The sequence below is a fragment of the Barbus barbus genome (assembly GCF_936440315.1).
Source record: "Barbus barbus genome assembly, chromosome: 24".
NCBI lineage: Eukaryota > Metazoa > Chordata > Actinopteri > Cypriniformes > Cyprinidae > Barbus > Barbus barbus.
Window position 1 is genome coordinate 25,017,941 of NC_136752.1, and position 238,657 is coordinate 25,256,597.

General features: G+C 37.1%; 7 protein-coding genes and 1 pseudogene across 18 annotated transcripts; 3 read left to right on the forward strand and 5 right to left on the reverse strand.

Annotated features, from left to right (window-relative positions):
- Nucleotides 1-10,826: 10,826 nt before the first annotated feature.
- On the forward strand, nt 10,827-125,104 carry LOC306844254 (afadin-like). Of its 9 annotated transcripts, XM_079376242.1 has the most exons (34): nt 10,857-10,909; nt 11,008-11,198; nt 57,548-57,743; nt 58,878-58,990; nt 65,784-65,932; nt 66,150-66,310; nt 67,548-67,705; nt 68,821-68,914; nt 70,019-70,156; nt 76,082-76,176; nt 76,270-76,523; nt 79,883-79,952; nt 80,042-80,145; nt 81,446-81,501; nt 82,767-82,972; nt 85,295-85,315; nt 86,115-86,260; nt 87,217-87,311; nt 88,532-88,797; nt 89,476-89,619; nt 89,981-90,179; nt 90,479-90,582; nt 92,069-92,149; nt 101,957-102,022; nt 102,272-102,345; nt 103,193-103,311; nt 103,647-103,835; nt 103,942-104,030; nt 105,562-105,747; nt 106,691-107,827; nt 113,154-113,288; nt 115,743-116,289; nt 122,714-122,795; nt 123,570-125,104. In XM_079376242.1, exons 2-34 carry the CDS (start codon nt 11,097-11,099, stop codon nt 123,724-123,726), a joined length of 5,733 nt encoding a protein of 1,910 aa, XP_079232368.1. In that variant the 5' UTR covers nt 10,857-10,909; nt 11,008-11,096; the 3' UTR covers nt 123,727-125,104. The 9 variants fall into 9 exon arrangements, with proteins under 9 accessions (XP_079232367.1, XP_079232369.1, XP_079232372.1 ...); XM_079376241.1 differs by having other exon boundaries at nt 10,827-11,198; XM_079376243.1 differs by having other exon boundaries at nt 10,827-11,198; nt 123,573-125,104.
- On the reverse strand, nt 124,629-130,993 carry dusp23a (dual specificity phosphatase 23a). Its single transcript, XM_079376251.1, has 2 exons — nt 130,647-130,993; nt 124,629-125,909 (listed from the first exon to the last, which is right to left on the reverse strand). The coding sequence occupies exons 1-2, from the start codon at nt 130,920-130,922 to the stop codon at nt 125,706-125,708; spliced, it is 480 nt and encodes a 159-aa protein (XP_079232377.1). The 5' UTR covers nt 130,923-130,993; the 3' UTR covers nt 124,629-125,705.
- Nucleotides 130,994-131,086: 93 nt separating this feature from the next.
- Nucleotides 131,087-137,862, reverse strand: LOC306844255 (DBH-like monooxygenase protein 2 homolog). Its single transcript, XM_079376250.1, has 13 exons — nt 137,538-137,862; nt 136,963-137,109; nt 136,091-136,243; nt 135,383-135,466; nt 135,144-135,296; nt 134,734-134,836; nt 134,472-134,638; nt 134,303-134,391; nt 132,501-132,597; nt 132,262-132,321; nt 132,048-132,178; nt 131,847-131,955; nt 131,087-131,767 (listed from the first exon to the last, which is right to left on the reverse strand). The coding sequence occupies exons 1-13, from the start codon at nt 137,802-137,804 to the stop codon at nt 131,630-131,632; spliced, it is 1,698 nt and encodes a 565-aa protein (XP_079232376.1). The 5' UTR covers nt 137,805-137,862; the 3' UTR covers nt 131,087-131,629.
- Nucleotides 137,863-144,122: 6,260 nt separating this feature from the next.
- On the reverse strand, nt 144,123-153,571 carry LOC306843509 (DBH-like monooxygenase protein 2 homolog; annotated as a pseudogene). Its single transcript has 10 exons — nt 153,305-153,571; nt 152,742-152,888; nt 152,199-152,351; nt 150,787-150,796; nt 145,413-145,493; nt 145,152-145,318; nt 144,991-145,071; nt 144,767-144,863; nt 144,561-144,620; nt 144,123-144,212 (listed from the first exon to the last, which is right to left on the reverse strand). The product of its transcript is annotated as a DBH-like monooxygenase protein 2 homolog (transcript).
- A 2,784-nt stretch (nt 153,572-156,355) lies between these two features.
- LOC306844340 (sorting nexin-9-like) lies at nt 156,356-177,867 on the forward strand. Of its 2 annotated transcripts, XM_079376390.1 has the most exons (19): nt 156,359-156,613; nt 160,388-160,474; nt 160,602-160,676; nt 162,699-162,797; nt 166,521-166,592; nt 168,633-168,795; nt 171,105-171,243; nt 171,752-171,833; nt 172,379-172,504; nt 172,594-172,711; nt 172,796-172,926; nt 173,077-173,183; nt 173,272-173,375; nt 173,922-173,999; nt 174,212-174,288; nt 175,490-175,579; nt 175,780-175,894; nt 176,817-176,908; nt 176,999-177,865. In XM_079376390.1, exons 1-19 carry the CDS (start codon nt 156,602-156,604, stop codon nt 177,044-177,046), a joined length of 1,815 nt encoding a protein of 604 aa, XP_079232516.1. In that variant the 5' UTR covers nt 156,359-156,601; the 3' UTR covers nt 177,047-177,865. The 2 variants fall into 2 exon arrangements, with proteins under 2 accessions (XP_079232517.1, XP_079232516.1); XM_079376391.1 differs by lacking the exon at nt 166,521-166,592 and having other exon boundaries at nt 156,356-156,613; nt 176,999-177,867.
- A 70-nt stretch (nt 177,868-177,937) lies between these two features.
- LOC306844341 (angiopoietin-related protein 7-like) lies at nt 177,938-188,587 on the reverse strand. Of its 2 annotated transcripts, XR_013781908.1 has the most exons (8): nt 188,477-188,587; nt 186,136-186,666; nt 183,912-184,146; nt 182,600-182,737; nt 181,355-181,571; nt 180,957-181,152; nt 179,178-179,996; nt 178,236-178,845 (listed from the first exon to the last, which is right to left on the reverse strand). XR_013781908.1 is itself a non-coding variant. In XM_079376392.1 (7 exons), exons 2-7 carry the CDS (start codon nt 186,478-186,480, stop codon nt 179,850-179,852), a joined length of 1,278 nt encoding a protein of 425 aa, XP_079232518.1. In that variant the 5' UTR covers nt 186,481-186,666; nt 188,477-188,587; the 3' UTR covers nt 177,938-179,849. The 2 variants fall into 2 exon arrangements, 1 of the variants encoding a protein (XP_079232518.1); XM_079376392.1 differs by having other exon boundaries at nt 177,938-179,996.
- Nucleotides 188,588-194,185: 5,598 nt separating this feature from the next.
- Nucleotides 194,186-195,827, forward strand: LOC306843511 (pro-opiomelanocortin-1-like; the record flags this gene model as incomplete). The annotated part of the gene is made up of 2 exons (XM_079375034.1): nt 194,186-194,305; nt 195,300-195,827. 2 exons carry the CDS (start codon nt 194,186-194,188, stop codon nt 195,825-195,827), a joined length of 648 nt encoding a protein of 215 aa, XP_079231160.1.
- Nucleotides 195,828-197,120: 1,293 nt separating this feature from the next.
- Nucleotides 197,121-233,105, reverse strand: LOC306843672 (protein EFR3 homolog B). The gene is made up of 24 exons (XM_079375276.1): nt 232,952-233,105; nt 232,371-232,523; nt 216,480-216,556; nt 214,987-215,114; nt 214,738-214,888; nt 213,163-213,284; nt 212,326-212,475; nt 209,390-209,524; nt 209,032-209,110; nt 208,459-208,594; nt 206,835-206,993; nt 206,616-206,727; nt 206,375-206,426; nt 206,111-206,283; nt 204,096-204,171; nt 203,789-203,950; nt 202,143-202,274; nt 201,988-202,055; nt 201,426-201,553; nt 200,908-200,999; nt 200,530-200,578; nt 200,300-200,406; nt 200,125-200,174; nt 197,121-200,029 (listed from the first exon to the last, which is right to left on the reverse strand). Exons 2-24 carry the CDS (start codon nt 232,375-232,377, stop codon nt 199,924-199,926), a joined length of 2,451 nt encoding a protein of 816 aa, XP_079231402.1. The 5' UTR covers nt 232,378-232,523; nt 232,952-233,105; the 3' UTR covers nt 197,121-199,923.
- Between the last annotated feature and the right edge of the window lie 5,552 nt (nt 233,106-238,657).

Sequence of the window (238,657 nt, forward strand, 5' to 3'; positions counted from 1 at the left end):
CTGATAAACATTAGACTTTCATATATTTTAGATTCATTACAACACAACTGAAGTAGTTCAAGCCTTTTATTGTTTTAATATTGATGATTTTGGCATACAGCTCATGAAAACCCAAAATTCCTATCTCAAAAAATTTGCATATTTCATCCGACAAATAAAAGAAAAGTGTTTTTAATACAAAAAAAAAAGTCAACCTTCAAATAATTATGTTCAGTTATGCACTCAATACTTGGTCGGGAATCCTTTTGCAGAAATGACTGCTTCAATGCAGCGTGGCATGGAGGCAATCAGCCTGTGGCACTGCTGAGGTGTTATGGAGGCCCAGGATGCTTCGATAGCGGCCTTAAGCTCATCCAGAGTGTTGGGTCTTGCGTCTCTCAACTTTCTCTTCACAATATCCCACAGATTCTCTATGGGGTTCAGGTCAGGAGAGTTGGCAGGCCAATTGAGCACAGTAATACCATGGTCAGTAAACCATTTACCAGTGGTTTTGGCACTGTGAGCAGGTGCCAGGTCGTGCTGAAAAATGAAATCTTCATCTCCATAAAGCTTTTCAGCAGATGGAAGCATGAAGTGCTCCAAAATCTCCTGATAGCTAGCTGCATTGACCCTGCACTTGATAAAACACAGTGGACCAACACCAGCATCACTGACTGTGGGTACTTGACACTGGACTTCAGGCATTTTGGCATTTCCCTCTCCCCAGTCTTCCTCCAGACTCTGGCACCTTGATTTCCGAATGACATGCAAAATTTGCTTTCATCCGAAAAAAGTACTTTGGACCACTGAGCAACAGTCCAGTGCTGCTTCTCTGTAGCCCAGGTCATGTTTCTGGTTCAGAAGTGGCTTGACCTGGGGAATGCGGCACCTGTAGCCCATTTCCTGCACACGCCTGTACACGGTGGCTCTGGATGTTTCTACTCCAGACTCAGTCCACTGCTTCCGCAGGTCCCCCAAGGTCTGGAATCGGTCCTTCTCCACAATCTTCCTCAGGGTCCGGTCACCTCTTCTCGTTGTGCTGCGTTTTCTGCCACACTTTTTCCTTCCCACAGACTTCCCACTGAGGTGCCTTGATACAGCACTCTGGGAACAGCCTATTCGTTCAGAAATGTCTTTCTGTGTCTTACCCTCTTGCTTGAGGGTGTCAATGATGGCCTTCTGGACAGCAGTCAGGTCGGCAGTCTTACCCATGATTGCGGTTTTGAGTAATGAACCAGGCTGGGAGTTTTTAAAAGCCTCAGGAATCTTTTGCAGGTGTTTAGAGTTAATTAGTTTATTCAGATGATTAGGTTAATAGCTCGTTTAGAGAACCTTTTCATGATATGCTAATTTTTTGAAATAGGAATTTTGGGTTTTCATGAGCTGTATGCCAAAATCATCAATATTAAAACAATAAAAGGCTTGAACTACTTCAGTTGTGTTGTAATGAATCTAAAATATATGAAAGTCTAATGTTTATCAGTACATTACAGAAAATAATGAACTTTATCACAATATGCTAATTTTTTGAAAAGGACCTGTATATATATATATACCATTATATATATATATATATATATATATATATATATAGTAGTACTAGTAGTATTTATATATACTCATTTGGGGGACCATAAGGCCATGAAGACATAAAATAAAGACTCCAGTGCAGTGACAGGAATTTGAGAATAAGAGATTTAGTTAATCTGCTAAACTTCAACCTCTGGTGGAGAAAAACAGTTGTGAGTAATTGCATGGACTTGCCTGTGGGACTCATTACAGTTATAAATATAGCACCTACTCTTAAAGTAATAGTTCATTCAAAAATTGTGTCATCATTTACCCCAAAAAAATGTTTTCAAAAATGTCTGTTTTGTTGTTGTTGTTGTTTTTGCTCATACAAGAAAATTGTATACAATGTTGTTTGCCCTCACACAGAAGCAAAAAGTCATACAGGTTTGGAGCGACATGACGGTGAGTAAATGATTACAGAATTTACGATTAATTTTTTCTGCATGCCAGCACTTATGACTTGTTGCTGGTACTCAGATTCAAAGTGCCAGTGTCTGCGTGATTAGAAATAACACTATATTAAGCACACTACCCAAGAGGGGGCACCGTGAATTACCTCTCTTTCCAACAAATCACGTGAATGAATGCAAGTGGAGTCGGTCTACCGCAAGGGTTTTCAAGCAGGTCAGGGCTCATGCAGAATAGTAAAATAATAATTAATTACTGATTTGAATCAGTACGTTTTAATGAAAACAATAGCTTAAAATGAAAAGAATCAGGTTTTTGCGATCAGATCAGTTTAAACCAGTAAACTCCTGGAAAGTTCAAGGATCCAGTAGAGAATGTATTCAGACAGTAATAAGTTCAAAACAGCATTAATGCAGAGAAAGCACGGGCGATTTAATCAGAGATGGGGGAGAGAATAGTGACTCGCATCCAGATGTCAGTAAAAGAGCATTCTTTTCAGCATATATTTGGATTAACAGCACGAGTGTGTAATAATGAATCCTGGCTGAAGCAGTTTTAGATTATAGTACAGTGGACAGTGTTTAGTAATTCTGAATGGATCCGTATAGTAGCATGTACAGTCAGGTTAAGGCAGCTGGTTTAGTGGTCTTTTGGTGTCTCCCTGTGGTCCTGTTTGGTATCGCAGCTTGACTTTTACTCATTTTTATAAAGAGGCTCTAAACAATTCTTTCTTTCTGTCTATATTGTGGCATTATAAAAATACATTGGGAATTATGACAACTAAAAAGTACATACTTTTTTTTTATTTTATTTTTTTTGGTGGGGGGGGGGGTTGTTGCCACTTCTTTTTTTCCACTTCAAGCATTGACTTAGAATATAGTGCATGAGTCATTCTGAGCACTTTTATGATATTTTATGGTGCTTTTGCATTATTTTTGAAGCTTGAAAGCACTATTCACCAGTTTAACTGAATAAATGATGACAGAATTTAATTTTTCGCCTTTACTCTTCCTTTAATCTTCAATCGTACATTCTGACTATGAGATTCCCTTGTGTATCTGAACTCCGTCTAGACGGTTGTTTCTGCATTTTCATACATTCAGCAAGAAACAAATTCTTTTGATATGCAATACTTTTTCTGCTTCCGGCAAATTAGCTCAAGATTAGCTTACAGAGGAAAAGTCTGAAATAAGAATATGCCAACTGAGTGAAAGCTTAAAGGAATATTTCACCCAAAAATGCAAATTTACTCAGCCTCAGGCCATCCAAGATAAGTTTGTTTTTTCATTGGAAAAAATGTATCATTTTACTTGCTCAACAATGAATCCTCTGCAGTGAATGGGTGCCATCAGAATGAGAGCAGATAAAAACATCACAATAATCCACATGACACGAGTCCATCAATTAATATCTTACAAAAAGCTTTCATAATTCAAGAAAATCCATAATTAATCCTCTCACATCAAAATCCACCAACATACTTGTTTAGAACAGTTTTGGATGCTTGATCTGTGCATATTTCTCTACTGATTCAGGCGATATGACTGTTATACTAGAGTAAACAATATTATGGATAGAGGACTCTTATTTTAGGAAGCAAAACAGTTTGAAGTTAAAAACGTTACAGTGATTGATTTGTTTCTTACAAACATGCAGCTTTTCACTTCACAACATTGATTCATTAATGGACAGAAATTGTGCAGATTACTTGTGTATTATTATGATGTTGCAAGCTGTTTTGGGCTCTCATTCTGACGGCACCCATTCACTGCAGAGGATCCGTTGGTAAGCAAGTGATGCAATGCTTTAAATGCTAAAGAAACAAACTAATTTGCTGAAAATGTACTCATTCTCAGGCCATCCAAGATGTATGTTAATGTTTGGGTGAACTATTCCTTTAATGTTTGTAGCTGTTCAGTAAACGGATGCTAGAACCTTTGCAAGATGGTGAGTTTGCTAGATTAATTTCTTTCAGCTGTGCATGTGTGTGTACGTGTGGGTGGTAACTCTCTCTTATACTCCATATGCAAAGGCTGCACCGTTACTATGGTAAACGCAATTAACAGGTGCAACTTTAAGGCATCTCTTTTTCACTTAGCGCTCATGAAGCGTCCCCCATCATGTTTTATGGGTCTGTTTAAACTGGTGGTCAGTTGAATGCAAGTGAGCTGAATGCAAGTGAGAAGAACTTATTGTTTGTCCCATGTAAACTGAATTATATCAGCGTGGAGCAGCAGCCTCTCATAAAAGCGTGCTAGCAGGGCTCTCTGTCTGTGTAGACGGCTAATCAGATGCGAAGACGTCTGCCACTTGACAAGCACAGAGGCTCAATGAGGTGAAGCTTTCCCTATTGCCAAGCCATCGCCACGGAAACGGCATTCCGTGCCAGAGCGCATCCTGAGGGACTGGAGGCGACTGCCCACCGCTTCTATCTGCACTAAATAAGTGGGTTGAAAAGGAGCTGTAGAGAGCAGACTCTTCTCCTGAAGACTTCCTCTGGCTCTCTAGGCGCCGAGGCCTCTGCTGTCTCACTGTAAATCCACACTAATATCAAACACAGCTGTGCTGGCAGAACGCTATATCACAGGCCAAGAGCTGGCAATTTGTGTCAGTAGCTGGAGTGCTGCTCCAATTTAGCGACCATTTGTTTGTTAGCTTAGGAAGTCGGTGCAACCTTACCTCAACAAAGGCTTTTACATTCAATCAGCCTTGAAAATTTGATCGGGAACTACCACGGAAATGACAAATGTGTCTAAAGAGTTTAAAATGACATGCACTTGAGATTACTTATTCTAACATGTCCAAAATATTATTTATAAGGAAAAATTATTTGTTTAGCTGCTGGTCACCAAAGTTTTTCATTATTTTTTATTTTTTTGTTTACCTCCTTTGCATTAATTAATTTTCAAAGCATAAATATTCCATGGAACAACATTGGGAAGTTCAAAATCTTTTGGAAAAACTACCCAAAAGCAAAAGTAGAAAGTTGTGACCTGTAAAAAAAAAAAAAAGTCTATTGCTCTAGGCTATTGCTCAAAAAAAAAAAAAAAAAAACATTAACACAAAAACATTACAAACAATGCATTCACCTAGTTTTTCGTGGCCTTATTTTGTACATTTAATGTGTCTGGCTTCTGGTGTCTTCTGCTTCCAGCTGTTCAGCTGTACAAAGCAAAATTATCTTAATTATTAACACACTGGCTTGTAGTGCAAAGAGGTTTATTGTTTTCTACACTTTCTTATTCTTATTATTATTCCCTACAGTGGCTAATAAACTGGAAGTCTTGTACATTCACAGAAAACGGCTCACTTCTGCATTGAAAAATAAGGTAGATTCTTTAAAAAGCAAACAAAATATGTTCTTAGAGTTATGAAAATGTTATATTAGATCCATTTTTTAAAATGTTTTAAAATTATTATTTTCTAAAAAAACATTCAGTGTAATCATTTTGTAATTATTATATCATGTAACATTAATATTTACAATTAACATTCAGTGTTACTTACAGCATTTTTATAATAATTAACATAGAAACATGGAAAATGAACCTCCACATTCTAAATGTCTTATTCATCAACAAAAATTCTTTAAAGTTTAAAAAAACAATTAGATTCTAGAATTTAGATTTTTCCATAAACTGCACTGAAGGAAAAACTAAAACCAGTTTCCAGAGTGATGGAAATATTCATCATCATTAGGAAGTGTGGGACAGCTGTGTAAACGGCATGTTTTCCCAACAGGCCTTGTGAACCACCCCTAAAAATGAAGGTTAATTCTGTGTTAAAAACTATACAGTTTTATAGCACTGCTGGTTACCAAATCAGAGTGAGTTTGAACTGATTATAAAAGTGTGTGAAATGGGTTTAGAGGAATATAAGTCTATAATTCACACGTATGTGCATTTCTGTAGCATGATATCAATCAAATCCATCTGTAAATTATGGGTGGCGTATGAGGTGTTGATATGTTGACAGAATGTAGTACAAAATACAACAGCCAATTAAACTGACATAAAATATTGCACTCTGCCAACTAAAACAGGGTGAAACTGTAATTATAGAACTGCAGAATATGCTGACTGTGTCAAAAGCTTCAACACATTCCTCCACAGTGTTAAACACGACATAAGGTTTGACTCCACTGCATGGACACAAAGCCTGAAGGAAGTTTTATTTCAGATCTGTCATTTTTTAGGCCTTGAAACAGAGGTTGCTGTTCGTCACAGTATGTGAGATCCAGACAGTTTTCTGATATATGTGGGTAGAAGATGAGTACACATGGTGGGTAATTAGTCTCATTGGGTTTGAGTTCAATGACATTTGAACTGAGATGGCTGGGTGGATCAGTCAGATAAAGCAGAAATGTCTTACTTAATTCTTTCTGTGTTGTCCATTTAGACACTTTTGGCTCTGGTTAAGACATGCAACTTACAGCACCTTGAGATAGAATACAAATTTATGACGATATTTAAAATTATGGTGATTAAGTCATCATGATTTGAAAAATTTCACAGAGAAATATGTCACATTATGCACATAAAAAGGGGTTGCAAAAAGTATTTCACATTGATTAGTGCATCCCACATGGCTGTCAGTCCCCAGATTGTTTATGCATGTCCAGTGTTCTTTAGCATGGGCTGTTCTGTGCAAATGTCACGTCTACAGTTTTTTTGTTGTTGTTTTTTTAAAGCAATTTAGCAAAAAAAATTTTTTTACTTAAAATGCATTATATGTTTTTCTGATCCCATATGAAATATTTAGTTTTGAAATGTGGAGCGTTACCATTGTGAGCAAGCTGATATGAAAAAGAGTTGGAGTTTATTAAATCATGGATGATATTCCAGAGAAGCTCAGGGTGTATCATATTTAGTTACAGCTGCTTTCATTTTGTCCCTAAAGAGTAAATGTGCTCAAGACACTGAGTTCCTAACTTCATATTCATCACTTTTTTCCAAGTAAGAGGAGTACCACACCATTTACAGTATTATCAACATGTAACTGCATTCACAGCCATTCTGTAATATGACGCAAAACGAAGAGCATTTCATTATAATACTATTATAATTCTAAGTTTTATCCATCCATCCATCCATCCATCATTAATTTATATAAAAAAATAAATGTATTATATATTTATATCATTTATATTTAGCAATTTAACATTATATATATTATATACATTAAATCGCTAAATATCAATTATATAAAATATTATATATATATATATTATATATATATACTGTATATACACATATATAATTTGAATTTTAAATATATAATACATTGTCTATTTGTACATTTTTAGCAAAGGTTTTATCCACTGTGCAACATATCCGTCTGAATAAATATAATACAGTATAAATTCATACTGATCTGTGCACTTGATTGTCTACATTAATGTAATGAATTAATATATTCAAGGCAGCATGAGGGATCAGGATGCAGGACGTTGCCCTTGTTGCACCCTCCACCCTGCAGCATGAACATTCTTCTGTTTTATTGCTAGAGTACATGCTTTTCTGTATGATGCCTATTCTTAGCACAGAAGAAAGTTGTAGATATAAAGATCTCCTAAGTGCTTTCAGATGTCAGTTGAAGAACATTTCTGAGTTCAAAGTTCAGTCTTAAACTTCAGCTTTAAAGTAAGCATATGTATGTGTCCTACATGTGGAAGAGGGAGATAAAATAAAACGGTGTTAAAAAGACACCCCGCAGACCGCAGCAGGAAACCATATTACTTTGGCTCTCACCAGCTTCCTGTTTCTACCACAGATATTACAGTACAGCTTGAGACACTGTGAGTTACTTATTGTTACCCTTGACCTCACTACTACATATAACCGCATATTATGGAAACCTGTTTCCACCATGGGCTAAAAAAATATTAAAAACGTAAATAGAATTTTTTTAACTCACAACTTTTGTCACAGTGGCACGGTACAAACTCAGAATTGCACACTCAAAATTACTATAGTAATTCTGAGAAAAATGTCATGGTTGCAAGATGTTAACTCCGAATTCTGAAGAAAAGTCTGAATTGAAAATAAACCCACAACTGCCCACACTTTTTTCTGTGACAGAAAAAAACAGAGATGCTGAGAGATGTAAACTCCAAATAGTCAACATTACAAGATGCAAACTTGTAATTAAGGAAAGTCATCATTTTTAAATCTCTCACAATTCTTAGAATTAAAAAAAGAAGTCTGAAATATGAGATAAAAAGTCCCAGTTTTTTTTCATTAAATGGCAGAAATAGTCTTCCATAGCATATTGCCACGAAGGAAAAATATTTATGCGAGACATAAGCAACAGACGGGGAAAAATCTTATAAAATTAGTACTAGGTAACTGTTGCTTGGGCAACAATATGTAGAAAATACAACAAATATTTATTTATTTACTTATTTGGCAGGTATTTAGCAGTTTGATACAAATAGCAGTTAACTGGTATTAGAACATTATAATATTATTTTACTTTCAAATATGATTTTATTTTCAGATGGCTATAGTTTTCTGAGTATTTTCTTATTACTTATAGAGTTGAGTACAGTCATAGAGACAGTTGTGATTTCTCAGGACACATTTTTTGCGAATTAGGTAGCAAGGATATTTTATGTGTGGTATTCAAAAGAATCACTTACAGCACTTTTAATAAGGTCTTTCCAGTTGTGCTTTGTCAGTTTCTGCCCCAGTATCAGCATCAATATGAAATAAGATAGATAGATTGAGGTGAAGAAAGCTGCCACAAAGAGCGCTGACTCACAAAGCACATATCGGTTAGATAGCAGATGATGATTTATTTGCCACTCGATCTTCTCTTTAATTTTCCCTTCAAATGGACAATTGATGTCTGGCTCTCCAGACCACCAAAGTGCAGCGCTAGACAGAGTCTTCCTACAGCGTTGTAAAACTGAGACCAGACAAAATGTAAAGTGGTGATGCTTTTGCATGGGTTTTGTCTGACCTTTTGTTATGGGCCATTGTGTTAACATGTACCAACGTTTTGTAAAGGAAATCTACCTAGATTTTTACATTTCACTTAGACAAGCCACACAATTTCAGGTATAATTTATGTCGCTCAAACAGTTTGGGATGAGTTACGCAATGTGTAATAGGACCAAGGGTTTTGAAAAACCATATCTTTGAAATGAAAACTGATTCAGAATAGTCTAGGTCTATCAACAGTCTACATCTGAATAATAATTCAGAGCTCTGATGGTGATGTAACAGGCTCATATTGAATGAGTTTTATATGGTAGATTGTCCTGCTTCATCGAGCTGATTGCTTTGCAGATGTGCACAGCTGGCCATGTCAGGTCTATCATGATGTTGTTGACTGAGCAGCTGTATGTATGTGTATGTATGCATGCAGAGGCAGACAAACTACACAACTTGAGTGAAAGTATAGGTCAAATATAGCTGCTGGTCAATTATTACTCCATCACAAGTGAAAGCTGTAAAGACAGAAGTACTTGCATTTAAAAGTACTTAAGTACCAAAAGTCAATTTACTTTTTTATGCCAACGTACATTTTTATTGTTTTATTATTGTTGTATGTAATACTTGCAATACCTTATGCCTCTGAAGCAACTTGCAATACATTACTGAATACACTGACTTGTAGTATATTTGGAGTAAAGAGCTTTTAGAATGTTAAAAAACGTGTAGAAATGAATTAAATGAGTTGACAATATTACAACATGTATAGCCATTCATCCACATTTGAACTGAGTGGACACTGAGTGGACAAATACACAATTTTACAAAATCAATACAATATTGTGTCTAATACCACAATATTAACTTCAATTATTGAATTGTTGTAAATAAATATCACATTTGCAACTGGTCAGTGTTCAGGTCACTTCACCAGTGATTACTGATAGGCTGTCAAAAAACAAAACAAAAAAACTTACCACTTATCACCCACCAACTTTTTAAGGTGCAACGACTTTCTAGTTTGAGGACCTTGATAGAAATGTGGAGTAAAAAGTAAAATTTTTGTCTTTCAAATGTAGTTTCCAGAAAAAATAATAATACTCAAGTAATGTACAGATACTCAAAAAGTGTACTTAAGTACAATACTCAAGTACTGTCCATTCCTGTATATGGAAGGAAACTTAAATATTATTTATTTTTTATTTTTGAGGGGGAATATTAAAGCTCCTGAGTATCAAAAGAAGAAATCTTTACTTTTATTGCATCAAACGATTAAAATATATATATATATATATATATATATATATATATATATATATATATATATATATATAATTTTATTGAAGGACATCTGGGTACACACAAAGTATTTTGAATGGAGCAGCAAGTGCCTGGCATAATAAGTTTCTTTAATCATATGTGACCCTGGACCACAAATCAGTCATAAGTAGCACAGGTATATTTGTAGCAATAGCCAACAATACATTGCAGGCTATGAGTCAAAATTATTGGTTTTTCTTTTATGCCAAAAATCACTAGGATATTAAGATCATGTTCCATGAAGATATTTTGTAAATATATCCTATCAAAACTAATTTTTGATTAGTAGGCTAATGCGCATTGCTAAGAACTTCATTTGAACAACTTTAAAGGTGATTTTCTCAATATTTAGATTTTTTGGCACCCTCAGATTTTCAAATAGGCCTAGTTGTATCTCGGCCAAATATTGTCCTGTCCTAACAAACCATACATTAATGGAAAGCTTATTTATTCAGCTTTCGGATGATGTATAAATCTTAATAAATAAAAAAAAAGACCCTTATGACTGGCTTTGTGGTCCAGGGTCACATTTGTTCCCGTGCGCGTTCCCGTCAGCGTCCCTCGTGAATTTAGTCTGGAGTCTACACTGGGCGCGCGCACCGCTTTGCCACAGGGAGCGCGCACGGAGCGCGATAAGACAAACCAGAGCCGGGAACGCGGAAACAATACAAGCGGTCGACGGTAGAGCTGAGGTGCGTTAACCGGCGACTGCGGGAAAGAGCGACGCTCACCACAGAAACCGCGTTTGAAAGCCCAGTTTCTGGGTGTAACAGATTTACTTTTATTTCAGGTCGTCGGAGAATAAGCCCGTTTGAGTGGATAAAACCGAACCAGCGAGGAGAAAGGCGGATTGTTTCTAGATTTAGTCGGGATTTGAGAATGTCGGGGAGCCGAGAGGAGGAGCGGCGGAAACTCGCCGACATCATCAACCACTGGAACGCCAACCGGCTCGACCTGTTCGAGATCAGCCAACCGACCGAGGTGAGTCCGCGGAGCCGCCAGCGAGCGCAGGCCGCAGCGAGCTTAACGCTTCGCGCCGCGAGCTTCATTCCCCCAGCACGCGAGCTTCTTATAGTAAAGAAACGTGGGCACGATCTGTCATAGATTCTCTTTTTGTAACGTACAAGTGGCTCTGGAACGGCTAAATCACGGCGGCAGCTTTGTTGTGACTTCTCTAATGCATTTTGAGTCAGTTAATGGCATGTCACGGCTATGTTGGAGAGGTGTAGTAAAGCATTAATAGTCTAACGTTAGTATGAAAAAAATCAGTCCCTGTTGCTGTTCGAAACTATTACGTTTCTTACCAGGCATCAGCCGGTCATTTACCGGGGCTAAAATCGCTGCTTGCTGTTTGTAGCACAGAGATGCATGCAAAACTGTCAGATTAGATCTGACCAGCTGCATAATAGTGCTGGATGATGTTGGAGATGAATGTAATAAACATGGTTTGTTAGGTTAGGATGTCAATTGATGGTCAGCAGAAACTGGTCATATAAGTGATGTAACGTTAACCTGAAATGCACCGGTGGCTGTGCGTTTATTTGCAATGTGTATGTTTTCATGTATTAACAATGCAAGCTCCGCAATGCATTGCTATTTTTGCTTAAATATTAGCTCAGCATGTTTTAGATGCATCTAGCAAACAATCGCGGGATAAATGGGGTGTTTAACGCGCGTTGGTCTTGCATGCATATGCTTTGGCATCTGCAGATGCATTGGATTGCACGCCAGATTTGGTAGGAAATTAGTGTTTTTAGTAGAGATCGACCGATATATCGATTTACCGATATTTTTCCCGATATTTAAGCATTTTTCCATAATCGAATATCGGTTTTGTAATATCGGATTCCCCGATAAACACCGCCATCTTGTGGACGTTTTCAGAATTGCGCGCAGGATCGCAATTGCAGCGCATCTGAGGGGAGACGAGACAGCAACGGCGTGCAGGTACTTGATTTGCTGTAGTTAGTAAACTATTTAATATTACAGGCATTAATGCACAAATTAGATGTATTACATAAATGCCTGATATATAGTTTAAATGCAACTTGGCTCTAAGAAATATGATAAATAAGATACTCTGTCAAGCCCTGTCCCTTTAAAGATAGGCTATAACTTTGCCTGAAATAACACAGCCATGAATTAGCACATGGTGGAAATAAAAGCGCTGAATTTAATTCTCTCTGTGGTCTATTAGTCTCGTGAAGTCGGAGTCACATAGATAATCCGTCGAGTCCTCTCCCAATAAAGACGTAACTTTGCATGAATTAAATAATACAGCCATGAATGATTGCATGTTGGAAAGAAAAGCATTGAATGTAATTCTCTCTCTGTTGTCTATATGCTCATCATTAGTCTCGTGAAGCCGCTTTCATATTGCAGTTCACTCAGCGGTTGATGCTCAAGAAATGCTCAGCACGGCCACCGCATGTAACTTTTAACAAGATTCACTTTTTTGAAGCACCCTAAATTGTATTAACACTTACTATATAACCATTATTTCGTTTATAAACATCTAAATTAATACAACTCTATGGAAATTAATAATTTATTATCTCCGCGATCGATCGCAGTTTGAGTAGCCTATAGTTCTGTGTAAAGGCATAGATAAACCGCGCTGTCAGCAGCATCATTTAGAGCATGCCAGTTGAGAAATGCAATAAAATACAATGCTTGTTATACTCCAATATTCCAGAGAATATTATTCCGTGAATTAACATTATCCAGTGAATTATTCTTCACTCTTTATCCTATTAAACAGCTTATAAACCTACTAAAACTGTAGTTAAAAATGAAGTTGATATGACTCCTTTCCTTTATTTTCTCCATTTGAAAACATTAGACTTTCTATGTTCATTTTGCTTACTGCTAATATTAGTGTTGCTGCTAAAGCTTTTTATAAATAAAATGTTTTTTATTGTTGTAATACGAAGATTAAATTGAACATGACAGGGCTCTAGACTGCGACCAAAATGGTAATTGTTTGCGAGTTAAAATTTGACGTGGTCGCATTTGTACGAGTGCCAGGTCTGCGCTGCTCCAAAGCGTCTGCTTCATACAGCGCGCGCTGCCAGCCGCAGCACATTATAGCAGGAGTCAGATTCCACTGATCACGTGAAGAGAGGTGCTATCAGCACGAGCGCTTAGTGGGTAGAGCCTGGTTCATACTCGCCGCGTCAGCACGAGCGTGAAGGTGCGCGTCGCGGATGGAGCGCAACGGATGGATTTGTTTTCAAACTAAAGTAAAAGACCGCTTCTTAAACCAGAGAAGGTGAATGTGGTGGTATTCTTGTAGAAAAAACTCCTGTCAGCTACAGCCAGTTTAGTTTTACTTTTCTTTTTGTTTTCGTTTTGAGAAGCTTGTTATCTTTGCTGTTTACCTCAGGTTATGCTATGGAGGCTTTCCTTAATTAAAAAAATATATATATTAATATTTATTTGCTTCCTCAGAGTTTGCTAAACATTCTGTAATATACTAGGTATATAGTACAGCATGTGGTGTGTCCTATGCCATGCCTCGTCTTATTCGTTTTTGTTGATAAATGTTATGTAAGAGTTTGTCATTGTCAACGTACTGTTTTATTGTTGTTGCGCTTTTTAATTAAGAATAACAATGAATCCATCTTTTGTTTTAGTCTTAAAAAGTTAAAGGTGTATAGATATAAGCAAAACAGACAATGATCTTTTCTTGTAAAATGTGACACCAAGATCGCAAATTTGAAAGTAAAAAGCGCACGAAAAAAGGAATTCCTGTTCACAAAATTTAAATCACAAATAATACAGATGAAAAAGAACAAGTTGAATGTTGAAAACTTTCGTTACCATATAACTATAAACTATGATAAAAGTTCATCAGCATGCAAATGTTGTAGCAAAAACAAAAAACAAATTGCAACCAAATTATGTGCTCGTGCGCAAAAGTGAGATCAGTGGGAAGAATGAGTCTAGAGCCCTGCGTGAAAGACTGCTAATTCTCCAAAAAAAATTTGTTAAGATGACTGAAAGGAGGAAAAACCAAAGTGAAGTATGGACTTACTTCACGCAGTCATTTATTTACTTTATAACAGTAAATAAATATCGGTTCTGCATATCGGTTATCGGGCACATAGACATGCAAATAATTGGTATCGGTATCGGTTCTAAAAAATCAATATCGGTCGATCACTAGTTTTTAGGCGGGCAGTGCATGAATGCATTGAATGAAGGGGGTTGGGGTAAAGCATCAGGTCGGGGGTCTTCCCTGCTGATTTACTGGAAACCCTTAGCCTCTGAGAATATTCTTTGGCCCTTAATAATTCATGCATAAGTGATATTGAGCCTCTGGGGCACCTGCTGATGTGACATAATAAAAGCCTAGATTAGGTTTGTTTTGGTCTGTAGAGTGTGATTAGGAAGAAGTGGACAATGCATTAACAGAACCTTAATGAGAACCCCCTTTAAGAGCACAAACTCTTAAGATCAGCAGGAGTGTTGAAGAGCAGATGATGACGTAATCGTCTCGTCCTCCAACCAATTGTGACAGCTGATTTGCAAGCCTGCTTCTATTGTCACATTTTATTCACTGGCACATTGTATAATAACTAGAAATCTACTGATATAATTTATTTTTACATCCAGTACTGATTTCATTTTTCTTCTAATAAGCACTGTGCAGAATTGATTTGATTTTTATTGTAGTCATTAGATTGCAAAACATAAATATAATGAAAATTGTGAAATTAAATGGGTATATAATATTATAATGTATTCAATTCAATAAATTCCGATAATAAGCATTATTTATGCCATGACATACTGCACGCAGCTGTTTTGCAATCCAAGTGGTTGTATATTTATTTTTATCTCATTATTTTGTGACTGTGGCTGTTGTGCCTAAAATGCTTTGCATTTCTCACTTGAGAAGGAATGGCTATTATGTAAGGAATCATTTATGTAAACAATCCATTAAATAAGTCGGTTATTACCTGTGAACCGCTACTATTTACTGTTGAATGCACAGTGGTGTAATGGCATTGAAGGTTGCTTCATTTTTGGAGACCAAAATGATGCTGTATATCAAGTAGACCAGACATTTAAAGACTGATTATCAGTCTATCTTTCTGAACACCACCGGATTTTAAAGGAATAGTTCACCCGAAAATGAAAATGTACTAATCCTCAAGCCATCCCGCGAGTTGAGATGAAATGAAATTTAGCATTAGATCACTTGCTCACCCAGTGCATCCTCTGTAGTGAATGGGTGCCGTCAGAATGAGAGTCCAAACAGCTGATAAAAACATCACAGTAATCCACATGACTCCAATCCATCAATTTACATCTGGTGAAGTGAAAAAGTGTATGTTTGTAATAAAACATAATTAATCTTTAAGATGTTTTTAACTTCGAGCTAATGAGTCCTCTATCCATAATATTGCTTTTTCCCTGTGTACTATTCCATTAAAGCATATTTGGCTTAGCAATAGATAGATGCTTTCATGAAAAAAGCATTTTGTAATGCTAACATGTAAGCTTGTCCATATGAATATTCTAAGATTTAAAGAGAAGAATTGTAATTGCCTGTATTTGGTCTGGAATTTCGATCAGTTTATATGTAAAGATCAGTTTTGTAGCTCTATCCTGTGAAGTAGTGCATAGATAATCTCATGCTGTGCTGTCATTGTCAGCTTTAATATTACAGTCATTGGGGATTGCAGTGTATTTACAGATCATATTTGGAGATCTAGGGCAGATATAAAAAGTGCCTTGTTATACATTAAATAAATAAGCAAGTGTGTTTAACTAGCTTAGTCATTTATTGCATGCATAATTTATCAGCTTGGGTTTCTGGGATTGTTTTGCATGTTCTATCTGCAATGTGGCGTCTTCCTGTTTTGCGCAACTTTTCATTTTACAATATGTGTGCATTGTATTCAGGAAGTCAACATGCTGCCTTTAGCTCTCTCTGTTTAGGCTAAATTGCTTGCAATTTTGCTCATTTGTAATTCACTTTGGATAAAGCACCTATTAAGTGATTAAATGCAAATGAATCATTACTTTTTATACAGTAATTAGAAAGATACAAGAGAAAATTTTTAAAAGATGACAATTCAGAATCTTTCCAAAAACACCGATAACAGTTTCATGGGCCTGACTGTCCCCACCCTACTGACGTCTTGTGATTCCATTCCCATGTGTCTCAGACTGGCTAGTGTGAAGTCCGCTTTGGCAGGAGTTTGTATGGCTGAAAGGACATAAAAAAATATTAAGTTTTGTTTTTGCTAGGGATAAACCTATAATTGGTCTGGCTGACATTTTAAATTGATATTTATGCTTTTGTTCTTTAATATAGGGTTTCCCACTACATTTAGACATAATGAAAAACATAGACATGTGATGCACTAGAATGTGCTTCTGGGTTTCCGATTCCAGAACACTTTTACTTTTAGGCAACATTAAATTAAGAGTTTATGTATAATACTAATAAAACTGGTAAAATTATTTGTTACAAATGCACTGTATTAGTCAAGTAAAGAAGGCTGTTCAGAGGTAAGTGATGAATAGTTTAGTTAGTGCATCTAAAAGCAGAAAATTATAAAATATTCTATTTGTGATTATCAGGCAGTCAAACATAATCGGTGTACATTTATGCATTTGGCTTTTATCCAAAGTGACATTGCATTGCATTGATTATCAGCTGGCAATCGAACCAATAACTTGGGAATTGTTAGTAGCACCATGCTCTACTGTTTGAGCTACAGGAAGGCTTTACTGGAAGGTTTACTGTTGTCATAAAAAAATAAACATTCATCATCTCTAGTTTTTGCGCATCAAAACTGCAAGTGTCCTAGAGGTTATACCTTCAAAGAGTATGCCTGCATTTTTTACTAAGAATGCATAGCTCAGGGTAAAGGTGTTCAGTTATCAAATCAGGTTTTCCCATGGTCGTATCTTTGTTTAACCTGATTGGCCTGTTCCCAGCATGTGATAGTTCAGTGTGACTTGGGACATGGGAAAATATTTGAGCACGCAGGCTTTCCCTTTTGCTTTCTCATGGCTGAAGCAATTTAACAAAATGTGTAGTGGCCATTTGCACTTGTTGACAGTAGTGTTGCACGATATACTGGTACTAAAAAAAAGGTATTGCAATACCCTAAAAATGTAGTACTCATGTGCTGTCACACACCAGACAGCATGTGATCACAAATTCAGATCTCTTTCAAGAGTTATTGTGCTTCAACGGTCAAATAAACACAATAAAGTAGCTCTTAAAGTGACAGCAGTCTAATATTCCTGCTGCTGTCTGTATCTATAATGTTAAAGGGATGGTTCACCCAAAAATGAAAATACTGTCATTTACTCACCCTCAGGTAGTTCCAAACATGTATGAATTTCTTTGTTCTGCCGAACACAAAGGAAGATATTTTGAAGACACTTTGTAACCAGGCTGTTTTGGGGCACCATTGACTTAAAAAAAATACTATGGAAGTCAATGGTGCTCCAGAACTGCTCTGTTTCCCACATTCTTCAGAATATCTTCCTTTGTCTTCAACAGAACAAAGACATACAGGTTTGGAACTACTTGAAGGTGAGTAAATGATGACAGAATTGTCATTTTTGGGTGAACTATCCCTTTAATCATACAACAAAAGAAAAAGAGAAAATCACTCGCTTATCTTGACTGACTAACTTTAGTAGCTTTAATAAGGATCAATGTATGAACGTTTAATGCAGTGCTTTACTTTGTATTAGGCCTAACTCTTACATGAATGCAACTGTTAAATAGACCTGCTGAACCTAAAAACAAGGTTTATTTCATTTGTCCTTTTGTTTGTTACTTGCATCAATGTTCTTATTATTAAAGGGGTCATATGATGTTATTTCAAGTTTTCCTTTGTCTTTGGAGTGTTACAAGCTGTTCGTGCATATACGATCTGTAAAGTTGCAAAGACTAAAGTCTCAAACCCAAAGAGATATTGTTTATAAAAGTTAAGACTCGTCCACTCCTTCCTAAAACGTCTCATTTAAACACGCCCACACATATCTACCTCACTGTGTTGGAAGATTTGCATAACACCGCCAAATGTTTATGCAAAGAAAGAATACTTTTATTCTTTGCTGTAGTATTGTTGCCGCCGCCGCCACCACCATGTTGTAGTGATGCTGTGTGTTTCCAAATATGGTAAGGGTGTAACATTTCAGTCACATGCATGAGGTATTCGGCCAATCACAATGCACTGGATAGCTGGCCAATCAGAGCACACCTCGATTTTCAGAATGATGAGCTTTGTAAAAATCAACGCATTTTAGAAAGGTGGGCAGAGAGACCCCATGTGGGTCATTTATGATTTTGGGACTTTGTTCTTTTTTTGGTTTTGTTGTTGTATCGGTTTAGTGGTATTATTGCGATCATTTAGTCAGGTATCGTATTGAAGTAAAAATTTTGGTAATTTGTGACAACACTAGTTTGTAGAGCTTTAGATATGATATTATGTTTATGTTAATAGTGTCTCTGCATGCTTACATAATGTTTTTTTTTTTTTTTTTTACTGATAACTTACTGAAGGCAGCGGCTGTGTAGCATTTGAAAGCATAAAAGCGTTCTTGTGTACAAACCATCATCTTGTGTAATTTTATACTCTGTGATGTTAGAGAACATTAGATGTGACCTCTTTGCAGAACAAGCACTGTGTACTAACTGCTGGTAGATTATAATCACATCCTGCATTATTTGAACTTTAATTCTGATTTCTCAAGGCATCAGAGAGTCAGGTTTTTGTGTTTAATGAGGTGCACAAGCTAAGAAAATGCAACATTTTTATGGGTCTAAAAATGTTGTGTTAGCAATTATGAGGCTTGTCACCTCAACAGCGTGTGGCTCTCTGGGAAATCATCTCCATGGTGATTTTCGTGCCTTTATATGTGCATAATCTGAGCCTGCATTTCCTTTTTCTTTTTTGTGGGGAATGTACTGCAGTCTGCACTGTAATTAAAACTCATGAGGTTTCCCTCAGCAGTAATTTAAAAATCCTAATCCATAGTTCCCTAATCTTTGGGGATTATAATGCGCTTTTGGGTTCACCATCAAGAATATCTGTGCTTTTTTTTTCAGTCTCTTATTTTTGTCTTGAACCTGTTCTCTATCAATTCAAAAACTCCCATGAAATGGTTCAGGTGCGGTGTTGATGTGTTTCCTGTTAAAACAGGAAAGTGGAGGCGAAAAGTGTTTAAAAAGGCCAATGGCTTTTAGTTTAAACCACAACCTGAAAAAAAACACTTTTTACATTGTGTTGTGATTTGTTAATGAAGGTGACTGAGTGTTAGGAACGCATAAAATGTGTTATTAATATTTTTGTTCTATTTTACTGGATGAGAATATTTGTTTTGCCGATTTTTAGGAGTTCACTAGCATGTAAAATATGCTCAAAGCTTAGAGACATGAACTAAAAGCTACAAGACTTTCAATTTTGATTTCACAAGGTCATTAAAATATCACCGTTTAACAATTGCCTAAATCTTCTTGGAGTTCTGATCTGTTCCAAAGTCATTTGGCTTTCATTTATTATTCAAAATCTTTTTATGAAGAAATCAGGGTTTATAAATCTCTGTGATTTCCTGCAGACACGACGGTGTTCAGGTTCTGCTGAGCTTTTTGTCGACTGCGGCTGGTGTTTTTCTCTGAACCTGCAGCCGTTGACTGAGCCCCTGTGCAAAGGCTGTGTGTTGAATCATAACAAGTGGCCTCACGTGGTGCAGAGGGTGGGGTTCCTATCGGAATCATTGTATTCCACTCTCATGCTTTTCCTCCTCGTATTGTGACTGCATTCCACTCGCACACACATGTGCTTCACCCTCCCTCCTGCAGGAGAGCGTTTCATTTTCCAGCTACAGGCGGAAAACAGCTCATTGGCCCTGTTGTGCAAGTTCAGCATGAGAGGTTATCAACAAAGGATCAGATTTGATGTCAGTTCTGTGCAGCTGGTTTGACATTTGATTAATAAATGATTACTGAATTGTTCAGTAATCACATTAAAGTTACTGTTTATATAAAAGCATCACTACTTGCATTGCATAGTTTAAATTTTAATTGCAAAGGAATAGTTCACCCAAAAATGAAAATGTACTCACCCTCAGGCTAGGATGTAGATGAGTTTGATTCTTCAGGAACAGATTTGGAGAAATTTATTATTACATCATTTACTCACCAGTGAATCCTCTGAAGTTATTGGGTGCCTTTAGAATAAGAGTCCAGAAAGTTGATTAAAAACATCACAATAATCCAAATGTAATGCAGCTTGTGGATTACTTGCATATTTGTTATAAACATAAACTTTTTCACTGGAGGAAGTGTTATTATACTTATATTATGGACTGTATTCGCCAAACGCAGTGGTTTAAGGTTACAATTCTATCATCATCACTCACCTCCAAACCTGTATGACCTTCTTTATTGTGTTGAACACAAACAGAAGAATGATTTTGAAGAATGATGGTAACCAGCAATGTTTTGGTTAAGTATTTTTAAAATGTGTTTTTAATTTACAATACAATTCCACTTTGTGGTTATGTTGATTATTTGTCGCAGTCATTATTTAAAAATTGAAAAAAAATCTGATTTGCACTGATTAGTGTCTTGCACTTTTTTTGGATAAAAAATGGACTACAAGTAGATGCAATATGTTGTTTATGGCATTTGTTGCTGGCATAAAATGCATCACCCATCCATATATTCCAAGATCAAGGCACCTAGATTTCCTTCATCCACCCAGTGACTTTGATCCTGTTGTTTTTGTGAGGTGGTTCTGCAGTCTGTGCACACAAACACCTTATTGTCATTGTGCTGAATGGCTGTCGTTAGACTCGATGGATGACCTGTGAATGGGAGGTCTGATCCCAACCCTAGCCTTGGCCTGTCAGTCTCTATTAATCTCCCGGGAGGCCCCGATGGTCAGTCAGTGGCCGCTCCAGGGCTGACCTGATTGGCCATCGTTCCCTCCAACAAACACCCCTTGTGCGTAGTCCCGCTGTCCTTGTCTGTGTAGTCACACACAGGTGACCTCACAGGATCAGACGGCTTTTCAGAGCTGTTGACTTGTCTGTTTACGCTGTTCTTTCCAACATGCTTTCTCATCAATTTACTAACACAGACAGCAGTTTTTGAGTTTATACGAGTTAATTCTCTGTTTCTATTCCCCAGACTCACGGAATATACTTGCACTAAATTTGGGGATCTAATTTCAGATTTTTGTTGCAGAATATTTCTCAAATCATGTGAGGAGATCTCTGATGGTATTGTTTTGAGTGCTTAGTGTTGAGAAATCTGACTTATCACACCCTCCTAAAGTCTATTTCTAAAGTGCAAATGTTCCTCAAAGCTTAGCCAAATATTTTGCGGCGTGTTGCACATTTTGGAATGTATCATTTGTTGTTACACTATGTGTGTGTCCTCCCATGAGCATCACACTCTCTTTTCAGTTGGCGAGCATGCTGGAACGTCTTGTCCAAGTGATCTGGAACGTTCTTGAGGCCTTTTCTTGTTTTCTGCACTTTTTTTTTTTGAGTACCAACACTTACAGAAAGTACTGTGGCGGTGCCATGGCACAGTTGTGTATTGGTAATATCATGTAACTATATTTTTCCTTCACTTTTATAGATTAAAATAGGAAAAAATAGCTTATAACTTTTATAATTACATAAAGATAACACTTTATAGTTATAAGTATGATATAAAAATAAAAAAAATTCAGTTTCATAAAATGAAACAATGTTATAAATATTTAAAAAACAAATTTAACTTGATTTTTATCTGATTTTCAATGATATACCATTTTGAAATTGAGATGGTACTTAAACGTACCATGGTATAGCCACACTAATACATTTTCTTTGAGTGACCATAAGCTATATTTCAGTATATGATTTTGTAATATTGTCTGCTCACTGTGCTGTCATGTCCTTGATAGAGATTTTTATGCTGATTAAAATGTTATCCAAATATAATTCAAGTAAAATTGAATGTTGGTGAGATTAGTTGTAATGTCAAATAAGTAGGTTGATGGGAATAAGCCTTTTTCTCACATAATTAAGGAAAACGAAGCAAGTGGAAATTCCATGTTTGAGGCACACATTGGCCCCTTTTCATTGTTCTGGAATGTTCCACACTTTCAGCTCGTTCAGTGACACTCAGGGCCTGTTTTATTTTCTGTGTGGTCAGACTCATTAGGTTTAAACATCCTCACTCGGTCGAAATAGGGTGCGCGTTCACTACCCATTGTGTGGGTTAATTCACGCTCCCCGTACGATTGTGATTGTTTGTATAAATTCTTGGAAACTGTGAGTTGTAGTGCTCCTGTCCATAGTTCAGCACAATAGAACTTTACATTTGGTTGGACTGAGGAATGTTGCATCATAGAATGTGTGGCTATGGCATCATTACAGCTTGTTGAAAGGTTCATGGTACGGCACAGTGGCTGCATTATTACTTCAGTGCTGTTTTGAGCGCAAAATAGTGATTAGAGCACAATCGGGCCGTATTGTACCGGTTGATATCACTGTTGTTGTAATGCACGTTGCACTGAAAATAGTCTTTGCTGTGCAATTTTGATAGCTGATCCTACAGCCTCATTCAGCAGCAGATGGATGCATTTAATATTATATACTCAGTATTTTGTCTGGTATTGGTTTGTATGATTTTATTAAATATGTAATAAATTTTATAAAATTTAGTGCTTATTTTGAGGACACTTTCAGCTAAGAATAAAAGAATAGTATTATGTTTACTTTATCATATTTAAATCCCTTTCATGGTGTTCTACAGGATTTTCCTCAAAATGAGTGCAGAAAAACCTCTACCGATTCAGTGTGGCCATGCATATGAGCAAAAAAAAAACCACGCTTCGACCTCAGCACTTGTAATCTCTGCCGAATTATGGGGGCCAAGCTCTGCTGCTGAGAAGGGTTGAGGGAAAATGACCACAGCGTCAGCTCTCTGTTTGTGTTGGACAGAGGAGATAAGCACAGCCATCCTGTGAGTGTGTGTGCTGGCCTTAAGATAACACTGGAATGAGAGTTCATCCACCGCAGAAAGGCCTCCTGCTCTCATGGGACAGAGAATGGGGACGGCCCTGTCAGCTACTCGCTTTCTGAAAGTGCTCTGCTAAATCACAGCCCAGGAAACGTCTAATGACTGATGGTTCAGACTAGTGTGGAAGAACCACAGCGCTCAGAGAGGATGTTCTGCTTCCCGAATCGCCTCATTTGGCTCTTAAATGCTTTCAGGATCTCAGTGGGAAAAACGTTTGTGAAGCAGCAAGTTTCCGGTGATAACTTTTTGTAGTTCTGCACTATTAGTCAAAATAAAACCAGCTTTGATTTGGCTGCTATTCAATTAAATGCATGTTCTGTGTATTTCAGAGCAAAGCGTGGCAGTGTGTGAGCAACTCATGATCCTGTGTTTTCAGTATCTCAGAGCAGCTCAGTTCGCAATAAATGATGTTTGGATTTCTAAACATCTGACTAAAGAACATGTTTTTCATTTTAAAGAAATCCTTGATCTTTTGTGTTAACTTATAACACTTATAACACTCTTTTAAAAAGTATTTGAAGTGCTTTTTGTCCTCTCTCCAATAGCCCTGGCCTACTTGATAAACTTGATCTACAATCCAATCCACTTGTCATTGCTACTAGCAATAACAAGTAGCAAATTGTGGTTTTAGCAGGCTGTGACGTAAACTAAAGGCTATTGGCTAGTTAAAAAGGAAGACGGTGATGACAATGGGGCAACATTGAAGAAGTTAAAACAGGAGAAAAAATCCTAAAAGAAAAATTTGTTCCCCTCCTGTTATTTTTTTTAACTGTCATGGTTTCGTAATATTGTGGATGTTTATAGTGGTTTTATATTGGCGTATAGTGTATGGAGACCACCATAAGGCCAATAAACAATCTTGTGTTTTAGTCTATTAACATTTTTTGAAGCCTAAATTTGCACATCTTTTTCTCAGCATTGTAACGGCTGTACCTGAGCGGAGCAAGTGCTTTCTTTGGCAGTTGTCCGGGCCTTTCCGTTGTAGCTTTCCACCCCACTAGGGGCCCGTGGCGGGGGGTGGGGACATTACCTACGGAGAGCAATAATATTGTAACAAGCAGACAATGCATGTATGGGAGATGACCTCTGCAGGAGAGAGTTTCCAAGCACAACACCGCCCCTCAGATGTTTATTGAATTAAACAGCGATTTCGGCCCCAGAGAACGTCTATTGACATGAAAGGCGGCTCCTCCCTGCACAGATGTCTTCACTTCATCTGTTTCTGTTTATGAAACCTGCTCTGCCCAATCTGAAATCACACGTATGGATGTTATAAGCATGATGTGGGTGCCGTCTCGGGCTACAGATGCAGGGACGGATGAGGTTTGCGGGCTGTTTGGGTGGTTTTGTGGACTGGGTTGGTGGGTGGTGGTAGCCGTAGGTGTGGCAATGCGGTTGGCTTTCGGACGGCTCGGTATCTGATTGGCCCCTGTACGCTGTCTGGTTCTGGTGGGTGGCGTAGCGTAGCGCTTGGCGTGAACCTTGGGGGAAATCCTGCTCTCAAAAATCACTTCCATATGGGTAGAGCAGTCTGGCTTCCACGGACAAGCAGGGAAGGAGGTGTCTGATCGGTTTTGCTGTTGACATGCATTTATGAAGAGTGGTGTTTGTTTATAAACTATTTAAAGTGAACGGCAGGCACACCCTCCGTGTATGGCTTGAATTCCCCTCTTTAGTCATCACGTCCATTTACTGTACGAGTAGCTCATCGTGCCAGTGTGTGGCCGTAATGAAAGTTTAAATGCGGCTAGAGTTACACCTCTTTGCAAAGTTTCACTGTTTAGTCTCATACTGAGTGTTAATGTTGCTTAAACAAGGCTTTGAAATGAAAATATGGATGTGAGAGGATGGGAAAACTAATCATTGAAACCGTTTCCTGATGAATTGTAAATTAATCAGGTGTAATCGGATGCGTCAGCAAATTCCCCTAATGTACAAGCCTGCTCAAGGCAGATGTAATTGGACTGTGTGCTGTTACATAATTTACAGGCCTTGGTGTGTGTGTGTGTGTGTGTGTGTGTGTGTTTGTCACAAGTTGAACCTGATAATGTTGTTTGCATGCACACACATGCACTCGCACACACTCCTGAATCTGTCAAACCTATGAGTTACACACATTCCACAGGTTTTCCAAAATGCAGAAAGATATTATCATTATTTACTCGCTGCCATGTTGTTCCAAACCTTATGAACAAATTTCAAAAGTCTCTTCTGCTTACACAAGCTGCATTTATCTGATTAAAAATAACTTCAAAGCAGTAATATTGTGAAATATTATTACAATTTGTTGTTGTTGGGGACTCCCAAAACCAAAATATGAACCTTTCATTGGGGCACTTTAAAATGACTTTTCTATTTTAATAGATTTTGAAATTTAAATTATTATCGGTGTTGAAAACAGGGATAGAATTCTATAGGATTCTTTGAGGAATAGAAAGTTCAAAAGAACAGCATTTATTTTTTACCACCCAGACCCTGAGACTGTAATGAATTCCACCAGTGAAGCCCGGTTTAGAAAGCACGTTTTGTGCCTGGCTTGTCTATACGGTTAGGATAGAGACTGTTTGTCCCAGTTGGCTGTCGCTTGCTCAGACTGTTAGACAGAGCTGAATGGTGTCCTGTGAAAAACAATCAGTGGTTTCTGTCAGGCCCTGCTATTCTCGCTGTGCACCATTTAGATAGATGGCAACTTTCTTTGGCACAGGCCTCTCTTGTTGGTATTTGGGGGGTGAATTTTGTGGGACAAACTAAATGCGTTTTAGGGCTTGCTAAGGCTCGCATTGCTATCACTATTAGTTAAAACTTTCATGTTCCAGTCTCTTAATAATTAAAGCTTTAATGCACTCAGTGATCAAAAAGAAAGTAAAACAGCTGTGCAATATTATAGTTTAAGATGACACATTTGAATATAACTTAAAATATCTTATTCCTGTGATGCAAAGCTGATGATGCAGTCTTCAGTGTCACATAATCTTTAAGGGTTGGTTAAAATCCCTTTTGCTGAGGATTAAACTTTTATCTCTTAATGAATCTTCAAAAAGACTCAAACTTGAGTCCTTCACTGAATTAATTAACTGAATCTGACTCATTTACTGAACTGCAAGTTATCATTACTTTTAAAGTGATGTCATTCTCAAAACAAAGCAAGTTTTGTGTATTTAAACCTTGTGAACCTTTAATTAGGTTGACGTACTGACTGGTTGTTCATATGATGACGTAGTTTATTTCTAGATGATATTTTGATTAAAAAAGACATTGAAATAGATTCATATATGACCTATCCAAGAACCACCTAGACAGCTACACCTTGTTTTATGGCTGCGTTTACATGACGTAACACCCATGATTTCACGTTGACTCTATTCTGGAGTGTGTCATTTTCTTGTCTGATTATCCCTTGTCCTGTCACACCACAGGTTGGTGGGGTTTTTTTTTCCAGCTATAATGGTATGGTATGTCTTCAACAGGATTTTATGGGAGGAATCCTCCCATAAGGTTCTCTCTCTCTCATGACTCATGGCTGAATTGCAAGTGTCAAGGGGAAAAAAAACACTCCCACTCTGTGATCGGTCAGGCATTTAAATCTTCTGCCACTTAACCGCCGGATTTAATTTAACTGCCCGGTACTATTTCCTCCCCTCAATTTACTGCCAGTTTGAGCTGAAGGGGCAGTTCTCATCAGGCCCAGTGGCCTTGTTCGAAGATCTCAGGACTGGGGTAAATTACTCCAACTCAGGAGACAGTAAATGGCGTGGCACCCTCGTCATCGCTCCGGTTACAATGCTACTACTGTATTGTCATGGCCTAACCTTGGTCCTCCCATTTATTAATGCACCTGTCATCGCGATTAAGTATTTGCCATCTTTGATTTGTGACACTGCAGTTGTTGAGACTACTACCCGCTCAATTACGGATCTGGTAACTCCACCAATGCAGACTGAAAAGAAAAGAGCAGACATTGTGTTATTGAATGAATGATGCTTGTATGTTTTAAAACAAGATTCAAATTGTGTTCCTGTTCTGTGCTTTCTGGTGATTCATGTGTTTATTAAAAGGTTGTGGTTTGTGTGATATAATTTTACACAGTTGTCAGTATGTAGTCATGCGATGATCACCATTATCAAATATTTACTTGGAAAGATGCTTTCGTTCTGCTGTGCTACTCCTACAGAACTCCTTCAATAACAGGCGGGGCGGGTGTGAGACGAAGGACATGAGTCCATGAGAGATGACAACTTGCATCTGGAATTCATTACGGACACTGATGTGAAACAGGCCCTTTGTCGGAAACACTGTCATCAGGTTTAATACAAGTGTCTCAAAAGCGTTTCTTTAAAACATTTAATAATTGTTGACGTTTTTGCTCTAGAGACACCTGTCAGGTCAAGTAATGTTGGGCTTTCTGTGTAACTACATGACATTTCTGTTGTCAATCACTGTGTGATTTTAACCATCTGGATAGATTCTTAAAATCAGTATAAATCAAATCGAACCCATTTCATTTCTTTATGCATGATTGATCAGAGCATGTTGTTCTAAAAATCAGAATGTATTAATTAGCATTTCGTTGATTTAAAAATACAGTAATATTATGAAATGTAACTATTATTATTACTACTAATTAGTAATGTTATTAAACTGTATTTTATTCCTGTGATGGCAAATCTGAATTTTCAGCATCATTACCCTGGTCTTCAGTGTCACATGATCCTTCAGAAATCATTCTAATATGCTCATTTGCTTCTCAATCATTTCTTATGAATGATGATAAATATTAAGCAGGTGATACATTTTTTTCAGGATTCTTTAAAGTTCAGAATAACACCTTTTTTATGGAAATCTTAACATTGTACTTGCCTTTGCTAAAATGAATTTAATGAAACTTTCCTGAATAAAAGTACTAATTTCTTTTAAATAAGAAAGAAATGTACTTTTTGTTGGTGTTATTTTTCAGTGGATATTAATTCTCTCTTGGAAATGTGCCACATTATGGAAGCTGGACGTGCTGCAAATGTCATATGTTGTCTTTTAATAGTCTCTCTTTGAAAAAAGCACAGGGTGTTAAAGCACCGAATGAAAATTTCCAAAACACCTCACTATGATTTGGTGAGCATTTTATTCTCCCTCTCTAGGACTTTGTAGTGACTGAGATCAAAGTCTCCTTTGTGCCTTTTGAAATTCACACTTTGCAACCTTGATTTTAAAAACACGGTGCTAAAAGATTGAGGTGGAGGTCTGTGTCTGTGTCCTAACGCTGTGACGGGGACACAAACACTGAAAGCCTGTAAATTGTCCACCTTTTCCTCTGTATTTTGATCACCTCAGTGAACACAAATGGCCGCTGGGGAGCTCAGGCAGGTGTGCAGGTCTCTGCAGGCCCCTGCTTTGACTGCTTTTCCATAAATCTGAGCTGGTTTTTGCAAAACATAACAGAGCAGACCATCATTTCCCCAAAAATACAAGGCTGGACATATTCAAAAAAGTCAAGATGAGGATGAATAAAGCGATGAGGAAGGGCACACTGCAACTTCAGTGTAGATGCACACTACTGTTCAAAACTCTGGGGTCAATAAGATTTTAAAAAAAGAAATTAATACTTCTGTTTAGCAAGGATGCATTAAATTGATCAAAAGTGACAGTAAAGACATTTATAATGTTATTAAATTGTTTCAAGTAAATGCTCTTCTTTTGAACTCGCAATTCATCAGAATCCTGAATTGTTTCTTGAGCAGACAATCAGCATATTAGAATGAGATTAAAATTCATCTTTATGATAAATAATAATAAATTACATTTTAAAACGCATTTAATTGTAATAATAGTTCACTTTGTTTTACTATATTTTTCAACCAATAAATCCAGCCTTGGTTGGGGAAAAGACATTTGGAAAAACACAAAAGTCAGAACCTGTTCTATTTTAATAGTATTTTATTGATTTTCTTAAACTCACTTAACATTATTCGAAGCCATTTTTTGTTAAAATAACAATTTTGATGTATAATGTTTATTTTATGAAATAAGATTAAGGCTTTCAGTTTTGCGGTCCGGCAGTGACGTCTGATAATATCTGATAATCATTATGTTGATATCTTAAGCACTCAGCTGAATCCTGTTGTCTGTCTTTTGCTGTTTTTGCCAAATCATCTCAGCGGCAGCGGTCCAACACAGCTGTGAATCTGTCTTATATGACCTGGACGAGGATGTTTCTTTGTTTAATAAAGCACACTGAGCTAATGGCATTACAAGCTGCTGTGGTGAATGGTCTCTCAGCAAATGGGCTGGCTCTTCCTCTGGTGAATATCTGTCAGAGCTGTGCTTAATTTGTCAGGATGTTGAAGGAAGAAGGGCAGAGCTCTCCTTTTTTTGCTGCTGAACCATGTGGAGACTTCATATGTGTGTTTTTGTTCTTTTAAAAGTCCACTGCGGTCCATCAAATGGACCACACCAGCTGTCTAGGGTAGTTAACCACGTCCGCCCCGGATGAACCTCATGAAGTAGGACTAGACATTGTCGTCATGTCCGAGAAGATGTTTTTTGGTTACGAGGAGATCTGGAGACCTGTAAATCCAGCTCTGTTGAGAGGCGTGGTTGGAAAAGTGTCGGGGTCTGACAGATTTATCTGTGCTTTATTAGACCGCAAAAATCCAAGCTGTTACAGAGAGAACTCCTGGTTCGTGTAGATCACAAACTGTCTCAGTTCACTGATAGCAGAGCTCTCTGAGAGAGGTGGCAGATGTTATGCGAATCTCTAAATGATAAGTGAAGATCTTTTGGTTGTGATGGAACTTCTTCGGAACTGCAGGCCCAGCAGGAGATCAGCACCACTTGAAGATAAGACCCTTAAATAGATTGAGAGTCTTATCGTGTCTAAATTGTTTTAACCGTCTCATTCAAGATTTCACCTTAACACAGTGTCCCAACCAGCCATGACCACAACAAAACATTCTGTTGGTCACTTTTGGCTTCTGTTTGACTTGTTGCAACAGACTGTAATGAAAATGAATTGGTTCAAAAAGGTATTAAGATGACCCACATTGTCAGTTTGATTCAATGATTCTGATTCAGTTTGATTTTAATTCCGATTCCAGTTCTTTGAGGCATTTTTCTGATATGAACTTTCTAGCTTGTTTTACAACATTTCATCCTAGAATTAATAACTTTGATTCGGTAATAACTCTAATATATTCAGTGAAAGATCCATCAAACTGATTCAAACAGTAACTTCTGAGTCTTTTTGATGGATTTATTTAAAGGATTGGCTCAGGAGATGCACTTTTTCTTGATTCAGATGGTAACTTGAGTTGGTGAGGTTTTTTAATGATTCATTCGAAGTAGTGACTTTTTAGTCACTTGTTCTTGAATCAAACTTGAGTGTTTTTGAGTCTTTTTGAATGATTAATTGAAACTATCAATATGCAAGAGTCACATGTTTGTTATTCAAATGGTAATTTCTGATTTTGTGAGTCTTTGAATGGTTCATAAGAGTTACTTGTTCTTGATTCAAGCAGTGACTTTTGAGATCACGAGTCTTTATGCATGATTTATTTAAAGTATAAGTTAATTTATATGTGATTGGGACTACACAGGCTGCACTGTTTTTGATTCACTAAAAAGGAACTGCTCACAAGTGCCATTTATGTTTGTTTGTTTCAGAAAAACAGTCTTGTTTTTTTTAAATACCCAGCCCTATACCTATCATTCATATATTCTGTCAGTAAATGCCCTAAGCCAACCCCAACTTTATGGAGCTGTTTTTTGTCAGCAGAAGTGTGCTTAGCTGACCCGCTGCAGTCTGCAGACACGTCCTTTCGCTTGCAAGCTCGGGCCCTTGTGGTCTCGATCTTGCCCTTGATTGACCCAGCCTCGGTCTGACTCAGTTCTGCAGAGCATCTGCCTCAGCTAAACCTCTGGTGACGTACATGTTATTTCAGCAAGTAAGATGCGATATATCAGCAGAAAAACCTTGTGAAAGTCCATTAATGTCTTTTTCATAGTCGAGTCTCGCCAGTGAAGAACAGCCTCTCATTCCCTCAGTATATCCTTTCACAATTTTTTTTCCTCTCTTGTCCTGCTGAGCACTTTGGCTTGTCGTGCAGGAAGTGCTGAATTAAGGAGTCTTTAGTTGACCTGGGTTACAGGCATGACAGAAAGAACACATCCCTGTGGCTCCTGCTGCTGTCATGGCCCTCCCCTGATTGATTCAGAGCTTGTGGCCTGGCAACAGCATGTTTGCATGGGGAAAAACTCTGGTGCTATATATTATAATAGAAATATTACGATCAACATTTCAATGTAGTTAATACTACTTATTGTTTGTTTCATTTTATTATTTATACTGTTTCACCTCACTAAACAATTATTAATTTATGCAATTATTTATTTTAATGTATTTACTTGTACATTAACTAGATACTTTTGTTCTTGTGCACATATAAAAAAATAAGTGCAAAGCTTCAATGTAATAACCTTCAGGCAAGAGTCCTGGCATCTCAATCCAAAGTGATTCACACAAACTAATGCACCCTCTGGCTAAGACCTCACAGAATTGCTCTAGGGAAAGCAAATACTACATGGAGAGAGAGAGACCTTGGTGTTGTTCCTGTACGCTGCATATATCCAGACCCACAGGCTGACCCGAACGAGCCGTCTCATTTGCTTTGTGCATTTGTGCAGATGATTAACAAATGAACTCAGCCTCACCCCGTTATTAACCAGGGAGATGGAGAGCGAACATGATTCCGTGATTTCATCATCTTCTCTTGGTTTTAAATTGATCTTTTCTCACAGCTTATCAGTTTGGTCGTCAGGGTGTTTTTCTTATAACCTGTCCTATTTAAGACATTAAAGCATGTGAATGTTGACGTAACAATTCAGTTTTGCCATGCCTTATAAAACGGACAGTTTAGGCTTGTTTCCCTGCTGGTATAGATTATATACATTACTAGGTGGCAGTAAATGTTAAATTTAACATAAATGAAACAACCATCATGCAATTTCACATTTCACACACCGGTGATTCAATACATTTGTTGTAATTATAATTTTTTTGGCTTAAATGTTTAAACGAGTAGTTCACCCAAAAATGAAATTTTGCTGAAAATGTGTTCACCTCGGGCCATCACAAGATGTAGATGAGTTTGTTTCTTCATCAGAACAGATTTGGAGAAGTGTAGCATTATATCACTTGCTCACCAATGGATCCTCTGCAGTGAATGGGTGCCGTCAGAATGAGTGTCCAAACTGTTGATAAAATCATCACAATTAATCCACACGTCTCAGTTTCATCAATTAACATCTTGTTCACAAAGTGAAAAGCTTGGGTGAACTTTTTCTTGAACAAAGGTAGACTGTTGTTGAACAATAATTATTGAAAACCAGCTTGTTCTATAACCTCAAACGCATGTGTTTAACCTGCCAGGACATTAATAGAGGTGTAGGCTATACATGCAGAGCAAAATCTTGTTCTTGTCCTCTTGTTCTTGTCAAAATGTTCTTGTCCTCTGTTAATGGATTAGCATGTCTTTATGAGTACAATTGCATGAGAGATTTTTAACAGAATTTTGTGGTGGTTTAGGAATTGTATAGCGATCGTGGTTGTTTGTAGAAAACCGAAATCTGTTGCTTGTGTAAATAACAGATACTGGTTATGCAACAATTTTGTGGTAATTCAATGGATTTCATGTTTAAAAGTGGCGTTTTGATGCTCTAGATCAAATGTTACTGTAGTTATTTTTGAGCAACTCTAGTTTTAAATGTTCCTCGGTGTCTCTGATGATCATTAACCAAACACTACAGCTCTGAGAGGAGTCTTTCATAGCTGGTGGTTAAACTACAACTTTTTGGGTTGTTGTGATCACCTTGATGGATTTATTTTTCTGCTTTATGTAGGTGGATTAATCTTTTAGCAGGCCATTGTGTGGTTTTCATCCCAGCAGGTCAAAGTAGCACACTATTGGACTGTTCTGAATATCTAAGTGGCGGTTTGCTATTAGACAGTGGATGTGAGATGATTGCCGTCATACTCACCTGATGTAATCTGTAAATACTGTTTCCACCAGGCTAGGAGAACTGCAATGCTGAGCCTGCAGTAGTTTTTTTTTTTTTTGTGTGTGTGTTAAATTTGACATCCAGGTGCTAACGGATTCCATTGTTACAGATGTTATTCCAAATGGCATTTACTTTGTTTTGGTTCAGGAAGGATCTGCTGAAAACTGCTTTCTCTGGGACTATGTGCAGATTTTCATCTTATCTTTCTCCTCCCCTATCTTTTTCTCCATCTTTCTCTATTTTGTCAGTACCGTGTGCCTGTTCCATGCTCATTGGCAGCATTACTTCATCTAATGAGCTATCTGAGATCGTACTGTGGTCAAATCTGTAAAAGGCAAAGTTCAATCCCAGCAATCCAATAAACAGTCAACTAGATCAGGACTGAAGAAATGTGTGCTGTTTGAAAGGCAACCAACCATTTTAGGGTGCTTTCACACTTTTGGTTTGACGTCAGAGTTTGGTTCATTTGAAGGCTGTTTGGAAAGCATCTGTTGTATGGTTCATGTAGTCTGCATTTGACATAACAATCCGGCCTAATTTGCAAAAGAGAAGCGCTATTAATCTGGTAATCTCATTGACGCCCATGTTTGAACCGGACTCTGCTCTTCTCCCCTCAGAAGGGCTTGTGGGCACTGATAAAACGTGCCCGGCTGGACTCGTGGTGATCTCAGGTGTTCTTGTCTCATGGGCGTCTTCGTCTGCCAGTGTTGCTCCACTAATTAAAGCCATCAGGGCTCAGAGGATGTTCACACTGACAAGGAAAATTACAGTCACTACAAACTCCTGCTGCGTCCGCATGGAGACTCGGGCATTAATGTCAGCCTGTGAACACGAGCTGCTGGTGGGGAGGAGGATTATTATTTATCATTTATTTATTTAGGCAAGACAAGGCTTTTAAAAAAAGACCGGCTGGCACTTTACATTTAGAAAGCTGACAGGCGCAGCTTCAGAAGCTCCTAATTGGTCTCTCGACTCAGAGTGAGAATAGTCATTCTTTGTAATTCAGACGACGACGGAGAGGATGTTTTATTCATTTTTCTCTTTTACATAGTTGGGATTGGTCATCATGGTGGAGTATTCATAGACTCTTCTAGCTGATTGATTAGGTTGACTAGTTTTACTTAAATTTGAGATTTAGGCTATGATGTTTTTGAAAGAACTCTCTTATGCTCAGCAATGCTGCAATTATTTGATTAAAACAAAATAATAGAGTAATATTGTGAAATATTATTACAATTTTAAAATACCAGTTTTATATTTGAATCTATGAAGTTGTCAATTATTTACAGCATCATAACTCCAGTCTCCAGTGTCACATGGTCCTTCAGAAATCCTTCTAATATGCTGATTTTGTGCTAATGAACCATTTCTTATTATCAATGTTGAAACCAGTTGTGCTGCTTAATATTTTTGTGAAAACTGAAACTTTTTACAGAATCCTCTAATGAATACAAAAGAGCAACGTTCATTTGAAATCTTTTGTAAAAAAAAAATTGTCTTTTACCGGTCACCTCTGATCATTTAATGCATCCTTAAATCATTTAATGCATTACGCCTTTGTAAGATGATGATTTTGATTTGACTTTGCACAGTAAAACTCACTTGCTAAAGTTAAATTCCTCTCCTTCAAAGCACCGCAGCTATAGATGTTCACATTCAGAGAGACATCTTTGGCTGCTGCATCATGTCTTGTGCTGTTTTTGCACATCCTTGTTAAATGAACAGAATGCAAGTAGATCGAAGGCTTATTATAGATGCTTTTTGTAACAGTAGGCGCTCAGCATGAGCCTGGATTTTAAAGAGTTTAGCTTTGGCTTCATGGGTTTGCTTAATGGTTATTCCAGCTGGAGATTTGAGAATACTGAGTTTAACAGTTTCTGCTAGCTCTTAAGTCGCCCATTTTCACAAAGTGATCCCTCAATCTCAGGACTTTAAATTGCCCACCTGCCATTGCCAATAACCTCAGTGAGGTGAGATGGGTGGCCTGTGCTGTAAATCAACGTAGGCTTGACACTTCCTTAGTCACGAGGATTGTTCCCTCTGGCCCACTTTTAGCCCTTTTCTATCAAATTGAGCTGGTGCCGTTGGATCTGTTGAGCTCATAAGAAGCAGTCTGCGGTCTTTTGTGTGTTATTAATTTAAAAAAATATAATTTAACATGCAAAGTTATTTCATTGAGCACCTTTAATTTAGAGCCATGTGTGTGGTCTGTTACAGTATTGTCGAATGTTCTTTGAAACCCAAGTATCTTTTATGTTCTGTAGAAGAAAGTAAGTCGTATGGGTTTGGGAGGGCATGACAGTGAGTTCTGGTCCCTTTAAAGAGCCACAGGACCACCTGTTTTTTGGTGGTAACATGCAGAACTGGTCCAGATCGTGCTTTTAGACCACATTGGTCTAGCTGGGGTTGCTTAAGCTGGCGTATGAGCTCTCCAACAATAACTTGCTACTGTAGAGAAGAAATGCCCTATTATGGTGTTTGCTCTCGGATGTTCTACCTGAATCAGGCATGAATGGTTTGCTTTCTCTGACCATATGTGGTCAGTTTGGGTCTTTTCTGGGAGTATTTCGTGCTGGAGATGTTTGATCTCTTTAGCTTGGAGATTTAGGGTATTTTGAACTGAAACCGTGAACTGAAAACATTTTGAAAGTATTTTGTGTTTTTCAGTGCAAGCCTCACCAGGAAAGGTTATGAATAAGCCGTTTGCTTAAAGTGACATAATTTTCTGCAATCACACAAGGAAGTGGGCAGTAAGAGAGCGCATTCGATTCTCAGAAGAGGTGTAGCTGTTGTATTTATTACCATTGCTTGAGTGGTGTCAAATCGCATGGATTGGTCCATCACAATGCAGCGAAACTAGAGAGTTTGCCAACATGATCTCAGTCACACTCCAAAACATCAGCAGAAAGAGCCAAGAAGTGATGTAGTATACTGAAATTATTTCTGCGTGATCAAAGTCTTTTCCATTGTGCAAATTAACCCTCCCAAATTCCAGAGGGTTTGTCTCAGACGTTTTCTCGAGGGGCTGAGGATTTTGGCCTGTATCATCCTTGCTGTCTCTGCATAGTGAAAGCAATTACAAGTTTGGGTTTCATCAGGTCCTGGTTTGCGCATTCCTAAGAGGTCCTGTCTCGGCCTGGTACAAGGAGGGGGTAAGCTCTTCTACTCATCCTGTGAGGAGACACAGACATTACTTCAACTTGAGAGAAGAAAAAAAAAATCTTTGCTTCTATGTATTTGTTCCTCAGTCATATCACTGACAGGGAGAACAGACACATATGTTTATATAGGCTCAAACGAGGTACTTAAACATCTCATTACAAATCATCAAGGGTTAATGATAAGTGCCGTGAAAGAATGTGTGCCACTGGTTCCTGAAACCAGTTTTGTTGATATCAGAAACTGCTTTGAAACCCTAGATGGTGTCTGGAATGACAAATCTGTCATGCATTTCAGGTTTTTGATATTGTAATTGGACGCCGTGATCAAGAGATGGAATCTGCATGCAGAATTCAGATGAAAGCTCAGCAGAATTCTATGGAATTAGACACAACATTTAAAAGATTTACATTTCCCACCTGTTGCATTTTTATTTTTTCCTTGTTAAAAATGGGTCATGGAGCAGCCAGGCTATTTGAGGATATTTCTGAGATTGTGTACAGTTGGACTAATCTATGTATTGCAGTGTTTCCCCTGCCATTATATTAGAGGGGGGGGGGGTACCCTGCCTTTTTTCATTATTTTTTTTTCTTCCCTATAGAACAGGTCTATACCTTGTTCTTTTATTAAACAAACTAAACCGCCTTATGTTATTTATCTTATGTACACGATGCCATGCGATTTCTGTCTCTACATGGTTCGCTCTCTGCATCGCGCACGGCGGAGTTCCGCCCCCATGCGCGCACACAAGTGAGCACACTCCCACTCCCACTAGTATATATAAATATTAAGCTGCAAAACGGCTATTTAAATATGAATTCTGCGTGTTTCTGTGGTAATGAAGGGCGCAGATGTGCGGTTTTGTTTACTATATATTCCCTTTATTTTCCAAAAAATTAAATTTGTTTATTTTCATTATTTAAAAATAAATTAAATAACTGTTTTATGCCTTAAAAAATGTAAATACACAATACAGAATTTGAATTTCTGAGGGAAAAAAATCATAAGGCTATTGTAAGAATAAATTAAACTTGTTTTATGCTTTCAAATAATTAGACATGCTAAAACACAGAATTTGGTAACAATAAAACATAAGGTTGGAAAAAATAAATAAAACATTTCATAGGGCCCTAAACATGTAACATTGTTAAATTGTTCAAGTTTCATGGTTTTAATTAATTAGACATGCTTTTTTATTAATAAAATTCAATTTAACCATTAAAAAGTAGTCCCAACCTAGGGGAAACACTATTTTATTTTTATCTTTATTTTTTGGGGGGGTGGGGATTTTGAGTAAAATAAAATTTAAATTTTTTTATTTATAAATAATTCTGAATTTATTTTCAAGATTTTTTTTTTTGGAGTAAATAGTATTACAATTTACAATAGTGCAAAATGGATATTTTTCTGATTTAATAATACTTTCATTTCCATTAAGTGTTGCTCTCCCAGTTCTGTTTAATGCAATTTACCAAATGTAAGCATCTTTAGATTTTCCCTGTAGTGCAGAAAATGTGAAACTTTTACAGATATAGTGTGGGTTTATAAATTAGCTTGATATTAACTATAATTGCTGAAGTTTATTACCAATAACAACAGCAGCAGCAGTGATCCTATTTGACTGCTAATACTTCAGCAGTACTAAACAGAAGGCCATCTGTAGTTGTCAAGTTGATTCTACTCAAAAAATAAATAAATAGAAAATTCTGACCACAGCTGGTGTTTGTTGCGGTTTGTCACACCCCTGATTAACTTGTCCGGAGGTTCTTGTCCTTCTGCACAGCTGAGTTCTTGTTTCTCAAATCTGAGCCCTTAAGCACCATATCTTATGTTTCATGTAACAGTTTCTGTTGTTGCAAAATCTTTGATGTATTATCATGGTTGTCGGTTTTATTTCGCAAACACTTTGATTGAGGTTAGTGAAATGGTTTTCCTGCTGCCTTATACTGTGCAATCACGTGACACCTTGGCACATTTGAGAGTTTAGCTTCTCTCTCGCTCGATGTGATTTCCTTATTAATTCCCTCCCTCATCTTTAATCTGGCAAAGAAATAATGGCTGCCAATTATCAAGTTAATTATGCGGTTATCCAGATGACTTGATGCTGGTCATGGGAGCATTTTAGGAAAGGGTTAGGTGTTGTGAGGAAGCACGAGACTGAATAACTTCTCCTAGCTGTTTGAGGCTAAGTGTTTCCAGGTGTTTCTGGTGAAAGAGCCAAACTCTTGATGGGATAAAGGCGAACGTGATGCTGCTTGAATTCTGAAGTGTCTGCAGGCAAGAAATATGAAGTCTGACCCTCCATGCTAACACTTCCTCTTATTTAAACCTAGTGCAATCTAGTCGTTCAAATCAGAATCAGTTTAATTAGGTGGAAAAATGTAATGTGGCTCGTTTTTTATATGCATGACAGCATGTGCGAGTGAGAGAGGAGCGCTTCAGCGGAGGAGACGTGCACAGTCAAGCTTTCTCTTTCATGTCAATGCACAGGAGAGTCCTTTTTTCTTTTTGCTACATCAGTGAATCATTACTGGCAGCGGAGGACATGGACATTCCCGCTGAGTCACTGCTACCTGGAAGTCCTTGTCTCTTTTTTTTTTTGCAGCAGCAGCAGCCAACTGGAAGATGGTTTTGACACACTTTTAATAATGCACAAAGTGGCGGGTAAATATTAACTCTCTCGAATCGTGTCTCTGGCTCGGTTCGGCCTAGCAGAGAGGAGGCCGCAGGGCCTGTTTGTTGGCAAGTTGTAGAACGCTGGAGCTCGATGCATTATTCAGTGGCTTGGCTGCTTGTCTCTTCTTATCAGGTGACAGCTGCCAGACGAACAGGTAAATATATCCGATAACAGGGCATGATATAGCGCTGCAGCCTGGAGGAAAGGAAAAGCAAAGGAATTTTGGTAGAGGGAAAAAGATGTGAGACTCATTTCTGGACCTGGATTGGGTGGAAAGCTGTAAAAGATGCTTTGCATGATTGAATAACTATTTATTTGATGAATTTAGAACACAAGTATTTCTGTTTGATCTGATTGCTTAACATTCCCATTATCTTTCCTCACTATTGCAGCCACTGGATATGGCATATGGATTTGTTATTCTCTGGCCTCCCGACCTTGAGCGTCCTGTCGATACTTTGCGCAAATGATCTCGGTTTAGTCGTGCCCTTTTTGTAAGATGGATGAGCTTTTGCAGGATGCTTGAATATCTTTGCGTGGCCTTCCTCTTCCTGTTACAGGAAAAACAGTCTCTGTTGACTTGTGGTAGCTTTTTATGTGAAATTGCAGCATTTTAAAGTGAAGACGTGAGTCTTATGGTACAATGCACAATTGTATAATTTCTTGAATTTGGTGCACCAGCCAAACCAGACAAACTGTTCTTCCTTTTCCAGGAAATCTGCTCTTGAAAATGTCTGTTCTGCAAGCTTTGGGGATCCATCCATTGCAGGTGCAGGGTTCCCATGGTCATAAAGTTTTTTTTTTTTTTTTTAAATGCCTGGGAAATCCTAAATGTCCTGGAAAAAAGCGATTGAAATAATGAATATCCTTTTTTCCCTCTTGAAAATATTTCTTCTGCAAGCTATTGCTTTGGGGTTGAGTAAAACTCACAATCTGTGGTGATGTGGTAAATCATTCTTTTTAACTGGTTTCATTCTTTTCAGTGAATCTGTCTGAATCATTTAGAATTTAAGTAATGTTTTTTTTAATCCTCCAGTAATTACAAACTGCTGGAAAGGTCATGGAAAAGTCAGAGAAATTTCATCGGGCAGAAGTTGCAGGAATGCTCAAGTGAAGTCTCACCAAGTTAAATAGTAATTTTTCACTGCCACTTTTTTTTTTTGGGGGGGGGTGAACAAACCCAGGAAACCAGTCATGTGTCCATTTTAGGAGTTTAGGGGCAAGAACTGTATGACATTTGTCTTGATGACACCACTGGCTATTATTCTTCCTGTCTAAAATAGAAAAAGGACAACAAGAGACTGGTAAACCAGCTGAACCACAATCCCTTGTCGGTCTGCCTGTAGGAAACCATCCAGGTCCTGTGGTGGATTCAGAACAAAGCAGTCCACATTTATATGAATGAAATGCTATTGGTTTATAAAGCAGTATGCAGTGAGTTTGAATGCTAAACTACAACACAAGCGTTATGGAAGAAGAAATGGATATGTTGTGTGGAAGATGTTTTTTGTGGGTTTGGTTTTAGATGTAGACTCGCATTGCTTTTGAACAAAAAGCTCAAGCCTATTGTTTATAATCAGAACAGGGTGAACTTTCTCTCGACCCGAAGTACTATTGAATTTTGTTGTTTTTAGGGATGCATGATATGTCAGTATTGATTATCAGCTGATATGCAATATACAATTCCTTTTATTATTGTAATGTAGATAATTTATAATTTCCATTTGAATTACTTTTTTACATTTTATTTTTCCGGTTGATATTGCAATATTTTTGTCAATATTTGTGCACTTTTTTTCTCCTCTAACATTCAGCTACACTAATGACTTTTAACAATTTGAAGCATTTTAAACCATTGATTTTAGTGTATTTTTAGGAAACATAGGTATCATATTATAATATCAGGCATCCATTTCCCCCAAGTAAAGTCTTACCGTGCGTTCACACCGCCGCAGGCGAGAGCGTCAATGTGACCGGAAGTCATTCATTTTCAATGTAAGCCGGCGGCGAGCTCCATCGAGAGCGGCACAGCGCGTCTTGGACGGTGAGGGCGTCGAGGAGAGTTGAAGTCAGGTCAACTTTATGGTAATGAGCTATGACGCGGTTGGGCGGCAACCAATCGGAATGTAGAAGTCCTCCGCTTCAGAGGGTTCCAGAGAACGCAGTCCTGTAAACTTTGGTTCCGACCACATTAGTTCCCAAGCATTTTCACGCTAGAATGTTTGTTTTTCATCGGAAATACAATTCATTTGCTCAAAAAAACACCGATTTGACCAATTGCATTTAGGCTACACTTCAACCAGGACAGTTTGGAATGTAGGCTGCGCACAAATGAATGTTAATGTTAATTAAAGACCTAGGCTAGTAGTCTCCTATAAACTGCATTAGACTAACTTAGCACTTAACCATGAACACAAAAACACACCACAAATGGCTTTTATTGGTTTATTTCGTTAGCAAACATGTAACTATAATTAAGTTCTTTCCATCGATCAATTTCTTACTTTCACAATTAAAATATTTCATGAGGTTAACTTATACCCTACTTGTGGTCAGTCTACACGAGCTCAACCTGCTTGTTTCCTTTGCGGCTCCTTTAAATACAAGACCAAGCGCTCGAGCGTCAACGAATCTTTCTAAAGCGTCGCTGGCAGGGCGGCCAGAGCAAATTTTAACGCTCTCGCCGGTGGCGGTGTGAACGCACAGTTAGTTTTGTCTTGATTAACACATTTGCTGTCTGCTGCTTCACATGTCTTTGTTGTGCCTGATTAAGTGTAGTTTGACTTGAGTGAAAAAATGCCTGTAGGATTTTCTCCCTCATATCATTAATCCAGTCTCGTTTGTAAGTACTGGATCGTAGTGGCCTGATTTCATCCGTCCTTCATGATTACGGCCCTGTTGTTTGCCTGTGAGCAGACATTGACAGAGGGATTAATGTGCCCGCTGATGTGGCGGTACTTCACCAAGAGGTCAACAGGCCTGGCTTCAAATTGATGTTAATGCAAGACTACTGTGGAATTCCAGACCATAGTGTGTCCTTGAGGAAGAAATGCCCCTGGTTTGGCGCTCTGACAGCTGTGGGACCACATCGAGCCCAAAACGTCCACCAGTGGGTAACCAGAAATGCTTTCTTCATGAACCACCACTTGTGGTCCAACGTGTCAGAAATGATGAATGAGCTGATAAAATGCTGGACAAAAACTGACGGTCATGCTGTTTGTTGTTATTGGTCTTTTTAGCATGAATACAATGAAGGTTCTCCACAACGTCCATCTGTGCTGCAGGATGTTTGCTCTGGTTTACAGTCTGGATGAGTCAACCCTAGTTGCCAGAAGTCTGAGTCAGTCTGTAGTATATATATATATATATTTTTTTTTTTTTTTTACAGTAGAAATGGAATTTTATGTTTTACGATGTGCACAGATGCAATTTTTTTTTAAAGATTTTATTTTTGGCATTTTTTCATGGTGATATTTGAGCCTCAACTTTGGGTGTTGCCTTCTCGCCTCAGGACTGCTGAGTCAAAACTCTCCACGCAGAGGAAATTGTGGTTTGCTCTTGGTGATTAAAAGGTCAAGAGTGGGTTTCCTCCTAAGTTGTTTTCCTTCTGCACACCTGTCCATTTGCAGCACAGCATTCCATGGTTTTGATGGAAGCCAAGGAGGCCTTCAGTGCTGTAACTTTATCCCGAAGTGCCTGGAAACCATAACAGCAAGGATTTTTTTTTCACTCTGAGATTCATTACCAGATATTTGAATTCTACTCAATGTTGTTCTCTGCGACATCCTGATTACATGCGGACGCTCACTCTAGGCAGGCCAAGAACGGTCGGAGCCCGATACTTCTTCACCGTTGTTGTGAGGGATGGTCATCAGACGCATGTGTTCCCCAGAGGCCCAGAGTGTGGAGAGCTGACGATAGCGGACCCTCCTTCCCTTGCCTATTCCTGCCTTGTGATGATGGACAGACCCCGAGGGACCTGCCCTGCCCCCTACACCCTCCGGCTTGATGGATGGGCCCTGGAGACTGATGCTCAGCTTTTACACTTGTCCTGTCTGAGACGACTTGCCTGGAGCTGCGCAGATGCGCTTTGCTGCAGCTGTTTTCCATATTACTGCAAGAAACCTGGGCAGTATCTTGTAACATAGGATTGAGAGATTTCAGTTTGCTGTACATTTTTACAAGAACCAAACAGCAGATGAGAGCATTCACGGATCTGCCTTAACATGTCTCTAGCCTTTCATTTTAAACATCTTGAGCACATAAATCAGTACGTTGTAAAATTGTGGTTGTATCTTGTTTTTGGCCAAAACTGAATGCAGTGTTGCATTCACCTTTCACTGAAAATGCAATCCCAGAATGCAGGAAAGATTTGGTATGCAGAATTAATGCCAAATTGTTTTGTTTTTGTTTTGTTTAATAAAATAAAGTAAAAAATATTATTTAAAATGGGCTAGTGCACCATATAGTTCAGCCATATCGGTGTGTAGTATTTTATTGTTATTTTTAGTATTTTATACTTCAATTTATAAAAAAAAAAGTATGTAATTATATAATTTATTATACATTATATAACATAATATATGTAAATATAAATAATATATTTAAACCTTTTAGAACTTTTATTTCATTTTCGATAAAACATTGTAGAATTTTAATATGTGCTATTTATTGTTATCAGCCATAGCATAAAAATAATACAGCCATAGCATAAAAAAATAATAATTATTATTAAAATACTTTTAATAATAATAATAACAAAATATTAATACTAATAAATAATTAGGCAGAGTGTTAATATTGCTACATCCCTAGCTGCATAGACGGTAGACTGTGCTCACTGGGGTCTGGAACAGAACTGTGCTATGGCTGATTAAGAGTATTTATAATGTCTTGCAAACATACAGCGTTTATGCAATAATCATGAGGGCTGGTTCTTGAATTTGAATACCAATATTTTCTCAAGTTCCTGTTCTGACATGCAAATTCCCTTATCCACTGAGGTATTCAGGTTTTATCAGTTCCTATGGAGACAGAGAATTTAGACACACAGATGGAAACAAGATTTAAATTTTGGTGTGTGTATGGAGAGGCCTTTGTTTCGTAATCTTTCATGAATGCTCACAACTTGTTTTCGTTTCTGTTGCCTTTCCTTCCTGCTGTTCCATCAAAAATACTGGCTTCAAATGTATGTGTATTTTTAGTGTAAGACTTTAAAAACAGCTAGATCACTAATCAGCTAGTTGAGTGGTTACCCATTGTGACCTGCTGAACCCTATTTGGCTGTGAATAGATGCTTTTGGGAGACCCAAATGAGAGGGAAGATTTAGGAGTGTATTGTCAAAATGTGTGTGTTACTGTTGTGCTTGTCTCATGCTTGAAGAAGCCTCTCAAAACCGGATATAAGAAAGCCAAAGAGCCAAATTCATGGATTCACTCATCAGACCCATAGGGTGGTGCCTGGACCTGCAGGATGTGGCCATTCTGTGAACGTTCATCCATGTTTCCTGTGTGCTTTGTATAGTCACACATGAGACATGAGCTTGGCTTCGTTCTCACCTCTCAGTCATGACTCTGTGCCTCTCGTTGAATTCAAGCACAGAGCTTGGGCACAAGATCAGGGCCGCTCTCTAGTATCCCAGCATGCACCGGGTCTTTTGTTTTTCTCCCCATGCCATTTATCCTGCGTGACTGTGCTAACCAGCACATAGCTGAATGCTGTCTCCAAGGAGGAATAGCTCTGATAGGCTTGACTGACTCACTCAGAGATGCGTGGCCCACATTCCTGTCGGTGAATCCAGTGTCCTTTAAGTTTCTCATTACTCTGTGCTCTTCTCTCATTTTATTTCTATGGTTAAGAGTGACCCTTGACAAACCACTCCCGAACTGTCGACTGCAAGTATTGGGAAAAGAATGTGTAAGAGTTAGATTTACAACTATTCCTCCCTCTCTCGCTCTCCGCATCTTGTTCCCCGCCCCCCTCTCTTTCTTTGCCTCTCTTTTGGGACAAACCGAAACCACTCTCTTTCTCGTTGAGGATTCTGGGAGGGGTTGACTCACGCAGGGGGGATTTGGCTAGAAAGCAACAAGTGTTCGGCATGAAAGAGGCTCATTGTTCCTCTCCGTGGAGAGACTGTCCCTAGGTCAGCAGCCGTCAGCACTCAGCCCATCACACTGGAACGACTATAAGCCTACCAGACATGCTCCAAATCACCCCACCAATAACAGCTGCTGGGTCCCCGCTGTAAACGAGGGCCCCAGCGCACCGACTAATGGTGGTCGCGGTCCTCGTGGGCGTATGTATTGGATGTCTTCCGCTGACGCTGGGTTTTGTTGAACGTTTGAGCTGACAGAGCATGTTTTTGTCATCAAATTTAAGCAAGTTGGTGCCTTGATTCTTGCTTGGCAGAAAATGCTTCCGGTCGTTTTTACTAAAGGAGTTGATAACAGTGACATGAATGAAATGGATGGGTGGAAAAGAGTCTGGACTTGTCATTTTGGGGTTGAACAATTTTTGCTTTTCAAATGCTTGTGGACAAGATTTTAGGAGATGTTTGCATGATCTGTCAAACTGACTTTGAGTTTGGGATGGGACTGCCTGATTGCAGTGCTACTAGAATTGCTAGTAGTGAAGCAATAGTGAAAATATTTGGATGAAAAATAAATGGTGACATTTTAATTGTCGCTTCTCCGATGGCATGTTTTGAGTTAAGTCAACAATGTCTTCTAAAACTATATTGTTTAGGTTGTAAACAATGTCATGTACTGTTACATTTACCTCAGTAAATTCATCCGATGCCCATAAACTTGCTAGTAAGCCAAAAAAAAAAAACTCAAAAGAAGTGCCAAATATATGCACTGTATTACAAATTCTTTATATTTTTACTTAACCTTTTTGTCACACGTGTTTGAAAAAAAAACTTAAAAAAACTTTTTTTTATTACAGCCATCATTTAAATGTTTATATTCTAATTATAATTTAATTAGTGTTTAATCATATAATTAAAAAATTTAAATTAAAAACTGCCTTAAGTGCAATTTAATTTCAATCATTTACAGCTCAGTTTTTATTTGAGTGCTGCTCTATTAAATAAATTTGATTTAAATTTTATTTTTTTTGTTAAACGAACACTAATTTCCTTTCCAGTGTTGTGATGAATTAATTTCAGTCCATCACTTTTTGGGGTTGAACTTGGTGGGATTTGGTGTTTTTCATTGGAAATTGATTATTTTGTGGTTTGCTTGAAACAAAAAAGTTTCAGCAGAGACGCAAAGTTATTTTAGAAGGGGAGCAAATATGATGAGTTTTCTTTTTGATGAAGGATAATGAAAACCAGTGTTTTTTTCTTTGTAATAATGTGCGCTGATACAACATGCACAGTGATTTGTCTTGATTATTGCAGTCATTTCTGGCCTAGACAGTTTCTGTGTCAGAATTTGTGTCTTTTCCCCCAGTGTAACAGAAAAAGGAAACCTTATCATCCGGCCCATCTCTGGTTTTCCAGTGTAGGAAAAACATCTGTTCCTGAACAGTCACTTCATCCTTGACTCCATCACATTTGCTGTTAAATTGCAGGATTTGTGTGAGGTGATTGGGCACATGTTTTGTATCGCCTGGGTCAAAGTTCATGTTGTCAGATCAGTTAGTGATTGATATTGTACACATCTGCCTGTATTTCTCAAGTCCTGCTTCTTGCCTTGTGGTTGGCTTTTATAATATATTCTGAACACGTTCACGTTTTTAATGGGCATATTGTTGTACTAATAATTGGTATCAATTATTTAATTTTAAGATTACATAATGCACAATTAAATAACAATCTATTATATAATATTGACAGTCAACTAAATAATATTGTATGCTCCTCAGCTCTGGTGTGTGTTTATGTTTGTATGTTGTCTGTGGGTTTGTGTCCAGATCCTGCTGAACGGAGTTGATGCTGCGCAAGCACTGTGTTTATCGAACTCGAGGGCATAAGGCCATTATAGGATTTCTGTCATTGGAGGGAGGGATGCCCTCTTTCCAAAAATGTATATCTGGTAGTGAATGTCCGTAGATTTAAAGTTGCATCTCTCAATTCTTACTACTTTCCCTCTACTGTTCCTAAGCATTTTTCCAGTTTGCCTTTGTTGTACCAGTGTAAGCAACCCTACCTTCATCTCTGATATTACCAGGAGGAAACCATGGGGGAAGGGTGTGGTCAACCGTGCATTAACGCGGTTAGCTTTTTATTCTTGCACGCGTCCTCAAGCTTTTAAACCGAACCGCGAGGAACGCCTGGGCCGCGAGGACCAGACCACGAGGAACGCCTAATCCTGCTACACAAACAAGCTGCTAATCAGATTTAACAGGGCTGTGTTTGGCTCACAGCCACTCCCTTCTCAAACAGCTAGACATGGATGAGGTGAAGGGGAAAAATACTGCGTCCCGATTGGCTGAGCAGGCCTGCACCTTTGAGCTGATTGGCCGAGCAGGCATGAAGTGTTTTTGCTCTAGTCATGTGGTTGTACTAAATCCTTTGTTATTAGAAAAAGCTAAACGCTCCATCTTGGTGTATTCTGTGTTGAGCGCGAACGGGTTACGTGCATCTAGAACAAGTCCGTGTTCTCTCATAGATCGGAGTGACAGATGGAGACCCAGATGTGTTATGCTGTCGCAAGAAAGTGTGACATTGGTCCTTCTAGCAGCTGAGATTTTAGCCCAGGGTAACACTGATGCATAAACACACACAAAGACACACGTGCACATGCATTCAGTGATTGATACACAGAGGAACAGGTGGTCTCTGGTGTGCTGTCAGGACATGGGGCTGCTATTGAGTCAGGCTGATTTGATAGATTAAGAGATTTGCTTTTTCGGAGATTATCCAAATTAATTGGTTAGTTAGCCTTGATGTTTTCATGTCTTGAGGAAACAAAACTAATTACCGCTTAGTTGGATTGACCAGTACACAAAACATGCTTTATCTTGCTCAGAATTTGATTGTCACATGTCAGTGCTCCTGGATATCAAGAGTGAGAATTCTGTTAGGAATTACATCATGTCCTCTGTAGCATCTTCTTTTATTTAATAATAATAATAATAGTAGTAATAATAATGGTGGTTTATTTATTTATTTTAACAATCATTTATGTTTTGGACATTATTATTATTATTATTAATGATTATTTTCTGATTTGGGTGATATTAGCAGAATACTATCTGTTATATTATGTTGTATTTATGTGATTTATAATCTCTGAAGTTTTTTTTTTTTGTAATTTGTGAAATAATAAAATAAGACACAAATTTGTCCACTTGTCCAATCTTCAAGATTCAAGAGTTTTATTTGTCACATACACAATTATACAGAGTATAACCAGCAGTGAAATGTAGGTCAGGTCCGCTCCAAGGACAGTGCATATATATAGCATGTTATATAGAATACAAATATTTAGGAAAAGAAAAGTAGAAAAAAATTAAAGAATAAAATAAAAGATAAAAAATATAAATATAAATGTGCAGGTCAGTATGTTGTTGACTTAAATAGTAATAAAGAGGAATGTGCAAAAAAGTTGTACAGGATATGTAAATAGCAGCAATATGAGGTAGAGAAAAATTAGGAATAGCTTATTGATATAGTGATATTTACATGGAGTCAAGTGATGTTATGACACAGAGTTAGAGTTTAGGAGCCTGATGGCCTGGGGGAAGAAGCTCCTCCTAAGTCTCTCAGTTTTTACCATCAGGCTACGGAAGCGCTTACCAGATGGAAGCAAAGTGAATAGTCGGTTACCAGGGTGATTTGAGTCCTTGATTATTTTGACAGCTCTGTTTTTGCAGCGTTTGAGGTAGATGTCCTGCAGAGAGGGGAGAGCTTAAAACATTTGTTTGCATGGATAAACACAAGAACATGAGACTCCAAGTCTGTAAGACTGGTCATGTGACTGGTGTGTGTTGAAGCACATACTCATTCCTGCTGACAGGAGCTCAGACAGCGTCAGGATTAGTCTTCCTGCCTGAACGCTGTTCAAAACGGATACCAGTCCAATCAGCAGGAGTCTGCTCCGCCGGCCCGTTTATGAATTCTTTTCCCACTACTGCTGTGAATGAAATTAAGTAGAAAACACTGCTGTCATTTTCTTAGAAACCTAAAAATCTGATATATGCTCCTACATAAACTTACATATACGTGCATACACACTCTATATAAATAAATATTCAATTAAAATGACAAACACTAGATTTCTTTCTACATGCTGAGATTGCATGCTTTTCTTCAATGTTAAAGTTTTCTAGCGTCGCTCTGATGGTTTTCCTTCCCAGAGGTGTTTTTATCAGCAGCTCAGTGTTCTGTGAGCGTCCTGTCCGCTGCAGGGGGTTAACAGCATCCTCGCCACGAGCTCCCGGCCAGATCTGCCAGCTGCCAGCAGGGCAAACCGTGAGGATGCTCAAATATGTTTCTATTCTGGGATACAAGCAGGCTGCTTATAGCTGGACATGGTCTATTTCCATCAGAAATTCACAGTCCTCCCTGGACCGAGAGAAGAGTCTCGTGTAGCTCAGCGTTTTACATTAAGCTGCTTGGATGTATAAAGAATTAATGGAGCTTGTAAAGTGTGAGGTTTAAAAAGCTGAAGAAAGATTGATGCTTTTACTGCATCTGTAATTGAAGCTCTAGAATATCGAACACTAGGTGATTTAAACAAGCAATTTGGCTGCTTTTAGCATCATGACTTATTTACACTACATCTAAAACTGCTTTTTTTCTTGAGTAATCTTACTGAAATATCATTTTGTTGTGTATAGGGATATTAGTATGTGTTTGTCTTAATGAATATTCATATATGGTAGAAAGAGGATCTTTATGATCCTACAACTGGTGTGTTTGCAATTAAGCTTTTTCTCTGGAGAAATGCTTGCATAGTACCATGTTAGCTTCAATTACTGATGGGTTATAATTGACTGATGACCAATATTATGAAAAATATTATACTTTCTGACTGTTTCAGTGTTTTCACCTTTTTCACTTTTTTTTATTTTATTTATTTTTTTTTTTTTTAAATCATGAATATTTCCAATAGTCAATATTACTTATAGTAATTATTATATGCGTGATTTTTTTTTTTTTTTTTTTTCATCATCATCTTCATTTTTAACTTTAATTACTAGTCAATCATTATCTTTGAGGCTCTGGAATATGGAAAAATCTTTCTTCAGAAAATACGAATATGGGCTTTTAGTTAGAGCTGTGTGTAAAGAGGAAGGTTCACTCAGAGTTTAGTGGTAATCAGGACAGTCCCACAGGCTCAGGGCTTTGGAGAATGATAAGCAGTGTTTGTTAAAACATGTAAGTCACAGAAGTCTTTCCACTCTCCGTGACACGATTTTACATACAAACTGCCCCAACCTCTCCGGTCTCCCCTCTGTTGCCACTTACACTTTCTCTGTTCATTTTTAATGGTTGTTCTGAAGGCAGCATCTTTCTGTTTCCCTTTCTTTTTAGCTGTCACATTTGTTTACGGCTCCTCAGAGAACCGATCAGTGCCGATTTGACCAAAAGATGCTTTCATCGCCTCGTCGGCTGATGTGTTAATTGCAATCTCCTCATTTTGTTTTTAGCCTTTGTATATTTGCCTTTTATGAACTTTGGTTCATGCTCGATTTATTAGTTTTCTTTAATTTATTTAGAAAAAGATAAAAAAAAAAAAAAATTTTATTTAAAAAGTTATTTATTTTAAATGTTTTTATTTTTTACAACTTTTGTAAAAAAAAAAAAAAAAAAACTGATAAATATCATTTATTTTATATCATTTATCATTTATTTTAGTTTTAAAATTAATTTAGTTTAACATTAGTATTTTAATATTTTTGTTTATTATTAGTTATTAATGTTTATTTTATTTTATTGGACTGATTTGGATGTTAGAAGTAGACCTTTTTCCAAAATCAATCTGTATATTAATTTTCTATGCTACGTTACAGGCTGAGCAGATATCAATTTTTGTTCCCTGCTGTAATGTTATTTTCAGTTTTGCAAATTGACAAAATTGTAGTTTCAGTATGAACATGAACTCTGTATATCAGTGCTTCCCTAACAGTTTGTTGGCTCAGGTGCTGGTTATTTCTTTCATATCCTTGTAAAAAGTTGTAGCTTTACTGGGATATTTTCCTCTATAAATGTCAATTTTGATTCAAATTTTTTTTTTTTCAGGTCATCTTGTGCACAGCGGCTGTTTTAAAAAGCACAGTGGTGATTAACCAACTTTCAAACCTGTGATTATAGATCTGTCGCTCAGGGCTGTGGCCTACTGCGTTTATCTTCCTATGATGTCACATGTTTTGCATTTCCACACGTTTACCTCATCCACGGCTCATTGTTTGTCTGACAACTCTGTCACAGACTCGTGAATAAAACCCTCACCCATATCTCTGGAGTAAACTGGTTACTACATCTGCAACACTGAATGAAGTATTGTGTATGTGATTCACTTAACACTAGACCAGAAACAGTGTTGTAATCGTTTCATAGATAGAAATGACTAATCGGGAGATGAATGTAGGTGGGTGATTGTTAATGATAAACTAAACCGAGGTGTCTTTGTCAGTATCACACATTTCTCTCTTAGTTTGCCTGGAATAAAGTGTAATTGATTAAACGGAAACCATTTATTTTTTTAGTGTTAGCAGAAAATTTATTTTATATTTATTATTTTATATAGCTTTATTTTATTTAAAATGAAATAATGAATTTTTATTTTATTTTATATAAACTAATTAAGGATTAAACTTTTATTGAAAAAAATAAATATATATATATATATATATATATATATATATATATATATATATATATATATATATATATTTATTTTCTAAACTGTTTTATTGATTGATACAGAAGCCCATTCACTGTTCTTTCCTGCACTACTCTTCCTGTGACTTGTGTTTCAGAGAAAGATTGCCAACAGTAAAAATGACGTGTATGTCTTCGCTTGAAATGTCATTTCTCAGTACTTGACATGAGATGGGGTGTGATATGACATTGGGCAAATCGCTTGCCCTCAGAGACAGAACTACAGGAGTCATAGAAGGAAGAGGACAAACCTGCTCTCTTTCTTTCTCTCTGCGGTCCAGTTTTTCTTCTTCCTGTTCACTCATATTGAAATTCTTTAGATTATCTCTCTCTGTCATTCCAGTATGTGTTTATAAGGCTTTAGACTGTTGTTTACATAGTGTTTTGCTGCTTGTGTTATGTATAATTAGATTTTCTAGTTCTGCTTTGGTCTGTCCTCGTCTGATTTAGGACACCTAACATCACAGCATAATCAGCTGCTTCCTTTTTACTCTTAATTTCTTCTTTTAAAGTCATTCTTTTTGAGCCCAGATATTTTCTGCGTCGGAAAATAAATGAATGTAAGTCTAAGTTAATCGTGTGTTGGGAATTTGCCCTCTGTCTCGGCGAGTGAGGCGACCTGCTGACGTGGGGTTAACACCGCCCCTCTGGACACACCACTGCATTAATCCAGGTCAGAGACCTGTTGAACACATTGATTTCCCCCGGGATCAGCTCCGTCAGAGGTGAAAGGTGCTCACGCAGGAATGTGCTTTCGCTGCTTTAACTGCATTTTTACACCAATTTAATAAAACCCGCTGACCTCTCTAGTACTTTACTAGGTTTTAATTATCCGAACATTTAAAGGAGCCATATTATATCCCTAATTGTAGCGTTTTGATTTTTTTTTTTTTTAAGTCTTTAAAATCTGCTTATCAAGGTTTCTTGAACCAAAAACGTTGTAATTGAGGTTTAGATGACACTTCTGATCCTCACTGTTACTCTTAAAATTGAACCGTTTTTGCTATTGTACATTTTGTACATTTACACATTAAACATTTCTTTGTCTAAAAATATAATAGCACTAAAATTAATATATTTTTTGTCCATGTCATATCAATGCTATGATGCTTAAGTGAATTTAGACATTGCAGCATTATAATACACAGTATGAAATTAATAATTGTGAATAATTATTTTAAAATTGAATAGTTAATGAGTTAAATGATAAGATGAGTCTTAAATGAGGATGGGCTGCTTTTCCAGACAATGGAATGATTATGGACAATGGAAGATTATGCTGATGTTAGTGTTACATGACTGCTAAAGTGGTCTAAAACCTGAAAATAGGTTGAATTAAGCATTCACATTCAAATATCCAAGGTATTCTACAGTAATGTACGTCCCTACTATTATTTCAAAAGAGCAAAAAAAAAAAAGTTTTTCCATGATATGATGGTGGAGAAGAAGTATAGTTAAACTGATTACTACAGCAGTCGGCCGAGGCCTGCTCGTATCTTACAAGTGATTGGTTGTTGTTTCCTTTAATGGAGATTGATAGGCAGGGGAATGTTTGCACATCGGTGAGCCTGACTGTCTAGAACAGAGCTGGGCTATAAGTATGCTAATTGCGCTCGGGCAGAGATGAATGCTGACCTCATGGTCTAAAGGGTCAGTCTTGTATGTAGACGTTGCAGATGGATGCAGGCTGAAGTTGTTGACTCAGTCCTATCTTAACTGTCTGAACTGTCGGTTTGCTACATGGAAATGTTTAGTCATACACAGTGTGTGGCGAGCAGATTAGCCTGTTTGCATTCTCCTCTATTGTTTTGTACTGATGACAGCCTTTTTTCTTTATAGCCTGTTGGCGAAGGCAAGCATCTCTATTGTTGTTGCTTATACACAGGGATTTCAACAAGACATTTCGGGGCGTATAGCAGTATAGCATAGCACAAGCAATGCCAAAATAGTGTTTTTGATTCCTAGGGAATGCAGAAACTGATAAACTATATCTTGAATGAAGCTGCTTTTCATTATAGCATATCAAATGTAAATGCAACAAGTTAGCAACCACTCAGAACATCATACCAACCATATAGTAATGCATATCACTCACAAATTTTGTTGCAAAAATTGTGTCCTGTTGTCAGTAAATGCCGCTTTCAGGGAAGATAAATGCTTTGTGTGGTGTGAATTGGGAGGTGGCTGCAATCCCATGTGTTTTCAGTTATTCTGGGTGTGATCGTCAGTTCGGGTCGCCACAAGGCTTGACCGAAATTCTACACTGACATGTTTTATTGCGCTTTTCCTCCACTTCGAAATAAAGCTATGAGCTCATAAGATTGTCCTTGTCAAACTGTCAGATGATTTGCATGAAGGCTGTAATAACCTGTCGTCGCCCCCTGCTGGTAGGATTTCACCATTCCTAAAAGACATAGGCATTTCCAAGCTGTGTGAATATTTTGACACTTCGACTGAAAGGATCTTTCAATGGATAAAGCATAGTGTTTATCAAATGTGCAATTTCCACCTCTAGAAAATGGGAGAATTAGCTTATACCAGGGTTATTATAGTAAAACTAAAACCTTAAAAAATTAAATAAACATTACCTGTAATATAATAAAATAAAGTTTTAATTTTAATTTAGTTTAATGTCATGCAATAACTAAAAGCTAATAAAATTATATACAAGAAAATTACTAAAACTTCAAAATTAAAATGTAATTTTTATTTAAGCTTTAGTACAGCTTCAGCTTTAGTGTAACTTGGTGTACTAAAATATAAGTAAAGGTTACGAAGAAAAATTAATAAAGATTATATAGCAAAAAAAAGAAAAAATGACAAACACAACAAAATTACTACAAATAAAATGGAAATGGAAAATAGAACAATAAAACAAATTCAAAATACTAATGAAAACTATTATATTATCTGAGTGATACTAATATAATATTGGCCTAAACTGAAGTCCCACTACCGAGGGACCCAGCCTCCCTGAATGGATCAGGTATCGTCAATGTTTTTGGGATTTTTTTTCAAATTCCACCTCTTATATTTCTCCAGTTGCTCCGCACATGTTTTTCCATATGCCGAGAGCAGTGACAGTTGACACATTTATGTTCCTCAGCAGAAGAGCGTGATGAAAGCAGCCTGGATGGAAGGTTTGACTCAGCTGTGGAATTCCTCAAATTCAAATGGATAAGAGATGAAAGACCGCATCCCGCCCAATAACTGATTTATGAGCTCCACGGCACAGTCCAGGGCTTCAGACTGTGCGCGCGTCCCTCTGCACGCATGATGATAAAGCCGGGATGAGTTTTCTCCAGCGGGGTTTAGAGTTCCACGGTCAAAGGTGGGACAGCGGGGGGCAAACAGTCAGCCGTAGCACTCAGCCGTAGCGTCTCCTTTTCATCAGCAAACCCTCTTACCGAGCTTCAAAGACATTCTTGTATGAAGCCGGAGAGAGTCTCCTGTCTTCCTGTGTCTGTGCACGCTAGATAATTGAACTATATGAAGTCTAGTACAATCCAGCATGCTAAACTGATAGCTCTGGCTCTAAAATCTCATTAAAGGACCAAAAAATTGATGGAAAATTCTTTGGGATTTATTGAGTGATTTATTGGACATTTAATTAATTTTTGATTTTATTATGTTTTGTTTTACCTAGCAATGGCCCATAACTCTGGCAAATTCACTGTAATGGGAGTTGATTATTTTTTTTACTAGGCCTTTTGTTACAGATAGTCAAACCGGCTGAAGTTGGTGTACACGCTAAAGCTGACAGGAAATGGCCCTTTGTGTTTTGAGGAAACACATGGTGACTCTCCTGACACTCATTGTTCTGGTTGCCATGGCATTTGTTCTCTTGATGTTTGAAGTCACACCTCGCGCACACACACACACACACACACACACACACACGTTGGTTTTTGTGGTTTATGGGGACGCTCCATAATGGTTTTTATACTGAACAAACTGTGTGTGCTATTGCCCTACACCAACCCTACACCTAAACTTAGCCCTCACAGGAGACTTTGTGCATTTTTAGATTTTCAAAAAAACACAATTTATTATGTTTTTTATGCCTTTTGAATTACGGGGACATAGGCAGTGTCCTCATAAACCACCTTCATATTGTAATACCTCTGTCATACCCATATCATTATACATGTGTCCTCATAAACCACATAAACATGCACACACACACACACACTCTCACACACACTCTCACACACACACACACACACACACTCAATACTCACATTTCAGGAATTAGAAGCCCAGAATGTTTTCCCTAATCTGTGTTTTGTGTATTTATTATGCTCCGAAATGAACCTTCGTTTCCTTTGTTTCCCTCCACTACAATACTCATTGGTGGCTTTTAGACATTAAGGCACTTGCTCTCTAAAGCAGTTATTGAAGCGACACAGATTGGGAAAAGTGCTATAAAAATAACAATGCAAAATCTTGAATTTACCCTTTTTTGCTTACTAAAGGTTCTTGATCTTATCTTTTCAGTTAATTTATCAGTGTATATTATTCTAAAAAATAACATAAGCCTATATAAATATATCAATTGAACAATTGGAACATTTAAGGAAGAAAAGGTTAAGGAAATTAATTTGTCAAAAGGTGCAAAAACCCCAAATTCTGCTAATTATTCTGTTTCACTCAGAAGCGCATCATATTATAGGAATTAGATACATTGCAACTGCTGTTTTATGTAGTTTTAGTTACATTTGCTTGTATGGCTTCATTTTAGTTTAATTATAATAACTACATTTTAAAACGTTCTGAAGAAAATTTGACTTATTGTGTCATCTTACTGGCAAAATTGTCCAATCACTTGGAAAAGTAAAAACACATACGTATTTGTGCTGACAATTTTAATACTTGTGATTAGGGGTTCAATATTATATTTAGCACTGCGGTCTGAATTGTTTGTCTGTAGTTTGATGTCAGGGTTTTCATAGTTGCCTTCTCATCACGCAGAGGGTCTAGATATCTCATGTGTATGTAAATGTGGCACGCAAGCAGGCGTGTGGTCAGGTGTGTCCGGAAACAGCAGTGTACAGTATAGTGTGAATGAGTTGTGTATCTGTGGTGTGCTATTACAGCTCATCAAGATGAGTATAAAACGCTCTAGATGCTCATATTGCTGTGGTATAATCAGACAATATCAGTGAATGCTGATACGCCTGCTCCTCTATTATACACACACAAAGGTTTCTTCAAGCATGTCTTCTCTGTTGTCCTAAGGCTGCTGTCCTCTCGTCCCAGATACATCCTGCTTGGCCAGCTCAAATATCAGCCTCCGCTGCAGGTTACAAGTTTAATGTTGCCACACAGAGCTGCTCGTTTTTTCACACACAACAGAGATGGGACAGATGTAGCCTCATGCTAGATTTAATCGTAAACCGCAGATGAGGTAGAGATGAACTTTTGCGGCAGCCTTATGGTGAATCTGCATGATGTAGTTGCTCTTTAAAAGTGCATGTACTTGAAGGGGAATGTGGAATAAAATGGACCGAAATGGCATGCACTGATTGTTATATTCTTTTTCTTCTTTCAGGACTTGGAGTTCCATGGCGTGATGCGTTTTTACTTCCAGGATCGAGTGGCAGGGAACTTCGCCACAAAATGTATCCGAGTGTCCAGCACGGCGACCACGCAGGATGTGATCGAGACTCTGGCAGAAAAGTTCAGACCGGATATGAGGATGCTGTCTTCTCCCAAATACTCCCTCTATGAGGTCCATGTCAGTGGCGGTGAGTTATAGGAACACAAATACCATCAAAATGCCATTTTATGACTTTTTACTGTTAATAAATTCAGAAGAATTTGTCACAGAACATACAGTACCATTCAAAGGTTTGGGGTCGGTAAGATTTTGGAAAGATTGTGTAAGAAGTCTGATGTTCACCAAGTAAAAACTGTAATGTTGTGAAATATTTTCAAGATTTTCTATTTCATTACATTTTAAAATGTAATTTACTCCTGTAATGCAAAGCTGAATTTTCAGCATCATTACTCCAGTCTTCAGTGTCACATGATCCTTCAGAAATCTTTCTTATATGCTGATTTGCTGCTCAAGAAATGTTTCTTATTATTATTATTATTATCAGTGTTGAAAACATTAATGTTTTGTGCAGACCATGATGATACTTTAAAAAAAAAAAATTTCTTTATTTGAAATAGTTTTTTTGTAACATTTGATGTCCTTACTGTTATTTTTGTGCTCCCTTTTAATGCTCCCTTGCTGAATAAGTGTATTAATTTTTGCAACACAACTCAATGTCACATTGTTGAATTAGGGAAAAGTCAAAATGCAGTTCATAATGCAACATTGCATATAGCTGCATACTTCCAGAGTGTGTTTCAGATCCTAATGTTTTATTTTATCTGGTTGCATTTGCTAGCACTTTTAATATTTGCTCTTACTTTCATTTTCTAGAAAACATTGTTTTTTGCATATACAATATGTCAGGAAGGCCTCTTTTTTGCTTGTTTTTAGTAAGCGAGAGTGCAGTGTCTTGAATCCGAGGTTCAAGAGGCTTAATTAAGGTTCTGTTCAATATATTATAAATTGTTCATCTGATAAAACATCGAAAATGTGACTTTCTACAATTTGCCAGTGGACAAAAATATCTAGTAGTCTGTAAAATAGTCATAAATAAAACAACATTGACAAATTACATTTCTGTAAATCCTTTCTTTGAGTTTGAATAATCACATTGAATCAAATGCAATAATTTGGAAAAGAATGGGTCATTTGAAATTTCTTGTTTGTTTTTCATGAATGAGACTCATTTGGACTGTAGCCTTATTTTGGTTTCAGTCGACTCTGTTTAAAGTCCATAGAGAGGTGATTTTCTGACTGGCATAATCTTTCTCTGTGACAGAAGAGAGGAAACTGGACTTGGACGAGAAACCACTGGTCGTACAGCTGAACTGGAACAAAGACGACAGAGAGGGCCGCTTCGTACTCAAGAACGAGAACGACATCATTCCCAAGGTGAGAAAACATGGACGCAGACCAAAAGTTAGAAAATAAACCCAACTTGCTTTCACAGAGCCTGGTTCTGTGGTTTGTTCTGCTTGAAAGCAGAAGCTATAGTTTTACAGTGCTTGTTCCTGTTGAGTTTTCTGCTCTTGGTTATGTTGGAACAGCTTTTTTAGTCCCCTGCTGTTCAGACGGCCCCTGGAACCATTTTCTCCGCAAGCTGGCCCATTGCATGTCAGTTAAAAACCCTCTCAGGACATACAAACACAGGCATCAGCAGACACTTCATTTCCTCACTTAAGTGGAGCAGATCAAATTTTTTTTTTCATTTTACTCCGTCTGTCTCTCTCTCCCTCTCTTTCCACTTCAGTGGCTCTTAGTGTTGTGTGCAGCAAGGCTCCCCAAAGAGACATAAAATAAGAGCTAGGAGTGTCTGAGTCTGCAGGAATGTGTGTTTGGGTGTGTGGGTGGTAGATCCCAACAATTTTCTGCATTTTAGGCTGTTTTCACACTTTGTTTGATTGCTCGGCCTGAACCAAAGTTCGATTCTACCTTCTAAACCACGATATGTTTGAGTCATCAAAGTAAGCACCAGTGGCAGCTGTTTACGACTATAACTTGGTAAGTGTTTATGGATGAGAGGATGTCAGCATCACTGTTTTATTCATGTTTTTGTCAGCTTAGATTTGCCACAACTTCACACACACAGAACAGCATTTGTCTGCTGCTGCAGATACATTGCGAACGAAAGCTAAAATTTATTTTAATATAAGCAACTGTGGAAATACTTTGGTGTCATTCGCTTCCAGTTATTTAAGCTGTACAAAAACAGTCCATTTTATGCTGCTTTATATTGGAAATTGATCCTTATGTATTACTGTTTACTGCACTATTATTCTTCAAGTCTTTTATTTACAGCAGTTAAAGAAGTCTCACACATTCACAGAAAATATCTATGTTGCAAAAAGGTGGATAAGTGTGACCATGACTGTGCAAATTGTGATTTCATGTCTATAATTTAGGACGGATTGCTTTTATATCAATTGTGGGCAGAAAACGTTCTAAAGATCTGCTGCTTAGTTGCTCTCAGCTCAACCATTTGATGATGTGGAGTTGAAGTGATGTTGTGACATCTGTCTGGCTGCTCTCTTGTGGAGTAACTTGTTCAGCATGCTTGAATTTGAACTCTGCAATCCTTGCTTTGGCTCTTACTATTCAGTCATAACGCAATATTTTAAAGTCCCCCTGTAAATCTTTGGAGTGTTTCCTAATATGATGTTTTGCAAAATCACAGCTGTGTTAAGAGTTCAAGTCAGTAGAAACACATTGTTCCACATAATTTAGCCTTACATTTTCACCCTTTTAACTTTATATTTGTTAATAATGCAATTAATTCTTAAAAATCAGGGGTGAAAACTTGTCACCTTTTGGCGAAATTTGCCATTTTCATCTTGAAATAGGTCATTCACGTGAATCGTGTAGATCTGTAAAAAAACTGTGTTAGGGTTTGGGTTGTCGTAGTCGTCGTATCTGCGAGACATCTGTGTCACGTCACCTGTAGCGTTTTTTTCCCCCTGTTGGCAAAGGAATGGAACCGCCCTACTCTGCCTCTGATTGGCTTATCTTAATGTTGTTTCCTTCATCCAACCAATCTCACTCCTGTAGCCTAACTTTTAGACGCCGCAAGCAACTGTCCATCAGTGTTGCCAGATTGGGCGGTTTTGAATTTGATTGCGCGGGTTGAATTTGGGCTGGTTTTTGGTCAGTTTGGCGGTTTTCAAAACATAAATTGTATAGGCTAATTGGTTAACAAACAAGCCCAAGTGTGCATATAGCCTACTGCATGCATCCAATCAGTCATCACAACGTTACTAAACACACACGCACACTGCAAAGAGACTGGTGCTGATGTTGACGACGCAGCCGCACTTTTAGACAATCACCAGGGGTCAGCAGACAGACGTGATGATTCATGAGCGGGTTTTTAGCGCAATAACAGATCTGATTTTGAATTTATAGCTGTAAGTGACCATAATGTCTAGATATATAGCCTAAGTTCGATGGTAAAGAGTGGAGAGTGTTTTAACTCTCAAAACGTGAATTAGCCTACACCTGTTGAGAGAGAAGACATGAAGGCAATATCACTGCAACTCTGAAATCAGAGCACAGTTAAATTATTTAATCAATTTATTTATAGCTTATACGATCCTGTCTTTTATCTTTTAAACGGTCCAGATTGGTAAATCCTTTAAAGATGCTGGACATGCAGGATTATCATACAGAATGACAGTTTTGACTGTCATGGTGTGTGCATGAACGAGTGTGAAATACCTATAATTACGTTGCTTATTCTGATCACTTACAGGTACATCTAAAAAAATTACAATATCGTGAAAAAGGTCAATATTTTTTGTCACTCATTTCAGAAAGTGAAACCCATATATTATATAGATTCATTACACATAGAGTGAAATATTTCAAGCCTTTATTTCTTGAAATTTTGATGATTGTGGCTTACAGATAACGAAAACCCAAAATTCAGTGTCTCAGAAAATTTGAATATTACATAATATGCTATTAAAAAATAAATGTCATGCTTCTGAAAGGTATGTTCATTTCTATGCACTCAATACTTGGTTGGGCCTCCTTTTGCATGAATTACTGCATCAATGTGGCGTGGCATGGAGGCAATCAGCCTGTGGCACTGCTGTGGTGTAATGGAAGCCCAGGTTGCTTTGATAGCGGCCTTCAGGTCATCTGCATTGTTGGGTCTGGTGTCTCTCATCTTCCTCTTGACAATACCCTGTAGATTCTCTATGGGGTTCAGGTCAGGCGAGTTTGCTGGCCAATCAAGCACAGTAACACCATGGTCATTGAACCAGCTTTTGGTACCTTTGGCAGTGTGGGCAGGTGCCAAGTCCTGCTGGAAAATGAAATCAGCATCTCCATAAAGCTTGTCAGCAGAAGGAAGCATGAAGTGCTCTAAAATTTCCTGGTAGATGGCTGCGTTGACTGTGGACTTCAGAAAACACAGTGGACCAACACCAGCAGATGACATGGCAGCCCAAATCATCACTGACTGTGGAAACTTCACACTGGACTTCAAGCAAAATGGATTCTGTGCCTCTCCACTCTTCCTACAGACTCTGGGACCGTGATTTCCAAATGAAATGCAAAATTTACTTTCATCTGAAAGAGGACTTTGTACTTTGTACCACTGAGCAACAGTCCAGTTATTTTTCTCCACAGCCCAGGTAAGATGCTTCTGACGTTGTCTCTGGTTCAGAAATGGCTTGGGTAGCCCTTTTCCCGAAGATGTCTGAGCGATGTGACTCTTGATGCACTGACTCCAGCTTCAGTCCACTCCTTGTGAATCTCTCCCAAGCGTTTGAATCAGCTTTGCTTGACAGTATTCTCAAGCTTGCAGTCATCCCTGTTGCTTGTGCACCTTTTCCTACCCAAATTCTTCCTTCCAGTCAACTTTGCATTTAATATGCTTTGATACAGCACTCTGTAAACAGCCACAACTTTCAGTAATGACCCTCTGTGACTTACCCTCTTTGTGGAGGGCGTCAATGTTCGTCTTCTGGATCATTGCCAAGTCAGCAGTCTTCCCCATTATTGTGATTTCAAAGAACAAGAGATACCTGGAATTTATACTGTAGGGATGGTCATTAATTGAAACTCCAAATGTGAATACTGTAGCAAATTAGCTCAAAGTGAGACGAACATAATCATAACTGGTTGTTATCAATTATATATTCATCTTCAGGAATTAACTGTAGCATTTATAGTACAATAAAATGTTTTGTTCTTCTGCAGTATGGACAGTTTTAATCGTCTATTGACTCTAAGGGAAAATTATTTCTCTGGCCACGAAAAATAATTTCCTTGTTAATACATCGCTCATAGAGCATGTAACAAAACCGAAACGTTAAAATGACCTCGTTCTGTTCGTAGCAGACACAGACAACCAAGCGTGAATACATATGGATGTTTATTAAACTACACTACAAGGGAACATGTAACGTCGAACTAGACACAAACATACACGCATTAAACAGGGAAGGCATGGAGAGAGAGAGAGAGTGCGCTAGAGAGTAGAGCGTAATGGCAGGATTTACACATCAGCTAAACATGACCTGTTAGAACCATCAGAGAATCACATCACCTTAATTAAAAGAGGTCGAAGCCTAGAAGCCCATCTAAATATTTAACAAGCGGTTACTTGGATATTGGTTTTGTTGGTGCTAAGTAAAGTGTCCTGGTGCATGTATAATGCGTAGATTCTTGATGAATTCCTTTAGGAGTGAACGCTTCGTCATTCCAGCCTCGGGTTGATTGGTCCTAAGAGAATCGCCGAAGTTACTGAACTTAAAACTGCCAGAAGCTTGGACTCTCCCCAAAAGGGGAGTTGAGAGATTTCCAAGGTGATATGTGTGTTTCCAGGGCACTGAAAGGAAAGAGAAGACCTTGAAGAGAAAATCGTTTGATGCGTTTCATGATCACATAGTGTACATTGTTTGAGAAATAAAGAGCAGATCATTTTGATATCAAGAAAGAGACATCTAAAAGATATTGAACCAGAGATACATTCATACATCTGAATATGGGTGTTTAGTTTACTAATACAAATAATGAGTGGTCACTAGGCTAATATAATAAAGAAAAATACAAACAACATGCATATACAAGATACCTTTTGTAACTGATTAATTATGGTCTAAATAAAGAAAATGTCTCTACGTGTGTGTTATGTATCTTGTAATCGTGGGGGGGTAGTCCACTGGTCAGCCAGGCCTGGTACTGAGGGTCATTTAGTTCTCTTTGGAATTAGTTTGAAGTCCGATGGAGAGAAAAGATCAAAGTCAATCTGTTTAGCGTCTTTTTGACGGTGGGGGGACAACCATTGGCAATTTAGCACCCATATAAAGGTCGAATGTGGGGCCAGGTCTGTGAATTATATGCAAAGGCTAAAAGGGGTCTCTTAAGACATAAAGTCCCAACGACCATCAAGGATCATAAGCAGATGCTACAATATTCTAATATTTTGAGATACTGATTTTTGAGTTTCATGAGCTGTAAGTTCTATTCATCAAAATTGAAACAAAAATCTTTTTAAATGTTTTACTTTAAATGTAATGAATCTAAAATATATGAAAGTTTCACTTTTTGAAATGTTATAATATTTAATATTATATATCTAATCAATATATTAGATTGCATATAAATATATAAATAGCATTTTTAAATTCTGACTGTTGACATTGAACACGATGCATGTGTTTTTTCGAGGGTATCGGTTAATTTCTTGATTGCCGTTTTGACAGTGTCTGCTTGCATATTTTAATTATATTTGGTAGTTCTCTTTAATGTATTTGCCCTGATTTGATCCATGGGAAATTTATCTAGCATTATATTTATATTATTTTGACGTCATTATTTCATTATAAGGAGTCGAAAATGGCTCTTATCAACCTTGGTTTAAATTCTATCACATTATTTTGACAGTTAAAGTTTTGGGCGGGTTTTTGTGAGCTTTTGGGCTGGAAATCGTCCATCCAATCTGGCAACACTGCTGTCCATATTTCGGACGGAATGCATTTGTATCGGCTGTAAATTATGGTGTTCCAGTTTAAATGGTGATTACCACGTGAGGCTGCTGGGTTTTTTTGTTTGTTTGTTTTGTTTTGCGTGAGGCTGCTGTTGCGATAGCTATGAAGATTTTAAGTTACGTTATCCCTACCTTAGTTCGCTACCCTTTGCCAAAAATGCTCCTCAGTCTCGACCTTAACATTTGTCTCGTATGTCAGTTAGCTATTACTCTGATATGAAGTCGATTTGAGAAATGTTCGACCTACAAGTAAAGCATACCGTTTAATGTACAGTAATAATAGTATCACTCAGCTGAAGTGAAGGCAGCGCTAAGTGTCAGCCTGTAACAGCCTGTTTCAAAACGGAGAAACACCTCGCGTTTAGCCTGTCAGCTGCCTCCACACGTGCTTCCTCCCGAGAATAACGTGACCTGTGCTGACAAAACGAGGAGAGCACATTTGAAAAATTTGTTTTTATTTTTATGTTCACATTCTCCATTAAAAGACCTTCAAAATGATGTATAATATTTTTGGAATCGGACACCCATTTAAAATCGATATCAAGTTAGCAAGGTTGATTATGAGAAAGAATAAAGTTTTCCTCCAGTTATTTTCTTATTAATAATTAGGCCAGTTCTTTTCTTATTAATAGTATTAATAATCACAATATAGCGGTTTTATTTTATCTTTCCTATTATAAATAAGAACAGATGAAAAAACAGTATAGGAACAAATAGCCTAGAAAGAAACAGATAATGCATTACGTTTATCATTTTACATCTAAACAAATGCATTCATATAGCCATCGAAAAACAAATGATCAAATGTAAAAATCACTTCAGTGTGTTCATTACAAATAAATAGATTTTTAAAACTGCAAAAGCAGTTAAATAAAGTGCTACGAGTGATTCCGGGGGGGGTATTTGAAAATCATTTATTATTTGAAAATCATTCAAATAAAAAAAAAAAATGAAAAATTATAAGTTAATGCATTTAAAAAAATATATATATATTTTTTTTAAAATAAAACAAGTGATGCGGTTTCATTTTTAAACATCCAAAATAAATTTCCGCTAAGCGAAAGACAAATAAACATTAAAGCAGATGCTAAGAATTCATTCTAATTTTCTAAACCGAGTCGTAGCCTACTCCGCATGATATCCCACTGCAATTTTTCTCTCTTTTATTTTTCCTCTTGATCTCTCCACCAGAGAACACTGACAAATGGCCCTGAGAAAGAAAAGGAGGGGGTGATCCAGAACTTCAAAAGAACACTGTCCAAGAAGGAGAAGAAGAAAGAGAAGAAGGCCTTTTCCAGAATTCCAGATGGAGACGATCTCACACTGAACCGCGAGGATGGGTGAGGCGTATCAACTGATTCGGCTTGTATGATAGACATGCACATAAAGGCAATAGTCCATTTAAAAGGGATATTAGCAAGAAATTGTATAAGAGCATCTTTAAAACTAAATCCATTCAGTTTTTTGTCTCTCTTGTCCTAATCATTTGTGAAAGGACATTTCTGGTTTGTTTTTCTGTAGAATTAATTGACTGACTTTTGTCTTTCTTTCTGATAGAGAGAACTCAAGGTTGGCTGCTGAGGTATATAAAGACATGCCAGAGACCAGTTTCACAAGGACCATTTCTAACCCCGAGGTGGTGATGAAGAGGAGACGACAGCAGAAGCTGGAGAAGAGGATGCAAGAATTCCGCAGCGGAGACGGTCGACCGGATTCAGGTTTGTATGCCTCTAATACATGAACATAATCTACACTGACATACAACTGCCTGGATTTACATATCAACTCCTAAGTGATTCAGCAGGAGGCCTTGTTATTAATTTCACATGCAAAGAGCCTAGCCAATCATAACAGAGAACATTTGCATATGGAAATCTTATGACCATATATGGAAACTAAGCAACAAAAGTAATTCATTCAGAACAGAACACAGACATTAGCATAAAATAATCGTGCACATTTAGTTTTGGTGCATTATAAGAATTAAATCTATGGTCATCGAGCTTTTCTGGAAGATAAATAGACAAATTTGATTGCTCTACATGTGTGTCTAGAGACTGTTTGATGAAAAAATAGCTTGGTGTTTGTTTTTCATGTAAAATAGGCTATGATGTCAGTAGTTTAAACTGTAATTATATAATGAGAGCACTAAACCAGTGCACTTGTTGGAACCACCTACTTTCAAGAGGAAACCCATTCCAGACCTCAACATAAAACTTTATTTCGTTGCTCTGTTCACACTGACGCCTAAATAGCCTTTTTGTCCTGGACAGACATGGATATTTAGATTTTCCAAGCTTATGTAATCAGGATAATAATGTATGTCTGCAGCCGAGGGTTTAGACCAGATGCAAATTCTTAGCGTGACATACATAGAAAGGCTCCCTGTTACTCATCACATTCACTCCGTCCGGCAAGAGTTAAGCAGTGTGTGAACTGGTTAAAGAGGCTTAGTCGAGCACGCGGCTGGGGTTAGATCCCAGTATTGGGGATGTTTGAGTTCTCACACTGTGTGTGCTGCCATACTAATAAAATACTTTCAACCTACATTGGGCACAGCTAAAAAATTCAGAACATAGGATGGTGTATTAAGAGGAATATTTTCTGTGCTAATGCTGGTACCCTAAATCTCCATTATTCATTTATTTGTCCATCAGTAAAGGCCTTGCCCTTATATCGGCCTGCCTTTAGACATTGGATCTGACACAAGGTAGCTGTGCATGGAGTTAATGGGCATGATTATCAGCCAATTCTGATTAACTGGCCTCTCCGATATATATCGCTCTACCACTAATCTGCGGCTATTTGTTCTTAATTCTCTTGTATTATCAGCCAATTTTAGTAATCTCGAAAAGCCAGGTATCATCTGATTAATTGGCCTCGCTGATATATCGGTCTGTTGCTAAGCTACACTATTAGTTCTTAATTATCTTTCACACTATCTCTCTCTTTTAGGAGGGACTCTGAGGATCTACGCCGATAGTTTGAAGCCAAACATTCCCTACAAAACCATCCTGCTCTCAACTACTGATATGGCTGACTTTGCTGTGGCCGAGGCTCTGGAGAAATACGGGCTGGAGAAGGAAAATCCCAGAGATTACTGCATTGCTCAGGTGAGGTTTAACACTGTTCGTTTTCTAATGCTTTCAGGGAGCTGTACTTCCCTATGATAAATGCAGCTCTGTCAGAAAGTGTTTTTAAAATCTGAAGGATGGATTTTAACATGGAAGAATGAAGGGATGGACAATATTTTGATACTATGTCATGATATAGATTACATTTAGTTCAGATTTGCCGTCATCTAATGGCAACTAAGTTTTTTTTTTTTTTTTTTTTTATATTAATAATTTAATAACTCTGTTAAATGTGTATTCATTTTTTCTCATACTGTACTGTTATAATGATGCTTAAATAATTATGGGTGTTTACCAGAATTGTAATATCGGGCATCCCTAGTAAAATGTGTTGTAGCTGAGAATTAAGTCAAATATAACTGATGAGCATGGGGCATGTAAAATAATCATTAATCATGGACTTTTCAATTCTGTGAAAATCGGTGAAAGTTTCTTCCGTATACCATGTGTGTCTGCTGTAGAGTTATTAAGCTGATTGAACGTCTCTGCCGTGTCCGGCTCTCTCCGTGGACCCCTCCTCCTCCTCCTGTGATCAAATCCCGCCTATTTCATCAGTCCACTGCACGATTTGTCTTCCAGATTAAAGCCAGGAGCTGACATCTGCTTCACCCTTGCTGAGAGTTATTGAATTGTGCAGTTGTAAGGTGCCCCGCCTGCGCACGTTTAGATATACGTGGGGACGAAGAGGAAGTGTAGAGGTGGAGAGCAGGAAGTGCTTGAAGTGGCCGGTCTAATCTGCTGTCAGCGAATGACAAACATCGCTGGTACAAAACGGTCAACCTTGGGCTGTTTGCGCTTTTGCTCACCAGCTCTTTTCAGACGCCGTCTCAGCCAATCACACTGAGAGTTTCTGTGGCATTGAAATATCCTCTCCCATCACTCTGGCCTATTTTAATTACATACACAGCTCGCCCATAAAACTGCTGTTAAATCATGGCAGGGAGCGTGTATCTGTCACTAAAACAGGTGTCTAATGCCTGCCTGGAGTGCGCACTGTGAAATATTTGCATGCTTTGCCAAAGAAGTCTAGTTCTTTGGGTAATAAAGTTGAATTTTTAAGACTCTGAAAGTGTGTGCATGTTTGCTTTGTGCAGGTGATTCATGCAAATGATAAACCAGTGAAGGAGATCGTACTAGACGACACAGATTGCCCTCTGCAGATCCTCAGAGACTGGACAAGTGACAAAGGTCAGCCACATGCCATTTCTTAAGACAATTTTTGGACAAATTTTGTAGCTTTTTGGAACATCTTTCAAATGTGTTGATGTTTTGTTTTAAAAAGTTTTTCTGCGCTCAAAGGCTACATTTATTTGATCAATTACAGTAAAAACAGTAATACTTGGAACTATTGCGATTTACAAGAACTGTTTATATTTAAATCTATTTTAAGTATAATTTCTTCCTGTTATACAAAGCTGAATTTCCAGCAGACTTCAGTGTCACATGATCCTTCAGAAATCATTCTAATATGCTGATTGGGTGCTCCGGAATAATTTTTTGTTATCAGTGTTGATAATGTACTTCCTCATATTTTTGTGGAAACGGGTATATTTTTCTTTCAGGATACTTCAAAAATAAATAGAAATATAAATATTTTGTAACACAAGTGTATTTACTGTAACTTTTGATCAATTTAATGCATCCTTGCTCAATAAAAATTATATTTTTTAAGAAAAGAATAAATCTTATTGCTCCCAAACTTTTGAAATGTAGTGTAGATGCATTTTTATATTCTATTTGTGAGCCTGGAGCACAAAACCAGTCTTAAGTCGCTGGGGTATTTTTGTAGCAATAGCCAAAAATACATTGTATGGGTCAAAATTAAAAAAAAATATTTTATGCCAAAAATCGTTAGTATATTAAGTAAAGATCATGTTCCATGAAGATATTGTAAATTTCTTACCGTAAATGTATCAAAACTTCATTTTTGATTAGTAATATGCATTGCCAAGAACTTCATTTGGACAACTTTAAAGGCGATTTTCTCAATATTTTGACTTTTTTTTGCACCCTCAGATTCCAGATTTTCAAATAGTTGTATCTCGGCCAAATATTGTCCTATCATAGCAAACCATACATCAATGGAAAGATTATTTATTCAGCTTTCAGATGATGTATAAATCTCAATTTCAAAAAATTGACATTTAAGACTGGTTTTGTGGTCCAGGGTCACATTTATGTTAATTTTACATGCTTAACACATTTAAATGAGTGTAATACAAGAGCCTCTCGTTTACACCATGTTATACCGCCCCCTGTTGACTTTGATTTACTGTTATGTCAATTTCACAGAGGCATTAGTATTCCAGTTGAAAAAGCGTCCTCCAGACTACGCTCCAAGGAAAGGACGTAAACCTGACAACAGGATGGGGCCGCCTCACGGATCCATTCCTCCTGAGAAACTGCCCTACCTGGTTGAACTGAGCCCAGGTGACACACACAAACATAAACTGTGACAGCACATCTTCTTTCCAGGAACTTTAGAGCAGAAGCAGAGGCCTTTGTGAGTCATTGAATGCTAGCAGAACTGTTCCTGGATCAGTCGTGTTGATCTAAGCCTGCGCTAGAGTTTCAGTTGCACTAATGTGACAGCTGTGAAGAGCGGCCCACCGATTGCCCGCTGACATTCACGCATGAGTAGAGCTATGGCCAACAAATGAGTTCAGTATCTGGACCGCTGTAGAGTCAGCTAGTGAGATCCCTTAAAATATACCTTAGTTTCACTCAAGTTGTTTTTTTAGAGTTGAAACTTCACATCATCTAGATCTGACCCTCACTAACGCTGTCTCTCAGTCTAACTGCTGCTTGCATACTGTTCCTCCCCCTGCTACAGCCCACAACTAACCCTGTCACTGCGTTTATAACAAATGCTTTTTAAGTGCAAAAGGTTGAGCAGGAACTTTCCTGATGTGTAATGACACCGTGTCTATACTGGAGGCAATCCACGTCGCATTGCAAAGACAAAAACTAAAGGCTGTCTATATATAATGAAAGCATTAAAGCTTCACATCACTTCTAAAAGTTTGCTAATCAATCAATGATAACTTCAGGAACAATTAATTGGATGATGGTTGTTGTTTTATTTACAAAGCCCTCCCAAATCATTAGTAAAAAAAATTGTACTTTGCATGAGTTATTTTATAATATAGAAACATATTTCAGTTTCTACAAATTTTATCTGTATTATATTGTTTTTATATTCAATTACTGTATATTATTTTGTTGTTTAATAATATAAACAATTTATTTTGTTTAAATATTATATTACGGTATATTTGATATTATTCATTTTAGCTTTTTATTTAATATACTATGTACTATGTATTTATATGCAATTTTATGTATTTTATATATAATATATTACTATGATATAATATTACATTATATATAGCCTTTGTTATAAGGGTGTGCGATAATTTCGTAATTGTTGTTTTAACGAGTATATTGCAAGAATTAACCAAAACGCACCTACAGAGTGCTACACTTCATGATTCAGTATTAAAATGCATGAAGAATGATCAGAAAATTCAAGATATGGGGGCAGAAAATGTACATATTTATATCATTTCATATAGTTAAACAATATCACACGAAGATCGAGTGCGGTTTTTTTTTTTTTTTCTTCAGAAATCATCATGATTACATTTAAGTTAACATTAAGAGACTTACGTTTTAGACACCATATTGCCTATTTTTGCACTATTTCACCAACAAAAATAACTCCAAACACAGCCACAGCACTGTTTTGCGTTTCTGAGCAACATGATGGTGTTTGGTGCCTGAATGAATCAACTGTTTAAATGATTCGGTTCAATCGCAATGACTCACTTATTAACAGTGACTTGATGCCACCTGCTGGTGGTTTTAATTTCACATTTACAGTATTTATTTTATTTTTTAAATAATTTCAAATATCAGTATTCAAAGTTTTATGAATCAAAACATTATTCATTTGTTACTGCAGATTAAAGCATTCCTCAGCGCTGCATTAACAGTGGGTAAATATATCTATTCCACTTCAGATGCAGCTTCTGTGTTTCCTCTGCATTGCAAAGATTAATTTTTTTAAACTGATTTCATTTGTTTGGTAACAGCCCAAATGTCTTATTATACTAACTGACTGAATAAATTTAACTCTAATTTAAAAAATTTAAATTTAAGTTTGAAAATGATGAAAATTCATATATATGTATATATATGTGTGTGTGTATGTATATATGTGTATATATATGTGTATATAAAAGAGGTAAATATTAGCATTTTATTTTTAAGTTTACTACAAAATAAATGTATTTGTATTTAATACTCCCTTTTTATTTTAAAATATAATAGTATTATCACACTTTATTATTTTGTTCATTATTTCATTTAAAAAGAAAAATCTAACTAAATAAACTAAATGTTTTGTATAACTACAATAAATAATTATATTTATAACTCAATTTAAATAGATTTTTTTCTCTCCGGGCAAGTAACTGTTATACTCGGACAAGTAAATGACAAATTTACTTGTCCGAAGGACAGCCACATGAGAATGCTTAATGTCAAGCCCTGATGTATAAGAACAAGTTTTAGATATTATATTACGGTATATTACATTATTTAATATGCATTTTTGCTATTTTTAAAAATGATTTATATACTCAACATTTAATTTATTATTTTATATTACATTGTATTGTGTTATAATATATAAAGAGGGAAGAAATACTCATAAAATACTCATATTAAATTATATTTACTATATTATATATTTTTAGTATTTTTTTTTTAAAATATATATATAGTTGCATCATGAGTCAAATAAAAAAATCATACCAAATCAAATTATTTTTAATGGACACAAAATATGGCTGGACTAACTGTTAACCCGAAAAAAAGAAACCACACATTCCACATTCAGCCGGACTGCTTCTAGTGTAGACCGTTTTGTTGATTATAATGGGAGAATTATGGTTTTGTCATGTTGCGACATGCTGTTGTCTGGTGTAGAATTGGTCGTGAGGGTTCTCTGGGCCTTGGAAATTGAGATTTGATTGACATATTCACTCCTCTCTGGAGTGTGTGTCCGCTGACAGACTGACCACTTGCTTATGGCACTTTTTTCTCTTTCTTGCTGCGTTTGGTACTCTCTGGCTTTTCCTCTCTCTCTCTCTGTCTGTCTGTCTCGCTCTCTCTTTCTCTCTCTCTCTCACTCTCTCTCTCTCTCTCTCTCTCCTCTCTCTCTCTCTCTCTCTCTCTCTCTCTCTGGCGTGTGTCGGCGTGTGTCCCGCCGTTCTGTCTGCTCCTGGCTCCTGTGCATGCGTCCCATCCTAGGGCGAGGGAGTCACTATGCCTACTACTACCGCCATCATGAAGGTAACACAAACCAGCCTGCACCTCCCACCCTCCCTACTCTACCTCTCTCTCTGAAACACACTTTGAAAGAGAAGCTATAAAACTCTTCTGCAGAAGAGGTCTTTGCCTATAAGCCAACATGACATTAAAATTGACTCTATTTACTTTTTTAATGCACGTTCCTGGTCTTTTTGTGCATGTTATTCAAAAGAAAAAAAAAGTATTTTTATTTTTAATTTAACAAAATGTCATAAAATAACTCTATAAAGTCGCCTAGGCTGTCTCAGGCTTTCATTGACTGAACAAAATACTTTGCCCAAAATATATACAAAAGGGACTCTAACACCAGTATTATGATGATATTTTGACACGCACTGTCATGTTTTAAGCCTTATTTCCTTACTTCTGTTTGTGCTTTGCATTTTGCTTGCGACTCCTAATTGCCAATCATCTCACTAATCTAATAATTATAGTACAAACCTAACCATTCCATCATCATTTATAACCCAGGATTTCCTATAAAAGTTCATTGTTTCTCAGCAAGTTGCAAGAATTCTGATCAAATTAAAATTTCCGACAATAGAAATTTCCGATTTAGTTTTTGTACAGTATTCATGGAAGGTACATGAAGATTATTAGCAAGGATATACAGTCATGGCCAAAAATATCGGCACCCTTGGTAAATATGATCAAAGAAGGCTGTGAAAATTAACCTGCATTGTTAATCCTTTTGATCTTTTATTTAAAAAATTCACAAAAGTCTTAACCTTCCATTGGATAATAAGAATTTAAAATGGGGGGAAATATCATTATGAAATAAATGTTTTTCTCTAAAACACATTGGCCACAATTAACGGCACACTTTTATTCAATACTTTTTGAAACCTCCGTTTGCCAGTTTAACAGCTCTAAATGTTCTCCTATAATGCCTGATGAGGTTAGAAAACACCTGACGAGAGATCAGATACCATTCCTTCATCCAGAATCACTCCAGACCCTTTAGATTCCCAGCTCCATGACGGTGCTTCTTCTCTTCAGTTCACCTCACTCATTTTCTACAGGGTTCAGGGCAGAGGACTGGAATGGCCAGTAGAAGCTTGGTTTTGTGCTCAGTGACCCATTTTTGTGTTGTTTTTGAGGTTTGTGTTTGGATTATTGTACAGTTGGAAGATCCAAACATGGCCCATTATAAGATATCTAACAGAATCAGTCACTTGTTGATTTTTTCATCTGTTGGTATTTGATAGAATCCATGATGCCATGTGTCTGAACAAGATGTCCAGGACCTCCAGCAGAAATATAGGCCCACAACATCAAAAATACAGCAGTATATTTCATTGAACACTTTTTATCCCCGTGTTCACCAAACCCATCTTGAGGGTTTGCTGCTAAAAAGCTAATTTTTTAGTTTCATCTGACCATAGAAGACAGTCCCATTTGAAGTTCCAGTTGTGTCTGATAACTGAATATGCTGGAGTTTGTTTTTGGATGAGTTAGGAGAATTTTTTTGAAACCCTCCCAAACAACATGTGGTGATGTAGGGGCTGTTTGGGTCCTTGGAGAGTCTTTAGCCACTCAAACGCTCCTCCTCATCGTGCATTAGGACGATATAGACGCATGTCCTTTTCCGGGCAGTTTCATAACCTTTTATGTTGATTGGAAATTGTTAATTATTGTCTTGATGGTGGAAATGGGAGTTTTCACTGCTCTAGCTCTTTTCTTAAACCACTTCACTAATTTGTGAAGCTCAATTATCTTTTGCTGCACATTACAAATATATCCTTTGGTTTTTCTCATTGTGATGGATGATTAAGGGAATTTGTGCTTTGTTTTCCCTCCTATTCATATTTCTGTGAAACAGGAAGCCTTGGCTGAATAATTTCATGTTCATGTTCATGAATAGGAATATACTTCAGAGATATTTTAATCATAAGAATTTCTAGGGGTACCAATAATTGTGTTCAACGTGTATTTGAGAAAAACATTTATTTTATGAGATTTCCTCCCATTTTAAATCATTATTATCCAATGAAAGGTTAGATTTTTGTGATTTTTTTTTTTAATTTTTTTTTTTTTATAAAAGTTCAAAAGGATCAACAATGCAGATTAATTTTCACAGCCTTCGTTGATCATATTTACCAAGGGTGCCAATATTCTTGGCCATGACTGTATCATGAGGGTCAACTAGTCATTTAACAACCAACTAGTTGATTAGTGAGGTCAGTATTTATATGCAGTACCATTCTAAAGTTTGGGGTCAGTAAGATTTTTTAAATGTTTTTGAAAGAAGTCTCTTATGCTTAGCAAGGCTACATTTATTTGACCAAAAATACAATAAGTAATATTGTGAAATACTATCATTTAAAATAACTTTTTTAAATTTAAATATTTTCTAAAATGTAATTTATTCCTCTGATGGAAAAGCTGAATTTTCAGCATCATTACTCCAGTCTTTAGTGTCACATGATGCTTCAGAAATCATTCTTATATGATGATTTGCTGCTTAGGAAACATTTCTTATTAACAGTGTTTAAAAAAAACCCAGTTGTGCTGCTTAATATTTTTGTGGCAACTGTGATCATTTTTTTCTGGTTTCTTTGATGAATGGAGAAGTTCAAAAGAATAGCATTTAATTATTTTGTAACATTATAACTGTCACTTTTTATCATTTTGATGTGTTCTTGCTGAATAGAAGTATTAATTTGTTTAAAAAACAATTCTCATTGACTTTTGAATGGTGGTGTATTTTTAGTGGCAGTGCTTTAATTAGCATACTGTACAACCTTGGAAAACCCTCTCGGAGGAGTTGCATCGTTAAGTTCAGGATCGAAAACAGCCTAATTACACAGTAGGTTAATTAGCCCATTGACTAGACGAATTTAGAAACATGTAGTTTTGCGTATTCTTAATTACATGGCCTAAAACACAGAAGTGAACCTAATGGGTTGTGCAAGTGTGCATGTTTTGAATTGAGTGTGAGTTAAATGTGTGTCTCACTGCTCTGTGGCTGCTCTGCAGATGGGTCAGACTCCAGGGATAAACCCAAACTTTACCGACTACAGCACAGCGTCACTGAGGTCGGATCTGACCGAAGTGAAGATGGAAACATTCAGGTAAGGAAAATGCATAAATGACAACTTCAGCGCAGTAGTGTAGAACAGTAAAAATGTGTTTAAAAACACATCCCTGATTTTTCCGCACCGCAGCTGTTTGGGCCTGGGATTCTGACTCACCACTGTGACCTGATGCATGCGGACGGGCTAGTGACCGTGATCCCTATCAGTTTGGATGGTGAGACGTTCGTGGATGGACAGCGGATATCCGACACTACGGTTCTGCGCAGCGGCGTGACGGTCCAGTTCGGAGCCACTCACGTCTTCAAATTCGTAGACCCCAGCTATGACCACAGCATGTCCAAGAGAGACCCAGGGCCCATGATGAAGGGCAGACACAAATCAGGGTGAGTAATTTTTTCAGCCAAATAGAGCTGAAAAGCAAATATAACCTGTGTGTCCAGAAAGATTTGAACTCATACAGTTTTCTGATCCTTTGACTTCAAAAACATGTTGAACAGCCACGTTTAACTATAAAAATTATGCATAAAACATCTCTGACTTCTGCAGATCATGGAATGAATTGGTGAATCATTCTTTTGAATCGCTTGATTCAGATGAATCATTTGTATGATGCGATTCACCTAAAGTAATCTAACTTTCCAGTGCTACATTTAAGTCCAGTTTAGGAGAGCCTGTTTATTGTCATTTTTTCAGGATTTTGTGATTAATAGTATGTTTTTGAAGTTTTGATTCAGGCTTTAATAAGAGTTCTAGTGATATGCAGGTTCTTTACAGACACAGTTAACACATGTCACAGGACAATGCAGAATATTCATTAGGTTTTGACACCAGTATCTGGGTGAAAATAGTAATCTTAAAGGTACAGTTGCAAAAACAGATGGTTTAGTTCCATGGGATGCTGTGAGACTTGAAAGTGATTATGAAAAAACAAAATAATGCCTCTGTGGTGCAAGAAAGGTTGAATAACATTATAAGTTAATGTCAAAATTCTTCAAAAGTGGAAAAAGATGTCACAGTTGCTCATGAGGTGTTTTGTACTTGTGGAGCCGTTAGATGGCAGTATTTCGATGTCTAAGTGTCTTGCATGCGTGTTCTGGTTTGTTCTCACTTCATGATGCGTGTGTGTGTAACTCTGCCGTCTCTCTGAACGACCAGTGCGAGTTGTGTTATGGGATGCTCTGCTACCATGGCAACAGGAGTTTCACAGGTTTTGGATCTTCTCTGCAGTGACCGTCCTGTCAGATTTGTAGTGTTAAATGCAGCCTTTACTGTGAGAACGCTTGGAAAAGAGCCTGGGAGAGTGACAGGGAGAGGGTGAGCGGAAGGTTATGTTGGCCACAGGCGCAGAGAGACTATAATCTGATGAGCGTGGGTCGGAGAGGGGTGTGTCCCAGTGTCACTTCAGAGAGAAACAGTATGTTTGAGACAGGGCGGAGTGTAGTGACGCTCCCACCAACACACACTCTTCACTGTTAAACATATTAGACAGGAGCGAGAGGGATGTAGAGCTGTCCTGGTGAGTTCATTCACATTTTACATGCGTTTCATGGAGCATAAACGCTCCACTTGAGTGATCAGGTGACTATGAAGGTTTTTTCTTTGTTTCTTTCTTATAAACTTTGCTTTATTTTGATATTTTTAACAGTACTGTATTTTTGTGTTTATCTAAATAAAATGCTAATTAAAACATTTTTTTTTTACATTAATTAAACATGTAGGTTTGTTCAGAAACCTCCTGTGTTATTAAGTAATATTGGTTATGTGTATACGTGTCTGTGTGTGTATATATATATATATATATATATATATATATATATATATATATATATATATATATATATATATATATATATATATATATATATATATATATATATATATATATATATATATATATATATATATATATATATATATATATATTCATCCTTGCTAAATAAAACTATTAATTTCTTTTAAAAAATCCCCAAACTATATAATATGATATAATAAATTATTTGTAACGCACTTTATATGCACACAGAATCCCAAAGTGCTACAGATTAAAAACAAAAAGAAATGTTAAGAATCATTCAAAGGCTTTGCTAATAATATAATAATAATTATAAATATATTATTAGATTATGACTTTGTTAGAACATGTAAGCTGTCCCCTGTTTTGCTTCTTTTATGAAGCTTTTCCAGAATTTCCTGTTTCTTGTTTTGGGTTTCTGAGGGGTTTTTTTACGCAACTTTTAATGCAAAGTTAATCCAATGTGCATCCTATTGGGATGCATGTGAATGTGCAGTAATTAAATCTGCGTTCATTTCAGGCCATTTGTCCGTAATGTCTAGGTTCAATTAGGTTAATTTGATGTGAAAACATGTCTCTTTGCGAACGTGTTTGTGGCGGTAATCAGAATCTCTAATCCAATGTCCTGATGTTCTGCTGGATTACAGCACTGCTCATTCCAGGACATGGACGCTTGCTGATGGCAAGGATCAGACAAGGGCTCAGTCCTTGTAATATCTGATTTTACTGATTTGTGTTATGTGGAAACATGTAGGCTAGATGGCATGTTTACTCATACTGCAGGTAAATGCAAAGAAAAGTTCTATATATGCTACTTTTCAAAAGTTTGGGGTCAGTAGAATTTTTTCAAATAGGCTTTTTGCGCTCAAGGCTGCATTTATTTGATCAAAAAATTATAAAAATAAATATTTAACCTTAACCCTCATTTAAAATGATTGTTTGCTGTTTAAATATATTTTGAAATAAATGTTATATATTCTTGTGATGCCAAAGCTGAATTTTTCAGAAATGATTCTGATTTGCTGCTTTGTACCTTGCTTTAGCATTAATACCGCAGTAGATAAATCTGTACTATCAGTGAGTAGGACAGCTGTGTTATTTGCATGTAAGTGTGAGAAAGCTCAAGTAAAGTGAAAATTCAGAACAGGACACGATTTGAAAATAAAAAAATTAAGTTGTTTGTGTATGCCTGTGTACATCTCAGTACAGGCTGTTTTTGAGTCAGAACGTAATATTTTATAATATTACTTGCACTGTTTACAGTTACATAACATGAAGCTGTTTTCGCATTGATGCCAGGCTTAATTTATTATCAGTATAATCATATCTTTTGGTTTATGTCCATCAAGTTCCCTAAAAAAGTACTGTACATTTCATTTGAAAAGTATTTAATTCACTGGATTATCCAAAATGGATATTACAACATGCTTATTTAATATGTAAAGCGTTTCTAGCTGGAATTGTAATGAATGTCATGGAAATGTTTGGAGGTACTGCCCACTCCCAAGCTGCAGTATAGATGATACCTGAATATGTTATGTCTCTACATCTGAACGAAAAGAGCTGGAAACAGTTGTTTGACATCTGTTGAACGCGGTAGCCTTGTAATTTTGTAATTTACAGTAATTTTGTTGAAACATTGTGCGGGTGTATCTTTAGGCTGTGGGGTTCTGCTCATTCATTTAGCCTGGATAGAATGCCGGCATGTTATTGATTGTCTTCATTGCTCATAAACACACACAAATGTATCCGGGTGTTCGTGAGGCTGTGGGCCGCTGCCTTTGTTTGACTTTCCCTTCAGCTCAGGTTTTATGTAATTGTGTGTTTTAGAGTGTATGCAGCTGGTTATATTGTGTGTGTTTGTTTGTTTGGCCACTGATACCGTTTACTTCCTTGTCATCTGGTGAAATGATTAACCCCCCCACCACTTTTTTTGTTTTTCTATCTCAGAAGTGTCCCAGAGACGACCTTTGACCTTCACGGGGACGTTCATAGTGGCTCCGCTCTCCCTACAAGCAAGGTGCCACATCTGCCAGCTTCTTTCGGCTCTCTGTGCATGTGTTTGTGTGTGCTGTGATGGATCTCTGATGGGATATTTGGTGCTTTCAGAGCTCAGGGAAGCTGGAGATGGAGCGCTCAGGAAACAGTGAAAGAGGTCTGGTGAAACCCATGATTAGAGGAGAACAGCAGGATTTTAACAAACATGATGGAAGGTCAGAATTTTATTTGACTTTGTGTGCTTAATTTTCATAGATGGGTCAAATTGACAATTTCAATTTTGTTTTGTATTTTTTTCAAAAAATGTAAAATCCTGACATTCACATGATGAGATTTGAGGCCATCAATCATTTAAAATATTTCTGTACCATTATTTCCATATACTTCAGAAAGAAAACAAGATTATATGTGTGTATTCAGTTTGATAAAAATGATTTTTGTTAAATGTCTTGACTGTTTTGACCTGTCAGCCTTTACTGTTCTGATCATTTTTCCATGATTATGCAAAACTGTGTGTGTGTGTGTGTGTGTGTGCATAATAGTTAACCTTTGCATCCCAAGTAAAATGTAAATATTTTTGGCTAATTCTTTGTTGCAAGTAAGTGTAGCATTAACATATTTTACCTTATTTAATTTCACAACACTTTTAATTATTAATTATGTATTTTTCTAAGAATAATGGGCAGAAAATAAAAGCAACCTGTTGGGTTGTCTTCATAATGTTTGAAAAGAAAGAGGAAATAATCAAAATAATTATGCAAATGAATAATGCAAAGTAAGGCCAGGGGCATTTTTTTTTTTAGAAATTAGTAATAATAATGATAATTATTATTATTATTATTATTAAAGATGAATTACATTAAAATAAAAATGTAAAAAAGTATGATCTTAATACATTTTATTTTACCATTTTTATATAAATACTAAAGTCAAATATTTATTATTTTTGTTAATAATTAAATTAAATCATCCTAGCCTTTTTTTCACAATGTATTATTATTGTGATCTTTTTATTTATCTTTTATTTGGATGATTTTGAAAAATGCATAATTCAGAATTCTGTGTATTTTCCTCCACGGGTAGAGAAGGAAATGTGAAAACGATGATTTCTGCGTCATTTACTATAATGATATAGTAAATGACGCAGAAAGCAATGCCATGCTAGTTCCTTTCTCTGTTTAGTAACAGCAGGTTTTGTGCACGCCAGCTATCAGTCAGCGAGGGTCTCTATGGAGTCCGCACCGGGTACAGGTCTCTGTATGTAACCTAACCCCTTTCCTCTGTCTGAACCTGAGACACCTGAGCCCGCCGCTCACCTGGCTTCAGTCTTGTCATCAATAATCCAGTGGAGATGAGAATGCTCATTCAAACACACACAGCACAGTTTGGCATCTGTGACAGGATGTTATATGGCAGGACAGGAGCGGGGTCTCTGGAGCGGTGGGCGTCTGTAGACAGCGGTGTCAAACTGTCCTATCTCAACTGGTTCATCGAGCAACAATTCTTTCCCCGCAGGTCCCAGGATGGCCCAGAACTCACTCTGCCGGCCAGCATCGAGTTCAGGGAAAACTGTGAGTACCACATCCATGTGCAAAGCAAAACCAATTGATCTGTGCTGGTTTAATTTCAGCGATCTGATCTGAACTGGGTCATGTGATTTGTCTGGTGTGTGTGGAGGCTTTTTAATGTTCTGTTTGCTTTCATGTTTTGTCATTGGCTTTTTCCAGGTTTTGCAGACACAACATAGTATTTCCACCTGACCTGGTTAATGCCTTCATGTAGTTTCTTTTATTGGCTCTGCTGATTATAAAGTAAAACAGCCAGCTAATTATAGAAATCACTAATGGTCTGCTGCCTCAATTCATCAATGGATGGAAAGTATTGATGACTGCTAGAAAACTGGTTTTATCATTAAGTCAGTTCAAGATAAATTATATTGTAATCTATCTAATTTTGTCTGAAAATATATCTGTCCAAAAAAAAAGAGAAAATTGCAGAAATTATAATAGAATATTTAATGTTCTCACCATGCCATTAGGTGGCAGAAGTGAGTATTATGCCAGAAGCCAGCAATTTCCTCTTGTGTAGCTGCATGGATGGACTGAGGCTAGTACCGCTGGCACATTACAACCCAGAGCAGATAATCACTAACTATGTTTCATTCGCACTTAACAGTTTTCATATTTAACTCAAAGCCTCTCAAAATAAGATGACAAAGACCTGTTGTTGTGTTGTTACTTTGTCTTGTGTTTGTATGTTGTGTCTCATGTGTCATGTTATGTGTTTCTTCATGTTATCTGTTGTGTTATGAAATATGTTGTTATGGAAATATGTGGTGTCATGTTATCTGTTGTATGTTTTGAAATGTTATGGTTATATGTTGAGTGTTATGACAGTCATGTTTTGTGATTGTGTTATAGGTGTGTTGCGTTATGAAATGTCATGTTATGTGTTATGTCTTGTTATTTTAAGTTATGGTTATGTTATGGTCGTGTTTTGTGTTATGTTGGTTTGTCTTCGAATCTGATATGGCTGAGCAGCATATAAAAGCAAGATCCACATAACATGTTTTCAAAAAACATGCATGTACTTTGCAAAATGAATTCTATTGGTATGAACTATTATACTACATTAGATGTTTCCACATGCTTTTTACTGTCAGTTATAATAGTGTGATCAGTAACATGGAGTTTACAGCTCAGATGACAGGCTCAAAACCAAAAATATATGCATGTGCAACTTTAATGCTAAAATGAATTTGCATGCTAAAATCATACGTCAGAGCTTCTTGGTCCATCCCAGTTAAATCTCTCTCTGCTTCCTCTATCCCATGTAGCCGAGGATGCCTTCCTATCTGCCATCATTAACTACACCAACAGCTCAACGGTGCATTTCAAGCTGTCTCCCACCTATGTGCTGTACATGACCTGCCGCTACGTCATGTCCAGCCAATACCGACCCGACATCAGCCCCTCTGAGCGAACGCACAAGGTCATCGCCATTGTCAACAAGATGGTGAGCATGATGGAAGGAGTTATCCAGGTGGGTGTTGGCAATTTTTACTAGAATTATCTTCTAATCGTAATTATTGATCTGAATATTTTTTTTACAGTGGAAGTTGTGACTTTATTATATTATAACTGTATTATTTATACTTTAGGCACATCGCTGATGTAGAGATTTGTCTGTGAAGTTACATTATACATGCTTTTGTAGTTGTAGTGTTAAAGCTAGTTTCACTCTGCTTTCATCGATTCAGGTCATTGCCTCAGCAAACAGTGCTTAAACTACTGCACTCAGTGTTTCCCCTGTGTCTGTGCGTGTGTGTGTTTATGTCTCTGTGCCTTGTTTTACCTGATTCATGCACTATATTTTCCCAGCAGCGCTTGGTTCAACAGCTTCCGATTGTCACCAAGCTGCCATATTGATATGTAAAAATTTACTTTTACAAAGATAAGACTTTTACAAGATTTTCTTGTTGCTTCTGAAAGAAATGTTTGTATATGTATTACTGTTTGTATATGCATTAAAGGTTGGGGTTGGCAGGATTTTTTTTTTATATATATATATAAAGTATTTTGAAAGAAGTTTCTTATTCTCACCAAGGCTGCATTTACTTGATCAAAAATGTGATACAACTTAAATAATATTATAATTCCAAATGTCTGTTTTCTGTTACAGCATGTTTTAAAATGTAATTTAATGGCACAGTCTTCAGAAATCCTTCAGAAATAATATGCAGATTTGCTGCTCAAGAAGCAGTTCTTATTATTATCAATGTTGAAAGCATTTGTTTAAGCTATTTGATTGGTTTTTTCAAGATTCTTTGAATAGAAAGAAATAGATTATGAATGTCTTTACTGTCAGTTTTGATCAATTTAATGCATTCTTGCTGAATAAAAGTATTCGGTTCCTTCAAAAAAAAGAAAAAGAAAAAAATCGTACTGACTCCAGACCTTTCTTGTAAATATCATGAACGAGACCGATTATCAGTGCATGAATCAAACTCAGTGAATCATGAATCACACTCACTGATAATGATTACAAATTAGGGATAGAGGCAAATTCTACAGAACAGTGAAATCGCTCACAGTAACATGAATGAGGAGTCGTTTCTCATTTGCATAAAGTTAAACTTTTTTCTCGACTTTGTCAAGTCACTGCATTCGGCCTCATTGGATCGCCAACGTTCACTTTCATCATTTGGTCACCACAAATAACTATGTAAACGCCTCTTTACAGTTCAGAAATGAGGTCCATATGCTCTCTGTTTATTTATCTTATTTGGTCAGCGCCTGCGGGTTTTGTGTGGCCCACCCAGGTGTTCAAACTGTATATCTCATAGTCTGACAACAATTTTCAAATGCAAATAGTTTTTTAATAAACCTTCCATTTTCTGACTTCCTGTTACAAGATTTTAGATGGAGTTCAGCATCCAAAATGAGAAAACGGACTATATGAATGGAAACAGTCCTGTCTCTTAAAAAAACAAACAAAAAAACAACATTAGTGTCATAATCCTTTTAAATGTTTATTTTCTTTTTCTGAATTTTTGGTAAATCCAAAATCTTAAATCTCACGTTTAAGGACCTAGACTTAGAAAACAAGAAACAAGATATTTGGATGTTTTTTGTTATTTGAAGTAACTTTTTATCTACTCAGATCAAAATGTTTAGTAGGTTTATCATTAGTCAAATCCTGATTGTTAACAGGAGTTTTAAAATCATAGTTTTCTCTTAAAACAAAAATAACCATCATTTGCTGATAGTTATTAGACACAAAGTAGTTTTTTCACCTTTCATGATTTCACTAGCACATTTTCACTGTTTTTCAAAAGATTTTTTTATATTTTTGAAAGTAGTCTTGTATGCTTACAAAGACTGCATTATTTGATCAAAAATACAGTAAAACCGTAATATTAGAATTGAACAGAACTGCTTTATATTATATTATCGTAATGTATTATTGTGATGCAAAGCTGAATATTCAGCATCATTACTTTTAGTCTTCGGTGTTACATGATCTTATAGAAATCATTTTAAAATTCTGACGTGGTGCTTAAGAAATATTTATTATTTAAGTTAAAAAAGAGCTTTTATCTAGTGGCCTGTAAATCTCATCCTTGGCGTCACATGAAAAGCAGCTACTGTAGCATTAATTATAAAATCGAGTAAAATTGCTCTAGATGACTCGGACGTCCCATACAGCAGTGAGTGCGAGATGATGATGTGACCTGTCCTGTGTGAGCGTGAATGTCTGTGTGTTTACATGCCTGTGAATTCTGTCCATGCCATGGCTGTTGTTGACAGTCTCTCTCTCTGTCCTGTCGGATGTCTGTCCCCCCCACCCCTACTATCTGTACAGGAGATTGCTGAAGGTGATCAGGTAGGAGTTCGCACTGCTAGGGAGGCGTCTCATTCTTCCTGTTTCTCTCTCTCTCTCTCTGTTCTATCTGTCGGCTTGGCTCTGTCTTCCATGCCTCTTTTATCTCCCCATAACAGAAAGCAAACAACCCAAGCCAACTAAGTAATCCCTCCTCCTACAGCTGGACGCAATCGTTCATAACCCCTCATTACGACTCAACCTGGACCATGTGATACTAAAAAACAAACTCTGATTGCGGCAACATTTTAATTGCGGCATCTTTAATTTTTGACCTCTGCTTACTGCACTTCAGTGTGGATGAGAGACTACCCCATATTCTTTTGCTTTGTTTGGAAACTTTTAATTTCCTTTTCATTTGACTTCATGTCTGTGGTTAACGCCATTGTTCTTATGGATGCGTCCTGTGACCAGTATGACGTATTCGGGAGGGTTGGGGCGGGGGGTTGCTGTCGTCGTCACGTGGGATAGACGTGTGCAGGTATACACAGAGGTCCGGTTGCTTCTGGGCCGTGTGTATCCCTTCTCTGTGTTGCAGGAATGTGGGATCCAGAGCAACCAGTCACCGCAGCTTCCCAGTCAGTCGTGCCTAGCTTGAGCTAACTCTAACACGTGAATGATTTCTTCTCTGTCTGGTCGCAGTGACTGGTTGTCGGAAGCCGGGAGGGTTGGGCAGAGGCACATGTCTATCCCGGGAGTGCTACTCAGTGCTTCTCATGGCTGTAACTCTTTCTTTGTTGTTTGTACGTCAGATTGTTTAGCTTTAGCTGTGTGTGTAACGGCCCATCTCTGTGCATTACAGAAACAGAAGAATATAGCCGGGGCTCTTGCCTTCTGGATGGCTAACGCCTCAGAGCTGCTGAACTTCGTCAAACAGGACAAGGATCTGAGTCGCATCACGCTAGATGCACAGGATGTCCTCGCTCACCTGGTTCAGATGGCTTTTAAGTGAGTGTTTGCATGCACATGCATACTAAACATTACCTATGTTTCAAAACCTAGTGAGCTGCCATCCTGTACAACGTATTTCAATTTATTTATATATTTTTTAAAATATAATTCATAGTGCTGGGCAATGATTAATCACATCCAAAATAAAAGGTATTGTGTGTATTGTGTGATATATGTGAGTGTACTGTGTATATTTATTATGCATATATAAAGGCACACACATACAGTATATATTTAGAAAATATTTACATGTGTATATATTTATAGTCATTATATTATTATAAATATATTTAATGTATGAACATACCATATTTTTCTTAAATATATACATGCAAGTGTGTATGCATATTAAAATACACAGTATTATATATTATCATATATAAACCAAGTAGTTTGTGTGTAAATATAGAGTAAATAAAATGTTAAATTAAAAACGTTTGTTATATAAAATGTTATAAAATAAAGATGTATTTAAATTAAATATTGTAAATAAAATGCAAATTTGACCTTTAAATATGAAATTCTAGCTAAATTTCAGGACATGTGAAAACAATCCATTTAAGTGTAATTGATCATTACATAGCTTAATTGTAATTGGTCAATTACAAAAGTGATTTGTAAAAAAAAAGTTCATACTGTGTTTCTGTAACCATTATCAGGCGGCAGGATGTGCTGAATGTAAGGAATGTTTTGGGTCTGGCTTGTATTGGCTGAGCTGTAGTTTGTATGAGAGAGAGTTACGGTCCTGGGGCCGGTTTTCAGCACAAACAATGTGTTCGGAGCGTCTCCGTTTCCTTTAAGCACTGGAATGACCAGCTGAAACAACTGCGCTTTTGTGCTGGTCGTGCGGTTTGTGAAGCGGCGAGGTCTCAGATTTACTGTGGGATTCTTCAGGAAGTACCTTTAGGCCCTTGATGTTGGATATATGGACACTAAATAATGTGTTCCTGCAGATACCTGGTGCACTGCCTGCAGTCGGATCTGAATAACTACATGCCAGCTTTCCTGGAGGATCCCGATGAACAGAACCCACAGAGGCCCAAGATAGGTGAGCAGAGACCCAGTCTCGTGTTTTTAGATGCAAGTCGCCTTTATTCATATAGTGCTTTATACAGAACAGCTTTTGAGTGATAAACTGATAAAGGAATAAACTAATTCTGCCATATAAAGAAGCTCAAAGACAGTGGTGTCATTATTCAGCTCAAGTCAGTTCAGTATTGATTCAGTTCAGTACCTGTGTAAGATTCATCAACAGATGCTGTTTTTGATCTATCATGTATAAAAATGAGTAGTTTGGTGGATTTTGTTGAAGGACAAAAAGCTATATGGGACCACCTAGTGGTGGTTTTGGAACTAAACAGCAGATATATTCTACCCAAAACAGTGATATCTTTTAGTCTCTTTACAGGAACTTACAACATCTTAATTTCTTTATTGTCATGGTCATTGTAGAATGTTAAGTAGTCTTAACTAGAAATAAATGATTTGGACAATTGGACGTATATGCCCTCTTGACTAGAGCAGTATCAGTCGTGACGTATTGTATTGTCAAGTATGGTGACCCATACTCGAAATTGGTGCTCTGCGTTTAACCCATCCAAGTGCACACACACAGCAGTGAGTAGTGAACAAATGCACACACACACACACACACACACACCCGGAGCAGTGGGCAGCCATGCTGCAGCAGCGCCCGGGGAGCAGTTGGGGGTTCGGTGCCTTGCTCAAGGGCACCTCAGTCGTGGTATTGAGGGTGGAGAGAGCGCTGTACATTCACTCCCCCCACCTACAATCCCTGCCGGCCGGGGACTCGAACCCGCAACCTTTCGATTACGAGTCCGACTCTCTAACCATTAGGCCACGACTTCCCCAAGTCGTGGCCTAATGGTTAGAGAGTCGGACAAAATCTTAAGCTACAGAAATATGCTGAAATGAACCAGGACCATGTAAAACATCTTTAGCAATATAGTAGCAATTTTAGTTCTCTAGAAGAGTGTTTCCTAACCCTTTTGACAAGGAACAATGTGATGCACATCAGGAACCAACCACAAAAAAAAATCACACCAAAAAAAGCACATGCGTTCAAGGAGAATATAAAAAAAAACATGCATTTTAAATGTTTTTCAAACGTTTGTATAAATATCTGTTCCAGCTAATAGAGGTAGTTCTTAACATTGCACCATTATAATTGCAAGTAAAGTAAATGCAGGAGTGATGGTATTGTTTCTGTTTGTTACATTAAAGGCCCTGACTTTCCTCTTTCCACAGAGGACGTTCTCCACACGCTAACGGGCGCCATGTCTCTTCTGCGGCGGTGCCGTGTCAATGCGGCCCTCACCATTCAGCTTTTTTCGCAGCTCTTCCACTTCATCAACATGTGGCTCTTTAACAAGCTGGTGACGGAGGCCGACTCGGGCCTGTGCTCGCATTACTGGGGCGCCATCCTGCGACAGCAGCTCAGCCACATCGAGGCGTGGGCTGAGAAACAGGGTTTGGAGCTGGCTGCAGACTGCCACCTGAGTCGCATAGTGCAGGTACCACATGCCAATATATACATCAATCTTTCACAGAATTGAATTTATAGTTAAGCTATTCAAGTTAAGCTATATGTTAAACTAATTATGTTTACTGCACTCTAACCAATCCCTTACAGACAGCTTTTAGTGTTTTCACTATTTACACCTTTTTTATTAATAAGACTGTTTTGGCATTGTTAGATTTCAATTGAGTCATGATTTGCCCCATTTATGAACCTTTTTCTTGTGGGCACATCCACACAAAGAGGTCTTTCTATTTTTTTTTGACAAATTTTATTTTTTATTTTTCCCAACAGCATATTTAGTGCAAACAAACTATATACATATCGTATTATTGTAGAGACCTGTGGTATGCAGAGAATTTATACAATACTAAAATACTTTAGTAGTAGTAGTAGAACTACTAGTGGTAGTAGTATGTTTATTAAAATTAAATATTTTTTTATTTTTATTTACTTTTTCTTATTTGTAATACATACCATTTTAATATAGATTTGTCTGTATAATATGGTAATACATAGACTGTATTCTTTCTTGGAGAGACTATTGGTAGTGTCTACATGGTACTTCTAGGATGTTCTGGTTTGAACGAAGGTGGCACTTGGCCTGAAAGGTTTAAAACCCTCAGTCCTAGGTAGATGGACTATGAACCAGTAACTGTCCCCTCGTCTCTAGGCAACAACTCTCCTCACCATGGACAAATACTCCATGCAAGATGTGCAGAACATCAACAACACCTGCTTCAAGCTCAACTCTCTGCAGCTTAACGCTCTGCTGAGCAACTACCACTGCGCTCCTGATGAACCCTACATTCCTCCTGTGAGTGAACTGTTTCATTTTGGCTGTGTAGTCCTGGTCTGATGACACGTGTCATTTTTGAGATAAACCGAACCAGGTGTTCTGCACTTTCACAGTAGCTCTGCTTGTTTCCTCTAACCTCAGGGTTTCTCATAATCTGACTTTCTTGTTTGATGTGAAATATTAAACTCATTACTGTAAAATGTGCTGTAACTGATGTTAGCTGTTCTGGAACATCTCCCAGACTAAATTAGATGCACCCCATCTTTCCAAAACTCGCTCTTCAAAGCAAATCAGAGATGGTGGAGAAGAGCAGCAGCATGTCAAGTTTTACTAGAGTTCTTATGTAACATTATGATCATTGTCCCCTTCATGCTCACAGGAGCTGATTGATCACGTGGTGGCTGTGGCCGAGAACACGGCAGACGAACTGGCCCGAAGCGATGGGCGGGAAGTACAGCTTGAAGAGGACCCTGACCTCCAGCTGCCTTTCCTACTGCCCGAGGATGGCTACTCATGTGACGTGGTGCGGAACATTCCCAACGGATTCCAAGAGTTCCTGGAGCCGCTTTGCCAGAGAGGTATGGATGATAAACAGAGTGCTGCCATTCTAAACAAGTTTGAAAGCATTTGATCTCAGTTGAGGTATGCACAATACGTATCAGGTGGATGGTGAATCAGAGGTTGTTGTCTGTTTGTTTAAGGCTGACGTGATGCCAGTGGAATGTGGTTTGTTAAGGTTGTGTTCAGCAGTCTATTTGTTTTTTGCAAGAGAGCGAGAGTGTATCTTTTTACAGGCGTGTCACAGACTGTGAGAGACCAATGGATTTAAAGTTTTAACGTTTAGTGGATGTGTTCTGATCTGCTCGTTATCCTCCAGGTTTCTGCCGATTGACACCTCATCCACGCTCTCCGGGAACTTGGACCATCTATTTTGAAGGAGCTGATTGCGACAGCCACTTCTCAGCTGACACATCAGAACTGGTAAGTTATTATGCCAGATAGACGGATAGATAGCCAGATAGATCGACAGATAGATAGACAGGTGGGTAGGTAGGTAGATAGATACTGTAGGTAGATAGACGGATAGATGGATGGATAGAGATATATAGATGGGTATATAGATAAATAGATTTGTAGATGGATTTGTCTTTAAGGGCATGAGAAGACAGAATTTTGCATTTGAATTTTTAATGTAAAACCCAAATACTAAACCGATATTTGCAAAACGACACCAGGAAATATCAAGTTAACGTTCTCTTATATTCCAGCCAACACTAGTTACACCACAAAGGGCAAGATTTGACCATAGTGCCCAAGGAGTGGCTTTAAATGATATCTTTCTCCTCACCCTGAACACACAAAGCCCTTAAATGCTCCTCATCCCCTGTAATTAGTCTGTTTTTACTGTCTCTCGTATTTTTACATAAGGGATTTTTTTTTACGTAATGTCATAATCTTAATTTTTTTTTTTTTATATACATAATGTCGGTCCACCCTACAGCAGACAGAGCTTGAGCTCGGAGCACATTTAAATACCACACAGAAATCTGTTGAACGCAGCTTGCTCGTGTGCCAAACCAACTCACCCACTCCTACATCCCTTTCTTACAGCCATCCCAGGACCAATGCTTACTGTAAACTCGCAAATTGTACATATGAGATTTTGGCATGAAATCAAAATCGACCTTGTTTGCAGTTTCTGGTCATACTGTAAAAAGATATTTATAATCAAGTGATCACTTGAAACATCTTTCCTTTTTGACAGACATCATCTAGGCCAGAAAAAAATGTTGAACAATAGCAAAATGGATATTTAGACACTGGTTTTTGGTGACTGTGTAGTTGCATTTCTAGTAGTCTATGCGTTCATTAAGATAGCTATGCCAGAAAATCCTTTTCGAAGGAAACATGCTTTAACAAAGCTAAAAAAGCTTTCCGTGTTGCTTTTGTAAACCTTACCAAAGGCACCCAAAAGAGTTTCCTTGCATTACCCATCAGTGTTCATAAAGCTTCACTGTGCTTTAAACCAGCTCTGCTCTCACCCCCCAAGCTGTACTCAACAATGCGTACTGGCAGCATAGCTAAAGTTCCCTGTACAATGAATGCATGCCATGTGCACCATTTTCGCATTGGGGCTCGCTAAAGGAGAGGCCGTGGCACGGTGCCTTTCTGTGGGAAGCTGGTCTCTTTCTCCCAGGCCCTGCCTGTGCGTAAGCGAGCCCACTGAGGCCTGATGCACTCTGGAGCCGACGCATGTGGCTTTCATTCTTGACTCGTCTCCAGCGCCCGCCGTTTCGCTCTGCGGTCGGCTGTGCTCTGAGAACTAGCAGTGGCAGAACCTCCCTAATTTTCTCTCCTCCTCCTCTTAGCTCAGTTTGCTCTAGGAACGGCCAGAAGCACCGTGGACCTAAAGCTGAAGTTACATTAGTGACTTTTTCACTAAATTACCTGTCTGCTCTCTCTACAGCCAATGCGGAAGGAACCGGAAGTTGTGACAGTGACTTTGAAGAAACACAATGGGATGGGGCTCAGTATTGTGGCGGCCAAGGTAAGAACTGATTATTTTATTTCTTTTTAGTAATGTTTATTGTGTAAAATCACTCCACTTTCAAAGTCTGTGATCATCTTGCATGGATCTGACTGTTGTAGCAGTGAAAAAATGGATCTAGAGTAACTGAATGAAACCCTAAATCCTTGAGGAGGGCATCTGGTTTTGGCATAGAGATAGATCTGATTAGTTTGACACAGTTAATGAGAACAATTTTAACTTTTTGAGGATTGGTGTTTGGTTTCTGGTGGCTGCTATATTCTGAGTGGGAAGTAAAGGTGTGGCATGGTTTCCTAGGCTCAGATCATAACAGGGATGTGCTTTCTGGGTCGTCACCCCTTTTACAAAATGCAGTCTTTTATGTTGGAGTTTACAGCACAGTTAAAAGGCTAAAATATTAAATGTTTTGCATGATTCCACCAGTTACGCTTGTCAAGCATAAAAAGGTTAGTTTCGATGTCAAAATTCTAATGTTTTTGTTTATACTCTAAACTTACTAGTATGACTAATATGCTGTTAGAAAGTGCTTTCAGATCCGACATGGACCAGTTTACAATTTTACTGTGCAACTGTGCAATATCTTTCTTCAAATTGGGATTTTTTTTTGTGGGTTATATGGAACAGACAGTTGCAATTCAGTAGCCTGTTTCACACCACTTTTGGTAGACTAAAGAGTGTTTTTCCCTCCAGATGTGTGTCAGGTTCAGGACAGAGAAGAGGCAAACAAGGGAGGAGAAGGGGGTTAACAGGAACTCTTTATTTTCATAGCAAAACCTCCCCTTTAGTGCTTCTATTTTCATCTGTGAGTGTCTCTGAGGAAGCATAAAGTTTGATAGAGGTAGAACGGAGGAAAAGAAGGGAGGGAAGGAGTGAAAAATGTTAGGCAAAGGAAAGGAGGAGTGAAGAAAGGGGTGTAAGGCATGCTCTGGGACAACGGGGAGGATCTAAAGAGGAGAGGCGGTTTGTCCCAGTGTTGAGCTGGGAGCACCGCTAAAACTTCACCTAACTGTTAGTGAGTCGTGGGAGTTTCTCATACATAACTGTCTGGATGTGGTATTTCCTACTCTGGCTTCAGATATTTGCATATTGTGTTTAGCATGTAGCCCGGGAGTCGCTCCTCAGTAGACCTGCCTGCTTTTGAAAGAGTTGAATAAGTTTTCCTGGACCGCTATTAGTTGATTCCTCAGTTCATTCTCTACTCCAGAGCGGAGCGTAGCACCATGTGGTTCTCTGTGGTCGGGAGGAAGGAGCCGGTAAGAAACCACATGACATGAAGTGTGTGTCTTTTTAATGTGGGAGAGTGAGCAAGTAAATGCTGAGAGATTAATGGTGTGCTAAAAGTCAGCATGGTGGTTTTAGTTTGTTTTCTGTCGGGATTGCGCTTTACAGTAAAGTTGACACTAGTTAATGCATTGTATATCATAAGCTATGTAAGGCCCAGTGCTCATTAACATTGGTTAGCTTTCATTCATAAATTTGCTATTATTTGTTGTTAATTCAGTTTCATTCAACTAATTGTAATTTATACAACAGAAATATTATATATTTTATGTTTGTTGTTCTTTCATATTAGCTTACCGCTTACTGGTATCAGATTTTTGCAAAATTGAGATCAGCTGAAGATTTGAATCAGGAACTGTTATAGTTTTTATGCCCTAATCATGGTAACTTTTACTCTATATAAATTCCGGACGAGGACATGCACACTTACACACATTAATTCCAGTGGCTGTTATCAAATGTGAGAAAGCAAGGTTTTGCAAATGTAAACAGTGTCATGCGACCAGACTGCACAAACATGCACGTACACATTGTACAGATGGTAAATTTTCTCTACTTGATCTTTCCACACATTTAAAACTATATCAGCTCACGTACAAAAACACACATAAGAGTGACTGTACAGATAAAACAAGGTACATATCTCCATTTCATTCTGTGCTAGTTTGAGATAAATTTGTACTGTGTGTTTCTACATTTTCATCCTTAGATGTGCATGGTTGTGCACACTGTGATATCTTGCAATCAGGGTCACTGGGATAATGTTTGCAAGCACTGAACATTGAGTTCTCCATCATATATTACAGTGCTAGTGACTCATCACTTGTTGCAAACAATCTGGCGGAGTCAGTCCAGCTGGACGGGCGTGCTAACGTCACGGGGCTTCAGGCTGCAGATGTTTGAGCGATAACAGCTCTTTTGGGATGGTGTTGACTTTCTGGGGGAAGAACAAGGGAAATCCTGACCTCCGTACTTCACACTGACGAGTGCCTACCTGACATTTTCCCACGTTTCTGGATTCATTCTTCTTCAGCCTTGAAATGACTTGTTGCCACAAGAATCAAAGCCTTAAGGATCGATCTTCTGTTTTGTTGGCAAACTAATTTTTGTTTGTTTGTGTACTTGGTTTGGCGCACAATAGCTCACTGACTTCCTTCTCAGTGCGCTTCTTGATCTCATGTACGACAACAATTGAAGGATGTGACTCCCATACGCGAGCCTGGATTTCCTGAGAACTCGGAGAGTGGACAACAGAATGTCAGCCCAGCATGGAGTCTCTGCAATGTTGTGTCTCCTAACTTTTTATTAATCTGAATTGATATGAAGAGAAACCCACTGTGGCGGTGTACCAAAGACTGTTTTGGTTCACAGGTTCAAAAGAAAACATGACCATGAAAACAGTTCTTTCTAGTGGATCGGGATGGGATCTTTTGACAGATGTGGGTGCAGCCCATACTCAAGAACTAGTTCACTTCAGTCCTCAGGCAAAATGAAACCTGACAAGCCCCTGCGATTGTCTAAACGGAGTTGCTTCAAGCTGTCACCTTGCGTTCATCAAAATGATCATGTTTGTGACATTTCGTACCTTGACTCTGCATGTCCAGAGAATTGAGACCCTTTGGAAGACTATCTTCTATTTATGCCATTCTGCAAGGGATTGCCGATTTAGTACATGAGAGGACAATCCCAAGTTGCTAGTTAGTAAAACTTGGGGACATTATGTTTGAAGCAAAGGACATCAAGCTTGCACGTAAAACCGAACCCTTAAATTAAGTTGTGACTCATGTCTTTAACATAATTCTGTCCCTTTACAATAAAAGATTCATAAGAGACCCGTTTCCTTTGTGTCCAAAAACGGAGCTGCTTTCTAAACACACCGCCAGAGGACCGTGAAGGAAGACAGACCTCTTTGTTTGGTCTTTCTTAACTGAAGCAAGCAGCCCAAGAGTCTGCAGATCATTAGAGCCGGAATGGAGGCCACTCAGACGTGATGAAGACCGTCGGCTGAAAGCAGCTCATTATTAATCTTGTGCTAGTCATGATATTTTGCACCCAGCATTAGCCAACAGCCTCAGCGGTCCATCTGTCTTCCATCCGTCTAGACGTGACGGTAAGGACCAGCTACGTTCAGGAGCAAACTACTGTCCTGGCTGCTTTTTTCCAGACTGCTGTGTTTGTTGTGGGTGATTAATCGGGGCAGGAAATGATGGTGGCGGGTCAAGTTTCAGTGAATAGATGTATTTTCTGTTTTCCTAGTGCACTGTGAACTCCACCATCTCGGTCAGAGGTCAGGCACTGCTTTGACTCCCTGGGGCTGTTAACAAATTACTCTAGATCGTTTATGCCTACACGCACGTGCAGCTCCCTGAAGGCTTCATTCAGCGATCACATCCTCAACTGTAAACCTTTAACAGGAAAGCTGTGCGTTTGGCATACAAATCCACAGAGAGTACACCACAAGTGTTTTGAGACTAAAGGGGGTGAAGACTGAAGTTCAATTCTACCTCTGTTGCAAAGCTCTCGTCTTGCCTAAGCTGGGCTTCCAATTTCCTGTGGCAGGTTTGGGAAGCTTTTCCGTGGACAGGAAGCATCAGGGTGGGACCTCGAAGCTGTAGACTTTGTTTGCTTGCTTCCATGCGGTTTTAGGACCTTCAAAGGAAGCTGGAGTTCTGTGGTTTGAGCATCTGCTCCAAGTACTGTTATCAGTGAACACCTTCAGACTTCAACACCTTCCTGTTAATGTCTAATGTCTGCACTGCAGATACAAGCATATTTTTGCATGCCGACTATGCAAGACAGCAACTTACGGGGTAAATATGTGCTTGAACTGTCTTTTTTTTGTGGCGTCCCGTTGTGTGAAGACATTCTTGTAGCCACTGCAAGGCCTCAAGTAAACAGACTCAGTTCGTTCCCAAGTTTACTAACCTTTACCCTCTGACACACTGAAAGGCAAATAACCTGCTACTGTGAAGAAGCCTGCAGGGATAAGTTTCTAGTTTTGCTTAAGAGGCATTTAGCACCTGTAAAATATTATTTACAGTGTGGATATGCAAACATTTGGATATGCCAAGATGTCTATTAGCCACACAGACATTATAATTGTCTTTTGAACTGTGCTTCTGGCAGTGTCCCTGGAAAGATTAACTTGAAAACAACCCCACCTAGAATACAATCCCACACCACATGCTCAGTGACATGCACACTTATGCAATGGGCGTTGAACTCAGAAGGAAGGTGTTGTTTGGTTTTGTTGTAACTCCTGACCTGTTAATTCTGATTGGACAGTGAGGAATATCTATATAGTTATAGATATTCTGTCTGTCTTTTGTGTCTATCATTATTAATAAGTCTGTCTATCTATCCAGCTATCCATCAATCTATCTATCAATCTATCTATCCGTCTGTCTGTCTCTTTTATGTCTATCATTAATAAGTCTGTCTGTCTTGTCTATCTATCATTCTGTCCGTCCGTCTGTCTGTCTGTCTCCTATCATTTATAAGTCTGTCTTGTCTGTCATTTTATCTTACTGTCTATTGTTCTGTCATTTTATCTATCTGTCCATCTCTTTTGCTGTTTATTTGTCTTATTGTTTTGTCTATCTATCTGTCTTACCTGTCTTTCATTAGGTCTGTCTGTCGTCGTTCAATCTATCATTTTGTCTCTTATCTATTGTTTTTAAATCTGTTTTTATCGTTCTGTCTGTCTGTTGTTCTCTCTATCATTTTGTGTGTCAGTCTTGCTGTTTTGTCTATCTGTCTTATCTATCATTCTGTCTATCTGTGTGTCTGTCTATATCATTCTGTCTATCTCTCCATCTATCCATCTGCTTGCCTGTCTGTCTTATTATCTGTCTATAGTTTGTCTGGCGTTCTGTCTATCTATCATTATATCTGTCATACTGTCCATAAAGCCTATAAACCTTCAGATCTTTATCTTTTTGTCTTAAGTTATATACATTTCAAATTATTCTATTTGCATCTCAATTAAAACTGGAGTTCATTCAGGAATTTATTTTTAATTTTAAGGCCATTCTTAATTCAGTTCTAAATGGTGCACGACCCTGATAAACCATCAGTTTAACTAACTTGCTCTTCAAACTGTTGCTCTGTCGTGACACTACTTGACCCTAAAGAGAAGAATGACCACTGAAGACAGTTTGCGCTAGCGCCTCCTTGTTACATTCTCAATGTTCTCATTTTGTAATGCAACCACATGTTAAATGAGATTTTGGGCTTAAGTACTTGCATGAAGTGTTTTGAGTGCTCTGCCAATGACTTGATTTTGATGATTTGGTTGTCACAAGAAATAACGAACTTTAAAAGTGAGCTCATTAAATTTGATGATAGCATTATCAATTGAAACATTTCAAACATGTTCTTCTGTTGCATACAGTCTAGTGATATAGCTGTTTCTTTTCGAAAGAAAAGAGCTGTATTTGAAGTAAAATTGACTTCTTTAGCCTTCCAGCACGTAGTAATGAACTGTGCCAGTATCACCTCACTCCTCGTTTTAAAAACAGTAGCAATTAGTTCTCTTGTTAACATGCATCTGTTTTTCATCAGTGGCTTTTATAGACCTTACTCTGTTTCATGTTCTGCACGCCAGGTTTTCAGCTTTGATCAAAGCAAGTTTAATGCAGGTTTCCTGAAGAAAGGGTTGCTCTCCCACTAGGTCCGCATAAGACTCCTGCATCAGCCGTGTTCAGACGGCCTGGAAACCGCCCCGCCTCAGAGCTCAACCGCAGGGCTTCTCATGTGTCTTTCACCGCAGGTTTACTCTTTAATGTGGAGAGACTGATTTCTGAATGGTTGTTTCTCATCACAGCGTAATGCGTACTTTCAAAGTCTAATCAGAGAGCTTTTGGGCTTTGCTAGGCGACATGTATCTCCCTCAGGACTTAGACAAGTCCAGACCTTACAGCAGATCAGAAGTTGTTCGCGGGCAAAAAATTGGCATATCTGTATTTCAGTTTTTTTACTTGTTGATAATAGGCACTCAGTGTCCAATGTGTTGCATTAGGTATTATGTCAGTGTGTTGCAGGCCTTGATGCCTCTTGTGAAATGGCATACGCAGAATTTCTGGCTGATGGTGGTGTGCGGCAGATTTTCATAGTTTTTGTTCATTTTTCATTCGACAATGAAATGCAGATGTATCTATTATAATACCTAATACAGTGTGACACAAGCAGTCAATCAGAACATATTCGATACATAACAACACAAACCACACATTTCAGTTTTTCTGCCTAAATTTCACATTTAATTTAATGCCATTTCTTTGTAATTGTTTGTGAAATTTACTTGCAGTTTCTGAGTGAAAATTATTTCTACATCAAAAAATAAGTATAGGTTAATGTTAATTTCTGCATTTACATTAATACCTTAATTTATAAATAATTAAAATGTATTGTGAACTAACATAATACACAATAGTATATAAATATTCACATTTTATTTAGTAAATTAATTTTAATATATTAATTTATCAATACAGCAATTAATAGAAATCTGTTAAAATAATTATTTTTTTTGCATTAAACCTAAATTAATACAGTAATATTTATATACTGTTGTTCATTATTCGTTAAGGATTTCTAATGCATGTGCTAATATTAACAAATTGAACTATTGCAAAGTGTTACCATATATTACACCAATAATTAAATTGTCTCCTTAGTTTCAATAAGGTAAAGCTATTTTTGTTAGGTGCTTGAAATGTCATTAACTATTTTTATTTATTTTATAAATGGTAGCTTGACTCTAGTTTTAGTACTTTAAATTATCAGATCATTGTAGCTTGGTATACTGCAGTTTAAAGTAGCTTTCCAAAACTTGGTTAGTATTCCCACCAATCCTTTGGAATACCCCCACCCTGTTTGTTGTGCACACTCACTATGAGGAGGAGTCATTGTCCAGGATCATATCATAACGCACTCACAACATACATAGAAGTTACTTGTGCTGTAGGCATCAGAGCACATAGCGGTAGGTGGTTTTTACACATCTGCACCACAATATGATTTATGACATCTGATTGCATGTTTTTCCATTGCTGTTTTCCTTATTCCATCACCTGTTCTCACAATTATACTGGTTTTGTAGCATTTGAATGGTGTTGTTGTCTTTTGAACGTGATTTGAATGCAAATTACTCATCTATCTGTATTTGGTGACATCACCCTTGAATTAATCTTGTAGGTTCTTTGGAACTTTGTGTTTTTTTTTTTTTCTTTAGACTGTAAAGATCTGTTAAAATTCATTTGTGGTTAAGTCCTGAATGTTAACTGAGATTTCTGAGTGATATTCGTGTGGTGTTCATGTTACGGCTGTGTTTGAATTGTAGGGTGTGTTTATGCCAGTGTAATGTGAGTGGGTTATGGGGTTCTGTGGCTAACATTGGCTTTATTTCAGAGGGCAGAATAAAAGATGTTGCTGTTTCCCAGGCAGATTCAGTTACTGACTTTCTCGATCCATTGCTTCTGGTCAGCTTCATTTAGGTTTTTCACTATATGGACAAGACATAAAGTGCTTATGAGCAATGCAACGGGTGCACATACCAATCAAGTGATAACCAAACCAGTTTTCACATCACATCTTATGAAGGACTATCTCATCATTGACTAATGAAACAATTTTTTACTCCATTGATGGCCAGAACAGGTTCAGTTTAAAGTTTCTACTCAAGGTAGATTATTGATGTTTGAGGTGTGTGAATCTTTTTCAGAGAGCCTAAAAACAACATGCAGCAGCAGAATAGTTTGGTAAATATAGACGGCACACTCATAACTTGTTGATCAGCATGGGTTTTTCATAAACCAGAGGAGAAACCAGATCTAGCAGGCTCAGCCTGCATGGCAGGAGTGTTGTAGACTTGGATGGTGTGCCATTTAGTAAATGGTTTGTTATGACCATGAAACCATCATTTGGAGTTTGGCATGGGCTTTTAGAGATCTGGCCCTGGAATTCAGAAGTACATACTTTACTGTTGAAGGAGTTCATATAAGGCTGTTAAAAAACAGTAGACGTATGTTGACTTTCAAAGGAGCATTTCTTTCTCTTTTCCATTTAACAGAAGTGAAGTTCTCTTTTTCGTACAGTGAAAGTTGTTGGGGACTGGGTTTGTCAAGCTCCAGAAATGGGTAAAAACACCATTAAAAGTGCTTTAAAGTAGTCTATATGATGTGTGCGCTATATATATATAGTGCCGTTCAAATATTTGGGGTTGATGAGGCTTTATTATAATGTTCTTGAAAGAATGTTCACCAAGACGGCATTTATTTGATCAAAAACAGTGAAACCAGTAATTATTGCAATTAACATAGCGGTTTTCTTTTTAAAAATATTATCAAATGTAATTAATTCCTGTAATGTAAAGATGACTAATCTTTACTGTCACTTCTGACAAATTTTTGAACAAAAAAAGCAAAAACAAAACCTTAGAGAGACTACACTTTTAAGTCTTCTCAAATCATAGGACAAGTCATACATTTATTAGGTTAAAATATTTCAGATTGTGCACACATTCAAACATGGTGCTTCTAGACACTTTCAACCTGGTTTCACATCAAACATAATTGGTTCTTGTGTGTTTTGTTTATTATTAGTGCAAATATACACAAAAGACTGAAGTATTGAATTTTTTATTTTTTTTTTGTCAACAGTTCCTAAGATAAAAAATAGAATTTAGGTCAGTACTGGTTTTGCTATTTTTGTGCAGATGTGAGGGTTTGTTAGACCTGAGCCGTTTGTTTCTGTATGAGAAAACAGCTGAGATGGCTGGGAATGTAATACAGACCTCACATTTTTATAGTTAATTTTTAGCAAGATCCCCCTCAAATAGAACCGCTGGCAGCAGCCAGGGGATTTTGGGTACTTGCTTGCTCAAATAGCAAATCCAGCCATCGGAAAAAAAAAACAAATGATACTAACTTGAAACCACAGTCCTCAAACAAACCCCTTTAAAGCTCATGCCTCTGAAGCTCTGTCAGATTTAAGCTTTGAACAGACCATTTAATTCACAGAGTTATGGAGTATTACTTGTTAGCAATGTTGTGTTTGAGTGTTGAAACTTGTATGGCGTTACTATTTGACGTCTACCGGATGTGCTTCAATGAATGGATTGTTTTATCTTGAAGTTAATTACTAGATTTTATTTTGAAAGATGCTTCTCTAACATGCAATGCCATTTAGGTCGAGCTCATATCTCAATGAGTGCACAGTCCAACAACCAGATGGCCCGTGTCGGATGATGACCTCTGACCGGGGATATAGGATGAAGAATTTTGCGAGGGTTAATCATGGCTTGTTTGAACAAAAAACTACTTCAGATCTGGTCTGAATTTATGAATGAGTTTATTTATATGAATGTCTTCACTTCTGGCTCCAGATTTATAGTCTTTCATGAATGAACGCCTGGTTTCTTCATGCAGCAGTTTCCACAGCGGAACTAGTTTAGCCTGTAAATGACATTTAGATCTTTCTCAGAGTGCTAATAAATGGTTTTGCTCGCTCTTTTGTGTTTTTTAGGGTGCCGGACAGGACAAACTTGGTATTTACATCAAGTCTGTTGTCAAAGGAGGTGCGGCAGACATGGTGAGTTTGGCTTGGTTTGTATTGTGATTTTCTTTATGGGCAAATGCAGATGCTATGACCACATTTCTTCAGATATCACTAAATGTGATTTCTCATACTTACTAGTTTTATTGATCGTACTCTTTACTATATTTGGAGTTGAAGCTGTAAAATCATGAATCATACTTTTTCTTTTTTTTTCTTCATAAAAAGTAAAAATCTTGTTCAACCTTGCCGTTTTATGATGTTTGAATCTTGTTTTCTTTTTAGGATGGACGTCTGGCTGCCGGAGACCAGTTGCTTAGCGTGGATGGAAGAAGTCTTGTTGGCCTCTCGCAGGAGAGGTAATTCTGTAGCACTTAGACCTTTAATTTAAATTTGAAATGGGTTTACAGGTAAAGCATGCAATATCCGGCTGTGTCAAAGAAGACTCAGTTAAATAAACAAAAGGATTGCATGCTAGAACCATTTCATTACACTACATAAGCAAGGAATGTGTCCTAATATACACAAACGTGGTGTAAGAACAAAATATGACTGTCTCTCAGTCTTTAGAACATCGTCAGGCAAAAATGCAACATTGGAATAAGTTCTGGGTCTAATTTTTGGGATTATTTACTTATTTGGCGTGATGAATTACATATTTTTTTTATATGCACTTTAAAATTAGAAATTCTCCTGAAAAGTGATGAAAATTGCCCTTTCATTGAGAAGTTCAATTTTTGACACAGTGGTTTGTCTTGCAATTATCCTGGATTTGACTTGAAAGCGTCATTATTCCTAGTTCAACATTTTCAGGCATTAAGCTGCGCAGTACAAAGCACCTTTTGTTTGGAAAGTCAAAACGGCTTAAAAAAAATTCTAATTTCTGTCAGAAAAATTGCATTAATGCATGTAGTTTAGAGATGTGGTGGAACTGATGAAACTCTTAAATCTGTGGATTTGAGTTAAATGAGAAGCATATGGCTCAAAACACTTGTGAATGGACAACTAGAGTTGCCTTTGGGATTCGTTCCAGCCTCCGTCTCTTGTTTACAGTTAGCCGACAGCAAAGCCAAACAGACATACAATGAGATTAGTCTCTTTAAATAATCTCTTTTGGGATTGCACAAGTAATGCTTTGAACATGAAAGTCGTTCATCATAGTCTGCAGTTTTGTATGTTTTACTCAAAAATGTCTCTGTTTTATAGGGCGGCGGAATTGATGACACGAACCGGCTCTGTTGTAACGCTCGAGGTGGCCAAACAGGGAGCCATTTACCATGGTCTGGCCACGCTCCTCAACCAGCCGTCCCCCATGATGACCCGCGGTAAGCAACTTCGGCATGAATATTTATTTAAATCTCTTAACGGGCTTGCGTTTGGGAGCTGCTGTATTCGGCTTAAAAAAATATCAGCGGCTGCCGCACAGTGTGCTAGCGTGACTAATTCCTCAAAGAGGTGGAAATGTGGTGGATCTGGCACCCGCAGCGTTCCCAGTCACACATGAAACTGTTCAAGAGTTGCGTTAAATATAAATGCTTTCGACATATGTCTGGTAGTGATTCTGATTCGGTACATTGTGGGTGATTTCCCCCATTTCCGAGATGGGCACTTTCCCAATACTGAATTTGGTTTAAATCAAGCCTCTTTTTCATCTCCGCAGCATCAGACCGTGGACGTGGAGACAAGGGAAAGATGAGACCAAAGAGCGAGGGCTTTGAGCTCTACAACAACTCTGTGCAGAATGGCTCACCTGAGAGCCCCCAGGGCACGTGGGACACCTATCCTGAACCAAAGGAGGACAGGTTGTTGAAGAACCGTGCAGACCACCGATCAAGCCCAAATGTTGCTAGTAAGTGTGCCACTTCAAACGCTTGGCATATTTGTCAGTGTGGTTAATTTTAAAGTGGTGACTATATGAACGTGTACTTTTTTTCTTTTTCTTTTTTTCCTCAAAGACCAGGCCCAGAGTCCAGGCGGGAAGCCTGTTTTCCCAGGAGCCCCAGGAAAGATCACTTCGGTCTCGACGGGTAACCTCTGCCCTGATGTGAGTACACACAATCATCAGCACCTCTAAGATGAATGTTGCACGTGAGTGCTGAAACTCTCTTTCCCTAGTGAATTAGGAGTGTTTCTAGCACTTTAGCAACACTGGCATTGGATCTACAGTGCAACCTGTGTTGTCTAACTCATTTCTAAACAAATAAGACGAATAAGTGAATCAGTAAACAGTATAGGTCAACTGATTCCAGAACAAATGATTATTATGAGCTGGTTCTTTTTAACATTTCAAAATTATACCACATGAAAAGTACAGATCAACCATTTTCCAAAGGCATGAGTTGGAAACATACAGTACAGTTAAAAAGTACAGTCCAACCGATTGCCAAACAAATGAGTCTTGATTCCTTATTTGTTGAATCGGAAACATACAGTATTATGTTACAGTATAACACAAATTACTCTTATGAGCTGGTTCTTTTTAACGATTCAAAAACATACCTTTAGTTCAACCATTTTCAACCATGAGTTTGTGAGTTGTTCTTTTTAGTAAATCAACGAAACATGTGCGTAGAATTTAATAAATTCATTACGATTCCCATTCCTAGTTAGTAAGTGGCTACTTCAGCTATATTGAAGCTATTTTTGGGGACAATAACAGCAACCTACACTCTGTAACTGAATTGAAAACACAAATAGCAGTGTTTGACAAAACATATATTTTGTTTGAAAAAGAGAGGACATACGATTGCTTCACTGGACTTCTGGGCACACTGTTGTGTGACCTCAACAAATTCCAATGAACCTTTGGAACCAACCCTAAAGTGAATCGTAGTGTTTTGTCATGCTACCTAATTAATTGGAAAAATGACTCGGTGCTAGAGAAGCTAAATGATTTTGTAAACTGCTGAGCTAGTGACACACCACTGAAATATGTAGATAAGTTAGTAGTGCCAACTTCTATGTGTTACTACTTTATATCCAGAACCACATGAGAGTAGTTAATGCTAAAATGTGTTGCACTTTCAGATGCGGTTGGGTCTTCAATTAAGCTTACTCTGGTTTTAATCAAATCATAATCCAAACACACACCACAACATGTTTTTTGTTTCTGAAACCACAGCCAAATATAAGCCTTATAAAAACCTGATTCGTGACTCTTTGTTGTGTTCTTGTTGTAATTAATCCTAATCATGTCTGTAACCACCATCTGATTGGCTAATCAGTCTTTGATCCACATTCCTTGATTCTCTTTGATTTATACACATGCTGTACATGCAAACTCTTAACTAGTTTCTGTAATCAATAATAATTCACTAATAAAAGATGGAAAATGAATCTAGACCATTGGTCTCAAACTCAATTGGAGGGCCACAGTTTAGCTCTAATCCTAATCAAACACACCTGATCCAGCTAATCAGGGTCTTCAGGATTACTAGAAACTTCGTAGGTGTGATTTTGGAGCTGGTTGAAGCTAAACTCTGCAGAGCTGTGGCCCTCCAGGATTTGAGTTTGAGACCACTGATCTAGACTGTCACAGCTCAGTCTAATCTGTCTTTACCCTGTTTGTCCCACAGGAGGAGCCCTCTCCACCCCATCCAGAGGCGTATCCCATCCCCACTCAGACGTACCCAAGGGAATACTTCACCTTCCCAGCCTCCAAAACTCAGGATAGGATGGGCCCTGGCCAGCCCTGGCAAAACAATGAGCCGGAGCCTCTCCCCCCTATGGATAACCACTCTAACAACAGCATGGCTATGCAGGTTAGCCTTTTTAGGAAGAGAATGCATTTGAGTGCTGTGTGGTGTCCTGGTGCCATAGTTGTATCACAACTCAAAAACACTGGCAGTACCACAGTATTTTTCAACCACTAGGCTAGCACACTGACTGTGCGGTTAGTGTAGATTATTTCATGTCTGTTTATTTATTTATTGGTAAGGTAATGTATAATATCCTCTTTTGTTATAATGTACATGACCATTTCAAAATTTGAGATCAGTAGGATTATTTTGAAAGAAATTAATACTTGTTTTCAGCAAGGATGCACTAAATTGACAGTAAAGACTTTTATAATGTTATAAAAGATTTATATTTCATATAAATGCTACACTTTTTAGGTCTCTATTCATCAAAGAATCTCGAAAACATGAATCTTGAAAATATATGGCTGCTGAAAATTCACCTTAGCATTCACCTTAGGAGTAAATTTTGTTTTAAGATCTATTAAAATACAAAACAGTTTCTTTAAATTGTAATATTTCACAATATTACAGTTTTTACTATATTTTTGACCAAGTAATTGAAGACTTAGTTTCAATCTTAGTTTTTTTTTTTTTTTTTTTTTCAGATTTATTATTTTTTTAGTTTAATTTCAATTTAATGTGAATTATCTAACAAGTAACTTAAATTATATTAAGCATACCTAAGGACCGCATCCTTTAAATGTGGTTTTTGTTATTTTAAATGGAAAAAAATCTTAAATTTTTGCCATTTGAGATTATAAATGTTTTCATATTTATTTTTCTAGTTTTACTTTGGTGTATCTCTTAAATTTAGGCCTACTTTTTCATGTGTAATTCCTATGTAGGCAAAACAAATTTTATGCATTACCTTACTAGCTTTTTAAGGCTATGAGCAACATAAATGTTACATATCACATTTATGTATAAATTTGAGTCTCACTGCTGTGTCATTGTGCCCTGCTAGCGGGTGGCGCGCTCTCAGGAGGAGCTGTGCGAGATGCCGGGTGGGTACCCAGGTGAACGCCTGCGCCAGGAAGACCTGATGCACCTGCAGCAGCAGCAGCGTGACGCCGAGTACCAGCGAGGCAGTGGGGAGCACTGGAACCACCAGATGTCCTCCTCGGTGGAGTCCAGCACCTCCAGCCAAGAGCACCTCAACTTCTCCTCGTCTTCTGGCTCCAGGATCCAAGGCAACCACAAGAGTGGCCCTGGCCGCTGGAAGACCCCGATAGCACCCCACTCCGGCCCTGTGGGCGTCTCCCAACCTTCCCGATCAGATCTTCCGCCGCCGCCTCCTCCTCCTCCTGTGCACTATGACTATGAGCCACAAACCGACCTGCCGCTTCCTCCTCCGCCCTCTATTACACAGCAACAGGCTGCAGCCGCCGCGGCCACGGCTGACCGCAAGAAACGCGAGGAGCAACAGCGCTGGTATGAGAAGGAAAAAGCCCGGCTTGAAGAGGAGAGAGAGAGGAAGAGAAGAGACCAGGAGAGGAAGCTGGTGCAGATTCGCAACCCTCCCGGCCCAGTCATGCACAACAACCAGCACGGCCCATTGCCGCCCGCCCCTCAGCACCAACAGATGCCCCATCCACAGCCCCCCATGCAGGTGCCCCAACCTTATCTTCCCCCGGTCCAGCCGCCCCAACCGCCACAGCCACAACCCGCTCGACCCGACAAGCTATCCAGCCTTCCCCGCCAGCCGCCACAGGACACAGTAATTCGTGACCTCTTGCCCCAGCAGCAGCCACGCACCATCGAAAGACGTGACCTGCAATACATTACCATCAGCAAAGAGGAGCTGTCCGCCAGTGACAGCCTCTCGCCTGACCCCTGGAAGAGGGACGCCCGAGAGAAACTGGAGAAGCAGCAGCAGCTTCACATCGTGGACCTCCTAGACAAGGAGATCCAGGAGCTTCAGGCCAAACCTGAACGCACGGCTGAGGAGAACGACCGTCTGCGCAAACTCATGCTGGAGTGGCAGTTCCAAAAGAGACTGCAGGAGTCCAAGCAGAACGAGGAGGATGAGGAGGAGGAGGATGACGAAGATGTAGACACCACTCTAATTATGCAGAGACTGGAGGCTGAAAAGAGAGCACGGGTGAGCAGACATGGGAAGTGGGATAGCTAGAGTTTAATGTGTGGATATAAATAGTTAAAAGTCAACATGAAATCAAACTCACCAAATCTTCTTAATGCAAGGTTTTGATCTAATTGGGAATGATTTATCCGAAAAAGTCTTTGTAAACTTTTTCCACATCTGAAACTACCTGGTAGCTAACCTACAAATGGTATAGAAGTTGTCACTGCATATTAAGCTATAGTAAAATATACATATATTTTAGCTGATTGCTGTAATGAAAGATTTAATGGTAGTGTTATACACAGTGTCCAGTGGTTCCAATGACAAAACATTTTAAAATTATGATTGCCAGGCCAGGAAAATTCAGTGAAATGAAAAACATCTTAAAGACATCTTTATTAAATATAAATTGTTCTAGTTATGCGCAGGTCCAAAGTATTTTGTAAGGAAAAACTGCACTGTGAGTGCATTTGCTTATTTAGGAATGACAAGGAAAATTTGATTGGAATATTTGATTGCAACATAATGGAAATTCATTGGTAAAAAATGTGGGAACCTTGAATAAAGTTTACAGCAAATGAGATACACTACTGTTCAAAGGTTTGGGACCCCCCCCCCCCCCCCCCCCGTTTGTTCTCGAAAAAGTCTTGTATACTCTCTAAGGTTGCATTTAATTTGATTGGTAAAATCGGTTAAAAAAAATTTTTGATTAATTTAATGCATCCTTGCTGAACTGAAATATTTATTTCTTTAAAACCCCAAAATTTTAAATGGTAGTGTACGTCAAGTTTGCATTTTGATATGTGGCACCCACTATTTTCAGTCAAATATGTCTTATCCCTATGGATACGATCAAGTAAAATGGGTTGTAATGCCTATCATGTTGACTTTAAGTGTTAGATTGATGATTGGTTTAGTAATGCACTTTTTCCCCCCATGCTTACATAGACGATTATTAAGTATAAGTATTCATTTTTGTTTTTCAACTGGTTTGGAAAGACTCAAAAGATTCAGGAGATTTTCTAAACAACTAGTCCTGCTTGAGTACACTTGAATTTTCCCATTGCTGCACAGATTGAATCCAAGTTGGTTGTTAACTTCTGCAATGCTGATCGAAGTCGAGTGCAGGTTTTTTTTTTTTTTTTTGTATGCTCGTAGACTTTTGCGTTACGTTTGAATCCGCAGTCAGCAGCAGGGCAGACTGGTGATGGAATCAATAACAGCTAACCTGGGATACTCTCCGTGATGCTTTAGTCTGAGCTGTTATAATGAATGTTTTGCCATGTGCTCCTGCAACATGCCTATGTCATTGCTTTTCCATGCTGCACTGCTGATGTGTATATATATATTTATGCTGCGCTGACTGAGGGGAGGAGCAGGGCTTTCCGATGCCAAGCATTGGACCCGATTCCACTGCTTGCACCAGCATCAACCTGCCTCGTCCAGATCAGTACATCTCTCCTGATCTCATCTGCCATTTAAAATGAAATATTCATTTAACTTCTAAAATAAATCAGCGATGGAATGATTCCTGACCTGTAGCTACTGGCTAACCAACATCTTAGGATCAGAATCAGGATCATTTGAAATGTGCTAACAGTTTGTAACAAGACATGACCATATTTTTTACATGCAAGGCCTTTCAGGCACATATTAAGTCTCGTGAAGAATTAACACTTGATTTAACATTGATTTTGGTAGTAACTAGGGTTGGGGGATACAAAAATATGTAAATAATCATTTTATTTCTATAGCACATTTATTAAAATGAAAACAAAAGCACGTACATCACTGGAAAAAAAATCTCAAATAATAAAATTAAAAACATAATAAATATTTTTAACATTTTAGATGTGTATATATATATGTGTATATAAAATTAAACTTTAATATATTTTATAAAGCTTTTAAAATTTTTGAGTAAAGACTAACAAATCATTGAAATGTGCCTTTCAAATGAACTGATTTGTTGTAATTTTTAGTATGCATAATGGCTACATCTGTTAAATATTCAAATTTGCCAATTGATTTAATATCTCCAAAAATTTGATGTAAAATAAATATTAGATACATCACCCAGCCCTTTTAGTTACTAAAGGCTTAATCTGTGTCCAGAAAACAGCCTGTAATGAGCCTCTAATTTTAAAACGTGAGTTTAGTGCAGTTTAATTCAGGCTCTTGAATTCTTGGTGGGCTGGCGTGTCTGCAGCATTTCCAAACAGCTTTCCAAGTCTGAGTTTTTCAGCGCTAGCACAAACTTCAGCCCCTACTACCGCTCTTTCCCCGTAGCAGCTGTCATGCGAAGCATAGCATCCACCTGAGAGTCTGCTGTGTGTAGCACACTGCTGGAAGCTGCCTTTGATATCGCTCCATCTCTGAGGAGTTGGCAGGTCGAGCCGTCTAAGGGAAGGTCAACACAATCCCGTGTGTTTGAAGGAAAAATATTGCCAGTGCTTCAGTGGGGGGGGGGGGGGGGGGGGCGTGGAATGATGGGGAAATTCCTCACCAGCTGAAGTGTTTGTGGAAGGGAAGTGAACCGCTGGTGCTAAACAGACCCATACTGGCCTGGAATGTTCCTGGCAGCACATCACTTCGTCCCGGCCCACTGCACCAATGATTTTTTTTTTTTTTTTACTTTTATCTTCTTGAAAACCCCTCCTTTTCTTTATTTCTTACTACTTTATTTTTTCTCTCTCTCCCACCCCTTTGGTTGCTCTGTATGTTTTTGTTTCTCCTGCAGCAGACTGCTGTTCCAGCAATCTCTGTACTAGACTTGGTATGTTCTTTATGCTCTTTGCCTCTCTTCCTGTTTCGGCTCCACCTGTGTCTCCTCTTGTTCACTACCTCCCTCCCTTCATTTGACAGTGGTAGCTCCTTTACCCATGGGTATTATTTAGAGAGAGATGTACCACTTTTTCAAGCATGGGACACCATCTTGGGATGTTCATTATGCTCCACTGGAAAACTGCTGCGTTAGAACAATATCTAAATGTAAAGATGAGCTGAATGGATCTGTAAGGAAAGGCATCACAGAAAATACATTTTTAAAGCTGAAGTTTGTCCTTTCTAAGCCAGTGTCACCAAATGGAATAAATAGTTATTATATTCAAAACTAGTTTCTATTTTCCATTAGTCTGGCGAACAGTCCTGACCTCAAGCTCATGCCATTGGTTGAGGTTGAAAATAATTATACTTTCTAGAGAAATGAACCTACCTACATTCAAATATTTATTAAATTATTATTTTAATATCAAATAATTATTAAAATAATCAAGATAAATAAGTATTAAATGTACTAATTTTCTTAAAATCATAAAAAAATATATTTAATTAAGGTAATATATATAAATAAGTAAATAAGATTTAATAAAAATATATAAATAAGAGTTCAGATGCAAAAGCCTCTAAGTGCCATATGAAATTTTCTTCTAAAATTTGCATATTTAATCACTCTCCTATATTTATTTTCAGTTATTTCACTTTAATTGCATAGAAAGTGACCTATGCATTGCCATTAGAGTAAAATTACTGAACCTAAACATAGGAGCCTGATAAAAATGATAAGGCACTTAGAGGCTTTTCCATCTGAACTCTTATTTATATATTTTTATTAAATCTTATTTACTTATATATATATATATATATATATATATATATATATATATATAAAACAAATAATATAAAAACACACTTCAGCTTTAAATGTGCACAGGACAGCGACCTTGTGAACATGAACATTTGCTCCTAGAAAACCAGAAAATTCATTCCAAAGAAAGCTTTGGAAGCTCTTTTTCTTCTCGGAGAACATGAAGCTCTGCTGGTTTGGCAGCCGTTGTTTCAGTGCAGTGTCATCATGAGGGGTGGGCTGGTGCATGTTTTCTTCCAGCCCGGTCTCTCTGGCCCTGAGCTTGCTTGCATGTGGGCCTCATTTCTGTGCCGTGATCATCATTCCCGTTTCTTCTTCTACTCCACTCATCACTGCTCTCTGCGTGTCTGTATTGACCCTGGCGCTTTGCCGCTCATTTACTCTGCGTTTCTCCATGGTTTTCTGTGCTGGGTTTCCTCTTCCCCTATCCTGTCTACTGGATATGTCTCTGTTTATGTCCACTTCCTTCTGATTTTGGAGGGAAAAGGTGTATGGCTGTGATTTGTATTTCCTAAGCTGTCGAGCATTGTATATGTATTGTGTATGAAGTTTAATCGAGGTGTTTGGATTACCTTTTGAATGATTTTCTGTAGATGTGAAGAAGGTTGCAAGTTGCAATTCTGTCAGTAAGTTGTTTTGCATGAAACTGTATGTGCATGTGATTCTGTGTGTGATGGTGTGCAGTGCACGATGCCTCTCATCACAGAGGCCACTTTGACATTGACTGGTCTGATAGAAACTCAACAGAACACATTTTTACAAATCACCACAGCAGGCTAGTTTGAATAAGATTTTGTATCAAAAAGACTTATTCTTTTCCTTACTTATTCCTCAGGTTGGCCATTGAAAATTGTTTGCTAATCTAGGTTACAATTTTAAATTAATATTACATTAAAAATATTAATTTAAAAAAAATTAATATTGGGTTTAATGTTAGGTTTGAATATAGTTGAGTCTTGCACTACTGTTCAAAAGTTTTGGGTTTGTAATTTTTATGTAAGAAGTTACTTCTGCTCACCAAGGCTGCATTTATTTGATCAAAAATACCGTAAAAGCATCAATATTGTGGAATATTATTGCAATTTAAAATAACCGGTTTCTATTTTAATATGTAATTTATTCCTGTGATGGCAAAGTTGAATTTTCAGCATCATTACTCCAGTATTCAGTGTCACGTGATCTTTCAGAAATCATTCTGTCATTCAAAGATGATTTGCTGATTTAGTGAACAAGAAACATTTCTTATTATTATCAATGTTGAAAACAGTTGTGCTGCTTAATATTTTTGTTTTCAGATACTTTGAATAGAAAGAGCAGCATTTATATGAAGAATAGAACTATTTTGTAACATAAAAAATGTCTTTACTGTCACTTTTGATGAATTGAATGCATCCTTGCTGAATTTAAAATATTGATTTTGTCAAAAAATAAGAAACTTTTGATTGAAAGTGTAAGTTTATGTTTTTCTAGGTTCATTTTAAATTTAAGTTTAAATATATCAGTAGTTTTACAGCTAGGGTTGAAATTGACATCAAAATTAGTTATTGGATTTCTAAATTGTCATAAATTTAATTTAGGATTCGTTTAGTTTCAAGTCAGTCATTTATGTTTAGGACCTTGAATTGCAGTCGGTCCAATCCATCATCTCTGTGGTCCTATGTTTCCCAACTAAACCTGATTATGCATTGTGCACCTCAGCTGCAGGACGAGGAGCGACGACGGAAACAGCAGTTGGAGGAAATCCGTAAGCGTGAGGCAGAAGAGCGAGCCAAACAGGAGGAGGAGAGACGCTGGAGAGAGGAGGAGAGAGCTAGACGAGAGGCCGACGAGAAGGTATTGAGATCGGAACGGACCAGCGACAACTAGGAACTTCTATAAGTGGTTAAATGGAGTAAAGATGATTTTGATAACAAAGGACTTAGTCAAGAAATAAGTTTTTGTGTAATTTGCAAATTGCAGATAGGTTTTAGCACACTCCTTATGGGATGCAGATGATCTTTTCCTTTTTAGCCCACTCAGCCAGGCCTTAAATGCAAGTCACGACACCAGCAGATAGATTTTAATGTCCCAGACCTGTTCTCTTGCTATTGATTAGTCAGGTTAATTATAGTGAGATCTTCTTTTGTTTTGGAGCAAATTCTCAAAACAATATCTGTAGCCATATACAGTAAATTGGCATAATTTCCTGATAGAGATGTATATGTATAGCCTTGTTTATTCATGCTAACGTCAAGCTTTTTCAAGGTTTCGCCCAATTTCCGTGTGGATGGTTCCTCACGACCTTGTAAGTGGGTGTGATTGGAGACAGCAGCTGATATTTAAAGTGTCAGACTGTACGAGATCACAGCCCCTTGTGCTTAATTTAAAATAGTGTATCTATGTATATATACAGTACTGTACGTGCTGATAATAATAAGGTTAACCGCAGTTCTGGAGTTAGTAATGATCCGTTAATTGTCAGAGGCTAAATTAAGTTTGTTTGACGCCAATGTGTTACACTTTTGGAATGCCTCAACGGGTCATCAGTTTACCAATGGTCTGAATTTACATTCAAACATCTAAAATGTGACCAAAACGTTGTCCCACTATGTGACCATCCAGTTTTATTTGTGTCTGTGTGCGTCATTTTCAGACCACTGGTAATTTTAGAGCCCAGTTGTGATGTCCAACTGCATGTCTTCACAACATCTCCTCTCTTGTGTTTGTGATGTATCCCCATCCCCTTCAAAGAAACGCATGAGTCACATGTCAGATCTTTACACAACACTCCAGCATTTTGTTGGGAGACCATTGCCATTCCATACAACATTGCTTGGAAGTGCTGCTGGAAATGGGCCTGCCTTGGTTTTCGTGGCGGCCGTCCCAGATTGAACTAGCTCATGTGCGTTTTGCCTCCACATGCTCTCATAAGAGACATTCCCACCATCGCATACTAACCCAGGGGATCCATGCACAGAGACCAGAGCAGCCAGCCACTGGGTGTTTTTCTTCAAAGCTAAACCACCAAATGTCAAACAGACCTTCAACTGGAGCTTGTAACAGTAACATACGCTCCAATCTTTCCATTCCAGTTAGAACCAAGTGTATTTATCAGCTGTAGTGACTTGTTCCTCTTTAGCACCATCTGGTGTGCTTACAGTCGAAGGCAAGTCATACTCGGTGTCTGTACTGCAAGCAAGCGGCACAATGCAACTAAACTAGATCGCTTTCATACAATTAGCATTTATAAAGAAAGTTTAATCAATGGATTTAAAATTTTAAAGGACTTTTAAAAGTGTTTAAACACTTAGCCACAAGTAACCAAGCAGAATCTCATTTTTCCCGTACATAATGTGTACATATTACTTCTCCCAGGTCTACAAACATTGCCCTATTTTTTCTTTTGTTCATTTTTCTATACAAGTGGATCTGGACCATACTAATAATATTTTAAATTAAACATTTAATGATTTTAGTTTTTTCCCCCTTTCTTTGTTTCATACAATTTTATACTTTATTAAATATATCAATTTTGATTAAAGATTAGTTTTTTTCCTGACTAAAGCCTATGTCTGTGTTATCAACTATTTCAGATGAACTCACCTCTGAATTGAACAATTAAATAAGTTATTTTCATGTGACTCAAACTGATATTTCTTTAATTATATAAATTGTATTCATTTATTCATATATTTTATAAATTATATTAATGTATGAATTTAAAATGATAAACGAAATAATGCAGTTATTTTAATTGTTTTGTAAATATTTACTTTTTTTTATCAAAATTTAGATTTCTTGCATTTCTTTTAAAAAATATGAATGCGTTCCAATTTGAATGGAATTTTTACTTTTTTTCCCCCCTTGCACAGGCCTATTTCTGTTTTATTGACTTTCAGATAAAACCACCCTTGAATGGAATGTAAAACAAAAAATTATTGATTGCTTTTCATGTCAATTACAAAACTACTCTCGTTATAATCAACAAAGCTCTCTATGCTACAAGCGGCACAGCAGTATAGACGGCGTTATTGATTTACGTTTGCGATGTTGCTTGCTTGCAGTGTAGCCGTGTTAAATAAAACCAATGGCTTACTTTCCCCAACGTGCAGGAGTCAGTTTTAGCTATTCGAATCACTCAGAAGCACATTATATCATATCAGCAAATACATTTTTTCTACTAAAATGTAGCTTTACTACATTTGTGCATCCATTAGCCAGAGCACCGTTAGCTTCGACCCAGGCCTCGCAGCGGCGCGGGCTAGCCTAGGTAGCTCTAACCAGCTCTTCCCATGTTCCCCCCTTCAGAGGAGACAGGAGGAAGAGTACTACACCCGCCTGGAGGCAGAGCGGCGCCGGCAGCACGAGGAAGCCGAGCGCAAGCTGCTGACGCCAGATGAGCCTGGTCTGTACAGACCCCCCCTTCCCCGGGACTACCAGCCCCCTTCTCCCGCAAGCACCCCCGCCACTAACAACAACAGCGCCCCTCCACCCCCGCCTCAGAGAAACACCTCCTACCTCAAAACTCAGGTCGCCTCCCCCGACACCATATACACTGCCAAGTTTGTCTCATACAATGACGAGGAGGAGGAGGACGAGGATGAGGAGGATGCAGGCCTAACAGGTCAGGTTAAGCTCTCGGCCACCAGGAAGTCCTACGGTGACCTTCCGCCCCCCCCAAAGCCCCAGCCGCCGCCAACCGCGCGCAAGCCCCGTCCCGTCTCAGATGGCATCTTTCTGTCCAACTCATTCCAGCTGCCCGCAGCGGCCAATGCCAACAGTACTGCTCCCAAGGCAGGGCAGCACCCTCTCCCTCCCGCCAAACCCAGCTTCATCCCATCGGCCAACTCGAAAGGTAGAGACGCTGAGGAGAGAAAAGGGCCCCACCTTAGCCCGCTCATCCTCCATTTGTTATTGGTTCATTCGTTTTCATGGTTTTTTTTTTTTTTGGTGTTTGTTTGTTCCTTTTCCTGTTTTCCACTGGAGACTCGGTGCTCTCCGTTTTCCACATTCCCTCTACCTTTCTATCTGTAAAATTTCGTAGTATCAAAGCCAATCAGTCGAATCATATGTCCTGGTTTCTATCATTTATTTATTTTGTTTCTCATTTTTTCTTCCTTTTACAGGAAATCTTCTAGGTTCAGGTTAAGCTCAACTGACTGCAGAAAATATTGACTACAGTTTAAAAGTTTGGGCTCAGTAAGGATTAAAAAAAAAAAATTATTCAGGAAAGATGCATTCAATTGATCAAAAATGACAATAAAGACACACATCATGTCACACAAGTTTTCTATTTCAAATAAATGCTGTTCAAGAATCCTGAAAATGTATTGCCGTTTCCACAAAAATATTAAGCAGCACAACTGTTGTCAACATTGATCATCAAAAATATTTACTGAGCGCAAAATTGGCATATTAGAATGATTTCTGAAAATGTAGCTTTGCCATCCCAGGAATAAATTACATTTTAAAATCTATTCAAACAGAAAACAATTATTTAAATTTTTAATATTTCACAGTATTACCATTTTTGCTGTAGTTTTAATCAAATAAATACAGCCTTGGTGAATATCAGAGACTTTTTCAAAAATATTAAATAAAAAAAAAATCACTTACTGACCTTGTCTGGGTAAAATTAAATCCAAACTTTGTTGTCATGGTGACATAACTGCTGTAAAAAGCCTGTAAACTACAGTACTTAACTTTTTTTACAAATAAATTTGAAAGTGACATAACTTCCTTATTTATATTGAGTTCAGGAGGTAGTTTGCCTGACTGTTGCCTTGATCCATAAGAACAACATTTAACCTTAATTTAAATGCAATATATTACTATTATTATTTATTTTAGTTTTTTTTTTTTTTTTTTTTTAAAAGGTATCAAACTCATTTTATGCAACAATTGCTATCGATTGAACTTAACTTGTATTGAACCTGGAATATTCCTTTTAAATAGTAATTAGATTTTTGTTTGTTTGTTTTCCGATCACCTATTCTCCCCGATTCCTCTTCCTCGAATCATCCTAGCGCCGTACAAGCAGTCAGTAGATCTCGTCTTTCGCTGTGCGGTCCGAAATCAGTCCAAGTACTGTTGGTGTTGCCAGCCGTTTCATGTGTGTGTGATCTGCTTTGGGGTAGGCCGGGCCTCAGCAGCTAGACGCCTGCCCGTCCATTATCAGCTCAGGGAACGAGACACTGGCTTCTTGTCACCTCTCCTCAGTCCTGTTTACACTTGGCAAAGGGGACAAGATCTGTCGGATGAGGCGCTTTTTTGTGCTTGACTGTTTAAGTCATCTGAATTTGTTGTGCAGCACAGGGACATTAGAAATCTTGGTGCAGACAGTCTCTCTGAAATGTTTTTGGTTTTGCCTCCCTCAATTAGGCCTATTAAAAATAGATTGTTAAAGTACAACACAAGTTTTAACATGAAGTAATATTTTTATATTACTTTCAAGTTCATATAACAAATTGTATTAAATTATGCAAAAATTATTATAATTTAATTATATGATTTTATAGTTAATTCATGCGAGTATGAATAAATATATGTGAATGCTATTTAAATAAATACTTTATTATATTCATATTTTTATTTTAATCACCAAGCACTTTTCTTATTTCTGAGGAAAAATGTAGCTGCTGAGTCCTTGTTTAACTTTTTCAAACTTTTAATTATTTTATTTTTTTAAGAATTTGCGATTGTTTGTACTTTTAAAGTAACTTATGCAACATATCAGATGTCAAACTTTTAAACAGTCATGTGCAAAAAAAGCAGTTAAGCAACCCTATTTCACAAAGATGCCCAGTGTATCTGACCTTGCATGTAATCTGCACAAAGCTTCCCCCACTTAATGTCATCGGGGCCTGTTGTGATGATAAACTGCATTTACGCTTACCGAGGAACTAACTTTGCATTAATCAACCAATCAAAAGCATGGCATTCCTCCATGCTCAGACTGACTGTAGCTTTTCAAGCCATAAATCAACCGCTGCAATCGCTGCTGCTTTGCTTAATGCGTCTCTTACCAAATCAACATCGTCATTCCTGTCTGCAACACTGCTGAAGCCTCTCATGGACCCAAACCCAGTTCAATCTAACAGCCTCTCAGCAATACACTACTGCTGTGTTGCCACCAGTCTAGTGCACTCTAGATATTTCATACACACCGTTTGCTTTTTTCTTTACATTTAGACTTGGTTCCAAAACCTAGTAAGCTGCCTACTTAGGGAACTGTTGTAAGGCAACATCTCTTTGACTAGTATAGAATGTAATCCAAGGTGGACAAGTCTAGATAAATGTTAATAATAAATAATAATAAAAAAAAAAAAAGAATAATAGTAATGTTAATATTTAACTAATTACTGACAAATATTACATAAAAACAGCATTTCGATTTTATATATGTATATACATGTATGCACGCATTATTTTTATTATTAAATGGTATTTCAAATATTACAATTACTGAAAATATATATAAATTAATAAGCATGCATAATAATAATTAGCATAATATTAGATATTTATTTTTAAAGTATACATATACATTCATTTATTATTATTGTTATTTATTATTTTAATGTTCATTACAGAAAAAATTATTTCGATGAATTATGTATGATATTAATTGATCACGCTGATAGAATAGCATGCTATCTTTGAGTTGCTGCCTATGTAGCACCTCAAACCAGTCACTTTTGAGTTTCCATCTCACTTAATATGTCGCCTTTAAAGGCAACTCACTAGGTTATGGAACAGAGCTTTAGCATTGACAATATTGATTTTGCTTGGTTTCAGCTGTGTTGTAGTTCTCACTCTTATCTTCTGTCTGTCTGCTGCCTTGCTCTTTGGTTTGTCTATATGTGTGTTTGGCATCATCATCTGCTTGGCTCCACCCACCCTCCCCTGCTTCCTCTCACATTGGGCTGCATGGAATCATGGGATTCCAAAGCCCCTCCCATCACCTTCTCTGAGAAGGTGCATCGACCTGCTGGAACCACCAAGTCTCTGAGCAAAAAGGATCACAAGCTGTGGACTTTCAGCCTTTAATGTTCATTTTCTGCTTTATTATTATTATTTTTTAAACATTTTTGGCTTTAGAGAGCTGTTCAGTCATGGCACTAGTTTGTAGGATAAATGAGTGCCATGAGTTCCCATGGGAATTTTTAATGGGTTTTTAGAAAGCATTTTTTAATTTATGAATAAAGTAAGGTGTTTGGTCAAAATTACTTTAAAAATATATATATATTTTATTTTATTTGCAACATTTATACACAATCATACCTCAAATGGCGCACACTCTGTCAAGTCGAGTCAAGTCACCTTTATTTATATAGCGCTTTTAACAATACAGAGCACTTAACAGTATCAAATTGGAGGATAGAGTGTCAGTAATGTATAATAATAAGATTAAACACTCAATTTTCAGTTAAAGGCATTACATTATTGAATTCAGTGATGTCATTGTCTAGCTCAGTTTAGTTTAAATAGTATCTGTGAAATCAAATTGACGATAATCGCTAAAAAATCAAGTGTTCTCAGGGGAAAAAAAGGGAAAAACTGAATTTTGTTCCTTTAGGGATACTAGAGTTTGTCACTAGGGCAGTTATTTACTAATTTACCCCTAAATGGTTCATATATATTATATGATGACTATGAATGTATTTATTGCATTATTTTTTAAAGGTAGAATTAATTTCCTTAAGGATACAGTTTGAGGATGAAACATACTGAAAAATGACTGTACTTTCAAAACAAATTTCAATTTCAGCACATTGCACGTTTTTCTGAGAGTGTACAAAGGACTATAACTGCTATAAATAAAATGTGAGTTTACGTGCTTGGCAATTCCTTGTAGTGCTTATGTCAAAACTTAAAATTATAAAGCAAACAAAGGTTTCAAAATTGTAATAGAAAAATGTCTCCAAGTTATGTGAACCATGGATCTTAGTTTGCTCAGAAATCAAAAACCACCATTACTTACTTACTTACTTACTTTTGTCATTTAGCAGACGCTTTTGTCCAAAGCGACTTACAAATAAGAAAAAGTAACTAAAACTAAAAAGTTACAACTCTATAAATACTATCTACCCACATATTTAAGAAAATAAAGAAATTAAATAAAATTAACATGCATATAACAACAACATTTCAATAATAAACATATCAATGAAAAAATTTAATAAAAAGCTACTACTATCCCTTGCCGGTGTCCCTGCCCGGTGGAGTCGCACGGTAGAGTCGATGGTCTTTACACTCTTTGGTCTTCACACTAGGAGGGCTTCACACGACGACTGCCGCGACCGCTGCCGCGGTATAATAACCTTTATTATACCAATCCAACAAATGATCATTTCAATTCAGCTGGACCCACTTTCCTGTTTATCAACTACAAATGGCCAAGCAAGTGCACACACTGACAAGATACACGATACAGTACGAGACCAAACGCGATTTCAGCAACTCTCATCCTAGTAAACAAAATAAGCGTTTCCTAGCAACGGCAAATGCGCTAAACACTGAGACAAGTAAATACACTTACGAGCTGATTTTAAACTTCCGCTGATAGACTGCTTCTCTTAAAGACCACTTCATTACACTGCCTTCTGCTGGCGCTTGAACCCACTTTCCTGTTTATCAACTACAAATGGCCAAGCAAGTGCACACACTGACAAGATACACGATACAGTACGAGACCAAACGCGATTTCAGCAACTCTCATCCTAGTAAACAAAATAAGCGTTTCCTAGCAACGGCAAATGCGCTAAACACTGAGACAAGTAAATACACTTACGAGCTGATTTTAAACTTCCGCTGATAGACTGCTTCTCTTAAAGACCACTTCATTACACTGCCTTCTGCTGGCGCTTGAACCCACTTTCCTGTTTATCAACTACAAATGGCCAAGCAAGTGCACACACTGACAAGATACACGATACAGTACGAGACCAAACGCGATTTCAGCAACTCTCATCCTAGTAAACAAAATAAGCGTTTCCTAGCAACGGCAAATGCGCTAAACACTGAGACAAGTAAATACACTTACGAGCTGATTTTAAACTTCCGCTGATAGACTGCTTCTCTTAAAGACCACTTCATTACACTGCCTTCTGCTGGCGCTTGAACCCACTTTCCTGTTTATCAACTACAAATGGCCAAGCAAGTGCACACACTGACAAGATACCATTAAAAACCCTTAAATGTTCCTGAGGGAATCAGTCATTCTCTTACAGGTTTTATGAATACAAACTGAACAGCTTGATTCAAACATACAAACAAATATAGACCATTGCTTCATATTTTGTATTGTATTCAAAACCACAGAAACACATTTGGCCTCAGAAACCAAATCTTTTGCCTTTGAGCGTTTTCTTTCATTCTAAAGCACCAGCTGCCCTGTTTTGCTCTTGAAGTACTTGGTCGTCACCAGTGGAGAAGTTTTTTTTTGGGTTCACAAGTCAATGTGTTTGTGTCTTTCTCCCTCCGGCCCAAACTCATTCCATTATCAGTCAATCAATGAAGCCGTCCACATGCATTTGGATTGCGGTGGTGCTCTTGCACCCCATTTGTTAGAATCAAACTGCCGTTCTCTGGTTGAGTGCGGACCATCCCTTCGCCCTGAGAGACACAAGGACACGTGAGCCTCACAGACGATGCCTACGATAGGTCAGCGTTGGGGGTCTTTGTACGCGCCAGCTGTGTAGAGTTGGGGAGCGTCTCTCTTTTAGATGTTCCTCAACACGAGACAAGTTTAGAAGCAGCTGGTGCTTGACCTCCACCTTTGACCTGTGATCCACAGACCTCGTGTCAGGTGTGCTTTGGAATGCTTTAACACCAACTAAACCAGCTTTCTTCTCGCTGTTCAGCTTCTGGTCTGTGGAGTCCTGTTGAAAACAGAAGTTGCTGGGACAGTGGTGTGGTTGAACTGCATGGTTGAACAGATTATACATCAACAAAAATGATGTACTCTATTTATTTAAAGTATGTTATTAAGTTATGTCTATGTGGTATTAACATATTAATAAATAAAACAATTAATCAAATTGAAATTAATTTGTATATTCAAATAAACCTGAAATAAAATATTACTTAAAAAGGTTATTAAAAATGATGCATGCATTATATATAATTTTGAATTTAATTTAATATGTATATGCATGCAGTTCACCATAATGAGCCCAGCAGCTTTTGTAATTATCTTGCTAATCGCTCTTGAAATGACATTGTTGATGTTTCTTGTGAAATTCATGTTGTTTTTACATTTGACAAAATTAAAACAGGATTTAATTCATACACTGGAAACACAACAGGACTAGGATCAGGAGAGATTTACAAGGACCCGCGAGAGAAGTGGACAAAAGGGTGAGGAGCGCACTCATGCACCTGGAATGTGTTTTGAAACCCAAAACATTTGTGCTTCTATGATGCATATAACTGAAGATGTCATGCTTGGGTTGGACTGTAAGCCTCCACAAACATCATTATCCCTTCACCAAACTCTGAGCTCACAGCTTTGGGTGTGGTAGAAGAACCACCCAAACATATAGAAGAACCAGTCTACTTTGGACATATATCAGTGCTTTAAATTATGTTTACACATTTGTAGACAGTTAAAGGGATAGTTCACTCAAAAATGAAACTTCAGTCATCATTTACTGACCTTCATCTTGTTCCAAACCTGTACATAACTTGATTTTTTTTTTAACTGAGGAACACAAAAGATTATATTTAGCAGAAGATCCTTTTTATATAATCGGGACTGGGATTGTCAAGCTTCAAAAATGACACAAAAACACCTTTAAAATAAAAGTAGTCCATTTTGATTATTTGCGCTATATTTCAAGCCTTCTGATGCTATATAATAACTTTGTGCAAGGAAAAGTCTGAAATCATTGGAAAAAGTCGTTATTTGGTGGTCAAGTCTGCATTTAATTCAATTCTACGCCATTATTATTATTTTTTGAACATCACATAATTTCATAACATCAATCTGTATCATGCCAGATTTTATGCCATATTTAAATGCAGAAATGGATGACATTTGAGAAGTCTTCTGTCCTTTTGTACATTTTAATTTTTCAGGTGAATTATTTCTTAAACACCGCATTACTAACAAATGATTGCTTTTAATTGCAGCAGCCCCGATCAGGAGAACACGATAGGAGGAGCTCCAGAAAACCTGACATTTAAGGAGCGCCAGAGACTCTTCTCACAGGGAAAGGAAGTGTCGGATAAAGTGAAAGCGTCCCGGAAGCTCATGGAACTGGAGAACGAACTGAACATAAAGCAGTAGCGAAGAGCCCTAACAGGACTAATTGCCAATATGTGACCCATCCCTGAAGAAAAAACCCACAAAACATCCAGCTGCGGCTTCCAAACCTTCTTTTTTGGTTTCATTGAATAACTGGACGATTAAGTATCATTTAGCTGCAATAAGAGACGATATTTCAGAAATTCCCTTGAAAGATATATTATAATAAAGCACTGTAAATTGTTTTAATTATATTAATAAGAAAACTGAAATGACATGAAGGGGCATATTATGTTATTCAGAAAATGATGCATTTTTGCTCATTTTCTTTTCTTTTTACTAGGCAGTAATGTGGGATATTTTATGGTGTTATTTTATTCTCTTTCTACATCTTTCCACTTTTTTTTTTTTTTTTTTTTTAAGTAAGTGCCGATATAATAGACCAATGTAAACAGCTCTCAGTACAGAATAGGGGTCCGCATTGGCCCCCGAATATTATTGAACAGCTCAACAGTAGCGCGAGAACAAAACTTATATAGAAGGCTCATGGTTTTTGTCGCACTGTTTATTATTTTTATTTTTCCAGCTGGTTCTTTCGCATTCATGGACGCACGGGCACCTTTCCGCCAATCTCGTGTCTGCATTAAAATGATTTTGCTCAGAAAACAAACAACCTTTTTAGCACCATTTGTGAATTTCCTTTGAGAATGTAGTCGTTTTTCTTGATTGTTTTAATGCACCATCTGCAAGTCTGTCATTCCGTACGAGCGCTGAGGTTTACCACTTTTATAAAATGTTTAGGAGTTTTTGTGTTTAAATGCACCGGGCGATGTGACGCAGTAGCCAGCTGATGTTGGCGAAGCAAAGTTTGATGGTAGTATAATGTTAATAAAAAGAGATGATTTGAATAGAGGTTTTGTGGAAATGAGATGCAGGAGCCTTTTGATTCGCAGGTATTTATTTGAACCTTATTGACATAGTGACAGATTTGTTTGTTTTTAGAAGTCTGGATAGAATCTGCAGGTTAATTTTGATGGATGAGTGACAAACGTGAGATTTCAAGACAGTAGGCCACTATCCACCGTTTGGTTGTGCGTTAAACGGCTTCCCTCAGCCCACAGTATTGCAGATGTTTATTTAAATGGAGGATCCGGTTGTGTCTCTTCAGTTTGAAGCACCTGCGTCTTTTCATTTAGAGTCTAGACCTGTTGGCACCTGTGTAAATAATTTTCCAGAGAACACAGACTTTGTAAATCAAATGATGCATAAGGGTAATGTCTATCCTACCTTTTTTGCCACTTTGAGAAACTGACACATACACAGTCATGTTTTCATTTTAGGTTAAAGACAAATTCATTTTAATGGTTGTTACATAGGCTTTTGTAAATCATAAATAAATATGGATTTTACAAATAAGCAGACAAATTGACTATTTTGTGAGTATAAAATCACTGTTTTTTTATGCTAATACAATATTTAAGGTTTATTGAGGTTATATACTTCAATATCTGAGAATTATATTCTAAACTAAAAAATATATGTATGCATGTGTGTATATATAAATAAATATATACACATGTATATTGTGTGTGCGCAATTTGTTTAAAATTAAAAAAGCAAATCTATTTTGTAGGGATTATCATTTTATATATTGCTTCTCTTCAAGAAAGAAAATAAGATTGTGCTGACAAAAAAATTACAATTTCAGTCATTTGATGACTTACCAGACATACCAGACAGCTTCTACTTTTACCTACAAAAATCACAATAGATTTTAATTTAGAAAATGAAAACGCGTAACAAAAGGTGAAATCAAGTCTGTCAATGAATTTTATTTTTAATGCATTTTTGAGAAGTTTGTAGATCAGAATAAGCATTATTGACACAATATTAACTGGAATTTTAAATGCAAGTAAAAAGACTTCTATAAACATGACCTTAATTCTCTCTGTGTGTGTGTGTGTGTGTGTGTGTGTGTGACAGCACAAAGACGGATCACAGACAGAATTATAGGTGTGGGGTTAATGTTTTTGAGAACAGCTTTGAATGCATTTATGAAACTCTATCACTGCTTTCTCCTGCTCTTTCGTCTCAATGGACCCTTTACGAAGTCGTCGGATTTCTTTGATGGCTTCCAGACCTGAGATACTCCTTGTTTTCACCAGGTAGCAGGCCAGCATGGTCCCCGTCCTGCCATGACCATGCATGCAGTGAACCGCAACAGCCTGAGGAGCACAAAGAACCAAAAATCAGCTTTTATCTGGCTTACAGCAGTTTATGAAAACACTACAAATTTTGTTGACCCTTAATATTATAGTTACACAAACTGATAAAGTGTGTGTGTATAGAGAGAGATTTAGTTCTTATTTGGAAAAAAAGCAATGTAGGCTACTTATAACTTAAGCATTATAATTACATTTCGTCATTTAGCAGTATATAAAATTGTGTTAGTTATCCACATTTTTGTTTTTATTGCGGAAATCATTATTTTTTTACAGATAATGAATACGATAACTTTTTCTTAAAAGGAAATACGAATGACTTTTGTCAAAGTATATAGCCTACAAATGCATAATTGTACTATATTGTATCTCTGCTATGTATTTTCAATTTCAGTTTCTAGATCAATTATTACAAATTCACAATGTAAGAAATAAAGTGGGCCACGACTACTAAAATATAGTAGAAGTCTTCAGTCATTTAGATGTTAATTATTGTACAGGGCTGCTTTCCCAAAAGCGTCGTAAGCTTAAGTACATTACATTTACATTTATTCATTTAGCTGACGCTTTTATCCAAAGCGACTTACAATTGCTATATATGTCAGAGGTCGCACGCCTCTGGAGCAACTAGGGGTTAAGTGTCTTGCTCAGGGACACATTGGTGTCTCACAGTGGATTCGAACCCGGGTCTCTCACACCAAAGGCATGTGTCTTATCCACTGCGCCATCACCACCCCAGTACATGGTAGACCCATTGAAACTAATGGAGTTACGATCAACTTACGATGCTTTTAGGAAACGCAGCCCAGAACGCTCCTAGAGAAGGCGGTGTCACGTGGTACCTGTTACTTTTCTCCGCGCTCTTCAGGTTTGACCAATAAGAGCCGTTTATGGTTACAAACAAAGTGTAGAAATAATAGATTCAGTTTGCAGTGTAGAGAGCTTCATTCACTAAAATAGAAGTTTGTGAGATCGCGATGAACTTAATGATTATAAAGAGTTTGCAAATGTGAAATTTAATTAATACAACAGATTTATACATTATTGATTTTATTCAAAAGTTAATATAAAGCGACTTACATTTTAGGAACACTTGTCTGATCTGTTGAGAACTATTTTGTTGATGAAATAAAGTCGCAGCTGAGCCACTGCGCATCTCCAAGCAAACAGCGCTGTTTCAATTATGAATGAATCTTTGTTTTTGAACAAATCTAGTGAGTTGATGATTCTATGATCCATTCATAAAGAGAGTCACTTGCTTCATTCCTTAATGAATCAGCAGTTTGAACGAATCGATTAGATGAATGATTCAGTGACAGTGACTTGCTGCCACCTACTGGGAGTTTCATTTTTAAAGTATACATTTTAATTGTTTAATGTTTCTGTATTCAATCTCATAACATTTTTATTAAATACTCTACCATGCGACTCCACCGGGCAGGGACACCGGCAAGGGATAGTAGTATCGCTTTTTATTTAATTTTTTCATTTATATGTTTATTATTGAAATGTTGTTATATGCATGTGTCAATTTTATTTAATTTCTTTATTTTCTTAAATATGTGGGTAGATAGTATTTATAGAGTTGTAACTTTTTAGTTTTAGTTACTTTTTCTTATTTGTAAGTCGCTTTGGACAAAAGCGTCTGCTAAATGACAAAAGTAAGTAAGTATTAAATGTATTAATGCCACCTCTGAGTCTTGTTAAAAAGTCTGTAAATATTCCACATTTGTGCTCTTCTGTTCCGTGCAAAGATTAATTGTTGATGCTGATTTCAGGTCTTCCTGATTGTATCTTATTATTTTAAATTAATTTATTGTTTAATAATTTATTTATTTTTTACAAAAAGTTAATAAATCTAATTTTGGCACAACATATGACATACATTTAATAAAGATAAAAATGGCATTACAAAGGTTAAAAAAATACTTTGAGTCAAACATCATCTTATAATAGTAAGTTTAATTTCTGTCATTGATCAGAAGGTGTTCCTAATTTCTTTATTTTTTCCTGAAAAGAAACGTAAGTGTAGAGTCCTTAAGAATGTAATGTTACCTTTTAAAACTAATTGAAAAGGTTTTTGCAAAGTGTAAACTGTTAAATATAATCTACAAATCATCATGCAATACTGTACCGCTAAATAAGACGTGTTTTGAGGGCTTAGCTAATCAGGCCAATGAGAGACAATCATTCTAATATTTTATGAAATCATTAGTTCATTTCACTAATCAATGTTTTTTTGTTTGTTTTTTATTAAACACAAGAGGTCATTAATAATAATTATATTATAAGATGCACAAATTCAAACACAACGCATCTTTAATTTTGGGCAGAATTGCAGGTGCCTGTCTTAATGTACTAGAAGGTTTAGAGAAAATATGACATAAGTTCTTAATAAATGTTTTCATAGATTATAAATGTTTTTATGATAAAATACATCCGAAAGGTAATCTAAAATTATCATTTTTAACCCCCCCCCCCCCCCCCCCCCCCATTCCAAGTTAGAGTCCCCCCCATAGACTGTAAAAAAAATGGACGTAGTGTCCGTGACGTCACTCGTAGGTTTCTGAAGAGCGTTTTTGAAGCCTAAAGTGGGTGGAGCCGACCGCCGCCATCTTGGCAACGCGTCACCGCGCGTCACTCCCGGATGATACAAAATGGGCAATGAGGCGGGACGTGGGCGGAACTGAGGTGCCTGGTTGTCTGACTGTATATAGTATGCTTTATTAATCATGTTCTCACTGAGTTTCGTCTTTTAAAAACAGTTTTAATCGGTTTTAATTCTTTAAGCCACAGAGTTTGTATTATAGCCTAACAGTTTTCTATTGGAGGAAAACGCTTAACCAGTAACGTTAATTACAGGCCTAACGTTACAGCCAATCACAGTCTGTCGGATTCTGGAGTGTAGTTAAGTTTTAAATAAAATTATAAAGAATAAATAAATTAATAAATAAAATTACATTACACTAGGTGCGTTCGACTTGAAGCACGGCTGCAGACGGTGGTCAACGAGAGTAGCCGCTTGCAGTCAGGGGCGGAGTTGAAAACGGTGTCGTCAAGTCGGACACTTCGGGGCTCTCGTAGTTTGCTGCATCTACCTCAGTCATGGCAGATCACGTGGCGTTTGCTTGCTTTATTGCAGACGAACTGGAAGCTATAGAAATGCCGTTATTGTTGTATGAAATTGAGCACAATGAGCAACGAAAGTGAGTAAAGGTTCAATGTAATAAGTATTGTTTTAATAAACCTTTAAGATGTATGTAATATTTTGAAAGGGTGTCATCACGACAGAAACAAGTTTTAAGTAAATAAACAGAACATATTGAAAATTTGACTTGTGCAGTATGATTCATTATGTGTGTTTTTGCTACTGCAACTTAATAAAAATAATAAAAAAGCACATTTTAGTAAGACAAAACACCATGAACATTCATATGTGAACACCATGAACAGGCCTACGGATAAGCCCAATTTATTTGCCTTTCTATTATGATTTATACCAGCTTATGAAAGTGATCTGAATGTTGTATTAAGTTGACATCCAGCCAGAGTTGTTGGCAGTAATCACATGCAAGTGAAGATGGATGAACCCAGCAACTAGACAATTAGTATCAATCAGAATCCATGATGACCACATTATATTAAAAGTCTGTAAGATTGACATTTGATTTATTCCATAAAAAAATGATTATCTAAATAGGTTATGCAGCTTAATACTGTAAAGGGTCTGTATGAAAAAGGTCCAAAATAAACCTATGCTATACGAATTAACAAAAAAGTGATTGCAGTAAAAATAATTGTAATCTTTTAATAAACATGATTTACGAGATGAAGATGACATGAAAAGTTAATTTATTTTTATATTTATTTTTTTGAAAGTCCGTATATGAGCATTAGTGGGACTGAAGTTGTCAGAATAAACCCGAAATACACGTCGTTGTTGTCATGTGGTGAATTTGGCCAATCGTGAAACAGCTGTGTCGTCATCAGCGCTCCCGCAGTCGCTCTGGAGAAATTGCGCCGGCTGAGTCAGCCGTCTGCTCTCGAAACGCTATCGCGGTACTTTGATGCCACACGTGACAGTGACGTGTGGTCGGCGCCGGTTCAAGTCGGACTAAATTTCTAACCGGCATGCACTGCTTCAAGTCAGCCGCCGATCGGTCTGCTAAGTGCTGCATGAAGTCGAACGCACCTACTATCACTCACCGGAAAAAACACGTGACGGCTAACAGACAGCAAATAGAGACAGCAACGTCAATCAACCTGTCACTCAAGTGGCCACGCCCTTAATTATGCAGAAGTTTAAGGCTTAATATAATTTAAATGGATGAGTTATAAAAAAATTCACCCCCTCACAGTTGTCACGAAGGGCAAAATTAGCTATATAGACCAAAATAAATTTTTGTACCAGGCTGTAAACATGTTTTTTTCTACTGTAAAGTTGGGCATTTTAACATGGAGAGTCAATGTGATTGACTCCCTTTTGGAGCCAGCCTCCAGCGGCTAGTCGATGAATTGCAGTTTTAATCACTTCCGTGTTGGTTTCACTAGAGGGAGCGGGAGGTTGCCGCTTGGTCCCCCCAGTAAATATCGGCCATTTCCACCACAGAGCACAAGTATCGTAAGTAATAAACACTTCTCGTCTAACTCGCAAATATTGGGTGAAAATGAAGCAGTAGACTTTGTTTCGATGGACCTGTTGTATAAAAACACTATTTAATAAAGGCGTTCCTCCCTCACCTCCCCTTTAGCATTGGCCTCCTCCACGATGCTCAGGAATCTCCGGATCTGAGGCAGACTCGGCGGAGTGAAGTCCACTATGCTGATGTGATGCAGGATAAGCTCTGGACACGTGTCGCATTTCGGTGGTTTGGATTCTAACAAGCACACCAGGTGTCTGATGCCATTCTCCACCAGGAACTTATAATGCTGAGTCTCTGAAGGACAGGCTAGTCCGGCGAGTTTGTGAGGTTCGACCCACGAGAAGTTCTGCGGAGCGGCGAAAGCGTGCGACATGATTAACGTTAACTAGATTACAGTAACTTACAGTAAGAGCCCTTTGCTTCTTCACAGCGACATTATATAGTGACCAACCTATAGGCGTGTCCTGTGACTGTCAAACAAGTGTTACATAATACTACTTCTGATTTATTAAATACACCAGCAAAAATTACCATAGTAAGAGGTGACCGGGGCTGCAAAGATGCAGCAACATTTATTTTACATACAAGTCTTCTAATGAAATATCACAACAGTTATAGCCCATTTTCTGCTTTGCCCCAAAAAATCATACTGAATTTGAATTCAGACATTAAAATAAAACATTCAATTGCTTGATTTGACAATGTATAACATGTTTTAAGCCACTGAATTTGTGTAATACATTTCTTAATTAAACACAAAATAATTAATCAGCTTTTTGGCTTTATTTTCAATATATGTCAGTTTAAATGTTAGTTTTTTTTGTAATGTTTGTCAGAGTAGTTTTAATGTGTTCACTTGTTTATTTAATGTGATTTACTCCTATTGAAAAAAATCACACCCAGCTCCTTATATTCTTTCCCCTCATTTCCCTGATATGATTTGTAATTGCAGTAACGCATAGGCTATTTTGTAGGATTTTTGGTTATCGAAACTATTATATTTACTAGGGTGGAACTGCCAGGAGCTCCTAATCTAGAATGATTGTCTATTAATCTTTGACATGAATAGAACAGGTTGCATCAGTAGTATTTTTGCACTAACAAACAGAGGAGCAGCGATGACAAAGCAAGATGTTTGGTGTCACAACCGCTCATGCAGGGTGCAGACGGGATGACACTGAGGTTAGGAATCAGCCCTGTGTTGCGTGACATATTTTTCTGGAAGATCATACAAAACATTGTTAACAACTTGGAAAAACGAGAGATTGATGCATGTTGTAGAGGTGTGGACACTTACAAAGGAATTCGCAATTATGACGAGCTGGTCGATTCTCTTCAGTGTTTGTTGGTATTCATTAATAGACGTGTCATTCCAAATCTTTGTGGACATCATATGGAGCCAAGTACTGCAATTATCAAATAAATCAATGGGCATTATTAGAGCTAAATGCATTCATGGATGACATTTAGATGACGCTAGTGTTTAAAGGCAGATTACGTTATATTTGGCGTTCCCATCTCAGATCTTAAAGTAGTTGTATTGGGGAAGCTCATGCAGCCGTTCAGATCCATAGCTGGATAGTAGAAGAGGGTGGCGAAACACATCTCCTCTAAAGTTGAGAGCCCCCCCTGCGAGCAGACAAAAAATGACATTTTAATGTAAAAAGCAGTGAATTAAGCTACATGAAAACAGTAATTATATTAATACTAACCCATGTGAGTGTGTTGCGGTTTTCAGTGTTATAAGTACACTCCACCAGCAATTTGTCACCCTGAAAATCCAAAAAGACGGTTTTGTCTGACTGAATAATACTAATAATTATGCACTGATAAACTAAACTGACGTATGGTATTGTGCAGTGAATATAATTTGATACTATAGATGCTTGAAATCACTGTAAACTGAACAGCATTGTAAGTTGTTCAACGATTCAAATCATTTCATACTCACCAACTTCACTGTCTTAGTTTTGCCCAAGTTTGTCACGTCCTGGTATTCAAAATCATAGTTTTCATCCACAGCTAACAAATCGATCTGTTTTCCCTCTCTGAAATAGATAACAACCTACCTAAACCTTTTTTTCCTAGACATTTTAAGCACTTTATCTGCATGACCTGGCTATCAAATGCACTTTTTATGCACAGTTAGGGGAATAGTTCACACAAAAATAAATTGCTGAAAATCTACTCGCTCTCGGACATCCAAAATGAAGGTGAATGTGTTTCTTCATGGGAACAGATTTGGAGAAATTTAGCATTACATTACTTGCTCACTAATGGATCCTCTGTAGTGAATGGGTGCCGTCAAACAGCTAATAAAAACACTGAGAAATTTCTTTCTTACAAACACTGAGATTTTTGCTTCAGAAGATGTTAATTTATGGATTGTGATGTTTTATCAGCTCTCATTCTGACGGCACCCATTTAGCAGAAATTTAGCATTACATCACTTGCTTACCAGTGGATCCTCTGCAGTGAATGGATGCTGTCAAAACGAGAGTCCAAACAGCTGATAAAAACAATCATCTGCAAGTATTCAGTTGGCACCTTGTGAAGTGAAAAGCTGTTAGTAAGAAGCAAATCCATTATTAAGATGTCTATAAACCATCACTTCTGACCAAAATACAATAATGCTTCCTCTCATGAATAAGTTCATTTCTGCTTGTCCTCTAACATCAAATTCCACTGACTTATTTATTTAGAACTGTTTTCACTCACTTCTGATTTATTTGAGTCGACTTGCACACTGGAGAAAACATTATTATGCATAGAGGACTTGTATTTTAGCCAGAATCAACAGATGGATTAAAGGATTTGTTTAGTACAAACATACAGCTTTTCACTTTATTGGACTGGAGTGGTGTGGATTGTAATGTTTTTATCAGCTGTTAGGCCTCTCATTCTGACGGCACCCATTCACTGCAGAGGATCCACTGCTGAGCAAGTGTTACTTGGTGAGGGTGAATTCCTTGAAGTGTTCATTTTGTTGTTGGAAATCTGGCCAATTTGTTTGTCTTGCATTAAATGCATTGTATTGCACTCTTAAATCACATTAAAGGTAAAACTGATATGTCTCATGAGCTCAGCACGAGCTTTGAGGCTTTTGTTGTCGTTGTGGTACAGGGAAGCAGTTTGCTCTTTTTGTCTAATAGCAGTGTAAGTTGTGTGCTGTAGTTCAAGTCATATGATAGCTGTGTGAGGAACAGACTGTAATTTATATCAGTATTAACTGCTAATCTAAACTCAAAGAGCCATATTTGCTTGCATGCCATATCTGAGTGATATTTACATATGAGTTATTTAAATTACATTCATGAACAAACTGGTATACGGTTTGATTTCTTGAAAATCAAATCCATGGCCTTGGCATTACCAGCACCATGCTCCACTGTTTGAGCTAAAGGAATAGATATGATTATATGATGGCATTCTTTTATTTGATACTGTTCTTTAATTTCCATTTTTTTCTTTTATTGATTGTAAAGTAAGCTATGGAAATGATTATTCCTTTTATAAATAATATTATATAAACTACTTTTATGGTACTTTGTGTCATCAGTGAAATGAGAAAAACACTGCTAGCTGTTCCATATTATTATTATTATTTGGAAAAACAGCATTAACATTTTGCTTAACATCTTTTGTCAGAAGAAAGTAAAGCGCATAGGTTTGGAATGACATGAGTGTGAAGACTTCATTTTTATTTTTGGGTGAACTCTTTCTTTAGGTCAGTCATTGGTTAAAAATGTTTACCTGAAGTGTCCGACTCGCAGCCTCCGCCCAGCTAAGTGTGTGTGGAGCATCACAGCGAACACCTGAAGATCATGTGGCTTCTCCAGAACCTGTAGAGCACAGAACACATCATCCAGGCATCTGATCAATCTGATCGAGAGAATGTGAGTAGATACACATACACACAAACCTTTGGAAAATAAGCAGTGTCACACAGGCCGTACGTGAGGAAGGATTTGGCTTTGGGTGGGATGGCGTACCCAGGGTCCACCGCAAGCCCTGTCCCCAAAATAGCTGCATCGTGCTGACGGAGTTCAGATGTGTAATAGAATCGCAGACCCGAGTTATCAACTCGATCTGTGTATAGAAAAGATAAAGTAATGTAGTGTTTTATAATTCCAAGCACTTTAAATGTGATGTTTTATAACTAAAAACCACGAGTGCTGACTGACCTGCACTTATATTGTGGTTGTTGTAATGCACTTCAAGCCTGTAGAAAACATCACCAACGTTTCCTCCAATTGGAAGTCCTGCCACCTCAGGAAATTCAAAAGCCTTGAAAAATATTATTTAATTGAAAAGATCAGTCATTTTACGTGATTAACAAAGCTTGACATGTAAATACTATTTCAGTAGGCCTAATAAAATATCATTGCTAATAAAAGCTGAAAATGAGGTGGATCTTTTCAGTGAATCAGTTCAGAAAACCGCTCGGAATGATTCACTTAAGAATCAAACTGATCTGATTCCTGATTCAATTGTGTGTTTGCAGCAGTTAACGATTTATTCAGGTAATTAATGGCTTAAATCTGGTAGTTTTCACATGAAAATGCTTTCAACCTAAGTCACAGGTGAGACTAACCCCTCCGCCAACTCCCCACACAGCCACGGCCTCCACACACTGTCCATCCATCCCAGTATAACACTCCGTCTCAAATGGCTCCGTCACGCTCGGAGGGCAGCGGTACAGCAGCAGATGATGCACGACGTCAATGTTTGTGATCAACGGCTCAATCTGGACATAATGAAAGTATGTCAGAGATGAAGACGATTGACAGATTGCTGGATAGATCAGGATAGATCATGTGTGTGAAGACTCACGCGATAAATATGCTGTTTTTGATCAAATCTCGGGGCTTTCATGATCTTGCAGTGGTAGTAGGTGTGGTTGGCTGGTACAGTGAACTGAAATGCAAGTGAAACCGCTGATAGCATCTTTGACATTTTTTGCTGCATATTCTACGTCGTTTTAAAACCAGTCCAAAAAAGTAAGAGGTTTTTGAAAAAAGCATTAATATATAAATGACTCAAACAGTAGAACAGGCACTGTTCATCTGTTCAAATTTTTTATTTTTTATTTTTTATTTTTTTGAAAAATGAAAATGTACTCCTCCTCAGGCCAGCCAAGTTGTAGATGAGTTTGATTCTTCATTACACAGGTTTTCAGTGGGGTTTTTCTTTTCCTTAATTCACTCTTACAGAACATTGTAATCTAGTCTAAATGTTTTGGCATATTTTTCTCAGTAAACAAAACACCTTTTCCTAACCAGATACGGCGAGACAGAATAATTGTGCTAAACACATTCACAGTCAGCGGTAACATTTCATGTGTTAAATAGTTGTTTCTCCAAAATTAACATTAAAGTAAAATGTTAATAGCCTGGTAGGACAAATATTAAGTTAAGCATGAAAGATTGCTTGTCTCTTGATTCATCACACATTATTAAAATCTTAAAGAATGATTTGGTAATTCTCTGTTTAATTAACTAAAGTAAATAAAGCAAAACAAAAAGTAAAAATTCTTCTTACATTGATCATAGTCATGTCGAAATACTTGCTGTTTGGAGGGTTGACCTTAGGCATGTACTTCAACAGGTTCAGCTCCTTCGTGCCTCTTCGGGTGCTGTGGTATGTGATGTCATCAGTCTGTCCGTACGCATAGATCAGCTTCATGGGGAGATTCTGATCAGGCAGTAAAACAAAAGCCCATAATTTATAGGCATTGAAAACACCTGATCCACACCTGAACCGAAAAATGAGAAACTCTTTAGCTAGTAGTTCTGATCTAGACTTTCAGGGTTTCTGAGTTCAGTCCATCTGTTTAAGGAGGCCTTTCGAAAACAATTGAGGGTCCCTAACAAACAAAATCAGTACAGACTTCCTGGTCCCATTGTGTCTATCATTGTGCAGATTCCCAGCATGAAAGCTACCTGAAAGAGGACACCCACAGCACTCCCAAGGGCTTACATATGTTGTGGTTCCATTGCTCACATTGTTTACAGGATCAACCTACTGAGTGCTACACAATAAAAGTTGAGAGCGAAACTGACAGTAGCTGCATCACCGTTTCTAGATTGCACACAAACATTGGGTGTAACTTTGTGGAAAAATGGATATGAAATTCAATAAGTGGGTGTTCTGTTTATCATTAGACCAGCTCCAGGAACAAACAGTACATTTATACATTAACTTGTTCACTGTAGGTTGTCAAACAGGAAGTGTTCCTGCATTATTTGTTCAACTATTCAAACCTTAATCTTAACTATCTCTAAAAATGCTAAATTATTGGTTAATATTATTGTTTGAAATAAAAATATTTTGTAACATTATAAATGTCTTTACTGTCACTTTTGATCAATTTAATGTGTCCTTGCTAAATGGAATGTTGTTCCAGGACTCACGGTGATGGTTAAGTCATTTTCATCACAAGCCTTGATGGACCTCTGAAAGTTCATGACTGTTTTCCCGTCAGACTCGGTCAGAGACAGGAGTTTGTAGTTCTGTTGCTGGTCAACCACAGGCATTGAATTCCCCACAGCATGACGATCCTGAACAACATTAATGATAAGTTCTGTACATTTTCAGTCATAACATATTTGTGTGATATGCTCTACATCATTTGTTTACATATTATACATATTGTATACATATTACATATACACAACAGAAAACAAACTGGAAATATCTGGTTAAAAAAGCCAAAGCGCACACACTTATGTAAGGGCTGTTTTACAGTATTTCATGGAATATCTAGTTTAATGCAAAATTCCTTCATCTACCCTCTCAGATTGAATTAATATATCAAACTTATAAATTATCTCACAGTGAAACCCAATTATTAAAATTCATATTAGACCTACTGAATGAAATGCATATGAATCAGAATAAAGAATATGAAGAACAAAATATCAAAAGAATATAATTAGTTGTAGTTTCACTGTTAGTGACTCTGACAGTGATCAGTCTCAGTCTTTACCGTGAAGTAACTGCCTTCGGGCCCAACTCCTCCAATGACGATATCAGCTCCAGTCATTCCTCCTTTGGGGCTGAAGCCAAAACCGACCCAGCCGCTGGTGTTGACTGTGACCTCGAACAAGATGGTCCCCTGGATCTCATCAAATCCCCACTTCAGCTGCACCTTGTTCTCGGGGTCCAGGTGTTCAGAGAAAGGCAGAAGAGGGTCTTTCTGAGCCCAGGCCCACTGGAATGAAAGCAGAAGCAGAGCAAGAGATAATGTGACCATGATTCCTTTTCAAAATCTGACAAATGCTGTGTTTGAGAAGGCAGTGACATTAAACTGCTCTGTAGTCACCTCAGCAACCCTCTTTAAGCTGTCTGTAACTCCTCCTCTCACTCCGGTCTGGTGAATCAGGTTCCACATCACCTGATGTTACAGTATCATTTTAAATCACAACATAAATATTATTAGAAAGGAATGTTGAGATGAACTCAAAAAGGCACAAGAAGTGATAAAACCTTAATGTTTACAGTAGGGTTAAAGCCTCTGAATCTATTGTCTATGTTCTATTGTGAATAAAATATCATGTGATTTGAAAGTCTTTCAGTTTCAATTTATTCAAATTTTTTAAATGTCCCAACATTTCCGGAATTTGCGTTGTAAATATATGTAATCACTGTTGTTGTAATTTCAGCCACATCTGACATATATGCAAAGTTCAGTTGAGTGATGCAAACTGTTACCTGAAATATCCACACAATTAATCAATTAATTCAACAACAACAACACTGAATAATTCATTACTATACCAACAGTAGGGTCCCGGGCAAGTTTTCTGCTAGTAAATCATCATTGGTCCAATTCCTTTTTAATATTAAAATAAAATGATATACAGCCTAATTAAGACACCCAGCACTCTGATGCTGCTGTAATGTTGGTTTTACCAGAGTTTGTCTTACAGACCCTCTCATCTCCCTATTGTATCACCAAAGACTATAGAATACCCTTAACAGGACTTTGGTATTGAGAGAGCATAATGGTCAACTTGGATCACGTGTGCCTTAATAACCAATCACATTACAGCCTTGATGCCATTGAATTTCAGTCAGAGTTGTGCGACACTCAATCGCCATTTACGAATACCATAGGAATGAATGAGACGTGCCGTAAACTGAATCCCACCTGTCGCAACAAGTCAGTGACTTCTCTTATAAAACAGCATTTTTTTTCGGTGTAAGTCTAAAAATAGTAAGATCCAAATTTATTGTTTAGTGTAAAACATATTGAAGATTAGCTGATAGGCTGTCTATTCATTAAATGATGAGCTGTTTCTTCTAAAAAGCTGTTTATTCAGCATAGTGAAGCCTCTCCTCCATTGAAATCCATTCAAACAAAACGGCCTCTGGTCTCCTTTCCGTTAGCTTTACACTTTTTTGGCCAAAGGTTAGACTTACATTGACTATCACTCAATATAGACTCCGAATACAATCAGATAAAACAATAATTTCTCATATTTATTACAATATGTACTGAAAATTTTAACATTCACTTCAGTGGTATGAGATTATCATAATCATTATTTGGGACTTCAGAGTGGGTTTGAGACTCACTTGATTCAGAACGGGACTTTGGAGTGTGGATTGTGAATGATTTGATTTAGATCGGAGCTTTAGAGCGGGTTCATGAATATTTTGATTCAGATCGGGACTTTGGAGTGTGGATTGTGAATGATTTGATTTAGATCGGAGCTTTAGAGCGGGTTCATGAATATTTTGATTCAGATCGGGACTTTGGAGTGTGGATTGTGAATGATTTGATTTAGATCGGAGCTTTAGAGCGGGTTCATGAATATTTTGATTCAGATCGGGACTTTGGAGTGTGGATTGTGAATGTTTTGATTTAGATCGGAGCTTTAGAGCGGGTTCGTGAATATTTTGATTCAGATCGGGACTTTGGAGTGTGGATTGTGAATGATTTGATTTAGATCGGAGCTTTAGAGCGGGTTCATGAATATTTTGATTCAGATCGGGACTTTGGAGTGTGGATTGTGAATGATTTGATTTAGATCGGAGCTTTAGAGCGGGTTCATGAATATTTTGATTCAGATCGGGACTTTGGAGTGTGGATTGTGAATGATTTGATTTAGATCGGAGCTTTAGAGCGGGTTCGTGAATATTTTGATTCAGATCGGGACTTTGGAGTGTGGATTGTGAATGATTTGATTTAGATCGGAGCTTTAGAGCGGGTTCGTGAATATTTTGATTCAGATCGGGACTTTGGAGTGTGGATTGTGAATGATTTGATTTAGATCGGAGCTTTAGAGCGGGTTCATGAATATTTTGATTCAGATCGGGACTTTGGAGTGTGGATTGTGAATGTTTTGATTTAGATCGGAGCTTTAGAGCGGGTTCATGAATATTTTGATTCAGATCGGGACTTTGGAGTGTGGATTGTGAATGATTTGATTTAGATCGGAGCTTTAGAGCGGGTTCGTGAATATTTTGATTCAGATCGGGACTTTGGAGTGTGGATTGTGAATGATTTGATTTAGATCGGAGTTTTAGAGCGGGTTCGTGAATATTTTGATTCAGATCGGGACTTTGGAGTGTGGATTGTGAATGATTTGATTTAGATCGGAGCTTTAGAGCGGGTTCGTGAATATTTTGATTCAGATCGGGACTTTGGAGTGTGGATTGTGAATGATTTGATTTAGATCGGAGTTTTAGAGCGGGTTCGTGAATATTTTGATTCAGAACGGGACTTTGGAGTGTGGATTGTGAATGATTTGATTTAGATCGGAGCTTTAGAGCGGGTTCGTGAATATTTTGATTCAGATCGGGACTTTGGAGTGTGGATTGTGAATGATTTGATTTAGATCGGAGCTTTAGAGCGGGTTCGTGAATATTTTGATTCAGATCGGGACTTCAGAGCACATATCGCAAGCCATTTTAATCTAGATCTGGACTTCAAAGTGGGTTCGGAACTCATTTGATTCAGATCGGCACATACCATGTATCATTTGATTCAGATTGGATTTTGTTGTTGTTTTGTTGTTTTTTTAACATGGTTAATTTTCGTAAGGGATGTGTTGTCAGGTTAACAAAAAAAGTAATACATTTACACCTTAAGAGGACACATACTGAATAAAACAGTTTTTTAGGATAAGTGCTATGTATATCACTTTCATATACTTGTCTAGATAAACTTTAAAGGTGCACTAAACAATACTTGAAAAATGCTTTTGACTACAATGTCGGACAGAGTCCCAAAACATACTTGTAGCCAATCAGCAGAAAGGGGGGCGTGTCTTGTAATGAAAGAGAGAAGAGAGCGCTCAATTTGAGTGCACAGGACGGATATTAGCAGATCGACTATAGATAGAGAGACAGATGGCAGAAAAAAAGAGGAAAATATCAGAGAAACAAAACATTAAAAAGAAGGGTTACAATCAGTCAAGAGGTAGCTTTTGAGTAAGCTTTGGGCTGGATATTTTTCTGGGACCTGGCAACTGCACGTCAGTTATTTTATCTGTTTACATATCACGGCATAAACACTAAATAAACTGTATTTATGTAATCTCTATTTTGCATTGTGAATAATAATAATTATTATTGCCATTTGGTTGTTTTTACTTAATTCAAGATTGTAAATATCATTCTGTATCATACTCTCAATGCCATTCTTTATATAAACTTTAAATATAAATATATAAAATGTAAAGGTGTTTATAATCTAGAATGTATAAAAGACAAGTAAAGCAATAAAAGTAAAGTGTAAGTCCATTTCCATCTAATGATTTGTTAAAAAATAAAAGTTACATATAGTTTGCTCAATTTTTTCTCCCTGTGAGCCAGGATTTTTTTTACTCCCTTAAAAATATTGACATTTATTCAGACAATGAAAGAACAACAAGTTACATCGGTTTCAAAAGGGTGCCCACTGCACTGCCAAACACAGGAGCAGTGATGGCAAAGCAAGACTTTTGGTGGCACTGCCATTTAAGCTTTGTAAACACGCTAACCGAGCAAGCTACAGAAACAATAATGATAAGGACATTCTCCAACCAGAAACCGTGGGTGAACAGATCAATCCGTGCTGCGGTTAACACACGCACTGCCGCTTACAATGAGGCTCTTCTGACCGGGAATATGAGCGAGTATACCCAGATAGCACAGGTACGTCGAGGGGACGTCTGTGCGATGTGTGCGTTTGCATCTGGGAGACGTATTTTTAAGGGCGTTTGCTCATCTGGAATACGTCGCATAGACGTCCTTTCCCGACGTTCCAAGTACATCTGGTGGACGAATTATAGACGTTAAATATTAGAATGTTACGTCTATGAGACATCTGATTTACATAGTATAGACGTCGTTCATAATTAGACGTTTTAGACGTTCCTTCATATTTACCGCTATTGATAACAGTAAATATTATCAGTTACACTGATTATACTTGTGTCTACACATATATGATAACTAAACCCGATTATTTTCCACTCAGAATGAAAGAACACAACAGCTGTTGAATAATTTGTATCATTTTATTAACAGTGAATGAAAATAAGCAGTCATTTGTTATATAATTATTATTATTTATTAATCCTGAAACAAACAAACAACAAAAAGCAAATTGATTTAAGACGGTGTTCTTCCTGGGGCCAAGCGGAGATAATCCTTAACATGTTTTTCAGCCTCTGCTTCAGTTGGCGAGGGCAGCACGGGATTCTTCAGAGATGCTCCTGTATGTTAAAAAGGTCAAACTAGAATAAGTTTAACAAATACAACTTCTCGAATTAGTCATATTTTTCGTGCTTGTGCATAAAGTGCACGCCGACCCAAACAAATCCATGCATTAACTGCGCAAAATAACGTAAAATAAGACATTTATTTCGTCTCATACGTCTATTTAATTGTTCATATGATCCAGAGGGCCAAGTAACTACCTGATAATGATCAGCCTATGCTAATAAAATCTAATTAATATAGAGAATTGATGTGCAGTTAATGCTTGTCAGCTGTTTTTAATGTCAGTCAGCGTTTTAGGATGTCATATAACATACTTCATGTATGTGCTTTCAAATTGACTGGTCGCTGTTAATTTCCAGTGGTGCTGAAACTCCGCTTCAGTCATAAAAACTTTAAACTTCGCTATGCTATTGTCTCTCATGTAATCGGTTTCAGGTTCTTTTAGTGTAACTCTCAACACTAAAACATTAGTGGGGAGACAGCCTGAGTCGAATATTAATAATTGTATATTAAGTCTACTTCGAAAACTGGGCTGGTCAGATTCAAGGAATCGACTCTTTTGGAGTCGACTCTTCATCACTACTGCGCACGTGCTTCCGAAAGATCATCACATAGCACGTGGAAGACAACTGAGGTACGTAGCCTGATTCATTGTCATCAATATGTGTGGTGGTCAGTCAAATATATAGTTGATTTTATATAAAGTAAATCGAACAAATAAATCGTGCTATGCTCTCCGACGCGCAGTAAAAGCCGCTAAACGTGTTAATTTCGTCGACGACGACGACGAAAAATATTCGTCAACGAACCTTTTTTCTGTGACTAAGACGAGACGTTGACGAGCTAAAACTAATATCTGATGATAAAAACTATGACAAAATTTATGCCACATCTTCGTTAACAAGACGAGACGGGACTAAAATGTTATTTGAGGACTACCGGACATTCAAAATACATCCTATAGGCTAAGTTAACTGTCTTGTCTTTCAAAATGTGCGTCTCTGTCATTGGATAAGGGGCGTTTGCATATCTAGTCTCAGTATGGCAGCCGCGGTGGACGGATAGGCTACCAAAACCGAACTAGCGATCTGAAACAATGGCCTCAGCACCCGAAGGGTTAGGGAGTGGGTGACCAGACGTCCCATTTTTCTCGGGAGTCACAATTCACTGTCGATTAACTTAAAGTTAGTGAAGGTGCGATAAGCGGAAACGCACTGATAGAAGTGCTCTTTCTCGCGCACGCTCCACTTCTTCAGTTCTCATACAGCGCGCGATCAGTTCTCAGTGCTCAAATACACACACAGCAGTCCAAATGTCTCTCATGTAGAGTATCTCACGGAAATACAGTCCGTTATGGTTTAAGTTAGCTTAAACAGGTGGGTGAAAACTGAATGTATGTCAGTAGGCTATTACATGCATACCTTCCGTCTTAAATGGACAGCATTCCTAATTATCTGTCATAAATGTTCACCAACAAAAGATGTTAAATAAATGTATACTTGTTAAGTAAACCTACTGTATATGAAAAATACCAGTTTTTCCAAATTCAATCCTTGATTCAAATTTCTCATAAGCTTAATTGATTTGGTCTAAAGAGAGAAGAATTGATGACTGTTTTTGTTTAAATACTACATATAAAATAGCTACCAAAATAAATGTTGGTAACTGCAGTTTGACTAAAAGTTGACAAAAATGCAATGACTTTTCGTCGACTAAAACTATGAAAGGCTCAAATGACTAAAATGTGACTAAGACTATTAAGCTTTTTCGTCTCAAGATAAAGACTAAATCAAAAATGCCTGCCAAAATTAACATTGTTACACTGCCTCTGTTGCTCCCATCGCAGGTCCTAAAGCGGTTACATTAAGCTTATACATCTGCTCAGATTCATAGCTGGATAATAGAAGAGGAAGGCCAAACACATCTCCTCTGAAGTTGAGAACCCCCCCTGCAAGCAGATAAAGGGAGTTTTACACATCCATAATATTTCCTCACTATTTTAATGATTACATAAACAGAGCACTGTAGTATTCCGATTCAAGGGAACCAGGGTGATGTGAACTACTTGTTTGGCCCACAAATGTCATCTGCAACACTCCATGCATTATGTTCTGTATCTTTACTGGGTAGCCAACAGGTGGAGGGAACAGGACCAGGAAAACTCATACACATATCAAGAAGATATGAAAACACCCACCAGACCCTGACCACTTTCAATATAATAAGAAGCAGTAAAATTTGAAGATACATGCCCTTAAAGAAAAGACAATATTAGCCTCTGTGTAAATGTACTAACCCATGTGAGTGTGCTGCGGATTTCAGTATTATAGGTGCACTCCACCAGCAATTTGTCACCCTGAAAGATCAAAATGTTCCTTTATTTGACTTATTTCATTTATTTGGTACTGTATATGTGGCATTTGGTACTGTGCCGTGCATATATTTGATACTTGAAATCCCTGAAAACTTAACAGCATGCTTTTCAAACCTTTTAGCACTTACCAACTTCACTGTCTTGGTTTTACCCAAATCGGTCACTTCTTGATATTAAAAATCATACTTTTCATCCACAGCCAGGAAATCGATCTTATTACCTCCTCTGAAGAGGAAAATAATTTGCCAAGAAATTATTTACAGTAACATTACGAACCACATTAGAAAGAAAAGCACACAGGTTATTGTATCTAATTATTTCCTGAAGTCAGTCGTTGGTTAAAAATGTTTACCTGAAGTGTCCGACTCGCACCTTGCAAGTGTGTGTGGAGCATCACAGCGAACACCTGAAGATCATGTGGCGTCTCCAGAACCTGTAGAGCACAGAACACATCATCCAGGCATCTGATCAATCTGATCGAGAGAATGTGAGTAGATACACATACACACAAACCTTTGGAATATAAGCAGTGTCACACAGGCTGTACGTGAGGAAGGATTTGGCTTTGGGTGGGATGGCGTACCCAGGGTCCACCGCAAGCCCTGTCCCCAAAATAGCTGCATCGTTCTGCCGGAGTTCAGATGTGTAATAGAATCGCAGACCCGAGTTATCAACTCGATCTGTGTATAGAAAAGATAAAGTAATGTAGTGTTTTATAATTCCAAGCACTTTAAATGTGATGTTTTATAACTAAAAACCACGGCGCTGACTGACTTGCACTTATATTGTGGTTGTTGTAATGCACTTCAAGCCTGTAGAAAAAATCACCAACGTTTCCTCCAATTGGAAGTCTAGCTGTATATATTAATGAGCATAATGTTGAAACTCCTGAGGAAGCGGCGATGCTGGCCGATGATTTTGTGCTAATGCATAAATCCACCTATGTTGATGCTCATCTTCGTGATGTTCAGTCTGCTTTCTTTGTAAAGTCGCCATCTAAAAATGACCGTGTGTTCACGAGGAAATTTGACCCGAGTAAGATATGCAATTACTGCCGGGAGAAAGGACATTGGAAATTGGATTGTCCAGTTCTTAAGAATAAATCCAAAAACTCTGTTTCACGTTCACCTGTTAAGTCAGCTGCTTTAGTGGCACCAGCTCTGTCTGAACGAATTGGAAGGATTGAAAATCAGAAACCCGATGTTGAATTTTTGTCTTATTCTCCTTTCATTACAGAGGGTAGTGTGTCTTTAGTAGGAGAAAAGGAAGTTCCGGTTAAAATATTAAGGCATACTGGATCGATGGATTCGTTCATATTGGAGTCTGTTCTGCCGTTTTCTTCACAATCATATACTGGGGAAAACGTGTTAATTAGGGGAATTGGACTGAATGTTTTGTCTGTGCCTCTTCATAAGGTAAGACTTCAGTCTGAGTTGATTCAAGGTGAAGTGGTAATGGGTGTACGACCTGCTTTGCCAATTGAAGGAGTTCATATTATTTTAGGAAACGGACTTGTAGGTGAGCGTGTATGGGCTGACAGTTCAGTGTTTCCTATAGTTACTGCTAATAATAAAAATGAAACTGAACCTAGTCACGACCACTTGTGTAGTGACTCGTGCAATGAAGCAGCGAGAGGATGAATTGATTAAGCAAAAGGAAATTCAATTTAAAGCTTGCACTGATTTGTTTGTTCCTGATTTGTCTAGGCTGTCTTTTCCTGTATCAGCAGAGGAACTTGGAAAAGAACAGCAAGACGATTCTTCTTTGGATGTTTATTTCCAGTGTGCTGTTACTCCGGCAGATATGGGTAACCTTGCTCGTGGCTATGTTGGAGTTTTGTTGAGGAAATGGATTCCTCACAAGGGTGATTTTGTCGGAGATCCTGTTTTTCAGGTGGTGGTTTCTGTTCAGTTTCGTCATGGAATGATTGAAATTGCACATGATCAAGCAGGTCATCAGGGCGTGCGTAAAACCTATGATCGCTTGTTGCAATATTACTTTTGGCCATCTCTAGTTATATCAAGAAGTGTAAAACCTGCCAGCTAACCAGTAAGCCAAATCAAGTGTTGAAACCTGCACCTTTGAAACCGATTCAAGTTACTGGTGAGCCTTTTGAACATCTCGTTATTGATTGTGTCGGACCACTTCCTCTGTCTAAATCAGGAAGCAATTATTTATTTACTGTGATGTTTGAACACGCGTTTTCCGGCTGCATATCCATTACGTAATATTACGTCACGTTCTATAGTGAGGGCACTAACACAATTTATATCGTTCTTTGGAATTCCAAAGATCATCCAAAGTGATCAAGGTTCGAATCTGACTTCTCACCTTTTTCAGCAAGTTCTGAAACAGTTGCACATTAAGCATAATCAATCTACTGCGTACCACGCACAAAGTCAGGCAAGTAGGGCTCGCTGCATCCTGCGGTGGACATCCAACCCCGCCCACATCCAAGTGTGACGTCACAAGCCACGCCCATACCAATACAGCCACGCCCACGTCAAAACGTTACGTCAGAAACCACGCCCTATAATATACGTCACCTCTTGTTATTCCCTGGGAAACCCGGAAGTAACGTTTTGTCCAACAATTTACAGCCGTTTCTGGGATCTAAATAAAATAATGTTGCCTTTCGTTTTACTAACACACATTTTCTTATTTATTTAAAGGATGTCTAGGCTAAAATGGCACAACTTAAATGTAATATATTTAATATGTCTAATGTACAGAGCTGCTTTCTCATCACAAGAGCCTGTAAAACACTTCAATTTGATTAAATGATTAAGGTTGATTAAATTAGGCTAATTGTAATAAAAAACCTCTACACCTTACCTTATTCAACCTTATTGTAATGAGATAAATTCTCATTTATTACTATCGATTTTAAACTACCTAAGACACCTTTTAGATTTATAAAATTTAAAAGGGATAATTAGATTTTGTTATTGTAAAAGTCACAACACATTGTTATAATTTATAATTGTCATTTAATTTTATAAAGACGTTATTGTAAAAGTCACAACACATTGTTATAATTTATAATCGTCGTCTAATTTTCTAAAGATGTGTTGTTCCACTTATCATCAAGTGTTAACATTTGAATGAAAGGATTGACAGTTCTCCATACAGTATGCAGTAGGAGACACATACATTTGCTGAACAGAGATTGCTTGCTTTGATAGATTATAACAAGTAACATGACATTGACATTCAGGCCTTGTTCATCAACAAAACTTCATATGAAGTGTGTCCAGGTCCTCCACATATTTAAAGATGAATAAACAGACATCCCTTGATTCATTAGGTATTTTTATATTTATTATTTTACAAAAATAACTAAATACATTTTTTTACAAAATATATGTTCTATAAGAGATATGTTTCAACTATCATAAATGAACAGCTGAATGATCAGATAAACAGTTCTTGGAATGCAGTACACATAGCCTACATACATAAACTACACAGAGAGATTCCTTGCCTTGTTAGATTATTCACAGAAACATGACATGGACTTTCAAGCCTTGTTCAGCAACACAATTTGATAAGAATGTGTCCAGCTCCTCCAGATACTCAAACAATCAGAATACTGTATTGTACAGATGTGCTATATACAAATTATGCAAGGGAATGTGGATAGATGTATGATATATTAAATCAAAAACATATGTATAATAAATATAAGTATGGATAATTTGGTGTTGCACTTGTTTTATTGCACAGTGGGGAGAACATTTAACTGTTTGTGAGGTAGATATGGCCTGAGGGAAGAAACTGTTCCTGTGTCTGGTCGTTCTGGTGCTCAGAGCTCTGTAGCGTCGACCAGACCGTAACAGTTCAAAGAGGGGGTGTGCTGGATGTGAGGGGTCCAGAGTGATTTTGCCAGCCCTTTTGCTCACTCTGGATAAGTACAGTTCTTGGAGAGTGTGAATGTGAATGTCCCACTGCAGGTCCTGAGAGATGAATAAAAAGACATCTCTTGCTTCATCTGATTCGACCCCAGGTAGTCTTTGATGGCATTTTGTTGATTTTTACCATCCATCTGGAGTAAAGCAGGCCCTTTCACCTCCCCACAGAATAACTCACGGTGACTCTGTATCCAGCACAACACTGGGCCAATGTCTCTTAAAAACTTCCACTTTATGTCCTCTTGGCACTCCTGTTAAAAATACAGAATACATGTGTGTTGGTCCACTAAATATTTGTCATACTAAATAGTATTTACCTCATCATTTTGCATACAAGAATATTTATGATTTTAAACCACAAAAATCAATCATTACAGTATCTAGAGAAATGCTCCCACCATTCCTCCAGACCTTTCTTTACTGGTGAAACTGCAGCAGGAACACCTCATCCCGGCAGAACTGCTCTGCATCAGGCTAGGAACAAAAATGTGTAGAATGCTGTAAAACATGACAAAGATTGACAATCATTATGTGATCTTTCCATTCATATAGAATAATACAAAGATAATATGTCACAAACACAGAGTTATCCTGCAATTCATAGTGAAATGATGTGGTTGCTCAACCAAGTTACTGTGATCAGTGTATGTGAGTGTTTGTGTGTGTGTGTGTGTGTGTGTGTGTGGGGTGGTAAGTACATATCTGTGAATGGGTGAGATGAGTGTTATAAAAAAAATTGCACATTAAGAATCAGTGCACTAATAAATATATAGTACACTGTTTTTTGTGACATAAAATTAACTAACTGAATGTGCAATTTTTTTAATAACCCTTTTTTATAATAGCTAAATAACACTCTTACCTACTCATATACACACTCTATCCCTCTCACATATGTATTCATCTCTCCCCACACACATGATATTTTAATGACACTGATCACAGTACCCTTCCACAGCATCTTGGTTGAGGAACCACATTTCACTTCTTGCTGCATAACACACACACAAACACGCACACACACAAACAAACAAACACGCATATATATATATATATATGTTAGTGATATCTAAGTAATAACGTGCCTGTGTACAGTTCAAAACACATAAGCATGCTGAACTGTTGTTTACATATGCACACAAACATTCAAGTTGTCAACGTTTTAAGTCTTCCTAAAGACAAAAGATGTTTTTGTTTTTTTTACTTACCAACACAGCAAACTTCTTTTGCTTCGGTTTGCAAACAATTAGGCTTATCTTCTTGTCGATGCTTTTTCCTGGTACAAAATAATAGGTATGTGACGTATTTGGACACAGGCGTGGCTTGGATGTGGGCGGGGTTGGATGTCCACCGCAGGCTGCAGCGAGACGCTCTTCAAGTCAGGGTGCTCTGGAGAGATTTCATTAGTTTTTAAAATCATTACTTCGAGCATATTGTGTGCAACTAGATCAAGATTGGGAAGAGGGTTTACCCTGGATGATGTTAGCCGCTCGCGAAGTAGTACAGGAAAGTACGGGCTTTAGTCCTAATGATTTAGTTTTCGGACATAAGGTTCATGGTCTCCTATCTGTTTTTCAAGAGGTTGGAAAAGTTCCAGAGCCTCCAAAAAATTTGACAGCATATGTTTTGGGGTTCAAGAATCGACTTATTCAGGCAAGAGAACTCGCTAAAGTAAACCTTGGAAGACATCAGGAAAATATGAAGCGACTGTATGACCGGACAGTCGAACATCGAGAGTTTGAACCAGGAGATCAAGTTTTAGTACTTCGGCCAATAGTATCTTCTCCCTTTGAAGCTAAATTCGATGGCCCGGTTGTTGTGCAACGTAAATTAAGTGATGAGAATTATGAGGTTATGACTTCATCACGAAAAAAGTCAGTTAGACGGTGTCATGTAAATTTGTTAAAACCATATTATGAAAACGAGACTAAAGCTGTACCAAATAAGAGATCTGCGCATTCCGTACTTTCTTCTGTATCTGTTGATAGGGGAAAGGTGAGTTCAGTTTGGGGACCATTTCTCCTGATGATTGTGTGTTCAGTGGTCGTGTTAAAAATTCTGAGTCTTTGCGGAACTTAGAAAATGCTCTTCATTATTTATCTAATGAAAAATGTCAGGAGTTATGTCAGTTGTTACGTAGCTTTCCTGAATTATTTGGAGATGCGCCTTCGCGTACTGAATGGGTGCAGCATGATATCGATGTGGGGGATGCAGAGCCTATTAAACAGCGTTTTTACCGTGTTGCACCTGAGAAACGGGGAATAATGGAGAAATTAAGTACATGTTAGATCACAATATTGCTGTACATTCATCTTCTGACTGGGCTTCCCCGTGTTTATTAGTGGGAAAATCTGATGGCACGGTTAGATTTTGTACAGATTTCCGCAAAGTCAATAGTTTAACTAGACCAGATTGTTTCCCTCTGCCCCGCATTGAAGATTGTTGATCAGGTTGGGTGATTTGATTTGCTGAAGGGCTATTGGCAAGTGCCTTTAACAAAAAGAGCACAAGGAATATCGTCTTTTGTCACTCCGTTTGGGCTTTTTTCGTATCGGGTTATGAGTTTCGGTCTCCGTAATGCACCGGCTACTTTTCAACGCCTCATGAACCGAGTAATTTCAGGTCTTGAGGGCTGTGCGGTTTATTTAGACGATTTGGTTGTTTTTAGTGATAGTTGGGAATCTCATTTAAGACGTCTTCGTGCAGTGTTACAACGCTTAACTGATGCCCGGCTTACGATCAATTTGGCAAAGTGTGAGTTCGCTAAAGCGACCGTGACGTACCTTGGTAAGGTGGTGGGGAATGGTAAAGTGTGTCTGGTGCAAGCTAAAGTACAAGCCATCCAAGATTTTTCCCCTCCGATGACAAAAAAAGAACTCAGGCGGTTTTTAGGATTGGTAGGATATTACCGATCTTTTTGTTGTAATTTCTCTACAGTAGTGGCACCTCTTACTGATTTATTGAGGGGTAATGCGAAGTTCATCTGGTCTTCTGGTTGCCAATTGGCTTTTGAAAATGTTAAGTCTTTGCTGTGTACAATGTTAAGTCTTCTGGCTCCGTGTTTCGATAAAACGTTTACGTTGCACGTTGATGCCAGTAATGTGGGTGATGGGGCTGTTCTTCAGCAGTCAGATAAGGAGGGAGTCGTACATCCCGTTAGCTTTTTTTCGAAGAAGTTTAATTCTTATCAGCGTCATTACTCTACAATTGAGAAAGAAGCATTAGCTCTTATTTGGGCATTGCAGCATTTCTCTGTTTATCTTAACTCTAGTGCACCAATTGTTATATATACGGATCATAATCCTTTGACTTTCTTGAATTCTCCGGGTGTGTGTTCACGGTGTGTGTGTGTTCACTGCTGTGTGTGTGCACGTTGGATGGGTTAAATGCAGAGCACGAATTCCGAGTATGGGTCACCATACTTGGCTGAATGTCACTTCACTTCACTTCACTTCACTTCACTTCACACCCTGCTTTACATACTGATGATGCTGATGTTTTCAGAAATATTGTTATTTTTGTTGTGTTTTGTTTATTATAATGTTTTATTCTTGAGTTTAATAAAGCCTTTCTTTATGGAGCTTTGTTTTCGTGCGTCCCTACTTTTTGTTGCTACCCTTTGAGCCAGGGGTAGAAACATCTTTCTTACATTGACCATAGTTACGTCAAAAAACCTGCTGTTTGGAGGGTTGACACGAAGCATGTACTTCAGCAGGTTTAGCTCCTTTGTGCCTCTTCGGGTGCTGTGGTACTTGATTTCATCCGTCTGTCCGTACGCATAGATCAGCTTCATGGGGAGATTCTGATAATGCAATAAAAACACTTTTACTGGATGTCTTTACTTGAAATGAGAAGCTCTTTGGCCACATGCACACTGCAGTGTGTATGTGGCTGATCTGACCTAATCAGTTCAATCAGACAGTCCATGTTTTTAGTTAAAGGAGGGGTTTTGAGAGCTCCTTGACAAACAAGATCATCAGTTTGTTCAGAGAGAGGAGTTCTCAGAAACACCCTGATCCCAGTGGGACCTAACATTGTGTGGATTCCTCTGCTTTGCTGGTTTTCTTTTGTAATGCTATAGTTCCACTGTCATTGTTTTCAGACTAAAACCGTGAAAGAGGAGGGTTACATTGCTGGTTTTGAACTGTTTTTCCTTTGTGATGAATATAAAAAAAACAATGGTTAAACTCACAGTGATGGGTAAATCATTTTCATCACAGGAACCGATGGACCTCTGAAAGTTCATGACTGTTTTCCCATCTGACTCGGTCAGAGACAGGAGTTTGTAGTTCTGTTGCTTGTCAACCAAAGGAATTGATTTCCCCACAGCATGACGATCCTCAATACAGAAAAAGATAAATGTATGTATGCCTTATGATGTTGTAGTTATAGATGTACAAATCCCAGTGCAGTTAAACAGGGCTATCAGTTTAACACTTTGACAATCAATAGATCAAAACACAAGAATATCAGAAGTCTATGTCAGATAGATATATATCAGATATATGAATAAAAATAATATAAAGAATTATATATCAGAAAATATTAAATTATTTGTAACGCAACTGTAAGTGATAGTTATCAGTCTCAATCTTGAGGATGTGAACAACTAAGAAACCCAAATATAGGATCAAATATAACTAAATTGAAAATATGAATGCGAGTCAAAACCATAAAGAACAAAATATCAAAAGAATATAATTAGTTGTAGTTTCACTTTTAGTGACTCTGACAGTGATCAGTCTCAGTCTTTACCGTGAAGTAACTGCCTTTGGCCCCAACTCCTCCAATGACGATATCGGCTCCAGTCATTCCTCCTTTGGGGCTGAAGCCAAAACCGACCCAGCCGCTGGTGTTGACCGTGAGCTCGAACAAGATTGTGCCCTGGATCTCATCAAATCCCCACTTCAGCTGCACCTTGTTCTCGGGGTCCAGGTGTTCAGAGAAAGGCAGAAGAGGGTCTTTCTGAGCCCAGGCCCACTGGAATGAAAGCAGAAGCAGAGCAAGAGATAATGTGACCATGATTCCTTTTCAAAATCTGATAAATGCTGTCTTTTGTAAGGTGTTTGAGGAGGCAGTGACATGAAACTGCTCTGTAGTCACTTTAACGGCCCTCTTTAAGTTGTCTGTAACCCCTGTGCACATATCTCATCGTCCCCACAGATTTTGGGTTAGTTTGATTATTAACCTGAAGGATGTATGTTGCTTTTTCTGTTTGAACAATGTCTCTTAAAGGTTGAGAGAGAATATGCAGAAATATGAAATATGCAGTTTATTAACAATAGGGCTAGGTGGGGCTGAAGCCCCGGGGCCCGAGCAAGGAGGGGGGCCCGTGATTGGCTGTGGAGTAGATTGACTGGCCGTCGGTATCGCCAAAGCCCCACCACTTCCCCCACTTACAGTGGGTACGGAAAGTATTCAGACCCCCTTAAATTTTTCACTCTTTGTTATATTGCAGCCATTTGCTAAAATAATTTAAGTTCATTTTTTTCCTCATTAATGTACACACAGCACCCCATATTGACAGAAAAACACAGAATTGTTGACATTTTTGCAGATTTATTAAAAAAGAAAAACTGAAATATCACATGGTCCTAAGTATTCAGACCCTTTGCTCAGTATTTAGTAGAAGCACCCTTTTGATCTAATACAGCCATGAGTTTTTCACACCTGGATTTGGGGATCCTCTGCCATTCCTCCTTGCAGATCCTCTCCAGTTCTGTCAGGTTGGATGGTAAACGTTGGTGGACAGCCATTTTTAGGTCTCTCCAGAGATGCTCAATTGGGTTTAAGTCAGGGCTCTGGCTGGGCCATTCAAGAACAGTCACGGAGTTGTTGTGAAGCCACTCCTTCGTTATTTTAGCTGTGATTTAGAAAATATGATTAGTACATTCTTTTAGTTAGTAATTAGTAATTTTTTCCTGTTAGTTTTATAGGGTTTACAGAGTGTATATACATTAAAAAAAAAAAAGTAAATATATTTTCAGAGTTGCACAAACTTATAAGGCCTATAAAAGAACTTATGCCTAATCATTTATAATTTTAAAAACATTTATAATGTTTTTATTAGTTTGCATGTTTTGTGCAGCCGTCACTGACTGAATGATTGCAGACATTCTTTGTGTAATGCTAGGATAAATCACAACAACTTTCAGCTAGTATACATTTATTTCAGTTCGTTGTGCTGTAGCTAATTATCATTTGAGTGCAACAACTGAAATACATTTGTAGAATAAGCAACTAATTTGATGTTAGCAAAATTTTATTTACAAACGTTCATAAGTGTGCTTGTGCTTGTTACTGTTTAAAGGATTTGTATTAGTAAGGTTCTTTGTTAATGTTCACCAACTGCATTTATCTGATTAAAAATATAGTCAAAAATAGTAATATGATAATGTCATGAATCAAACAAGTGTTTTTTTTTTTTTTTTTGGGGGGGGGTTACCAGCAGATTCAACAAGGGTGTTTACTTCACACTCTCTTGTCTCCTATGATGTCTTGTTTTAGTTTTTAACAAGAATTCAATGGTGGTTCATACTTAAAATTCAGGAAAACTTTAGTTTAATTACATCTTCCATAGCTAACATTTTCCTGGATTTTGAGTGTGAATCACTATTGAATTCATATTTTTAAAAACAAAATGTCAGTGTCTCAAATAATATCAAACACATCAATGTTATACCAAATCCAGTTAGCAAAATATAATCCAATCTTTATTCCACTTTATTTTTTATAAAAAAAAATGCCTATAATTAAAACCTAATTAAGTATATGTTTAGGAAACTGTATTACTTATGTTGAATGAGTATTTGATATGCATCAAAATAAACCATGCATTATGCAACCATGTGTATCATCCAGGTGTGCAACACATGATCAAAGAACAGATGATAGAGAATAACATCAGTGTAGGCTGCAAAACGTGTATTAGGTCACTGATATGGTGGTGAATGTTATGTAATTCATTGCCAGAGGAAGAAATTAATTGAAATGGTACATTTTTGTAGCAGTGTATGACTGTGTCAGTTTACAACCAGACAACATGGGCGAGTTAACACATGGATCATCATCCAAAACAAATGTCCACAGATACATTTATAAATGTTTATTTCATTTGTTGCACGCAGTGATGTTTTCAACAAATGATACTTAATAAAAGACAGTTTTAAAGCATTGCAAGCTACAAATTAAGAGCACAGCGAACTAAAATGAACTAGCTGAGGTTGTGCTTTAAAGAATGCAATCATTCAGTCACGAAACGATGAGCAAATGCAGTTCAGCCAAAAGTTTGTACCTTTTTTTTTTTGCTGAGATACGAGGCGCGTGAACTAAAATTCTCAGTTCCACGCGCATGTCTGGGAAACTCATGAATATTCATGCATGAAACCGAAACAAACTCGTTTATACCGCTGTCATGTGTTTTTGAAATACTACACTTTTCCACTAGAGGCCGATCTAAACTCACACATCTGTTGTTTCAGCCCGTCCTCTCAGCTTGAATTTGACGAAAATTAAAAAAGTTTAGAAATTAAAACATTTATAGGCACAAAAGCTTAAATATATACTTGAACAAAGCCTCGTTTTTGTATTTATCCCCATTTAACATTTTTTCTTACTATTAGTCTAAAATGTGGTCCTACTCTACAGTCTAACTATGGATTATAAGCCTGTATTAAACCTTAATGCTATATATGATAATAATAATAACAATACATATTTGTCATGTGTTTATGTGTTATATGCACTGCATAAATATAATGTGCATTATTATTTTTTTGGTTGCACTCACACATACAGCAGATGTGTGTTAGTGTGTTTCCGGTTGTGTCTCTTATGTGTGACACACTCAGGGCTGCTGGAACGACGAGTTTGGATTTACACTCATCTCTGACCCACTTCATTTGGGTCCTTTTGGGTTCTAGCAAGAGAATAACGTGTATTTGCTGATGTAAATAAACTATTTTGTGAAGGATCGTTTCTGGCAGAAGAAAAATGTCTGGGTGAAGAAGAGAGAACTGCAGGTTTCTGTAATGACTGGTTAATGTGTGTATAATGGAGACGAAGGTAAGGACTTGTATTTTTGGTTACACTTTGTGTCTGATCTGTTTGTAATTTGTTTGCACTGTTAAAGTATTTCCAAACACACGCTTTCTCTTACGTTAAGTGTTTATAACCATCATAACTGACCCGTTTAACACTCAGAAATTGGTCTAATGTGGCTCTTTTTGTTATTTTAATGATGTTTCAGGCTTTTTGGTGAACGTAGGAAAATATGGATCATTAAGAGTCTTGTGACATTTTAGTGAGGGCATGACGTCATGTGCAATGCATACTGGGATATGTAGTTCACTTTAGTTAAAGTTTAGTTAATCATAGAACCACCAGCTCAGGTCTCTTACTGTAAATTCTCCTTGGGATAATATATATATATATATATATATATATATATATATATACTCAGATATTGCTTAAAACAGATCATATTCCTGGTCAGTTATTGTACTTTTAATGCCTCAGAAGTGAAATGGGTTTGTGGTAATTTCAGCATTTCTTTTGTACATGTTTACCTATAAATGAATTACTTTTGTGTCTGTATGAATACTATGACTTAACCTTAAAAACAAGCTCACTTTAACCGTCACATGCTTAATGAACTTTTATTATAATTATAATGACTACTCATTTCTGTAGTTGTACATTCATTTGTTTATCATAAACAGGGCTAATCTGAAAATTACTTTTTTTTCTGTCTGTAAAAGTACTATAAAGTACCTTTTTAAAAGTAGTATTTGTATTCACAGGTTTACACAAAGTATGATTGTAATTTTAATTGTAAAACTATTTTTCCTGTTTATGTGAAGCGGCTTTGACATGATCTGTATTGTAAAAAGCACTAAACAAATAAAGGTGACTTGTCTTGATTTAAAAATTGCATTCAGTTTTAATTTAGCTTTATTTTTAAATTCGTAATCACTTTCAGTTTTATATAGTCACCCTGCTTTAGTCTCTAATTTAGTCCTGCTCCCTTGACTGTCTATATGAGGATGTTTCTAATGATGGAGGGTTTCATGGTTTCATCACTCCTGCTGCAAGATTGATTCACCAATCCATCCGTTATGAATTTCTGTTATTTGAACCCTGTTCCTCATCTTATATCCTCATTTTGTCTTGCATATTATGATTTGTGTAAATGTTTTTTTTTTTTGCACATTTATTACGGTTTGTGGTGTATCCATCACTGTTTTTAAAGTGCTGTATTTCATTTGAACTCAATTCTCTCACACACACAAGACTCTCTATGTCGGTGCATCGAGGAGTCGTGGCTTGTGAATTCCTACATAGAGAGAGCCTGTCTCACTATTCATATAGACCTCACTGTTTGCTATTGCGATAGCTTCAGGATGTGTGTGTTTCGGTGTTCCCTCTATGTGTGTTAGAATAACGGGAGCTTTGTGGAAGGTGTTTTTTTCTCTCAATGTACTGTGGAATTGATTCTGCTTCGTGACCATTTGTATGCTTTTCATCACAAAAATGTGCTCTGTATAGTTCAGTTTTAACTTTATTTATATACAGTGGGTACGGAAAGTATTCAGACCCCCTTCAATTTTTCACTTTGTTATATTGCAGCCATTTGCTAAAATCATTTAAGTTCATTTGTTTTCCTCATTAATGTACACACAGCACCCCATATTGACAGAAAAACACAGAATTGACATTTTTGCAAATTTATTAAAAAAGAAAAACTGAAATATCACATGGTCCTAAGTATTCAGACCCTTTGCTCAGTATTTAGTAGAAGCACCCTTTTGATCTAATACAGCCATGAGTCTTTTTGGGAAAGATGCAACAAGTTTTTCACACCTGGATTTGGGGATCCTCTGCCATTCCTCCTTGCAGATCCTCTCCAGTTCTGTCAGGTTGGATGGTAAACGTTGGTGGACAGCCATTTTTAGGTCTCTCCGGAGATGCTCAATTGGGTTTAAGTCAGGGCTCTCCTTCATTTTAGCTGTGTGCTTAGGGTCATTGTCTTGTTGGAAGGTAAACCTTCGGCCCAGTCTGAGGTCCTGAGCACTCTGGAGAAGGTTTTCGTCCAGGATATCCCTGTACTTGGCCGCATTCATCCTTCCCTCGATTGCAACCAGTCGTCCTGTCCCTGCAGCTGAAAAACACCCCCACAGCATGATGCTGCCACCACCATGCTTCACTGTTGGGACTGTATTGGACAGGTGATGAGCAGTGCCTGGTTTTTTACACACATACCGCTTAGAACTTTTTAGCCTTAATTCTATCTTGGTCTCATCAGACCAGCGAATCCGATTTCTCACCATCTTGTAGTCCTTCAGGTGTTTTTTTGTGTCTTGCACTGAGGAGAGGCTTTCGTCGGGCCACTCTGCCATAAAGCCACGACTGGTGGAGGGCTGCAGTGATGGTTGACTTTCTACAACTTTCTCCCATCTCCCGACTGCATCTCTGGAGCTCAGCCACAGTGATCTTTGGGTTCTTCTTTACCTCTCTCACCAAGGCTCTTCTCCCCCGATAGCTCAGTTTGGCTGGACGGTTCTGGTCGTCCCAAACGTCTTCCATTTAAGGATTATGGAGGCCACTGTGCTCTTAGGAACCTTAAGTGCAGCAGAATTTTTTTTGTAACCTTGGCCAGATCTGTGCCTTGCCACAATTCTGTCTCTGAGCTCTTCAGGCAGTTCCTTTGACCTCATGATTCTCATTTGCTCTGACATGCACTGTGAGCTGTAAGGTCTTATATAGACAGGTGTGTGGCTTTCCTAATCAAGTCCAGTCACTATAATCAAACACAGCTGGACTCAAATGAAGGTGTAGAACCATCTTAAGGATGATCCGAAGAAATGGACAGCACCTGAGTTAAATATATGAGTGTCACAGCAAAGGGTCTGAATACTTAGGACCATGTGATATTTCAGTTTTTCTTTTTTAATAAATCTGCAAAAATGTCAACAATTCTGTGTTTTTCTGTCAATATGGGGTGTTGTGTGTACATTAATGAGGAAAAAAAATGAACTTAAATGATTTTAGCAAATGGCTGCAATATAACAAAGAGTGAAAAATTTAAGGGGGTCTGAATACCCACTGTATATATATATAATTGACTCGAAAAGGAAAGACAAAACAGGAAATATGATTTTCCATTAAAAAATCAATTAATTAAGTGACTTTAAAAACCTTTCACCCCAAAAGTCTTATTACTGAAAAAACAACCTTTTTAAACTAAATGTTTAAACTTTGTTTTTTTTTACTTGTCATTAATTAAATTCAGAAAATACAACCACAATGTATACTCAGTTGTACCCTAGAAATCTACTTAAATTTAATTAATTATCATTTTATTTATTCATTTTTTCCATTAGAGTAATGAGAATGAGGGTTTTTGGCATTGCAGAAATGTGATTTGGGGAAAAATATGATTAATTGTCTTGAAAATCAAAATGCAAAAATTGCAGTGGTCAAAATAAGCTTCAATTGCTTTGTATGATATATAATTTAATGTTCTTTTTTATCATTTTGTGCTAAAATGATCCAGAGGCTTCAATCGTTTTTGTGTGATTCACCAATTTGCAATGGTGACATTGATTACAAGCACGTAAAAAACAAACCACAAAAAAAAAACAGGAACTGCATTAGTTAAATATTAAACACGTTAATGCTGAGGTCATGTGAATTTAATGGTGTCCCGAAAAAAACACAAAAAAAATCCAATCAAACAAGTCTAGCCGGTTCTGTTCTATTAATAATTAATGATTGTCTGACACATTTGGTGTCTGTCCATGCATGTGTTTTATTTACGCATGTTTAATCTCCACCCAGGCACAGGTTTTATATGATTTCACAGCAGAGGCTGGAAATAATGAGTTGTCGGTTCGAGAGGGTGAGACAATCACAATAACCAATCAGGTGAGTTTATTTTACTTTCATAACATTTTACAACACCTGACTCTCCATGTCTGCTCCGAGTTGTTGCATTCGTATGGATGGATCAAAACCTTCCTTTTAAATGTGATCCATTCTCTTCTGTTCCCAGAGCATTGGTGGAGGATGGATCGAGGCAAAGAACGCCAGAGGAGAAGTCGGATTGGTTCCAGAGGACTATATAGAGGTAAGCAGTGGTTACCAAAAATGGCTTTTACAGAGGTGACATACTGTATGTGTATACTCTACTTTTGAAAAGCTTGGGGTCAGAAAGAAAGAAAATAATATAAATAAAAATTACATTTTTAAAAAAAGATTTCCATTTCAAATAAATGCTGTTCTTTTAAACTTTCTATTCATCAAAGAATCTTGAAAAAAATGCATCACAAAAATATTAAGCAGCACAACAATTTTCACCATTGATAATAAAAATAAATATTTCATGAGCAGCAAATCAGCATATTAGAATGATTTCTGAAGGATCATGTGGCACTGAAAACTGGAGTAATGATGCGGAAAATTCAGCTTTGCATCACAGGAATAAATTACATTTTAAAATATATTCAAATAGAAAAGTTATCTTAAATAGTAATAATTCACAATATTGCTGTTTTTGCTGTCTTTTTGATCAAATAAGAGACTTCTTTCAAAAAATAAATCTTACTGACGGTAATAACCAGATTTACAACATACATATACAAACATAAAAGAACGTTTATTTTACACAGCAGATAATATAATAACTCAGAAATATTTATCAACTAATATTTCAAAACATTAGCTGATTAAGTACCTGGGTGTCTTTCACTCTGTATGATTACGGTATATAATGCAATTATATTATGATTTTCTCTCTTTTGCTGTAATACACATCTGGCAGTGTTTTGAAACCAAGAGGACAGAGAAACTATCGCTGCTGGAATGTGACCTGTTTGATCAACAGGAAGTGTTTTCTTTTCCTGTGGCCAGCCAGATTTGTAGTGTGTTAGTGTTTCCAGGCTTAATGTACGACTGAATGAATGCGCTTGCTTTAGTTTATAATACTTGGTATTGAAAAATAGGATTTTCCTTGCTCTCTTAAAAATACAAGAGTTACACGAGTATGGTTTATGGAAAATTATGCCTAAAAACATTCAGAAATCTGAACATCCAGTTGTTTATCAAAATATGTCCAGCAGTATCTTTGTGCTAAAGTGCATCATACTGTGTAGCTGAACATAATCCCATTATAAAGCCATCCTGAGGCAGTCGTGCACATGGAGATCTGGTAAACAGTTTACTCTCTGTATAGATAGGCTAGGTTGTGGAGTGATTCCGTCTGCTGCTGGCCACAGACATACATTTCAATATCCCTCCTGACCCAAACTCACAGCTGCACTATCGTACATACACACGTGCTTCCTTCATTTCTCTGTTCTCAGAGCCAAACAAATGACCACATGTTCACACTTCTCCAAAATCACATTCTTTGTGCACCCAAACCTGTTTTTTGTTGTGATATTTAATGCTTGGATTTTGATGCTTTGTTTGTTTTGTTTTTTTAAATGGAAATAAAAGTAATTTCTTAAACGCTTATGAATAAAAAGTAGGAAAAATAACTAATTTAACTAGTCCAGACTTTCATATAGGGTCATCTAGGGGGCAATATTTTGTCAAATGAGTGTCTCAGAGTGAGCAAAATATTGCACCATACTAAACTAAAACATTAATCTCACATTTCGAGTTGACAGAAAGTCAATCAAGGCTTATGTTTTTTGAAGATTAAAATGCAGTAGCCTTTTTCTGGATATATTTAATCCTCTGCCTCAGCAGCAAATGTGTCTGGAAATGTCACTTTTCTTTGACTTCAGCTGGAGGAGACCTTCAACTATTTGGGCTTGAACAAGTTTGTCTATGCATCTACCAATTTATATGCTACCAGCAACCGTAATGCATGAGATATCATATTCCCAGATGTCAAGCTAATTTGAGGGGTCAAAAAATAAAAATAAAGAATAAAATAAATTACTTTTTTTATAGTGAAGATGATAATTTAAGAAAGGAAAATATTATTGTATTATACTAAAAACTATTATTATATACTATAAAATCTAAAATGTTTTACAAAACTTACATTTTGTCTCAAATAACATAAGTTAGTGAACCAGCAAGCTTATTTCATTCTGATTTGAAAAGGACCTTGTGAATTTGTCTCTTCATGTTCTTCTAGGTTAAACAGGCTCAGCCTTTTACCTCTGGAGGACATGCAGCGCCCCTCGATCTCTCGTTCTTCGACAGTCAGACACCGGCCCCAGCCAGCACCGCACAGGTAAGCCATCGTGATTTAAGATGGGTAAATTTCACATGTGAATCATTCAGTCTGTTGACTAATGCTGCACATAAACTGGTCGGTTTTATTTATTTATTTATCACACACTTTTCTGTTCATTCTCTGTGTAACACTCCTTCTCGGGTCTTTTCTCCCATTGTTTAACTTCCTGAGAGGAAGTGAGCAGGAAGGGAGATTCCAATTCCGAAGCATAAAACGTCTTACTCAGAATGTAAAAATGTGTATGCAAGCAAACTCTAAGACTGAGAATAAAACATCCTGTGTCGTTTATTCAGAGGATCAGCGAGGGGCCAAATGTGAAGGTTGATGATTTTTAATTAACATACAGGATGAAGTGTTTGGATTCTCCCATATGGTAGTGAGGTACTGTGGGTTTGGCCTTCAGTGCTGAGACTGAAGTTTTCATTGAGTGGGCTGCTTTGTTTTTTTGGAGGAACCATGACTTGATCAGCAGCATTTTGAAGAGTGGGAAGCCTTTAGTTGCAGAGCATTTGTTTCCAGAGGCCCTGCCATTGGCTTTAGTTTTGAATAGATTTTAGCAGTATTAAAGACAACATGAAACCACTTTCATCTGACTTCCATTAAGTGACATATTTCAGAACATTCAGCAGGAGGTGAAACATATTAGAATGTTAGAATACTCAGGACATGTTGTAGGGCTGGACAATTAAGCGTAAATGAAATTGAAACCGAAATTGAGAACCTCTACACTATGTTTTTTTCTCTGACTTTCCTCTGTTGTGTTTCCTCTGTTCCCCTCCATCAAAATTGCGCTAAGGGCGATCGTTTTAATGAAAAAAACAGACTAAAAAAACATCCGCAGCAGCAGCCCGAAGCAACATAAACCTTGAATGCCGAGTCATCTGAACAACCAGAGCAGTGTAAAAATAGGCTTTTTTAAAAAAAAAATTAAGATTTAAAAAAAATCTTTTTACATTCAAACTGAAATGTGGCTTTTTTCATAAGACGTTTTTATTTCAAGAAATGTGTGCTTTGATTTCAATTGTTCAAAATATTCAATCAATAACCATAAATAGTTTGTTTCCTTCGGTTATTTTAAAGGGGTCATCGGATGCAAAATTCACTTTACAAGTTGTTTTTTTTTTTAAATCCCTATTTAAAAATCCTCTTTCTCAAATCAGGCTGTTTTGAGGTTCCTGTCAGAATGACGTAGTTCTGTACAGACCCCTCCCACGATAGTTGATTGACAAGCCGTCTTACCTTAGACCTGCCCTGAGTGAGCTGTCATCAATCCGCTATTGTTTCGACTCCAGAGCAGGGGAAGACGAGATGTCTCCGATTAAGCGATTGAGGTGTTTTGTTGTTGGATGTAATAATGAATATAGCAGTTGTCATTTACTCCCGACATCTGAGCTGCTGAAGACGCAGAGGATTAACGTTACTTTCATTTTGAAGGGAATGCGCTGATCCCCGATCTACATAAATGCATCTGTTCACCCAAATCATTTGTGATCCAGCCTTATCTACAGAAGTGAGTATAAAGGTTTTTATGAATCTTTGCAAATCGCCTTTCCTAATAATGTGCTAGTTAGCCAGTTTCACGGCTGTAGTTTAGTATGCTCCGTAGAGTTATATACCTAGATGCCTCATTATCGACTGTTTCTATGGGCCACGATACGCAAGCCATCCGCCATTTTTGGAACAGTCTGTGAATCTTTGAGCACACTCACTGTGTGCGTCTAAAACAGCAAGTTATACACTTGTATAACTTTGAATATTCATTGATTATTATGGTGAATGCGAGATGGCTGACGCGACAACGTATCTGGAGCGGTGGAATAGGGAATCTACACATATCTATGGTTTGCTCGTCACTCTACAGAAGAGAGGGGCTTTTTTTTGCATTGTTTCACACAACTTATCTGTGTTGGCTTATGTTTGAGTGTCATCTTCGCTTGTTTCCGCGATTGTCGTTGCCATGGTTGTGTACATGCATTTGGGGCGGAGATTTCAAAATAGGGGCGAGGTCTTGTTGGGTTATGGGCGTGTTTGTTTTGGTGCTTTCAAATATCAACATCATTTGGCAAAAATCGCTTAGTGCACCTTTAATAGTTGAGCATATTTACAGCATAAACCTTGTCAGTGAACTATGAGGGAAAATAAATACATAAAATAATCAAGGTAAATCAGTTAATCGAGATTTTGATTTTAGGTGATATCCTCCAGCCCTAACGTGTTAAGTTGTTGGCTAAAAATTTGCTAAAAATTAAGTAATTATTTTAATTACGAATCATGACCATAAATGGGATCAATGTTGAGTTCACTTTGTCTTCAAGTTCATCAGTACTGATCATGTAAAACCATCTCTGATGACAAGCAGTTGTTTATGGTGTTATCTCAAAGCCTGAAGCTGATTGGCTAGTCAAGGGACAGACTTTAACCTAGTAGATGTAGTCTGTGCGCTTAATGAATCACTGAGAACAGATGTGAAACCAGCAGCCAGCAATGCTAGATATTTATGAGTCATCGGAACATGTGTGGCACAGTTAACCACAGACATCCCTATAGGCACAAATACTAGTCAGCTCTCTCTAGATATTTTTTCATCAAGTAGTGATGTATAATATCTTGCTGTAATTCAGATTTGCATTGACAAAACAGCAGAAAATCCACATTAAAACTTGTCCTGGCCAAAAACCGCCCATTTGGATAGAAAGAGGTGGGTGTGGGTGACGGTGACATGTAAACCAGTCAACCATGAATAGTTTTGTTTCTGTGCACTCAAAAAATATTTAGTCCTAAATTATGGGTTTGAATTTGGATTTAATTGGGATTACACTGTTTTAACATGAACTAATAAATTTAATATGATGCATATTTAATCATACAGACAAGAAACAGTCTGCACCTAAAAAAAAAAAAAAAAAAAAAGAAGACAATTTAATTTTTTTTATTTTATTAAAATAATATTTTCAAAATTAATTTATACATAAATATTGTGAAAACAATTACATTTTTGTTAAGTATGAACATGGCTATAATGTGGCTAGCTATGGAACAAGCTTTATTCTGTTGGTTAAAATTAATTTGATTAACTAGTTTGTTAAAAAACTAAGATTTATTGATCAAAAATATATATAAATTTAAATTGTGTATTTAAAACGCATTCAGTTTATTCATACAAAAGTATTACCTGTTTGTTGTTGTTTACCTTTTACCTGTTTCATTTATTTATTTACTTATTTAGTTTGTTAATTTCTATAGGTTAAAATTGTATGGAATTTTAGATGAAATTTACATAAAAATACATATTAAATTTTGGGCAAAATGTTTTTTGAGCGTGTACTAGTGGAGAGCAGGATTGTCTGAAATTGATCATACTACAATTTGAAAACAATTTAAATAATGGAGCAGCTGTGTCTGTTCATGGTTGTACAGACAACACAATAAAAAACTGGTGTTTTTGAGTGCTGTGGCGTGTCATATGAAGTTAAGTAATTGATCGAGTTGTGGTTTCTTTTGATGCAAGCATTTTTCTGAAATGCATCAGAAATTAAGTGGACACTGATGGCGAAGTTGCATGACTGTTTTAGTACTGTGCTTTAGAAACGGTTTGTTTGATGAATAATGTTTTGTGCTAGTTTTTTAACTGTGTGATGAAGAAGGTCTTGTCTTTAGGGTCATGTCAGGGTAACCCTTCCCTTTCAGCGTTTTATGATGATGTTACGTCTTTCTCCTAAGGTGGATGTAGCTCAGCTGGAAACCCCAGTCACCCCAGTTACCCCAGGATTTTCCTCCACCTCCCCTGATGAGGTACCCTCAATGCATTTGGCATGACCGATGCCATGCATGCTCGATTTTGGAGCCCTCACTAACAAGACCAAAACCTATTGCTTTCAGATTGAATCAGACCCCACTGATCACACCAGACAACTGCAAATCACACATCGATCAAACTGATCAGCACTGTTTCAGCGAAATGGCTACATCACTGTCTATCTGCCAGCTTTTAAAACATAAATCCCATGATTCAATCATCTACTGGATTGCCGCTTCTGATTTATGTTGCAGAATTTGCTTTTTATGTTATAGAAATATTTGTAATTCAGTTTTGTTTTTCATGTGTTTATTGTTGAACTGAAAGCTGGTATCAAGACTTTTAAATTCAGACTGCGCTTTTAGCTACCTGCAAATGGATAAACATCATAAACAGTATGATCAACTGAGAAAAAGCAGAAATGTTTAACACATTTTCTAAGGAAAAATCAGCCCTTTAATGAATTAAGTTAAATGTAAGTCAAATAAGTGGAGTCTGAATCTGTATCGGCCAGAAATTTCCAAAACATCGCCTTCCAAATTCCAAACACACACTCTAAAAAAAAAAAGGTGCTATATAGCACAAAAAGTGGTTCTTGGCTCGTAATCATATGTATAGCACCATATCTTTATATTGATCTATACAGCACCTTTGTCAAATGGTGCTATGTAGAACCATAAAAGATACCATATTGCATTGTATTTCTTCAACAAAAATGGTGCTAAACGGCACCAACAGTGGTTCTTTGGCTCATAAAGAACCTTTAAAGGGGCTTAAGAAGTTCTTTGTACGGCAGTGGTGCTATATAGCACCTTAATCACCCCAAAGAACCACTGAAGAACCATACAGGAGTTTAACAGGTTCTGTATATGGTAGCGGTGCTATATAGCCCTCAGTCACGCCAAAGAACCTGTGAAGAACCGCTGAAGAACCACTGAAGCACCAAGATTTGGTGCTATGCAGCACCAAAAGTGGTTCCCCTACGAGCCAAAGAACCACTTTTAGTGCTATATAGCACCATTTGCACGTGAATCCACATAAACACTTTCTAAAACCAGTCTTTCGCCGCATGGTGCTACATTCTCAATGCATGACATGCAGTTTTTGCATGAGCAAATAAGTATAAGTACAGATAGTGTTTGACTCTGATGCATGTCTGTCGTCGACTGCGGTAAAATAACAGAATGATACTTGCAGTTATAATTTGACATTTGCCAGAAATCACTTGCCGTGGTCGGAGCAATAGGTCAAAGTTTTTCAGATGTGATATTGGTTGTGACTAGATGATAACATGAATGAGGCTTGGATGATGGGTTTATTGTGGTGGCTGGAATGATGATCTGGAAGCTCAGAGCTTATGGTTTGTGTCTCTGTGGCTCTGGGCTTTTGTGTCATCAAGGCTAGAGGTCCATTGAGAGTCAATTGTTAAGTGTTGACAAGCTGAAGCATGCATCAGGAAGGTAAACATCTCTTTCCTTTCAACATGTCCATCTATATACGTATATTCCCATTTCATGGGCTTTCTTTAGAAGTCCTTGAATCGGTTGACATTTGAAAATAGCTGCTCAAATGGAGTCTTTCACAATAATATAACAACCAAAGGTTATTAGAGTGCTTGTCGTTGGATGTGTGTGGGCTATTTGTATCTGTTTTTGAGTTTCACAGTTAAAAGACCTTTTCACTGGTACCCAGGACATGTTCAAAACCACATCTCTGCAATCATAATGCATACAGTCTACAGGACAAAAGAGCACTCGACTGACCTCAGCCAGCTGAACTTTAATTAAATGATCATAAATTATGTTCAAGACAGACTTATGCTATGCTGTGGAGAAGATTTTAGGACTCAAGTGTGTGATGAGGTTGTGGTTAGGACTGTCTTTTAGCCTTTTAAAATTATAATATTATTTGTCAATTTTTCAAATGCATTGCTTGGTCTGAGACCACTAGTAAAAATGCTCCCTTTTAATGCTTTTTGTTTCTTACCAATTGTAATTTCTTACCAATTGTATTGTTGTTCTTTTTCCTTCTTTCAGACAAGTAATGGTAATGACCCATGGGCAGTGTTTGACAGTAATGCGTCTGGAGGGTTTTCTAATAACTGGGCAGCTCAGCCAGAGGGCACAGAAACCGGGAAAACCAGCAGCAATGCATGGCATTCTGGAGGACAAGGGCATCCGCAGGCCTACCAGGGTCCAGGTAACAACTCAAATAAACCCATGTTGGATTATTCAGTCTAAACCAGTGGTTCTCAAACTTCTTGGCTTTAAAGGCACACCGTTGTCCACAGCAAAATTGTTCCTAGTTTTGTTTTCAAATTAGTTTTAATATTTAGGACCTGATAGTTTTTGTATATTTTATTAAAATGAAAATAATTACATTTCAGAAATATTAGAAGTTGAATGTTTTTCACAGATCTCACTCTTTTTAACCAATTTCCATAACTCTTCCAGTCATTCTTGATTTAGTGGGAAAGAATTAAGGATAAGGATTTTTTAAAAACATTCACAATTACAATTTCTACCAAATATAATTTTAGAGCTTAACATAAGTTCTAAAAATGTATATTAATTATATAAATACCTGTTGTGGTTAAAGATTTGATCAATTTTATTAATAACTAACACTTTTAAAATAAGGCCTCATATATCCAAATTTTCCAAGACTTTGAAACCTGTTTCTTCAAAGGAAAAAAACAATTGTTGAGGTGGTCAGTTGAAATAATACATTTTTTATTTGAGTTGTTTTAGCTTATTTTATTGCTCATTTTATCCATCTTATTGTGTTCCGGTCATTTTGACCCGATCTCTTTTTCTTTTCTTTTTTCCCCCCGAAAATGTTTAGATTTTGATGTTTTTTTTTTTACCTTTTTTGATTATGTTCACAGAATATAACAACATTTTTTTTGTACTTTTTTTGGCCTAGTGATTCAGTATCAAACAAATCTGAATCAGTATGATTTGTAAAAGTCCTTATTCAGTAATTGCCAATGAATAGAGAGGTCTTGTGTTGAAAGTGTTGGACCCCTGGATGTTATATAGTGCAAGTAATAATTTGCAGTAATTTCATTGTTAAATGTCTTTCAAAGCAGTTTGTCTTGTTGCTTTTGTTTTAAATGGAAAACTGAACACCACAGCTACAAGGCAAAAATACTTATGTTTATTCCTCACTGGGAGCTATTACATTCCACTTTAAGGGATTTGGTCCAGCATAATTAGAAAACAAGAAACTTCTGCAGTTTGTGAGGAGCCAAAGTGCTGCTTATTGTTACATGGATGTTCTTGGCAGATTTTTTTATTACCAAAACAAATTACAAGAGCATAAGAATGCATTCACAGTGGAGAACTAGCATACTGTGCAGTATTTTTTTAAGTTGGACAAAATCTTGGCAGTCAGATCTTATAAAAGGCATGAAAGATGCAGCTGATAGTACATTTGTGACACCAGAAATGGAAAGGCAGGGTTGCTTTTGTGGAATGCATAGTATTTAGTATACATTGTTCATATGAAAGCTGTTTTATGAGTAGTTGTGGAATATGTGGGTGTGGTTCAGTGATCTCATCTGTTACTTTGAGTCATGTGTTCGACTAAAGTTCGCCAGCAATGATTTCATCTCTGGAAGATCATCTGTTTTGGTCTGTTTTGGAGTCACAAGGAGCTGAAATTCACCAATTCCGTGTGCTAAAAAAATGCAGCTTCTACAAATCTGTGTCCTACAAAGACAAGCAGAACATGTGGATTTGTTTTAGAGATGTTTTCCTCTGAAAACTGATTTATTCCCACAAGCAAGATTAAATATGGTTTGATTTATCCATGGAGAGCTTGTGCAGTCAGTTTAATAGTTTGAAATGGAAGTGCATAATGCACATGAGAATGTGTAGAGGTGATATTTGTTGTCAAACTTATCGTAACAAATAATCTTTTCCTTTTCTCTGAAGACATTTACCCCTACCCATGTCTTATTGATCTCTCAGGTAAACCATGATATTCGTGTGAGGGCTTTAATGTGGTTTTAATAACAAGCTGCATGAGCTCAACAGGTAGAACTCACAAGAATGTGTGTGAGAGTGTTTTGTAGGGCTTTTCTTGCTGTGAATTTTGTTGTTTATATAACAGCCTCAGTTTATGAGCATTTCTTCTAATGCAGGGACTTTTATGTCTCAGGGGTTTTATTAAAACTAACATATTTAAGTGTGTGTGCCTGTTTTTTTTTTTTTTGTCAAATGGTCATAAAAAAGTACTTTTCAGCATTCCTCCATTTATTTTTAATACTTTTTTTTTATATAGATTTTGTTTCACCCAGACTTTCAAGATTGTAACAGTTGTAAGTTTTGAAAAAAAGTCAGTTTTTGCACAAATTACAACTGTTATAACCCAAGATTCTTCAGAGATTAGTTATCATGGCTGATTTCTCCTCCTGAATGTGTTTGAATAACTAACACCTGGTTCTTCTTGCCATGATTTTTGTTTTGAAGTATGTTTGAAGTGTGTGTAATGACTGTTTATAGGTGCAGAAGACGATGAGTGGGACGAGGAGTGGGATGACAGGAAGTCACCGGTTAGCTATGCTGAATCTGAGGCTGGAGAGGGCGGGGCTATAAACAGAGGCGGAGCTCATGGTTCATCCATGAAAATTGCCCTCAACAAGTAAGTCAGATCAGGGGGTCTAATGCTATTTAATGCATTCAGAGTTATTTACACTGTTAAAGATATGCTAAACATGGCCAAAGTTTCACAAGTGTGTTAGTTTGTTCCCGTCATTTCGGTGATGAATGTTTTATAAACAAGGCCCAGTTCGATGCTGGATATGCATAACGTTTTATACTGAAAGATGGAGATGTCCCAGTGAAAAAACCTTTATGATTCAGATTCGCAGGCAGTAAGAAAAATTGCATCAAATATGTGTTTTGTTGGCAATCGGCGCAAAAGTGCTCGTGACTCTTTAACTCTGCCCACGGCACGCCTCCAGGAGCTCGGCTCAGGATCTTTCTTTTATAAATGTGATGAAACTAAAAAATCTTTGGAGATATTAAGGATGTAATAATACTCTATAGGTACTCAAGATTAACATGAAATTGAGCAAAACTGTGTGTTAGGTCCCCTTTAATTTTATCATTTTATTATGTCCGTTGTAAAAAGCATCTTCTCTTTGCAGATTCCCTGGCTTCTCCAAATCAGGTCCTGAGCTGTACCTGCTGTCCAAACAGCCTGCCAAAGGAACCAAGTTGCCTGTTTACGTAAGCCACTCTTTAAAAAAGTCTTAAAGTCTCAATTTCCCTTTCCACAAATTAAGGCCTTTAAAAAGGTCTTAAATCAGAGCAGAGAGTCTGAAATCCATAGTCATGGCATTAAATGTTGCGTGCACTGCAAAAAATGAATATCTTTCACAGAATTTTCCAATGCGAATATCTAAACATCCTTAAAATACAGTTACTTGTACATTTACTTAAAAAATAGTTGAAGACGGTTTTCTGTTTTCTGAGAAACTGAACAAAATTAAGCGAGTTGATGCTTAAAACAGGAGCAAACATCTGTCAGTGAGGAATAAGAGTGTCGTTTCTGGTTTAAGTTGATATTTCTTAGTACATTGGCAGATATTTGTTCTTGTTTTAATCATAAACTCACTTCATTTTGATCGAGTTTTTCATAAAACAAGACTTCTTAGGTAATCTGTTGTATTGAGACTTTTCCACATACTAGAATGACATTCGTGGTTGCATAAAGGGTTTTAATTGCTATATCATTTTATATGATGTGAGTGCGTATATATACTGTATTTCAGGGGGGAGAGATTGGCCCAGTGTGGGCGTATCCAGACTATCAGCTGGACTGTGTTGTCGCTGACCCTAAAAAGGGATCCAAAATGTACGGCCTCAAGAGTTACATTGAGTACCAAGTCATACCCACCGTAAGTACAGAAACCATCATGCCTGCATGAACATCTCCATGTTAGGGATTCTAGCTGATGTTGTTTCATGTGATCCAATGTATCTGCAGACCACAAACAAGCCTGTCAATCACAGATACAAGCACTTCGATTGGTTGTATGAAAGGCTTTTGGATAAATTTGGTTCAGCGATTCCAATCCCCTCCCTGCCTGATAAACAGGTGACAGGTGAGCCCTTTTTATTACGTACTGTTTGGTGTAAAGAAGTTTAAAATGGAAATAACATAAGGTTCATTAATACCCCCTTTTTAGGTCGATTTGAGGAGGAATTTATAAAAATGCGCATGGAGAGGCTTCAGGGTTGGATGACGCGAATGTGCCGGCATCCGGTTATCTCCTGCAGTGAAGTCTTCCAGCTGTTTCTCTCCTACAAAGATGAGAAGGTAAATAGTGTTTTTAGAGCTAAATAAATATATAGCTGTTGATTAATCTCTTTTTCTTTGTCCCGTTTCTAATATTCAGTGAAATACTGTAGATTTTGAGACATGGTGTTTGTTTTTGTTACAGCATTTAATTATAAATCTGTATTACAGGACTGGAAAACAGGAAAGAGAAAAGCAGAAAAAGACGAGACAGTCGGAGTCATGATTTTCTCCACGATAGAGCCCGAGGGACTGCCGGACCTGGACCTGACTGAAGTGTAAGTCCTACAGCCCACCTCAGGATCACTTCCCTGATGGGAAATCTAGCTGTTAATAAGTTCATCTGTGTTGTCTTCTTACCTTCAGAGAGCAGAAGTGTGAGCAGTTCAACCGTTTCACCAGGGCGATGGATGACGGTGTGAAAGACTTGCTGACAATAGGAAATGAACACTGGAAACGCTGCACAGGCCGTGAGTATGACTTATGACCCTCCATAAGCCTCCATGTGAATATATTTATATAGAAAATTGTATGCGTATATGTATTTTTGAAAGAGAATAATACTGTAAAATAATTATATATTCAGCAAGGAAGCATTAAATGAATCAATAAAGCTTTATGTTATTACAAAACATTTCTAATTCATTGTTGTTCTATTCGACCAAATCAGCATATTTCTGAAGACTCATGTGACACTGAAGACTGGAGTAATAATGCTGAAAATTAAGCTTTACATCAGATATAAATTACATTTTCAAAAATATAAAAAATTTCTGTACTGCGTTTTAAATGTATATCATTTTGAGCAAAATTGGCCTATTTCTGATGTTTTTGTACTTCAGAAACAGGGCCTCATATTTCACTGTCCAACTTTTTGAAAAACAAAATTCAACTGGAGTGCACTGTGATTTTTATAAAAAATAATAAATAAAAAAAATCTCTGCAAATGGAATTTCATACTTCAAGTTTTAAGAGTCTCAAGCTGATTAGTCTTATTTCCTGTTTGTTTTTCTCAGCCCTTCCAAAGGAATATCAACGGATTGGCAAAGCTTTCCAAAACCTGTCGTCAGTGTTCACCAGCAGTGGATATGAAGGTATCTGAAACTGTTTGGTTCCTCTTACTAAAGAAAATTCATGAGATTTAATTTTTTTTCTCTTTTTACCATCTGGCCTAGTTCTGAGAAACTGTGAGCATATTCTTGTTCCTTTTTCAATCACCTCACTTAAGACTTGACCAGCTGTCTTTGCATTGTATGTTCAGCCATTAGTATTTTTTGTTATTCTTAATGTGTGGTTTGATCCAAAGGAGAGGCTACGCTCACAGACGCGCTGACGGCTGCAGGAAAGACCTACGAGGACATCGCTCAGATGGTGGCGGAGCAGGTATTGAAAAAACGGCTCAGTTCTCTCTTATATTAGGAAGTTATGTCGCATACAGGGTTATAGGAGAAGTGTAACTATTTCTGCATCAAAACATCCTTATATTAAAAGTTGAGTGTCAAGATGCTTTTGAAAGAAGTCTTATATGCGCATTAGGTCTGCATTTATTTGATCAAAAAGACTTATGTTTTGAAATAATATTACAACTTGAACTGTTTTCTTATTTTTTTACTTAAATTGAATTACAGCTGATTTTCAGTGTCACACGAGCCTTCAGAAATCATTCTGTTCAAGAAACATTGAAACTGTAATTGACTTTATATTTTTGCTGAAACAGCAATCCATTTTTTCCCAGGATTCTCTGCTGAATATAAAGTTATAAAAAAAAAAACAATTTACTTAAAATAGAAATCAAAATTATTTATTTTCCAAACTTTTGAATAGTAATGCATGTAAGGTTATTATCACAAACTAATCAGGATCGGGACCCTGAAAGCAGCTGTATAGGTGGAAGGAAGCCATAGTTATGTGATCCACATTCATTTAGCCTTGTGTTATTTATCTTCAACCTTACCACTGAAACATACAGTGAATGATCACTTGCTTGTTGCTTGGCCTCTCTGTCGCCAGTGTAGCCTTGAATATTTTTAGAGCTGTTAACCCTTCATGTGAAATGGAAATTGTCTTTTAAAGATATTAAAATTAAAAATGCAGATTCTACCCGTACCGTTTTACTGTTTACAATACAAATGCAATATGCGTTTCTGACTGTCTCTGAATGTTATTGGACCATAAAAGCTTTTTTTACACCCTTAAATGCTGACTGCCAATGCATCACATCAAGTGTTAACAGTCAAACTGAAGTTATTTTGTTGGTTTACATGAATTTCATTTAATTACATTTATTCAAATAGTTATGAACATTCTGTCACTCTTGTCCAATCAGATTAGTGGACTGGAACAGATGTGCCTGTTGTTTAATGATTAATTGAGTCTAGTTGTAAGGGAATGCTATTTTCTCCAGCCGTTAATGGTCCATTTGAGTTCTGATTCTTGTCTTCCAGTGAGAGTGTTTCCGTGCGTCCGCATGCATATGTGTGCGAGTGACGCAAACGTTTCGTGAGCGGTTGAAGGAAGTGAACCTGGGTGTGTTTGTGCACCATCTGATGTAATCATTCAGTTTTCACTGTCTTTCTATCTCTAGCCCAGGAGAGACCTTCACTTCCTCATGGAAACTAACAATGAGTACAAAGGTCTGCTGGGATGCTTTCCTGACACTATTGGAGTTCACAAGGTAAAACAGACAGGGTGACTACTCAGACTAGCAGTACAGACTCAAACTCTCTTTTAAAGCTTAGTGAGCATCCTAACTGTCATAGAATCTCATAAGTGAGCTTTTTAGGCAGTTCACTCGGCCGTAGATTATATACAAAGATATGACAATTGGAGAGTTGATTGGCTGACTGTATTTTGAGCCCTCTTTCTTTCGCACAGGCTGCCATAGAGAAGGTAAAGGAAGCGGATAAACTAGTGGCCACCGGTAAAATCACCACCTCAGAGAAGATCACCATGTCTAAACGTACCAGCACCATGTCATACGCTCTGCAAGGTATGTGACCCCAAAACCACCTTTAAAAAGATTACATTACTGAATAAGTCATAATTACATGAAGTCACAACATTAGAATGCTGAAAACATAACTATTATTTTAAACCAATAGACACAAACAGAGGTAAGTACAGGGTTCCCACGGGGCTGGAAAACCTGGAAATATTAGTGTTTTCCAGACTCAGAAAAGCCATAATTTCTGTAGTCAATATTCTTTTTTTTTTTACTTGAATTCTGTAAAGAGGAAAATGCATGGGGGAAAAAAAATCACAGGACTTTATAATGTTCTTTTCTTGTACTGCTGTAACTGTATTGTAGTATACTGCTCATGACTTTGTAAAATAAGAGGATTTATTAATACTCTATAATAATTTTTTATTACTATATAGTAAAATACAGTATAATAAATCATGCAAGTCTCTCTTGTTCACGAAGTCTGCATACATTTGATAAAAAATATATTACAAAAAAACTGTAAAAGCAGAATATTGTGAAATTTTATTACAATTAAAAATATAATCTATAATTCATATATTTTACAATTTATTCCTGTGATGCAAAGTTGAATTTTCAGCATCATTACTTCAGTGTGACATGATCCTTCAGAAATCATTTTAATATTATTATAAATGTTAAAAACAGTTTTTTTGCTTAATATTTTTGTGGAAACCATGATAAATATTTTTTTCAGGATTCTTTAATGAATAGAAAGTTCAAAACAACAGAACAACAAAACATTTATTTTTAATAGAAATCCCCCCCCCCCCTCCTCATTTTTTTGTTCTCTTGTAATTTGTATCAATCTCTTGAGATATATCTCGTTTTGTTTTTCTGCTTATAGTAATATAATGGAAAAAATAAAAAATCCTGTAAATTCCAAATTTTGAAGTGATGAATTTGATACATTCTGTCCTCTATGCAGCGGAGATGAACCACTTCCATAGCAACCGTATCTATGACTACAACAGGGTGATGCAGCAGTACCTGGAGCAGCAAGTCAAATTCTATGAGATGGTAAAATGTGGAAACAACAGTAAAAGTTAAAGAGCATTCCATAATGTTTGAAGATGTTAAAGCATTGAATTGGTTTTTATGTTTTGGCAGATTGCAGAGAAGCTACGACACGCTCACAGTCAGTTCACTACTATGTAACGGCAGAGCGGCCGTCTGGAAGCTGCCTCACTCGTTCTCTCTGTTCCTCTTACATGATTATTCTTGTTCTGTGTTTCTATTCATGTTATCTGTGTCATGATGTCAGTGCCATAAAAATATCCTGTTGATCTCAGGCCAAAGAAAGCGTCGATCGGTGGCCAGGCTCAAGTGTTTTTAAAAAGCAGCTACAGATTGTGACTAAAAAATATCTGATTATATGGGGCTTTAATTATTAGAATTATGTAGTTGTTGATTTAGATGTTCCAAGTTTTGTTATGACCTTCATAGATTTGATTTATAAAAATGAAAGATGCAGAGAGAGCCGTAACTTTACGTACTTTTATACAAGTGATCTAAACATATATTCTTGTGCACGTATGAGGCCAAGTTTGATTGTGCCTTGTTTTGTAGAGACTGCAAAAAAAAACATACTTTTTTATCAACTGCACTTTACTGTGGCCGTTCAGATGCATCATCCTGTTTGTGTTTGGTCACAGCCAAAAATAAGCCCAATCATTTTCTTTGGAGGCTTCTGGAGATGATAAAAGGAGGGCTGGTCCTTTTTCCCCATAAGAGACATTCTGATGTTGTTTTTCTGTCGCCCCAAAGCCAAATTACAAACAGAGATCATGCTCCGCTTGATACTTCCACCTCAGTGCAATTATCACCAATTTCTTATCCTGTAAAAATGAAATTATACTCCATCTGATGCATGTTGTTCATATATTTTTTTATGTATAGCAGTGTTTGCAAGTCTTTTGCACACAGACTGACAAAACAATTGAGATTATGATTTAATAAATACTGATTTGTATGCTATGCAATGGATTTGTTTCTCTGTACGAGTGTCTGAAAATGAATGTAGTGTGAATAACAAGAAACTTGAGATGGAGGCGGTGTCTCAAAACCTAGCAAGCTGCCTACCTAGATGGTGACTCTGCTTATAAAAGAAGGCTGTTTTGTTAACAGTTAAATCGGCTCTGAAGGTTTGGAAATGGAGCCCAGTGAGTCAGCCGTGTGTTTATGGTGAATATGAATGAGGCTGTCTCAAAAGATGTGCTGTTTTATGTCTGAATGTGCTTTACACACCAATAAGACCAATTTTTTGTTATTTTGTGCTTTGTTTCATAATATAACAGACCTCATTTGCAGGTGTGTAATAATAGAAATAAGTACAGATTTAAAATGACCAGTTCAACAAAGGTGTTATTTCACTCACTTTTGGCATTTCATAAACTATACATATTTTTTGCTTTTAGTACAGTACTGTACATCATGAACCTTTATGATTTTGGCTTCGGTTTTTGGCTTTTTTGCTTTTTACCCCAAATACTACCCTTTTATATATTTTTTTTAACCAGTTAACCACTTATTTAACTTCCATGGAGAAAAAACCCCAACTAAAAATCACTAAACTTAAGTCATTTTTTTTTTTCTAAAAGTTTTCATGATAATGTAATAGATTACACATAATTATGCAATATTTCAAATGTGTTTATATTTACAAATTTCTATTGAATAAAATTATATAGTACCATTGAAATGTTTGGGGTCAGTAATACTTTTAAAGAAACTGCTTATATTTTGTATAAATGTTAATTTGATCAAAAGTGACAGTAAAGACATTTATAATACAAAAGATTATTTCAAATAAATGTTTTTCCTCCAATTTCCATCCATTTAAAAGAATCCTGAAAAAAGAATTGTTTCCACAAAAATATTAAGCAGCACAATAACACTGATAATAATAAGAAATGTTTCTTGGGTATCAAATCAGCAAATAATAATAATTTGTGACCCTGGAGCACAAAACCAGTCTTAAGTTGTTGGGGTATATTTGTAGCAATAGCCAAAAATACATTGTATGGGTCAAAATTATAGATTTTTCTTTGATGCCAAACATCATTAGGATATTAAGTAAAGATCATGTTCCATTAAGATATTTTCTAAATTTCCTACTGTAAGTATATCAAAACTTTTTGATTAGTAATATGCATTGCTAAAAACTTCATTTGGACAACTTTAAAGGCGATTTTCTCAATATTTATTGTATAAATCTCAATTTCGAAAAATGTACCCTTATGACTGGTTTTGTGGTCCAGGGCCACATTTATGAAGGATCATGTGACACTGAAAACTGGACTAAAAATGCTGAAAGTTTTACATTTTAAAATTATTTAAAATGAAAACGGTTATTATAAATTGTAATAATATTTCAGTTTTTATAGTCTTTTGATCAAATAAACGCTGCCTTAGTGAGCATAAGTGTCTTCAAAAACATTCAAATATCTTACCAACCCCAAATTTTGAATGTTACTGTATATTTGATTAAATGCAATTAATCGTTTTATCATTCTATTGATCAGGAAATAGTGGTTAACAGGTGTTTAAGAAAGTGCTGTGGGATATTTGTTGCTATTTATGGTTTTGGGAAAAAAAATTAAATCAAAAGGGTCTTTGGTCCAATTGTATGCTACAGAAACTAAATCTACTTTTAATACACATTTATAAAACAAGTCAACAAAATATTTAAATCTTAAAACCATGGGTATAGAAAATATAGGCATGCAACATACACTTTAGACTCACTGAATGGCAAACGCTGACTTTCGAGGATTGTTTTTACTAGTCTTTGGTATAAACCTAAAAAATTGTTTCACAGACTCCTTGAAAACATTCAGTCCATACACAGATTTTCCTCTGTTTCACCATGGAAGAATCCATCCGTCTTGCATCGCTGTGGCTCTGAGAACTGTGATTGGCTGGTTGACGTACGGGCCCAAGCTCATCGGTTGGGCCTGATTCAGGGTGACAGATGCTGTTGGAAGTTTCTGGGTCGGATCATCATGCTGACCTTCCTCAGAGAGTAATAATCCGAATCTTTCCAGGTGTACCACACGATACCGTCCGGACCAAGAGGGTTCTTCCCCTTCGGCGAGTAGCGGCCACCCTGTCCATCAGGATCACAGAACATCACTTAGAAATAATCAGAGATCCTTTAGCTTCTGATTTGCACTTTTGATTTGAGAAAGACTTGAACACATCTTTTATCATCAGTATGTTTTTCTAAATTAAAATTCATTTTGGTAATTTTGTGTGTCTAGTTGATGTCCTATTTGTCATATGCCATAATGGTATTATTTATCTAGTTACACAAAAATGTCAATGTAATATAATGTAACCAGCTTGCAAAAAACATTTTGTTAAGTAGCAAGAAATTCATATACATGAAATTATATTACAGAGAGGACTTTTGTAGACCCTCGTAACTTTGTTAGGTCAGCATGTTTTGATGTTCAGATCATTTGACCCTCTGAGCTTTGAAAAATTAATTTGATCAAATTTAGAGAGTCATAAAAACTTTTAAAAAGTAGCAAGAAATTAGGTTTTCAAAACACAAAAACAACAAGAATACAAGCCATAAAAAAATTGTACATAAAATAAATGTAAACTGAAATAAAATAATTCAAAGATTAAATGTATTTTATTATATCTAGTTGTCGAGCCAACATTTCTCATTTTTGTTTAGTTTAATGAAGTACTAAAACAACTAAACAAAAATAAATAAATAAAAATGAACAAAAACTATACATAGACACTTTTTTAAAAAGTAAAAAAATTACAAAAACTAACTCGAATTAAAATGAAAACAGAAGATTTGTGACAATTTGTGAAAGATTTTAATTTAATTTATAATTGTAAATGTAATATATATTTTATTTATGCATGAAATTATTATTTTATATAATATTATTCAATTATTCTCCATTTAGCAGAATTTTTTACTACATAAGCAAACCAGGGGTTCAGTGCCTTACTCAAAGACAACAGTAACAACTCACGACTCAACACTTCTGGGCCTTAAACCTACAACCTTTGTGTCTATAACCAACAGGTCACATCTACACACCTTGTAGTAGATGCCATTTAGGTTCGCGTAGAAACACTGGTTGTACCACCAGCCAGCGTGGGAAATCTCGGCACAGATGTTGCCCGTGTCGGGTGTGCTGAAGCTCTGCTTGTCATGGTACCAGCTTAAGGAGTCCTCCACAGTCCCGCTGAAGCCCGACACATGCAGACGGTACTGAGTGCTCTCGTCCTCCACACTGCAAACATGCACACGCACACACACACACACACACACACACACACACACACACACAAAGTGCTGGTTTTCCTCACAAACACAATGCTGATAGTTCATCAAGGGTTTAAACGTGTGTTCAATTACAAGGCCAGATGTTTAATCACTATTAAACATTGTGCATCCGTTTGAAGTCCTTTCAGTCAGTGATGGATGTTCCTCACCTGAAACTCTGATAAACAGCGTGTTTGTGTTTCCCGCTCCAGTCCTCCAGGTCAATACGGAGCGTATAGTCTCCCTGGCTGCTCAGGTCATGGATGTGTTCATTGCCCAGCCAGTATTCGGTGTGCAGGTCTCCAAATCCCTCTTTATACTCCTTCCAGCTGCGGTCAAAGTTCACAGAGCCATCTTGCCTACGCTGGATCACAGACCAGCCGCCACCTGAGACGTACATTATGCATGGGCTCCAATTATGACCATATTTTTAGTAGGAAGGAAATGTAAAAAGAGTATACGTTCAAGCATTCAACAATCAAATCTCTTTTTATGAGTTTAATGCACATGCCAAGTCATTTGGTTTTCATCTTATGACCACTGCAATTATACTTATGGTCAGGAAGTGTTTTGTAGGTCATCAAAATGATATTTGCACATCCTATTTTAAGCCTCAGAAGGTTCCTCATGTGCCCCAACGGTGCTATTTCAGCACAAAACTGAAGTCTTATAGGACATAAAAGAGAAGTAATTTAGATGTTCATTATCAGAGTTTCTTTTGCTACGGTTTTGAAAGTCTCCTATAAATGATATAAAAATAACCCAATGATTCATCCACAACAAATTTCCAGCAAAACATTTCAACAGAGGACAGTAGGCCACAACGATAAGCTTCGTACTTTCACTGACAACATTTTCACTGGCCTCACAAAAAAAAAAAAAAAAAATCATAATTTAAAATAATTTTATTAATATGTTAATTTAAATAGAAAAAAGAACCAATACATAATTACTTATGGTAAAATGGTAGTAAAATTATTTAATCGAAATATCTAATAATTTAATAAATATATATGAACAAATGATTTTTCGCCCCATATTTTGTAGCAGATATAGATAGTTGGATTTCATTCATAAATGATGTGTGTGTGTGTGTGTGTGTGTACACGTTTTTACCTAATACGCATTTATATATTGTATTTAATAATAAATATATGTACCATATGTACGCTCTTATGTGTAGGTTCAGCAATTTCATTTTAACGGCAATGAACAGGTTCTTTTCATTCAGTGAAATAACTGAACATAAATATAGAAAAAAAATTCTCACTTTAGAAGAAAATTTTCTTAGAGGCTTTTTCATCTGAACTCTTCATATATATATTCTTACAGATCATCAAGATCATTAGCTGACCCAAAACACCGGGTCTATCTTTATTGACAGTCATTACTGCACGTGTTGTGTGATTTCTTACCATCTGTGTCCATATCGCAGTAGACTTCCACAGGCATGGCCCCTAGTGAGGGCACCACGGTGTAGATCCCAGAGTGCCGCACTCCGTTATAGTAGATGGAGGCACAGTCGATGGGGCAGTTCCTGACATGCTGCACCTCTGGAGTAAAAACACAAGCAACTATATTAACATAATTAATATAAAAAAGGTTGCCTCGTCAATATAATATATTGAAGAGGTAATAAGTTTGTCTGTCTCATAAACTGTGCTATGATTTGTCACCCTCTGTTGGTTCAGGCCAGTAACTGACAAAAGTTCAATACTAGGTAAAGACTTAAAGGGATAGTGCACCCAAAAATGAAAATTCAGCCATCATTTACTCATTCTCATACCCATTGGTATCTTAATTTGTGTTTCAAAGATTAACCAAAGTCTTATGGGTTTGTAATGTAATTTTGTGAGTAAATGATGAAAGGAACTTTAAATTCTGGGTGAACTGTGCCTTTATTGAACCACAAGATTCACAACATTGAAAGTCATGACAGAAAAGAAAAGCTATGCTTGTGAACTTTATGAGATTAGAAGGGGTGTCCACACACTTTTGGTGGTGTATACTAATATATATATATATATACACACATACATACATACATACATAAATATACACACATGTGTGACCCTGGAGCACAAAAAAAAAAGTCTTAAGTCGCTGGGGTATATTTGTAGCAATAGCCAAAAATACATTGTATGTGTCAAAATTATCCATTTTTCTTTTATGCCAAAAATCATTAGGACATTAAGTAAAGATCATGTTCCATGAAGATATTTAGTAAATTTACTACTGTAAGTATATCAAAACTTTTTGATTAGTAATATGCATTGCCAAGAACTTAATTTGGACAACTTTAAAGGCGATTTTCTCAATATTTATTGTATAAATCTCAATTTCGAAAAATTTACCCTTATGACTGGTTTTGTGGTCCAGGGTCACATTTATGAAAACTGGAGTAAAAATGCTGAAAGTTAGATTTTTTTTGCACCCTCAGATTCCAGATTTTCAAATAGTTGTATCTCTGCCAAATATTGTCATATGCCTAACAAACCATACATCAATGGAAAGCTTATGTATTCAGCTTTCAGATGGTGTATAAATCTAAATTTCGCAAAATTGACTCTTATGACTGGTTTTGTGGTCCATGGTCACATATATATTCTGTTTGGATGCTGGCAAGATGTTGTCTCAACTGGCAAGTCCTGATTTTGCATAATGATTAAAAAAATAATCAAGCAGCTTAGAGATAAAGCTTTTCCAAATTTCCCAGACATGGCTTACCGGGATGCAGGGCTTCCTGTGCACTGAGCATTGGGCTGGTGCGGACTATGTTGATCATGCAGCCCGGGTTACGTCTGACTTTTTCCACCAGCAGGGAGAGGTTCTGAATCTGGGCCTGGAGGTCATAGATCAATGATCCCTGGATGTGCAACAAGGTCGTGGCCTCTGCGTAATGATCCTCCAGCTCATGCAAGCGCTGCTCAATAGATGAATTATTACGGTTCTTCTCTTCACTCTGTGAAAGGCCAAACAGACTAACATCACGACTCCCAATCAAAAAAGTGATGTGAAGAACAATTCCTGTTAGCTTTTGCAAAATGAGACATTCTCAAGTGGCTGCAGTGTATTGTGTGTTTGCGTAAAAGGCCAGGAGAGGGACAGGCAGACAGGATCTGTCCGTGTGAATCATCCCCTCATTTAACAGCATGAAGAGCTTAAGGGTGCGTACTAATGAAGGCACGTGGAGAGCGGGAAGGACTCCGGTGTTAATCTCGTTAACCTCGGGTCAAGGAGACTTTAGGCTGAAAACCGTCAAGCCGAGTTGGACGGAGCGGCAAGGAATTTACAGAAGAGCTAGAAGGGAGCACTTACTGTACAACAAAGCACTAGTGATGGCATCAGATGGTAATAACACATATATATGATTACTGTATACAATAGTATTTAGCGATTATGATATACCATGATATTTATATCATGTACATGTACACTCCAAGGTACAGTACTTTAAATAATACTATAGTACTACCACCCTTACAAAAAAAAAGTACTGTAGTGGTGTCATGCTACACAACATGAGGTGACAATATATGGTATTTTGAAATATACCATGGTACTGAAATTCAAGTACCTGCATTTAAATGGTACTGTTATGGTAAATGTCCAAAATACCATGGTAAAACCAATGTCCAAAACATGGTAGAACCAAGATACCATGTCCAAAACAAATTGGCATATGTAAAATATTACTGCACAGCATGTATGTTACAATGGTACAAAACACTTACACAGTATTATTATTATTAGTATAAATAGTATAGTATTATTAAACCATGGTACTAACATGATAACCATGGTAGTTAAAAAAAACATGGTAGTATCATGGTACATTTCCTAAATGCAAACGAGGTACCATGATACCATGCCCCCCAAAAAACTTGGTATATGTAAAATAGTAGTGTATAGTATGTGTTTCCATGGTACATATCCTTAAACCACAGTATTATTATAACATTTTATGTTCGTCAGGTCAACATACCAAAAATTGTATTATGTAAATGCACAAAAGCCATGGTACTCCCATGGTACTTCATATTATATTCAAAAACAATGGTATGACTATACTATATGTCCAAAACATATCATGGTATATCCATGGTATTTTAATGGTACATGCTCAAAAACATGGTATATGTCAAATTACATCTATATTTCTGTGAAAATAAAGCGATTTGATTGAATAGCGCCAAAACCAACAAAACATAAATAATTACTGCATACAATTTGTCTAACTATCATTATTGATGCATCATTTATAAGGTGCTGGAGAAATGTTAAAATCAGAAGAATAACATTTATAATTATTCTTATTCTACTGAATCGGTACATACCACTGATCTATAATACAACAGTGGTTCATCCTAAACTCTCTATCATAAGTCATGTCAGAAATTCAAATCAGACAACTGAATCGGTTCGTCCTAAACTGTCCTCTCTAGGCATATGTAGCACTGGAATATTCAGTTCAGTTAAGTATATAAGATGTTGAAATTAAAGATGTCATTCTGAAATGCCACATTTAAAAAACTGTTTCATTTAATTGATTTGTTGTGGTATATATATATATATATATATATATATATATATATATATATATACTGTATGTGTGTGTCTATATACTGTATATACATAATAAATATAACCCGCACGGGAGTGAGGTTTAGGGGGATGAGTGTAGCTGACGTAGGCCAGTAAGAGCTGTTGCGTGTAAACCTCACTCCCATGATCTCAAAATGAGGCGCTCTAGCAAGTGCCGGAAACACGGGTTCGAGACCCACTCCATGAGTTGTGGTGGTGCGGATCCGGGGGGTTACACACACACACACACATATATAAACAAAAACTTTTATTTTGGATGCGATTAATCATATATATGTGAAAGTGAAAGTAGTGGCAACTGAGTCAGCATTCATGGAAACAAAGTAAGTCCACAAAATCCACACACCTGTAGTTCTAAGACTTTAACTCGATGACGGTGGTTGCGAAGCTCCTCCTGAAGTTCGGACACTGTCTCTCGTAGGGCCAGAATCTGCTGTTTGCGTTCCTCGTTCTCATGAAGCCAGTATGACACCTCATCCGTACAGCGGAACATGTCCGGGCAGCGCTGGTCATCCAGCTGGGGTAGTGTGGCCATGAGTCGACACATGCCGTCCTCCAGGACCTGATTGCTGTATTCTCCACACTGAGACGTACTGACCTGATGCGTATGCAGTGAGTGCTCATCATCGCTCGCACTTGTTGCCAGAAACACTAAGGCCAGCAAGAGGGGCGAGAGAGGCCTGCCCTCCATGTGATCGCTTCGGCTGACCCCCCTTCCCACCTTGTTGGAAGGACCCTGGGGGAGACGGCCACGGTACAAGCTCTCTGACCTCCAGTCTCAAGTCTTGAGGAGAACTTGTCACACAGGAACACTGTCTAGGTGTTAAAGTCACTGTATTGACTCTGTTTCTGATGCTCGGTTTCTGATGCAATTCACCTAAAAACAAAAACAAAATCATTAAAACATTATTAGGCCAACTTTGACATCATGGCAGCACAGTTACATGATGAATGCAGAAATAATCAATTATTTAGCAGCCACTTTCTTATTCTTTTTCAAACTTTGCTCAAAGATTAATCACAGTGAATCACCACTTCTGGGGCTCAAAGGAATATAACTAAAGCTAAGGATTTTAAGCATTCAATATGCAACCCATACACAGTTATGACGTCACTCGAAAAAGTTTGGCGAGATTGTTCGTGGTCTATGATAATAACTGTAGATCATTTATTTCAATCGCTCGATGGTGTGACAATTCAATGCACTCGTGCCACAGAACTATAGGTCAGCTGTCAAAAAAAACACACTGTACTGAAGATGCTCTCTTGGGTTTAGGCTTAAGGGGAAAATAACATGATTTGTCATAAAACCTCAGTGTGATATTTGAAATAAATCCCACAAATACATCTTTAGGCATGTCCCTGCTCTTATTAGTGGTCAGCCTGGTTGTTCTGATTAAGGCACAGGTTAAGGTGCTTTGGTGGCCCGTGCCACTTTTCTATGTGTTTATGTAGGTTCAAGAACACGGCAGCCTGGAAGAGGATGGGCATGCTGAAAATAGTCAGTGTCATGTTTCAGACAAGAACACCCTTATCTGGGCACATTTATTCAGGAAATACATTAAAACAGCTTGAATGTGCAATGCACCCAACAAAGTATTTGGACACCAAAGTCAGACCTAAAATGTCTGCATTTATTGCATTAGATTACAAATATCAAACTGAAAGCATAATGTAAATACAAAATGATGCTGTGGACAGAGTGAGGTCCATAAAAATGACTTTGTGCGAATGTGTGGTATGGAATAAATTAACTGCACAAAGCCCAGAGCTGAATCTTCCCAAATCACCTATTAGTCCACATTAGTGGCTGACCTCACCTCACGTGTCTCAGACATGTTTTAACTAACGTTTTAATCTAAATCTTTCCTCCGAGACTGGAAGCTGTTAGGAAGGACCATCACCTGTTAATGTCCAAGGTTTTGAAATTAAATGCTCAACAAGCACAGGTGTCCATGTACCATGTAGTGGTGGAATACATAGCCTAAGTCAATTTTTTATTTTTATTTTACCCCTCTAACTTCCTGCTCCTTTTTCATGTTTCATTCTTTAATGTCTTAATTTCCTTTTTTTTTAATGCAAAATTATACACGTTGGAAACAACCCTTTGTTTCAGGCATATATAGTCTGCATGCAAACAAAAGCAACAAAAGCAATGCATTTTCATGTATTCCATCTCTCCTGTCAATCTAGTTCAGCGGGTGAACTCACATGCAGATCAATGCCTTGATCTGACCCATACTTTGCAAACACCTTGAGCAGACCTTTTAATGCTCAAGTATCACGTCTACCAAAGCACCTCGTGTCTCTGATCCAAGCCTAGTGCGCTAGATCCAACAGAGAAATGCTGAATATGCCAAACCACATTACAGAGAGCCTGAGAGCCTCGTGTCCTGCAGCACGAATAAAAGAATAACGCTGAAAATCAGTCATATTGATAAAGCATCCTACGTCTTTGAAGTGACATTTTGATTAGAAGTTTGAATGCAGAGAATACATCTGTTTGTTTGGAAGCCGTTTGATCTACCCCTGACTCCACACCTCATGCATCACATGAGAGATTTCCCAAACTACTTACAAAGCTGTTGACGCACTGCTGATACACTACGTGCAGCGGTAACATTTCCTATTAGATGTCATCAGCAAGTTAGCTCTACAGGGAAACGGTGACAAGGCTTCATCTTTACCTGTTTCAGTGGTCGGAGACGTCCTGTTTGTCTTCTGGGGAAATACAGACGTATGCCGCCATCCTCGCTCGCTCTCTTTCTACACCTTATGTGTTGCAGGATGGCTGATACAGTGGGCATCTTATCTTTGTAATCCTCTATAATTGGATTCCTGATTAGAAGAAAGAGAGACAATCCAGGCGCTCAACTACAGCCACTCAGACTATCCTTACAGTACATGTCGGAAAAATCACACAGTTAATGCACCAAATTATGTTTGTTTCAGAAAAAGCACACTGTATCATTTTGGAGAAAATATCCTTTAAATGATCAACATGATCCAAACTTTGCTGAAAAGGCTATTGTAAGCAATCTATTACATGCTTTCCGTTGTCTAATTGATAGTTTATACTATTTTAGTAAATAAAAGGCCTTTTAAGTATCACTCTGAACCCAAGATAAGCAACCCAGGTTTACTTGATTATCCATAAATCCATGTTTTTAGAAAAATTATGTCAAATTGTCAGGCTTTTGAGGAACATTTATTCGTTCATCTCTCAGTCATCATTGTATTGCATTATATGTTTGGCCCCCACACTAAAAAGCTTTGATTATTAAACTAAGCATTTCAATATCATATTACTAAGAGTTATTATTGGGAGATATAGTGACAACTGATATTTATGTGCATTTTATATAAGCAGTCTGCCATACTATTGGAAAGATCTCATTGATTTACAAGCTGTCAGAATTTCATCCATTCAAAATTTCAAAAATATAAAATTGCATATTTTTGCTCAGTTTGAATAAATAATAATAAAAAAAGGTCAGAGTTTTGCTTTTAAACACAAGATGCTCTTTGGAACATTATCAAATATGTACATACACTCACCTAAAGGATTATTAGGAACACCATACTAATACTGTGTTTGACCCCCTTTTGCCTTCAGAACTGCCTTAATTCTACGTTGCATTGATTCAACAAGGTGCTGAAAGCATTCTTTAGAAATGTTGGCCCATATTGATAGGATAGCTTCTTGCAGTTGATGGAGATTTGTGGGATGCACATCCAGGGCACGAAGCTCCCGTTCTACCACATCCCAAAGATGCTCTATTGGGTTGAGATCTGGTGACTGTGGGGGCCATTTTAGTAAAGTGAACTCATTGTCATGTTCAAGAAACCAATTTGAAATGATTCGAGCTTTGTGACATGGTGCATTATCCTGCTGGAAGTAACCATCAGAGGATGGGTACATGGTGGTCATAAAGGGATGGACATGGTCAGAAACAATGCTCAGGTAGGCCGTGGCATTTAAACGATGCCCAATTGGCACTAAGGGGCCTAAAGTGTGCCCACACCATTACACCACTACCACCAGCCTGCACAGTGGTAACAAGGCATGATGGATCCATGTTCTCATTCTGTTTACGCCAAATTCTGACTCCACCATCTGAATGTCTCAACAGAAATCGAGACTCATCAGACCAGGCAACATTTTTCCAGTCTTCAACCGTCCAATTTTGGTGAGCTCGTGCAAATTGTAGCCTCGTTTTCCTGTTTGTAGTGGAGATGAGTGGTACCCGGTGGGGTCTTCTGCTGTTGTAGCCCATCCGCCTGAAGGTTGTGCGTGTTGTGGCTTCACAAATGCTTTGCTGCATACCTCGGTTGTAACGAGTGGTTATTTCAGTCAAAGTTGCTCTTCTATCAGCTTGAAACAGTCGGCCCATTCTCCTCTGACCTCTAGCATCAACAAGGCATTTTCGTCCACAGGACTGCCGCATACTGGATGTTTTTCCCTTTTCACACCATTCTTTGTAAACCCTAGAAATGGTTGTGCGTGAAAATCCCAGTAACTGAGCAGATTGTGAAATACTCAGACCGGCCCGTCTGGCACCAACAACCATGCCACGCTCAAAATTGCTTAAGTCACCTTTCTTTCCCATTCTGACATTCAGTTTGGAGTTCAGGAGATTGTCTTGACCAGGACCACACCCCTAAATGCATTGAAGCAACTGCCATGTGATTGGTTGATTAGATAATTGCATTAATGAGAAATTGAACAGGTGTTCCTAATAATCCTTTAGGTGAGTGTATATATATATATATATATATATGACAATACTGTTATTTGTAACATTGCTGGACAGAATATTTGAACCAGAAAATGAACATGAATTTCAGAATATTTTAACATTCAGTTCGTCTGGATTTAATGACAATTTGTTTGACACCAACATAAAACACATCATGTTTGTTGTGTTTGTGCGGCCCTCTAGAGGCTGTGCTTCTCCAGAGAGAGAGATGTTTGAGATCCTGTTAACTAATTATTCTGATCTTGTCATGACCCGAGGTGAGCGACTGCTTTTGACAAGAACAAAAATATAATCACTTCAGCATCAGCGCATCAAAGCTACAGTTCAGTTAAAGTGCAACATTTTATCAGTGCAATGCATTCTAAAGGAATCGAACCCAACTTTGCTGTTGCAAGCACCATGCTATACAGTTTCAGCTATGCGCTATAAGAATAAAGTTTCTAAAAGGATTTTTGCAGTGATGCCATAGGCATACAAGAAACATTTTTGGTTTCCCAAAGAACCTTTCGGTGAACAGTTCTTAAAAGAACCATTTTTTTTCCCCCTTTTAATAATCTAAAGACCCTTTTTGCACTATAAAGAATCTTTTGTGGAATGGAAAGATTCCATGGATGTTAAAAACGATTTTTCATGGAACCAGATACCAATAAAGTACATTTATTTTAAAGAGTGTATGAACGGCAAATCATTTCTGCTGTCCTATTGTTGGTTTTTGACCGTTGTCTCCTTTTTAATTCTCTTTTAAACAAAATATCTCTAAATTCAAAGGTCTAAAGCTGAACATAAGCGTTTGAATATTAGAAGCTCTTATATATATATATATATATATATATATATATATTTGTATGTAGTGCTATTTTAGTGTGATTGATAGCTACAATTTTTGTTAATGCTTTTAATGACATTTTATTTATATATTTTCTGTTTTCTTTCTAATTTTATTTTTATTTAAAGTTTCATTCATTTTGTTGTGTATCTTTTCTTTTTTTTTTTTAATGTTTTTTTTTTTTTTTTTTTATAATTTTTTATTTATTAGTTTTAGTTATATTCATACTTCAAGTTAAATAATCATAATCACTTCAACAATCACTCTTTATAATCACTTAGGAGCATATATATATATATATATATATATATATATATATATATATAGGAGTATAGGAGCATCACCAGACCTTGAGCAACTATGATGCTGTTTTTAATCACTTTCAAGTCTCAAGTGGGGGTTTTTTCCTGAATGACTGAGAATTAAAGTCACTCTTTTCTTCTTTTTCAGTGTATTACTGTGAGTAAGAGTGAAAAAAAAGAGTAATTGATTTATCACTAGTTACCACGACAACACAACATTAGCTTTCCTCCATTGTTAGTAATTACATTTGCTGCTGATGAACCTTAGGGCATAAATGGGCTTCATTAAGAAAAGGAGAAACAAAGAGAAGTGAAACTAAGTTAGAATAGTTGTTCAGCTTGAGCTAAGCACTTAAGGTAAAGCACATCTGGTCAGTCTGATCGATTTGCACACCGCTTGTATGTTGTTCCAATTGACGGGGAATATGTGAAATTATGTCATTCCACCTCAATTTCCGGAGTTGATTTTTTAATTTAGTTTCCAGGTGTCTCAAATGACGAGTAACAGAACTGTAGCATCCGATCCATAATCCACCGGCCGCATTCTGTGGATGTTTTAATGCGTCAAAAACAGAGGTGTGAAGATGACCAAAAAGTACAAACGGTTTGTTTTTTTATTAGTAATTTCCCCAACGCATACACCCCCTCCCCACCTCAGCAGAGACCCACCTGATCATCTTCCAGCCTTGAGGGGTTGCCATGCACCTGTGAGTATATAAGAGAGCAGAGCTCATTCAGAAAATAAGAGAACGAGAGAGAGATCCAGTCACACACGCCAGGGAAAAAAAGTGAAAACCAAGCACAGTGGAGGTGAGATTGATAAGAGCTGGAGACCCAAAGAAGAGTCAAAAGAGGAGATTCAGAACCACAGAACTCATCTATAAATTCAGAAAGGTAAGAATATAGAATTTTAATCACTGGTTAGTACTGTATCTGCTTATGAAGCTTCACTGCGTGCTTATAAAGAAAAGTGTAACGTGTCATTTATATATATATATATATATATATATATATATATATATATATATATATATATACACATAAAACATTATTCAAGTTCAGAATTAAAGACAAAAACTATAGATTAATACATACTTATGTATTATAAGTATGAATTTTATGGTAAGCAAAGCTGTAGCTTTATAAACTTCCTCACTGAATTACATTGAAAATGAATACATTTTATTTATTATTTAAACTAATAAATAATTTAAATAATAGATTTATCTGAATATTACTAATACTAATTATTATTATTACTATTTTAATTATTATGTTATTTTTATTTGATAATATTTTTGTTGTATTTTAAACAAAACATATACATTTGTATTTTTAAACTTATAAAAGTTACTCAGATAAAATTATTCAAATGAATTTGAGAAGGATCTCAAATAAATCTGATTGAAAAACAGTAATATATGACCTAATACATTTTAAATTCTGATTTTTGTTTTTATTATTAATATTATTACTATATTATTTTAAATAATAATTATTACTATATTATTTTAAATTATTTTAAATATGTTGTATTTAAATTTCATATTTAAATGACTATGATTTACAATTATTGATTATATTTACTATTGCTTAAATCATTTTTGTTGAATTTGAAATAAAACATACATTTTGTATTTTTGAATAAATATTTTGTATATATTTTTTCATGTTTAAATGAATAAGTTTATGCATGGTTCTATATTAAATTACTGGGGGGAAATTATTATATTATAAATATAATTAATTTGATATTCATGATCATGGTGAAATCATCAAACAACATCCAATAATGAATGAAAAAAAGTATTTCTATAACTTGATCCATTTGGTCTGATTTATAAAGAATAAAATATGAACAGACCTTTTTTCCCCTTTGAAATGGTGTAATATCTAACAGGATCATCAGAGGCTTTTGACAAATTCTGAGTTACTGAGTCATCATCATCCATACAAAAACTATTTTTGTGGACTTTCATGGACAATCTTACTAATGAATCTCAAACCTGCAAGACTACAGAGTCTGTTAACTGCAGCCGATTTATTTCAGCGCTGACGCAACACTGCGGCTGACGTTGTGCTGTGATATTAATGGACCTCACAGATCTGTGTGTGTCATGACATCATCATAAAAACCATAAAAGGTCACGTACCAATGAATGAAGAGAGTAGATAAAAGTTCACTTCTCTTCTTTCTTTTAAGCATCCTGAACAGTCAAAGGCCCCGATTAGAGATCGTTCAAATATCCGTGCCCTAATAAGGTTTCTCGTAACCGTACGTGACCTTCCCACACGCCGTGATTGTGTGAGGACAGTCTGAGTGACTCTGATCCATTCAGCGCAATCAAATCAAAGGTGATTCAAGTAAAATACCTGAGCAATAAAACTCGTCCTTGACTTTATATATAGCTCAGAATCAGCCGTTTTCTTTTCAGCTTTGCATTCTGAGTCATACGAATGATACCTGAGGGATGGAAGAACTGATCTTGTCTTGTTTCTTGTTTTCAGATGCTCTGTCCATCCTGGCTTTTGGCTGCAGCAGTCTTGTGTTTTCACAGTCCATATGTAGACGGCCGCTGCTTGGATTTGATAGACTGCATGGGCCTTAAAACTAATGAACAAAAATGGGTAAGATTCATTTTAAGGCATTAATAACATGACTTATTAGATCATATTAAAGATTAAACTCATGCACACTACCATTTAAAAGTTGAAAGAAACTCACCAAATCTGCATTTATTTGATTAAAATACAGTAAAAACAGTTATATTGTGAAATATCAATACAATTTTAAAGAACAGTTAATACATTTTAAAATGCAGTCCTTAAATATAGACACACGATCCTTCAAAAAATGTTCTTATATGCTGATTTGGTGCTCAAGAAACAATATTTTTGTGGAAACTGTGATAGAATTGTATTTTTAGGGATCTTTGATGAATAGAAAGTTCCAAAGCATTTATATGAAACAGAAATCTTTTGCATTATAAATGTATTTACTGTAAATTTTAGCTGTTGAATAAATGTTTGAATTTCTTTAAAAAAAATCTTACCTCAAACTTTTGAATGGCAGCAAGTTATTCAATTATAGTGTTTTGTCTTTGCAGTCATATATAGACACATTTATATAATTAGCAATCAAACAGACCACAAACCTAACAATAATTTGATGTTATTAAAATCTAATTAATAAGCAATTAAATATATATTTTTTTAAAAAGTCATTGGGGAAAAAAATAAATAATATTTTGCACACATAAAATAAAGAAAAATATTTTTAGAAGCATTAAGACATTATTTCCTAAGATAATTAAGCATATTTAAAAATATTAATAATAAATTATGGTAAAAAAGTACATTACATTTCAGATTAATTAGTGTAAAAGGTGTACATTAATACTACAAATGTACAAATATTTCAATATTGAAATACCAATTTGTCTTACTTTTTTATATTATAATACATATTTTTAACAAATGTTATGAGATTCACCCAATTATGGTGTATTTAATACACCATGTCAAATCAAACTATCTGAATGCATCATAAACATGATCTGTTAAGCTTTGTACAATCATGAACAGCATCTGCATCCTCTCGTTCTCTGTCCTGACTGTACAGCAGTGTATCAGGCAGTGCACATCTGCACAGGAATCTTCCGATTTCGGGAGAGTTTCTTCATCTGAACAGCAGAACAGTGAAGAAGAGGTTGAGGAAGAGAGCCTGAGTTTGGGTTTGCTCTTATCGGCTCTGTCTCCTGATTCAACCGTGCTCCGAGACACCACTGGAGAAGCCCCACACAACGACGAGAGGAGGTCTTACTCCATGGAGCACTTCCGCTGGGGCAAACCCATGGGCCGCAAACGTCGACCCGTCAAAATCTTCACCAGCGGCGCTCTGGAGGAGGAGCCTGAGGAGTCGGCGGAAAGCGTCCGTGTGGAGCGAGGGCAGAGCAGCAAGCTGGACGTTCAGCAGAGGAACAATGCAAAGAGCAACGGGAAGTATCGCATGACCCATTTCCGCTGGAACGCCCCACCTGACAAGCGCTACGGAGGCTTCATAAGGCCGTATTCGGATCAATCCCATAAACACCTGCTCAAGCTCATAGGAAACATCATTGTTAAAGATGCACAGCAGTTCAGAGATTAAGAGAGGAGAGAATGGACAGAATTTTTGGTGTCAAAACATTTAAATGTGTAACATGCAACCTTAATTAAAAAAAAAAAAAAAAAAATCACGTTGAACCAAAAAGACAGGGCATGAAACACTGTCCAATGTAGAAAAAAAAAGAAATGAAGAGAAACAAACTAGCCAAATCACTTATATATTAAAGTCAGGGGATATCACATGACTACGAAAGACCCATTACAATCCATTTATATGCTCGACACCATAACTATCACCTCTGGGATTTAAAAAGTAAGCATATTCAGAAACGCCATGTATTTGTCTACCTGAGATAGTTTTACTGTAATATACTGTACATGAAATACATTAAAATGAATTTGCAATGCTGCTAGCTGTGGATTTCTGTGTTTGGATGCTGAGTTTATCCTCGAGTCCAACAACTGCCAGTTTGTGGACTGATCTGAACTGATTTATGCTGGAAGCAGATAGAAGTTGACAGAAAAGTGAAAATTCTGTCATCATTTAATTTCCAAACCTGTAGGAGTTTCTTTTTTCGGCTGAACTCGAACAAAGATATTTTAAATAATGTTGGTAGCCAAACAGTTAATGTTAACCATTGTCTTCAATAGAATTTATTTTTATACTATGATCATTGTATGAAAGTCAATGGCTACCATCAACTGTTCGGTTACCAACATTCCTCAAAATATCTTCTTTTAACAGAAGATAGACACTCTTGTCTATCATTTTTACTGCATATTATAACATTTTGATGTCTAATATATATATATATTTTTTTAAAATCTGGAGCTAAAAGGAAACACAAGCAGAACCATATAATTTTATAATAACTTAATAATACATTTATAATATTGGCCATAGCATAAAGCAATTCTTGGCTTTTGGTATCTGAGCATTTATACCAAAGACCAGCAAAAATAACTAGAAATTCTAAAAAAATTCAATATTCAAAAATCACAAATGAGATATTTTCTTAAAAATGATCTTGTTTACAGCAGTGAGACTAAATGGACAGCAAATAGAGACTTTTGCTTAAATTGTATGCTTCTCAGATGTTTCTCCTGAAAAACAAAAAGAGAAAGAGAATTGGGAATTTGCCTGTCAGCAATCAAAAGAAAGTCAAAGATCTCGTTACAAGCTCAAAGATTTCTCATTAAACTCTTCCAAGACCAAATCATCTAAACGAAACCTTTGAGCATTAAAATTGTCCTCTGGATTGTTTCAGCACCCCTAACTTTAAACATTAAAACAGTCTAAAAAAAACTGTCAAATGTCAAATGTGCACACGGCGTTGTATTGAAAATCTTTTATTGTCTATTTCCAGTTTAACCACAAACAAATCATGGGGAAAACTTTCATCCAGACAGAACGTTACTTAGAAAAAGAAACGGAGACACTGGTACTGATATTTCATCAATGCTACACATGAACAGAGCTCTCCAGCTACACCAGAAGTGACACTTGAACTGCAGAGAGCTTATAATTAATGACTAACTTTAACATGTCACAGCCCAGAAATAAATGAAATTAATTCTCGGAAACATTAAATTCAGTACTAAACTACAATGCTGAAGAAATGTGAGATGCATTTACAGAACTACTGAGCATTTATATCAGTCATATTATCGGGGCAAGAGCTATACTTCAGATTAATTTCAAGGGAATAATTATATTTAAATAGCAAATGCATTTAATACTAATAATACTGAGAACAGCAACTGTCTACTACTTCTGTGATAAAGACACTACTGACTACAGGCATTATAGCATTTACTGTTTAGGTGTCTGGTCATTTTCGTTGGAGCGCTATAATATCTATGCTCTGTGTAATACAAATGATTATTTATTTAATCTGCTGTCATACTTCGCCTCCTGTTATATAGTCTTAAACATTTAAAATATATACTGTATGCAGTCACCAACTGATGACATAAATAATAGTTGCATGAATCTTCTAGTTAAAGCACAGCAGTTCAGTTCATGGCACTGGAAAAATACAAAAACATTCCACACAAAAAATAGAACTAAATGCATACAACATAAATGTCTGTTTAGCCGAACACGAACAAATACATCGCACCATTTACACCACCTCAATATAAAAGCCATGAAAAAAAGGCTTGAGGTTTTTCATCAAATGATGAAAAATATAATTATTAGTCTTAATTTATTAACAGGTCTCTAAAATAGGTTCTTGACTATTGGCCAATTGTTACAATTTTGCATAATGCACTAAAACTGTCTATCTGACCATGACAAGTTTTTTTAAAACATTTGATAGAAGGTGGCTCAGGAGCCTCCAGTTTAAGCAAAAATTGGAAGAACAATGGATGAGACAGAAAATTAAAATAGTGGAAGACTTGTTAAATGTTAGCTAACTAGTCTGAACAAAAAATAACTTGGATTGCAGATTAAAAATAACAAATAATACTGCAATATTGTTGCACTGCTTTGTCTTGTTGCTATATGCAGACCGTTTTCTGTTTAGACACACATATCCGCACTGAAATACCAGTCTCTACATGATCTGGAATATTTGTAGAGAGCCTCATCTGATTCAAACGACACAGCTGGGACTTAAAAAAAAAAAAAAAAAAGTTTGACCAGGAGTGTGATGCATGGCAATACTGCCGTTCCTGACTGTTTTTTCTTCATTTGTCTCTGAACCCTGAAGCTAGCAGTCAATCACAAAAACAAATCTGCCATTATGAGTTTTGCAAACTCTTTTAAAATGGAGACATCATGCTGCTTAGTTCTTCATGGGGAAATGCACACACATACGCACAACCAGAGCAATCTAAAACAAATAAACAATTATTTACATATATTTATAGATCTTGTACGCAACCTTATATACACAATAAAAAATGATGCTTGTGCTTACAAAATAAAAATAATTGTCTGATGCCACAAGACACAGACTAAGCACAACGTAGCAGGCTACAGATGCTAAGCAAATGAGTATGGTGAGATAAATAAAAAAGCGCTAATTAAATAGTTCCTTCAGTACCGGAGCTCCTTAGCACGCTTAGCATGTAAACACAAGCAGAAGACAGACATCACCTCCATCTACAGAACGCAGATTGCTGTGATAAGCATAAACTACCAATAAAAAGTTCATTTACTAAAGACTCCCAACTACTAGGAACAGAAATTAGCACCAAGTAAAAATCATTTCATTGATACTGATTGCACTTAGGTAGAAAGGTAAATTGTTTGATTTGTCAAAAGATGACAGTTTCCCCTTTTTCTCAATACGGAACTATGAAACCCCACTTTAAAAAGAATAAAGGTGAATCTAACCGAAATAGTCAAATTAATGACCATATTAACATGAAACCTATTTACGAGCACTCATTTTTTGACATTATCACATTATTTTTATGACAATTCAAAACTATCTTCAAAGTCTTAATATTGTAATACTTTTTTTTTATTTAATATAAATTTAATTTTGTAATTTGTAAAAGAAATGTGCAATTACTGCAGTTTTATTATATTACAATAAACAATAACTGTAATGCAATGATTTTTAAGTGAAATCAGCATCACAATAAGCATAAAGACATGTATGCTAAAATAATTTACAATTTAACTATTTTTATTTTCACATTAAATGTGTTCGATTGTCATGAAAATAATGTCACAATGTAAAAAAATCTTAATGGTACTGAAGTTAGTAAAGTTTTGTTTATTAAAAATATATTATTTCTTACTTTTGATTTTAAGGGTTAAATACGACCCAGGTATGCTCAGGTCTTACACATATTTATGCAAATACATATTTATGTTATCTGATTTTATTATGGAAGTGTAGAGTATCAAAGAGTATGTGGAAAATATTTGTCAATAGGGAAAACTCTGTGTACTGAACCTAAATCAGGAAACCAAATGTTCAAAATCCTTTCAGTAGTAATTCAATGGTCACCTTGTATACAGGGGACAATACAGCGATGAGGTTTATAGTATAGAGGAGGGCTGACCTCTTAGTTTTACTGTATTAAAAACATCAAAATATAATTTAATACTTAAAACCCTCCGGCTCTCTGCACCACTGGCTGCTACTGAAGGTTCCTGAATCCTGAGTTGAGCTGCACTAGTAAACGCACAAGTCCGGGAACTTCATCTCATAAACGGGGACAGAGCGACTCTGGGTTTGGCCGTAACTTGATGTGATGGTTCCAGATGGACTGGGAGGAGGCCTGCAAGCCAGAAAGAGTGAACAGATAAGATTTATCAGCACAAACATCTTTCCGAGAGACGGCTGACATTTGAAATGAGCCGTGCTGCAACCTACCTGATCGTGATTTCAAAGATTTGATTAAGTTTGCTCTGCAGCATCGTAGCCTGGGAGGAAACAGAAGAACAAGTATTAGCCCTAAATTACAATATTGAGCCGATTGGTGTGGGAGAAGAAAACAACGGCATACATTTTCATTAAATAAAAGGAAAAGTGCTACAAGTTAACTTACTCTGGCACCACAGTGGGCAGCTATTTCCTCAAAGGGGGCCTTCTGGAACTTCTCAACAACCTGTCTCCTGCGTTCCTTCTCCTGTTCCTCTACGCCTACGCTATCCACTGGAGAATACACACATACTTTAACAGCTAACAGAGAAGTTAACAAAGCAATAATGTTGTAAACGATTGCATGCAGGTTCTGGAAATATCTGCAATTTAAATATTCTCATTAAATCAACCTACCGATGGCGTTTTTTAGTGTTTCAAATGTGATTTCTTCAGCTGGTGTTCTCTGTAGGGAAAGAAAACAAACATCAAAACAATTCGGTTGCCATAATTCAACTATATCTGATAAAACCTAACTCTGGGGACATCCATAAAAGTAAAAAAAAAGTATATTATAAATATATCATTATAACATTCTAATATATATATTATATTCATATAAAATCTATAATCAAATGTAAAAAATACATTTCCATCTTTAAACCAAGTCCTGTAGTAAAATGATACTCCTCACCAGTGAAAAATGTTTCTAAAAGTGCCTGTAATGTCTTTATTAAAATGTAAACACACCAAATGTGGGTTGTAAGGATTGTATATTGTCATGTTTTCATTTACCTCCTCTTTCTCTGGACTGTTTCTGGACTCTACCTCCACCTGCAGAGATATTGTTTCTCCAACGCTCTTTCTTTTTGACAGCCGGTCCTCATCTAAGGGAAGAGGGTGGAATTAATCAACTGTTTATGCGATCCATCTCTGTCAGTCGGCTAATAAGCAGAAACAACTTTAGACTAAAGCTAATCAGACTAAAGCTAATCCGTTCATCTGCAATGCAAATGCCTTGATTGCATTGGCTACAGCTGGAGTAGGTGCTTATCTACAATAAGAATTGCATTGTTTTCTGGAAAACAACATGAAGGGCACACGTAACGTATTAGGAGTGTGCCATGTGGCGTTTTCAAGTCAAAAAGAATATTCAGCGGGAAACAATGAAGAGCAGTTATCCACTGAGATTTGATTGGTGTATGATAATTGTGCACAATTGAGACCAAAGAAAATAGTAATTTTCTTTATAAAGAAAATCAACTTTGATTTTACATGGTATATGATGTGGCACCAAATGCTCATCTATGCACCTGTGAACTGTGGGACATAAGGTGTAGCTAGTCGCTCAGTGTTGTAGCCGCTTCCTCCAAGAACCTCAGTTATCTTGGCCTGTTGGAACAACAGCTCTCCTTCCAGCTTTTCCATTGTCTTCGGAATCCTGGGAAATCAACAGAGGACAGGCAATTTATGATAGCAAATCATAATTATAATATTGTGTAATATTAATAAAAAAAACTTTGAAAATGTTCTACTTGAAAATGTCATTGATGATGATGGCAAAGCTGAATTTTAAGCAGCCATTACTCCAATCTTCAGTGTCACATGACCCTTCAGAAATCATTCTGATATGCTGATTTGCTACTCAAGACGTTTATTATAAAACTGAAAACAGTTATCCTGCTTAAAATATTTTCAGGATTCTTTGATGAATAGAATAAGCATGATAGATGAATAGCATTCATTTGAAATATAAATCTTTTGAAATGTTGTAAGTATCATTATTGTCACTTTGGTTAATTTAATGCATCCTTGCAGAATAATATTGAACAATATATAAATAAAATAACTCCGCTGACTCCTAGTTTGTCTTACTTTGGGTTTTCAATGAAGACATCCTCAGGTAACAGGTAAGGACTTTCTTTTTGTCTCATTTCAATCACCTGCAAAAAGGTTTGTACGCTTTATTCATCTAAAATTTTAATTCAATACAGTTGCCAATAACTGTTAGTGACAGAGAGACTCCTGACCTCATGAACGTGCTGGCAGAAAGCTGGCACTGTGGTGAGCTGACTGATGAGATTGAGGTAAGCAGAGGACAGAGCATGAACAGCACAGCGGTTATACACTGGTAACGTCTCCTCACTGCTCAGAGCCAAGTCCTGGACAGAAAGCAACACAAGAAGATGCGAAAAAATACTGAAATGCATCACTGATGGCTTATGACGAATCAGAAAACTACGTTGAACATTCAAAAACTCATGAAGATGTTGACTTTCTAATTTAAAAACTGAATTTCAGTATCACTTTTAAAGAAACCTTTGGTAACCTTGAATCATGTCAGATTTGGTGACCCTGCTGTATATTCTCAGCTGTTAATTTAAGACCCTAACATTAAAGCCAATGTGTGTGATATAGGAAGAGGTACCAGATTTTGGTAACATCTTATGCTGCCTTGTCAGATTTGGTAATGCTGCTGCTGTATATCTGCAGCCGCTCATATCAGAGCAAAATTGTTTTTAGAATATAAACTAGAAGAGATTAGACATAAGCAGAGTGAATTTGGCTAACATTAAAGCCATTGTGTGAGAAATCGAGATTGGTAACAGATTAAATGCTGCCTTGTAAGATTTGGTGACTGTTGTACATCTGCAGCTGTTCATATCAGGTCAAAATGTTTTCTATGATATAAAATAAACTATCAAACATCACCAGAATGAATTTGGGTAACATTAAAGCCATTGTGTGTGAAATAAAGGGAGGAAACAGATTTTGGTAACATATAATACTGCCTTGTCAGATTTGGTGATCTGCAGCTGTTCATATTCAATGTTTTCTAAACTATAAAATTATGTAGGCTATAAAGTTCAGACATCACCAAAATGAATTTGGGTTACATTAAAGCCACTGTGTGTGAAACAGATATTGGTAACGGTTTTTGGTGACCTCTAATGTTGCCTTGTTAGATTTGGTGACCCTGCTGTAAATTCACAGCTGTTAATTTAAGACCAAAATGATTTCTAATAGGGCTGTGCAATTAAATCGAATTCGATTATCATGCGCATCTGGTCAGTAAAGCCGGTTCAGTGATTGGCAGTAAATCGCCATCACCTGCTTTCAATTGGCGCGGGAATTACTACACAGAGCCGTAGGTCACTGACAAGATATCGCGTTCATAATGGCAGACGAACACGTTTATGAACGTTAAAATCGAACATGAAATTGCCTAGCTTGTCAGTGAACTACGGCTCTGTGTAGTCATTCCCGCTCTATTTGAAAGCAGGTGATGGCGATTAACTACTAATCAAGAAACCGGTTTTACTGACTAGATGCGCATGATAATGGAATTCGATTAATTGCACAGCCCTAATTTCTAAAATGTAAAATAGAGAAGGTTAAACAGCACCAGAATGAATTTGGGTAACATTAAAGCCACTGTGTTTGAAATAGAGGGAGGTAACAGATTTCAGTAACCTCAAATGCTGCCTTGTCAGAATTGGTGACCCTCTGTCCAGCTGTTTCTACCAGATCAAAAAGTTTTCTAGGATTTGACACTGTAAATCGTGAATTTTACAATACCAATACATAACCCTAAGGGTTAAAAACCACTAAAAACCACAAAACCTAAAATTTGATTTCAGGGGACTTTAAGAGCGTAAACGCAATGAGGGCACACCTGTAGAGCGAGCGCCACACGGATCAGGTCCACCACCACCTCTTCGTTGGCCAGCTCCATGCTGATGAGGGCCAGGAGTGAGTAGAGCTTCTCAAAGTGAGGCTGCACGCTGCTCTGTTCCTTACTGCACAGGTAGATGTGTCTATACAAGTGCTGGGCATGCTAAAATCAGAGAGATATCACTGTCAACACACTTAAAATGCTTTGGACAAGCATGCATTCTCTCATGCAGACCCAACAGAAGCACTGACTTCAGATCAGAATGATAAAAGCAGGAAGTTGAGCGATGATTTGAGGGTTGTTGTACCTTTTTCATGAAGAGGTTGTCTTGACGTGAGCACTTGTCCACTTTGAGTTTAAGCACAGAGATATCAGAGATGATACTGCATGGGAAAAAAGCGACACATGAAACCATAGAAGAGCTCAGTTTATTGTATAAAGAGGAACTCTGAATTTCTTATTGACAGTCAAATGACCTGAATAAATATTGGAACAAATTTACCTTATTTGTGACACATCTAATTCAAAAACTGAATATTCAATTCATGTAGAGCAGGGCTTGATTTTATCCAGTAGGTTTTGATGAGATAATGAAAGGTTATTAGAGTTGGTTAATTCTACTTTTCCCCCACCTGCTTGGTCTTGGTTACATCCATTTTATTTTATTACTTACAACACTAAAAGTTTCATATTATGTTATATATACAGTCATGGCCAAACATTTTGGCACCCTTGGTAAATATGACCAAAGAAGGCTGTGAAAATTAATCTGCATTGTTAATCCTTTTGATCTTTTATTTTAAAAAACTCTCAAAAATCTAACCTTTCATTGGATAATAAAAATTTTAAATAGGGGGAAATATCATTATGAAATAAATGTTTTTCTCAAATACACGCTGGACACAATTAACGGCACCCTTTTATTCAGTACTTTTTGAAACCTCCATTTGCCAGTTTAACACCTTTAAATGTTCTCCTATAATGTGAGGTTAGAGAACACCTGACAAGACATCAGAGACCATTCCTTCATCCAGAATCTCTCCAGACCCTTCAGATTCACAGCTCCATGCTTCTTCTCTTCAGTTCACCTCACTCATTTTCTATAGGGTTCAGGTCAGATGACTGGAATAGCCATAGCAGAAGCTTGGTTTTGTGCTCAGTGACCCATTTTTGTGTTGTTTTTGAGGTTTGTGTTTGCATTATTGTCTGGTTGGAAGATTAAAACATGGACCATTATAAAATATCTAACAGAATCAGTCACTTGTTGATTGATGTCTAGGAGAAATATAGAAATATAGCAGAAATATAGGCGTCCCACAACATCAAAAATATAGCAATATATTTCATTGTACACATGGGGTACTTTTTATCCCTGTGTTCACCAAACCCATCTTGAGTGTTTGTTGCTAAAATGCTCATTTTTTAATTTCATCTGACCATAGAAGCCAGTCCCATTTGAAGTTCCAGTCGTGTCTGATAACTGAATATGCTGGAGTTTGTTTTTGGATGAGGTAGGAGAATTTTCTTGAAATCCTCCCAAACAACATGTGGTGATGTAGGGGCTGTTTGACAATTTTTTTTAAAGGTTTTCTGACCCCGAGACTCAACTATTTTCTGCAATTCTCAAGCTGTGGTCCTTGGAGAGTCTTTAGCCACTCAAACGCTCCTCCTCATCGTGCATTAGGACGATATAGACACACGTCCTCTTCCAGTCAGTTTCATAACCTTTTATGTTGATTGGAAATTCTTAATTATTGCCCTGATGGTGGAAATGGACATTTTCACTGCTCTAGCTCTTTTCTTAAACCACTTCACAAATTTGTGAAGCTCAATTATCTTTTGCTGCACATCAGAAATATATCCTTTGTTTTTTTCTCATTGTGATGGATGATTAAGGGAATTTGTGCTTTGTTTTCTCTCCTATTTATATTTCTGTGAAACAGGAAGCCATGGCTGGATAATTTCATATATTCATAATCATCCTGGAGTGCTCAAAATTGTAAATATGAATGGGAATATACTTCAGAGATATTTTACTCATGAGAATTTCTAGGGGTGCCAATAATTGTGTCCAATGTGTATTTGAGAAAAACATTTATTTCATAATGATATTTCAAATTCTTATTATCCAATGAAAGGTTATATTTTTGTGAATTTTTTTAAATAAAAGATCAAAAGGATTAACAATGCAGGTTAATTTTCACAGCTTTCTTTGATCATATTTACCAAAGGTGCCGATATTTTTGGCCATGACTATATATATATATATATATATATATTTATTTATTTATTTACTGGTGTAAGTCCATTAAAGATGTTAACCTGATGGTGGAGAACTTGGGGAGGTTGTCATGGCGATCGATAAGGCTGACCAGTATTTCCAGCACCAACAGTCGAATTTCTGCATCTTCTAGCAGAGCAAATGAGAGTAGTGGGTCCAGAAAGGAGTTGGGAAGAGCTGTCAGCATGTTGGTTGTCTGGAAACCACATGCGACCTAAAAAAAGAGAGAAACATTATCTTTACAACATAAAATCTGTGCTTTGATGCAATTCTCTTTCATGAGGTATCAAGCAGGTAGAGTTTACCTGTCTCAAGGACTTCAACAGCATGACTTGGATCATTCGGTTGCCCTCAGACCTGCAGTAAAGACAGAAGTAAATACAGTATGCAGTATGTTCTCCTCATAAATTATTTAAACTAATTTAATTAGTTTTAAGTGTAAAACAGTAATTTTGCTACTGAATTATTTTGAGTCAGTTTTTTAGAGAATTTTCATTGACAACCATAACAAACATTTAGGGACACAATAGTAAATGCAGTACTCACCCTGAGCCTGTAGAGGGCAGCGTGAGATGCATGCCTGGAATGGGGACCTTTCCCATGATGAAGAGCATCACCTCAGAACGCTGGTACGTGGGTAACGTGTTTGCAAATGAGCCTGATTTCAAAACACACAGACCATAGTAATGAAAAATCAGATTATGAAAAATTATGCTCTCTCTCACACACACACACACACACACACACACACACACACACACACACCGATAGTCCTGATGACGGCTTCTTGTAGCTGTCTCTCCTCATGCTCCTTGATGATTTTGGTGCCAATGTTAGTGCAGTCGTAGGATCCTGTGAGCTCATAGTCCACACTGAGCCTCAGATGCCGGAGCAGTGTGTTGAAAACCTCCAACACTGTGGGGCCTAAAATAAGCAACAAACACACATATTTATAATATATGCAAACATCAGCCAAGCAGACTAAATCAGTACAAATGGAGATATCTGGTGCGATCATCTCAAGGTGTCCAATTTGTGAACATATTTGCTGAATGAAATCCATTACTGTTTCTTACTAATTTTGAGGTGTTGACTCCAAATATTTTTCCTGTTTTGCTCTAGCAAGTAACACTTTCTCACAAAATATATTGTGCATTTCATAGCATTTTTGCTTCTGACAGCCATTTGCAAGGTGAAGAAGTCTTGCATTAATCACTAGAAAATCTGATGCAAAAACAGGAGTCCCATCTTCCTCTGAGCCATGTTACAACTATTTATTCAATTCTCAGATGATTTCAACATGTATAAATGATCCTAAAGATATTATATAATGCCCAATTCTATACTTTCAAGTTTAGGATTATGGCCAGTGACAGAAAAAAATGCAAACATGATCCAAATGTACTCTGGTATGTGGTTTTACTACATCCAAACAGCGACTGAAAATGTTGTGAAAGCCTGTGTAAAGTTCTGTGACAATAAATGGAGTATTTGAACACAATCGTCAATACAATATAATATTGCATACAACAGGAATTCTTGCTACAACTTTAATATTTGACAGTAACTCTAATATTTTTAAAAACACCTACCACTAAAATTTCTACAGTAAACACCATTGTCTACAACAGGGGTGCCCAACCCTGTTCCACATGAACCCGACAACTTATAAACACATATTTAATAATCTTATTAACACATATTTTGCTTCTCAAGTAAATTTTTCTTAAATATGTTCTGATTATTTTTTTTACAAGAAAACAAGACAATCACAGAATAAGGAAAAGCTTGTATAATTTTGAAGCCTAAAAGTCATTAAAAATAATGCAAAATAACAATACTGCCTACAATTAAATCTTGTATTACAATTACAACATTGCAACTACATAAAATCTTGATAAATAAGCATACCTAATTCATAAATTCACAAAATCACACACACACACACACACACACACAAAAGTAAATTTTTTTAACTAGACTATTTAAATCTCTAAATGACCTGAAAATTAATCAGTTTTCAGTAGTTCCAGCTTAAAGCTGCAGGTGCTGCAAGAGGAGGTGTGAAGGGCTTTCACACGGGATATTAGGTGTGAGCACTGACTTGACGTCAGAGAGTAGAGTCGGGATGTGAAATATATATTTTTGGCTGAAATCTAGATTGGGTCAGATGCAATGTCACAGTTCTATTCTCCCAGAAGAAAGGCTTAACATCTGGGGGAGAGTGACCCAGATACTGAGCACAGGCATAAAATGTGTGACATGCGTTACAGCATGTGCAAAAAGACACCAGTCTGCTCCTGTGCAATGACACACCGGCTACACTACTTAATGTTTTGTATATTCATGGTAGTAATTCACATTAACCAGGCTGTAAATCCATACTCACCAACAGAGCCACTGGCAGCGATGGCAGCCGCCTCTAGAAGGACCTCCACTATCCCAGCACGCACTGTGGCTGAGCTCTTACTGTTGGCATCCAAATGGCCCAAGAGCTGCTGGATGACCAGATGAGAATGCTGGGACTGGAGGGAGAGAAAGAAAGATAGACAAAGAAGAGAGAATAAATAACATGGTTAAAAAAAAAAAAAGATAATAAATTAAATAAACAGATATATAGTACTTACATATTTAAAATATAAATTTTTGCTTCACTACTGTAACCAATGCAAAAATATATTATTAAAATATAAAAAAGGTTAAATAAAGCTTTAAACATGTTCGGACAAACAGCTAGTGCCACCCAAAATGATTTCTTATAAATTGAAAATAATACAAAAATATTAAATACTTTAATAAAATGAACAAAATAAATACAAATCAATGGCATGTATTTCAAGTATTTTTCTTTAAAGTTTATTATTTTTTTTTTTCATTAAATAAACATCAGTATACGCTTCAATAAATCATTCAATTATCCTTTTTAATATTAACAACAAGCGATCTTAGATTCTGAACCCACCTGAATGGAGTACATGATGATCTTAAAGCAGCGCACTGCAAATGTTTTGCCTTCCCACAGCGAGTGATTATCAAGATGCCTGCAGTGAGAGAACAGACCTTGAGCTTGAGAAATAAAGCCAGAAGTGACTGAAAAATGAGATTCACTCCACGCGCAGTGAGATTAATTAAAAAGTCATAAATACTCCATAACTGAACACATGTATTAAGTACTCTTAGTTACTCTTAGAAATGCAATGTTAAGAGACTAGAATTACAAGACAAATTCACTTAATATTAAGTGGCATACATCTATAACTTAAAAACTGAAGCAATTCATAACCTAAGCTGACAGGCGCGATATGTGGTGGGTCTCTTACATAAGCACAGGGGTGACTGCGTTCTTGATGTTGCCATAGGCGGCACGGCCCAGCAGTTCCCGAAAGCAGCGCTCTGTCAGCTCGGCTGGGCTTTCTCTCTCCTTCTCACTGGCCTGCAGCGGGGAGGGAGAGCGACTGCAGAGGAAACAGAGCCCATTTTTAGCAGTCCATTTCTAATGGTAGACAAGGATTCTTGCACTAAAATGTTAGCATTTAGATAAATGTAGAAAAACATTTTCTTGCTACTGCAACTTTAAGATATTACCTCTATTAGAATTGGCTAATCTCCACTTAATCCAAATTTAGTTCAAAATGTAAGTCAAGATTTGATCATACATATTTTAAATTTATGTATCTTAAATAGGTTCTAATGGTCTTTTAACAAGAAAACAGGACAAAATCATTTAAAAAACACTATTTGCATAACTTAACCTGAAAACAATACAATATTGTATACAACAAAAATTCTTTCTACAACTATAAAAATCTTTCAGTTTAAAATTTGATAGCAATTATAATATTTTGAAAAAACATTTACTATTGAAATTTCTAAACATCATTGTCTAGAATATTAAAAGCAAAATATGCTACAGCAACCATAGTCACATGAATCTTACAGTTTCTTGTTTTGCTTCTCAAGTAAATTTTGATCTGATGATTTTTTTTTACAAGAAAACAAGACAATTACAGAATAAGTAAAAGCCCGTTGTGTAATTTTGAAGCCTAAAAGTCTGAAAATAATACTACTGCATACAATTAAACTTTCTATTACAACTACAACATTACATCTACATAAAATCATTCAGTATAATATTTAATAGCAATTCTAACATTGTTACTATTGAAATTTCTTAAAACCCTTCCCTAGTAACATTAAAAGCAAGATGGTCCTGTAAAATATGCTACAGCAACTAGAGATTCATTAGTCTTGTCAAGCACTTAAACACATTTTGCCTTAAGTATATTTATTTTAGGAATGTTTTTACAATGAAACAAGACAAAACTGATTAAGAAAATGACTTTTGTGTAATTGATTGAAATAAAAATAATAAAACAATATTGTACACTAAACTTCTCAGAACTGCATAAATTCTTTCAGCTTAATATTTGATAGTATTTCTAACGTTTTTAAAAACTTGAGGGTCACTTGAGTCTTATCAAGTATGATATCATACATACTTTGCTTCTCAAGTAAATTTTTTAAAGAAAACATCAGACAAAACAGATTATGAAAATGCTTTTTTGTATAGCCTGAAAGTCATGTTATGTATAATGGAAAACTTCCTGTGTGAGCTTCACTGTCTGTGTGTGTCAGAAAAAGAGCTGAGGGTCTCTCTGGGTTTATCTCATCATTAATTAATCACACTGTTCTTCTGCCCTCACACACCCTGCTGTCAGTCAGCCTGCTGCTCCGCTCACGGTCCCTCGGTTATATAACCACATGACGCTGGGCTAAATCTGCAGAAACTCTTCTCACCTCAGCTAAAAGCCTCCTGCCACACATCCAGAAGGATGCTGGACTGTTTAGTTGACCAGAAATAAAAGTGCATTGTGTTTTAGTCCACTGCTGTGGTTGCACTAAACCAGCCTTGCTGTCCTGCCCATCGGAAATGTGCACATCTCACAGGACGAGTTAATTATCAGCTGCCCTTTACATCAAATGCCAATTAGCACATAGCAAACAGTAGAAAGGGGTAATTAACGTCTCCACCCGTGGTGTAATTATGGCTGCGTAGGGGGCGCATCAACAAGGAGCCAGCTTTGTTGATTATAATGGAAGCGATTCGTAAGTCATTTCAATTTCAAACATTGCAACTTTTTGTACTAATACAAAATTTAAAAGCCAGGTGCATAAATCAGCTGTAGCCATAACCCTAACTCGTCATTTATATATTGTGAAAAAATTTTGTACTGTTGCCAGGCTTATTAATTTGTGATGAATAATCTTAACTTGTTATCTGATTAAAAAACTACCAATCAGTTTGGGTTCAGAATGTTTTTTTTTTCTTTCAAAAGTGACAGTAAAGACTTGGTTACATCTTGTCAACTTTCTATTTATCAAAGAATCCTGACGAAATGCATCAGGGTTTTCCATAAAATATTAAGCAGCACAACTGTTTTCAACACTGATTATCTTCAGCAGCAAATCAGCATATTAGAATTATTTCTAAAGGATCATGTGACACTGAAGACTGGAGTAATGATGTTGGAAATTCGGCTTTTCCACCACATTTATTTAAAACTGTAATATTATTTCAGAATATTACTGTTTTAATCTATTTTTGATCAAATAAATTGAGTTTTGGTGATCAAAGGAGATGATTTCTTACAAATTCTTAATATTTGACAGAAAATCTCATTTTTGTTTTCATTTTGTTTTCTAATCTACTATTGAAATTTCTTAATAAAACATAGTAACATTAAAAGCAGTAAAGTCCAGTAAAATATGCCTAACATAACAGTCAAAGGAGAATACACGAGGAAACTCAAAGGAAAGTCACATGATCACTGCAGTTTTCCTGGTGTGATTATGAGCTCAGGCCTAGCGTGATCTTCCACTTGGCTGAGTTGTCAGCAGGGACAACATCTCAAACTATTTCCCTTGCAGGCATCTGACTGTAGGTGCAAAGACAGTAAGTGGCTGCCCACACAAATATGATAAGCAGGCAGAATGGCAGTTGAAATGCATGAAATGGTTCTAGAAAAGGGTGGGGCTTAATGGCTGAACCAATCGCAACTGCTTGTAGTAACTAGATAATCAGACAGATTATATTACTTGGATTTCCATTTGTATACACGTAATTAGTAAATGTAAATGATGTGGCTCAATGGAAGATTCAGCCGTGAGAGCCGCCAAGCATCCCTAGAGGAAGACAAGTTTTTGGGGGGGTCCCATATGAGTAAATTGTTAGCCAGTTTAAACCCAACACTCTCACCTCTCTGTGCCTTCACCAGACTGCAGATTGAAGAGCAATGAGGGGACGATCTTGTCCATGTGCTGAGGGTCCCAGATGTTTGCCTGCAACTCATCATTTACGGTCTTCCTCACTACTCCCTGTAGACCTTTGATGCCAGCCATTCGGATTCTGAGATGAGGAAGTGTTCAATTAGATGCAAAAAATGTGTGTATAGCGTGTATATAGAGCATATTCTCTGTAATGTTCTCTATCTATCATCTATCTATCCATCCATTATCATCTACAGATCCATCTATCTATCTGTCCATTGTTAATCAATCAATCAATCAATCAATCAATCAATCTATCTATCTATCTATCTATCTATCTATCTATCTATCTATCTATCTATCTATCTATCTATCTATCTATCTATCTATCAGGGGTGTAACGGTACACAAACATGACGGTTCAGCACATGCCTCAGTTTTGACGTCACTGTTTGGTATGATTTCGGTTCAGCAGGGGGAAAAACTATTTTCTTATTAAACAGTGGTTTACTGAACAAATTGCTCTTTCTTTAAATAAATTTTCTTTAAAAAAGAGTGTAAAAACATGGAAAAAATTGTCATAATTTGAAAGATGAGACTTTGTTTCTCATCAAAAGTAACAATATATAAAACTGTTCCAATGAAGTTACACTCATGCAGTGGTTAAAACAATGCTATATTTGTTCAGTACACAAGCGCACCGAACCAAAAAAGACCTGTACCGAAACTTTTTGCCACGAATAAGTGTACCATTACACCCCTACTAACTAACTATCTATCTATACTGACTGCACACTGCTAGGTGTGTGCATGTGTGTTTGCTCACTTGGTGCGGATGTCGGGGTCCTCATAGTTGGAATGGCACATCTCACTAAACCGTGACACAAAGAAATCGTAACTGCGATGATACGAGGGGGTGTCCTCCTCGATGTTAGCAAACTTCACAAACTGTAAAATGAGAGCAATTCAATAGAAATAAATTAATTGCATACCTAAACAAACCAAAGCCAAATCAGGTAAAAAAAAACCCATTTCCTTGAAAAGACTGCAAATGCTGCTCCACCCAGGGCCAGTGAGTGGGTGATTATAAAATGGTATTATCAAAGATTAAATGTTAAATGTGATGTTGTTTTGTTCTACATTAACCCCAATCGACAGCACTGTCACCTCATCATCATTATTAGACATTAAAAGCTTTTCTGACACCTACAAGCAATAATAATAAATATTCATATACTGTAGAGGAACAGGCTTCACTTGCATGGAAGTTAATTAAACTAATAAGATTAATACATTATTTTAAGATTAGGACAGTTTCATTTCATTTGAATAGTTAGAAATGTTATTAAACTCATGTATCATATACTCACATATAATTTTACAGATTCAGATATTTGCATGTATATTAATACTTCAATATACATGAACTAATAATCTGTTATTTACAGTCTTACCGAATTTGTTTCAGTTTAAAAAGGAACCCAATCTTTTATCATTTGACAAGTTTAGCTTATTTATAGATTTCAGCTATTTTAGATCAAGATAACCAAGGTCATGAATAAAATAAAAATAAAATGCCTTAATATAGAAATGGTAGAGAACTGATAGATGAGACCTTGTCACCTAGATGATTTAATGACTCACTAGTGCCTGCATATCAAATCTGTAATTAATGAATAATTGCATCGCAAACTCTGGACCTACATTTCCTTCCTATTATACAATTTGGCTTTTGCAGAACCCGATGAACCTTCAGAGAAGAGATGTGGGTGCAGTTATGACTAACGCATCTCTGTCCTAGCATTTCTAGGTAAATAAGGTCATTGTATAAATCAGTTTAAAAGGGGTTTTTATATGTGACTGATATCTGCAGCATGCAGTAGCTAAGGTGGTTCTGGATGATACAGAATAAAATAAAACGGGTTAGTCACTCTCTGTTTAAGCATTGCATTTTATATGTTGAATGTTGGTACATGTTCAACGCCCTAGATTACTCATTTTGATCTATAATTGAGTTTGATTTTATTTCCATGTCCTGATTGCATTTAGATGAATGCACTGCAGTGTGTGTGCTTGTTTGTTGCTCATCTGCAACGTTCATCAGCAAATGTTTTATATGAAACAAACCTTCACTGCACATGGGGTCCAAAATACAGAGCATTAAAAGGGCCATATAGCACACTTTTACAAAGTTGTAATTTAGTTGATGGATTTGTTTCTTACAAACTAATTTTCATTTTTGGGTAAACTATTCCTTTAAGTTTCTTAACCATCCCATCCATTTGTGATTATTGGATAAAGATTTTGTGAATACATTTTATAGAAATTGCACTCATGAAGACTGCAGTTCAGTGCAGTACCCTCTGCGACAGTGAACTACCATACAACAGTGTGTACATACCGAGTTTGTTCCCAGGATTTGCAGGTTGGGTTTGTCTGCCTCCAGGAGTTTCCGCACCATCTTCAGGAAACTCTCCACGAACAGGTTGATACTCTGACAGTGGCAGGCCATTAGCAGCTGGTCGAGGGCTTCCATCGCAATACACACATACCTGAAGAGACAAACACACACTGAATATGGGCAAGAGGAACAGGAGAAAGAAATCACAAGATGGGTATATCAGATCAGGCTAGTTATGAAGTTCAGTACCCATAACGGTGTCTAGCTACATCACGAGACAGTCTCTCAGAGAGGTATGCCCCAATCCGATCCAATTTCTCTGGAGCTGACAGGGCATAAAAAGTCAGCTTCTCCATGTTGGCCTTTACCAACCCATCCTACAGACACACACACACATACATACCACACACAAACAGAGATAGAGAGAAAGCATCAGTATCATTGACACAGCACACTTTGAACAGGGTGCATGTTTCAATCTGTTAAAGTAGTTTTTAATGTTTTTCTTTGATGAAAATAAGTCCAAAAGAACAGCATTTATTTGAAACAGAAATCTTTTCTAATATTATAAATAGTTTTACTATTACTTTTGAACAATTTAATGCATCTTTTCTAAATAAAAGTACTTTTTCAAAAAAACAATCAAAAAACGTACTAACCCCAATCTTTTGAATGGTAGTGCATCATTGTCAAAATTTCTCAAAATTCACATCTAATCGTAAGGGAATTCAAGTATCAAAATTCTAATGAAAGTAAGAAAAAACTATAATAATTTTGAGATTTGCTAAAGATCGCATTTAAAAGCATTATTTATTAGACCTTTCAAATTTAAAAAAGGGGAATTAAGCATGCATAAATAAACATCCATAATCAATCCAGATCAGGCAGTAACCAATATGGTACCAATATATTGTGCATTCCTACACAGGAATGTAGACGGAAGGAAAAAACAGGGTGACAAAACTACAGCCCTCACAGACGAAAACTTATGCATTACTGTATAGTAACGGGAATATTCTAAACAGCTGGATGCATCTTCTCTAAAAAGTCTAAGTTGGAAGGGACTGTCATCTTGCTAAACTCATCTATTAATTTGTTCCCCACATTTATTAATTTGCATCACTGCTAAAAATATGAAATACTGAAGCTAAAATCATGGTAGATAAACTTGCTAGTGCCTCACTGACTAGGTAAGTCTTGGAAAATTAGTCAACAGTTAGACAAATAATGTAGTATACAGATTTATGGAAACTACCCAGTCCATCTATTTCTATGGACAATGAGTTTTTGTGCTGAAGAAAAAAAGTTATCCGTAGGAGTTCTTCTGTAGCTGGAGAATCATTATAGTAATGTTCAACCCCTCTGGTTTTAACCCACACTGAACACTAATTTACTGAACTACTGCAGCGCATCAGGTTCACAAATATGAACTTAAGAAGGCATTTCAGATATCTCAACTTTCAGGTGGATAGTTTTTGAGAAAATAACATGAAATGGTGTTGAACTCTGTCTCAGCAAACACTGTGAGTCGCTTGCATCCTCAGACACCTGCTTAGGTAATTGCCTCTCTTACACACCAATGCACTTTCTTTCTTTCTAATGCAAGTGGTCTCAAAAAGCAAGCATCTGTCAAGAACATGAATGCAATTGCAAATAAGTGGTTTGAGAGGCAAACAAAGGCTGCTTGACTGTAAATAGACTCTCTGTGATGGATGGAGTTGAGAGAGAGTGAATGCTATCACCTCTGGGTCTTCAGGGAAGATGTTGTCCACCAGTCTCTTGTAGCGCGGCCTCAGCGCTCCACAACAACCACACACCCCTGCAGAAAGAGAAAAATCAAGAGGAAATGTGGCTAAGGATTCATTTCTGTAAGCAAAGTGGCATTGATTTTAGGAAGACAGCTTATTTCCACCCACAAATGGCATCATAAAAAGGGTTCTGGGTTGTCATCAACACCAGCGATCTCAAGACATTGACAAAGTGTCATATTCCTCACGAGCCTGTCATCTTATAAACATATAACATTTCTTGAAATGGGAGATGAGCCTTTTCTGATCTATAATGTTATTGACCAAGACAATATTTGAAACATTTTAGCTCAAAATATTCACTTTTCCAGAAATAGAGGCTATGACCTTGGATTATTAGTTTAGTGTGACAACAAGAGGGGAAAACAAGAGGACATCAAGCCATTAGTGGAAATTAGAGGAACGTTCACAAGGCAATGTGTGGGCTTGTGGACAGTCCTTCATGCAGGTCAGAAATGGTACAAGCTGCATCTGTCAAACACAGACAACCTTGAGGAAAATCATGCAACATATAACACATCGTCTGACATCGGCTGCCAATATGCAGAGGGAAATCTGTGATACGATTGGTCCACGCATCTCAGCAGTGATGAGTCACACTTGTCCCACTGAACAGCGTGACGGCGAAACAATGAACTTCTGGAGGAAAGCATAACTTGTGTTTTCGTCCACAGTACTGAAAACCGAAACTGAAAACTATGGTAAGAACTATGGTAAGATAAAATACCTTTCTTAAGTCACAAAACAGATTTCATGGAGATCTGGCTCATGTTAAGAACAGAAAGAGCTTAATCTCTGAATGACGTCAGCAGGGGGAAAATGTTCCGATCTGTGAATAGTTTTTTCCAATCTGTTCCGCTAAAATGGTTGTTTGAAGAAAATGAGCCAAGGCGCCTCTATTTTTAGCTTCCGCTCCATTTTGACTTCAAAGCGAAGCTTTACCCCGCTGCTCAACTCGTCTATTGCCTTCAATGTCCCTGTTTATGTTGAACCCATCTGTGTTACATCCTCATGCCATTCCAAACTTTGCCTTCCTTTCATCCATGAAACACAAAAGGAAAAGTAGTATATTCAGGCTGCTCTTTTGCATACAATGAAAGTGACTCATTATTCACTGAAAATAGCTCTCCTATATTATTACTTTAGCATATTCAAATTATATGTAATACAGGACAACAAATGCCACTGGGCATCAAGTCAGTCTTCGCCATTTTTAAAATCTTGAAGCAAATAAGAACATAAAGTGAATGCAATTTTAAAGACGTGACAGAGTAAAAGACTGCAAACAATGATTGAAATTTTTATAGATTTTCTGAAAAAAAGCTATCACATGACTTTAGAAGACTTGGAATATAGTGTAATTATAGGTAATGCATATTATCGTACTGACTCTTATGCTCACCAAAGCAGCATTTATTTGATCAAAAATACATTGTAAAATATTCCATTTACAACCCGAATTTAAAAATTTGAATAAAATGAAAACGAAAATAATTTCAAATCACATGAGCCAATATTTTATTCACAATAGAACATGGTTCTATTGAAGAATTTGGTCCCATTCTTGCCTGATATAGGTTTCCAGCTGCTGAAGAGTTAGTGGTCGTCTTTGACATATTTTTCGTTTAATGATGCGCCAAATGTTCTCTATAGGTGAAAGATCTGGACTGCAGGCAGGCCAATTCAGCACCCGGACTCTTCTACTACAAAGCCATGCTGTTGTAATAGCTGCAGTATGTGGTTTTGCATTGTCCTGCTGAAATACACAAGACCTTCCCTGAAATAGACGTCATCTGGAGGGGAGCATATGTTGCTCTAAAACCTTTATATACCTTTCAGCATTCATAGTGCCTTCCAAAACATGCAAGCTGCCCATACCGTATGCACTTATGCACCCCCATACCATCAGAAATGCTGGCTTTTGAACTGAACGCTGATAACATGCTGGAAGGTCTCCCTCCTCTTTTAAAGTTTTCCACAATCTTTTTACGCACAATTTCACAGATTGGAGAGCCTCTGCCCATCTTTACTTCTGAGAGACTCTGCCTAGCTAAGACATCCCTTTTATAGCTAATCATGTTACAGACCTGATGTCAATTAACGTAATTAGTTGCTAGATGTTCTCTCAGCTGAATCTTTTAGGGCTGGACCAGAATATTTGATTATTCGAATATTCGTTCGGTGGGTTGGCATTTGATTTTCAATTTTGAGATTCGAATATCCTTTTTTTTTTCTGGAACACCTGGCAACGGTTTTCAACTTGTCCGCCTGGCTGAACATCTGCAACAGACCATTCGCCAATGAAAGACGTTCGTGCTGACCTATAGCATGCATATATGAGCCCGCTTCTATTATGAGGGCACTTGCCGCACATCTACATTTGAAATAATGAACTTAAGCACGCAAAAGACACGACATGTGAACGGACCCTCTGCTATCACAAAACCGAATGCGATGCATGCGTTTTCTTTCTGTCAACTGTCCCAAGATGCGAGCGAAAGTCTTGGGTCAGTGTGCAGTAGCTATAGTGCAGACGAGATGCGCCGATGTGAAGCCGGTTTGAGAGAGTGAAAGAGAGAAGATGCGGTCCAGCTGAATCACTCACGCTGTTTTCAAATGACTGATTTAATCTGATATTTTGTGTGGATTAATTTACTCATCTAACCTACATGCTATATTCAATAAATGTTTGCAGGAATTTCCCTCATTATAAACTCGAAAGCTGCGGGATGAGTAAAATGCTATATACACACAAATGCAGGACCTGATTAAATAACTCTATTATACAGAGATTTGTGAAATAAAATTCCATGATTTTTACAAAACTTTTCCAGGCCTAGAAATTGCTGTTTTAAAATGTCATAGCTTTTCCAGATTTTTCATGACCGTACGAACCCTATAAAAGCAACTGTATGCTTTCAGTCACTAAAGATTGGTCCTCTCCCTCCTCTAATCACATGCCGGATCCGTTACCCCGCATTATTCCGGGACCTCTCAATTTACAAATTAAGCACTTATTACTTATTAAAAGTATTGCTCTTATCAGACCTGTGTGTGTTTTGTATCACTAGTATCACTAGTCCTTTGGTCCGCAGCAACACACCTGCCATGCGTGAAGTCATTGGATGAACGGCTCTCGACACAATAAACATTTAAGCAAACAGACAGACAGACGCACAGAGATTCCTGCCTTTATTAGAGAAGAATATGTTCAGCCGAATATTCGGTGTTGATTACCATCAAAGCTTCGAAGCTCATAAAATGGTATTCGGACCAGCTCTAGAATCTTTTCAAAGTTTCTTCCTTTTTCAGCCCTTTTTTGCCCCATGCCAACTTTTTTGAGACCTGTAGCAGGCTTCAAATTTGAAACGAGCTCATTTAATGGATAAAAGTGTAAAATTTCTCAGTTTAAACATTTGTTATGCTCTCTATGTTCTATAAAATATTGGCTCATGTGATTTGAAAGTCTTTTAGTTTTCATTTTATTCAAATTTAAAAAACGCCCCAACATTTCCGAATTTCTATTTCAACATGTTAAAATGTAATTTATTCCTGTAATGCAAAACTGAATTTTCAGCATCATTACTCCAGTCTTCAGAGTCACATGATCCTTCAGAAATCATTCATTTATTTGAAATAGGAATCATTTGTAAAATTATAAATGACTATCACTTCTATTCTAATTTAATGCACGCTTAAAAAAGTCTTACTGGCTCTTAACTTCCTCAAAAATAAAATTTCAGTTTTTTCCACACACCGAAGGCATAGAGTTTAGTAGGGATGCTAGGGACATGTCCCTACCAATATCCAGCGACTACGAAATTGTCCATAGCAATAATTTTAATCACACAATTAAATATATGAGTATGTAAATACTGCAATTTCAGCTGCATCTGAAATAGATCATACCACTGATATTACTGGCGAAGTTAAAGTAAATACATTAGAAAACTGCATGCTTGTGATACACATTTAACACATGGGTGGAGTAAGAACATATAAGGTAGCCTAAGTGTTTAAAACACGAGCACCGTTCAGCTGAATGACAAAGTTTACCCTCTTTAACTTCATGTTGTTATGCCATTTGGCGTTCATCTGCTTCGCCCATTTGCTCTTTTTGCACTGATTATCACTTTACAGTATATATACTAATAAAAACAGATACAACAATAATTTCTCAAATATTTATTATAATAATTTACTTCAATGGTATGAGAAGACTGGATGCCTTCAACTGATTTTCTATTGAACTGTCAGCAACTGAACTGCATTGGTCAAACAATTTAAAATATAGCGAATTAAGCAACAAACTCGATCATAATGCACATTCCATCAAACATGCATTTTGAGGTGCAGCTCTTCATATTAAAGGGGACCTATTATGCAAAAATCACTTTTATAAGGTGTTTGAACACAGTTGTGTGGCCGCAGTGTGTGAAAACAACCAGCCTATAATGGTAAAAATCCACCCACTCATTTTTTTTTTTTATAAAATCAATAAATCATAAACAGTCTCTTAGAACGAGCTGTTTCAGATTCTCCCTCTGTTCATGTCACCGAGGGGAAAAAGTCCCATCCATTTGTGACGCTCTCTGCCCTATTAGCATAAACCCAGCCCTGAGTGAGAAGCTGCGGTCCGCCATTACTGGAGATATATACAATATATGCTATATATGCTTTACAAGTGTTGTGTTTTGGGATGCACTAATGAACATAGGAGTCTTCATAATCTCCCCTCATCTGAGCCGTGGACACTGGTTAAATTTAATTTTCGAAGGAAATATCCCAGAAAAAATTGGTAACGTCCCCTAAATATTTAGGAATCAATACCAAGCTTCGTGCGCGAACGCCAGCTCCAGACAAAGTAAGTATCACGCGTTTGTTTTCAAATTGCCTTTCTGAAAGAGCTTCTTGGCACTCTGTAAGGCTTATTGCTAAAGCGATCATTGTCTCTGCCTGTTCTCACTGGTGCTGCCCATGAATGATCGTGAATAGGAATGTGGTAGTTAAAAATTGCATATGAAAGCAATGTGAGTCGATCGCTTGAAGTTATCAAGCTCATAATCAGTGAGACTTATAAAGTTTGTGATAGCATGAGACCAGCTATTTTGTTATTTTTATCCCGTCTGTGTAATTCATAAACACAAATTTATTATGCACAGTATAATCAGATGACTGACTTTGAATCCAAGTACGTTTTTTGTAAAGATAACAGGCTTGTATTAATAGGGGAATGTTTATTTGCAAAGGCTAGCACTGCTAATGCAGAGCTGGAGCTCTTGAAGCTCCGCCCTCTTCTCCGGGAGCAACAGCTCATTTGCATTAAAGCAACATACTCCAATTCAGAGCATTTTGGCTCATACCCTAAAAGAGGCAATTTTAACAAGCTATAAAAATGTATCTGTGTAGTATATTGAGCTAAAACTTCACATATATTCCAATAGGATTGCATATTGTGAATAAATTGATTCAGATTGAGACTTCAAAGAGCGTATTGCAAATCATTTGATTTAGATTGGGACTTCAGAGCAGGTTCGTGAATCATTTAATTTAGCAAATTTTATTTATTTGATTTAGGTCACAACTTCGGAGTGGGTTTGTGAATCTTTTGATTCAGATTGAAATTTAGGAGCGTAATCTGTCATTTGAATGATTCGCGATTTGCGAACCTGCTCCGAAGTCATGATCTAAATCAAATGATTGATTGGGACTTCACGTGTCACAAATCATTTTTCAGATCGAGACTACGGAGCGCGGATCATTTGATTTAGATCGGAACTTTGGAGTGGAGATTTCAAATCCATTGAGTCAGTTTGGTATTTTCGGGAATTATATGATTTAGATCAGAACTTTGAACGCGTATCTTGAATCATTTGATTTAGGGACTTCAGAGAGGGATCGTGAATATCCAGTGACTACTAAATTGTTCCAAGCAATAAATCTGATTAAACAATTAAATGTCCGTTGTCTGCCGTTATGTCAAACCTACACCCTTGCCACAAACAACTCTATCTAAGGCTACAGAGGACTTATGGACTGATACCTTTAAGGTGCTTTTTAGTTCTTTTCCGAAGCTAGAAACCCCCCGGTCCCCAGCCACCTTCATTTTATGCAATAGAGCACCTCTGAGATTCTGCAAAACACTTTTGTGAATCATAAGTGTTTAGAAAGACATGAAGGTGAGTAAATGATGACAGATTTTCCATTGTTGGCTTAACTACTCCTTTAGGGTTTATAGGTTTTATGATAATGCTGCTGCCACGTGAGTGAAGGAGAGCTGCTGCACTGCACCGTGACTCTGTACCCACATGAACAGAGATGGCACCACACTGACAGCTAGTGCTACCACCCCCTCACAAACAGCTGTGTTTCCTTCTTGTGTCTCTCTCCGACTCATTAAATCTCCATCTAGCAGATAAAGACACAGAGAGATGGTCTTTAATGCAGAAAACTTCATTTTTGCATCTTTTGTTATTCATTGTCTGAGGCTGGTTTGATAAAGCACATGCAATGTTATCTGTCACACCAATGAAGCCAATAAAGCACACAAACTTTAACCTTTGTCATGATAGGCACTGGCACACATGCTTGACTAGTCAAGGCTGAGGCTGCTCTGTTTTCACTGAAACTAGATCGTATGGTGATCCGCCACATGACCAGCTCAACATCTTAAGCAAACAAACCGACACACATATGAGTAGAAAACTACACAGCTGGCTCTTCCTTGATAGAATATGAAACCAATACACATGGTTTATACTTCTGTTTATATTGCACCTGTTCAGAGTTTTTTTCACCAGCATCACAATTTGTGTAAAACCTATGTGTGTTTTTGCAGTATTCAAATAAAAGAAGTAATAAAATAAAATAAAAAACAATCTATGCTTAACAGGGAGGATGTTTTCTGGCGGCCAGTCATTGACTAAATGACAAAATACACTACTGTTTGGGTCAAGATTTTTTTTTTAAACCGATACATTTATTCAAGGATAAACATGAATTACATTTTTTTCCAACATGTATATTATATTTTCAAGAAAAAGTATTTTTATACATTGTTTATTACAAAAAAATAGTTTTACAAAAAAAAAAATCTTTACAAAATAGTTTCCTCATCTATTTTTAGCCAACTAGATAACATTATATTGGTGGTAAAACAAGCAGAATGAGCAACAACAATCACATCACAGAAAACCAAACATATATGTTTGCAAGACATAAAAAAATGATGCACAAGATCAATGAATGTGAGATTTTCAATATCACCGCAGCATTGGCCAGAAAGGCCAAATTACATTTCTGAAAACTGGTCAGAAACACGTTTACACTGGTCCCGAAGCTGTGTCTATAGTTAATCTAGTGAATAATGATCACTTCATGTAGTCACTGGTGTTCCCTAGTTGGGTGTTTCCTGGTTACATACAGTTTCTGCTTCCCTTGTCGATGTCTGGCAGGTTTTTTTTCACACTGACAAATGATGCTTTTCACATATTGCACAGCAGAACACTACACTAACACCACTTATACTCTCAGACAGCAGAACGGCTCATATTCTGTCATTTACCAAGCAGTCTTTCCTCAGTAACATACAAGACTATAGTAAGAGTTTAGCCACAGATGGGAATGAGTGAACTCTGTGTCCTTTTCTTGCACCAGAATCTGTGATGTTGACAGAACTGTCACCATCGATTAATCTGTGGTGTCAACAGGCCAACCAAACTGTGTCACAGGGGCAAAGCTGTGGGGGAAATCAATACATCTGAATACATTCTCTACAGACTGATACTAAGAGAAGAAAATGCTTATTAAAAACAGACAGATGGAAGGAGATTAGAGAGGGAGGGAAGGAAGGAGACGATGCTAATGACGGTCACTCAAACAGTAGGAAGCATCTCCAACTGTTTCCTCCATCAGAAACAAATCTGCTCCTCTTTCTCATGCCGCATGGCCTCGAGCAAAAGCATACATGCACCATCTTTTACCCAAATATACAGGCTTTTAAAGCGAAAGACAAATGTATAAATTCTAATCTTCGGGGCTAAAAATATATTCTGGGATCTGATCTGTTCAGGTATCAGGTTCATCAACTAATTTTGATTTATCACAATGTCAGACTATCAGCATGCCATATATATGAAATAGTCAATAACATTCATTATAACCAGGGTCCAATATTACTTTTCTGAAACACCTGCAACATTAAGCATAGAAATAAGCAGTTATAAAGAACCTAAAATAGAAGACATATTACATTGTAGATAAATAATAAACAAGTCTAAAGAAAAAAAACGTGAATGGCAGATTTATAATAATAAATACAATTTAAATTCACGTCTCGCACACTTTAATGCCCTTTGTATGGAACATACGCTTTGAACTGGAATTATGGCGGAATATCTGGTGATGTCCACTTCACAGGGCCCTTATGACTTACGGTCCAACAGAACAACCGTCGGACGTGATAAGATATACATATGAAATGTGCAGAGCAGGGAGGGCGCGAGGACTGTAATTGGAAACCGTTGCTGTAGCCTATTGTAGTAATTTAATGTTGTCTCTGGTATTCTGCTCTTTGATCGTATGTGCGTTCAGGGGGCGTGGCTTTGGACGGCGATTGCAGGGAGGGTGGGACGTTTGCTTTCAGTTCTATCAGGCTAAATTTAGCATTTTCCGAGATATCCTATTGCACCTTTAAGTAGCCTTCACTTTAGCCATAATAATACAGAACAACTATTACGATATGAGGGTACATGAGGATTAAACAGTTTGTCTACCACACATACACTCACAGACTGTCAGTTATCAGCAATCAGTGCTGCTCACAAGGCATTTTTAGGGCCGAGTCTCAAGGCTGAATCCAGAAACTGTCTGCTTCCGCTCTCAGACACCTGCGTAAATTCACAATCAGCACAGCATTCCCAGCAGCAACCAAGCCTTGATTATATAGAGAAGGTTCCTTGATTACAGAAGAAGAATGTGTTCGCTGAGATTACTCAGGGTACGTTCCAAATGCTCACCAGAGCCCTTTGACAAAGTGCACTTTAGAGTGTATTCTTCAGCCTATTACAATGCAAAATTCTGGGATTACAAATCATAAGGACTGTATTTGCTCAGCCCCACTGCAAATAACCTACGAAAAAAATGTACATCAGTATATCAGTTTGGCAAAAATATATTTTAGATAGATAGATAGATATGGAAGTATGGTGATTTATATTTATTTCCCTTTTTGAGAGCAGAGCATAACGTGAATAATCTGCCACTGGCCCTCACCTTACACCATTGTTTGAAAGACACTGAGAATCAGTTGTTTCTACATAATTTCACTACAAGTGCAGAGGTACATCTGCACAAACACAAGGGCAAATACACACACAAACAGCAATGTGAAGAGCTCAATGGGTCAGCATCAGGAGATGCTGTCCTGCCCTTCAGTGATGTTATATAACACACAGCTAGAGCCCACATTCTTCTATTTTTACATACAAGGAAAGAGTGCCGTCTCAGTAGACATCTCCAGTATACACACACACATCTCTACCTTAAACCATCAGATGCCCATCAGAAACAATCACATGATTTCAAATGTCTAAATCCAAAAACAAGCTATGAGTAATGATGAAAAATCTTTCCATTTCTACAATGATCATTAGATGAGATTAGACTGTTAATTTTTTGCCAATGTAGTGAATAATATGTAAGTGTTATAAAAATCCATCCCATGTGTTGAGGAGAACAAAATAGTAATTTCCTGGCAAACAGGTGCAAAATATCTGTAATAAAAATGGAATTGGCTGCAATCAGGAAAGAACCTCAAGAAAATGTGGCTTAGAATTGATGTGCATCTTAGCATTTCCATCTAGCATTTTTATGTGATATTTGCATGAAAATATAATATAATATAAAATTTCAGGAGAGATCCCAACCATCTTAACAAACCATTTACTGAAACTGTACTTCCCCAACTTTCTGACGTCACACAGATGAGATTATTTTTGTGAAACTGGAAACTTTCTATGCAATTTTTTGAAAAGCTGCTTTGAATGATTGTAAGTGTCAAAAAATCATAATGAAAATGGTTTAAACTATGACTATGTTTTAGCGCAAAAGCCTTAGGTGAAAAACAAAACAGAGTTGAAAATCAGAGTTTAAGCAATAGTGACCATCTATGATTGCATTAATCAGTTCTCTTGTGACATGATCAGCTGACATGCCATGCTAACTTGTCGTCACGAGGAGAATTGTGTCCTGATCGATAAACATCCAGTCGTAATGTGATCTGTTAACACCACAATCAGTAACCACACTGAAGGGTCATCAAACGTACACATGTGCTTTATTGTCTAAAACCTCCAAGACAAACCAGCGGATCAAACAAACATACACTTAGAAAACTTAACGACATAAGAAACCCTGGGATCAAATAAACCTACCATAAAGTAATCTCATGACAGCGTCTGTTTGGCAGCATTAACTCTTGGGATTATCAGGAGTTACTGAATGTATTAAACAGAAGTCATGCCTGAGTGCTCAAGGAATGCAGTCAGGGAAGATTCCGGTTTCCCTTCATTACGCACAAACCCCTGCAGAACCCACACAAGCTCAGCACTTACCATACATTACTCTTGATGTCAGTGAAGCTGCTTTCTCTTCTCAATCCTTCCCTGCAGCGTCTTAGATGCAGCTGCAGAGAGATTTTTGGAGACACTGAGCCTACACGCTCACACACATGCGGTCTGCTGCTCTGACGGCTGAAAGTGATGCGATACACAACGGGAGCGATCACACATGCTATTGGGCAGTGATGGGGATGCTATGCTGCTGGGATGACCTTGGCTATTGCACCAGCCTGCACATGCAGGTCTCAAAAGAATAACGCTCATTTTGCACGCACGAGTGTACACCTTCAGCTCGCCAATCACCACTCCAAGAGGGAGGGGCTAGAGAGAGAGAGAGAGAGGGAGCGAGTGGGATGTGCTCATTCATTCTGGGCAGAAGCTCCTCCTGCTTCCTAAGATTCTCAACATCTCTGTCTTTCTCTAGTTGTGTTCAGAATCACATGGTGTACTGCTTATACAATGTATACTGCTGATTTTTAATACATGAAACTTGGGAAAATTTTAAATCGCAACATGCATTTTTTAAGAAACATCACTACAATGTCTTGAAAGTAAAAAGCAGCGTGTCTTGTCTAGTCAGTATTGTCATATGTTTCTGAAAATACAAAAAAAAAAAAGTTGCGTTTATGTTTTTGAAAGAAGTCACCAAGCTCCCTAAAGCTGCATTTATTTGTTCAAAAATACAGTAAAACAGTTATATTGTGAAATATTATTACAGTATTTTATATTACAATAAAAGTTTTATTTTTGAACATTTTAAAATGTAATTTATTTCTGTGATGCAAAGCTGAATTTTCAGCATCATTACTCAAGTCTTCATTGTCACATGATCCTTCAGAAATCATTCTAATATGACGATTTGTTTCTGAAGAAACATTTCTTATTAGTATCGACATTAAAAAATCGATAATTAATTTATAGAAATCAAAAATTGTTTGAATATTCAAAACCCACTGGCGTTTATGAGATCCCTATAAATGTAAGAGAAATGGTTATGCTTTAAACACCTTAGCTAATTTCGAAAATGCAAGTGTGGTCAAAAATAGCCAAAAAAAATAGGTCAGAAAAGGTTTTTCCATCAGTTCCTGCTCTGAAACGGAAATATTGAGAGGAATTCAATACCTACATGACCCTGGAGTTTGTCTAAAGGTAGTAGTTAAATTCAGCCAGGAATTTTCAGGGACATCAGAGAAAAAAACACTGTCATTTCCAAATCAGATGGCAATTAAATCACCAACTACTACCTGTAAAAGCTGAAATTACATTACATTCCCCTGAGAAATAATTACCACCAGAATAGGGCTTTAGAGCAGTAAGTTAGTATGCTACTCCAAACATAGCCTTTGTCTCACTCTCAGACTGCATGGTTTTCCTCCTGCAATCCATCATTCTCCTCCTACACTCTCTCACATATATATATGTGCGCTGTGGAAAACATGCCACACACAAACAGCACAGCTAATGTGTAGGCTTTCACACATGCTAAAAATCCTGAGTGGCACTAGACTGCAAGAGATATGCAATACCACAATAAACAATGACAGACATCACGTTATGTATATATCTAAACATTTTTTTTAAATAAAGCTAAAATAAAATAATAGATAAAATACAAACTTGCCCTGTCAATAAGTTTGAGCACTTAAATGATTAAAACTGAAATAAAAATTAATATATAATATTTATTTAATTTCATTTTTGTTCAGTACATTTAATGTGTAAATAGACAAACAAAAAAAGACTAAAAAACAACAAAATTGTTGAAATCTAAATTAAGTTAAATGCTAATTGAAAATATAAAAATAAAAGCCAATTCAAAATTATAATCAATAATAATAATAACACATTAATAAATACTAGTAACATATAAGTAACACCAAAAGTCAAATTAAACTGAAGATTCAGTCCCTGGTAAAAATAGCAATCTATATTTTTAAAATGTCGAAGCAAATGTGACATTTTGGCAAATGTCAAACAAACAAAAAAACTGAAAATACTCAGTTGACACCAGTTGTTTTGGAGCTGGAGCAATTGTGTATGTAAATATTTTTAGCAGACTTTTGATCAAAAATATGACATTAACCTGTCAGAATGGTCAGATCTTGAAAAGATATTAATCCACTAACAGCCGGGTGACATTTACACAGGAATTTGGCTTGGCTAATTAGCACCTAAACATGCTTAATTAAAACCATCCAGAGAGCAGATGCCAAGTGTCAGTCACAGATGGGGTTTCCATGACGACGCAATAAATATATCTGCCATGATATCAGCATCCAGGTACCTCGGTACTGCCATCATTTGCAAGGAATTTCATTCGAGGTACGTTTGACTTAGGGCCAGTAAAAATTCACTTAGCAGCCACCCAGAATACCCTGGCAACCCTCTCGCGATGACCCAGAACAACTGTATAGCAACACCCTGGCAACCACCCACAACAACTTTCTTGCATCATGGCATTAGTTTTGCATTGGCAGACGACTTTTAAATTTGCACTTGTCTTCTCACCCAAAACCATACAATATTTAACATTTTTCCTCAAAAGATTAAATCAATCAAGTTGGAAATTCTTAACCTAAGCATCTGTACAATCTATGCAATGACATTATTCTACAATACCATTCAACTGAGTGAATCCGATTCTGTGAGAAGAATATATCAGTATCCTGGCAGAGACAGGACTTCTTACCACGACTCGGGCGGTGATCCAGCAGGGTACGACAGTCCAGTGCCAACCTCCGGGTGGCAACAGGTTCAGGGACAGCCATGGGCATAAGAATTCCACCTCCAAACACTCACAAACAACTCTCAAAATCACCAAAATATCGTTCTTTGGTTATCTAAATAAACCCATGGATGAAAGTAATCAATATAAAAGCAGCCTGCTCTCTTGCAACTCACATAATCCTCTAATGTGCTAAAATACAAAATGCAGCAAATTAGCAAATTGATCCAATGCTGAGCATTCACCTCAATTAGAAATTCTCTGAAAAACCTTAACCCATCAAACACTACAGGAATTGCTGAAATAATATTATCAAATCCTTCAAAATCTTGATTTTTAATTGAGCAAACAAAAAGTCTCCTATAAAGCGCCTGGTTTCTGCTGTCTCTCAGGCTTGAAGGTCTTTCTTTCTAAAGGGCAGATTCCTGTGCCTTGCCACTGACAGCGTCTCCTTGGTCCGACAAACTCCCACACTCTCTTTCTCTCTGGAGTTTACTGGGACAATGACGGAGGAGGAATAGTGGAACTCATTGTGTCAGTGAGATGTTTATTAATGAGAGAGAGAGAGATGCCAACCAGCCAAATCCAAGGGCTGTCCTTGCAAACAGGACTATAAGTAGGCCAAAAAGGAATCTGTACCCACAGAATCCAGTCAAAAAAAAAAAAAAAACCCTCCACCAAATCCTTTGCCCAAATGCTTTCAGCTACAATTAATAGCACAGCACTCAAAATCTGCACAGAAAGAAAAATTACAGGTCCATCTAAAAAAATTAGAATATCATGAAAAAGTTCTTTTTTTTGTAACTTGTTTCAAAAAGTGAAACTTTCATATATTCTAAATCCGTTACATGTAAACAAAAGTTTTTTGTTTTGTTTTGATTTTGAAGATTAGCGCTTACAGCTCATAAAAGTCAAAAATCCAGTATCTCAAAATATTAGAATATTTACATGTGAGTTTAATTAAATGACCATCCCTACAGTATAAATTCTGGATGTCTCTTGTTCTTTGAAAGCACAATAATGGGGAAGACTGCTAACTTGGCAATGATCCAGAAGACAAACAGTGACGCCCTCCACAAAGACAAAACCTTACTGAAAGGGGTGTCTGTTTACAGAGTGCTGTATCAAAGCATATTAAATGCAAAGTTGACTGGAAGGAAGAAATTGGGTAGGAAAAGTATTGAGTGCTTGAATTTTTTTTGATTGATAGGAAATATTCTAACATTTTGAGATTTGGATTTTTGACTTTCATGAGCTGTAAGCTCTAATCATCAAAATTAAAACAAAAAACTTTTTAAATGTTTTACTTTACATGTAATGAATCTCTAGAATATATGAACGTTTAATTTTTTTAAATAAGTTACAAAAAAAGAACTTTTTCACAATATTAAATTTTTTTCAGATGCACCTGTATGTTTGCATTCAGGCCTGACTATAAGAAACAGAATCTTAAAGATGCAATGTGACTGAAGTAGCAGCAGCTCTTTTCTTGTGTATTGTGCGATGTACATCCTGTTTATTATAAAGAAAAGAATAAAGCAAGGAATTGATTCTATCCATCGTTTGGAGGCAAATCTGAATGCAGCTTGCAGATGACTGTACATAAGGAAAGTGTTCAGACAAAGCGGAAAGGTGTGAGAAAAAAGTCCATTATCTGTCAAGAGATGTATAAAGCACAGCTCACAACTAAGTCCCTTTCAAACCAAGCAGCTTTCTGTTGGTCAGTGTAACAAGTTTGCATGATTAATGCCTTATTCAAAATTGCCCATTGCACAGACTCCTACTGAAATAACTGGATTCAGCCCTGCAAAATTTCACAGAGCAACAGTAAATATGACTACACCTTAAAACCAATATGTCTGCACCACAAAGTCTGCCATTTTACCAAAAGATTGATTAATAAATTATTCATTCTAAATAAAGCTGAATGATTAAATACAAATGAAACTGAAAAAGGTCAAAAAAGAAAAAAAGGCATCCATATGTATGGATAAATTGTTCATAGTAAGACCATAAAAAAAATGTTGATTAGAAAATTGATGCATTTCCATTTCATGCTGACTTTAAAAGATCTGCTAAATAATTTCAGGTTGTGATGTTTATGCGTTGACAATTTAAAACTGGGAAACTGGCCATAAATGACGGGGACAGTTAAACACAATTGCATAACCTACTTGGCATACCAGCCAGCTATTTAATTTTTTTTCATGTAACTCTTAAATAAAGCCAACATTTTATACCTGCAAACCTTCTCCAACAGCACAGCCAATCCTGGACCAGTATTCAAACCAAAATCACTTTAATTTCAATTTACTATTGTAACCAGTTTGGAATATAAATAATGTAGTAACTAGTTCACCATGGTCATTTTTTGCAGCGATTTATTACACGTTATTCGATTAAAAATAATAGCATACAAATGCATATATGTATTTCACATGAATTGGACCCTGAATAATGTAGAATCATTGAATTTCATACCTGTCATGATGACGTTTTACGCCAGATGTCGCTCTTGCACTTACTCCGGCGCACCGGCGTCCAGCGGTCCAAAGCTGGACTTCACGCCAAACTAAGACGCTGTTTTCCGTTCAGTCACAGTAGGAAAGCCGCAGGATGGTGTAGGGCCTACCGCTGGAACACATAGGTGAGATTCAAAACAGATCCCGCTGCTCTTGGGCACTGCTTAACGTTACATTTACAGGCACAACTAACAAAAATGTTTCATGACACCAGATAGGTTTGTGAAAAAAATATTGTTTTCTTTATCTGTCAAGTCAGTTGGGTTACTATGAGCGACTCCTACGAAAAAACACAAATGTAGTTAAACATTTTAGTAAATAATCACGTTTAACAGCGTTTTTTCTTTTCGTTTATTTTGTAAACTAATTTATTAATACACAAATAATCTGAAGCACCTCTTTAGAAATTAACGTTACCGGTCTAGACAGGGTGTGTAATATTTACAGTTATTACTAAAACAATTGTCTGAGCATGCTCTTGTGATATATTAACACTATCATAACCATACAGAATATAATTTCATATTTTAATTTCCTCACCGCTGCATAGTCTGGTAAATGGTGTTCTTATGCTCCACAGCGAGCCAAGATAAACATGATAACTGAAACTGACTGGTATTCACTCACTGCTTCTTCTGTGAATGACGGTGCTTCCACACACAGTGATTCAGACTCACACACTTCCTCTGAGATCCTGCTGCACTGTTAACTGCAGAGAGGAACTCGACATTTCCAGATTAATTCATCAAGCATTTTGTGTCGGTATGTCATTTTAATAATAATAAAAAATAATATTAATTAATATTAATAGATGATCACTTGAGATTAATTAATAATACATTAATAATTTTTAAATAATGATAATAATTATTATTATTTTGATAGAGGAAAGCTTAACTAGATTAATTCATCATGCATTGAAAGAAAAAAAAACATGGTTACACTTTTACTATAGGCTAATAAAACCTATAAGAGGTTCGTATTTGTATAGTCTTTCTTTCTTTTTTATAACTGTACTTGTGATGTTTGGACTGTTTAATAAAAAAAAAACTGAAATCAGAAAAAAGATTCACAATACCTGCTCCTAAATCCTGAATCAAATGATTTCGCAATATGCATAGTCCCGATCTAAATTAAATGATTCATAAAACCCACCGAAGACCCATCTGAATCAAATGATTTGTGATCCATGCTCCAAAGTTCCAATCTGAATCAAATGATTCGTGATCCGTGCTCCAAAGTTCCAATCTGAATCAAATGATTCGTGATCCGTGCTCCAAAGTTCCAATCTGAATCAAATGATTCGTGATCCGTGCTCCAAAGTTCCAATCTGAATCAAATGATTCGTGATCCGTGCTCCAAAGTTCCAATCTGAATCAAATGATTCGTGATCCGTGCTCCAAAGTTCCAATCTGAATCAAATGATTTGTGATCCATGATCCAAAGTTCCAATCTGAATCAAATGATTTGTGATCCATGCTCCAAAGTTCCAATCTGAATCAAATGATTCGTGATCCGTGCTCCAAAGTTCCAATCTGAATCAAATGATTCGTGATCCGTGCTCCAAAGTTCCAATCTGAATCAAATGATTCGTGATCCGTGCTCCAAAGTTCCAATCTGAATCAAATGATTCGTGATCCGTGCTCCAAAGTTCCAATCTGAATCAAATGATTCGTGATCCGTGCTCCAAAGTTCCAATCTGAATCAAATGATTTGTGATCCATGATCCAAAGTTCCAATCTGAATCAAATGATTTGTGATCCATGCTCCAAAGTTCCAATCTGAATCAAATGATTCGTGATCCGTGCTCCAAAGTTCCAATCTGAATCAAATGATTCGTGATCCGTGCTCCAAAGTTCCAATCTGAATCAAATGATTCGTGATCCGTGCTCCAAAGTTCCAATCTGAATCAAATGATTCGTGATCCGTGCTCCAAAGTTCCAATCTGAATCAAATGATTTGTGATCCATGATCCAAAGTTCCAATCTGAATCAAATGATTTGTGATCCATGCTCCAAAGTTCCAATCTGAATCAAATGATTCGTGATCCGTGCTCCGTGCTCCAAAGTTCCAATCTGAATCAAATGATTCGTGATCCGTGCTCCAAAGTTCCAATCTGAATCAAATGATTCGTGATCCGTGCTCCAAAGTTCCAATCTGAATCAAATGATTCGTGATCCGTGCTCCAAAGTTCCAATCTGAATCAAATGATTCGTGATCCGTGCTCCAAAGTTCCAATCTGAATCAAATGATTCGTGATCCGTGCTCCAAAGTTCCAATCTGAATCAAATGATTCGTGATCGGCATTTCGTAGTCCCAATCTGAATAATTATTCGCGACACGCGAAGTCCTGATCAATCATTTGGATTAGATCAGGACTTCAGAGCAGGTTTGCGAATAGCTAAATAACTCGCGAAATGATTCATGAACCCACTCCGAAGTTCCAATCTAAATCAAATGATTCGCAATATGCGCTCGCAATCAATACTTTGCAATAAGCACTCCGAAGTAGCCTACCGATCTGAATCAAATAATTCACGAAACCACACCAAAATCCCAATCTGAATCAATGGATTCGCACTCCACGCTCTGAAGTTCCGATCTGAATCAAAAGATTTGCGAACCTGCTCCGAAGGTCCAATCTAAATCAAATGATTCCTGCTCTGCGCTCCGTAGTCCCAATCTGAATAATGATTCGTGACATGAGAAGTCCCAATCAATTATTTGATTTAGATCGGATCTTTGGAGCAGATTCACAAATAATTTCCCGAATTGAATGATTCGCGAAGACAGTCCAAAGTTCTAATCTAAATCAAATGATTGATCGGGACTTCACATGTCACGAATCATTATTCAGATCAGAACTTCAGAGCGTGGAGCGCGAATCATTTGATTTAGATCGGAACTTTGGAGCAGGTTCGCAAATCTATTTACTTTAACTTCTCAGGTAATATCAGTGGCATGATCTATTTCAGATGCAGCCGAAATTACAACATCAGTGGCTACATGCACATATATTTAATTGTTTGAACTGAATTATTGGTAGATACAATTTAGTAGCTAGCCACTGGATATTGATAGGGACATGTCTGTAGCATCAATCCTAAATTGTACTTTGTTTTAAATGTCTTTAAATATTAGTTGTTGTTTTATTGAAATGAGACTTTCTCCTCTTTAGGTTTCTGGAATCAATGGCAAAGTCTTCCATTAAACTTTAAATTCCACCGAAGATATATGCTGATGAAGACACTCTCTTAATTGATGCCAGGTAGTTATGTGATGCATTGTAAAGCACAGCTGATACAACCACATGATGGCAGCATATTATATCTGGGCTTGACTATAGAAAGTGTGCGAGTGATGCAGATAAATCCTCAGTCTATTTCCCTTAATCAGTAGATTTGATTCTAAATTAAATCACTATCTTTTATATAATTGTTTCAATTGTTTAAATGCTTCAGTTAAATTGTTAACCAAAATAAATATACAAATTCACCTAAACTGGCTTGGATATGTCATGTTCCTAAATAATTTTGTGTTTACATTGGCCAGGACCTCTATTCTTTTCAGATGTTTTTAGCAGAGCTAATACTCTCCTTCACCTTAAGTCACCCTCACCCAGTTTAACCTCTCTGCTACTTGAGTATATTATCTTCTTTCTACTGTATATTCCCATCCATAGCATACCAGTCAACTGTGTCCAAGAATCTTAAGATGTATCATGCTATTCCACCATGATATAATGCTTACCATGTTTTAGCAAACAAGGTAAAAATCAGTGAAACACATCCCTGTCCTGTTTACATATCATCTTCTCAGTTTACATTTCCTGGTAGGCAAAGATGGAATTTATCTGCTACTGTTTAATAATTTATAACTTATGATGCTTCTTTTAAAAAGTCACAACTGCATAAATTATCTGTTTCCATAAAGAAGGCTGTTTTCAATTGATCAAAGATATATTAACAAAGATAAGGTGCATTGCTAGCCTACATTTTGCATAATTCATTTGGCACGTTTGCAAAAACTCTTGTGGTTTAACCTCCTTGTGCACAAGAAAAGTAACTTCTAAGTCTAACCCACATGGGCTTTGGCCAGGATCAGAAATAGCAGTTTTGAAGCCTTAGCTGGGTGTCTGGCTGCACGTAGAGCTCAGGATAGATCTGCTGCTGTTTAAAGAGGACTGGATTGAAACGTGTGTATTAACTGATTAGTGAGCTCTGGGAATCCCATTAGAGCCAAGCTACCATTGCTAATGCTGATTAAGTCCCTCTAGAGCCCACCGTAGACCACAGTCCATGGCAAAATCTCATCCTCTCTCAATAATGAAGCTCCCATGAAAAAAAAGCACTCATCTTTTTTTTTTCCTTTTGATTTTCCCTGATGTGATGCAGTATTTTCATAGAAAAAGACTGTGGCTTTGTATAACTGTTAATTATGACAGTAGAAAGCCTACATGTTATCTCATCCACGGTGACCATATGTGTTCAAAAAGGCCATCCATATTACTCTGTCTAGTTTTGTGGTGCTTGCTTAGGCAAGTATTTCATATACTTAGGTTTAAGTGTTTAATGAAGGCCCTAATCAAAATATTTCACTTATTTTTCTGAGCAATCAGACCACTTTTGCTTAGTGGATGAATCATCAGATCGCACTAGCCAAAGTCTAGCAATGCCTTTGCAGCAACCACCAACAAACTCCTAACATCATAGCGATATTGGTGCAGGAACTACGACTCGCGTTGTACTCATGTACATATCAAATTATAATTGAGAATGTGCACTAATTTAAGAAAGATTCAGAACAATGATTATGGACAAACTTCTTCAAAAGAGTACAGTGGTACTACCAAATTGTGTTATTTTGGATATTCACCATGATAATATCATGCTATTCAATGCATCTCAGTAAACATGTCTATATAAGTATGTCTATATGCATTTAAATAAATTCATTTATTTTTTTATCATGGATTCAAATGAAAACAATACTGCATTATGGTATAACAACAGTGGTTATTTGTCTTGACTTTTAGTTTGTATTATTTGGCATTTTCTGATTTTATCTTGTGAGATCCCAAAACTTGCCCCTCATCAGGTCACTGTTTGAGGTCTTATGCATAGTGCACAATTAGTAAATTCTATCTCAAGTACTTTATCCAGCTTATAGCCAACATTACCTGATCCTACTGACCTGCCTAGCTCAGTTCAGCCAATCAGATACTTTCTTTTGGTATCGTTTACTCCTCTGCCCTGCTTCTATATTTAATCTCTCTATTCTTATAAATATAAATGCAGTGTCTAAGTTGTATGTGCTATTACATGTATTTCCATTCTATCTGCACTTATTGTGTATTCTTTGCATACAAATCATTACTAATTTACAATGTTTACCTCTTATAATAACATATCATATTTCATGAGAGCTATTTACTGAAATATCCCAGAAGTGCTGAAATATCCTCTGACCCTGGAAGGCTCTTGTTAGCTCAGGTCTTCTCTACTGTGCATCATGTGACGTCAGTGATGGATGCTTTGAGTAGCCAGGGCATGAGTGCTGAGTAAGTAATCCTATTTGCGCAACTTGAGCTTCCGTCTCGCTTTCGGCGTGGCAATCTGTTGATCACTTCTCAGCTCAATGAATCAGAAAAACGTGTTCTTCTCTCTTCTCTCCTTCATCGCCAAGTTGGAAAATAGATCGTGTAGGTATTTTGTCCATGACTTTCTTTTGCTGCATTCTGTGAAGATGCATTACAATATGTAGGATGAAGAGAATCAAAGGAAAGACTCTTTGATGGAGCTGAACAAGTGGATTTCTCAAAGAGCAGCAAAATGTACAAAGAAGCGTTGGGAAGATTATTATCTAACAGGTAAGCAAAATAATTTTTATTTCCATTCTGTTACATGATGATTTATAAACCTCTTTTGTATATTATGTATTTTACTGATTCTTTTCTCCTAATTTGTAAGTTATATTTTCCAGCCGATTCCTTTATTAGAGTAAAATTATATGTTTGACCAAATTACTGTATTTAGAATTTTATATAAGCATTTTGCTTTTGTTTATCCAAATCTATTATCTAGTTATAGAAACAAGTTAGCAAAATATTTACTATGATATTCAGCTTTATGAAATCTGTAAACTAATCTATGCTTTCTGAGGAAGAGCTGGTTTAAGTTGGGATCACATGGGTGGGTGGGATGGGTTGTGTATGTTGAGAAGCCACACAGAAAGGGATTGTTTATA

Coding starts and splice junctions, on each gene's coding strand:
- LOC306844254 (XM_079376241.1), top strand. CDS start 11,097: ATGTCGGGGAGCCGAGAGGAGGAGCGGCGGAAACTCGCCGACATCATC. Junction 66,311..67,547: donor AGACGGTCGACCGGATTCAG/GTTTGTATGCCT, acceptor TCTCTCTTTTAG/GAGGGACTCTGAGGATCTAC. Junction 102,346..103,192: donor GTTGGCCTCTCGCAGGAGAG/GTAATTCTGTAG, acceptor TCTGTTTTATAG/GGCGGCGGAATTGATGACAC.
- dusp23a (XM_079376251.1), bottom strand. CDS start 130,922: ATGTCGCACGCTTTCGCCGCTCCGCAGAACTTCTCGTGGGTCGAACCT. Junction 125,910..130,646: donor AGGCCAATGCTAAAGGGGAG/GTGAGGGAGGAA, acceptor TGTGCTCCTCAG/GCTGTTGCGGTTCACTGCAT.
- LOC306844255 (XM_079376250.1), bottom strand. CDS start 137,804: ATGGTCACATTATCTCTTGCTCTGCTTCTGCTTTCATTCCAGTGGGCC. Junction 135,467..136,090: donor TCGACATGACTATGATCAAT/GTAAGAAGAATT, acceptor CTTGCATTTCAG/TTCACTGTACCAGCCAACCA. Junction 134,639..134,733: donor CAACCACAATATAAGTGCAG/GTCAGTCAGCAC, acceptor TTCTATACACAG/ATCGAGTTGATAACTCGGGT.
- LOC306844340 (XM_079376390.1), top strand. Junction 168,796..171,104: donor GCAGGCCTACCAGGGTCCAG/GTAACAACTCAA, acceptor GACTGTTTATAG/GTGCAGAAGACGATGAGTGG. Junction 175,895..176,816: donor CATGTCATACGCTCTGCAAG/GTATGTGACCCC, acceptor TCCTCTATGCAG/CGGAGATGAACCACTTCCAT.
- LOC306844341 (XM_079376392.1), bottom strand. CDS start 186,480: ATGGAGGGCAGGCCTCTCTCGCCCCTCTTGCTGGCCTTAGTGTTTCTG. Junction 184,147..186,135: donor TTAAAGTCTTAGAACTACAG/GTGTGTGGATTT, acceptor GGCCTTTCACAG/AGTGAAGAGAAGAACCGTAA. Junction 181,153..181,354: donor GCTGTTTATCAGAGTTTCAG/GTGAGGAACATC, acceptor GCATGTTTGCAG/TGTGGAGGACGAGAGCACTC.
- LOC306843672 (XM_079375276.1), bottom strand. Junction 208,595..209,031: donor TCATCATGTACTCCATTCAG/GTGGGTTCAGAA, acceptor CTCTCCCTCCAG/TCCCAGCATTCTCATCTGGT. Junction 200,407..200,529: donor AACACTAAAAAACGCCATCG/GTAGGTTGATTT, acceptor TGTATTCTCCAG/TGGATAGCGTAGGCGTAGAG.